General features: G+C 40.1%; 6 protein-coding genes across 8 annotated transcripts; 3 read left to right on the top strand and 3 right to left on the bottom strand.

The window, feature by feature from the left end:
* The first annotated feature begins 32,682 nt into the window (after positions 1-32,682).
* On the top strand, positions 32,683-44,544 carry LOC139620176 (neuronal acetylcholine receptor subunit alpha-4-like). The gene is made up of 6 exons (XM_071475463.1): positions 32,683-33,056; positions 35,827-35,978; positions 36,822-36,866; positions 36,956-37,065; positions 39,160-40,579; positions 42,346-44,544. Exons 1-6 carry the CDS (start codon positions 33,005-33,007, stop codon positions 42,469-42,471), a joined length of 1,905 nt encoding a protein of 634 aa, XP_071331564.1. The 5' UTR covers positions 32,683-33,004; the 3' UTR covers positions 42,472-44,544.
* Positions 44,545-50,399: 5,855 nt separating this feature from the next.
* zgpat (zinc finger, CCCH-type with G patch domain) lies at positions 50,400-54,582 on the bottom strand. Its single transcript, XM_071475464.1, has 7 exons — positions 54,441-54,582; positions 53,363-54,020; positions 52,798-52,931; positions 52,267-52,431; positions 51,909-52,031; positions 51,341-51,752; positions 50,400-50,884 (listed from the first exon to the last, which is right to left on the bottom strand). Exons 2-7 carry the CDS (start codon positions 53,962-53,964, stop codon positions 50,746-50,748), a joined length of 1,575 nt encoding a protein of 524 aa, XP_071331565.1. The 5' UTR covers positions 53,965-54,020; positions 54,441-54,582; the 3' UTR covers positions 50,400-50,745.
* Positions 54,583-55,033: 451 nt separating this feature from the next.
* tti1 (TELO2 interacting protein 1) lies at positions 55,034-76,904 on the top strand. Of its 2 annotated transcripts, none has more exons than XM_071475467.1 (14): positions 55,034-55,283; positions 55,687-56,426; positions 56,991-57,328; positions 57,429-57,714; positions 59,040-59,217; positions 59,482-59,774; positions 61,847-62,263; positions 62,909-63,068; positions 63,826-63,987; positions 64,209-64,360; positions 64,903-65,043; positions 65,637-65,841; positions 73,619-73,706; positions 76,232-76,904. In XM_071475467.1, the coding sequence occupies exons 2-14, from the start codon at positions 55,701-55,703 to the stop codon at positions 76,449-76,451; spliced, it is 3,366 nt and encodes a 1,121-aa protein (XP_071331568.1). In that variant the 5' UTR covers positions 55,034-55,283; positions 55,687-55,700; the 3' UTR covers positions 76,452-76,904. The 2 variants fall into 2 exon arrangements, with proteins under 2 accessions (XP_071331568.1, XP_071331566.1); XM_071475465.1 differs by having other exon boundaries at positions 55,034-55,279.
* A 1,981-nt stretch (positions 76,905-78,885) lies between these two features.
* On the bottom strand, positions 78,886-128,822 carry vstm2l (V-set and transmembrane domain containing 2 like). The gene is made up of 4 exons (XM_071475468.1): positions 128,445-128,822; positions 85,459-85,628; positions 84,512-84,556; positions 78,886-81,640 (listed from the first exon to the last, which is right to left on the bottom strand). Exons 1-4 carry the CDS (start codon positions 128,560-128,562, stop codon positions 81,173-81,175), a joined length of 801 nt encoding a protein of 266 aa, XP_071331569.1. The 5' UTR covers positions 128,563-128,822; the 3' UTR covers positions 78,886-81,172.
* A 6,639-nt stretch (positions 128,823-135,461) lies between these two features.
* On the bottom strand, positions 135,462-196,320 carry ctnnbl1 (catenin, beta like 1). Of its 2 annotated transcripts, none has more exons than XM_071475470.1 (16): positions 196,160-196,320; positions 194,927-195,166; positions 192,004-192,110; positions 191,550-191,686; positions 190,598-190,698; positions 187,631-187,724; positions 184,059-184,150; positions 182,293-182,365; positions 180,725-180,783; positions 179,937-180,085; positions 174,102-174,283; positions 165,277-165,374; positions 163,040-163,120; positions 146,076-146,213; positions 144,841-144,913; positions 135,462-136,157 (listed from the first exon to the last, which is right to left on the bottom strand). In XM_071475470.1, the coding sequence occupies exons 1-16, from the start codon at positions 196,187-196,189 to the stop codon at positions 136,069-136,071; spliced, it is 1,743 nt and encodes a 580-aa protein (XP_071331571.1). In that variant the 5' UTR covers positions 196,190-196,320; the 3' UTR covers positions 135,462-136,068. The 2 variants fall into 2 exon arrangements, with proteins under 2 accessions (XP_071331571.1, XP_071331570.1); XM_071475469.1 differs by having other exon boundaries at positions 190,598-190,695; positions 191,547-191,686.
* A 6,949-nt stretch (positions 196,321-203,269) lies between these two features.
* LOC139619887 (trichohyalin-like) lies at positions 203,270-205,358 on the top strand. The gene has a single exon (XM_071474962.1). The coding sequence runs from the start codon at positions 204,264-204,266 to the stop codon at positions 205,356-205,358; it is 1,095 nt and encodes a 364-aa protein (XP_071331063.1). The 5' UTR covers positions 203,270-204,263.
* The last annotated feature ends 30,294 nt before the right edge of the window (positions 205,359-235,652 follow it).

Below are 235,652 nucleotides of genomic sequence, written 5' to 3' on the forward strand. Positions count from 1 at the left end.
TTGGCTCATTAATAAAAGTCAGATGATGGTAAGGCTTATTTACTCTCTGCTCCACCAGGGGAATTGCAGATGTCCTGACCACAGCACAGACCAGAGGACAAACAACCAGCAAAGACAAGCATTTGAAGCTGAATCTATACGGCAGTGAGCATGTGCATATTATCGTTTTTTTCACCGCTGGGATGGAATTATCAAGGACAGAGTTTAATTTTTGATGTGAATTATGTTTTGCTGTGGAGGACATTGTTTGAGTAAAATAACGCCAAAACTAAATTAGTACAATCTGAGCGTTTCATCAGGGTTGAGCACAGTGATAATGTCATTCTGTTTATTTGAGCCCATCTGCACAGGACATTTATTCAAAGATGGGAGATTTGTGTTTGAACGGTGCCATTAGATAGAGGCGGGACATTGACCCTTTGGTGATGAATGATAAGAGCCAACAATCAATGAATCCATTAGTGATCTGGCCTTTATGAGACAACTGTCGAAAGAGAGGCTAAAAACCAATGGACTGTATGCATTTTGGTAATGGTATGTGTGCTGACATGTTTCACATGTTTCACCAGTGCAATAAAGCTCCTCCAGAGGCCTCACTGTACACTGACTACTCCTCAGCCTTTTCACCTTGTCATATAGACACTGATGCCCTCTGATTGTACCTCAGATGTATAAATAAATGAACTTACTGTACATGCAGTTTCTCGACATGGGAAAAGATTAAATATAAAGCTTGCGTTTGCTGAGGACGACTTTCGACATTTACAGCTGAGAGGAGGAAGTGACTCAGTGTCCTTGGCACCAGCTGTGTTTGTGCACAGGTCTGGACTGGTGGTCTCAATGTAAACATTTTATTTATGTACAGTGTTAGTTAACATCAGCAGAATGCCATCAATGTCCACCAAGGGCGGACACAGGTGACCTTCCTTTCTCTGTCTCTCTGTAACACACAAACACGCAGAGAGACACATGGGTCCATAATAATGATGGGGGTGGGGATTAGCGGTTGTGTAAATAATACTGCTGAACATATATCTCAATTTACATTCATTAAACAGTGGCTGCATTTCAGACAAAGGCTTTGTCTGATGACAAGGGCGATCTGTATTGGTTTACTGGTTCATGACTGCAATTGGTTGTCATGCTCATGACCCAGTGGAAAGGTAGGCCCTTATATTCAGATATAAATTGGTGAAAGTATAAATGCATTCACATTAAGAACATTAAAATAAGGACAACGTGTAAGTATGTGAGGTAAGACTCAACACTCTATGACTTAATCACACACAGCGATTAATTATTGTCATCATGTGTAGATCTTCAGTGTGTAAATCAATTCTTGTGACCAGTTTTTTGAAGATGCCATTATTCCAGGTTTGGGTCTAAATTTTTAAAAACCAAGGATATTCTGTCCTGCAGGAGAATAACACCTCGGATAAAACTGAACTGAGTATACACAGCTCATCATTAATCATCAGACAATTACTGAATTGCATTGATCTTAAATCCCTCATGGCTTTAGCCAGGAGCAAGTCTAGTCATCCATTCATCAGATTGGAGGAAGGATGTAACAATTTATTGATGTATAACCTGACTCGGCTAATTAATTTGATGTACTAGTTATTATACAGCAAAGTTGTAACTGTTATTGCTTTCATGTGAACATACATCGAAAAAGATAATCAGCGTAAGTATGTAAAGATGCAAATATTAACTATTATTTTTGAATTATGATAATTATTGTGTGGCACTGTTTACAGTTTCATAGGGTTTAGAAATCACCCGAACAATCACAGCAGACATTGTACCTTTAAGATCATAGGATAATCCATGAGAGATACTTTATTTGAAACACTCAGGACAGTTGTTCCAAAGCCACTTTCTCTGACGTTAAAATTCTGCAATCTCATCTTCAGAAACTTAACAAGATTACCTGCAGCCGTGCTAGCCGCTCCCGGTAATCCATCCAATACATTTTTCAGTCTAGCTCAAGCAGTGGACCACCTGAGTCATGTGCCACTATAGGGATGCAGCTATAGCTACCATCGATTAAATGAGTAAAGGGATGAGAACTAGCTTAGTCTTATTAAAGAATGAGACATAAGAAAACAATAGACTGTGTAAAAATATATGGAATATAGAAAATACAAAAAGAGAAAAGACCACAGAAAAAAATAACACCAGAATTTCTAACACTTCAAAAAGCAGAAGCACAGACTTCCTCACATTCTGTTAATCAACTGACCACAAGCCATATTAATTGATATTTGCATAAAAAAACACCCCCAAAAGGCACCAACACCACGAACACGGTGGAGAGGTCATGTTCAGTAACTCTGAGGTGATACTGTGTCCTGTGATAACATCTCAGGTGTTTACGGGGTTTGTGGTGTTGCCACAGCACCTCACAGTCTTCACACACACGTCACGAAGCGAGACTGTTGTTGTTCTCAGAGCTGACGAATTTCAACACACAACTTTGTTTGTGTTCGGCCTTCATTGACGTCAACACTCTGTTCAGTGGCTCCTGTTTATAGAGCCATAGTTCATATGACTATGACAGGCAGAGGGAGAAGTAGTTCCTATCAAACAGATTGTATTTAGACCAGATCCCGGTGATAGCACTGTTACTTTCTACTGTGTCCCTGTTGATGATAAAAGACACATTTACCCCAAATTACTAAGTTAAGGTATCGATCGTTTGATGTCAGAATCAATCCTAGAACAGAAATGTTTGGAATCGGATGTATCGATATTTCATATTGATCCGCACACCACTAATGTTCAGACTCCATGTGTTTTAAACAGGTTAAAGATAGCCCAACAAAGCTACCCTGCAATGATCAAAACACCAGTGAACAGAGTGATGGATGCAAATGCAGTACCATTAAGATCCAGTTTCTTTGTCATGTTACAAAGTGAATTGAGCTGTGTCCTATCAGGATATGTTTCACCCCACATGAAAAAATGCTAAACTTCTACAACTCCCATTTTATATAAATGAGCATCAAGGTGTGGACCAAGTGATAAAACTAATTATTTTTGGTTTGCTTCAGAGAAAAACACAAACATTTGTTGGCTTCATTGTTAATACATGAACAGCATAGGTCAGGCTGGTTCACAGATAAATATTTTAAAACCAAAGAATGAAGAGAAAACTGTGGATTTTGTCTGCAGTCAAACAGAATATGTGAGTCAGACAGTGGTTGTCGTTGTTTTTTTAGTTGTTTTAGTTTCCCAGAACTAGGAGAACAGAGTGCAACACACAGTGCTACAAACACACCTTCAGCTGAAATACAGATTGACATAATGGTTTAGTAACGGAGTACATTGCACATAAGTGTATTTTCTTCAGTAACATACTCCATAAACAAACATGATTTTACTTTATTATGTAGGAAGGTTTTTTTTTAACTTTATTATGTAGGAAGGTTTCCACTTTTGGTGCATGTATGCACCTTCCTACATAATAAAGTAAAATCGTTAGACATTAGAAATACTCTACCAGCAGCCAACACACACGTTGAACATGAATATATTTTTTGAACAACAACTTATGATGTGTTCACCATGTCTTTGTAACACCTGCCCTGTCTTCCTTTTTCCACTCTCCAACCCTCTTACTTCCTCAGGCCTCTGTTTTTATCATGAAGCCCTCCAGATTTTCGTTCATGTTTTCCTGCCTTTGCAACATCACCTGAGCCTGCCTCACCCAGCACACCTATACCTCGTTACCTCAAGTTGCTCCAAAGTATGAATAACAGCCCCTTCCCTCCTGCAACTGAGTTTAAAGACCTTTGGCCTGTCTGAGACCTGCCTTCCTGCCTTTCTCCTGCTGCATTAGTTTGTCTCTTTGGACTGCCTTAAATGTACGTCAGCTTTTTCCTTTCTACCTGCTCTGCCAGTGTCTGCATTTGAGTTCAGGAAAACCAAAACAACGAGGTAACAGATAATGTAAAGCTTGATAAAGCTGAGAGGATTTGCAGACGCCACCATATTCTCTGGGTTTGTCACTAGATTACACAGTCATCTGAGCCACATAAAAATATTAATAAGAGCAGCTTTAAAAACCCCTCATACTCACACACAGAGAAATAAAAATACAAAGTATTAGTACACTCAAGACCTTTCTATTCCAATTCCAAAGAGGAGTACTTGAGTCTGTCTGTATGTAACAAATAAAAATTTTGTTGCACAGTTAAAAGTTTAAGGTTGAAGTTTTAAACTTCATCATAAAAAAAACATTGGCTTACAGCCGATATCTTCTGATGGGGTGTTGTTGTGGAACAGCTGCCTGACGACATTAGAAGTTAAGATTGAAAACCACAAATTGAAGCTGACAGATGATGATGAAGATTCATGCCAATCATGATTACTCTGCAGTTTCTGGAGCGCCCCACGTAAATTAGAGATTGGTCAAGGATATTGAATTGGATAATGTGACTCACTGATACTGAAAATTCAGTGAGGTTTCCTTGCGTCTCATTAAATGAACCTCCAATGTGTTTTTCTGCTACTCTAGTTTACTATATGGCAGTTATTTTGAAACAAGCTACCACTACTGTCAGTATTACTTCCATAAAAGAACTGCTCTCACTTGTCTTAGAAAAGCTTTTAAATTAATGGAGATATAACAGAAATCAGCAAAACAATGGAGAGAGTTTGATGAGTCCATTTAGGTCGCTGTGTGTTGCTCAATAAATCCCTCTCAGCAAAATGAGCAAAACATAATTGAACTCCAAGCTGACAAAGAAACAATGCTGCCAAAGCACAATAAAAGTAAAAAAAAAAGTTTTCAGCTAATTTAGTGTTTATAAGAGGAGAGTAAATTAACATTTTTCAAGTTCAGCTTGAGCACACATCGTCATGCTGCAGCTGGTGAAGTGGAGCCAAAGCCTGCACTGAGCAGGCTCAGCATAATGGGGGATAAAATGACTGTCCTCCTGGCCTGTCTGGAAATGGACTCAGGAGGAGAATGACCTTCAGGACTGTCTGACCTAGACAGGTAAATAGATTTTATCATGATCCACAGATTGCCGAACCAGAGATAGATACCATATTGTGAAATATTTTTTTGCCAGTCCTCTTCTTGCCAGCTTCAAAAACCCTCAGGTGATGCAGGCCATTTTTTTCACAGACACATTATACCTGCTGGCTACAACAAATTATCAGTATGAATGTATTTACAAAACCTAGACACTACACTCAGTTTTCAGTGTATTACACGTAGAAGAAACGAGTGCAGTCTTACACAGCAGTCCTGCAATAAAATCCTACCTTCATGAGTTATGTTCAGTTTGTCAGGCTTGTCATTTTGGAGGCTGCAGTTTGTGGTGCTGTTGTGTTATATGGACAAGTGTTTCAGTTTCATCCATCCTATTCAAATCACTGAGGGCAGGCTAAATAACAAACACATAACAGAATTTAAGAATTTAAGCTCTGGATTTTTAAGATATTTGATAAGATATTAAGATAAGATATTTGATAAGATAAGATACAATAAGATATTTGTTTTTTTTTTTTGGGGGGGGGGGGGGGGGGGTGTCCTAATACATCAAGAAACTGTAACGCCTCCAGCTGCGCACTCATCTTGATGAGAGTACCATCCTGTCAGGATGTTTGTGCTCTCTCCAACTGTCTGATCTGCTCCTTCTGTTCAGTTCTTCTCCTGAGCTGTCCTCAGCTCCTCCTCAGCTCCTCCTGCTTCTCAGTCATGTTTGATTAGAAAAGAAATATATATATTTTGGGCTATGACACGCAGAGACAAAAACAAAGAGCCCAACACAGCTGACTGAAGTAAATGCATAATGCATCCAAAGCCGTCTCATGATAATTGACCATCTTCACATTTAACTGCAGGTTGCTCCCTGCTCCCCGGTTACAGATGATAGAGAGAAACTTCTCCATCTCCTCTGCAGAGCTCCGAGTGACAGCGTTGTGATCAGAAATAGGAGAGCCTCTTCCTCAGCTCTCACACACTGAAGCTCAAATATATACAGTATATATACAGTTTCATTTCAGGAACAATGAGAAAAAGAATTTATATGAAACAAACTAAGGTTCCTGATAAAGAGTGTAAACTTTTCGAGAGCTAAGGATTAAAAGAGGTCAAATATTAATATCAACGTTAAAAAAAATAAAAGAAAGTATCATCAATATTTGCTCTTGAAGTTCTTTGCCGACCTTCTCCTCCTCTGTGGTCCTCATCAATGCCTTAACATGTTTCCAAAAACATACCTTGTTAAGCCTCTAGCTTCATGGTCGTAAACTGTGGTAACAGATAATAATGCAGTGGAGGAAGGTGTTCTCCCACACAGATACACACCACCAGGCTGGATGTGGCAATCCTGATGTGGGTGTGTGTTATGAAATTTTTGCCAACACTGTTCAGCTTTCAGTGCTGCAGTAGCACCCATGACAGACAAATCTTTCCTTCATTATCTGGACAGCCACAGACTGCCAGTCCCCATTACTACATAGAAAAAAAGAGACCCGTTTTGTTTGTCCCCTCCACATGGAGTTGAGCGCACAAAGTTGGCCACAGAGCAGCACTCAGGAATGGGTGAAGATGTAGCTGTAAGTGTGATTACATTCATTCATTAGTATTCAGTGGGGGTTGCATGGCTGATCGCACTCAGCCTTAGGGGAAGCCTTACTGATCATCTTAGACTCAGGTACACCCAGGTTCATCTCTGTGTTTTTTTTTGTTTTTTTTTTATGATTGAGTGGTATAACCTGATTGGAGCAGCGAAAGGAAGCTGTTGGGGTTTACCTGACTGCTTGAATCTATAAATAATACCCAAACATTGTCACTGACTATCAGTTAAGTAATGATTCCACAGATGAAATCTGGACTGAGAGCAGATTGTGACGGGGCTGTCAAATGTATGGAAGCTGATGGCAGGCATGCGCTCATTGTGAGGCTTTGTCTATCCTCAGGAGTATTAGGCTCTATCTTTGTGGAAACAGACAAAGAATGACAAGAAGGGGAAACACACTGCTCAGTCAAAAACTGAGCAGCATAAATATGGTAGTCTGATGATTCCGAGGTGAATTTCTGTATGGTCTTGTTCCTCCCCACGCTTCGAAGTGGTAATTTGATAATTCGATGCCTTGATTATTACACTGGCAATAAGCCAGCTTTAATTAACAACTTGGCAGAAAGTGTGTTCAAGTGTGTGTAGTGACCTGGCCTGATTCTGTGATTAAGAGGGAATCCTGGTGAGAGGCCTGATTGGTGTATGTCGAGTTCATGTTGTTTCACAGAGGGTAACATCAGCTGTAAAGCAAAAGCCAAAGAATATGAGCTCTTTAATAGCTTTTGTGCACGCAGACAGTGTTTGAATGAAGCCAGTGAGGTCTGAAGCGAGAAATATAAGCTCTGGGGAGGAAGTGGAGGTTTTGAGATGAACTTCCTGGTGACTTCTGAGATCTGTCGAAGCTGCCGCACAAGCACATAGAGACACACGAGTCATGGTTCCAGCTAATGTTATATTGGCTGTTTGTGGTGAATCAACATGGAGTGCCTCTATCAGCAGTCAAATTTGTGCAGATAGCATTACTACTCATCATATAAGCTTAAAGTTCCTCTTTGAACATGTTTTAAACTGTAAATGTAAAGATAATATGCAATGATTAATATTTTGTTTAACCTGGTCTTCCCACATAAAAGTGAAAAGAAAGGGGGAGACCTGATTGTCGGGTAGTAAGGGTGCATAGCACATGAACACGAATGCCCTTAGCAGGCGAGTCGCCAGTTCCACTCCTGACCAGCCTGACTCTTTCCTGCATGTCATTCCCCCTCTCTCTGCCCCTTTCCTGTCACTGTCCGATCAGATAATAAAGGAACAAAAAAAACAAACAACTTACATCCTCTTTGAGAAATCTGGATTTGGCCTCGTGCCCCACCCACCACTGTTGCTTACGCTAGGTTGACAGGTGAAAGAGGCAGTCTTTTATTTGTTTATGTTGTTTGTTAGCTTGCAACTGGCAGTGGCTGACACAGTTAGTGGTTGTGCTAATGCAAACTCTCGCCCTCTGTACTGACATGATTTCAGGTTTATTTTGCATGCCCCACATCTCTGCAAGTTGATGGCATTGGTTCCTTAGTTATGTGATGTATGAATAATCCTCTGGCTGTCTACATCAGTCTAAATCAGAGACTTATTAGACTCATTAGTTCACTGCAGAAAACAAGGTGGAAGGACACAGTCATGGTATTGACAGTATATTTTTCTCAAGCAAGACCAGGGAGCCCAGAGCAACTCATTTCGCTTTTGGGCAAAAAAAGTGTTACTGACCTTTATTTGCAGTACACAACCTCTGTGGGAGTCGACAGACCTTGGATAATGATGATCATAATAAAAATCAATAATAATCTAGCCTGTTATTGGTGATTCAAACAGTAATTGCTTTACAGGCCCCCTCCTGTCAGTGTAGCTCCAGTATTGTAGACACTGAATCCCAGCAGTGCAGTGTGTTGTTGAGTGCAGGCTTTTCACGATGGTTCACGTTATGGTTGACTGGTGCCTTTGGGAATCCTGCAATACAAGATGTATAAATAAAAAATAGGCCTATATATTTATGCTGTCTAAACAGGGCAAATCAGTTCTCTGGTATCACTTAACGATACCAGATTAAACAATCATCTGAAAAGGAATAATCAACACAGTCTCCCTCAACTTTTCGATGTCTGGACTGATTCCAGTGGAGTGGTTCCAAGCTTTTGGCTCACAATCAAAAAAGAAGAATAGGGATTAAATACTTGGCCAAGTTTGGTTATATAATGAGTTGCATTAAAAAGCAATCTTGTACACCGAGGATAGATACCTTCAAAGTTAAGCTTTCAAATGACTTGAATGACATGTGGAAGGGTTGGATATTAAAATATTGAACTTCTTTTAGCCGCTTTGCAATTTCCTCCAGACATTAGTCATCGTTGCTGGATTGGAAATGAAACTTCTCAGAGACAACAAGCAACTCTGACCTCTGATGCATTACAGTTATTTGAGAGAGCTTTGAGTTCCTGTACGATATAAAAATCTTGAGGTTTAAGGTGTGGTGCCATATAATTATGGCAATTCATCTTCCTGCGAAGGCTGTATACTTAAAAAGCACTAATGTGTTCAAAGGACTGCTGTGTCGCTGAAAAAGTTTGAAATATTCCCACATAGACTGTTGGGCCCAGATTTGTAGAATCGGATCAGATAAGAAGACATCTTAGCCATTTTAAATTTGAGAATATAGAATATAAAGCTACTTGAATATGTCCATGCTTAAAATACCAGGCGGCTCAATATATCAGTTAAATAAAACAAATAATATACAACTTTAGGGACTTTACCATATTCTCCCAGGGAGACAGTGGCAGTGCTGTGAAGTACGCCTCAGACCGCAGTGGGTGGTGAGAGGTAACACAATGGAGAACCCCAGGAAGTCTTGTCAAGCTCTGCCACACAATTATCGCTCATTCATCTTTAATATCTCTTCCATCTTCTCCATCTCCACTGACAGGGCAGTGCTCACCTTGCAATTATTATCACAGCTGGTGTCCAAATTGAAGGAATCAGATCTTCTGCCCTCCAAAAATGACTGATGTGTTCAAAAAAAAAAGAGAAAGAGACAAGAAATGTATTTTGATTGTTTATTGTACTCCATAGGGATAGGCTAGTTAAAGACTGACGCACCTCAATATCAAAACTTTTTCTGAAGCCACCAGCAGTTCATCCTCTGATCCTCATCAGTCTCTAAGTGTTAAACGTTTTTCATCACATGTTTTAGGGAATTATATTTTTGAGGAACGTATGCAACATACCTTGTGCTTGTCTGTGATTTCCTCTGTTTTAACAGAAAAAAGGTTGTGGTAACAATTTTACTCAAACATGAAACTATAGTAAACTAAACAAGCCAGTAAGCATGTTTCTTCTTCATTAGGGTGTCATGGAGACTACATTTTGCAGCTCTGAAAGAGATACAGTTGGATCTGTAATAACTTCTCATGAATCCAGAGGCTGTGGAGATACCAATGTGGAGACCACAAGACCTGCGAGTACTCAACTTGGGCTGCTTGTGTTTTTCTTCATGTTTCTGATAGCAGCTGTTAATAGTAACGACAGCAACGAACAAATGTGAGTAAGGGTTGAGTAATCTAGTCCCTTTTCAGTGTAGATAAACACAGCTACAGTACCGTTTTCAGTGCTTTGTCCTTGTTGCAACTGTCACTTTCAGTGACACAGTGAAGGAACGAATACACACTTGATTACTTCTGGCATATAAGGAATGCATAGCACAGCTGAATAATGTATGACACTCACATCTCACATTGCAGTGGCGCTAAGTGACGTTATACGCTGAACTATAAATTACATCGCAGAATGGAGGCATCAGGGTCGGGAAGACTTTGATAAAGAAGCATAAATCTGACTCTACTTAAATTTATTAGGAGGCACTTGTCTTTAGTGCAGTGCCAAGGACGTGAACCCTGGTGTTCCAATCTGTGAACACACCCACTCATTTTGTATGGTGTTGGTTGCAACGTAACATCAATCTAACAGGAGTTACACCTTTGTGGTGTCCCTGTTCACAGTTTGGCTTATGCCTCTTTTAAAGTTTTTCCTTTTTTCAGTTTGTTGACTCCCTTAATCCAATATTCCAATAAATACTGGAGTAAAAATGGAAAATATATTATATATATGTATTTAATATCTTACTGTATTTGTAGAGATTTTCCTTCAATATTATTTCAAAACCATTTCTGGCTCTTTCTTAGAACACCATAGATTAAGGTTTTGTAATAAACCTTTGAACCAGAATGCAAGACTGGTTAGTTGTTCCCCTGTGGGAATAAGACAAGCGTAAAATAGTCAGCCCTTCAAATTGGACGTTGTTGAAATAACTTCCATTAAATTAAAAGTGCCACTGGATAAAAGCCTGAAGGCATGAGTGCCCAAGTCTCATCAAATGAATTAAGAGGTGTATATAAGACCAAGGTCTTTGGTTGAACAGCACTCTAAATGAACTACATTGTAAAGTAACTTTGCATGACTAAAAACGGACTGATTGGCTAAAGCTAATTGCCATTTGCATTAAACACTTATCGTTCCTGGGCAAAGAAGCCAGGATAGGTTGGAATTGTTGCAAGCACTAGTCATGTGGTCATTTGTCACTGCATGATGTTTCTGTGTCTCAGGGGAGCAAAAACCAGCACTTATCTATTAAGAATATGTTGAAGTATTGACGAGAGGCCGCCCCCACTGGACCTCAGATGGTGACCTAAACATCAGGGGAACAGCATTAGTCACTCAGGCTGCACTTAAGTATTCCCCATTTAATTAAAACTATCAAAATTGGGTGCTCTTTAAGCAAGGCAATCATTAGGCATTAGTGAAAGACTCATAACAATGGGCAAATGAAAGATTAAGCATTAAAAAGCTGTGGTACCATAGCAGTTTGGTTCAGGTAATATGATATTTTAACAATGCCAAAAATGATATTAATGCTGGAAATCCTTTTGCTATTTACAAAACATTCCTTTCTGCAATCCAATAACTGTGTTATGAGTTAGAGGAAAAACAATTTCCTTTTGCTTTTTCATCTGTTTGGGCTAAAGATCTTCGAGAAAACATCCCCACCTGTGGAGATGGTATTTAATGTAGAGATTTAATATGTCCTTTCTTGGTTGATCAAAAAACTGCAGCACATCTCTAATCATATTTGATGTGAACCATCAGCATAGTGCACTTTAACTTTCTGTCTATGGACTGAGGTGTGTGGTGTATCAAGGGCTACAGACTAACATGGGTTTCCTGCAAACTGAACTGCACAGAGGAAATAAAATGTAAGTGGTAGTTTCTTTCCCCCACTGGGTCCAGTGAAAAATTATAAAAATTATAAAAACAAATTAAATATATAAAATGAAAAACACCAGCAGTATCTTCTTAACTTGGCTTGGTACCACACTGGGGATGCACAGTGTTGAGGTCTTTTTTAGGGGCAGTATACTTTGCCTTTTTTTTTTTTTTGGCCAATTGTTTCACACAGAATCAACCAGCTCGACATCATTCCAGAGAGATTTATCCTTATAAATAAAAGATCACCATGAATAAAACAAACAAAAACACAATTTTTGCACAACTGGACAGTATCTCCGACTTCTCATGGCAGATACTTTTGAAATAAATACCCAAGACATCAGACTGTGGAGCTTAGCTCAGTCACAATGTAGTGCAGTGGAGGAGTTTGATTTTAAATGGGACCAGTCCCACCTAATATTCAACATGCAAGCAGTTATTTGCAACATGAGATTAGTTCTTCTCACTCATTTGGACACAGTTCACACATTGAAACAAACACTGTTTGGGCCAGGGATGAATGTGTGAGAATGGCACTGTAAACAGCTGGTAGATATAGATTTGCAGTAAAGCTGTTTACTGAGGTGGAGAAGTTATTGTAGCCTATTGATAAAAAGATAATACAATAACACTGAACAGTGACTAAGGGCCTCTGCGACTACTTTGTACGTTTCTGAAATGACAGTATTTCCACTCCACACAACAACTAGACAGGTATGAGGAGGTAAGAGAGTAGGCAGAATTTTTTAGGAGGAAGGAGCTGAACTTTGACTTTTTTTTTTTCATTCTTCACCCAACTAATCACACTACTTCTGTCTGGACGGACAATGTGTTGTACAATCTAGTTTGTTTCAAACATATTGATTCCTTTGCTGCAGTAGAAAGACTTGGCAAATACGTGATGAATGTAATGTAAATGGTCACTGAAGCTTCAGCTCCACTGAAATCTGACAACAACATCTGATCTGTGTGGATGCGTCATCTTGCTGCATCCTTTTCTTCAGCAGCCGCTTATTGGCACCCAACTGAAAAATCAGCACCACCAACTGTCTATTTTGTCAAACCACAACAGCAGTGTCTGGAAATGTGTAGTAGTGTGATGATGTGTGTGTTTTTTAGGTTTTTTAAATGTTATTGATATGTTGTCGATATGTTCATTTAAAATTGTGTATGTAAGGACACTGGGTTTTGCGTTAAGGGTAAGAAGGGGAATACTGGAGGTTATCACTGGAACTGGTTGCGAGTGTTGAATTTTCTCACCGTACTTCCGGTGGCTTTTACTAACTCTCGGTTTGGAACTTTTCCTTGGGGAAGTGAGATCATGCACATGAGGGAAACCCTGTGAGTCTCCTGTTTCTCCATAATTGCAGTTTCTGTGCTATTGGCGGGCAATAAATTGTTCAAATACAGTCTGTCCGCCGCTCCGACACTACACAAAGCAGAAGTGGATCCACTACACATGCACTACATTTGGATGGGAACTCATCTATTGAAAACCAGACAGGAGGAAGAGAAGGTGCACACTGTTACAGTGTGTGGCATGAACAGAAATATTAAGGGGTGTTTTATCGCAGGAACCGAAGCAAATTTCCACCTCAGTGGTGGGTAGCCATCGTAGCCTGACTGCTACCACCTCATAATAATCCGGATGTGGGGGAAGAAATTGCTGAATCCACATTGCACCTCTGTGCGCGAAGAAAAGAATGCTGGAGATCTGGATGTGATGAGGAGTGGACTGGATCTGGCACTGGATATGACCACTGGAGGTGGATGGACTGGAGGAGGGTCGCAGCAATATGCACTGAAATGGAGCTGACAGGAGAAGAGGGGAGAACAGAGTTTAAGGTATGACAGCAACAAAGTGATTGGCTGGTTGAGATTGTGGTGAAATCTGATTGGTTACAACCTGAAGTCGAAGAAGTTGGGTGAGAGAGGGATACAGCGAGAAAAAATTGTGAATGAGTGAGTCATAAAGAAGAAACTGCCTTTCGCTTCATTTCATTGAACATGCAACTAATAAAATTACATAATGACAACAGTGGTTGAAACATAACAATGAGACAATTGTATAATGCTGATCATCATCTCACACAGGTAATAAAACCTGTCTTGTGTGAGGATGAAAGAATGTATGAATGAATGAATAAAGTTATACTTGAGAACAAAAGAGGAGTAGGATTGTTTAGCCTTGGCAGAGGTATTCGCTGTACTGAGTGCCATCCTAGTTTTGCTTTCTCCCAGCACACTAATGACACACGCTTCCGTTTGCTGTGGGAACAAGGTTGATTAACTGCCACTCATTATAAAAGACTGTCCTCAGTGCAATACTGCACATAAATGATGCCCTAAGAGTACGGCCTTGCTTAAAACTATTAACTGTTTCAGATAGTCTAAAACAGAGTCAATATGAGACTCTGGTGCGAGTGCCAAACAGCTGAAGGCTTTTTATGGAGTCACCAGTTCACTCCAGATTTCAGCCACATTCACTGAAGAAACTTTAGCCCAAATCAACAAACACGTGTGAAAACATAACATCCTTTGTGGTAGCTATTACTACAGAGTTTTCCAATATTTCAACTATAGGTTTTTACACTACATTGTTATATAAGACAATATTCCAAACTTTCTGAAACAATGTGTTTTTTTGGGGGTTTTTTTTAAAGAGAAGTTTCATTTCAGTTTACACCCCAAACACACACTAATGACATGATGTTCACGGTTGGTGTTGTCAGCAGTTGTGGGCATCTACACACTGTTAAAAATCAGGTCACACTAAGACACACACATATGTGCACAAACTCCCCTAACCCTCCTTACACTGAGGAAATGACAGCAGGTGGATTTGGGGAGACAGATTAAGATGGATAGTGACCCAAAGCGGGACAGACGGTGAAAAGAAAAGAGAGGGAGAGGCGGAAAGTTAGGACTACAGTGGGAGGAAAAAGGTTGAGAGGGAGAAGGGCAACAGGGAACACACTTACCATTACTTTTGCAGCCAACACAGCCATAATGTTCAGATTTGACTCAGTGTTTTTGTTGTGGAAATTGTCAGTATGGGGGTTAAAGAGCCATGAGTTATTGGAGCACAGTAAAGACAGTAATCGGTGGTCAGGGTCTCAGTGCTGGAAGTCTTTCCTTCAGAATCCAACTATTCATGCTTTTCACTTTGGTTGAGTTAAAGCTTTAAGGCGCCTAATGCAAGAAGAAGGGAGTGAGATATTTCTCTCAGCAATACACAGTGTGTTCAGCTGCTTTTAAAGAGCACAAGGACGCTTCAAATGAGGACGTGGCTCCGTACGTGCCTTGCTGAACGTGCTACACTGTCTTCAACTGTTGAATAAAGTGGATATGGAAACTACAGACAACAAGCCCCTCTGGCTGTTGACACCCCAAAAAGCTGAGCAGCGCAAATGACTTGCTTATCAATCTCTGAGGAGCCTCGCCGCCTGGAGTCAGACAGCCCTCTTCCTCCTCCATTATTATGGAGGACGAGAAAATGAGATGGGCTCCATTATGTTTATTGTTGCTCCAGCTGGTGGGCACCTACTTGAGCTACATGTCTGGTAATAAGAGCACCGCTGAATATTATTATTTTTCATGTTTCAGTGGAGCAGAAGGTGAGTTTGTGATGGGGCGGCAGTATAATATTATTATTGCACTAACTCGATGCCCCCTAACTTTCCTCTATACAACAAACACACAAGATCACAATCCAGTTTCAGTATTTTTTAAAAAAAGATATTAAAGTTATTAAAGTGTGGCAAAAATGAGCAACAGCAAATGAAGTAAATTCACAAAAAATGTTGTTAACCGTGACACAGCATTGTAAAAATTGTTTTACTCATTCAACAATGTACCTAGAAACACAGATGTAGTCCCCCTCAGTATTTAGAACATGTGCATTTTTCCCGCCTCAATAAAAACATGTAATGTTAGTTTCTTCAGCACTGGGTATTTTTTATTCCCACAATATGAATATCAATTATGAGCTCATTCAAGCACTGAATCCTTTGTGGTAAATGCAATCATCCCTGCCACACACACACGCACACACACACACACAAACAGTGTTGTGATCAGCAGTGTCTTCTCCTCATTTTTGTATATAGACCATTTAACTGACAGCCAGTTACTATGAATTAAGTACTGACTGTAATGTAACCTTTAATGTGATGTTCTATACAACATATACATACTGAATGATTAACTAAAATGCAGCAACAAATCATTCTTTTGAGAATAAGAGACTTATAATATAAATGACATAACCCAACATTAATTTAAAAAAGGCAGAACCAACTGAAATACTTCATATGTTGACAATAGCAAACTATATTTTTCGTTACAGTCAATTTCACGTATGGAACATGGCAGTTATCCATTTATTCATTAAATGTGATAACACTAATCAACTTTTTAATAAACTTGGGGGATCCTTGCTGACCATTGTATACGCAGTAACCTTGAAATATCAAATCCCACGATCAAGAAGACTCCTGCCCTGTGACAAGAGAACATGTTCCCTTCTTGTGTACATAAATAGTCTTTCTGCAGTGTTCCACAGCACTGATACCCACAGAGAGAGGAATATCACATATTTGATATTCAGGAAAGCAAGAATATGATTATGCGTACATAATTTAAGATAAAATAGAAAGTAACCATGCAAGGCTGCATTGATGTGAAGTGCCTGGGTAGAGAGCTCTCACTGACTCACTGTATGACATGCCACTCAAAGTCTATGGGGTTCTTCAGAAGAGTGGAGAAATGAGGAATGACTGCGACATACTTCTTCTAAACGATGCTCCCGGCCCCTCTGGAGATGACCTTGCTGGCCTTTTTTCCTCTTTCTGGGTTGATTCCAGTGAAGCACCTGGAAAACACAGTGGACTGAAATTAGAGGTTGGACAGGAATAAAGTTTGCTGCTATATGAAGTGGTCAAGAAGACAGGATTCAAGATGCACATGATGAATGTGGAAAAAAAAGAGGGAGAAAAGGGCGATTGGACAACAGGAGCCTTACCTGTAGTTAACCAAAAACAAAGGGGCAAGCCCCTGTTACAAAGTTTGCTTGGATGCCATCACATATAACACGACTCTCAAAGCTGATCACCCAGTATCCGACAGTCACATGCTCTTTTCTACCTGAAAAATGAAATTTGACTAATGTCAGAAAAAACTGTCTAAACATCTCTATTTGGAATACAAATCATGCTTTGCTGGAATACAAATAACCTGAAAAGCTAATCTGATATGCAGTTTCGACCATGTCAATTCACTGAATACAAACCGAGAAGTATTAGACAGGGAGTCAGGGGTAGGGCGAGGGTCCTGTCAACATCGGCTGTTACGGCAGACAACTGTAGGGCACAGACAATAAAACTGTAGTGAGAATATTAGTTTCATAATATGATTTTTAAGATGACAACGGTTCAATGCAAAATTAATGAAGAAAGAATAAAAACAAACACACATCTCAAAGAAGAATGAGGGCATCTGCAATCTCTCTGAAGGGACCATCAGCAGCTGGACAACATGGAGTTCCACCTCAGCATCCTCCCTCTGGGAGAGGACAGTCCAGACATCTCTGTTGGCAGCTTTTCACGATCGCTTTCCCTCATTCTTCCATGGCCAGGTCCAGAAGACACATCACATTAAGGTCTGTGAGAAGCTAAATATGAGCATAAAAGAACTTCTGATTGAAGAGGCAAGGCCGTTTGCTTCTGATATCCTCAATGGCAAAAGCTGTAATTGCATTTATATGGCACTGCTGTAGACAGAATATGGTCTCCATGAGACTACAAACCTCTGCTCTCAACCCAATGTAATACTTCTAGTTACAAAAAACCTGAACAAACAAAAACAATATGAGTAACTTCTTTCAACTACTCAAAAATCACCCTAACCTACAAAATAATAATAATAAAAAGTTAATCTTACTGCTGTAGATGGACTGTATGTGAGTGCTGCAAGCTGGCTTAGTAACATTACTGATCAGAGTTTGTTTAAAACTGACGACAATAAGCAAACGACAGACATCAAATGTTTTTCAACTTCCAGTATGAATTGCTCATAAAGTGCAGAATTCACATGTATGATCCTCGAAAATAAAGAGTATGGAAATACAGCAGCGTTCTGCATTAGTGGGGCCTCCCTGCCATTGATTCCAACATCATCCCCAGAATGCAATGCTATTCACAGTATACTGCAGTAATTCATTTATCTGTTTTAACAGTATGTTACTGTCAGAATTTGGCTGTTTTCTTACAGCAGTTTGTTACAGTGTACAGTAGCAGAAATGTACTGTTCTGTACAATAGACTGAGAAGTTGAACCGAGACTAAGGCTTTGATAACACTGCAACACACAAGGAGTAAGCACAACTGTGGCCATAGTGCATGCCTGACAGCAGCCTTCTAATGGAGAAGTGAGTGCAACAAGGGCGCCAGCATAGTGAAATGTTACCTGTACTAATAATGTCATTGATGGATCACCATTTGTTGAAAAAAAACCAAAACACACATGGCTTGCTGGGAAACACAGTGGGATGGGCAAGGTTGGATCAAGGGGTAATAGTCATAGAAGTCATCCAGGCACATTGTGCGCTGTCAAGTTGACTCGTGATGGATGAGGGAACCTATTGCAACATACCAGCGACAACCAAGGCTGTTCAGGTTCCTGGTGTCTCCATGTGGACTGCTCACTGCGGCTGAGACAAATGACTCTTAATATGCATTGGAGATTTCCCCTAATCCACTTGACATTTTAGAGACGTCTCGTTAATTCCACCCCATCTCCTATGAATAACATTCATATGCAACGATCGTGCAATACCAATTTACGCCTGGCAGAAGAGTTCAGTGCAAATACAGGAAGTAATGCAATTTTCATATGGTGTAGCTAAAAGTAAGCATATCTCAGTATATAATGACATGAAAATTTATATGTTTGTAATGTGGTGTCAACTGTAGACTGTAGTCACTGCAATGTGATCTGTTTATCTGCAGTAGCTTCTTACTAACTATGCTGCTTAGTGCCAGTTTCCTATGACATTGTCACTCCTATAATACAGGGTTTTAGGCCTACTGTTTTGGCTCATTGTTTATGAGATTGGACAAAGTCCTTATGGGCAAGTCTGAGCACTTGACAACCATCTTGGCACCGTCCCCAGGCAGTTATTTCAGGCTGACAAGACCAGACCCCTATCTGAATTAATGGGGAGAGAGTTAAAACTGCCCTTTCAATGGTCAATGGGAAATGAAAACTGCATGTATAGAATCACCAGTCAAATCCGATAAAAACTGCTTAAGAGGTTTGGCGACTTTTCCCCAAATTAAGGCTTAAAATGCTTTTTACTCACAGGTTAAACTTGTACTATGTATGGCACCAACTTTAATGGCTCAATCCAGAGTGCTGTGTCATGACAGCGTTGGCTCATCCCACCAGATCACTTAAAACAAATGGTTTATGTCTGATGTTTGAATTAATAGTGGATGCATCAGTGCACAAGTGTTTGTTTTGATATTCATTATCTCCGCACAGCTAGCACTCCCTTGTAACATCTGTGGTTGAAACTCTTGTGAACCTCCACTGTGTGCATGCAACAACACAATTTGTTTGATACGTTTCCCAGTTCAGCTGTTACAAAGCAGACATTTCTATTCAGGATTCTTCAAGTGGTTCATTTCCTCCCTTATAACATCTGTTGATTGGATTCTCTTGGACCTTGAAAGATGTTAAAAGTCAAATATCATACCATGTTTATTATTTATGTATGTATTATTTATTTATGTAATTATTATGTAGATTATACGTAGATTAACAAAATTTTCACCCTTTTTCTGAATCAACAAGCTAAAGTCCTTCAAAAAACAACTCAGTGAATAGCACATATTAATATTTTAAGGACTGTAGTTGGTTTGTGTTTTCTTCCTCATAAAAACATGATTTGGCAAGCCTAGGCCACCCAAATGTACAAAATGGAACGCTTCTCAATCACTGTATGTTTTCTGTATATTACCTTTAAAGGTACTATATAAGCCTAAGAATGTGAAGCAATTTATATGTATTAACTCACTTTTTTATTGCCTATGTATGAGCAGACTGTAATGTTACTTTTTTTTGGCTTTTTTGTTGCCTATAACCAGCCTGTGGACTAATTTCAATGTGAAGGACTTGGGACAAATTTTCCATAAAAATCCAAAGGATGTGACATTTAAGCTTGCTCCCAATAGCCTTGCCTCAGTGGCTCTAACACTAGCTACTCACCCTGCTGTGCCTCTAATTACCTTGAAAACCCAACCCAATCCTCATTCCTCATGCCTAAACCTGACCAACCCACCCAACAAAGGCTACAAGTACTAGCCAATCAGAGACAGAGTAGGGTGGGTCATATCTATCCTTGGGGATCAGAGGGGATTTATAGATGGGTATACTGAAAAATAGGAAGATATATGCTGTATACCTGTGTGTACCCTGCACTATACCACTGATAACAAGGGCTGTCTGAATGTTAAAGATATAAACTCTAAAGATATAATCTTTAGAGGTAGAAGGTAGTGGTGTGGCCCTTGGGTAACTTTATATGTTTTCTTTACGTCTTGCATAACAGCTGGTGAACTGAAAAGAAATAAGCTGTGGAATTGATTGCAACACTAATGACTGGCAGATGAAGCTGATGCATGATCCAAACTTTCCCATTAATCTCAGACACTTTTGCTCGTGAGGTTGTTTCCACGGGAACACTCTGTGTTTCCTTCCGTCTCACAGCAGCAGTTAATGCTGACAGTTTTATTGTTTGCCATTTGTATCTATGTTTGCGTAGTTTGCACAAGATATTGTTGTTTTCATTATTGCATTCATCAGGCAAAGGAGAGGATTCTAATTAGGAAATCACAGAACACAAAGCTCGTAATAAAGGGATAGTATTGTGAGGTCTGGTTCACATTTGTTAAATTCAAATCTTGAAGCCATGTTGAAAACACCATGTGGATTTCAAAAGGAAGTTTTACACTTCTTAAGTATTGCAATATTTCTATTAACTTGTCACAAACCAAATATCTCAAATTCAGTAAATGGAGGGAAAAAATGGAATGTTCCCCTCAGAAAAAAGAGAATCGGTGCCCCTGCACTGTTTCCCCGAGGAGCCTCCTCAGCTATTTCTTCTGAGATGCTGCTGACACACCAGGGACTTCACACCATACTCCCCCACATACAACACTACGCTCTGAAGACATCCTCCAGATATATCACAATCTGCAGCCATATCATTGAGATGATGCATGGAGCAAATATTTATCATAGCTTATATTTACAGCGTGAAGATCATTGGAAGTTGATTTATGGCCACATTGTTGGCTAATGTTGGGGTTTATTAAATTCTAAGGCAATAAAGAAACATGGCAAAAACATGCGAAATATCTCCACCTATCAAAACATGTAAGCAAGTGTAACCCACATAGTATTCCTCTCTCCTCTGCTGCTGCTTTTGTAATCACTTCAATTGGATTCCTCTTTGAATCAAAGTAGTGCTGCGGGGAGATTTGTACCTCAAGGCCCCTCTCTTTGTGAGATTTTTGTATGAAACTGGTAAATGACATGAAGTCTTTGTTCCACCTCATGTTTTTCACTTTTATAGAGGAAACCTACAAATTCTAACCAGAGGATGCACTTACCTAAAACAGCATTTTTCCACTGATCAGTGTTTGAAAAGGACTGACCTGTGTAATCTGGTTTGCACCATTATTACTGTTCTATGTTTTACTTCAGCATGAGTTTTTATGTGAGTGTACCTCTGTGGTTATCAAACCAAAGTAGGTGCAGCCATGATTCAGAAAGAAACTAGTAAACATGACAAGGTGTGAATATACAGTAAAAGAATAAACACTGTGGTGTAGACATCACTGTCTGTCTTTTGTAGAGATTACACAAGATCTATACACCACTTTACAAATTATTTCTTTCAGAACGGGCCATTTTCATCTGATCTTTATGGTTAATGTGAGTATTTTTAATCTATTTCAGCTTTTATTTTTAAATCCAGGAATACAGGCACTGTGGTTGATTGCATTGCATTAGCAGCCTTTTTTTTGATTTTTTTTTTAGATCTTCTGACAGTACACTTCAAACAGATGTAGAGGTGAGGTAAAACACAGTGTGAGTTAGAGATAAAGACAGCCAGGTCTCAGTTACGGGGGGGCATACACTTGCAGAGTGAACCAGAAGGATGCCTCCGCCACTCAAAGAGTTAAAGTCAAATCAACATATTAGTGGGTGGTCCTCTGCGGAGACAGATGAAAATGCACCTTTGGGATAATAACAATAGTGGCACACTTTCAGCTGCATCTTATTTCCCATCTGTAATTATTCTGTGCCCCAAGTGTTCACGTACCCGCCATGATGCAAACATATGTCATATAAAGCATAAAGCAAGGGAAAGTGGGAGGGGTGTGCGGAGATTAATATTATAATTAAACTCAATAAACAATAGACGAAAAAGTTAACCCTCCTAATGTGTTAGTAAGGGTTTTACACCTTTACTGTTTGGGAGTGAGTTTGACCTGTCTTTGAATTCATTGACAAGCAAAAAAACAAAACAAATTATCATCCAGCAAAATTTATATATAATATTATTCATTATTCATAACTATAATATATATAAACTTACTTTGATGATTTATGTACTTTAGACCACATTTAACTTACGTTACAGCGTACATATCGTTTTTAGTTTAAAATAGGCAGTTGATTGATTTTAATTCCTTCTGCTTATATTGTATTGCTTATCAGACCATGAGAGGCTATTGATAGTGAAACAAACAAACAAAAAAACTTGTTTGTACTTGTATGTTAAAATGAGCAATTACCATTACACATGGTATGTTATGGGTCAAAACTGACCACATGCCCTCCTGTGCAAAAGGTATACCTGTATATATTTGCATATACCATATATAGCTGTTTCTTGTATCACAAACTGCCCAGATTGGAATGCCATATTTTCCAGCTGTTCATCTACTGTGACCTCAGGTCCCAGATTGTAGGCCAGTGGCAAGTGTTCCACCCATTTGTCCCAAACATCTCTTATGGGTGCAAGTTTGTCTTCTCACAATGAGCCAATCATGCCTCACAGCTGTCAGTTCTGAATAACTCTTATAATTAGTAACTGTAATATGAAAGTGACATAGTTTCACAGAAAACAGCCTGTCCTGTTTCAGCATTTCATATACTAGAAGTGGCCTCACTGTTGGAATAGATTATCAACATGTCATGTGTCAGTCTCCCTCTACCTGTTCCCAACACTGGTCTCACCTCCATGGTGGTCATGCCAATAATGACCTTTCCTATAGGCTGTGATATAAGAATGTCAAAGTCAGATTGTACGTCTTGTCTTGTCTTGCTATGTGAGACTGTACACCTGATGGGACTCGGGGTTATTTTGATTATTTTGTGTTCTCAACACCTCATCTGTGAGAATGAAGTGTGTGTGTGTGTGTGTGTGTGTGTGTCCAGGTGTGGTGTGAGTTAAGACATGAACATTTTTTTTCACCCTGTAGAGTTCTATACGGCTTGGGGCCAGGAGATGTGTTTGTGTGTCTGTGTGTATGTATGTGTGTGTATGTCTGTGTGGGTGTGAATGAAAGAGAGTGGTGGTGTGTTTGTGGGATCATATTTGCTGTGTGTCACTCTACAACTGAATTCAAGTCAACATGCTTTCTTGGCATGAAACATAATTTAAATATTATTATCCATATTACTATCCAATATTATTATACTATTATTATAGGATTTTATCACTATTATATTAGTTATGTGCTTTTTGTCATTCATGATGGTTTGACAACATTTACTATGTTTCTCTGCACAAACAACCCACAATTACTGGGTCAAATTTGACATATAAAACCACAGATGTAACTTTTTTTTTTTGATAGCCGTTTAAACAAAAGAAATATCATCAAAATGTTTTTTGTTGTATTAAGTAGATCATTGTTGAGGATGTAATGAAGTCTTGTTTTGATCAGAAAAAAACTGAGAGTATGTTTCACACATCAAAATTGAAAAACGACCCTAACACAATAGGAGGGTTAACCAACAATGTCGCTGAATTAGTCTCCAAACTGAAATTGTAGCTTTGTCTTTTACACACGTTGTCCCTGTGTGTGCAGTTCAACAGAAATTAACAGCACATACATGCCCTTGCATGGGGAAACACTGAGTCAGCAGTGGCAGAATTGTGGGGCTCTAACCTTTTGTGTATAGTAATTAATCTGTAATTGAATTTTGCTGCACCTTGTGTACCAACTGATTTGACTGTATTAGCTTAAACCTCAGGTGGCAGCTGGGTTAATCAAGTCCAATAAGGATACTGTGTAATCTCAACAAAACCACTGCAAACCCAGATCCAATTACAATGTGTTAAGGCAACACAACTCTGTCAATAAATGTGGTTAATGTGATGATTTTCCTACTGGTTCTATAAAGCCCAATATTGCATAAGGCAGCAGTAGATGTTCTCCAGTGATTAGCTTAGTTTTTATTCTGTTTATGGTTTTAATTACAGTTTAATTATTTGTTAGCTTGGACGCCATGCGTGCAGAGTGGTCTATTATATATACCATAGAAGTTAAATAAACTACAAACACTTGTGATTGCTGTGTTTATTACTTAGATTAAATTTGTCTGACCTGATCCAACCTTGTAAAGGATAGTTCTGATAGCAAGATTTAAGCCAGGCCATATTTGCTGTTTTGAATCTGGAGCCACAGAATTATTAATAGACACTTCACTGTAAAGCTTCCACACCAGATGCCAGATGCATAAAACTCTGTGTAGATTCACGACTAAAACCATGTGTACGCACAAAACCAGAAATATGCACATGCATTCTTATTTGACTCTGGACCTTTATCTGTCAGGACAGGTGTCAAACTGTGATTAGCAAATATTAAAATAGTAGTGAAAAAGTTTACAGAATGTCTCACAATGAATAATGAAGATATAATATTAAACAATGCTTAAGAAAACATGAAGCACACAAACACAATTATTTCTGTTTATGAATCATTAAATCGTTTTTTGCTCTGTAAACAGCAAAACTTATAATGATAATGAATGCAAGCTACGTGAAGTTGTTTTATGTTCAATTCCACGTCTCCTTTTTATTTTGCATTTTCACTTCACTTTATCTAACTTGGCTTACTCATAAGAAAACGTGTATGCATGGTCAAAAGAATACGTGAGGTTCGAACACTCTCACCACACATTCTGTGGCAGGAAATGGCATTCACATAGTTTTTGTGTGTATGCATCATTCATGCATTTGGCCCCTGGTCCATGAGATTGCTGCTATCTCACATGTACACAGTGCTAATCAGAGCTATCCTTTACAATATGAGCAGCAGTGGTGAGTGTCCCTCAGGCTTACAGTGGTCAATAAGGCTTTTACAATTCATCTGTGATTCGGCCTTTCTTAAAAACCAAAAACAGTTGTCTTCCTCTTATCACAACATTTTTAACTCAGCACTGCACTTCACTGACTTCAATTTTAAAAGAGTATCAGATTTGCAGAAATTCAAGAAACCACAACAACAGGGCTAGGCCTAATTGCAAATGCCACTGACTGTCAACCGAATGCCCTGTAACTGAGTGATCATGATGTTGATGTTGATCATTTAGAGCCTTTGTCACTGGATTAACCGTTTTTCAGAAATGCTGGTTATTATGGCTACTGACAAATGTAGTGACTTTTTGTCACCAGCTCGGGCTTTCCCTCTGTCAGATAACATTGCAGTTATAAAATCAGGATTTCAGCATCAGCACAGCAGCAGCTTTGAAATGGCTTGGAAGTTAGTCTTAATGGGCTATGTTTCGTGACTACTTCAAACTTGTTTCATTGTCTGACAGCAGAAACAGAAACACAGAACAGAAATGAGAACAGCTTTATTAGGAACTCAGCTGTATTTAAATACTGTATATGTGAGCACAGAGAGTAAGAGAGAAGAAAACAGGTAAAGGGCTGAAACTGGCAGAATGCAAATAGCGGTCCAGCCATATACTAGGCTTTGACATAGTCTTCTTTCTTATGTATGTTAAACATCAAGGAAACTTACCTGTAAGGCATTTTATGCAATTCAATACTTTGGAAATACAGTATAATATTAGTAGTTAGTTTCATTTGTTGTTATAGGGGGGAAACAGGATTTTAGGATTCATAGTATGAACCAAGCAAGTCAAATATTGTGAGGATTGTAAAGACTGGGTCAGATAAATTAATGTAACAGATGTAAAATATGATATTTAGTGGTCAAACCCTGCTGAGATAATGTTAGAATATGTGGGTCATACAGAAGGAGCAAACTTGTGTTTTCATTGTCAAAGTGAACATGTTGATTAAAACGCTGCAGGAGTGAAATTTTGAAGGAAAAACATTTCTCACTGTATTTAAAAAAAGAATCTTTTTTATTTCTATTGGCGTCAATCATAGGAGAGGTAAAACGTGGAGATCTGGCAATATCTGAAATTAAGTACTTGGGAAAGTAGCTAAACATTTTTGCAAAACATGTCAAATGTCAAACTGTAAAGACAAATATGATATTCAAGATCTGTCTTTGGTTGTGGCTACTGATGGTTTTATACATTTTTAAACTGTGTCAATAGCACAAAAGTGACGTGGTGAAAACGCTGAAAGCAGCATTAAAAAAATGAAATATCCCCCCTCAAGTTTATAGTTTTCTATAGTTTTTATTCTATTTGTCCATCACTATTTGGCAACTGACGAGGAACCACTGTTTAGTTATGCAATATTAAGAAATGTTATCCTCCCACAACAATATTCTCTACTGTGAGGTGCCCCAACATTGACATCGCAATATTCAGCAAAAAGTTATAGCTGTCATTACCTTTACTAACTTGTGACGTGAAGGAAAACCATTATAATGTAGTTCTAATGGGTCTGTAATCTTGTCGCCATGATCAATCAATTAAGGACCAACAGTCAGTGGAATAGCACACATGAAGGCATGACTACTCTTGTTCCTGGATATCATTTGGTTTAATGGTGTTTACAGTGCCTATTGATGTTCACTGTAATCAAAATAATATTGATCTCAAACAGCGCTGATACCATCACCCTGCATCAGCTGGTGTGAAAGGACAGCATTGATTTGCCATCACTGTCTCATAGTAAAAAAAAAAAAACAAATAAAAAAAACAGTCATTCACGTATCTCTTTTCAAAGACATCAGCAGAGAGGGTGCACTCTGTGATATTTTGTTAAGGTTGTGTGTATAAGGCTAACAGATGGTGCCCCCCGCCCCCCCACTCCACACAAATGCTGCAGGTGCCCCATCTTTGTTGATACCTGATCAGTGGCCATCTCAGCTCACCCCTGGGCTGTTGCAGGTGGGTTCATGGTTGGCATCCGTCTATGTCAACATTTGACTTTGCCCGCAGCATTCAGGATGGCTTCAACCTCCGTCCACTGCTTCAGGGTGCTAGTTTGATCCAATTTGACTCCATTCTAAAAGCGAACTTGACAAAACATAAGACTATGAGACAGCAAAGGCAACAATACTATTATTATTTAAGCCCGGAATAGCTAACCTTGGTTTCATATCCCTTCCAGGAATTCGCAGAGAAGCATCTGTGAAAGCGCTTCATTTTAAACAGATCAACCAGAAAAAGTGCAGAGGGGTTTTGTCTCTCTTCTTTAAAGAGGCAGTAGTTATGATTGACAGGTGATATCGGCAACCCTAGTAGGCTAGGTGCTTGTGCATGCATGGGATGAATCCCTGTTTCTGTGTGGGCTTGTGTGTCTGAAGGTGGATGCGTGTTAGAGTGAGTGTAACAAAGAGAGCTGTGTGAATCACCGAGGCAGAACATGTGCTGTAGAGAGCGAGCTGACCTGGTGATCTCAGATCCCGGGGCTGTTCCAGGGAGCTTTCCTCACAGAGGCCGGCTTCAGTGGGAACACACTATGTTATCTGATCAATGCTACAGATGCTTCACTGGGTTTTGGGAGCCTATCAATATTGCTATTGTTCACATGTATAATTCAATTCCCTCATGACTTCTGACAGTTATCTGATTAAAGTTAAATCTATAGCTCACACTCCCACTGTTATTGTTGTCGAATCCATGTACGTATGCCTGCTAACATGGCTGTGTTGATGCAAGACATCTATTGTTGATGAGCATGGAGTAGCATACTGTGTGTGTAGTGTGAGGAGTTGGCTTGTTTAGATGAAGATCTTGAAAAAATGTTGTTCTTTTTAGAGCAACTCTAAAGGCTTAGATGGCCACAAAACTCCTCAGGCTAAATCGCTGGTATAAACAATGAGAAACTGCACCAAATAAAATCCTGGTTCATTCACAAAAAGTCGAAGGGCCAAAACTTCGTACATCAAAACATTAAGACTAAAGTCAACTACAAGAAGCAGTGTGTTAAGAAATATTGGATTTTTGAAGGTTATTATTATTAATATTGATGTTATCATTGAATCAAAACTTCAAAGCAAATGCACAGAGGCAAAAATACATCTGAATGCTCTGACTCTTCCAGTCTATGAGACTGACTCCTTGTCAAAACCGTGTGAGGATTAGCAGCACATTCTCTCATTAGGTCTCATTAACACTTGGTGAAAAGGAATGAAATCTTCAGTTTTATTTTCAGAGTCAACTCAGAGTGGGAACCCACTGCTCGGTGGTTCAAATTTCTGTTATAGCAACCTCATTGTTTGTTGACAATTTGGCATATTTTATATTTAGCTTCATCAATGATGCCTCCACATGTGGATTGGTCTGATGAAAGTTGTGGATGGCTCAAGGTACAACACATTATAAGCTTTGACAGCAAACATTACATTTTAATAAAAGGAAAATGTACCAGTGTTTAAAGCTTGAATATGACATTTTCAACTAAGGCTGTGTAATTTGGCTGCAACATCAGTTATTAATCTTAAAGCACTGTTTACCTTGAAGCCCATCGTCAGCCGACTCAGGGGAAACCAGCATCAATAGAGCCCACAATGAGACAAGTCAGTGACAAATAAATCATTTTTTAGTTGTAAATTACGCAGTTTTAATATGTACTCTTTACCAAACCGAATGCTACTTTACAATTTATCAGCAATAGTAATATTTATATTGATTATTGAAATTATTAATAATGTTAAACTTGCAGAGGTGGGACCAAGTCATTGTTTTGCAATTTACAACTCAGTCTCAGGTCTTTCCAGTCAAGTCCAGTCCAGTCCTGAACTTTGAGTTCTGTGTCCTCAACGAGTCACAATATGGCCTTTACCCTCTGTTACCATTTTACCAACAGAGTAATAATATATTACATTAACAAAAATCTGGAACTTTGTAAAATTGTATTGATTTGTTAGAACAACCTATTCCTTTCAGTTAATTGAATAATTTTAATCTGTTTTTAATCATTTTGAGGTTTGCACTGTCACTCGGACCAAACAATTGTTTTGAGAAGGTGTCACTTTGGGCTCGAGGTAACTGAGACAGCATTTCTCGCTTTTTCAGAATGAGTTTCATCTCAACCAACTATAACAGTAAAATCCTGCTTTTACATTAATGCATCATTACTAATAACCTAATGATATACTATATAACAGTGAGTACTAATACTTTAATTTTCCGGATTATACTTATGTACTTTTACTAAAGTAACAGTTTCAATGCAGGACTTTTACTTGTCACAGAGTATTTTTACAGTGTGGTAATGATACTTTTACAGAAGTAAAGTGTCTCAATACTTCCTCCACCACTGCTTATAGCTCGACATGAATTGTAGATGAAACTATTACTCACATTGTGACTTTGATGTAATGGTTAATGTTAACGTATCTCAATGTCTTTTCAGAAGCAACAGTAACGTTAGGCTACTGTTGACCATTTATCAATAACAGATACCTAGCATTATTACATTTCTGATTATCGACTTTATAAGACAAGATTAAGACGACCAACTACCTGCCTGCCGTGTATCAATCTTGGATGCACTGACGTCTGTAGGGCTCATGCTCAAAACTCACTGGAACTGCAATCCTCTCAATAAAGGGAATAACATTACGTTACCTTACTATTTCGCTCCAGTAAAGTCAGCAGATTGCAGCGCATGGCCGTCTAATTTAGAAGCCAATGTGTAAGTGTGAACGTTTCAGGTGAACATCAAAGTGTGAGCTGGAGAGGGAGCCTGCATCCTTTCATCTGTTCACACATCATTATTGCACAGTCCTTTCTGTACAATGGGTGAAATGGAACAGAAAAACTGTATCTTGAGTTGATTCAGGAGTCATTGGTGCTAAAGTCCAAGTCTTTTTTGATTTTGTCATCAAATGTGTGACTCAAGTCTGATTCAAGTCCACGTCATGTGACTCCAGTCCACACCTCTGTAAACTTGGCTGAATTATTTACTTCCCCTCTGCCAGTCCTGGGTAACCCGACAAAGGATCCAAAACAGACAAGCAGACCCTGGTTCAGTGGTGCCAGTCTACTTTGGTCCTTTGTCAGTTTTAGGACGTATAATAACACACACTGACTGACACACGCAATGTCTGCACTACAGTCCAAAGTCTAGTATTTCCTATGTGGGTACATTGTGTTTTTTCGTCTCTGTGTCTCTGTCTTACACCTTCTCCCCATGAGTATAACAGGCTGAGAGAATGACAAACAGCAGTACATTAGCACAATTCATACTTAATGTTTGGCAGAGTTGCCTCATTTCACCTATAGGCTGAAGCTTAAATGGAATTCTGAGTTGTTTATAAGTCAAAGAAAAGTTTGACGCTTGTTTTTTTTTCTTTTTTTTTTAGTTTTCAGAAAGCAGAGACTGAATACACACAAACGCTGCTATGGAAATGTTTTTTGACTGCAGAGGGCAAAGATGTTTCAAGCAACTATGTGAGCGAAAAAAGCAACAGCCAGCGGTGCACGCTGCTAACTTCCTCTGACCTGGGAACACTAAGATGAATGGACTGACAGCAACTAATAGACTGTACCAGTTTCATGCGTCATTTTGGTGTCAGATATTAAGTGTACAGGAGCTCAGTAAGTGCTTTACAATTTTTAACCCACTTATAGTGCACAGCATTGAAATGGTACAAGCCCCAACTGCTTAAAAACATGGCCTCTCATAGTCAGTAGGTGTGCTTAGGCTGTGACCATCTGAAGTAGAGGTCAGAGTGTCTGTCTGGAGATCACCAAAGTCCCTCTAATATATGGACTAGTTGAATTATTAAGGAGGCTGCTGCAAGAGGTGAACATTGCCCTTACTCCCTTACTATTGAAAAGGCAAGAACGCACAGATGGTCCGCCTCATCAGCTGTGGTGGCCACAGAGGGGAGCTTATATACATGTCTATATGTGGGAGTGAAAAAAATTAATGTATATGTCAGCCACCAGGCTGTAATTAGCCCATTTGTGCACCCTGCCCTTTTACTGAAAGTGAAATTTCTTCTTCCAGTGGCCCCCCGCTGCTTCACTGTCCCACTTACTAAATCCTGCTGGACTCCTGTCAGCAGCCCAATCTAAATAATCATCTATCAATTCTCTGATGGTGAGGACGTACATCTGCACTTGTGGTGGCACACTGGTGAGAGGAATCTCTTCATCTGTCAAGTCAGTGTTAGTCATCGCCGGATCAAGAGAACCCTGTCTTTGATTAGAAAAAATCAATGTGTGCACTGCGGAGGCTTTTCTCTGTGGGCTCATAGTGTATTGAAAAGAATCATATCTGACAAAGACATCTACAGCAGCAAAATATATCTCCGCCTGGACCTCTCTTTTCGCACTCTATCATATATAACAGTCCAAAAGAACTGTCAGAAAGTCAAAAGCAAGCTTCTGCCTTAGCCAAGTAAACATGACTGTTAAGTCAAGGCATTTTAAGTGTCTCTGGTTCTGTCTTTTTGTCATCAAAACAGGACATGTGGGCATTGCTGGGGAAAAGTAAAGAAGGATGTCCAACAACAGTAAACACACCTCAAGCGAATGCAGCTGTCTCAATAGATGGCCAGCCTTGGCACTGAACCCTGCTGACGTACGAAAGCTATAAAGGAGACAGACAGAGAAGCACAGGGAGGTTGCAAAGAAAGAGAAGACACTTGTCTACGTGTAAGACATTGCATGGAAAAAAAATGACAGCAGATGAGGGTCAGAGGTGTTTGAAAAGAGAAGAGGAAACAGGGGGTAAGATAAAGGGACAGGTGAATTGGAAGGATGTGCTCCTGGGAAACAGGGCACACAGGAGATTGAAGAGCATCCAGAGGTCCTATGACTCACTGGCACTTCTACCAGACTGGACCTTGACAGGTATCTACACACACACACTTCACACACAGCTGTATGTAACGCAGCTCCCATACAAATAAAGTAGTCTGCAGAAACACACACTCACAAACACACACAGCACTGCTCACGTATACTGTATATACTGGGAAGAATATCTCAACAGATGCATTCTGTCTTTCCCTTCCTCCCTCCCTCACACACACACATACACACAAACACACACACACACACACACACACACACACACACATACACAGACTGACAGAAAAGTTCACAGTTTTTCATGTTAAAAAGTGAGGGAGAGACAGAAAACTGGAACAGGGAGAAAAGAAAATAAGTGGGAGGGAAAGAGAGAAATGAGGTGTGTGTGTGTGTGTGTGAGAGAGAGTGGGAGAGAGAGAGAGGGAGAGAGAGGGAGAGAGAGAGGGAGATGAGGTGAGGAGGCGGAGAGATGAGAGGCGAGGGAGGGAGTAATGTAGACAGGGAGGGTGGAGAAGAAAGGGATAAGCCACACTTGGATGGAGGATTCCAGTGGAGTGAGGAGGGACTTTCAAGTGTTGGATGGGGAAAACTAGACCGCAGGTCCGAGGTCCTTCACACTGACACTGGACAGGACAGAACAGAAAGAGAAGAGATGGACAGATGGGACCGAGGGGAACGCCAGGCCCAGGGCTGACACAGACTGACTCGACCTCTCCATCTGGCTGTTTCACCTAAACTGAACCTCCTGAAGACTTGCTGTTACAGGGCAGAATTTACAGCTCTGGGGATGACTGACCACCGGGTCTGAAGTCCAGCCGAAGTTGGGGGGGGGGGCGTTCACTCATAGAGTCGGATACAACTGGAGGCACTATGGATATATACCAATGTTTAAGCATACTTTTCTTCACTTTTCCTCCACAAGGTAAATCACTTCCCTTCTTGTCAGTGACAGTTGTTTCATTTCTCTTTTTTCCTTATTAATGTAAGGGACTGTGTGAAAATGATTAGGGTGGGAGATCAGAAAAAGGGGAAGGGTAATGTATTTATACATTTTGTTTTGTATTTAAAATGTTTAGCTTTTTTCGCAGAGCTGGGGAGAATGTTTCAACTTTTAACATCTCAAATTGTATTTTTTCATAATTTCTGAGGTGCCTTTACTCTTTACTCCGAAATAGAGAATGTATATGTATTCACAATTTTGTTATGCCATAAATATATTATTTTGAGTATTTGGCTGGGATAGTATTGCATTTTTGTTTCGAAGGGGTCCAAAGAAAATATTTTTTAAAGTAAAATATGATTCAGCCCCCAACTTACCCTAATGATTTCTGTATAGTCCCTAATGAAGCTCTTTTCCCATTATTCATTAAAAAGGCAAGGATTTTTACTTAAGGCAAAACTGACAAGATGAATAATATAATCACTGGCAAAAACACACAACCTTCAGCAGGACAAACACACATACAAGAAAGTTCTGTAGTTTCATTGAATAACTGCCTTGGTTGCTTAGTGACCTGGTAATGAGCTTTGTCTAGTTCAGGAGCAGTATTCACTCCAATAAAAAAAATGATATTTCCTGCTCATACATTATTGGCTTATGAGAGTGCATTGATCAAATGGGGACAGAACTAGGTCCAGTAGCTCTGACACATCCAGATAACGAACCAGGATGAAATTGTTGTGTGTTGTGCTTTACAAAACTGAGAATACCTGCAAATAAACATTATTACGAACTGATATTTGGCATGTTGTACTAGATCTTAATAACTCTTCTGTATGATTTCCATAATTCATTGTGTTTGCAGTATAAATAGTAAATGCAAACAGGTATAAACCAGATAACAGAAGAGGTAGAGTAATAATATGACAGTCAAGTACGGTGGAAAGTTTGTGTTTCTAAAGTGAATGTTCTCCATTCTAAGTAAGTAATAACACCTCAGTCTGCACCAGTGCTATTCATAGTGTCCTGTAAAGCACACCGTACAAAAGTGAACTCATCCAACAGTTACCTACCTTCTACTGCTCTGACCCACACATTGTCAAAGTCAGGACACCCTGTGAGCTCCCCCATCTAAACCCATTAAGTTGCAAGGCTGCTTTAGAATCTACCGGAGCATCCCTCTTTATTCAATATCACCCGCATTCCACAGATATCACTCAGAGCTGATGTGATGAAACAAAGGTACCTGTCTCAGTTTCTCTCATCTGTAAACGTAGAGACATTTCAAGGTTGTCGGGCATCTGGACATGTCAAACAGACTCAGGTGAAAACAGGAAGAGAGGATGTGGGTTGAAAAAAAAAAATCCATTTAATAAGATATTGATCCCAAACCTTTAAAAATTGTGGATGCCATTTTTCAGGCAACTGAAAGACAGCCCATCAGCTTTGATTGAGTGGGTAAGAGGACCCGAGAGGACGGCAAGCAGCATGACAACAACACCTGCGGTCCCTATTTTAGGAATTCATGTTACAAAGCAGGAGAGCATAGATGGACAGACAGATATCAGCAGCACTCTTGAAACAACCATTCACCCATCCATTAGTTATAGCACTTATCCTCAGAGGGTTGGGGGGGGGGGCTCACATTAGGTGAGAAGTGGGTTACACCATGGACAGGTCACTCTTGAAACTCCATACAACAAAATAATTACTTCAAACTTTTCCTCCATTCGCAATAACTTGACTATAATGAAGTAATAAACAAATGCCCCCGAGCTCCTGTACAGTTAATATTTTGTATATTAAATAATATTATATAATAATAATAAAAATAATAATAATAAACAACATATTGATGCATACATACTTGCATGAAAGACATTGAGATATGCAGGAGTGCCAGGAATAATGAAATATCAGTTAGGTAGGTTAAATAAATCACAGTCTTTGATGTATTGCTGTGCCACTTGAATTACCTGCACAGAGGCACAATGTCCAGAATAGAACAGAGCCTAAGTGAATATGAAATAAAGGACTGGAATACAAAGGACATTGTACTGTACAGGCCTCAGGACGATCCCCGTCTCTTTAATTGTTCCCAGACCTCGTTAGGTCATCCTCAGTGCTATGTGAGCTGATTCTAAAGAGGGGGATTGATGGAGATGCTCCATCAGAGCGGCTGTGGCAGAGAGGGTAAGAGGGTTTGGGGGTGGGGGTGGCGGTAAGAGAGGGATGAGACGTCTCGACAGATCGCTCCATCAGCACGTCTGTTCCGAGACACAACGGATGTCCCCAGATTCAAATTCATCCTTCCTCCTTTTTTCCTTCTTTCATCGCCTGCCCCCTCCCTTCCTCCCTCCTCTCGACTCATCTCTCAGATACAGTCTCATGTAACCATACACCACCTGTATGATAGAGGTCACCCTTCCTTTAGATTACACTCTGTATCCACAGCAGTGGATTCTTCACAGGCATGGTTGCATCAGCTAAATCCGTTTTAGATGAGTGTATTGTAGATGGTGGCAAATATATTCAATGTTATGCATTTGAAATCATATTTGCTATTTCATATGTACATATCCAAAAGAAAGACTGGTTATAAGGATATAGCTGCAAAGTTCGCACATAAGTAACTGACATAAATTATCTGAGGCATGTGCTTCTACATTCAAGCTGAAACAATGTCAATATAAGGGGCTTCAAAAGGCTAAGCTTTCCTAGTTTGTGTCTAATTCCTTCTTCTTCTTCTCAGTTTGTTACCAAGTTGGACCTCGCGCCCATGCTGAGGAGAGGCTGCTCCAGGATCTGTTTGCACACTACAATAAGCTCTCCCGACCTGTGGAAAACACCTCAGACACAGTGCTGGTCCACTTTGGGCTGTCTATTGCCCAGCTTATTGATGTGGTGAGTAAAGTTTCAAGCTTCCTCAACAACAGAAACACAGAATATCTTTGATTTATTATTATGTTGAGCTAGTGCAATGTGTAAATGTTACATTTTCAGTTGCACGTTTTCTGTTATATGTATTATATTCATAATGATCACAATAGCAACCAGCTCACCAGACAAGAGAGATAAATTTAGATATACAGATCACTTATCAGCGGAAATGAAACCACAACAGGAGAGACTGAATTATTTTCCCAAATTAAATTCAGGTGTCAGGTATCCGAACACTGGCAGTAAATATTCAAAAGTGTCTCCTAAAAAGCAATCCAGACACAGCTGGTCTCAACAAAATAACAGCTGTCTGGAGTGTGGAGTTTTAAACACGTCTGGTGAATTTTAAACATATTATGTTTCAGGGTTTCTGTGGGCTAAAATTATAACGTGTGTAACTGCCAAACAACATCACCTAGTGCGGCTTTAAGACTAAATATGCGCAGCTTGCATTGCTGCAGGGATGATTCTCCAGGTTTTTGACACACAATTATGTTAACTGTGCTCGCCTCACATGCCTGGTGAGGTTCAGCTCTGGGTGAAGTTGTTTGCTCCTACAGTGAGTTTTCACTGACTGCTGTGTCTTAGATGTTGCTGGGGAAGAGCTGGAGAAAGCAATGCAGTGAGGGAGGGTTTTTTTTTTTTTTTTTTGCAAGAAGCACTGCATAAACTTTTTTCCACAGCTAATCCATACATGTAGGGTATGATTGTTGATTTGTTTTTATTTATTTTTACTTTATTTATTCATCGTCATTTGAAAGATGATAAATGTCAATAAATGTTTCTCTTCTGTTTACATGAAATAAGGATGAGAAGAACCAGATGATGACTACAAATGTCTGGGTCAAGCAAGTATGTGATGATGAGAGACAAAATGCATGCTAAAGATATACTCCAATATAAAGGTGCAGTTTGTGAATATGACTGATGTTCTCCTACAGGAATGGAACGATTACAAACTCCGCTGGAACCCGGAAGAATACGAAAATGTCACCTCCATCCGTATCCCCTCAGAGATCATCTGGAGGCCTGACATTGTTCTCTACAACAAGTGAGGATCAGTCTCAGTAGCTTGTATGTTTTCACATGAAGAAACTGAAAAAAAAAAAGTTATTTTCACAGTTGAACAAGTTGGTTGCTGAGATCTCAGATGTCGCCCTTTTCAAGGCAAAAATAATCACACAGCAACTAATGTTCAGATTCTGATGATTTAATTCCAACAGATGGTATGACTGGAGGGAAAACATGAAGATTCTGCTGTTGTGACAAACATCTTGTCCTGTGCCAATGTCAAAATATAATTTAGCTGAAATAAATGCAAACAAGGTCAGCTTTAATGGATCTGGTTACAAACAAAGCTCGGTACATAGTACAAAGCAACACATTAAGGCAGGAAATTAGAAGATGAAATGTTACTGGATGTGTTTCAAAGGGCCTCAGATAAAAAGCATCCAGTATCAGTGACTCAGGTAGATGTGCATTCATTTCACTCGAAATAAGGGAAATTGGGTAACATGAAAAACAGCATCAGAAACAGGCGAGACAGAATTAGCTCAAAACAGCTGTCAAATTCACACGTCATTATAAAGGCATGATTGTGCTTTCTCTCTGTCATTTATTTGTTGGAACTAAGACATCAAGGCATGGCATGATAATTTCATTTGTTAGGCACATTTCATTAACTGGGTATTTCAAAGGCATCTACATATGACATTGAGACCAAAACAACAAAATGACATGAAATGAAGAAAGGTGCATAAAACAACAAAAGTTAGAGAGATGTTCTGATCCTAACCCAATTTCTGATTTAGAAAATGAGTAGCAGGACTTTAAAATCAATTCTTAGACAGACTGGAAGCCAGTGCGGAGATTTGCGAGGTGAAGTGATATGCTCAGCTGGCTTTGATTTTGTAAAGACATGAGAAGTAGACTTTTGAATGAGCTGAAGTCTGTAAATGCCTGAGAGCCTTTTTATAAGCCTCAATAAAAAGGCTTCTTATATGACATGAATATCACTGAGTTGGTAATTCTTACTTTGTTTTGATGTGGTTGTTAAACTGTATGTCTCAATCTATGACTGTGATTTGATTTTGGCTAACTTTATTTTAACACTGGATCAGACTAAAGGGCAACATGCAATGTCCTTGATGCTAAGTGATGTGGTTGGTGTGTGTGTGTGTGTGTGTGTATGTGTGTGTGTGTGTTGGTGTCTATGTCTCCCTTCAGTGGTCTTTGAAATGAAGACTTACATTTAGTGATTAGAGAGGAATCCAGAGGGGCATGTCAGACAGACAGATATTAATCAGTATAGATACAGGCAGAACTGAATGAAGCCACATGATCTAGGACAGCGTGACGGACGGATGTTCTCTGTATGTACTGAAGCTAATTGCAACAAGGTGGGCAGACAACTGGGTCAGATGATGAGGCTGAGGCAAGGAGTACTGAGTGGTGCTCAGGTGTGTAATGACAGGGCTGGAATGATGTAAGAGGTTTAGTATGCACAACAGAGATGACTCAGATTAAGTAAAGACAGAGGAGGAAAGTGAGAGGAAACTGCTGACAGTTTTCTGTGACAGTGATTAGACCACTGACTTCCAGTGTTTCTTCTGTGACACCAATAACAATAACTTTGGTTCTGTTATTATTTATTCATGCGAAATGCATCCAATCTTTTATTATTTGCTTGGTGATACAGATTTTTAAATGTGAGTGTCACCGGCATATGAACATAAACACATAAAGCTTCTTTGAAGAGTTTGAACTAATATAACTAATAACATGTAAATGTCTTGTTTTGTAAATGCAACAATGGCCGAAGCTCTTGTCAAGTCAATCAGCCTCACCCACTCCACGCAAGATACCACATTCAGTGGGTGAGAATTCTTACAAATAGCCCCTTTAACGCTTCAGTGAATGGCTAAACTGTCACAATTTAGTCAAAAGTGAGGACAGCTAACTCCATCTGCTGAGGACAACTGTGAGAGGGACCCTCCAAGAAAGAGCTAGGAAGTGGACATCTGCTTGAAGGAATCACCAATAATTAAAGTCTTAAAATTTTGATGATGGTAAAAATGTAAAAGACATTTGATAATTGTGTTTCCACCTTTCTCCCTCATCTTTATGTCCAAATCCTCATCTGCAGCGCCGATGGTGACTTTGCAGTAACTCACCTCACGAAGGCACATCTGTTCCATGACGGTCAGATAAAGTGGATGCCACCAGCAATTTATAAGTCTTCATGCAGCATTGATGTTACCTTTTTCCCGTTTGACCAGCAAAGCTGCAAGATGAAGTTTGGCTCGTGGACTTATGACCGCGCAAAGATTGATCTGATCAACATGGATAGTGATGTGGACCAGATGGACTACTGGGAGAGTGGCGAGTGGGTTATAATGAATGCAGTGGGCAAGTACAATACCAAAAAGTACGAGTGCTGCACAGAGATCTACGCAGACATCACTTACTACTTCATCATCCGGAGGCTTCCGTTGTTCTACACTATTAACCTAATCATCCCTTGTCTGCTTATCTCCTGTTTGACTGTGCTGGTCTTTTATTTGCCATCACAATGTGGAGAGAAGATTACCTTGTGTATCTCAGTGCTACTGTCTCTAACTGTGTTCCTCCTGCTGATCACGGAGATCATACCATCTACATCGCTGGTTATTCCACTGATCGGGGAATACCTGCTGTTCACCATGGTTTTTGTCACACTCTCTATAATAATTACTGTCTTTGTGTTAAACGTGCATCACCGCTCACCACAAACCCATGGCATGCCTCACTGGGTGCGGAGAGTGTTCTTGGACTTGGTGCCTCGATTCCTCTTCATGAAGCGTCCGCCAGGCATCGCAAAGCAGCACTGCAAGAAGCTTATCGAGATGATGCACCATCCAACCATGATATCTGCAACAGGCAACTCCCAGACCTTCTGGATGGGGTTAGAGACAGGATTGAGACAAATGAGACAGGTAGAGAATGCACTCCCAAAGACTCCGTCTGACAGTCCAAACATCCTTGTGTGCTCACCTTCTCCACCATCTTCCCCTGTAGAGGACCACGTTGAGGGAGATCACCCACTGAAGGCCAACATTTTCTGCCGGCCCACATCTGGTCAGTATTCAGTTCTTGCAAACAGACAAACCCTACAAGGACATATCTCTGCAGCCTCGTCTTCCTCCCAGTTGTCCTTGCCCCTGTCTTTGCCACTAGGCCCACTTCGCAGCTTTTCAAGGGAGGGACCAAATTCACTATCCCCAAATGGCCGCTCCCACAGTGTAGAGCAAATGTGTAACCAACAGAAGGAGCTTCCTCAGAGAACAGAGCATCGGTGTCGCTCCCGCAGCTTTCAGTACTGCTGTCTGCATGATGGGATTACAGGAAGAGTGAAGGAAAAAGCCCTGATTGATCACCAAGCAGAAACCCTCACAGCAGAGTCCACTAAAGATGCAAGTACCCAACAGGACACCACGGTTCCAACAATTTCCCCAGCTATGCAACAGGCCATAGAGGGAGTTCAGTACATTGCTGATCATCTCAGGGCAGAGGATGCAGACTTTTCAGTGAGTTGACAGAATTTTTTCAATTTAAATTTTTTATTTATGTAGTGCTCAAATTTGAGAGAGCCACTGAGCTTTATATTACTCAGTATGTTTTTTTCAGATACCATTCAGTATTTCTAGATACATGTACAACAAGCGATAGGGCTGTTTTTATTTGAAATTCCAGCTACCATTTGAATGTTGGAAAAAAAAAGAATATTTGGTTTATAATTGTCTGTTCGGATTCAAAATTCTCAGTGTACAAGCACAACAAGCTACGTTTTCTAATCCAACAGGGGGTAGTCTTACAACTGTGTAAAACACAGCTGCCTTTTGACATTAGCTTCAGTTTCACTCAAATTCAAAGGGCTTTACCCAAGTGAGCAGCAGAGTACAGCTAATGAACAGAACATGTCAGACCAGATTTTGCTCCTGTGTCAAAAAGCAGGCAGAAGAAAGAAATAAAGGGCTTGGTTGTAGCGTTAACTGCTGGAGCTGGTGCGGATAGTAGGTTAAAAGAGGCATTCCACAGGTTGTGAATTATGCATCTTTTTATGAGGTTGGTTTGAATTTGTTCAAAACATGATTCTTTTTCTGCGATATGCAAGCAGCATTGCTACTTTCCTGTGTATATTTTGTGTACCTCAAGTTTTAAAAAGTATATCCTCTATGGGCAGATTGGGGCCAAATCACTGTTACCAACACTAGGGTATCGTCCTTGAAAACTTCCAATACTGCACACCAAAACACAACCAAACCAATGCATCAGCTCCGCCACTGTAGAAAACTTTCTGTCGTTGTTTATGTAGCATCTGCTGCTACTTCACAATAGATGTGTAGCATTTATTTCTGAGGATGCTCACTCTGAAGGAACAACGGATGTGCAGGGTAGATATCATTACATTGTGGTTTAAAGCAAGTATACCAGACCCTTAACTAACTCTGCTCTTTCAATACCAAAACAAGATAGTAGTAAAAATAATATTTATGCCAAAGCATACAGAATGTCATGTTAATAATATTCCCACAGTCCAAAAACATGAAGGTCAGGTTTATTGGTGACTGGTGACAAGTCCAGGTTGTACCTCACCCTCACCCACTGTCAGCTGGGATTGGCTCCAGCACCTCCACGACCCTCCAAGGAGAAGCAGTATAGCTAGCTAATGTATAAAGGTTTTCTAGAGCAAATTACTGTAAGACAGTTGGGGTGCCCCAGTGGCATGAATACCATGAAGGCTCAGTCCTTGCTGAAGCAGCCAGGGTTCGAATCTGCCCCAAGGCCCTTTAGCGCTTGTCATCCTCCACTGAAAAACGTTATACCTTACTGAGATGTGACCTCATGTTGCCTGTTAGTGTGTCATTCTGCTGGTCTTTAGTTTTGACCATATAAAAAGGTTACATAACATGAAAAATATAATCTAATTGTGAGCATTGATTCGGTGTCTCTGACAAAAAGGCTGTCTGAGTGCAATAGGAGGAGAAGTTCAAAAATATGTACAACTGGCCTAAAAGAAATGGTGGAAGTTATTGTATTCATTGACATCAGTCATTGTTAATGCTATATGTTCTATCTATCTCTAGCTGGAGAAAGCCTGTCTTTGAAACAATGGGACCTCAGTTATTTGACCTTGAATTTACTTGACATTTAGGAGATAGCTGCCTCATAATGAAAAAATCAGCCATTCGAGAGAAATCAATCAAGGGTAAAAACTGACAGCTGGTAAAATGAAAGGTGTTGTGGTGTGAAATTTGAAATGTCCCTCTCTGCTGTTTCTCCTCTCTGCCAGGTGAAAGAGGACTGGAAGTATGTGGCCATGGTCATCGACAGGATATTCCTCTGGATGTTTGTACTGGTGTGTATACTGGGATCTGTGGGACTCTTTCTTCCACCTTGGCTGGCTGGAATGATCTAGAATCTCACCATCAACAAAAAAGTCAATAACACTGACAGGAGGACATGCTGTCTTATATTAAAAAAAAAAAAAAAAAAGTTTATCATCTATCTTTTTATTTTCTATTTTTCAAAGGAGCTACAAGTCACACTCCTCGCCCTTGCCCCAGGTTATCAAAAGGTAACTCATGGAGAAACGAGATGAAATATCTATCATTGATTCCAGTGGGCATATAAATTTTTTATGAGGGCAAAAGGCCAACAGTGGAAATATCCGTCCGCAACACTCCATTTTGACATCGAGCTGTATCGCTCAAGCCATCACCTTCATGAAAAACTGTGAAAAATAGACTTTGACCTGTTTATAACACCACAGAAAGACCGAGGCATTGTGAGCTGTTAATGCGACTGTATAAAGTTTGGTTTTAATCTCAGTTTTAACCTTTCAATAACAATGTCAGCATTATATCTTGACAATGACATGGGGGGCAGTGAGGTGCTCTCACCAAAAATTCATGAAATGATCACATTTCTGTGCAACCTGATTGGTCAGAATTCAGTGCTGGGAAGGAGTTTGTGTGCGTGTGTTTGTGTGGTGTGTGTATTCTGGTGTAACACATTTGACAATAGTCAATGCTTGGGCAAGGACACATACAGCTCTGTGATTCTCTAATCCTACCAGTTAAATAATCACATTTATTCAATACTTCTGTCAGCCATTCTCTTTGTTACTCCTACAGCACTGTGGTGTCAACAGGGAGGGATTTAGAGTCACTCTCTCCAGCCCTGATTAGCCCTCCGCTCAACCCCACATTTAGTTCTTTCTATTGCTTGATATATAAGTAGGAGTGGGATGAATGGCCTGAGTTTGTTTTTCTTTTTTTTGTCAAAAATGATTTTTTGGGTCATGATTATTAATCTTAGTCATTGCTATTCAAAGTTAAAGGTGATAATCAAACAACTGGGACCTTCATTTTGGAGACATTTGCATAACTATCTTAAATAAAGAAAACAGCCTCCACACTTCATTGTAAACTGTGTGCCATGCAGTCAGATCTGATCTAATCAAATCCAATGGCTTTTGCAGTGCAAAACACAAAAGAGAGATGTTCTTGATGCACAAAATGATTTGAAGTTGTTTGGCTAAGGCAGAGAGTTGAAGGAGAGGAAAGCTGATGATGAAGTCACCTCCTCTACAGAAAAACAAAAGAGAAACACATCCAGAGCCAACAGGCACAGAAGCGACAGTGTTTATGGGAAATGATAATAACACCATTAGTGTAAGATACCAGTCACCAAGGTATCAGACACTGTGACATTGAAAAAATATGCCAGATCCAATAACACAAAGAGAATTAATTATTGTTGTTAGTATTATCATTATTATACCTATGGTTGATTTTAAGAGGACTTTATAAATGTTTTAAGGGGGTCTATTGGCAGAGATGGAATATAATATTTATAATTATGTTTTCATTAGTAAATTATCATCTGAAACTAAGAGTTGTGTTTGCATTAGCTTAGGCCTCGTCCACACTACTACGTTTTCATTTTAAAACAGTATTTTAAAGTGAAAATGATCTCCGTCTAGACAGCACATGACCATTCATGTACACTGGGCATGTGCAAGCTGGTGTAAACAGGAAGCAGATTTTCTACTCTCAGTTGATTAGTTGCAGAAAATACTATGAACAAGGAACAGCAAAGACAGATGTAGCATAAAATGCAGAATTTAACTGCAGAACAGCTGCTTGCAAAGACAATAAGGTCAGTAACACTTTTATAATCATGTTGCTTTCACCACCAGTAGTTGAGGATGATAAGACCCAATCAGGGAGCGACCATGTGTGTCTGCGTTATTATTTGCAAAAGTCTCCATTTTTGCTCATCCAGGATACAATGCAACCCCAGATTTTTCAAGATAAAAGTCTCTGTTTTCAGCGCTCGTAAACTTCCCAGGTGAAAACGCAGCAAAAGTGATACGTTTTAAAACTAAAATGTAGTAGTGTGGACATGGCCTCAGAATAAGCCCTTCATATCTAAACAGGGAGAGGGTCTTCTACATATCCCGCCATGTGGTACCACCAAATTTCTACTGTAGGTAGAAGGGTGGGGTGGAGGGAGGGGTATTCAGTTGTGAGGCAGCAGATTGCAGCCTCACCACACCACCACAGTACATGCCACTAAATCCCACACACCGGTCCTGAAATAACATTAGTTTCTGGTAAATTTCATACTGACCTGACTTTTGCAGCTTTGCTTAATGGGTCTTTTCAATACCTGCTCTCAGGATGAATTGTACTGTGTAATGTAATGTTATTTTATTTTGTCCATTAATTTGGTCTATAATCAAATAATTAAAAAATGCAATAAAAACAATGAAAAAAATGATAGAGGAAATTAGCATGCCAACATGCTAAACTAAGATCATGAACATGGTAAAAATGATTCCTGTTAAACATGAGCATGTTATTGTTAGTATGTTAGCATGCTGATATTAGGTGTGCAGCCTCACAGAACCACTAGCATAGCAGAAGACAATTTCCATCACAAAATCAGGTAACGTTCAAAAAGTTGTTGCTCTGGCCCTATAAAACCTCACAAAAGCATTCTACACGCTGTCTACACTGGTTGGGTTATAGCCAATATAGTGTTTTAATTAACAATTTGTACGAAAAAGGTTGAGTTTTTAAGTATTTGTTTCACTGTACAACCTACAAAGCAGCTGATGGCTATGTTGAAGTATATTTACTTTCCTTTTTAGTTCCTGTCTATTCTCAGAATTTTTTAAGTTGTATTAAATTGTGAATCCCCTTAAATTTCACACAGTTTGTCAACCAGAATATACATGTAAAAATATACATTTTTTTGTCTGATATGTAAATAACGTATTTATCTATCAAAATTGAAGACTTCTACATTTTTGTATTTTTATTTTAGATGCTTTGGTGGTGTATTGACTTAGTTGCAGTTCTTCTATACCATTTTGCACTCTATTGAGATTTGTTTTTGTGCCAAATTCACTCATGATTATGTCTTTGATATCTGGAGTGAGATATGAAAGGATGGGTTTCTTTGTCCCACTTGACTAGCTTTGTCATTTTTCTGTTTTCATTTTATGTACAGTAAAATAAAGCTAAAGGTATAATGATTGAATAAGGCATGATTTTCATCATTCGTTCTGAATAGTGGGGGTTTTACATTTATCCTTTAAAGATTTCCACTTTTGTGCCCTGAAAAGTGATCTCTGCTTACATCTTGATTAAGCTGTAAGTGTATGAGATGGACAGATTTATAAAATAAATAATAATGAGTACAGTGATAAACATATATTGAATCGATAGAGAATTAAACAACAACTACAACAATGAAAAATGAATGTTGGTTAGTCGGGAGTATACTTTCAGATTGTCCAGAACAATTCCATCAATTTATCTATATTTGTAAAAGTAAGTACATACATGTATTGTAGCAGCAGGGCAATCTTTTATGTTTTTGTGTCTTGAGACAGCTCAATGCAATTCAAGCTTAGATGCAAGATTTTTTTTTTTTTTTACATTCTTTGCTGCTTTGCAACACTTGAGGATCAGCACTAACACCCCTCTCATTCGTGCTTTACTTGAATTGTTAATGTATCCACTAAAAGCAAAACATACTATCACCAGCCAGTCACCAACTCTTTTACACTTTAATCCTGTTCCCATATATCTGCATCCCAAAGTTCCACTGCGGTAAAACCTCAGATTTGATTAGATTTAAAAGCATCTAACGTTACACCTGAATGCCCAAAATAATGACCTCAATTTTGACCTCAGCCAACAAACTATTGTATTTCCACTGGCTCAGCAGAAGACCAACCACTGATCATTATGTAAAATCACAGACAGGAGAAAATGGCAATTTAGCATATTATGGAAACACAGCACTCTTAACAAGGTGAAATACCTGCAGTGCTGTAATTGTTTGCTCTTTAAATGTAGCACATAATCTACAGAAAAAGGCTGGACGATAGTCTGACACACAGATTACCATTTCGCTTTTCATGCAAATTCAAAAAAACAAAAAAACCCTGTTTTATTAGAAAAGACAAGTGGAATTTAGTCTTTTGTCTGTATCCACAGATTCGTATATGAACGGATATTAATTTTCATTTGTCCTTCCAGTTTTCTCTGGAAACTCAATACCATGCCATATTGTCTATTGAACTCTGAAATGAAATGAGGATGGTTATTATGAAACTACAAACTAATTTCCATTAAATGATAAGACATGGCTTTTGGGATTTCATATGCATAATTTCAGTATTAACTGCTTGTACAAAGGCAAATTATGACGTCAGATGGTAGCTGGCTGCCTCAAGAAATGCAATGCAAAAGGCCATGCGAGTACACAAAATTATTAATTACAGCTAAATATCTAATTATTAATAATTGTTATATTTACCTTGATAAAAAATTGACCTTCATTGCTAATGTCAATCAAGTGATTGTCTGTGTAGATACATGCACCAGGGCTTTACTAGTTAATTCAGACAATGGGATGTGTCGTGATATAATAACAGTGGCTAAATTAATTGATTAGGTGCTTGGCATATGATGGACCTTATGGTAATGCCACTAGCTTCTTCCTGATAAACTCAAGAAGACTAGAAGACAACATATATCTATCTGTATAGTTGTAACTTTATGTGAGAGGCCATGAAAGCCATAGTTAATTATGGGCCTCTCACATAATGCACACATATTTTTTTTTAGCATCTATTTATTTGCTTTTCTTTAACATACATATATTTTCACTTTTAAATACATGTATTTTCAATTGCAGAAATATTAATTTTATATAGTGATGAGTAACCTGTATGTATGTAAGATGAAAATATCTCTACAGTATGTATTACAACAACTGTATATTTAATAGAAAGGCAAAGTATATATGCAAGTAAATACATATATGTAAATGCATATGTACATTACATATATTCATGTATAGGATTTGCTGGGAAGCTGAAACAGGTTCTTGTCACTACAGCAAGCAACTGATTGTTCGCTAAGCTCCATGCACCCTGCTTAGTTACTCTTATGCCTGTCGACTTTCCTTTCTCACGTGAATGGCGTAATATGGAGTAGAGCTGGTATTATAGTACAGTGTTGCAAATAAATTCAATTCAATTCAAATGACAGTTGTTCTTCCAGAATCCCATAACTCTACAACAAATTAGACAAGATGGTGTTTGCAGCTTATGTTGAATGTAAGAGGCTAAATTTTCTGCGCTTGTGTTTTTGGTTGTATAAGTGTTTAACAAAAGACACCACCCTCCAAACTCTCAAGGCACGCTGAAGAGATCTTACAAAGTCACTCTCGATTTGAAAGCCCATGTGTCAAGCCAACATTTTTATGAGAGAACAGCATCTGCATCCAAGATTCAGAGCCAACTGGCCAAAGAACATTGTGCTCTTATTATGAATGTGCAGTCAAGAGATGACTGGCAAACTGGTGCACTAATTAACAAGTTCTCCAATATGACTAAATATAAATCTGACAGAAGAAAGAGTCAAAATTTTAACTAAAGTAACCTGATACTAAGAGACAGTCAGTGTTAGGACTATAGATCACATGTAATGAGGCAGCTGGGTGAGAGATTGTGTTATAGTCAAACGTGGTGGGGAATGTATTCAGTTGTGTGAATATTTACATGTTAATGTAAGTCATATTTTATACCCTGTTTACACTCAAACCAACCAGTACAGGTACATTAAAAAACTTTAGACATATTCCTAATCTAGTGTGTGAGCTCAACCGCTGTGTGCAACTGAAGAAAACAGACAAACTATAGAAATAAAAATTCAAGCACGAGGATCTGCAGAGGTTGGGGCCGAGGCTTGGAGCTCAGCCCTGGGGCTTTAAGATCAGTCAGGGCAGGTGCAGGTGCCTGTGGCCCTTGGCAGTTCTCCACTAGCCCTTTTCCAATCTCCGTCAGCTGGCAAACACCACTGACGGGAAAAAGAGAAACACCCCTTGCGAATTATAATGACCTGAACAATCTCAGTGTGTAAAGATAAAAGTCACTCTGGTAGATGTCCGACTCCATCCTGATTCATTTCCACACATGAATGTGGCTCAGACTGGGAATATCAAACCCTTTTGTGTTTCCACAGGTAACCATCAGATTCAGCTAGACAGAGTCAATTTAGCCAAATCTCCATTTGGAAACCTCAAGCCTCCTATAAAATAGCCACTTCTGTAGTCTCTGTGCACTAATAGGCAAATGCTAGCATGCTAGCTCACTAATCTAAAATGGCAGCCTAAACACCAGCATGTTCGCGGGATTGTTGTAACCGCTACTTCCGAGATCGAGAATGATGTTTCATGCAAAGTGTGAAACCATAACAGCAACTAAGAGTTCATGTCAGCGGCTCCATCTCCATGACAACTGAACAAACTGAGTGTTTGTGAGTGAGTTGGGTGTGTGTCATCAAATCTCTTTCACATTTTGTCTACAACAGAGCAAAATATGAAAAAAGTGAAGGCTTTCCGAGGCGACTCAATATGACGCTACAAATGACGAACAGTAGAAATACATCTTTTCTGTGTGTGGATATCAGATTTGTGCCAAAGAGATCCAGGAAAACACCATTAGAAAGCTTATTCTGCTCCACACATTCAGAGGCCAACCCCTGTAGCCTGGCAGCCCCTAGTTCAACACTGTGAATTCCTAAGACATCTGTCACAGTGGCCTCCCAATCAATTCTCCTATCACACATCCTTAATCACATAATCCAGGCTCTGATGAAGTGCCAGTTAGCAGCTAAGACTCCCCTAACAGACGTCTGCAGGAGTGTGCACACACCTGGACCTGAACGCTCCCACGCACCCACAAATCTGCCAGTGGCTGGGCAGCAATACCCTCAGAGACCCGATGCTCATAAATGGGGTAAAGCGTGAAGCGCAGACCCCCCCCGAGGGATCTTATTAAATCAACACACATGGCGCGTTTCACCATTTTCCCCCAACGATCAGCAAATTCAGTCCGATCCCTCCAGTCATAATAATAAAGTGCTGCCACTCAACAGTTCAGGGCGTGAGCGGGCTTTCCCTCAGGGCACCGAGTGGAGGGTCCATGAGCTCTGCATGTGCGGCTGCTCTCCGTCCAGAGACTTCATGGATGGCTTACAAAGTGCACCATATCTTTCTGCTGTTCTTATTGCTTTAACATGAGGTATTTACTATCACTCTCCCCCTTAGGAACAACACACACTGGCGGCTACATGCTGATGGTCTCTGGTTTTCTAGTTGTTTTTTGTGGACTCGGGCTCACACTAAACTTCTGTATTCTTTTGAATGTAGCCATTAAAAAAGAGTGAATGCAGTTGAATGCTGTTTTCTTTCTTTCTTTTTTTGAAAGGTTTTTTTTTGCTCTGTTATTGTGCCATATTCAGATGACAAAAAAAGCTGATAAAAGAAGGCATGAAAAGGATGAAGACCTAATCTACAGCTACCTAACATCACGACTTCAACCTTTACTTTTGAGTCTGATAGGGAGCAAGGTGGATGCAGTCACTGCCTGACCTGTCCACCACCTACAGACAATGTGTGTCCGATGTCTGAGCAGACAAGCTGTTCTCCAAATTCCTTATTTAATAGAGAGGTTACGGTCATAGCTTCAAAGATGCTGTGTATGAGCCGGTAAGAGGTGTGGGTGAATTGAGGGGCTTCACTTTCAACTCTGTAAAGGTCTACCAACTCCCATGGTTGTGTCTTTAAAACCATTCAACATTCAAGTCAAGGTGTACTGCACTCACCATCAGAGCTGCCTCTGGCCAGAGTGATTGAAACTTCTCCCAGAAAAGTCTAACAAAGAAAACATTAAAAATTCTGTGGTAGAGAAACATGTCTTTACAGTGGAGTTTAGTTGTGTAAAGGTGTATGGTTAAAAAGAGAGGAACATGCACAGTGGTTTCTCCAAACACGTTTTTTTAGTGATGGATATATACACCAAGACAAAATGTTCATTACAAATAAAAATCAGTTTTTAACATTGATGTAAACTGTACAATTTAAAACTGAACTGAAGTCCTTGAAAAATACACAAGAAACAGAAATGATCTTCTGGATATGATGCATTCTGCATAAAGTAGGCTCCATCGTCAGCTCAAATCCATGATGTGGTGAGATACAATGCTGAAAATATTTTTTTAAAATACAGTAGAGCAAATAACTGACAACAGGCAAGAAACAGAAGTTCATTTCAGGCAAGCAGTGCTTCCCTTTATCCTCCAAGTGTTTGAGAGAACTGAGCTTAGAACTCAGTCATCTTCTTGTGTGTGTCAGCCTTCCTGTGCTCTCTCTGGATGGACAGTTCCTGGGCTTTCTGCTGGGCCAGCAGCCGGCGGGCGGCTGACAGCTTCTCTTCCAGGTGCTTCACTGTAGATGCGGCCCTTTGCACACACAAACAACAAATAGATTAGGAAGTGGGGAAAGACGAGGAGACAAGTTGGTTTCAACTGCATTTTCCAGAGAAAGTTGGCTGCGGAAACAAGTGTCTAACTTCGACTCTTCACACCTTATTTGCATTTTCACACAACTCCCACAGTCCTCCTTATTTGTGAATTCACATTAACAACCATTTTGCTTGACAGGAACATCACAGCAACTAGTGTTCATATTTAACAATAAATTATTGCCTAAGTAGTGCATTTATGTATATGTGTGTGTACTATGCTATGTTGCTAATATGTCCATGGAGGAGCTAACAGCTGCTGAGCATCTGTGGAGAGACAAGGGACGAAGGAGGTTGCACTGCAATTATTATTAATGACACCTTGGTTCATTTAGGGAAGTCAGATTAGACATATAGAAATGCACAATAAACATATGCTGAGCTCAGTACTAACCTGCCAGTTTGCCTCCTGAGTGACTCAGTCAGTTTCTGGATCTCCCTCTCTGTCTGGGACACCCGCTCAGAAGCCTTGAACAGCCTCACATTCAGATTCCTCTTTGTGCTTTCCCCTCCCCTGTAAGCCTCCACTCCAGTTGCTGCTGAAGGAGCAGCAGCACCCCCCTCAGCAGAACCGGTGCCCTTGCCTCCCAGCTTGTGGTTGAGAAAGTCAAAGACGGTGTGGCGCCCCCCTTTGGCAACCCGAGGTTTTCTGTGTTTCTTTGGGCGGCCCGTTAGTGTGCCATCTTTTGCGGCCTTACTCTGGGTGCGTCTCTGGGTGAACTCAGCACACTGGTCCAGAGACTTACCTTTGGGTAGGACCACTGCCATGACTGGCTCTACTCGACCTTCCTGCATCTTTCCTAAGCCTAAGAATACAACGGAGACTGGGTGAGGAACAGGAACACATGACTGTGTCTTTTGTATATCATTACACAGGGAAAAAAATCACAAAACTAGTACAAAAATAAATCAGAATGTCTGTGAATGTTGACCTCAGAACATTATTGTACGCTTGCACTTACCTTTCCCATATTCATAGCCCATTTTGACCATAAGCTTAGATCCGATACCTCTGGTATGTGCCTCCCAGCCACCAAAATTAGCAGTATTTAGCATAACTGTGGATTCTACAGCAGAGTCCATAACTGTTGGGTAACAAGTGAAATAAAAGGAGATACAGTCAGTTATTTGTAAGGGAGAAATGACCCAAAAAACTCAAACAAATGCAACTGTATGACTTTTTACTGGCATGTAACATGGAATATAAAGCCGTTAAATGAAGGAAGGTTACAATTCACCACCACAGTTGTATGAGACTACATCCAGGTCACAGTTTGTGTTTTGCAAAATTTCAAATTCGAGCTGAAATATTGATCACACCTTTTGCATAAGCCACGTCGTCTCCATCTCCAGTGTCGTCCAGGTCAGACTCAGAAGACAGCGGGTCATCCTCTCTCAAAGGCGGGATAACACAATCAGCCTCTACCACAGCATCTTTCATCAGCAGTGAGTCAAACTTCACGGTGTAGAAACCACTGTCTATTTCTACATTGAGAGAAAATATTTGAGTCAGCAAAACAGACAAACTAGAATCATTTCATCTATCGTTGTCTTGGTTGTTTTTTTTACGTTGTGTAATCGGAATAGATGACTTACTGGAGATTCTCAGGAAAAGCATCTATCACATTTTTTGACAAGATGATACAATTTAAATTTGTTTTGGGCATTTTTGCCTTTATCGTAGCTGTCAAGGGAGAGACAGGAAGGTTGGGGAGGGAAAAGGGGATGGCCTGCAGCGAAAGACCACGGGCTGGACTCAAATTGGACTGAGCTTCAACAGTATGCACGCTGCCATATGAGCCACTGTACTGTAGAATACCTTGTCATAAACTGGCCCTGTCATTGGAATACCTTTGATTTTTGCTGGGTACCAGATGCCGTCCTCGTGTCGAGCCAAGCAGGATGAGCCTTCTTCAAGGTTACTGAGGTCACACTCAACAAACTCTCTGAGCTCCGAGACATACACCACTTCACCGTGAGAAAATCTTCAGTAAAGGGAAAAATATCATAGAAAATACTGTGTAAACAGAACTAAGATCAAAGTGAATTATACAGTAAATAATCAATGGATTCAACTGACTGAAGCTACAACTAAGAAAAAAAACCCATTCCTAGTAATTTATTCCTCAGGATGAAAAACCTCACAGCATTTAGATGACCTCGGACATCAAAACTTTGACATGAAGTGAAAATTAAATTAACATATAAAAAGTGCAAAGAAAACAAGAACTTCACATCATTTTTAGACTGTTGTCTGACCACGGTCAGAAAACACCTACATCATGAGAACATTAGGTGACACTATCTGGATTATATCTGCTATTAGATAGAAGGCAGATATGTACAAGTAACTTTAATACAACGACCTTTCACAGATGTAAATGTGAAAACCAAACAAGAACCAGTGGTGCTTTACCTGCAATTATCCTGGAAGCGACATTTATCCTCTAGATAGAATGGACAAGGTTTCATAGACTTCTGAGTGGGGTAGACGTAGAGCACTCTTACTTGTGCCTCTTCTCCATCTGGTGGTTCTGCCCCCACCACCATGGCATTGTGATACTCCAGTGTTCCCCATGTTGTCCGGTAGGGCGCTCTTACTCTGGTACCACTGAGTGCATCTTCTTCTTCCTCATCCTCTTCATCATCTCCTACCCCACCATCCCCCTCTTTGCCCCTCTCTCTTGTATCAGAGCTACTACCTGAAGACTCCCCCAGTTCACAGTAAAAGGCAGCAAACTCAGGGTCCAAACTGCCATTTCCATGGCTTGTGTCAGTTGCTGCCTCGGAGGTGTATGTCTGCAGGCCATTGCTGTCCTCAAGGCTGGCCAATAGCTGACTCTTTTTGACAGACACCAGACTGGCCTCAGTGAGCTCTATCAGCTGGCAAAGGTCCTCTTTTAATTTGACCAAGTCTGACTGCTGGGAGGGGTCCAGGCCAGCCAACAGGGCTGTCTCTACCTGCTGCAACTGGGCACCATAGGTAGCAATAGCTGCCTCAAGAGTTTCTTCATCCATACTGACACTTGGGACCAGGCAGGTCAGGAATAGACAGCATCAAGCCACCAAGATATCTGAGGAAAAGAAAGTTGAAAGATTCAAAGTGGAATGAAGGAAGCAGACAACAGCTGAGGAGGTGTAGTACATGGGCTGATAAAGCTGGCTTCATCACAGGATAATCTGAAATGTCCTTTCCTGAATCATTTTCGTTACCATACTTATATGTCCCTCTGTTGATAGCAAGTAGGCTACCAGACATTTTGACTGAGTTGGGAAATGTTTTCCATTTTAGAGAAATAACAACTACTTCGGGCACTGTTCATGTTATAGGAGAGCTTTTCTCATAAAACCTCTGTATCGTGATTAGGTACCAACAACTTTAACCTAGCTATAAATCACTAACCCGGCTAGCTATGTGTCAGAGCTAGTGTAAGCTAAATGTTAACCGTCTTTAAGCTAACTTTTACAAGTGATTATAACAACACCAGCATTACCTTCTTTATTAGACCAGGGGTCTGACTTCCACTGCATCGATGAGGGAGTGGGAAACGTTTGCTAGGTTAAGAAAATAAGCAATTCATATAGCTACATGCAGATACTGGGACACAGCCACAAATTTATCCAGTTAGCGGAAGTGAATGAAAGGTGGACTTCTGTTGTGAATTGTCTTTCCTTTCAAAATAAAACAAATATCTTAAGATTGGGTGGTTTTGACGTCCAACTACATGTAACTTGCTAGTGTTAAACCAGTTTCTAAAGTAATGGCTGGAGCATTCTTTCTCATACGATCATCAAAATTAATTTAAAACAATTTTAAAACAAAGAAATCATTATTTTATACAGTAAAACAATGTTAACGATTGAGACGGCTGCCAAATAAGTACCAACCATTAACTTAAATGTTCAATTCAATTCGATAATGCTTCATTGACATGACAAAAAACACACGTTTCTACAATGAACTCATTTTTTACGATACATGTTTTTGATATAGTTTTTCCCCACATTTTCTTTTTTATACTAAAACTTTCTGTTCTTTTATTTTGAAGATAAACCGCCAAACGCAGAAGTGTTGCTTTACGGGCTTTGCGTCAAAGACGTGCGCCGTCGACGCAGACTCATGACGTTGCCTATAGCGAAAGTTCATCAATTTCATCAGTTAGTGGTTTCATAATTTTTGGTTTAGAATAAATAAAATTTTCGTCTCATTGTTCCGCGCAGTGGGTCGCCTTCATGGCAGTAATGTAAAGGTAGACTGCCTGTTTGTTGACGCTCTTGCCGCAGTGCACCTTCAGCAGCTGGATGCTGTCAGCTAACAGACCACATTGTTGCCGTAGGTATTCTGCTGTTGCTCTACACTTGTTATGTGTCTGTTTCTTATTTTGATTTTTTTTTTGTTATTGCGGGTAAATTAATGATGGTAATAACAAGACTGCAAAACAGCATTGCATAGAGCTAACCTTACTGTTTGGTACTACAAATCTAATCCCAGATGTCAGTGCAGTTTAAGGTCATTATAAAACATAAGAACAACCACAACCATCAATAATTTTGGTGACATGGAAATTAGTAATGTATCAGGGACCTTCGCCTTTGCCACCATTTGGGAGTGGAATAGCAGTGTGAAGAGAAGCAAGCTCCAAGAACACATTAATTTCAGTTTCTGTGCACAGTGATTGAATGGATATGTAACTACATTGTCTTATTCTCATTTCTCTTTTACATCGTCCCTCACTAAAGTGACAACTGCTGTGATGCCTTCAATCATGGCTCAGATCAGTGATCCAAAGATCGCTTTTGCATACCTGCGTCCAGCCTGTGTCCTACTGACCCGAGAGCCCTCTGTGACCAATGTAGAGACACTAAGCGGCCAGTTAAAGGAAGTCAACGATGCCACACTGCAGCAGCTCCAAGAGTATGTCCTCTTCCCTCTTCGCTTTGTCCTTAAAGTACCCGGGCCCAAGAAGGACAAACTGGTGCAAGCTGTGGCTGAGGCCATGAGCCATGTCCTGGAGAACACTTGCGTCCAGAGCTGGGAGACCCTCCATGACCTACTCTCAGAGCTCTGCCTCTGCCTCTGCTCTCCAACTGATCCTGGGAAACCTGCAGATACATCAGAGGAGCTGAAATCAGCTGTGCTGAGGTGCCTGGATGCCCTGCTTCATGCAGCTTACGGTGATATAGTCTTCAAACTCTTTGAACCGATCATGCTGCCCGGACTGGGAGCTGCAATATCACTGCTGCTGGCTTTAGGAGAGAAGGAGAAATCTCGTGATATACAGGCAGCAGCGCTGAAGTGCCTCCTTGCTTTGACTCTGCAGTGTGACTGCACTCAGGAGCATGTCGTCCCATCGTCAGAGGAGCGATATGCTGTAGGCAGCACCATGGCTTCATTCTTACCTGGGATCACTATGGCTGTAGCCAGGATCATTACAGGAGATCTGAGACAAGGCCATGCAGTCACAGTCAGGGCCATCAAGGTACACTAGTGTTGATATCTCTCTCTCAGTCATGTGTTTTGACTGGATTTTCACACAAGTATACATGGATGTTTTACTGTTATTATTATGTACTATTAAGGCTCCAACTAAGGATTATTTTCATTAACAATTCATATGTTGATTATTTTCCTGAATAATCTGGGCTATAAATTAAGAAAATACTAAGAAGTTCCCAGAACCCAGCAGGATGATCTAGAATCACTCTTTTGTGCAAACCCACAGTCTATAACAAAGATATTCATTTTATAATCATAATAAAAAAGAGAAAAGCAACAAATAGTCTAATTTGACAAGCTATAAGATTGTTTGGTTTTTTTCTTCATAAGTGACTTAAATAATCAATCAGTTATCGTAGTTGTACCATTAATATTTGGAAAGTTAAAGAGTAATTTTCTAACGTGCAAGAACAACAGGTTGTGTGCAAGGTCATGGCAAACTGACCACACAACTACAAATTAAAATAAAAGGTGATCATATCCATATGCAAATGCAGAACATCAATTTGCCACATCATCATCTGTATTCACTCTTAATCTCATTCAGGTTTGGTCCAGGACTGTGGGGCTTGTCATGGAAGATGCCCAGCTTCAGGCCAGTGAGCCCTGGAAGACTCCTTCTCCAGAACTGGGTAGGATCGCACAGTTGGTCATCCATCGGACACCAGACTGGGTGAAGAGCACAGCGGGGAAACTGTCTGAGCTGCTAAAGAAGATCGTCTCCTGCACCTCAGCCCACCAGCACTGGAGGGTTCGGCTGGAGATGGTGGAGCTGGCTGACCACCTGCTGGCCAGGTGTAGTCAGTCACTGGGAGAATGTGTGGGGCCACTAGTGGAAGCACTGGTGGGAGCGGTCAACGATGGCGAGCCCAGAGTCAGAGAGAGGTTTGATTTTTAATTTATGTTTTTGTGAGGAAAAAGAACCATGCCCAGACAAATTTATATAAGATTTATATTGAAAATCCTGTTTTCTCTTCTCCTTGAGGTGTGAGGTTGCTCTCAGAGAGGTATCACAGAGGAATCAGAGCTGTAGCAGCCATGGTGATGTAACCAGTCAACGCAGCAGAACTCAGACCTTCACTGACGTGCTTTCAGAAAATCTCCACTCTTTGGCCACCTCACTGCCCAGACTGATGAGGACCTCTGATGACCAGAAGAAACTATTCGTCCTCAATGTGTTTCTGGGTTACTTAAAAGTCCTGGGACCGCTCGTCTCTGTGGTTCTGAACTCGGCTGCACATCTGGAGAGGATTTCCAAAGCCTTGATGCAGGTAATGTTTGCAGCTGTGGTATCAAAATATAATTGATATTCTGTGTGAGTGTGAATTATGCATGGCTTTATGGTTGTAAGAACTTGAAAAAAAATAGTGTTAATGAAATTAAGTCTGTTTTTTTAATACAATAATAACTATAGATCTAGCAATTTTACATTCAATATTTGTATAAATCTTCTATTTTTTTTCTGTCATGATACTCTTCCCATGTGTAGAGAAAAATCTGATAGAATCATATCTGCTAGAAAATGTACAAAACGATGATCAATGATCTTGAGTTGCATAATTTTGGCCACTGTGAATCAGACTTGAAGCAAATATTGGCTTCTAGTTTCACGGTGGTATTGGGTGACAGTATCTGTTAGCAGGATGTGCAAGGCTGACAGTAATGAGACTGAAATGTGGGGCCAATTAAAAACATGAGATGACTGAGATTGTCCCGTTTCCAGCTGCAGTTTAACAGAACTGTATCTGTTTAAATTTCAATTCACCACTGAGACAAACCAATACTTTCCTACATGAAGAAATCTGAGGAGAAACATTCGTTCCATCCTCTTAAAATACATACAGAAATGTGTCCACTGTCTACCGGTCTAAATAGAGAAAGCCATCAAGTGGCTCATTAAATTAATTCCATTTCTGTGTACATGAAGCTATCAAGCCGACATGTGGAATTTGTGATCGATTATGGCAAAAATAATAGTAATGATAATGCCAGTATCGGAGCCAGTAACGTGCAGATCGATGTATCCCTATGACAAGGTTGACTACTTGACATAAAGTACTTGGATGATTGCATGTAATGTCACTATAGATTCAGATTCAGATATATTACTATCCCAAGTGGGTACCCGGTGTGTCACCAAGGCGCCCTGAAAATATTCCTTTTCTTACATTTCATTTTTCACTTGTATCAGTATAATATTATGAGGTAACCGCGCATCTGTATGTCCTGTCAGGAGTCTCTTCAGATAACAGAGAGAGTATGAGGAGTATTCATAACACAGCCAGATTTGGATTGCAACACCCAGCTCGGCAGTGTGTGTGGGGCGCATTGCTGTGGATTTATGCACCATTACAGCTATAATAAAACTAGTCTGGCCACTTATGTCAATTCGCTAATTATAGAATTCAATTTTTACAGCATACAATATTTTGAGTATTTTAATTGTTGGGAGTTTCATATGAGACCGTTTATGGCTGTCTGACTTTGCCTACATTCTCATGGCAGCAAACTTTAACAACAGTCGAGAGAAGTTAGAATTCATGTTAAATCACAGATTGTTAAAAACACAACATATGCTTCTGTGTACCTTTTGCAGGTTCTGGAGCTGGATGTGATGGATGTTTGCATTGTGGAAGAAAGAAGGCACGGCTCTACCATAGAAACAAGTTCAACCTCTGCTGATTCGTGTACTGCTCACACACAAAGGAAGCATTTTCTCTACTTCACTGACGAGAAGATCTTCTCTGTGCTCATGGAGATCTGTCGGACATTAGGTATGAGTACAGCTCAATCTGATGGTTGGTCATCCACACTTTTGTTATCCTTATGCATGCATAAGAGCACTTTACATCTGAGTCCTGTGTAAAATCGTAAAATTTATATAAAGAAGATAAAAATAGTCAAGTTGGGTTAATGTCAGATTTGATGCGTGATATAAATACTTATTGATTAAAGCTGGCTACGTTTTGTGGCTCTGTGTTTACATTTGAATTTGACAGCTCTTCTGCCGGAAATGTAACAAGTAACTTTCTCTGTAGGTTACTATGGCAACATTTATTTGCTGACTGATCACTTTCTGGACCTGTACCGCCAGTCTTCAACGTACAGGAAGCAGGCTGCCATGGTGCTAAATGAGATTGTCAGGGGTGCCGCAGGCATTGGCGTGGCAACGGAGAATCAGGGTTTGGAGGGTGAAGGTCACGGAAGCCCTGCCACCAAGGAAGACCTTAAAGCAGCAGTGGTGTCTGTCATGGAAGAATACACCAGTCTGAACAACTGGCACTTGATCACTGTCAGTGAGGAGACGGATAGAGACCGACAGGACCAACAGGTGAGGATCGATTCAGTCCTGCAGTTTTAATGTTTGGGCCTGGGTTTTACTCTGTCACAGATTAAAAAGGCTTTGGGTTTCCTTTATGTGACAAAACTTTAACTTATGATTTATAAACCAATTCATGGCATGATTAAAGGAATAGTTCAACATTATGGGGAATATGCCTGTTCACTCTCCTGCTGAGACTTAGAGTAGATGAGAAGTCTGAGATCACTTTCATGTCTGTATGCTAATTATGAAGCCACCAGAAAGCAAGTGTTACTGGTTAGCTTAGCTTAGCATAAAGCATGGATGCAAAGGGAAACAGTTCAAAGGTACAGAATTGGTCTACGAGCATCTCTAAACTTAGAGTCTAGTATGTTAAATCTGTACAAAAATTCAAATGTAAAACTGACAATTTGTGGCCATTACAGGAGTTACATGCTGTAACTATTTCTTCACAATGCTAGTGAGTTCTTAGAGTCTCCACTGGCTGCCTGGTAAACTCACCTAGGTGGATATTTTTACTTTTGGACACCACTAGGTTGGCTGTTTTCTCCCGTGTCCAGCCTTACTGCTAAGCTAAGTTAGTTATCTTCTGACTCTAGCTTCATGTTTCGTGGAGAGACACAAGAATGGTATCACTTTTTGTATTGAACTCTCATCAAGAAGGCAAACAAGTGCAATTACTCCCTTACTGTCCTGTAATGGTTTAAAATTAAATGTGGCAATGGGTGAATATCGCCTCATCAGATAAATTTACTGATCAGCAAACTCTCTGTGAGTGATCATCATGTAACACAGAACAAGGCTAGAGAGCCCCACTGTCACTGATCCCCCTGATCCCCAATTGCACCAATCACCAGCACAAATTCCTTGTATGTGGAAACGTACTTGGCAATAAAACTGATTCTGATTCTGATTCTGATTCTGATTCTGATTATCCCTCTCTTCGTGTGATAATATTCTGAATGAAAAAGGGATCCTTTGCTATTTAATGCTGAAATTTTACATCTCATTTTGTATTCTGTGGACATTTTCCATCCAAGTGTGATATTAGACTCCCCATTTCCAGCCCATATCGCACAACACTCTCTGCATTTAAATTGGATCGCGGTCAAATCACCTCACTCCAAAGGAAGCGCTTGAGGCGTTATGGAGAAACACATCCACACTTTCTTCACGATACGGCCTTGGATTGAAGAGCTGGAAGAGCTGCTCCAGGGTTTCCACTGACTGCTTAGAATTTTCAAGCCGTTATTATTGAGCTGACAGAAAAATATTTCAGGGCCTCCAAGCAAAAACAACGACAGTGCTGTGTTAGCTTGTAGATAAATGTGCAGTTCTTCTTTGTCAGCTAAAATGCGTCTCTGGAGACACACTACCAGATAATAAGGATTCTAAGCACAGAAATACACATTAGTTAGAGGGAAGGTCGAGATACTGTCTCGGTTTCCTCCCTCAAGTCAGATGATTTACATTCATAAATGGACCATGGGATAAATATGAAAATGGTCGAAGCTACAGGCAGTCAGCTGTGTATACTGACATCAGTGTTGACAATTCATTTTATAGGAAAAATGAGCACAGCCACTGTTTGTCCCCTCCTCTGATACAACAACATACACGGATGGCTAATGTGAGCTATATTCATTGGAGACAAACAAGTCAAAGAAATGATGTGTTATGAATTTGAGGCTTAAACATTTATGTTTATTAAGGTAGCTTTATGACTTAAAGGTATCCTGTATATTATCTTTCTTTTTTTGTAAAAATATAGGCACCCATTTGAGGTTTTTTTTTTTTTGTAAAATTAAAGGGAACTCTGTGCCTTTGTTGGCGCATTGCTACATTTCTTGGAACTTTATTGCCGCCAATTGACTACTGTGTGAACTCAATGTTGGGACTCAGTATTCTAACTAAACAGGGACCCATTTTTTCTTCTAGTGGTCAAAACTCCACATTCTACCCTTAAGTTTCTAGCAAGACTTATTTTCCTTGTTAGTTAATCCTTCACCTTACAAGTAGAAGAGGAAAAACAGTATGACATGCATGTGTGACACTGACATTTGCCTTCTCTCTTTCTGTAGCTACTCAGCCCACCCAATCTTCTCTCCATATCCAACAGTGATGTCAGCAACGTTAAGGCAAAGTCTCTTCAAGTGCTTCCTTCTTCATTTGGCTTCCCGTCTCCCTCAACGTCCACCTCCACAATCCACCAGCTCAACAGCAACATCTGGCAGCTGTGTATCCAGCTTGAGGGCATCGCCTGCTTTTCTCAGGCTCTGGGACAGGACTTTCGTCCCCTGTTGATGACATCACTCTACCCCGTGCTGGAGAAAGCTGGGGAGGAGACAATACTGGTCAGCCAGGCAGCACTGGGTTCTATGTGGGAGATCAGTAAAGCCTGTGGCTACCTCTCCCTAAAGGAGCTGATCAATGAGAACTCAGACTATCTGCTCAATGACATCTCCCTCAACCTGCAGAGGCTTAGCCAGCATCCACAGGTAAAGGTGATGCAGTGTTTGCACAGTAGCACTAGAAAAAGGAGTAAGAATAAGAACTAAGAAAACAGAGGCAACATTTTTAGGAGAATTTAAGAAAGCAAGTGGTGTGCACAGGAAGAGGAATTTAATTATTTGAAGCAGTAAGATAATTTTAATGAGATATGCAGGTATGATTGTGCACATGAATAGTGGGGCAACTAACAGTTATGTTCGCTATCAGTTTATTGATGGATATTTGTTTTTGTTTAACTGATTAATAATTTTGTCAGAATGTCAGAAAAATAGTGAAAAATATGTATCTTAAGTTCTCAAGGCCCAAGGTGTCATCTTCGGGTTGCTTGTTTTGTCCAAAACACAATTTAAAAAACAATTTAAAAAACAGAAATGAGCAACAAGTCCATGTTACAATGAGTATTTGGGATTTTTGCGTGATTAATTAATTATGTTGATTATCGACTAATCAATTCAGCGCTACAAATGAATAAAGTAGCATCATAAGGGCAAATAATAAACCCAGTGAACCAGCAACAGCAGTTTGTTCAATTACATCAGACCCACATTTATAAGACAAAGTCATTGTTTTACAAGTCAAAAGTCCGGAGTCACATACCATGTATTTCATCATATTCCCGTATTGTTGGCCAGGCTCCACGGGTGTTGACAGTGATGTTGACTCACTCTGACTGCAGCCTGCTGCCTCTGGTCGGGGACATCGTTCAGGATGTGCTGGTGGCTCTGGATCTCAGCTACGACCACACAGCTGCCCTTTTCTGCTCCGTGCTGCACGCGCTGATGAAGGCACTGGGTGAGGTTATAAAAGTGATGTCAACTTGTTTATCACATATGGTGGTGGATTAATATGTGACTCTATCACACCTGCACAGTAGCCATTCTCTCCCACACATGACCTAACCCTTCAGTTATATTTAATCAAAGTAATTTGCTGTTGTTTTGCCTTATACCATTGCTTTGTTAAATCAGAACCTTTGTGGTTTATATTCAATATGACACCACCAGTCTGTAAAATCTGGAATGTAAGTATATTACACATTTTTCCTGTTCTTCATGATGAACTGTATTTTTCTGTAATGTCCAGTGTATCCCAAAGGTATCACAGGTTATATTTAAAGATATATCAAAGGTTTCAAGTTAAATTCTGAGTTTCAGACTCTGGAAAGGTTCAGTATCCCATTATGGTGTGAATGTTGTTTCAGAGGCTTTTTCACCCTGACAGGAATATAAGTTTGTTATGTATATTGAGAATATTTTGCGAACAAAAAGAAAAAAGAGAGTGTTAAAAAAGTTTAAAACAAATTACACCCTTTGGGTTGCTTAGGCTGGAATAATTCAAAAAAAGAATAATGCCAGGAAATTGTGAGGAAGACTTCAGAGTCCTGTGACTGATTAACAGGTGACCTCTGAGATGAAGTGCAATAAAATCAAAGACAGAGACAAAATAAAGAAAACTATTTTACTTATTACTACTTTAATGTGATCAGTGTCTAACCTATGTTTATATGTGTGTCTTTTTGTTCTTGTATTGTCTTACTGACCTCCCTCAGTGAGGTGGTTTCCCTCAAGTTGTAATAGGACCAGACCCAGACCCAAGCAGACCTCCACTAACCAGGAAGTCCTCAACATCCGCCAGTTCCTGCTCGACTACCGTAAACAGAAAGAGCTGGCAGAGGGCATTGGGATAGAGGAGGACGATACTGAGAACCTTGGTAATATGAAGTCAGGGAGAGACAGGATAATGATATTTTAGTAGTGCAGATTTCATGGCAGGATTCATCTTGTCAATAGGAAACTGGGTTACGGTGACAGAATATACAGTATGAATAACAACAAAGCATGAAATATAAGATGGCCAACAACAACAACAACACTGAGTTTTTGCGGGGTTGACCTACCCATCCATCTGACGGCATGTTTGCTGTCTTTGCAGATGTCCCTCCTCCCACAGAGTGTGAGGATGTTGAAGATATTGGTGGTCCTGATGTGAAAGCAGAGCTTCCCTCCCACCTCAGCATCACTAAAGACGTTATGGAACGCTGCATTCATCTGCTGTCCAATCCCAGCCTCAGGCTCCGACTCAAGGTACTGTGACTGTAATATAACTGTACCTTTAGTTTTAATGATAAAAACTCAAGTGGGGATTGTTCCCTTTTGTACAGGAACATTTTTTTTCATTAATAGATACTGTAGAAAGAAATTTGTTTTGTCTCTACTCTATGATGTCTTTGTGTTGGTGTGACAATTCTCCCAGCCACGCAGGGGCTCGCACAGCTCCATGTCATCCTTCTTCAACATTGAAGACTTGGCAAGGAACAGGTACAAAACGGTGATAAGTAGAGCACAGAGACGTGCCAGGTCTATAGGCCACGCCTGACATTCTGGCCTAAAGTGAGTTAGACAAAGAAGACTCCATATGATTCAATTGTCAAGACTTTTTTTTTTTTGTGGGATTAAAAACTGAAAGGAATTCATTCTGGCAGTGAGAAGTGAACTTGGCTGTCTTTCTCATGTTCAGCTCTTTGTTCATTCTAAGCCACTAAAGCTGAAGAGAAAGTCTGTATCACCTAGAAGCTACCTGTACAGCTGCATGTCACTGTTACACTCTCTTACATCTTTGTCCTAAGGTGTTGGACGTGCTGGAGTTGTGTGTGTGTGTTCTGAGTGAGAAGCAAAATGAACTGCTGCCCATGGCCCATCGCTGCTGGCCCGCCCTCCTACAGAGACTGACAGCTGATGACCCTTTAGCTGTCCTCAGAGCCTTCAGGGTACGTCGAACAAGGATGGTTTTTCATTTGATAAATTACACTCATTTTATAACATCTGCAGCTTGAAGTTGTGAAAAGGAACACAAAAAGTTTATTAAATAACTGTTTAATGTGATGTTGTATTATAAGGATCAGGTCATCTGACTACATTAAGGATAAATTTAAAATCACATTTTATTACATCAGTTTTGCAGGTATGTTTTATTGAAATCTCCCCATATTGAATAAATCAAAGGTAATGGTTTCTCAGTTTATTATGAAATAGTGCTGACGCACACTGTTGGCAGGCTGTTCCATTGTTTGTAAGTCTGTGAAACCTTTTTTAAAAACATTTTAAATTAACAAGACAGGAAAAACATTGATTGAAGATCACACTTTTTTCTGATCTTTTCTCAAAGCAAAGGTGTCAATTGATTCAGTGTGTCACTGTAAATTATTCTACTTGTCAACACATGTGTAGTTGGACTATTTTTATATCTTTTCTTTATCTGACATATTTAATTGTAAATGGTCATTGAATGCGCTCCAGGGACATTTTATTACATTTTGACAACTTGCTGTTATGTAGGTTACATGCTGATTCTCTCTGCCAGATGCTGTGTACACTGGGTGAAACATGTGGTGACTTCCTGAGGAGAAGAGTTTCTAAAGAAATTCTTCCCAAGCTGAGCTCCTCGCTGGGACGGCAGGCTCCGATCAGCGCCAAGGCTGGACCTGTCTACTCCCACACCGTGGCCTACAAATTGCAGCTGGCTGTACTACAAGGGCTGGGCTCACTGTGCCAGAGGCTTGACCTGGGTAGGTGAATAGAAACACAGACGCACGCACGCACGCATGCACACACACACACACACACACACACACACACACACACACACACAGGTTTCCCAGGACATAGCACACAGTATCATATTGTATGATCCATAATATAATGATGATATTCCAGGTAAAAAGTGGATAAAGAGCACTTGTGAAAAATGTTCTTAGCCCTGATTTGGCACTTTTGATAAAAGTTGGTGTAGAATTATGTCAGTCAGACATCCACATGCATTAATGTTCATGTTCATTTAAAAAAAAAAAAAAACATACAAGATATTATTATTACAAGCTTTAAATTAGGTATTCAGGCTGTAACCTCTTCTGCGTTTTAGGAAAAAAATTTTGTGTGTGTTTTTTTTAAAAACACATCTATAAGTGTTCTTTCTGAGAAATGCTCCACTGATCCCAAAAATATGATAAAACAAAAACACACGGAAACACACATACACACGCAGTGTAACAGGATTAACGTAGTCAGATGTCCATCAGTTTGCCGTCAGGGAACACTGACTTCTTCTCACCACCAGATGGCAGCTTTGTATAGCAGTGAAAACCGGGCAGGGTCCGGGTCCCTCAGTTCTCTTGCTCTGTCTCATAATGAAGACATGGAGACATGGTCTAGTGTTGCATCTTGGAAAATTTGATTGTGGAAATTTAAAATTCGGTGCAATTCCCCATAAATACCATCACATAAAGTTTCCTTATGGTTTGTCTCAATCTCATGTGTTTGGGACAAGGCAGTGGTCTTTATAGTCAACACTCATAGTCACACACAGTCAAAATTTTTCATTCTGTTTTTAAATCAGCACTGATTTTATTTACCTTCATTTGTTGGTAGCACAGTTTACATCCCAGCACATCCTGTTCGGTACAGTATGCCACAGACATACATGCCATTTATTCTTGTATATAAAATTACACAATACACGATGGGATTTCATGACTAAAAAGACCGTTGAGGCTGCGGCATTGTTTGAATATAACACAATAACTGCTGCAAGCAACTGTTTTCCCTCAAGAACAATTAAGCAAGAAACGCTGTTAAATCTTCACAGCAATCAGTCAAAGTCAAGATGCTACAGGAAAAAGAGACTTGTAATTTATTAGCTCAGAAATGTAATGTTTTTGAGTTGTGTATTATGTACTCAACGTAGCTTTGTTAGCATAACTAAAAATGTTCATCTAGAGTAGCCTGGGGGCTCAGTGCCAGGGTGTTAGAAGTGATGTAATTATGAGCTGCTTGTCTAATTTTCCATCAATCATTATGTTCATTAAGCAGTGACACCCCTGTCACAGCCACACTGAGTTCAGATTGCTCTAATTTTCCAACGCTGTTCAATAGTCCAGGGGACACACAGCACTTCTAGTGGAACTGAGAGTGTCTTCATGCTGTGTGGGGCCACTTATTGATTCTATTTTGGTGATTTTACTTATTTGTGCAAGTTTGAGTGGATAAGTGCTTTGTCATGAAAATGACATGCTCATCACTTACAGTAGGAAGTGGTGGTTGCAATCAGATGATTAATCATTAATCTATGATTAAAGATTACAGTGGAAATGGTGTTTTCATTAAGTGATAATTGCAATCACTTCTAGCTCCCAAGGGCGCGGTGTGTATGCAGGTTGGCTGGGTTTGAGTAGCGATAAATCAGTATGGCTCTGATTAACAGGACTCTTCCTTTTTGGTTCTGTGAAATAAAAAATGCTGTAATTCTGATGATCAAATTCCAAAAATCTGGGTAATTATCAGATTTTTAGGGGGTGGAATAGGTGTTAAATTTCCACCCACCACAACCACAACCACAAAAACCTGAGCTTTGATTAAGAGTAGTGTTATCTCCAGGCTGGTCACCTTGGTGATGGTGTGAACCTCACACATGTTACGTCCTCCCCCCCGAAGCTTATCACTGACAGATGAAAAGTTAGCAGCTGGTGACACCATGTGTCACACAGAGATGACATGGCTGTCTGCAGCACTCCCCAGGCCAACAGCAGAATTAGCAGTGACAAGGACTGCAGAGCAGTCTGGGGAAAATATGGAAAATATGGTAAAAGTCTAGATCTTTAAAGGAAATGGATACAAAAAAAAATACAATTGACAGTGCAAACAGCTTATGTGTGTATCCATTATGTAATGTATATCTGAACTGTCGTCATCACAACAGGGCTGTAATCAGTCTTCTTCCTGTAGCAGGAAATATGTGTGGGAGTGTAAAATCTCTGAAAATCAGATTAAACCAACATTTTATGGGGAAATAAATAAAAAAATATAATTTAACGTTGCTTACTCCCTTAACCATTGATACCTAGTAGTTTTCTCATGGAAAATACTTAATTGACCCACCCTGTTACATACTGCGTTGTCTTGTGAAATACTGTGAATTTATATTGCTGAATTGTCCTTGAGATGTTCAGTGAGGTCATTGTCAGTTTCGTTTACAGCTGGGCGTCTGTAGTTTGGGTTCACAGTGGGTGTGAACAGGGCTGGTGTGACAGGGAGATGACCCAGCAGCTGCAATGGAGAGGTGGTGCCACTGAAATTGGAGGCAAAGGACAATGTCTTTAATAAATGCTCACCAGGGCAGACAATAAGCTTTTGCCCTTTAACCACTCACCTCTGTGCTCTGTAGTCGGTGCCAATGCTTTCGCTTTAAGTGAGGTGCAAAGAAAAGGGTGAGATAAGTGCATCAAGTGCATCATCAGAGAGGCCATCTGTACCCTTTTTTCCTCTGACGTACCCTGTTAGATCAGATGATGTCAGGTCAGCTGGCACATTCCTCTTTGGATTTGGTGCAGTTTTGAAAAATTTAAGACATGTCAGAAGGATCAGTTTAGGTTAAAATATTGTTCTAAATTCATAGACTGACCTCAAAATTGTGTAACCATAGCAACACACCAGGCCGCATTTGAATTTAAGCCTCTTAAGTCTAAAATATTCAACAAAGAAGGCAATGTGACGTTCTTAAAGCTGCACTAATCAATATTTTTTATATCAGCAATGGATTAATGGTTTATCATAAAAAAAGTTTCACTAAAACTACTGTACACTTCTTGGCCAGCACTAGCATCGGCATTTTACAGCTTCCCTTAGGAGTTGGTAGAGACTAAAACGGAGCAAAAAGAAGAATGAATATTGGACTTATATTCGCCAGCTGGATAGAAATACAATTTCAGTGTTAGTTCATGTCTGCTGGAAGTGCGAGTAGACACATTTGTCATTAAAAAAGGTGGCAAACAATGAGTGTAAATGAAGGCTTTAGTTTTCCTGTAAGTGATCATGATAGAATCCTAATAATCCATTCTGTGCTGTGTATTTACTCACCTCATGCATTTCACTGTGTGCTTCTTTGCTTCTGGATTATTCATACACACTGCAATGATAATATTAAATTATAACAGTGTTTCCACAGTGGGGAAACCTCATGTCTGATGAATATATTTAATGTTACACAGCCTAGATCATGATCTTTACGAATTGACAATCTTCTAGCAAACCCACTGGCGTTTAACTTTATAGCATTTACATTTCCATCTGAAAAAATACATATTGTCAGAACTCCGGGCTTATTTGCTAACCTATCAGGTTGATCCTTCCAGGTTTCCACAGAATAGTATCCCATCAGCTTAGCTGCTATGTTGATAAATCCCTGCCTTTCTTTCCTTTTACCATCTGATGCTCGACTCTTCAAGTTCACGGTGTGGTTTGATATGCCATACTGGGTTTTGTTGCATTGATATTGACAATACTTCAAACAAAATCAGAATAAAAAATATGTTTTTATGTTTTTGAGAGGCAAAAAATGATAGCTTAGGGTTTATCTATGTTTATTTTAATGTTCTTTACTAACCAGTGTAATTCACATAGAATGATTATTATACCAGAGGTGTGAGTTGTAACATTTGTTTTTCCTAGGCTTACCTGTAAGCCCGTGCTCTCTTACAGTAGCTTCACTGAGTGATCGGCTAGAAGGCATCTCTCTCTTAGTGTGATGAGTCCTGTTCTGCCTTGTATGTACCAGTCAACCCAAAGGAACCTTCAAATTGTGCCTGTTAAATGGGTTAATTAGCTGTGTGGTTAAGTCACATTAGGACAAAATACCATAATTATTGTATGTGTTGTGCAGCATTTTGTCTGATGTTGATGCTGGTGTTGAAAACAATAAAAGCTTCAACCATTTCAGGGGTGAGTAAGAGCACTGTGTGCAGGAACGGGACCACTTTACTTTCGATTTGCATGTGTTTTGCTTCAGTGTGTTGAAGATTTACTTATTAACATTTATTTGTTTGTTTTTGATAGTGGGAGGTTTTGTTAAACAGTACTTTTTACCTGAATGAATCGCTTGAATCCAGGTAAAGTGGTGCATGTAGGATCTTTCCAGAATCAGCTTGAATTAAAACATTTGTTATGTAATGTTAAAGCTGAAAATGCCACTATGCAATGACAAATATTGCTCATAGTTTAACTATTATGACACAGTTTAAAGGAGCTATTTGTAAGTTTTTCTATTGCTACATGGCCATTGTTAGCATTGACAGCTGTTTCCCCACCAGTCTAGAGGAAACGTTGTGAGTTTAGCATCAAACTTCATTCCTTTTCTTGACATGAGTTTTACAATGCCAGTGTTAACTCTGGTCTCTATCACGTCTTTCCTTCTACTGAAGCTAGCACGCTAACCAGCTAGCCCCTATCCTCTGTCACTTTCCAATAGTGACTCACTGTATCCTCCAATCTGCCCTGAAGACAATATATTATAACCTCTTGTCTTGTAAACACAACCATGGCCCACGCTTTTGTCAAGCGACAATCAGCACCACCTGCTCTAGGGAAGAAACAACAGAAAACATACAAATCGCTCCTTTAACCTTTTGCTTTGCATTTCTTTAAGCACTTTCTTTCTTGCCTTCTTTCTTTCTGTGTGATTAAACATAGATCACATTTACCCCTCTTCCTTCTTAGTTAACATCACGCCCTGTGTTTTTGTGATTCTGATAAAGTAGTGAAAAAACAACTTGTGCACCAGTCAAAATATTTAAAGGTTAGCCCTAGCACTCATATCTGAAACACTGAAAAAAAATTATTTCTCTCTTTGATTATGACATTTGAATTATGCATTTAATGTAGCAGAAAACTTCTTATTGCTGAAACTACTTTAAAATATTAAAAGTCACTATAGGAGACTATTTATATCAGGCAGTATTATGAGTTGAGATAAGTACAGATATAGGAGAGATAATACCAAAATGTATATTAGACATTCTAACTTGTCATAGCAGAATAAGCACAGGTCTGACGATTGTGTTTTTGTGTCTTTGGTAGATTTTTTTTTTTTTTTTCCCAATAGGAATAATTGCAATTTATTACAACTTAGCTTTTGTTTTTGTCTCATGTAGAAGTTAGGATGGTGTTATCGCTACAATGACGGGGCAGAAAACATGAGCGCTTAATGGTGTTCGAGGTTTGAAACGCACACTTTAAAGAAATAGTCAACAATTTGTTGGTTGGTTACAGTTGCAACTGTAATGTGTGCTGGATGCTTTGTGGGTGGGCAGATGTTTTCTTTTTGTCATGAGATGCTGCTGTGTCGTGTTCTGGTAGTTTGCTGCAGTTTGTGTTAGTGTTAGTGTCAGTAAACATGTTAGAGGAATGGCTGATTGATTTTTAGCTATCCTAGTGCCTTGGCTTTAGTGATGGAAATGTTAGGATGAGGACACGTTAGATGCTTTAGCTTAAAAACTATAACCTGATATTAACTCTGTGTGGTTTGTCCTGTTGGATTCTGTACCTTTTTTTGTGTAGGTTTCATGTGAATCATGGCTGTTCCCAGACAGGTCGTTGTTGATTTGTGAGAAAGCCTTGCTCTGTGTCCAAAGCAGGAATATCCTTATGAAAGAAGAATAACTGAAATATGACAGTGTGTCCGGTCTCAAATGTGACAGTTGAGGTTGGGCTCGGTCTTTAAGGTGCCAGGTATGAGTCAGGTTCAGGTCTCACGTGCTGCACATTTTGTAGAAGTTTGTAGTTGTCTGTCTGAGCTGAATTTCTGTGTGGCAAAACTGCACATTTGTGTATACCAACACTTTCTGGTCTGTAATGTACAAAGTGATATGAAAAGGGAAGAGAAGTCCAACATTTGTGAGTCTAGGTTTATCTGTGCTTTCATGCGTCTATGCATGATACCAGGATTTAACTGGGGGATTTCATTGAGGGATTCTTGACCTGGTTTATCGTACAAAAAGGAGTTGTGTAGTATAGTAGCTTTAAGCAGTGGAAAAGAAAAAATCTCCACCCATTGCATGACCACTGTAAACTACAAAAAGACAACTGCTGCAACATCACTCCCTCACTTGCAATGTGTTTAGTTACTGTAAAACCCTCACATGAATGTAACAAAGAAAACATCTTGTTCCTGTCACATTAAAGGAGATGGTCCAACTCAAGCATTTTAAGATCCTTGTGTTTGTTTGTTTATTCATTTATTTATTTTCTTTACTGGCACTTGAAGCTGTTCTCCCTCGTATCAGAAGGGGGAGAGATTAGGTGTTGGAGATGGAGAGAATGTGGAAGAGCAGGAGAGAAACAGTCAGTGGCTGCAGCCTTACTCATGTGAATACCGATTTGGCTACAGCTCACCTCTGGGACGCCTGCAGCAAGCCAATTACCAAGCCTCAGTCACACAGAGAGGGAAAGACAGAAACACAGATTGGCTGAAGCAAATAATACGTTTCAGCTCCAATTCTAGCTTCAGCTCCAATTTGACCCTTTTATTCTTTTACAGCACCTGGCCCTTTCCTCTTTAGTATTTCTCACTTCTACTCCAAACACCTTGATTCCACAAAAGACTACAGGCTATGAATGCAGCACCAGAAAGGGGGGAAGAAAAGGGATAAAAGCAGTTGCTAAATAATCCCATTTAACTCTGAAATGTGCACTGCTGCTTTTATTCTTGACACACAGCAAGCAGGCCTGGTTCAAGCCGAGTGTGGGTTGAATTGGCAAATAGAGTAAGCAGAGAGGGAGAGAGAGATGTTTTGAAATGAGGCTTGAAAGGCAGCCCAGTTTGCAGCTCAGGGAATCACTAAATGTCTGCTGGGAAGGATGGAGAGCGCGAGAGAGAGATAGGAAGAGGAGATGACGGAGTGGAAAGGAGTCAAGTGGATAGAGGGAGCAGGAGCTGGCAAGGTTATGAAAGTCACAGTCAGTGGAAAGAGGAGAGAAGAGAGTGAAGGCAGGTTCTCAGGTGTGAAATCCAGAGATGTGGAAACAGCCTGCTGTGGAATTTTTCCTCAGCCATCTCAGCAGTTTCTCTCAGCTCATTAGGGGTTAGAAAAAGTAAAGTCCGGGCATTATCTATTTTTCCTCTTTCATCTTCTTCTCTCCCCTCTTTTATCCCTCTGCCTCCTCCCTTTCCAATATACCATCTCACAAAGCTGTGCCATATACTGGGAACTCTGATTATATCCAGAGTTGCATTTGAGGAGTGTCAATTTACATTGTTTTGTACATACAACTATGAACAGTAACCATGAATAAAGTCGGTTTTGTATTGATATTTTCTAGGCTGACTTCCACTGTGATTTATTCTTCTGATACTGGTTTGTCTGGAGAAAAACACATTGATCATCTTTATGTTGGTATACATATAGAATGTGGATGTATCTTGGCAACAATAATATGTTATCTAAAGATCTCTCGTTTCTGCCGAGGTAGGTATGTACAGTATGTGTTTTACAGTGCAGTTGTGTTTGGTTTTCTCAGGTGAAGCAGATCTGGATACTGTTTGTGAAGCCTGCCTGCCCTACCTTAGCTGCAGACAACCCATCCGACTGCAAGAGGCCTGCCTGAGGTAACCACTCACTATAGCCCACTGCAGTGGTATAAACCCGAATCCAATTTTTAAACAACTTGACATGAGTACTTTCATTTTATGCGACTTTGCATACTGGAAATACTGAGCTTTCTACTCCACTACATTTATTTTATTGCTATAGTTAGTAGTTAGATAGCAGATTAAGATTTTTCAACACTCTATCAATTTATGTACATATAGCAGGGTTCGGCAAGTAAGTTTGGCTGCGGGACAATTTTTTTCCAAGCCATTAAATAGCAGGCCAGAACATAATCCAAGGCTTACTGTTAAAAAGGTTACTGTTACCATGTGTGGCCCCGTGGCCCACAGTCACACTGTTTGACTGATTTCCTGAACTAGTGTCGTTATTTTCATACTACCAATCTCGTGTTGGCTATGTCAGTTTGTGCCTGTCCTTCACACTCAACATGGATAAATGTACATCAGCATTATTCAGGTGGGGTAGATTCTGTATTTGGACATTATCGCTAAATATGGGTCTGATTTAAAATAAAAAAATAAAAGAAAATCTGCTTACCGGATATTATTGCTGGCAGGCAAGTTTTGGCCCTTGGGCTGCCAATTGCAGACAACTGACATATAACGTGAGTAGTTTTTACATGAATAAAGAATCTGATTACTTCTTCCACCATTGGCTCATTGTATGTAGAAAATCTAATCATAAATATAGTTCACATTATATGATAATATGTCACAAGCCGTGACCTTTGGTCCTTAATCTGACTTAATCTTCGCTGTACAGTAAAACTGTGCTGTCAAAATGAAATTGTACTGTTGTTATGGTCGCTAACGACTACATGATGTGATGACTCAAGACATAACAGCAAAATCCACCCTGCTGGATCCAAATGTTAATCCTCCAGAATTGCAGACTGGTCCCCTGGAGGAGCTGTGGCTTCAGACCCCACCCCAAGCCATGGATACAACAGATGCTAAGATCTCGACCCTGTAAACTATCATTCACAACATAACAGTTCTGAGTGGTATCCAATGCACACACAGTCTGCTGCCTGATTAGGACTTCAACTAATGATTTTTGATTAATCTGCAAATGATTTTCTTGATTCCATCAAATATCAAATAATAGTGAAACATAATAATTTCTTCAAGCCATCAATGATGCCTTTAGATCGCTTGTTTGGTTTGACAAACAGTCCAAATATTCCAGTAACTGTCACATGAGACCAAAAGCTGCGAATCCTCAGAAGTGAGAAGCTGGAACTAGAGAATGTTTGTTACTTTGAAAAAGTGTGAAATGATGTAGACCTCAATAATTTTCTGATTGATTAGTTAAGTCATTGTTTCAGCCCTACTACAGCTCAGTTGCTTTGATATATGCATACATAATGTTTGATATGAAATTTAAAACTTTAATATCTGAGCAGTAACAATAGCAGTAATCATTTTTTATATACTTGGTTTTTCTTATTTTATAAAAACTTGTTTTTTGTAATGAAACCATTTTTGCCATCTTCTTTAATGCAGTTCCCTCTTAACTTAAATATGCTCCATGGTTTAATTTTTCCCTCTTATGTCTTTCTAGTTACAATGACGAATAAATATATGTTATTGTTACCAAGTAGCAAAATGCTACTCTTTCAATTTATTTTTTCAATTTCTGTGATTTATTTTTCCTGACAACGTTGTCTATATTGGGCAAAGACAAAAAATGTGACATGATTTTTTATTCAATTCAATTCAATTTTATTTGTATAGTGCCAAATCATAAAATACATTATCTCAAGGCACTTTACAGGGTAAGGTCAAGACCTTACTTTGTTACAGAGAAAAACCCAACAGTTCCCACAAAGAGCAAGAGCTTATCACATTTTCTCCAACAGTTTGATGCCACATATAACTTATATTTGATAAAGTAGCATATCTGTATTTCCAGTGCATTTTCTCTCTATGCTCTAATGCTTTTTCTTGTTATTGCTCCTCATCTCTACCCCAGATTTTCTTCCAATGTCAACTTGTACATTTTCATCTTGTCCCTGTTCTAAAAGTTTACATTTGCCTTTAATTTGACTTTAGTTATTGTAGATTTTCCAAATTATTGAGATATTGAATCAGAGGGTGCAGGTTATTTGTCATCTTTCCTATAAATTTAAAATGATGTAAGTAACTCCCAACCTGGAGATATCTAAAAACAATGAGTGTAATAGTGCATATTTTAACTACAGTTCTTCAAAGTTAAATATTAACTTTAAATGCAATTTATTAAGCATTAGGAAGTACTTGTAGATATCCTAATAACTAAACATACAGGACTGAAACCCTTGTGTTTCACCTGCTTGGTGATGATAATAAAAACAACCTGAAGGCGGACAGCGTTGAGTCACTGAGCTTGTAGTTAAACCAGTGAACCTGCTGTGTTCAGCTCAGTCTGTCACTTTGGATTATAGTGAGAGTTTTTTTCCACATCACAGATATTATGCACCTGAGCAAAACACAGCCCCGAGCTAATCCTCTTCCTGTGTATCTTTGGCTCCTTCCCACAGCGTTTTCCAACACTTAATTCAGGTGGATCCGGACACTTTCTGGTTCACTCTGAACGAGCTGCACTGCCCGTCATCCTACACCCCACCTCACCCCGACCTCCAGCCTGTGCAGCTGAACGGGATGGGCAGACCGAGAGACGAGTACTCGGACAACGTGCTGAAACTGCTGAGGGAGGAGTATGGCTCGGTTGCTGCGACAGTCGACGAGCCAGTCAGCTAATGAGCTGGCGAATGATGGGATTGACTACTCTCTCAGACGGATGGTTTATTGAACCACTCCTCCAACAAGTCAGCTAACTGAATGGAAATCTGACAATTGTGCTAAAAAAACAGCCATCAGATGCGGTTGTGATAACCTTCATGGTGTACAGTGCTGTGATAAGCGGCGAGGTACAAAAGGAACATGTCAATGAAGTATCTCTGCTGCTGTTTGCCGTCCTGCTACAGGAGTAGAAACCATGAACACATCTGTCAGGTCTTCTGCATCAGGAGACATGTAGCGACAGTGCTGATGTTGTTCATTTCATGGACTGAAAATGTAAATATTATGTTTGCCATTCCTTCTCATGTTGTTTCTTATTTTTCTGAAGAAAGACGTTATTCTGAAAAACATTTCTGGTTTGAATTATTCAGCCTCAGGTTTCAGAGTAAAAGAAGAGTATTGAAAAGCTGGCTTCAGGTGTCTGGGCACATCTTTTTACTTCATTCTTGATCAGATAGTTCCTGTTTTAAATGTTTAAAATTTCGCCACTTTTCAACTACAGTGTCTGGTACAGCTGTTTCTGTTTAGGCAACAAATTTATTTTAGAGCTTTGGCTTCTTTTGCTAAATGATAATAAGGATTTTATAGAGAAACATGTAAATATTCCTTAAAGCAAAGTAACTAAAAGTATTGTTTTTTCATTCATACAGAAACCCAGATGTTGTAGCTTGTAGCAAAATGGAAAATGATTCCCAGCCCCACAACAGATTTCTTACTGTCAAAGTTTTAGTTGAACGGTGCCGAATTAATAAAACTGATATAAATCTTGTTAATAGGAGGCCCACTTCAAAGCCTTATCTGCAGCGTTTATGGATGAGGATGAGGTTGGTAATATTGTTATGAAAAAATCAAATGAAATCACATGTGGAAAAACACATGAAAAGACCAAACCTAACAGCAAATTGAATCTACTTACAAAGCCTGCTAGATCTTATTCCTCTGTGCCATAGAGCTCCACTTTTTTCAAATGCTACCAAAAGAAAAATTTGATTTAAATTTCACCTATGACTTAAAATGACCAGTTAAATACATACACATACCTACATGTCCCTTCACCATATGTATGTTTGAAAAGGATCCAAACTTTGTGTGGCATTTTCACATACCAAAAGGGTAAAAAAAAAAATTATATACTGACTGTCATTTACAGGAGAAAGCCATAATTGCCATAGAAAATGTCTCCCTGCCCTTCAGTACATAACTAATTTCATAGCAATATCAATTGCCCTGTTTTTGCAATTTTTCTTGCCTTATTACCCAGTAATGATATTCCAGCTCTCTGTAATTAAGCAATAAGCACTCAGTAATTTAGAAGCTCCAGTGTTGCTCTCACACACAAAGTCATCAGCACCTAATTTCTAAACTCTTTGTCCTCTTCTCCTGAACTCATTACTGAAAACTTATTATACCTGTCTCTTTATAGGTACCCACTGATACTCTGTACACACTAAATAATTACACTATAATCTGTGGGCTGCAAAGTGTAACTGAGTCACATTTGGTAAAAACTACAGTGCCCAGATGTTTCAGAAAGTGATTAAAATAAAATAAAAAAATAAAAAGTTTTATGTCTTCAGTTGGAACCAATAGACTCGAGGCTTGAGAGGCAGAGACAGTGTAGAGGAATCAGAAAATACTGAGAGATGAACCAGCACATTGTTGGTTTTGGTCTTTTCATTGAATTTGCTACAGTTAGAAAAATAGAGTAAAACCCAGACAGGCTCATCCTGTAAGACTTTCCTGGCAGGTGCAGCCATGCTAATGATGGAGGAAGTCTGCGGTGCTGGGGGATTCCCTCTCTAACCTTTGAGCTTCCCTGGCACCGACATCACATGTGCTGTCAGCTGAAGATGGACGAGATTGTGTAACTACAGAGAAATCGAAGGCCTCATGACAGAGCTACTGGCCAGCCTGTCATTGTACAGGTTGTCACTCAGAGCCCTACAGGGTTCCAGAGATGTGTAAATGAAGGAAACAGGAAGCTCCCCCTCCCCATTATTGCATCACCTCACAGCCCGGTGCCTCCACACCTCATTGCTCCATAATGAATGTATGAGCCTTCTAGTGTTGGGGAAACAAGATCGCCACGTGTTTTGTATTTAGCTGGCCTGGCTTAACTCGAGTGACGCGGCACTGCGCCTCTTTATCTCGTCCTGTGCTGTTGCTATTTATCCTGCTGCCAGTGCTGACAATAGCACCATTAGTCATCAGCAGCAATGGGAGGCGGGGTGCTTTGGCAGCACCTATTACACACAGGCAACTACCTAATATCGTTTCTCCTTAATGCACATGGACAGACACACACAGCAAGGGTCAAAACCTAAACCACAGCTGACGTAGAACCGACAAACACCCCAATAACCCCCATAAATATAAATGTGTAGTGACTCTTCCGGAGGCTCCGACTGAAATCTAAGCTTGTTGTGTCTTTCACTTTCACATTTAAAATCAACAAGAAAATGTTGTTTCATATACAATTTATTTCATTTGATAAAGGCATACACTTAGTGTGAGACCAAACATTCTAGAAGAAATGTACATTTTTCCTCTTTTTTTTTTTTTTTTTTACAGTGAGCTCTTCTTTACAAAACATCAAATCGAAGTTACTGCTTGAAAAAACAATCCCACTGATTGCTCCTTCCAGTCTACAAGGACTGCCCACACTGACATGAGCACTGATGTTCCTCTGATGGATACCACAGCAGAGAAGTAAAGCCTCTCACATCCTTGAGACTCGGACTGTATTTCGGGGCAGCGTGGACAGCCAATCTCAGTGTTTCACTAACGTTTCCCTCTTATTTCTCACCCTCACAGCTCAAGGCTTTATACAGTATGTTATCCACATTCACTGAGTAGCATTTGATCCCTTCAGAATATTTGTCCCAAACGCCCATACTGTGTGCTTCCCATAACCTTTACAGACCAGGGCAGAGCTTCACACAAGCATCTAAGCAAAGAGATTATCATCAAGTTACAAAAATGGCAGACGTAAAATGGCCTCTCAAACCTTCTCAGACTTACAAGTTCCAAACTGCAGGAAATGAATGCCATGTTCAGGCTCATTAAAATATGGTAACACTCATGTTTGCAGCCCTGCACATCCAGTACAGTAGTTTAAGAAACACTGCTGAAGTACTAAGATACATTAGGGAAACCCCATTTCTGAGGAGCTATGAAGAGAATGTGTCATTCATCTGTCTGTACAGCACTTTAGGAGAGCAGTTAAGCAACGGAAAACCGCTTTGAAAAAGAAAAAAAAAAAAAAAACTATTTAACAAGACTTCTAAAGTAGGAAACAGAATTCAGAACAAAATGGGCATTTTTTTAAATGAACAAAAATATCTTTAACTAACACACTGTCCTTGTGTATGGTTGGTTGAAAAAGTTTTTAAGAAAATTACTGAACATGCACTCACTTTATTTCATATTATACAGTCATATATACAGAGTGGATTAGAGGCTTGTAGTGGAGAGGATTGAGGCTTTTTTCATGATTGATGAGCACTGGGCCAGAGCATCGCAATAAGGTAACTAAGCTGAGATAGGCATACAGCACTGCTCTTCCCAAAAAGTATCTTGCACCAAGATCACATTTCTTCTAATCATTTATAATCCAGATTCAGAGGCGCACCAAATCAGATTTGCAATTCAGTAGCACAGATTTGATCTTTTCATGACTTTCCAAGCAGGTAGTGTCCACATGGAACAATTTGATTGATTTACCTCAGCATGAACAGCCATGAAGGGATCGAACCACAAGGGGTGAATAAAAATCACACTTTCTGTTGTGCTGTTCATGAACTCAGAAGTGCTGTGGGGACAATGCGGCCTGTGACGTGCTTTGTTTGAATTACGAACACCCACGGTTGTGAAAATCCCACGCTTTCCACACTGCCACTGTGTTTAGTCCAGCTGAAATGAAATGAGGACGCATCTGTCCTTGATGAGCACTGTAACTCTGGGACATTGATGAATTCCTGCTGAAAAAAGCATGTTTCTTTCTCCCTGCAAGTAAACACTGAATAACTTGCTGAATTTTGGGGATATACAAGTTTTGCACCATATTCATGTCCATTACTTGAATGCACAGGAAGATCCAATGAAGCTTTAGGTCTAGGTAAAAAGCTATGGACAACATTTCCAAGGAAAGAATTACTGATGGTTGAGTTTAAATCAGTCAACATTTTCTTTTACTGGAGACAGACCCAGTTTCAAAAGGTATAACATTATGCTTTTTTTCTGAGGGTGTATCAAACGACAGAGTAAGGCAGTGGAAGAAATGTGAGCATGAAAGCAGGGTTGTATCATTTACAGCATCTTAAGTACAAGAGTGGAACAGAGTATGGGTTAATAGTAGGGCAAGAGTCTTTTTTGTTGGTGCTGAGACCAGAAACAGTGGAGCTGCCTAGATCTACATGTCAGCCCCCCCACCCACCCCCCTTGCTGAATGTCGTGAAGCCAGGCTTTACTGAGCAGTCCAACGCAGACCCATGCACAGCAACAAAAAGCCACATTCCCTGCACAGTTTACAGCACTGTGCTTTTGAATTAACCATACTATACATTTCTAGGGATTCTGGATTTGTGCACAGGCCTGCGCTGTGTGGGAACAATAGCTTTTTTATGCTGTGACGCACATCACGTTATGTAATCTATCGCTCAGGTGGAATGATCTGACGTCTACGGTGCACAGCTTGGCTCGTTGGTGCAGTCATTGTGGCTGTGGTTACTGTCCACGTCCCTCTTCCTCAGCTCCCTGCCTGCCTTGTGCTGCTGACTGCTGCTGCTGTGGCTGTGGCCGTGGTGAGCTGGCGACGAAGGCCGCTTGCCGTGCTCCTGGTGGTGCCCGTGATTCTGGTGATGGCTGTGAGCATGCTCTCTGGCACCACCGTGAGACTCCATGTCATCCCCGTCAACGAACCCCACTCCTCTCTTGGTATCGTCCACAGCCTCAAAGTTGTCGTTGCGGTTGCTGTCGACGACGTCGCCCTCTGGCACCACCTGCAGGTAGGCCCTGACGCGGTGGTGGCGGGCGCCTGCGACATCGCTGAAGTCAATGACGCGGCATTCGTAGGTGCCCTCGTCAGACGGCTTGACTCGGGAGAGGCGGAGTTTATGGGAGATGTTGCTGCCCACAACCTTTACGACCTGTCAAAGATAGGCAAGAAATCATGGTGAGATTTTAAAAGAAATCATAATCTCACTACATGCTTGTGCAACTTTTGCTGAACAGCGAACAGCAACTGTTCAACTGCACAACAGGGTAATGGTTAGCCTAATGCTAAAACGCAGTAGCACAAGTACAGTTACTGAAGTAATACTACTAAAACTACACAGTAATCAGTTGCACAGCAATATCTTCCAAACGTGCATTGAATTGAGGAAGGTTGCATTTTATTGATTATGGTTTCAACTTTTCATCACAAGTTTTGGTTTGTTTTTTGTCTTTTTCAGAACCTGCAGAATCAAAGTGGATGCACAAAAAGAAAAAAGAAACCAAACCATTTCCCCCGTAACACACACACACACACTTACTGGTACTATCACACAAATGCTCAGTCAGTCGAGCCATCTGCCAATGAAACCGAGTGAGTGGTAATGAAAGCAGAGAGTGCACTAGCTGGGGATGTATGCTTTACTTTCTTTTCTGAGAACTCCACTCTCTACTCTCATGTCTGTCTGTTAGGAAGCTATAGCTTCCAGCAAAACTGGAAACAGGAGGAAACAGCCAGCTCTGTCCAGACACTCTATAGCTCAGTAACTAACACGTTATGTCTTGCTTGTTTAATACGTACAAAAAGACAATGTATAAAAGCGGTTGTGGTTTCAGTCGCCGGACTAATTTTTGGTGACATCTGTCATCTGTCCTTTCATCATGTGAGGCTGTCTGGCAAATAATGGAAACTCAAGTCACTGCTTCCAGCCAAGAAACAGTTTGACCCATTATCTCCTGTAAAACCATCTGTCCAATCTGTCACTGTCTTATACAAGTTAAACAAACAAGATATAAGGTATTAATACTGAGCTACAGGTGCCTGTTGATCACTCTTGGAGAGAGCCAGACTAGCTGTTTTCCCTCGTTTCCAGTCTCTATCCTAAGCTAAGCTAACAATCTACTGGCCCCAGCTAAATATTTGCTTTACTTTAATCATTTATTTATTGATTAATTAACTTCAACATCACGATCAGCCTTTTGGCAAAATCTGACACACTGATAATGTCAAAGGCTAATTTTCATTCACAGTCCACAGGCAGATTGATTGAATTGATTGAAAGCAGACAAAACAACATCAGAGCAGACCGTACATCAGTCTTCTTATCTAAGAAAGAAAATAAGCATGTATTTCCCTAAATGTCAAATTATTCCTTTAATGGTGTCGGCAGTCACCAGTTATCAATTTAACAGTGATTATTCGTTAGAATACATAGAAAAGGTTCGTATATATATATACAGACTTTGCTGTGTTTAAAAAAGAGAAAATAACTTAGGATATAATGTAGATAGATAGATGCTGTACATGAAGTGATATAATGAAGTAATGAAAGCCACAGCATAGGTGTGATGCTGAAACCACTCGTGTAGCCTCGATACACTCCACAAGTGCGCCTCCGCCCAGCCAATCAATCACACAGACTCTGACAAAGGTGTCGTTTAACAAATTCTATTTGTGGCCTTGAAAGCATGAAGAGACTACATCTGGTAGCTAAAAGCTCTGCAAGTTCACAGAGCAACTCTGCTGAGATGACAGTCTGGGGACATCATGAGATGTGACGCACAAAGATATAAATACGACTTAATTTATCATCCACCTTCCTCCCTGTGACGCTAGTAGATGTTGGATTGTGTGTGTGTGTGTGTGTGTGTGTGTGTGTGTGTGTGTGTGTGTGTGTGTGTGTGTGTGTGTGTGAGTGTGCCGGAGAGTCCCTACACTCGTCTATGACTGTATGAAAAACACTTTCTGTAGCACTGTTCATCAGTTTGTGTTGGCGTATGTGTGAGTATCTGCCATGTTTCTGTTTTACTATATTGATGCTGGCCTGCATCCATTATAAACAGAAAGCTAATAATGATTTTCCAGCTGTACAGCCTGCAGTGTTCGGCTCCACCCACACAAACAGGCACACATATATAGACACACACTCAGTCACCCAAACCACAGCTGGTGCTTTCATTACAGTGAATCAGCAAGCCTGAAGGGAGAAAGGGGAGAGGCTTTATGTTTTTTTGTGTTTTCGTGTCTTCACATGCAAAAAACAATGTAAATGTATCTTTATCTTTAAACATCTAATGTTTTTAACTTTACATCTTGTGCTTTTACACAAAATGTTTTTATGTGCAAAATTGTTGCTCATTTTTTTGGGAGGAGAGAGATTTATCAGGAGGAACAGGCTGGTGTGGAGATAATGTGCAGTAGTTCCTACACTCAGCTCACTTTTGCAGTTAATTAGAAAGAAAAAGCCAAACTTTTGAGTCGGCATATGGTTGTGCTGTCTTCCTCAGTAAATGGCCCTCTCTGCTTGTTGTGGGAAACTGTTCGCCTGGGTGAGTTACTAAAAGCCTTGATGGATACCAGAGGAGATATAAAAAGTTCTGCTGACTTCCCAGCCTGTCGCCCTCACTGTTTATTATTGGGATTTGGTGTTGCAGTCATAAAGATGCAGGGGCGTTTATGAGAATCTGAATATGATGCACTGCGGGCCGTGTCCCCTTGTGTATGACACTTAACCACCCACCAGCACCAGCGCTGTCTGCTCTTTGGCTGACGCTGTGATTTTACAAAACCATCATGGGTGAAGTGAACATGTTGCTGTGTCTGTCATCATTCACCATACTAAGAGCTTCGCTGAGTGAAAATCACATCCTTGTGTGCAATACGGCATGAGCACAACATCTGCAGATCATTCAGAGCAAGAATTTGAAATATAATCATGAGGGTTTTGTGTCTTATTTCATTGTATAAAACCAAGGCAAACATAAAGCTTTTCTCAAACAACGAAAGCAGATAGAGGTTAACTCACACTTATCTTTGTAGCATCCTTTGGCATCTCTTCCTCAGGAGCCACCTAGGGGGAAAAAAAAAACAAACACGTGAGAAGGGATTAAATCTTAATCTTTTTAGACATTAAGGATTTTTTAGGATTGCCGTTTATCTTTTTTATTCATCTGCATTAATCAAATTTTTTGGATTGTCATTGAATCAAATGGCTGACAGAGGTCACCTATGGTGGATAGATCACCCAGCTCTGCATCTCTACAGCTTTTTCACCTTAGTTTCACTTTGAATGCTGCATATAGTTCAGTGTGACCTGCTCTTATCAGCCTCTGTGTAAAGCCATCACCAAATCAGTAGACAGACAAAGTGAAGTGGCTGGTGAACATTGTTGATCATGCAGAAGCTAATTTTTCTCTTTTCTTCTCTGTTTAAACAAGAATTTTGTGTGAATTCTAATTCTGTGACTGCATTGCTTGCTACCGCGTTAACCAGAAACAAGTTATAATTTCCTTCCCCCTTGTGGCCAAAAATTGATTAATGCTGCTTTAAAGATAAAAATCCAAGATACATAAATATCACAACAAAGATACCTTTTAAAGAATAACTGGTGGAGGGGTAAGAAACACAAGTGGTCATCAGTGTTAAACGTTGTACATAAGCTACGTATTATTTTGAAATTAAAACAAAAGTGAATGTGACAAAATGTTAGTATCCCCTATTGCACACAACAGCGTGCTCCACAACTACAGTAAGTAGGGAGTATATCATTTAACTGTGATGGATATTTACAACTCACAATTTGTGTAATAATTTTAAGATTAGCCTTCATATTCTTGTCTTGTCATAAAAGCATGAATGAATATCCTTTAAGCTAAAGACCCGAAGCAGAAGCTGCTAGTTAACGAAGAGTTTGTTTCCAATAATTCATTATTTCACATCATAAGGCAGCCACAGTTCCTGTTGTAAACCTACTTCATTGGTCGTCCAGGGCTGTCTGTCCGTCCAGTCGAGATGGTTCCTGATGTACCACCACTGGATCTCCAGTGAGTACGAGGGCGTTCCTGCCCCTCTGAAGGAGCAGGCCATCTCCACATCCTGACCTCTGTGGGCAGTCATATCATGAGGCACCTCTGTGAACATGGCTGGACGGACACAGAATGAGACACGATTAACATTGAAATGCTTTTTGGTGGATGACTTTCAGTGCAGTTAGTCTTAAGATGAGGCCCTATAGAGGTGGGCTCCTAGGTTTTTGAAAGCTGGAACCAATATCAGCTTTCAAAAACTTCAGAAGTTTCAAAAATTTCAAAAGAATTGAAATATAATGTTTCTCCAACAATTTTATTTTTCATAAAGAGGGAAATCCTCTGAGGCAACATCATAGATCAAAGCTATGCTGCAGCTTCAGAAGATTTCCTACTTGGACCCATAAAATATTTTTATCAGCTATTTAACACAAAGTAAGACAGGATTCATAGCATAAATCTAACAGTGGCTCAGAAAATATTGACATGCATGTTGCAGCGGGAAACATTCAGTGATAAATGCCAGGTAATGTATTCTTATAAAGTTACATAATTTTTGTGCAAAAGCCTTGATTTACCTCAGCAATGACTGATTAATCAGACTGACAATATGTAATAAGCGAATATTCACTGAAACAACATTACAGCAGCCCTAACACTGAACACGTTAATCACAGAAAAAAGGTGAGCTCTTTCTCAGTTGCATTTTCGAGATGCAAAGTCACATTATAGCTGTGATGGTGAGAGTGATGAAAGTGATGAGGCGGATCGTGTGAGTGTTTGAGGAAAGAAAGTGAGAGAGAGAACGTAAAGTGTGTTGGATTTGACTTAAGTGTAAAATTAAAGTAAAGTGAACTAAAGTTTAAAAAAAAGTGTGTACAAGGATGTTTCTAGAGAGAAGAACAAGTGTAAGTTTTACATTTTTAGATTTAAATAATATGTGGTTGAAAAAATACAGAATCATTATTTCTCATTTAAAATAAAAAATTTAAACCCACATTCTGAATGCTTTGATCTTTACCAAGCAGCACAATAGCATTAAAACAAACACGAACGTTTCTGCTTGAGGGACCAATAAAGTGTTTTGATTTGAGCTGAACTGAAATTCATTTTGATGGGAACCATATTCAGTAGCATTCTAAAGAGGGAAAATTGCATTTATTGGACATAGTTTTGCCTGGAAAGAAATTTTAGACAATTTTAAAAAACAAAATTAAAAAGAGGGAATAAAATCAAGAATAAAGATGTGACTTTGATAGATCACTTAACTTAAACTGATGAAAATAGCAGGTGTAAATCATGAGACCTGGTCTGAAGCTTCATCGTTTGTTCAGTTGCCAAAAACTATGTTGTTCATCACAGGCCACTTTAAATAGAGAATGCATGAATATATTTAGCCTACCTTTAACCTGGCCTACTTGTTACTGTTGAGTTGATTTGTCAGAGCTTATAAACTCCTGCATCATAAAACACATTCTCAAACATTATTGACACTTTGCCAGATAGTGATGAAGTTGGAAAACTTTGATTTAACAGTTGACAAGGAGCATCCAAACAAACCATTAGTTACTGCCTTTGTGCGTCTACATGTCTCATCAGAGGAGGAAGCTCAGCTTGAGTTCCTGGACTTCATGTCTTCCCAGGATTCGTCGTCTGAACTGGGACAAATCTGGAGTGAGATTTGTACCAACTACTGGCCTGACAGTGAAACAGTCGTCAGGCTTGGAAAGGCTGAAGCTGGATGGTAAATGTCAGTAATCTTTTTGTGGAGAGGCCTACTGTTATTCAAATCGTATTACAGTACCATGAGTAAACGGAATTTGTTTGGAATCCCTAAATTTGGCAACTAGTCAGTGAAATGCTCTGATCAGTGATCCCTGTGGGAGCAAATCCTACAACTTGAAGAACTTTTATTTGCCTTTGCCTTTTTACATCCTCCTGCTAACAGACAGCTTTTCAGCCAGTTTTCTCATCATCCACATCAAACCAAACACTCAAACAAAACAGACTCAAACATAACACCGGAAGTGAGCTGCGTCTCTTGACTGGAGCTTGGCAGGTCAGCCTTTCATACTAGAGGACAACTTTTTAGGAATGTGACTGCCACTTATTGTTGACATTTAGAGGAAGACTCTGTAACTTACAGTAAAAGAGTGGAAATTGCAGCATGATGGCACTTTTACCCCATTTCCCAAGACTCATTTATTGTTATTTATTTCCTTAATTCCTTTCTTATTTTGTGAGTATAAAAGTTTGTTTTTGACCAAGTAGTGGTTTTTTAAAAAAAAAAAATCTTACCTCAACTTTCTGGCTTCTTCTCTCTGGAAATGTCAACCTTTCAGCTACATCTAACAGTCTTCCTCAGCAAATGGTGTTTGTTCGAAGCTCAAAGCTTTTTTTTAAGAGATGCAATTGAAAGCTTAGCAGAAAGCTAATAAGAGGACATTAAGTTAAGATTTTTATGATAAAAAAGCTTCTTGTTTCATTTTTTCATAAAACCACTGAAACCTTTTATGACTTATGAATTAATCAAACTAACTGAGCAACATCTGCATAAAGCTTGCTAACAGCAGCTAACAGCAGCCACTCTGAGCTACCAGTCATACCAGACCAACTGGGGCTGTTGCACAAAACTATAGAGATACAGAGTATTGATCTGAACAAAAATGTGTTTAATGCTGAAAAGTTTTCATTTGTAACAGACAAATTGTGTTATTTTGTTTTTCAAAGGTAACAGTCTTGTTTTCATATCATACAATAAAATGTCATTAAAAATGATTTTAAATCATTTCAAACAGTCATTTGATGATCTTGAGAAAATGTTTTGACATCAACTGTTGAATTACAAGAAAACTAAAAATTTAAATCCTCTTAATCCCTATTCTCTTGCCTTTCATCATAGCTCTTCACTGGAACCCATTGGCTAAATTTCCTTTAACATTACTAGTTACTCATCCACCACACTAGCAGGGGCAGGTCTGATACAGATACACTACAGCAAGATTTGACTACACAAATAATTCTTTTGCAAAAGCAACTTATGTTTCTTAATGAAAGGCAATTACTGGCTCCATAAATCACTTAAGAAAATAAATTACATTCTCAATACTGTGAATGCCACAACATTTTCCACTAGTCATATGGGAATTCTCCATCAAACAACTACATCAGGTTGTGTTTTCCCCCTTGGGAAATCCTGCGTTACAGATGAAGAGTTTTGCTCCACCACATGGTCTCCTGGTTGGTAAAACTAAAATCTAATGTTCAATGTTACTGGAGTTTATCTGTCATTCTGAGCTTTTCCTGACACTTCAGAGGTCTGTGTTTTTAATTACTGAGCTACCCAAAAGCAAACTTTAAATTTTCTTAACTTTTGTACCCCTACTTATAGATTTGTCTGGCTTATTCAGTCAATAAGAACAAGTCAAACCTGCGCCAACTAAGTGCAGATTTTTCATCTGGGCCCATAGATTAAGCTCAGCTGTTCAACCAGTGACGCTTTGCTGTGGATCTGTCTTGTATTACAAGAGCAGTGTAAGCCTCGAGTCATACATCCCTCTTGTACATTGATCTGGAAATCTGCTTGTATTTTTCATTTGTGAAACCTGAAACGCACCAGGTATTGATTTGACATTACACAGCCGGAGCCAGCAACAATGCCCATAGCCCCTCTGTTGTAGATAATATTCAAAGCTGGAACATAAAAACTGCTGCGTAAGAGATAGATCCTGTGAGGTTGCTCTCAGCAATTATAATCTGTCTTTTCCCACTTAGCTGTGAAGCCCACAACGCAAAATCCATGCACATTTCTGGCCTAATGCTTCACGTACATAGAGACAACAAGAAAATGTGATAGTCATCAGCAGACCATTATAATGTAGGGGAAATCACTTTCATCAAACAATTTACAGAATCCACACAGAAGATGCTAATCTGATCACATGGGACCTGTTTCTGAGTCTGTCTCTTTCAGTTAAACATTTCTTCCTTTATATCAATAATTTCCAAACCAAGCCCACTGGTTAGTCAAAACACCGATTCGACTGTTTCTTCTGCTGCTCTTCAAACCTTTGTAATTCAGCTGATTCTTGTGTGAGAGTGATTCTTCAAACAAGTGGCTATCGAATGCTGTATCTCTCTGTAATAGTCATCTCTAATCTGCACACTGTCACTGTTGAGGCCATAAAAGGCTGTGATGAGTTGGGTCTGCTCACCCTCAAGCATTATCATTATCTCCAAAACAAACAGCGGAAGGCTCTCAGGCAATTGCTGCAAATCAGTGCTCGGAAGCTACAGTGCAGCAGCCAAATAAGACTCCGCGTCAAACCCATTTACCACTGTGAGGAAGGAGAGATGGACGGAGAAATTAAAGTGTAAGAAAGAGTGTTTATGAGAGTGAGGGGAAAAAAAACAGCCTAGGTGTGTGTTTGTGCAGTGAGTGAGAAAACAAATCATCAGAGATTGAATTAATGAGCGGGTCGGTGTTTATGAGAGCGGGGCTCCATGCGTTTGAGAGAGAGTAATATATCGCAGGAATAAAGGGAGGAATTAATATGAGACTGTGCATGTGACAGAGTGAGAGAGAGAGAGAGAGAGAGAGGGGCAGGAGAAGGAGAGGAAGGTGGAGGACAATGTGTGAGGTAGCAGATAGCTGTGGGCGGAGAAGCTGCGGGGACGCGTGTTATCGTTTACTCCTTTGAGAAATGGAGTGAGGCAATTACAGCTGTGATAAAAGAGGAGCAGGAGGTGTTTCATTGTGGCGTTGTCTTACTCCGGCCTCTCTAAACTTCCATCTTACTCCACTTAATAGTTCGGCTTTCTGAAAGAAAGGAAGGCGACTGTTGTACATTATGCTTAAAGAGCACAAAAAAAAAAACAGAAGTTATGGGAGTTGTATTTTACTCAAAGGTTGTATAGGGGACATGGTGCACACAAGGTTGGATTAATGAGTGGGAGAGAAATTGAGCCACTAGACTGACAAACCAATGTACTACAGACTGGACAAACACTGGTGTAATCACTAACTTTAAAGCTCTACAAATCATATTTTTATATTGACATTGATTCTAGTTATTTGCTGTGATAAGAAAGAGGTCGATCATTGTGATTAACCTACAGAGACTTACTCTGCAGTTCTATGGACCGTTTGAGCCTCTTTAGCTCATTTTCTTGGTTTAATGGATGTTAATTTACTTTATGATTCAGTCTGACCGCTCTCATTAAACTTGTTTATAGCAGATTTCAGGAAGGAAACTCTAAAAAACCACCTGTACACGACCTGCTCAGCATCTATCAGGAGAAAGGGTTAACAGCTGGAAACATCCAGCAACTAAGGAGCCACGTGTTTACCTCAGGAGCTGTTAGAAACCAAAGCAGAGATAAAAAGATGGTGGATATTGGACTCACATTCAGCAGGTGGACAGAGACACAACTCAGAATGAATAATAATTATAATAATAATAAATAATAATTATGCTCTGTGTCTGCTGAATGTGCAAGCAGATAATTGTCCGCTAACATGTTCACCAAATCAACTGTGTGTGTGTGTGGCAGCACGCCAGCTTGTTTTAGAGTTCAGTTAGCTCAGCTTTAATACTGGTTGAATCCCATTTAGATGTCCCAGTGTTTTGCATTGATGTTTAACTGGCACGTCTAATGTTGTTAGTTACACTTGTGATTTTCCAGCAGTGAGAAAAAGGGTCTGTACCTCCCTGCTCCTCTGTGCAGGGATTTGACAATGCACGCGAACTTCAAAACGACAACGACAACAAAAAAGACGACCAGATAACCAGCACTGGGCAATTGCTCATACACATTAACAAAGTGAATTTATTACTTTGCTAATTACTCAAAACTACTGCATTACATTGCTCATACTTTTCTTACTCAGTGCAGCTCCCCCAAAGGTGCCTTTTAATGACTGCAAAGCAATTCTGCATGTTTTTTATTTAACATAGGGAAATAAAAAATGAGATATTGTGGTTTAATGAGGCAGCAGCCTGACACTTTGGAAAGATTTACTGACCATCCAGACCTCAGCTGAGTGGTTCATACACCCTCCAACTCCATATAAAACAAGATGCCTTCTGAAGGCGAACATCCACTTCAAGCCCCTGTGTGAAGTGGGCACATCCCTGACCAGACAGTCCACTGAATGCAGAGTGCCAAGCTGATTTTAACCCATCATCAAACTCCTGGTAAGACAGCCAACATATTGACTCTCTGCTGTCAAAGTGATGAAGTGTGACTGCGATTAGTAATTTCAAATTGTAATCCCTTACACTACTTATAACTGAAAAAAGAAAAATGAGTGATGTAATTTGATATATAACAAAAAACCAAAAAAATAAATAAATAAAATAAAACAAACAACAAAAAATCCCAAAAAACAATGAAACAGCATCTGGCCAAACACAGGACAGGGTAACCAAAATGGTTGGGGGTGACTTTCATCATTGCTGGATGATATCCTGTAATATGATGCTGATAAATCAGTAACCTACACAAAAGCTATAATTTTAAAGTGTTACACAATATCCTATCATTGCACAGCTGCCTCACTCTGATAATGACAATACAAATTCACAGTTTCCAACACAGTTAAAAATTGATACAATCAATAAAATGACAGCATCGTGATGATCAGGATTGGAGGCCACGATGTAATTTATAAGTATTTTAATTATCTGCCATAGAGTTAGCAACCAGATCATGAGAGACAAGTTGAAAACTTGACCTATACTTCTACTCACTGCATTTGTTGCAAAATAGAGCCAAGACACAGAAGATGAACAATGGAGGACTTCTGATGACTACTACAACCACTGCTACTGTAGTGACACATAAAACTTTTTCTTATTTTTTGGGGCTTTTTATGCTTTTGTTATAGTTCCAGTGACAAAGAGAGACAGGGAAGCTGGGGAGAGAGACAGGGGATGACATGCAGCAAAGGACCACAGGTTAGATTTGAACTGGAGGCCACTGTGGTTAGGTCTAAGCCTTAATGATACTCGTTCTACCAGGTGCACCACAGAGGCGTCCCGTCACGTAAAACTTTTTGGCTGCTCACCTCTCTCCTTCTGCTCCTCCATCCCTCAATCAAACTAAAATACATCACTTCTCCGGCACTCATAAGTTATTTTACAGTTCCCTAACAAGGATATTGAGAGACCCGTCATGCATTTGCTCCTATGCGTTCTGCCCGTGGGCTTCTATCACCCAGACTCACTCAGCATTCTCCTCTCAGCGCCACAACTCACTGCTGCAACAGTCAGAGTTTTTTTTTTTTTTTTTTTTATACATAAGGGCTCTAGCAACACTGAGCCTCTCCGTGCCTTTTCTGCTCTCAATCTGAATCCATCATGATCGGGCAGCCAACGGCATCAGCCTCTGAATGTCAATGCTGTTCAGTGTGCGAGATGGCTGGTGGTGCATGCAGGCTGCCTAGAGTACTCTCAAGAGCTTTTCTGCTTCTTGAAATGGCTTCATAACAGCTGAGGAAGTGGCTACAGCATAGTGTGACTCAACAGCTATTATAATGGTAATTAGGCTGATGTACTGTATGTGCATCCCCTGTTACACTCTGAGAAAAACAAGGGTATACATTGCTGTGTTGTTCAATTACACTTCCACTAAATAGAATCGTATTTTCATTACAAAGCTAATTTAGTTAATATTTCCTCATTGGTAGCCTTTATTTATATAAATGTAAATATATGTGTAGTTGCCGCTTTATTCAAATGTCATCAGGTAAAAATCTATTTGCCTCTATTGTCTGCATCTAGTCTGTACGTCTGCTCCACAGGCAAAAGGAAAATTTACATTACATTCGAAGAGGATTTAATACCAGGATTGATCTTTATAATATATTGAAAAGCACTTGAAATCTGCAAGTACTCAAGTTCAGTCAAACATAGGGCGCAAGAAATAACCCACTTTATAATCAACATATACAGTATATTATATGAGGGAATTCATTTTCCTCATGCCCTTTTCACAGGGAGGTCAGAGGTCAGGCAGATGACGCAATCAAATCCACAGCCACATACTTACAAGATGGTTTCTTCTTTAGAATTAAAATAAACTTTCAGAAATCCTTGTTGGAAGTAAATGAGAGCGAATACCCAGCAGATCATGTGCACAGTAGTACCTAAGATTAGCAGATGGGAACTTAGTGTGCTCTGGAGTTTTCAGTAATACAGGCTTTGCATTTGGCATATGTTGTCATCATTTTTGAGACTTTTCCCTCTGATACATAAATATAACTTTGCTGTGTTTGCAGCTGACACACAAGCAGTATATCACAATTACAAATGCAGCTATACAACTCAGTCATATCAGGTTCAGTACTAATTATGAGTATCACTGGTTTTAAAGGTTAACTTAACACCTGAACCTGAAAAACTGAACAGCAGTGTTTTGCTGCCTTCATCAAAAGTCTCCAGTCTGTTCGACATCCGGATTGCATGTGGTCAGAAGTGTGATCTTTAGCATCTGTAACCTCGCCCAATAGTGATGTCATGGTGTACTGACACACCCTGGAGTACACGGCCAGATCATTGCAGCAATGAGAAGTTAGATGTTTTTAGAAAATAGAGGATTTTCAGGAGGAGTTAAATTACTGTTTAACAGAGGTCTGACAAGCAACATGTTCAAACAAAATTCTTAAGAAAACTTAAAGAGCAATGATAACTGGTGCCTGAAGAGGTGGTGTGTCACACACTTTTACAAACACCGCTAGGTTGTAGGAGCAAAGTCTCCATTATCCCCCAAAAAGGAACAGTGGTCACAAGAATATTACATAACAGAATATTTATACACAGACTATGCCCTCAAGAGTAAGGCAATCATCATCCATATCACTGTGTTTTAATCCACCTGATAAATATAATACAATAGCCACCCTCCTTTTAGCTCTGGTTTGTTCTCCAACAACTCTTGAGAAAAATGCTGGGCTCTTCAGCTGCTAGATTTTTCACTTCTTTTAGTTTATGTTATAGTACACTGCCTTTATTGGAATTTTTTCAGTGAAAACAGCTGCTAAGGAGAGACTGAAAATTTGCAGGCATAAAACCAAAAACAATGAGCTAAAAGAGACTAAATGCAAACTATCTCTGCATTTGTCACTACAAGTGATATTTTTCAAATTATTGAGTTGATTCATTTAATGTTCTAACTGACAAATGGCTCAGTCCTAGGAACCTGTTCTGGTCGCCCTTTATATAAATTATATTGTTTCTGCAGGAGCGGGATGTAATATTCATCTTTATGCTGATGATACCATTTTGTATTGCATTGTGGGTACTGTACAGTCTGCTGTTGAATATTTCCAGCTCTGCCTTGCTGATTTAGAAGTTGCACTTAATAACTGTAAGTTGGCTTTAATTCAGACAAAACTGAATTTACGTTTTTCTCCAGAGCCAAAAATATTCATTTGATTAATCTCATCATCACCACTTAAAGTGAAACCAACACTGAAGGAGTCATGGTATAGAAATACCTTGGCATTTGGATTGATGAAAAGATGTCCTTAAAAAAATAATGTTTCAAATTTGGTGAGTTACTGAGGCAAAAGATTGGATTTTTCTTTAGGAATAAATCCTGCTTCCCATTGCATTGTAGAAGAACCTTTGTTTAAAACTTTTAATGCTGTCTACCGCTCTGCACTTAAGTTCAGCAGTGATGCTTGTAAGACTCATCATTTCATCATGTTCAAAAAGGCTGGGTGGTCCTCTCTCTCTGAGAGGCATAGTTTGCATACATATTTGTTTATTTACAAGGTCCTTATTGGTAAGCTGTCTTCATTTATTACTTTCATGGTAGTTAGGTCCACTGGATCACATGACACCGGGACTAATGACTGGATTACACTCCATGTCCCTTGAGTTCATACTGAGCTTGGAAGAACTGATTATGGCTTCTTTATACTGTCCACATGGAAGTCACTACAAAGCAGTTTAAATATTAATTCATTAGTACCTCTTGGTAATTTTAAATCCATAATCGCTAACCTTTTAACTTGCTTGTAGTCTACTCTACAAATTTTTTATTGGTTGTATTTATCTGTTCTTTTTCTATGTTGCATTTTCATTACTTTGTATCTGCTTGACTTAATTGTAATTGATTTTCAAGTTTAAATAAAGAGATTATAATATAAGGAAAAATGATTAATGGAGCTTTAAGGCAATCACAGGTGTATACACTTGTAGAATGTGTGTTGTATATTCATTTGTTCTTACTGTATGTGTTTGTGTCTGTAATGTAATAATGTTTTTGTATTCTGTCACACAATATCACATGTATGTTCCGGCACCAGGTTGTGTGTTTTTCATGCGCCTGTTCATATTCATGTATTCTGCACACGTGTGATCTGTGCATCCACTTACACACTCACAAGGACATGTGTACATGCAAATGTGGGTATGTGCGTACAATATATGAGTGTGTGTGTGTGTGTGTGTGTGTGTGTGTGTATGTCTGTTTGTGTAGACCTTCACCACCCTGGGCTTTGCCCGTTCCTCCGCTTGAGCTCAATTTCCCGCTGTTTTGGCCCAAATCCCAGCTGCCGGCCTACCTCCCCACTGTGTGGGTCAGGACAGGTCTGTTTTCCCTCTTAATCAAATGAAAAAGGTTAAAAGGAGAACATGGGGTCCTGAGCAAAAGGGTTCAGTCAGAACTTTGTTTTTTTTTTCTGTTATTCAACACAATAAAGGTTCCACCACTGCACAACAAATTATAACCACAAAATCCGTCAACGATTACTTCCTCACAAAAAAATGAGCTGCTGTAGTTAGTTCAGGATAACAACAACGCCTTTGTAGTACAAAGCAGTTTGAGATGAATGTGCTTTGAGCACCTTTTGTTTCACTGTGTCTGAGTGAGACATCAGACGGATGAAGAGGCTCACTTCTTCATTCAAGAGGCTGACAAAAATATATGAATTTCAATGTACTGGATAACCTGATATAGTCATTAATAACAGTAAAGGATTGGCTAATCATGGTATTTGTAATCATTGATCACAGAACAGTTTGAATGAGTGAACTATTTGAAGAGTATCTGAATCTTTTTGAGCAGAACATACATCTTTACCACCTGTACTAGGTCTGGAAGCAATCTTTCTCTGAGCAATATTTATAGAAATGTATGAGCTCTCAAACTCCAGTCTTTCCTCTCCATCACGACCAGGGACAATACAGGCACATAAATCTGTCTCCTCATCCAGCAAGGGGCCTAATTTTGCTCTGTAGGACCACATCAGTTGTCTGGCTCAGAGCTGCCGGCTGGAACAATAAGAAATTCAGGACTAGAGCCGCGGCTATTTCTGTCCTCTGTGCCATGCATAAAAGACACATGCAGGCTGTGAGGTGCGGTAAAATGTCTCCTTTCTTCATTGGGAACAGTGAGAAGCAGAACATCTTCAAGTCAGTTATGAAATCAACATTTGAACCGGGGAAGGTGGGCAATACCGGGGAAAAGCTCTCCATGAATAATTGAATGTGGCTGTTTAATACCACAATGCAGACTTACACATCCACCTACAGCAAATATCGCCTATTTATCTCCTAATTTGTTCCCTAAGCATGTTTTTTTTTTGCACCTTTATATTTAACATATTTTCTGCTGCTGCAACAACCCAAATCCCCACAAGGTTTATTAAACTGTTGTGTCATCTAATTGCTGGCAAAGTCATATACAGTGCGCTGTGGACATACTGAAAGGGGGAAAAAAGTACCCATTAACCTTTGCTAATGGCCATGTAGAAACATTACTCTTACGTACATACATTAATGCCGACATGAACAGTATTTCCAGTCTCATTAAAAAGCAGTTTGGATTGAATGAAATGTGTGGGCTGTAAAATAAATCTTGAAAAAGTAGCCATAACGTCACGTTGGAAAATAAGAGTATGAGACAGAGCAAGTGGGTGAGGATGGACACAGAGAGTAGAGGAACTGACATTTAGAGAGCTAACATGTTGATGACAGCCAGACTGTGGCCTACAACATCAACAGTCTGGAAATGGAGAGACACTCTTGGGACACAGCTCCCCACTTCCTCCCAGTGCTGCCACAGCTGTGGCGTGTGATACATACAGAATGCACTAAATATAAGCACCGATGAACAGATCCTAAAGTTGTGAGTGTTACTGGCGTTTCTCTTCTCAGACGGGTTAATGGATTTGAATGTGTCAAAAACAAAGAAACGAAAGAGAAATTTAAAGATGCGCTGATAATGTTTTTATAGTAAAACTAAATCGAACTGCTATGGTCACTCATAGTAAACCACATACGCTCTCTTATTATAGTTGTGTGTTAAGTTGTGTTAAAATGGGAGTGTGTGTGAAGATAGCTGTTGCCCAAAACGTAGCACTTCTGAGGCATCATTACAACCGTTACAAAGTTAAATAGCTATGGTTGGTAAATATAAAACACTCTTTAATTGGAAAAATCTCTTTTACTCTGCAAGATGAAATGCACACAGAAATGTGTTGTGCTTTAAAACAATATGTTATGAATGTATAATATTCAGTTTAATGCTGTGTACCTTATACTGTTATAATTGTTCTTATTATAGGGGCTGCACCATGGGGCAACTAGCACCATCGCCTCACAGCGAGAAGGTTCTGGGTTCAAACCTGGGGCCTTTGTGTGTGAAGTTTGCATGTTCTCCCTGTGTCTGCGTGGGTTCCCTCCAGGTACTCCGGCTCCCTCCCACAGTCCAAAGACATGCACGCCATGCAGGTTAATTGAGATTAAATATGAGTGTGAATGGCTGTTTGTCGCTATATGTCAGCCCTTTGATGGTCTGTCCAGAGTGCACCCCGCCCTCGCCCAATGTCAGCTGGGATTGGCTCCAGCTCCCCCTGTAGAGATAAGCGGTATAGATAATGGATGTTCTTGTTGCAGCAATGGAGATGATGACAGTGATGCTGACAACAATGATGATAAAAATACAGATGGTGAAAATAATGTTAATTATACACTTTTGTTGTACAGTTTAAAAAAAGCTATTAATTAAGGACTGTACAAGACTTTCAGTCGACTGGTCAACTTACCAATTATGTGATGAGAGAAATAATTGGAAATTAAATCAACTCTGTATAAAAAAAACAAAACAAACAAAAAAAACAAAAAACAGATGTGTGCTGTCAAACAAGTCGACAGCCTCTTCACTGAAACTGCAACCCGTTAACTGTTCTATTTAACCCATCTCATCAACAAGCCTGACAGGTTTGGACGCATCATTAAGAAACTATCTAATCGTAGCACTGACACAGGTTCTCATATTCTCCTGCTTTTTTTTTTACTGTCATCTGTACTTTGTGTATCCCAAGTGAAACAGAGTTGGGAAGTGGCATTGCATTCGAAACTGAAAACGGAAACCAGTCGAACTGACCAGTGAACTAGTCATCAATTATAAAAATATTTACTGTACACATTTAATGTGCTGTGTAAGATTTTGAAAATTTTATTATTATTATTATTTTATTTACTGTGGCTTTAACTTGCTGTTTGTGAGCTACTGTTTGACCCTGGTCACTTTTCATTTTTCCAACTTGTTTTAATGCCTTCAGTGTAGTCATAATATGTCCTGAGGTTTCTTCTAATTAAAACTTTTATTATTAAATATTCAGATTTTTTATTATTTCATTTATTTGTTGTTGTACAGATATAAAATGTTAAGAAACCTGAGAGTGTACTTCATAGTTTCCCAGAGGCCAAGGTGATGTCCTCAGACGACTGCTTCAACCAATAGTCCACAATGGTTTGAGTAAAATATAAACATATAGAGGCTGAAACCAGTGACTGTTTTCTTCTGATAAATCAGTTAATCATTTAGCAAACTGTCAGTGAATCTTCAAACATGAAACTGCAAGTTTGATTTTTTAACTATTGTTTTTAAGGCTGTAAAATATTTGCATCACGATTTATTGATCTTCCTAACATTTCAGTCACTTTGTCAGAAGAATTTTGAACAGTTCGTACAACCATGATCTTACATAGATAATGCTCCACCCATCTCGTGTGACCAGGTGTGGGACGATTATTCTCCAGTAAGTGTGTCTTTTGATCATTGACAGTGATTTGTGTCGATTCTGTTGTGTTATATTCCAGTAAATCATTCAAAGTATGTAATAATATGAACTATCAGTATCTTGAATGTGACAAAGATAGATCTATAAAGGGCTTAAACTTCTTAGAGCATGACATGCCATGGGATTGGGGGATAGCGTTTGCAAATAAATATCCGGTATACTTCTCCTCTATTAAGAATTTCATCACTGTTGCCACTTCTCTCAGGTAGAGTCAATGTTTCGCTGCCCTGGAACCTAAATGATGAGATGTCATGTTTAAAGTTATTAAAATGTTCTGCTATTGGTTAATCTCTATTATTTCTCCTTATGGCGCCTCTGTGTTCCCTGAGTCTCTGTTTTAATCAACATGATGTTTTACCAACATCAGATAACCCACAGGGACACTGATGAAAAGGTAAAAACATACAATATTTCACAAAAAAAAGGAAACATCTGAGAAAGGTTAAAACTCTTTAGTAATCTTTTCAGCTCTCAGATTCATCTTCTGACCCATGAAGAGGCCTGACCCCACAAATGTTAGGAAGAAAAGAAAATGCACCGTGGTTGAAGTAAAATATATCACTTAATATCCATATAGCCACAAGCTGAACTTTAATTACCAAGCTGAAACTCCCAGCAGGTTAAGACACAGTTAGAGTTTCTGACACATCTGACCCATGTCTCCACATCCATCTTCCTGCTGCACTGTACGTCTCGGCTCTCTACTCATTTCCATCCAGACTTGCCAGGCAGCTCCTCAGAAATAATTAGCGACTAACAAGTCTCTCACACGGCCTCATAACAAGCTTCACGCTCTAATAATGAGCTTCTACACACACAGCTCTGTGGTAAACAGCTGCCATCAGTTACACAGAGAACCTGCCGGAAGCCTTAAGCCCGGGCAAACCCAAAGACAAACCAGCCTGAGCAAGCAGAATCCACAAGATTGTTTTGTCTCTCTGGAACACATTTGGGTTTTTTTTGAGGATTCTCTAATGAGGAAGCACAAATGAATTCAATGTAGAAAGGCAGAGTTGAAATATGCTGTGCCTGTTGCCTATTCATGAGTCTACAATACTTTCATCAGCAGTCCAAACAACAGAATGAAATAATGTGTTTCCACAGCATAATACATGTAAAATAGTTTGAGGGTAGGGGAATTGAAAGATGCTGTTTCAAAAAAAACCAAAAAAAACCAAAACAGACCTTTCTGAGAAAAAGCCATCTTTTCTCTCCAAATCCAACTTCATAGCCGTTTCAGCACTTGTGGAAAGGCAGTTAATCCCACCCATCCCACTATTTGTCATGTACTTAATGTGGTTTTCCAAGTGGTGAAGATAATCTGAGCATTAGAGTAACAAATTTGAGAGGATCAAGGGAACATTCCATGTAAATATGGAAAATCTATTCTCATTCTTGAAGATTTAACCTGTTCCTGTGGCCCTGCATGTTGTAACTTCTACCTGTTGTCTATCAGCAATAATCTAGCATCATAAATCTCTTCCTGTTCATCTTTAACTTAAAATACAGCCTCAAAAATATGTGTCAGTACTCACACAAGGTGTCAACATTATTTTGGCTTTCGGGTGTTATTGAGGAGGACTTTTCATGGCAAAGTGTGCAATGATTTTTACAAGTCTAGATGAAAATGCCCTGCAGGGTGTGTGTGGTCAGTACAGCAGGAGCTGAGCTAACTAGCCATAAAACTGTGATGGATGATATGAAGGTTTAAACAGCCATGTGAAAATGCCATGGTGTTTATGAGCAGCACCTTGGTGTTCATGAGGGTTTGTAAAAGGCACACCACTTGCATGCTCATTCTCTAGCTCAGTAAAACACACCAAGGTTGGCAGGAATTGGACATTTTCAGTCATTCAGTTATTCAAACTGAAAGCTTCCGTTATGTTTGACCTCATATGACCTTTCTTTACTCTCTGAAACCAAATCAGAGTTGCATGCAACTTTAAACACCTGTGACAAAACGATCTTAGCTCAGTGGTTCACTTACTGGCTCTCAGCTGCATCTAAAGCGAGAAGTCAGTGGCTGGTTGGAGAACAATTGAACTGAAGAGGTTTTTTTTGACACATATATTGTTTCAATAAGTCCTTCAACACATACAACCATATGGGTCATTTGTCGATACCCCCAGATATGGCCCATTGGAGCAAACCAGTGGCTGGCGTACTGGACCTGTGTTGTCATCGATCAATAATAAACATGCAGTTATGGTTGTGGAGCAGTCATGGATAAAAGAAACAATCATGACTGAAGTTTCAGTTCAGAAGAAAGTCCCATGTTTTACTGACCCGAACCTCGACTTACAGGGATAGTTTGGGTTATTCTTACGTGCATCACACAAGCCCATGTCAAATAACCCAAACTATCCCTTTAATTTGGACCTTGTTGATCTTAATATCACGTCAGCTGACTTCCTCCTTTGCTCCCATCATAATTATCAATATAACATAACTTTGATGTAATAAGCTGCTTGCACAGAGGACAGATGGGCTCATTTTTTACAGGATGACAGTCTCTATTCTTTCTAGGGTTAAGAATCAACTTCCACATTCTAACTTTGGTTATATTTAGCACCCAGCATGGAAGGAGCTTTATCTTTGCAGAACATTACATTCATTTGGCAGACACTTATGCCCTTAAGGTGAGTTCTAGTAAGTGCATTCAGCCTTCGTAAGCTGTATATGCCTTTTAAATTCAGAATGTGTTCAGTGTTACAGTATAAGTGCTTCCCTTTTGTTTTGTTTTTTTTATATATACACTGTAAAGGGAAGAGGGTGGGGTAAAGGGTGTATGTGAGTAAGTGTAATGGTAAGATTAACATACTGTATAAATGCAGATTTAAGTTCTGTAGGCGAATATTTCCATGTTTTTTGTCAGCGTGATACCAACGTAGTAACAGTGCCAACAGTGATGTGTGTCTGATCTTATTGAGGCATGAATTGTTTCCTGTAGTTAGTAGTTACCCCATGGTGTAGTGTATATAGTATATAGTATATGTAGTATATAAAACAGGTCTCACAGCACAGGCAGCCAAATGATGGAGCTGAGGAATGATGAAGATAAATCTTACATGGCACATACAACATGTGCACAGCAACATATATACATCCGTGAATCTAGAGTTGTTTTAAGCCAACAGTGTCTCTGTTTGCAACAGTATTTGTGCAGCATTTCTCACACGGCTGCTTCTCCACGATGGCTCAATTTTCTTGGCTGCACCGTTACAGTGTGCTTCCACACAGAAATTAAAACACCTTGCAAAACAACCAGTCAATGAATCTGGAGGTGTGCAGCTCACCCCGTGATAAAACCATTTCCAAGGTAAATCTATAGCAGCTCCCAGCAGACACAGAAAACCACTGCAGAGAGTGCAGAAGTACAGTCATGTCTTCAACGATACAACAAAAACAAAATACCCAGTACCCAGAAAAGTTTCTAACAAACCTTTTTTTCCCTTTGTAGTTATAAAATAAAGCAGAACCTTGTCTATTCTTTCCTTTTGGTGTTATTGCAGTATGCTTATTTTCTGCAGCAGTGCAGCCATGGGAGGAGGACTAGTTTCAGAGAAGAAAGCAGAAGAGGAAACGATGAAGTCACAGGGAAAAAGAGGCAGAATGAAAGAAACAGGCCTGCAGAAGTCACAACAGGGAGCATCTTTCTTCCTCTGGCTCTTTAAAAGCTGCCTCCACCAGTCTATTCTCCTGGGCCAGGCAGCGGCAGCAGAGGGGAGACATAGCAGGAGAGGAACAGGAGATATCAGCACTCAGTATCTAATCTCCCTACCCTCTCTAATGCACCCTGGAGTATCCTCTCCAGCACCGACACAGGCAGATAGATAGGAGTCGACAGCTGCACAGGCTAAAATCCAGCACCCGAGCTTTACTGCTGGAGGTGAGCTTTCTCTGCTGGGGCTGACTATGAACAGAAGGGGGCAAGTTTGTGGGTGGAGGAAGGATTGTTAAGGAAAGGCTGAATCAGCAGGGTTTGTTTAAAGGCTTACAAAAATAGTCTACCTGACCAAGAAGTTTAAAACAAGCACAACATCCTGTCATTAAGGTGACATTTGCCTCCAGTGCAGTTTGCACATCTTTATGTAAAGGAAAGCGTCAGCATCTTTGAATACTGTAAGTCAAACAGGTACAGTACCTGTACAAGTAAACAGATGATGCTTCTTGCTTACGGGAGATTGTTGAAACATTTACATTTCCATTGAAAATCCAACTGTAGATTTGTTTCACTTGTTGAACATAAATTATGCCCATCTCTACTGGATGCCTGCAGTAATATGCAGACGATAAATAAGAGGAATCCAAGTCATCTTGAAAAACCACAACTGCTTGGATTTAAATGAACCACTTTTTTCACGGTAATTTCTCTAGAAATCCTATTTTGTTCCAGATCATTTAGCTCTTGACTAAACACCTTTAAAGAATTCACTGGAAATGATTAGGACACAATAAACTCAATAAACGTCTTACAAATGATTTCCTTGGCATTTAAATAATAAACAAACACCCATACCCGTGGCTCTGTGAGGCTGCACAGTGATTCTTTGAAAAATGTCAGCATGCTCACAATGACAACAGCTACATGCTGATTTTCCGACAGATTTTATGTTCACCATTTACAGCTGGTGCAGTTTTTTGGAATAACCAACCTTAACAGCACAATGTCGGCCACAGAAACCAGCTGGGATCTACAGTCTCTCAGGACCTGAACTGGGACACCAGCACCGACTGACTCCATCACCTGAACGGCCCAGCAGGGAATGTACTTCAACCTGTCACATGAGCCATCCATACAGCATTTATTCCAACAAATCTCACAAACGGGCACCTCCTCGTGAAGAGGTGGCGTTCCTCGGGCTGAAGGTTTGTGCAGTTAAGAGCTCTTTTGCTAAAGGCTCAGAATACATGCAAACCTCAGAAAATACATTACAAAATTATCTTTGCATGAAGCCCACTGACCAGAATCTTTGTATGATTAACAATGGCATCAATTTCATTGGGGATAGGTGAGAAAAATCCTGCTCGCTTTTCAAAATCCTGCTTTGTCACCTTCACTTGATGTTTTTTTTGTTTTTTTTTCTCTCTCACTAAAATCTCTTTTGGTGATGATTTGAAAAGTGGAGTTGAAAATGTTGATATGCTCATCTGAATTGCCTTCAATTATCACTGTGCACTCACAGCAATAAGCTTAATGATGCAGCAGCAAGTGGTGCAGCAGCCAGCACTTTTTTACTTGGAGCTTATTTTTTATTTTTTGCCCCAGGTGCCGCCTCTCAGATTACATACAGCATGCCATACCTTGTTGGCGCAGGATGGCGTGTGGGAATACCTGCAAACATTAATCAGGGTAGGAAATGTACTGCACCACCTCTGCATGTTTTTTGGATATATACATATAAAAAAAACATCATTTATTCTGTATTTTTAGTCACAATTAATCTGAATGTGATGATGAAAATATGCTTGAAATAAATTCAGTCAAAAGTAAAGCACAGGCAGTGCGCCTTGTAAACTAAAGATGCTATATAACATTATCTATCATCACTATCAAGAAAAGTAAGCAGGGTGTAATAACAAAACATCAGACTACCTATTGCAGAAAGAGCAGCAACCAATTTCATGATAAATTCTTTCTCTGCCCAAAAACTGTGCAGAAGTGGAAGTCTATTCATTTAACCAAACCGACACCCTGGATGCCTGAAAAGATAAAGATAGGCAAAAGGCAAAGAAAATGTTACATGGGGTTTTGAGGTCTGGGTGCAGGAGACATTTCTGGAATCCAAATTGTGATGAATTGGATGTTGGTTCATGGACATGTAGTTATGAAGCTGTCTGCAGGGAACCAAAAGAGTCTCCCATTATCTTAACACTGTTAAGAGCCAGAGCTGAGGAAGCCTTTGTGTCCAAAGCTGGAGGCACACAGGCAGCAACAGGGGGAGGAGGAGGAGGGGGAGGAGATGGTGGGGGGGTTTGTTGGTAGACAGGACAGCTGGAACCAAGCCTCCTTGTCTGGCAGGGAGTGGCGAAATTCCCTTCCACCCAACTCACACCTCCTTTTCCCCCTCCTCCTCCTTCTCTTTTCCTGCTTCACTCTCTCTCTCTCTCTCTCTCTCTCTTCCTCGTCCTCCTCCTCCCTGCAGGTTGCCATTGTGCGAGAGGGGCTCTCATGGGGCGAGCTGACAGCACAGATAAACGAGTGAACTGTCTTGTTGGATGCATGCACACACACCTCTGCACGCGGAGGAACACTCCCTTACACTATCTTTACAACGCCCTCGAAGCTGAAGTACATATGCACACACATGGAACACAACATGGGCTTTTGGAGAAGGAACATACAGTAAAAGGAGGTTAGATCTATACACACACAGACACACACAGACACACCAGATGTATAGGCAGTCACAGGAGGTTTACCAAAAGGCCTCCTTTATGCGTATTTTCCTCCCTGCCTCTATTAAGGCTGACACTGATGAATGACAGAGATTACAGGACAGGCTGCCACTTAGCTTCATCACAGAACGAATGCAATCAAACACAGAGACATGGGGAGCGTCAAGGGAACTATACAAGATGGAGGCGGGAGAGGTAACACAACAGACAATGGGAGAGTCTGCCTGTACGGATGCAAGCCAAAAAAAAAAAAAAAAAAAGAGAGAGAGAGAGAGAAAAGAAATATAGATTTTAAATACATAGAATTTTCTCTGATTTAAAGACGGATGTTGTACATGTTTTACATTAATATACAGTATGTATTATGTATATATGTATCTGTAAAATTGGCATGTGATAGGTTTTTTAGAAAATGTTACAACACACTACAAACCTGTAGTGTCGTGTGTTGTCCTGTTTGAACCAACCATCTCACCTGTGGTTCAGTAGCTGTCTCTCTTCCTGTTTTAATTTTCATTCAGCTCCTGAACTCATGGTTGTTCATGCTCACCTGAGAGCCTGCAGCTCACCTGTCTGTGTCTCTGTGACATCAGAGCTCACCTGAGAGACTGCAGCTCGCCTGTCTGTGTGTTTGTGTTGCTCAGGATGCTGCTGACAGAATAAAATGCTGCCTGATATTAACAAATAAATCAGCTGGACAAGCTGTGGCTAATCTAATTATAATAATTCATGTCTTAATGACCCATACACAGTAATCACTCACTGAATTATTATTATACTGGAGAGGGGAATGGATGGCATCAAATAAAAATATTTCTGCCACTAACATTCTAAGTATAAGTTCAAGTCTTACTTACAGTTTGAGTCTTCTTTTTTTCTTCAGGACCTGATATCATAATATGCTTTGGGAGGCATTTTCATTGATAAAACATCAGGTGATGCTTTGATTGATTTTTATATTTCAATAATTCTTTATATAATTCTACAAAAAGTACAGTATGATAATCACATATTCATCAAGATTTAGTTTTATTTTGAAAATATACATATGGACAAAATTACAATGCACATCTAGGTGCCCATAAAATAAAAAAAAAAACTACAATCTGACCAATATGTTGTGTTGTGCAGAAATGAGGTGAGTATAAAGTGGTCATGTTATTCTTCATCTCATCACATTACATTAGTTTCATCACATTAGTTTTCAAACTTTAAACACTTTCATTATTTTCAGCATATAAATACATAAACTATTTCCCCCTTGGCTTAACGCGCAGGAAAAACACCACAACACTAACACTTTTAAATGTTGATTAGCATGTCAGTTATCCAAACAACCAGGGAGTTGGATAACTGTCAAATGACTTGAATCGACATCAAGGAAGAACAAATGGCTGGGGATTTGTATAATGAACAAACAGTTTTAATTAGGATGTAAAACTGTGTTTGTGTTCAGGGACTTTAGTTAAACACAGAAGCTTGAGTTGAAAAGAGTACTGCATGAGAGGGATCACTAATATCACTGACCTGCGCTGTATAAAAAAAGAGTCCATTGTAAAATCAGAAAAATGAACAGTAAACAAGGTTTTCCTTTTCCAACACGGTGGAGTCATATAAAACAGAGCTGTAGTCTGAAGCTGTCAACTGCAAGATAAAGGCTCTGAGATAGTGCAGTTCAGACTTGTCTGATAAATCTGATAGTGCTGAGATTAATTGACTTGCAATGCAGTCTTACTTGTTTCAAGAATTTTAATTCATTTGAAGTTATTTTTCACAAAAATAGAGAAAAAAAAACAACATGAAAAAAGTGGTTTTACATATGAAACAGCTTGTTTCATCCTGTGGATGGATTCAGCATACTGATGCTTTATCTGTGAAGGGTCTGGAAAGAGTTACTTTATCTTTAACTTACTGTCTGAACGGAAGTTGGGGCTAATTTATCCTCATACAGTTCTGTGCGAGGGTCTCATTATACACTGGCTTCAAATCAACCCTTTGCTAAATGCCATCCTCCCTTCGGCCTCCTTTGCTTTCCTTGTCCACATTACAGCAACCAAAAAAAAAAAGAACAAGAAATGTCATTTATATTTTAGAGCGAGGCACTGACGCTTAAGAAATGGCATTTGAAAAAGAAAAAGAAATGAAAACTACAAGGTGAGCTCCAGACCCGCACTTCAGGCATAAAGGCGAAAACATTTTAACATTACATTTTAGAGGAGTAAACAGGAAGTTTTCACATAAATATGGTCGTAATAACTATTAATCCACATGTATGAAAACTGCTGCTAAGGTTTGTGCATTTTCATTACTGGAGAGGTACATTTTTGTCATAAGCTCGATTCACTGGCCACTTCAAAGAAATGTAGATAATGTCTGACCACAGAGTTGCTAGGTTTGTCAGTAAGAGTTGAAAGTATGGGGCTTTCAGCACGACACTGGCACAAAGGGAATTTGTCCAGAAAAAGACTGGGGCTCAAGCTTTGCCACAACACAATCTCATCTGACACGAGCAAGCACAACGTAAGATAAAATGATTGTCGATGTGATAACGTCAACTTCAACATTATGGATTTTATTATATTAATTACAATCACAGGGACATAAAAGCAATATAAAATATTTTTATCAAAGAAATTTAACAAATGTATATTTACTGTTCAGACCATATTCAGCAACACTAATATAGAGCCAAACAAAAAGTGCTGTGCATGTGTGTAAGTCTCTGTTTTACATTTAGATTTTCAGCCATTAAAAAGCACCAGGTATAAGACAGTTTAGCACGTTGTTCTTTTAGGTGTTGCACCAGTCTGAAGGAACGAGATCAAACTTTCTGTAAAGGTGATCAGGATAGTTAAGAATCTATAACTGATAACCCTTTTCCAATAACTGCCTTGAAGCTGGGCCATCTTGACCAGCAGCCCGTTTTCATTCACTAGAGTTGTAAAATTCTGATGTGCAGCTGACTCTTGAGCCCTCACTCTCATGGATCTAATGGATCTCTTACTCAAATCTTCCTGGATCATATTTTACTATCTCACCTGAAACATCAGCCCGTGTTGACAAAGCTCAGCGGCCTGATTTTGAACGCCCTGCTGTGGCACAACGCCTCTACAGTCTGACAGCTCTACCTGTGATTCACAGGTTCATGAGTTTGAAGGCTTATCAGGTGCCTACACACTGCACAGCCATTTGTAAAATTACGAGAAAAAAAATTACGAGTCAAGAAATCTGGTCATATGTCACAGCAGCAGTTCTTGCCAAGACTTCCAGGGAAACAGTAGAAATATAAAGCTCACGTTACAAAGTCCTCCATCAGGAATGTGAGCTGGCTGTTTTTCATTGGCCAGATAAAATATTCCAGTTGTCTTTGCTTCTTTGGTGTGTTTGGACACCCACTGTGCCAAGAAAACAGCCCCATTCAAATGGGTGATTTTTTTTTACCTTGCCGTCTTTCTGTGTGAACACAGCCTTATTACACTAAAATGTGATAACATTCATACTTACGCCTCATTTGGGACTGAATTGTTGGTGTTCTTCTTCATCTGAAAGCACTTTTAGTCACAAAGAAATCCAAAAAAAAACAAACCTGCTAGTCTTTGTATCGTCTAATGAGAAAATCATGGTGATATCCAGCAGTGGGTGGACAGAGGACAGTGACTTTGAATGCAACACTGGGGCTTGTTAGGAGTCTGGCAGGGGCTGTAATTTATTCAACATCCTGAAAGCAAAGCTGAGAACAGATTCACGGCCTGAACTGTTTGGATTTTGATTCAGTATAAACATCAAATCATACATTTTGCCCGTGATACTTTTACAACTTTTACAAACTGAGGAGGGGAGCATCGTTTTCAGATAACTATGTAGTCTCAGTTCAGTGCGACTCATTACATTAGGAAAAAAAATCAAAAATCAAACTGAAAACCACCTCAGGACTCGAGACAGCAGCACAAGGAGCTGAGAGGGAAAAAGAGGCACATGGCCTACTTTCCAAAACCTACCCAGAATTTTAAAGCAAATCACATTCGATTAATCAGAGTGGAAAAAACTCTTTGTTTGTGATAGGTGAGTTTCTGCCCTGCCTGCATCAGTACCTGATCTTTTCATCTTCTCCGCGGCTGCCACATCTGTGACACTTATGCCACATTAACACGTGTAGACAGAGAGAAAAGGAGAGTGAACAAGAGGAGGATGAGAGACGAGTGAGACACAACCAAAAAACAGAAAAAAAGACAAAAAAAAAAAAAAACAGGCAGAGACCACGACTTTGACACGGCAGATTAAAAAAGAATAACAGGCTGGAAAAGTGTCACATCTAATAGGGACACGACACATCAAGCCTCCTCAGAGACGCTGAGCCATCACACCGGAACAACTCTCTCTAAAAACAGAACGAGCGGCGTCTTCGCGGTGCTAATCAGAGCCGACGTTGGGAATACAACTCCTGGTTGTAATCTATTTGCAGCAGAGACGCTAAGCTTCATTTGGAGGAGATTTCATTTGCAGCATGGCTCTGTTTGTCTTTCTGAAACTACAATTTGGTTGAGCTAATGAGCTTGACATATCGTGCAGCTCAGGACAACAGCAAGACATCAGAGCTTATCAGGGGCTCACTGTTACAAGCGCAATCACATTTAATCTAGTTGAAAGAATTACATTTGCAAATCTAATCTAAATCTAATGAGACGTGCACCAAAGCATGTAATCAGAATTTAAGTATTTTGATGTGGGTAACATGGGCCCCGTCTGCATGTGAGTTCAAAGTTTCCATTGAAAAACTTTCTGTCCATTTTTGAGTTAACACCTGTAGAAAGATCATCAAGTATCCAAGGCCCAGGAACAGTCAGAAGAGGCTGCAATAATGTGTGTCCATTAGCTGGTAATTCTCCCATTAAGACCATAATACCACTTTCAGAATGAACAAAATCTCTTCTGAAATAGCCTGGTCTGTTCCATCAGAGGGGATCAGGTCTTTTCTGATTGAGCTTCAGCAAACCAGTTTACATCAGGATGTGATTTCACTCTACTGTGTCAAAGCAATGATTACAATCTGGCTCGTAATGTTTCATTCTGGACGCTGAAAACAGCCGCTAAATCAATCTCAACTCGGTGACCATTTAGTTGCTTGTTCTGGTGCTTTCAATTGTATCTCATGGTCTTCATGAACTTTTAAGCCAGCGTAGAAAAGAATCTAGAGGTATATCCACAGAGAGCAAACTTCATCTGTCGATGAAGGGTCCAAAAGTCTCCACTTTCCCAGAATGGGAAAATAGACATTTTTAAAATTTAATAAAAAATAATAAAAACATACTGTAGATTTTTTATGTGTATGTTGTTTTAATAAACCTGCAAATATAAATTAAATATATATCATTAACAAATTCAGTGCAACATGTAACATATGACAACTAAAATAACTGCCTCAAAGTCATATGCCTTCGTGAAACAGTCAGATTCTCCCCATCCTGAGTTACAGCATTGAATAATATGTTTTTGCAGGACACTGTGACATCACAGTGAAGTTGATACTTTGACCCTTGGATATAAAATGTCATCACTTCATTTCATCCTTATAGACATTTGATTTAATTGTGTCATAATTAGTCTATGAGTTTGTGAGTTATTGCCAAAAACATGTCTTGTGAGGCAACTTTGACCTTGACCTTTGACCTTTGACACCAAAAATCAGTTCATTCTTGTGTCCTAATGAATGTTTACGCCAAATTTGTGATGTGTGATAGAGAACATGATGTAGAGGCATAGAAAAGTCATTATATAGATATTTAAAAAAAAAAATTATGTACAGTACATATACATTTACTATGTGTATTTCAGATGTGTTGTAAACCTATGTCTTCACATATCCTGAGGATGTGTATATGGGATATATATATCCCCTTCTAGGTTACATATATGGCCACATCACTCTTCATATGTAATATATCACATTTCTGTATAGGCTGTCACATTCGTTTGCATTTGTCTTCAATTCTGAAAGATTTGGTCCATACAGACACAATGCTGAAGCTGTAATGATCAGTTTACATAGTTTGTACAGTGTTTGTGCTGCTAGGTGATAATGCTACAGCTCTTATGCCCACCTCCACATATCTTGCCCACCTGTATGAGTCACTTTGATGAGTCAGCTGCGCTGACATATCAGTGTGACTCAAGGGAGTTATCACCTTATTAAATCAGACTTGTGCACATGGTTTACTATATATTCCATCACAAATAAAAAAGGTTTACAATAGTCATCCATGTCAAACAATGATACAGGATGAAGGATGATGCAATTATGTTATGGGCCATTGAAAGTCAATGCAGTGTACATAGTGTAGTAATGTGCAGTGACTACAGAAGCTGCTGCTGGGGGATGTTGCTCATGCAGAGCCAGCAGGGAACCAATTTAACTTTGGGGCCCATGATGGAGAGGATGATGCCATTTTTGCTAAATCCGGATATTTCATGCATGTTGGCGTGCACCTACACCATTTTGGGATCCTGAGGACACTTTGCTGAAAACATACTGGGAAGAGGGCAAAATGGCCACTGTAGTCAATCTGCAGTGAAGCCAAGCAAAGCCAAGAATCCTGAGAGAAGAAATGAGGAAATGTCTGAGTGTAAACGTACTGCTGGGTAAAGCTTCCTCCAGTCAAAAGGTGATTTGATATGCAACATATTCTCCTCACTAATCTGTTATAGCTTCAGCACTGAGTGGTTTCATGGTTAAAGTATCCCTCTAGTAGCAATTCAGCTGGATCTGCAGCTAATACCATGCCATGTTTAGGGCTTGTGTAGCTTCAATATTGAGCTGCATCCTCACTGTTCTTCGGTGAGCTGCACAGCCAGATGCAGACAGAAATCCACCCAGGGGATGGTTGAGCACAGCTCTGAGCGGCCTCATCCACAGGCTCTGTCGTGGATGAGGTCTCAGTACGTCTCAGCTATGAAACGCCTGGGACTCCCTTTCAGCGTTAAGGTGCTTTTCTGCCCAATCTCTGTGGAGCCAGCTGTCACTGTCCTGCAGGAGCCCGGTATGGGAAATTTGGGAGTTAGCTTTATTTGCTAGTTTTGTCGTGAGAAATTAACAATTCAATCAACACTTTTGATGATTAACTAATATTTTAAGTCATAAGAATGCCAAAAATTCACTGGTACCAGCTTTTTAAATCTGAGAATTTACTGCTCTTGTCTATTTTATATCATTATAGTCTTGTGGACTAAATGGGAAACATTTGATAGATTAATTAAATTAATTAAAAGTAAAATGGAAATATATTAGTTGCCGCCCTAACAATGAGCAATATTTACAATAAATTCTGAAGGAAACTCATTAAATATGACTAAGTCTAGCCAGCAGGACTCACTGTCTATCTGGACTACAGCTGCCATCTGCAGTGCAGCCAACCGTTACAAACCACACTGAGAAAAGACCATTTACTTTTATGCTGTTCTACCACACCAAGCTGAGTGTAAGGGTATTAGCGCGTGTGTATGTGTGTGTTTACATATCTCATTCTACACTGCCCACAGGTATCAGGCTGTCCAACTCAGCAGCCCTTTGTAAATACCATGCAGGGCCTCAAAGATGGCCAAGAGCCTATTAGTCGGACATGAAAGACAGAATATGTGAATCACTGGCAGCGGGCTAAAAGAGGGAAAGCGCATGATTGGATTCAAGCAAAGTGTGTCTGTCAGTCTGTGTGTGTGTGTCTGAACTCCAAACAACACTTTGAACGACTACACACGTGTTTGCCAGTTAATTTGGCTCAAGTCTGGGTAACTGCGGAACCAACCACTGGATGTAGAGTCATTCACAGACTACATTTGCACACAAACACACACGCCACGTCTGCGTCCGTATACACACACACCCACTGTGTAGGAAAGAGGCTCTCCACAGCGGTGTAATTTGGCCTGGTCACTGCAGAGACGCTGTAATGGATAACCCTGTCTGAAAATGGCCAGGGGCAGCACGCATAATTGAGCATGCTGTGTCTATGTGCGTGCATGTGTGTGTGCTTCACACACAGGGAGCTACTAAAATGGCATTTCTTGCTGCTTGCTTTGTTTTTCTGTGGCTCCTTGCTGGATTATGTGTCCAGCAGCATCTAATGACTGTGAAGCCCTGTGGTTCATATGTAGATGCTGGGTGGTCCGGGGATTGGAAACCAGAAGAGTCTTTCGTTTGGCATCACAGGAATATCCAGCAGCTCAAGGAAATGGTTTCACATGAGCATTTATATGCATTTGTATTGTTTCTAAGTTGAAAAATGCCCAAATGATTTAAGCTTCAAGTCTAAAGCCTCTTTTCAGACATGGATTACAGTACGTAACAACTGCTGCCTTCATTTATCTGTTAAAGTAATAGGTTTTTTTTTTAAGGTGTTCATTATGTAAATGTTCATTGTGGTGTTATACAGACATTACAGGACTTTAATGGAATTGTTTGTTTGTAACCTGAGAGGCTGCAGTGTTGGAGACCTCAAAAAGCAATATCAAGGAGGAAGAGTTTTTTCTGTCCAGTAATTTTACAACTTATTCTGCCATTTTCCTTTGTCTCCCACCTGTAAATCCATGTAAATCAATTACATTTATTAAATAACGAATAATACTGTCTGACTGTGCACAAGCATAGAATGACTAGACAACTACTTGACTCTTTAATTCCTGTTTGCTTATATGTGTTATGTTTTATGCTGGATATGCATGCATGCAGTTGGCAGGAATTTGTCTGTTGTTTTTTTTCTCTGCACCGTGGGGGGAAGAAAAAAACACGTTTATAGACATGAGGAGAATCTTCTTGAGGCTTTGAGCTTGATTAAACTGATTTCAATTTCTTTGTGCATAAACGATGATAGCTGGCTGATGCATTTATTGCAGAGCTGTTCCAAAGGCAGAACAAGGCATGCATTTAGTCTGTGTGTTTATTAATCCTGTGCTGCCGTGGCCTTTATGATAATGTGACAGTGTTTAATTTAGACTTGTGCCCTGTTGGAGGTGTTACGGAAATGTTATCAGGTCTGACCTAGTAACATTGAGACCAACATGTAAATATCTCAGCACGTGTCTATAACAATGTTTGAAAAGATTTTCTCTGACAAATTATTATTATTACGGTATTTATTTAAGTATTTTAATGTTTAATATTATATATTTAAGTTTGTATGTCTGTACCTCTGCAGTATTATATAAATATAAAGAATGTAATTTAGCTTCATGTACTTGTTTTAAGAAAAGAACGAAAGTGCTAAACTTAAGTTATTAGTAGTTTTGTTACATAAAATTGTTGAAGGCTTTACTTAAACACATACAAGAAGTGGACTGAATTGTGGATTCAGAGAAATCTGGGCTGAGGGAGAGGCTCTTTACATATGAAGGCGTGACTGACTGTGAGTTTTATAAATAATGTACCCTCTCTATCTTTCCCTTGAAACAGCACTTCAGAAAACTCTCAAAATGTAAATGCTTGCTTAGATATCGGCCACATGAAAGGCTGCGTAAGAGGCAAACACATTAAAGCAATCTTCAAAGCTGGCTTCTCAAGTCATGGGATGCCGCCTGCTGATAATGTGATGAGTTGATTCCAGGAGACTGACACGAGACCAAAACGTCACGGCATATAGAGCAGGTTCACATGAGACAGTTGCCATGGTAAGAAATCAGTAGGTTAGGAGAGAGAGTGGGTGTACAAAACAATTAAAGATAATACGTGACCACTGGCCTGGAAACAGAAGCTAATGGCAGCGATCAGAATGTAGAGATGAAAATATTCAAAAAACTCAAAAACAGACTGTACTGGGGAACAGACTGTATCTGTTACTATGATAACTGTTGCTTTAATATCTTTGTTAGAGGCCTCTTGATTTAAGGTAACGTTAGAGAGGCAGCATTTTTACATAAATGTGAAGTACCTTGATTTGTCAGTTATATTATTACTTGGAAGCTTTCTGTTGCATGAGCAGTTGGTGGCATGGTGGCACATTTACCATTTGAAATACTTTGTAATTTTTCATAGCAATAATTATTAGCCATCACCTATTTGTGCTTATTCTGTTTAGGGTCATGAGATTGCAAATCACATGATGATTAGGCTCGGGCGATGTCCAAAATGTAATATCTTGATACAGTCCAGCCCAAATAGCTTGATATTTGATATTATCGTGCTGTAAATATATATCTATAATTACATGGTTGCGGCTCAAAGTTGTGTCATTTGTCACATATCATGGTACAATGTACAGTAAGCAAAGCAGTGAAATGAGGGTTGCACTTGGCAGCAGGGCAGACTGTGCATACTGCTGGCAGTATGTATTGTGATATTCAATATTGCTGAGTATCAGCTCAAGCCTAATGATGACAAAACTTCCTCCATATGTTATATGTTCCGTCATATTAACTGAATATGATTAACTTACTTGTTTTTCTAACCAAACATAAGGATATGTTATTGTAGAGGTAGGTTTGGTTGCTCATGTGTCAGTTTCTGTCTAAACTACACCAACGAAACTATACAACACATTGAAAATGAAGAAAATAACCCATTTTTTATGAAGTGTACCTCCTAATCTGAATATTATGTGGTAGCCTGTGATGTTTTACCTTGTGCACAAAGGACTTGATGATTACTTTTATAGTTGTCAGCAGTCCATGAATTATAAATTCAGTGCAATGGACTGACCATGCAGCCTTGTAATTGCATTGCTGCATTAAATGTGATTCAGAAGCACTAAGGCGGCTTTTTGCAGTGTGTGCTTGATTCTTTTAAAATGGAACAAATATGCAACACCGGCTTTTCATTTTCTTTTTGTTTGGTGATCAATTTACATTTCTCAGAATCCCTGTGGGGAGAGGAGGCATTGTGTGATGTCATACTGCCATACACTACCAGGACATGTGCAGCAGACTAAAAACAGTTCTATTTTCTGAAAAAGAGTAAGAAAAAAGAAAGAACGTAGATAATCTCAGAGCTGTAATGACAGAAAGAGCAGAAACAAAGAACAATCAATGTCAAGCCAACATGTGACTTAAAGATACAGTTGAATAGTCTGAAAAAAAAGTCTAACACAAATCAGAGAGGCTCTCCAGGGAACAATGACACTTCACTAAATTATGTGGCAGCCGGCTGGAGGCTGAGGAGCTCTTTCAGGCTGCAAATGACTGATCCTGGACCACGGATACATCACGTTCCCCTCTTCGCCTGTCTTCCTCCTCCTCCTCCTCCTCCTCCTCCTCCTCTTTCCTCCCTCAGTGAGACTGCCAACAGATGAATCCTGCCAAGTGCCTCCCCAGGAGAAGTGTGTGTGTGTGTGTGTGTGTGTGTGTTTCTCTCTCTAAATCAGAGAGTCTGTGTGTGTGTGTGTGTGTGTGTGTGTGTGTGTGTGTGTGTGTGTCTTTGATGGCAACGTTGGCAGTAATGTGTCTAATGGAAGATAAGCAACACTCTCTCAGACAAGTCTTCACAGCCAAGCACTTCCCCCAACATCATCATGCTGAGTGCAATAGAGGGAATACTCTATCCTCCTCCATCTCTCTCTCTCTCTCTCACCCACACACACACACACACACCCCCACACACACACACACCCACAGACACATACACTCCTCGTGTGCAATCCATGCAAAGACACAAACACTCACGGAGAATACAGAGAGCGAGGGTTTGGATCATCTGTCTCAAAGCTGCCTTTATCATCTCTCACACAAAGTCCACAGAGCCTCGCACACATGCACATACGCACACACACACACACGCCTGCAGGTTGTATGATGAGTCCCCGAGATGAGTTTCAGTCATAGAGGGACACCTCAGAGAAAGTGCAGCTTTGGATCGCCACGCTCAAAGCTGTCCGCAATCATTGCTCCTCCGAAGTAAGTCTCCACACACACAAACACACACACACTAGTGAAGTGCTTTGCGAGAGAAAGCGAAGGACAAGCTCGGCAGAAGGCACTTATAGAGAAAGACAGAGGGAGAGTCCTTGACTGCCGACTGACCCCGCAGCTTGTTTGTGCCGATTTTGAAGAGAGCGTCCTCATCGAGGGGGAAGGGAGAGGATTCAGAGTTACACACAACACAACAGTGAGCAGTAACAGGCGAGGGAAGGAAGGAAGTAGGCAAGAATGATGGAGGACCCGAGTCCACATTGTCAGGCAATGAGTACAACACCTGAACTGCTGCCATGTTTCTGTACGGGTCAGACTGATAAATTGGCTGGTTGAATTGGACACAACCGATCACTGTCGTCCACTCAAATGACTTCCTCCCTGACCACAGATACAAAACACCTGTCAGTGACAGCTGGAGTGAAGGTTTAACACTACGGGGATATTCCATATATATATATCCGCAATCATTGCATTGTATCTATATATATATATCATATATATATATCCGCAATCATTGCATTGTATGTATATATATATATATACATACATACACACACACACACACACACATATATATATATATATATATATATATATATATATATATATGTTTATATATATTTATAGTCTGTAGTCTGTCCGACCACAATCACAAAGAAATGAAACAACAATCGACCTGTTATAGTATTGAATTGGTGGCCTCATCTGAGTGGCAAACTGGGGATCTTCTGGGGATCCAGGTCTTGTATTTTTGCACTTCAGAAATGTACAGTGTAAGCATGATGTCTACAGAGCTTCAATCCAACTAGTGTCGATGTGCATCTTCAATTTGTGAATTCATTTTTATGCTTGGCTAAGGTGGGAAAGACAAAAATAAATAAACAAACTAATCATGGTGCACATGAAGTGGAGAGACAGAAAATAGCAGAAGACGAAAACATCAGATCTCTGTGGAGTGATAAAGAACACGGTCATGTTCCTTAGATTAATACTTAATAATTAATACAGTATATGCCATATTTCCATCATGTTGCTCTATTTCTATGATTTTTCACTGTTTGCGGTTTGACTGGCGCTCTTTGAACTGCATCATCTTGTTGGACCCTCTTCTTCTTCTTCAGAAGGTTTAATGGCACCCGACTGGAGCATTAGCGCCACCGGCTGTTTAGCTCTGTCTCAGATGTTTCGTGACAATTACTGTAGATTAACTGTGAATCTGCTTGTAGATCTGCACCACTGAAGCAGCATGAAATCATAAGAGCCTTAAAGGGCAACTTCACACCTAGTTTTAACTTGAACAAGACTTCTTCACATATTCAAAAATACATCCAAACCCAGTGTCCTGTGTCAGAAATTACATGGTGCATATTCCTGATTAAATTTCTGTTTAACTAAATGACATCAAACAAGTGGTAACGAGGGGCCCACAACCCACCAGTTTTTGCCCCGGAGGCCCCCAGCGAGTTCATCTGGCTGTTGCCATTGGTGAAGTGGTTCACAATCTATCCACACAGGTGATTCCAATAGTTGTGCTGGATTAGACTCAGGACTCACGGTGTGTTTGATTAACATTTCCCTCAACGAGTCACTGGTACACGGAGTTTAGTGACCTCATGTTTAACATCATGAAACCGCCCAGACTCCACCTGAACACATCTAATCAGAATACGTCAAAACACCTGCGTCAGTCCGCTAAGTCCCTTTTTATTACACTGCCAGTGTTCAAAAGATTTCATTTAACAGCTATCATGATGCATTTATACATAAAACTTGAATCACTACTGAACTGTGCCATTGAATCGCAGAGAGCAGCAAAATCAACACACATTAATGTGAAAATGTCATGGATCATAGCTCTGAGTACACTTTGCTGATGAAAGAATATGCAGACAAAGCCAGGAGAGCTAAAAGATTGATTTTTAAGTCCCGAGACAACCAAGCTGTGTATTAAACAGAGGGAAGGCGCAGCTACAGTGATAATTTCTCTCCTCTGTGTAGTTTATCCCAGGTTGCCCTGGAGCACTTGTCTTCTCAGTGACGAGTATATACTGAGGTCAGGACCTAAATACATTGACTCTACCTACTGCTGAGCTCCAACAAGCTCTAAAGCTGTCAGCCTGCCGCCCCCCCCCCCCCCCCCCCCCCTCCCCCTCCCCCTCCCCTGTTACCTCACCCATCTTTCCTGTTTCTTCTGACACTTTCCTTCTTCCATTTTTTCTCTCTTTCTGAGCAACATGGTTACTGACAGTCGGAGACAGACGGACATAGAGAGAGAGAGAGAGTAAAAGAGCCCAGAGTATTTTAAGCCAGAAAGAAATTTAGGCTAAATCACACATTGAAAAGAGCATCAAAGCAAATTGGCAAAAATATCAAAGCAAACCGGGTTTCTTTACACAGAATATAATTACATAAAGGTAGTGAATGGGCTTACAGTACAACTGCAACTATCTGTTATTCTCATTATCAAGTAATTTGGTGATTATTTATTCGATGGGTTGTTAAGTCTAAAACCAGTGGTGGAAATGCCCATTCCATTTTCTGTCTGACTATTTAGCTCATAACTAAGAACCCAGAACCAGCAAATGACCTGCATTCTGTCTTGACAGATAAACAATTAATAAAAGACCAGTGCTGTTGTTAATTAGTGTTCTCTTGACCAACTAATCTGTTATTCAGCTATTTTTTTATATAGCAACCGATTTCTATTTCAAATCACTCATGGTGGCAAAAAACTGCTCACACTGGTATCTCCCATTTTTTAAAACAAATGTTACTTAAATACTTGAAACAACAACACTGACTTCATCCATTCTCCTGCAAGTTATGGCTATTACTGTCTACAATAAGCGAAGTACGAGTTCACTGCTCATAGCAAGTGGTAAAATAGTAACCAGCACTCTTGTAAGATCTTGTGTGAAAGCCATAGCCCTTTTTTTCACAGCAGACATCTTGACTCGTCACAGTATGAAAAGCACAGGTGATACTAATAACGCTGACTTTTTCTGTGTTCAACCAAGAACATGAGGTTTCCTTGAGGTTAACCTCGTGCAATGAGACATAACCGTAAAACAGGTGTGGATATTGAAGGGAAAAGAGTTTGCGGTAGCCCTGCGGCCCAGTGAACTCATTCATTCATTCAGTTTAACACTGCTCATGAACGCATGTTAAAATAGTTTAATATTTCTGGAATTTTGGGAATGCTCATTTGCTTTCCTGCTGAAAGTTACACCAAAAGCCCCCACTCTCATGTCCGTGCGCTAAGCATGCTGCTACAGCCAGCAGCAAGTTAGCTTAGCTTTGGATAAAGACTTGGGAATGGGAAACAGCCTGTCTCTCTGTAAAGGTAAAACATAGCTACAACCCTGTCCCCAAAAAAGTTGGAACACCGTGTACAATGTAAATAAAAACAGAATGCAATAAAGTACAAATCATGTAAACACATATAGAACAAAGACAACATATAAAATGTTGAAATGCTAAATTTTTATTGTTTTATTAAAAATATAAGCTTAATTTGAATTTGATGGCAGTGACACATTTCAAAAAAGTTGGGACAGGGGCAACAAAAGACTGGAAAAGTTGTGTAATGCTATAAAACACCCGGTTGAATATCTCACAACTAATTAGGTTAACTGGCAACAGGTCAGTAGATGATTGGGTATAAAAATAGGCAGAGTCTCTGTGCAGTGAGGATGGGGAGAGGTTCACCACTCTGTCACAGACAGACAAAAAATTGCAAAGAATTTGGGAACTTCAGCATCTACGGTTCATAATATCATTATCATTGCAAGGGGCATGGCTGAAAACCAATATTGCATGGCTGTTATCTTCGGTTCCTTAGGCGGCACTGCATTAAAAACAGACACGATTCTACAGTGGAAATCACTGCATGGGCCCGGGAACACTTCTGAAAACCATTGTCTGTGAACACAGCTCATTGCTTCAGCCACAAATGCAGGTTGAAACTCTGCCATGCAAAGAAGAAACCATATCAAAACATGATCCAGAAACGTCACCGACTTCTCTGGGCCTGAGCTCATTTAAGATGGTCTGAGGCGAAATGGAAAACTGTCCTGTGGTCTGACAAATAAAAATTTCTAATTCTTTTTGGAAATCATGGACGGCTTGTCCCCCAGGCTGAAGAGGAGAGGGACCATCCAGCTTGTTATCAGCGCACAGTTCAAAAGCCAGCATCCATGGTGGTGTGGGGGGGGGGGGGGCATTAGTGCCCATGGCTTGGGTCACTTGCACATTTGGGAAGGCTCCATTAATGCTGAACAGTATATACAGGTTTTCGAGCGACATGTTGCCATCCAACGTCTTTTTCAGAGAAGGCCATGCATATTTCAGCAATAATACCAAACCACATTCTGCGCATATTACAACAGCATGGCTCTGGAGTAGAAGAGTCCGGACGCTAAACACACTGCCTGCAGCCCAGACCTGTCACCCAGTGAAAACATTTGGTCCATCATGGAAAATATGACAAAGGACACCCAAACTGTTGAGCTGTTGAAATCCTACATCAGGCAAGAATGGGACATTTCACTTTCAAAACTCCAGCAACTGATCTGCTCAGAAGAGACGCGGTGATGCAACACAGTGGTAAACATCCCCCTGTCCCGACTCTTTTGAAACGTGTTGCTGGCATCAAATTCAAATTGAGCATATATTTTTCATAAAACAATACAATTTCTGCATTTCAACATTTGATATGTTGTCTTTGTTCTATATTCAATTAAATAAGGGTTAACATGATTTGCAAACCGTCGCATTCTGTTTTTATTTACATTTTACACAGCGTCCCAAGGTTTTTGGAAGCGTGGTTGTAAATCTCGCTCATTAACATGTTGTATTTAGTTGTAAAGTGTAACAACGACAAGTTGTGGTTTCACAGGAGGTTATGTGGTGGGTTATTTCTTGGCTGTGCACAGTGATTTCACGGAGACTTGTTGTCGCCACGAGGTTGCCAAGCAACCAACAGACACTCTATCGCTTTATGAATTATCTCTGAGTTGAATTTCTGTTGCTATTTTTTATCATAGCTAGGTAAGCTGCCTAATGCTGCATACAGATCTCTGATTGGTCGACTGTTTCTCCAACCAGTGGAAACAACCTTCAGAGGGCACGACACCAAACCTATTTCAATCACTAAACTAATCTGGGGGTTCGGTTTGGAACCAGAATAAGGGCGTGTGTCCATATAGCATTTATTCCAAGCAGAGAACCATGCTTCGTTAAAAAAGCACTGCGTGTGGGTTTTGTTTTCGACAACATTTTTGGCAACATCTTGACAACATATCACCACCACCATTCAGTGTCCGGTCGATTTGCTCTCACAACTGAACTTTTCAGTCAGTGTTGTGGTAGTTCCTATCTTAAGCTATGAATAGACAGAAATGTCTATGACAAGTCCTGCCCCATCTGATTGCATGAAAAGGAGCTGCACTGACAATACCAGCGCCTTTCTGAAGAATTCTGAGATTCTGAACTAGAAGTGGTGGGTGCAGCCACTCACTCTGAAAAAAAAATCTCCTCTTTGTGAACAACTTAAAGAAGACACTGGTGTTCAGAAAAACAAACAAACCAACAAACAAAAAACAGTAGATGGACACATGCCCTTAGTTACCAGATAGGTTCAATACTATATCAGTGTTTCCTCATTATATGCATAAAAAACAAGATGTAAATTAGTTGTGCAGACATATAAAGAAAAATGTTGCAATGCCATAAAATGTGAAAAAATGTCAATACCCTTTGCCACTGAATTCATTTTACAGCAGTAATAAAAACTATCTCGGTGGCGATACAAATGTATTTGCTGATATTGGAGGAGAGAAAAAGCAGCTGTCTTTAAACCAACCAGCAACCGAATAATACCTGAAACAGAGCCATTAAAAAAACAATAAACGTGTGCTCTTAGGGAAGCCGCTTTTACTGCTACTAAAAAATTGACGTGTTCAACAGCATATGTTTTGTGAATGAGTGTTTGGCTCTTTTTTCAATCCTGGACTAACAGAAATGGAAAAAAAAATGCAATGTTGTTTTCTGTATATTCTAATTTAATTTTGTTGAACATTATTACAAAATCTCTGTGATGTGATGAAGCAGCTGCTCGTGTAATTATTTTAGAAATGCCAATAGTATGCAATGTTTATTCAGTACTACTTGGACGGGCGCCCATATTCGCTGATCCAGTGAAAGTGTTCTCTATAGTTGTAACAGTGAAAAACTCAGAATCAGTGCACCTGATCTTCGTCCTTCTACACCCACTGCTGTGACGATGTATGGAACCCCACTGTCGTGTCAATACACCTCCGTCAGCACTGAGCTGGGAGTGAGTGGGAGGCGAGGAGCAGACGGGGACATTTGGTGTCTGATTCTGCAGAAGACACGAGTAAACCCCGCAAGCTGCTGCTGAATCTTTGCCAGTGATACTGCATTGGACACTGTTAAATTTTTAATAGCCTAACAGTAGTGTGATGTCACTGCCTCAGAGATCCAGTTCGCTTTTAGTCAAAGTCCTCTCTCCCCCAATTACATTTATCATACAACACACCCTACAGTAGAAAAGGTGCATTCAAGGTGGTAAAGACAGGGTTGTAAAGGAGGCTTATCCATCACAGGCTGTGACTGCATCTGTGCCAGACCTGGGTTTATACTCAAGCATCCACCCAGTATATTCTCCTCAAATTCTGTCATAGTGTAGAGGAGCAGCCATGCCTGAAGCCTTTTAACGTGGTGAAGCAGCCATATAGGATTCTGTCTTTACTGAATGGTAAATGATTCACCTGTTGAACTGGAGAAAAATGGTTCAAAAACAGTCTAATAATAGGAGTCAGAATGGGGCTGGTTCCCCTGGTGATGGAGGTCAGAACAGGGTGAAGAGCTAATACTGGCCCTGAGTGAAGGCGTGCAGGCAGTGGAGTCAAATATACTTTTGTCACATTAGATAAAAGTTGAAAAAAATGTTTTCATTGAGATTGGCGTTGAAGAAACAGTGATGCATGTTGTGTGGGGTATGATGGAAATGAATAAATGAATGGGAAAATCAGGTATTGGTGTGGCCACTTCACTATACCTCAAGATTCTAGGCCGCTTAGTCATGTTGTTGTTTTTACTCATGTTCCACTGAATTAGTCCGACCTTATTGTGAAAACCCAAGGTTCTCCCACTCAGGTGGCAAAACTTGAATGAGGGATTATTTCTACACACTCGTGTCTCTAAATCTGTTCCATTTTACACGGTCAAAAACTTCTATTGTTCTTAGTGCTGCCTTATCCAAAAACCAAACTGCTTTACGGCCTAATCACTGTCATAAACTCAACCATATAACAGTATGTTTTACAACAATAATAGAAAAAAAGCATTACCCTAGCATAGTGACCTATTTAACATATACAATGACTATTGTACAGACTGTAATACATTTAGAAAATAGGATATATACTGAACTGGCTCTTACAGGTGCTGTTAATACAGCATGTCTGTTAGCATTGTTCCTGTTGTTGCATTACAATTTGTTTTCCTTTGCAAAATTTCAGCATCTCACTGGCCCAACAGCTCGTTTACCCTTCCCTGATAAATTAAGGCAATCGACTGGCTGAAACAATCGCCTCGCTGGATAACCATGCCCCAATTAGGAGGTAATTGAAAAGTATCAATGACTAAAACAACGTCTGGGCAGACGTAGCCCGGAGCAGTTAAGCAAAGATTTTCAAACTGTTTTTCCTTTCATTTCTCTTACTTCCTTTGCTCTTACCTCACGGTTCTCTAGTCCAGCTGGTGGAGCGCCAGTGAAGGAAAGGGAGGATGAATTATGGGCTCCCATGGGCTCAGAAACCACATATACACCACCCATTTCAGCATATTCTCAGAAAAGCAGATGAATGCTTCTCCATTTCCCTTAGCTGACCCTGTCCTCATTCCATTTATTTGATATGACTCACTGTTGTGTAGCTCACGCTGTGAATTCACCTAACAACTATGGAAAGGCTAAAAAAAGTGGTAAAACTTATTCTGCAAATATATCGGTATTCGAGTGAGTTCAGATGGGCTTCTACTTGTCTTCATCCCTAAATCCTCATCACTCACACCCTGTAAGTCATTACACCTGCGATCCATCTGACAATCCTATTATACTTTACTTCATACCACTGCATTATGCACTGTGTTCTTAATGTTTTACTAATTAATACATTAGTATCTCAATAAGAAATTACAGTACATGAGTCTGCTCACACACTCACATCTGCAAGAGTTTTAAGTCGGTAGTTGCCCTCCTCTTTTCTTTCATTCTACCCTCAGGACAAAACAAAAACAAGTGTATTTGCACACACTCATTTCCATAAAAATCCCACATACCCACTGTTCTAAGATATCTCTCCCCACAAACACATTATTCAGTCTGAAAACACATTTGGATTCTTTAAGTTACGGGCACACCAACCTGCCGTGAGATATTACTCGTATTGCTCCGCGTAGCAACAAAATGATCAATATTTTAAACTCAAATACAGATAGGTCAACATTATTTAACACAGCATTAGCACAAAGAGACAAAAATGATTCATATGATGAGAATTATGCTCTTAATTTAGACCAGCACGGACGCTGCAAAATCAACAGGGACCACCAAACACACCCCAGTAGGACTCTCTTGGATGACTGGTCAGTGGACGACTGGAGAATAATGAAGGAAGACATCCACGTCTGACACCAGAAACCATATCTCAGCACCTGCCCCACCCCTCATATACAACCACTTGTTATCATGTAACCCAAGTTTAATGCAACTGAGCCATTTCCATTACAAGTGAGCAACTTCCATCTGCCGCTGAAAAGCCTGTAAGTGGAGCTTAAGTTAAAGAAATAATTTGACAGTCTGGGAAATCTGCTCTGCTTCCTTGCTGAGAGCTAGATGTGAACATGATGCAACTATTATATCTGTACGCTAAATATGGAGCTGAAGCCAGCAGACGTTTGGCTTAACTTGTGACACCACCAAATATATCAAAGATCATGGATTAAACAAACAAGATATGTTAATTTGTGAGCTTTTGAGGTGATGTTAGGTAAAAAAAAAAAACCTTTGAGCAGAGCCAGGCTTGCTGTTTTCCCTGTTTCCAGTCTAACCAGTTCCTTTAGATATAGGAGTGGAATCAATCCTCTCATTCAGCTCTCAGCAAAAAAGTGAATAGTTCCCAAAATGCAAAACTATTCCTTTTTTTTTTTTCTGTCAAAAATGTCTAATATTGTGCTTTCTGTAGATGATGCACCCACTCAGTGCTGCTTACAAAATGAGTTAGTCCTCAACTCACTCATCAAGTTTCAATTAATCACTTTCCGTGGGTGCAGACGTAATCATACCTGACAATGTAATTTTATCAGTGTCTCAGTTAAAGGGAGTGGGAATCTCATCTCTGTTGCAACCATGCTTTGAGATTTAATATAATTTTGCATAGTTCAGCTTAGTGTGTGGGATGAAAACTGAGTCATGGGGTGCCGTTTGAGGGAGACTGGACTCCAGGCTGAGCTGTTTGCTGCGTCTGATGATGGAGCACATTTACAGGAGTCACAGAAGCTGGTAATGGATCTACTGTAAGAGTGACTGCCTCAAGGGCACCGAGACATTCAGACCTGCTGGCCATCACTTCCGCTCAATCTCCCCTCCTTCTCCTCCTCACTTGATTTTTCTTCAGCCCACACAAACTTAGAACCGTCAGCACATCTGCCAAGGTGGCAGCGGGAAACACCTGTGGAGACTGGCAAGCCCAGCCAAAGTTGCCAGGACAAAGAGGAGAGCCAGGACACTCTGTGTTAGACTGCATGACGTAACCAAGTGTAAACACTGGAGGCCATTTAGGGAAGCTCCTGGTGAGAGAGGATGAGCCAGATCTGAAGTGGAAGCATGATTGTTCAGTGTAAATTTCACTGGGACATTAAAAGACAATATGAACTTCCATGTATCAGCTGACATCACCTCTGCTCCTGCCGGATTCATCTCACACTGATCAGGAGAAAGGAGAGGAGGATGAGAAGCACTGCTGAAGAGCTGCAGCTCTCAGAGAAAACAAAATCCTGTGTCAGTCATGAGCACTGGCTCACTGTACCGATTATATCAAAGAACAGTGCCCTTACACTCATTACAAAACAGCTATGGCGTTAACAAGAATTCAGTCATGCAGGCCGAATAACTATAACTGGAAAAGGTCTAAAGATATCAATTTAATAAGACTATACAAACCTTGTTGGGCTAGTAAGCAGAATTACAGACCTGCACCGACTGAATGACAGGTTGATATACTCACTGCACACATCTGAACTCTTTCATTTTGCGCCTGACGGCAGAAATCACAAGCACTTTGGGCATCCTCCACGCCATCAAAGGAAACACACATTTGCATTAGTTGCCATATCATCAGCAGCAGCCTCTCAGCCTGTGCGCTGCTCTTTGTTTAATTCCCCCTCTGCATGTGAGGAGATGCGGCATCACCTCTGTCGTCCTCTCGTAAAGGAGAAATGAATCGGAGGGGTCTGAGACCTACCGTTCCCAGAGATGTGGTTCTCTATCTCGCCGTGTCCAGCTTGCCTTGCGGCGACACTAAGTTGAATGTAGAGTCCCATGTAATGCAAACTCCCCAGCAGCACCCTAAACGCTCCCATTTCTCTTCTGTTTGATCTGCTCTCCTTTCCCCCCGCTTTCTTTTTCACATCGGGTGGAGGGGCACGTCGTTTCTAATTTTCTTTGCTTTTTTTTGTTGTTTCTTTGTTGCTGTTGTTTTTTTTTTGTGTTTTTTTTAGATCCAGGTGACTTGTGGCGAGGAAGGGAGCGAGGTACCTGTGAGAGAGAAAGGGACGGAGAAGTCGCCGCAGCCTCCCTCTGTGCCAGCACACCGACTGAAGCGCTGCTTCCGTTCACTGGGCTCTACATGCGGCGGAGGGACACCTCTGCCAAACGGGAGGTGCCGCGGCTTGCAATGAGGAGCATCAATTAAAGGAGGAGTGATATTAAAAACACGTTCACAGCGTAGACTGTATGTAAAAAAAAAAAAAAAGGTCCACAGCCTTAAACTTTGCGACGTTTAAGTTTTCGCTCAGAAAATGTGCTTTTGTGAAACAACGGGAGACCAGTGAAAGGTTCAAATCCCATTTTTTAAAAATTATTATGTTTTATTAATAGTAAATAAATAAATAAATGTTTTCCAGGTAGATTACATAGCAGCGCTCCAGAATTAGCTAAACAGTTTTTGCTAACAAGAAAGGCAAAAAAAAACCTGCCGCACTTACCGTCGTGTATCTCAGCCTCCACTTATTTGTTTTGTCAAGTAATTATTTATGTTACATTTCTTGAATTAAAAATACATTTTAAAATGTAATAAGAAGTGACTTTTGCTCCTAGGCTTAAATAGAGACTGTTCCCATTGTTTTGCTTAAAGGTCCGGAGAAACCTTTTTCTCAATCAAGCAATGGGACCTTAAATGAACACTATTTTTTCACAGCAGCTAAGGATGAAACTGTGCTCACAGTTCTCTAATACTCTGGAGAGAAAGGATACCGTATGGGCCCAAACATGCTGAAGAAAATCCTGCAGTGGAACAAAGGAAGCAGTGAACATGACATGTGCAACTTAACGCACTGCATTTTAGAAATGCAGAAATGACCATGGTGCAACTCTGCAGCTGAGACTGACTTCAGACACATCTCTACACTATTTTCTGTTAGCAATCCCACAATGCCATGCCTCTGGATTTTATAGATTAAAAAAAAAAAAAAAAGTGAGTACAGCTGTCAGTGATGACACAGAATGATGATGATTAAAAGTGAATTGACTGCTCACTATTGAGTAAACTGTGTCAGTCTCCTCTGATCAAGGCGACGCGGCGTACTGCGGCCGTGCTGTGTCGCTGTCCGTGGTGCTGAAACGCAGCCTCAGTGTTCGTCACATATTGAACTGTGGAAGATAATATTTCCAATGGCAAGCCACACTATGATATGCGCTATTAGACTTTATAAAACCATATGTAACTCCTAAAGGACAGAATAGCCTGGGAGATATTTTGTCCACCTTTACAGGCAAATCAATATACTGTGTCACATTTATTTCAAGAAAAGAAACCAGAGAAAACCTTCTCATCACCAAAATAATTTGTATTCATTCATTCTTTTTATGCTTGTTACAGAGCAAAAGGGAGATGTGTAGTTTATAATATTTATACATTGGTATGTGGCTTGGATTCACACATATTTACATTTTAATCAGGGTCAACCGTAAAAAGGCAAATTCTTTTCTAATGGTTTAAATTACTTCCAAAAAATCAGCATGAGTCATATTTTAAATGCTCTTATTTTCTATGTTAATCTTTTTCAGTCACATTTTGAGCTTACCCCTGCTTTTATAATGCATAATGTTTAAACAAGTCGTCACTAATTGTGTCTTTAACTTAAAAGAGCAAACCATGTGGCTCTCCCTTCAGGTTTAGGCCAGTGTGTAGTGTTACCTTTTCTTCCAAACATAGCATTGCACCCTTTATCATAAATTGTAAGTTCTGCCTAATTTGTCCATGGTATTTTGTTTCATTAGCTTTGTGAACCCTGTTCTTTAGAAATTTGAGACATTTTTGATTCTAATTTTTCCTGAGGGCTTCCTGTCCATTAACACAGTCTTGTTCATTTTACTCTTCCTTGTTCCTTTTTTCATTATAGTTATTTCTGGATCATTGAATACAGACATTAGCAAGTGTATAAGACACCTGCAGGCCCAGAACTATCAATCTATTGTTCTTTAGACTCTCATACAGATATGTATGTCACTGGTACTTGACATTTTTACACAGCCTGTCTGATCTCTGACATTTTTTGATAGAGTCATGTTTCACTGGATCCCTGCATTAGAAATCAAACCCAGGTGGTAACTAACCCTTCTGGATTTTTTATGCACAGCCGTATACCTGTAACCCGTATTTGAAAATCAGCCTTTATTCTAGAGATTCATGTACTTTTTTCAGCCCAAGACAATGCTTTCCATGAAAATATGAAAAACTTTCCTAGAACTTTCCATATTAACCAACAGTACTGAGGCAAAGGGTATTAGGAAAGGGGAAAAAAATGACAATATACTTGATATTTTGCTACCATTGCTTGCTGTGATATATTTGTGATGATCAACAACTGGTGCTCAGTTTACCTCTGGGGTGTCATTAGGCACCATTTACTGGGGCATATGCCTTGGTAATATTTTACTGTGCCCCAATAAAACAGTCATGGGTAATGAATGTGCTTTTGCATTGTCCAATAACTTAGAGAGTGAGAGTGGCCAAACTTATACAGCAGCTGAGCTCAGGCCCTGTGCTGACTGTTGCTCTAGCCTGACAGCTGGACTATAGCAGCAATTAACAGTTTTGTTTTAAGCCCATTTGAATGATGACAGTTGTATGTGTGTGTGGGCTCATGCAGCTATAAAGCTGCAAGGCAAAGTTGATCATTATGAGGAATTAAGGGCATTTTTAAAATAAATTTAATCTATAAACTCTGCTACTATCACTATACATCATAGCTACTGGCCAACCAACCAAGACATTTAAGTTTCATTGTGCCAGGCAACCCCACTGTCCTTAGAAACAAAAGAAAAAGTGTTTCCCTCCACATCTCCTCTGAAAATCAACGTCCTCTTGTAATAAAAGAAATCTTAAAATTGAATTTCATAACTCAACAATTGCTTCTCTCATTCGCCCGCTGTCTCCACGACCTTAACTTTAGACAGACATTAATAAATGTAGAGGGTGTTAAAAAGCCAGTCCAAGGCTGTCTCTTAGCCTGTCAGCATCATTTCACCGAGTGAGTGCCTGTTGTCTATATGAGCATGTTCATGGCTGAATATCCCTGCTCCAAGTCAGCTTGTTGACTTTAGCTCAGACACCCGTCACATACAGTGATTTCACCTGGCAGTGGACACAGGTGGGTGCCATCTTTCCCCCCTCAACATACTTCTTTTACCTGTCCTGATGGTGGATGCCTCGCTGACTTGAGATTCCCAAGGATTCTTTGGATTTAGTTTTTCTTTCTTGATTTTTCTCAGTTATTCTGGGGGTCTAGGGGCCATTCACAGCAGCTTTCACAACAGCACCTTTTAAGGACCAGAAATTTAACCAGTGTAAATTTGAGGAAGTTCTTCCGTTGCACCATACCACTCTGTATACCTCTACTTGCCGGGGTAATTAACTGCTCCACAAAAAAGGATGTAGCATGGTTTGCAGTTACTGAGACAGCTGCCATGTCATCAGCTGGTAACTTGCTATTTAGGAGAGAGCAAGCCAACTAATGTTAAAGAAGCTAGCTTTCCAGTCACAGTAGCTGCAGCAGCACTATGTCATGAAGCTTCCAGCTGCACCTAAGTTTGCGAGGATGCGCAAATACATTTTGTTGTCTCATTACCTGGAACAAATGGGCCAGTAAGATCGGCTTAGGAGGCCTCATATGACCCTCAAATATGCTGTTGTTTTGCATTTTGTTTCTTGTCTTTTATTTTGTTGTAGTCTATATTTCCTGATGCTGTTTGTGACTGATTGTTGGACAGTTAAAGGCAGGTTCATTCCCTGAAGTATTGAGATACAGGTTACTTCTGATGAGGATACATTTCAACGTGTCTAAGGACCTGTTTTGCAGATACAGCAATATTAACCATGTTCACTGTTTGCTAAGCGCTAAAAAACAAAACACTGTTGAGGCTGATGGGAATGTTATTAGTTTTACATGTATTTGGTCATAAATCATAATCATGACTGGACAAACTTGACCTGAGGGACTACAAATGTCATGGTGGCACTAGAGCAAAAGTCTGAGGATCTGCAATCATTACAGTTCATCCTCTGGGGACCACAAATGTCTGAACAAAATTTCATGACAACTGAATAGCTGTTGAGATATGTCAGTCTGGAGCAGAGGGGTTGACCAGCTGACGGAACGCCATTTATAGAGCCTATCTGCTGTCATGGTTAAAAAGAAGTGTATTTCAGCTCCAAAAGTCCTGAGACTCAGATAAAGGTGCTGCCGTGGAGCTTGGTTTTGAGGTCCTGGAGGCCTGTACACCAGAGCTTTAAGTTGCAGTGCCCCTCTTTTGCACACTTTGTCAATGCGTGTGCTTACTCAATAACAGCATACCCTCTTCTCTCATTCCCGTACTAAAGGAGAGAAGCCCAAAAGCACAGCGGTGCACAGTGTTTGCACTCATTCATTCGGAAAATACAATTATTCTCCTTCCCCTCGGCTGTGAAATTGCTGTACAACCGCTGTTAAACACGCTGCAGTCATAATCACTGATAAGAGATGCATGGGGCCGGTCCTCCTCTGCCAATGCAATATGCAAACGACGCCCTGCCGCTCTACCCATCTTGTTACTGAGCGATATTATAGTTTCTAAAGACACTTAGGAAAAGCAGCAGATGTGATGGCTGTTAGTGAGCAGCCCCCCCGGTCCCGCCCAAAACTGCTGCTTTCTGCCAGAATCCTGGTCAGGGATCCAGAGAAGGTATTGGTACAAAATGAGTGATTCATAATAGAGAAACACACAGTAGACAGGATAGTGATAAGAAGAGATGCTGCATTCGTTTCATATGGGAAAGACAACTGAGAGCTGTGTATTAGAAAATGTTGTTTACCTGAACTTTTAGCTGTTAAATATTAGAAAATACTGTTCACCTTAGCAGCAAATAAGTACCTGCTAAATAAAATCAATTCAGTATTAGTAAGTGTGACAAGACAACAGATCAGGACCAGAAAACGTCAATCACAGCATCAGATACACGGTTTTAAGTTATAGGGCTTAAAAGGAGCAAATAGCAGTAACCATCCAACTCAAAGGCAGGAAAGGGAGAGTCTTCAATACCACAGTGACAAGAAATCCTCACCCATGGTTCCATCTATCATCACCATCACCATATTTTAAGTTTCATTGGTACAAAATGTTTTCAGGTTGCTTCTGAGACTAGATGATAAAACTGAATTTACCAAGATCATGAATCTCTCATGATCTAAATTTACTGTCTCATGCAAGAACCGCTCGACAGATTTGTTCGTAAGTGGCACGTACGAGCGATTTAAGAGAACCTGCTTGGTTGGATGTCGTACGAGTCATGTAGCCTGTTTCCGACAGCAGCATCTAAAGCACTGCGGTGTGAGGTTCGTCTTTTGGTTCCTTGGTAACATTTTTTTGTGAATGCCCACAAATGAAGCTGATCAGGTAGCCTTATATTGGTTATTCTGATGATCAAGTCTCACAGACAAGCACCTGTTCGCGAACAGGTGGCATTCATCAGCCTGAAATGAACAATTTGCCAGTTTGTTTAAGCCAAATTTGTGCAGTTTAGACAGTTTGATGAATCCGACTTGGAACAGTCAAGACCAAACTTGAAGACAAAAATATTTTTGCACGAGGCCCTGTGAGACTGACTGTTCTTTCTTGATCTCAGACAGGCTCCACTCAGCATAACACACAGACGATACTGGCAGAGAAAGTTCGGTCATCTTTTTTTTAAGAAACTGTAGATGTTGAAACACTCTGAGGACGTCTCAGCCATGTCGGCTTGAACGTTGAGCTTGACAGTTCATGGTCAATGAACTAGTGAAAATGTTGGAACAAACTCTGAATTCCAGCTGTTAACCAGTGACATCTAACCCAATGTTCAACCAACCAATCAGCCTGAAAGCTTTAACTGGTCTCAATGCGCTTAGATAAACATAAAAAGTGAGTCAGCATTAGAAAGAAAATGTCATGTCATTGTATTGTGTTACTTTTAACTTGATCATTACTGAGCCAAATGTTAGTTTACTGTGACATTAATGTTAAATCAACCTTTTGGGTTAGAAAGTCAAGAACAGGACTGTTTATTAGTGATGAGAGGGCATCATTTCTATCTTTATGTTGAAGTTGGCTCGAATTAAATAATATATATATATTTAGAAATTGTTTTTTCCCAATGAACAATTTGTCTGACAGATACTGTGTGCAATGAAAAGGACATAAAGATTCATATCAGACTAAAAATAGAGAGTAAACTGAGTTTAAGTGGGTCAGCTCTTTACTACAGGTCTCTGCAAAACATCCTCTTCCATTTCCCCTCTGCACTGATCCGTCGCCTCTCTCACTCGCTTAAAATGCACAAGTAATTGGGACTTTTTTTCCCCCCCGTGCTCCTAAGGATAAAGACAGCAAAGACACAGTGATGTATTGTGCACAAGACAGGCAGAATAAAACAGTAGGTTTGTTTGTGTGTTCAGCTCTACCACAACACACCTCCACACTGATGAGGAGAGGGCTCTGGGAGGCTGCTGAGATCCAGCAGTGGGTGGGTTCAGACAAATAAATAAGAAGCAGGTCTGTCTCAATGTGAGGATTTTCTCTGTGTGCAGGAAGCTGCAGAAACAGGCTTGCTGTCTCCATCTGTGCCTGTGTGCAACGGTAACCAAGTGCACTCATAATGAGATTCATGTAGACAGACGGTTATCAATAAGCTGTGCCAATCTCGCTCACTAAACCGTGACATTAATCAAACAGAACAAACACGCAATCAAGATTTTATTACCAAATGTTTTATTAGAAAATATTTTACAAACAAAATCCAAAACAAACAAACCAGGTAAAGTGATGAGAGCAAAGTCTGTCCATATGATCCCGCAGAGTTCGACAGCGCAGTACAGAAGGTAAACAGAGCTGCAGCTTTGAGCACATCTCGTGTTTACAGTCAATCGACAAATTTCTGCTCTCAAAACTTACTGTTTCTACAGTAAGCACGTTTACATGCACAGCCTGCGCTGGACTTTTACCAATTCTCTGACACATACAGATTGTGGTTAGTGGATGAATAAGATTTAATTCATTAAAACATCAAATTAATTATTAGTTAAATTTTCCGATAGTTTGACTCCCCCCCCCCCCGGATGTCAAACAGTCAGAAGATAATTCATGTTATATTTCTTTAAAAAAATAAGTAAATAAAGGATTGCTTGTAGCTTTGCATGTAAACGTCCTCACTGACTTAAGTTACAGTATGTTACAGAAAAACAGACCACTGGTTCAAGGTCACGGACACCATCAGTCCCAGATCAGAGCTGTGGGATTTCTATGTTCCCTTGGGGAGGAACATATTGTTTGCATTTTAGTGAGAGAGACTGAGATTAGAAGTTGTCTACGAGGTCCATGATCCTCTTCCGCTCAGCTTCCTTGTACTCGTCACTCTTCCCATCGCCGATGCTCTCTGCGTACTCTGCAAAAGACGAAGACAAGTCAGCGGATTAGTTGACTTGACAGCGCAGGCGTGGCTGTTTGACTGTTGAGGTTACAGAGAACATCCTTGGAGCCAGGAATTCACAAGCTCAATCTCCCCGGTGCTGAATGGAAGATGAATGTGAGCAGGAACATAATACACGGTTTAGGAATCTGGATGAAAGTCAGAGTGACAGCAAAATGAGCTTTAGTTACTTTATCACCAAGAATGAGGAGTAAAAGGTGACTGTCCTTGTGTCATACTACCGCTGAGAACAGAGGAAGAGTATGTAGAAATAGATATTAGTATTTGAACAGCAGCTGAATATGAAGCCATACATTGGCCACATTCAAATATGTACGCACTATGTACACACACAAGAAATGCACAAGCAAACATTGACATGAGTTAAGGAGGAGCTCCCATTCCTCCCACTCTCTTCTGTAATTGTGTATATAGCTGGTTGTCTTTCCTGTACCCATTAAGTAGAATGGACAAAGCTGAGTGACACAGTGCATTAAAGAATTACCATTATTGAATAGCCTTTCACTATAGTCTAGCCAGTCTCCAGTCTGCCCATCACTTTGTAACAAGTAAGTCCCAGTACAAGATCTTTTCCTTTGAAAAAGTGCTGTCATATCATGAGACATCCCTGGACAGCAACTGTGTCCTCCGGCTGTGAACGGTAATCGGTCCAGGTGTATTGTGCAGTGATTGCACTTCATCTCATGCTTCTGAGTGCTTTCTTCATTTTGTGCGTCTGCCTCCCACACAAGGCCTCTGAGACCAACCGACAAGTCGATTTGTGAGTCTAATGTGCAGAAAGAGAAAGTTGCAGCTGCTGCAGACCCGGTGGAGTGCAGGCATTTGTTCCATCTCTCAGCCAGCCTCTGAGGCAGGGATCACACATTAAACCCGGGGATGTTGAGACAGAAAGATGAAAAAGACTGCTTTTCTCTGGGAGACACTGCAGAGAGGAGAGAATGAAGGGGGCTTTCCTGACAAGAGCCCGCAGGGTTTAGGATGAAGCACAGCTGTCAAAGACACCAAGGAGATTCTGTTTTACAGTTTCACAATTTTACAGTTTGCTTTCATTTTCTCCACTAAATAAGCCTGGCTGACCTTCTAAATGTCTAAAGAGTTTCTTAACCAGATTTCTACTGTTATCTTGGTGAATACTGTTTTATAATCAACGATAGATATGATGCCAAAATTACAGAAAGTTGACCCAGGTTTTAATGAAATTATCCTTTTAAAGATACTCAAGTGATAAATTCAAAATTAAAAAATTGTATACATCACTGGAGGACTGTAACCTCACAGCAAGAAGGTTCTGGCTTCGCACCTACTGGCCTGCTGGAGTGTGGAGTTTGCATGTTTGCATGTTGTCCTCGTATTGTAGTGGGTTTCCGCCAGCTTCCTCCCACAATCCAAAGACATGCAGGTTTAAGTTAACTGATGACTCTAAAATTGCCAGTGTGTGTGAATGGTTGTTTGTCTTTATATGTCACCTGGGATAGGCTCCAGCCACCCCTGTGACTCTAAAAGGATAAGCCGCATGGCTAATGAAGGAATGAATAAACCGCTGGAGCTTCAAACACTTCAAACAAACTGCCATGACCAGATACAGCTTTTTTTGTGAAGGGACCTAAGCCGTGGTTTAATCTTTAATCATGTATTGTATTTAATGAGTTTATCATACTGTTTGTTTTTAATGTAAAATCTATATATGAAAACTGACTTGTAACTATGGCTGTCTACTGAAGGGAGGAACAGAAAGAACATTTCTCTCTGAAATGTCGTGGATAAATATGAAGTAGGAAAAAATGGAAATCCTCAAGTGAAAAACAGGTACCTGAAAATTGCACTGCATTCCCTCACTACATGACAGAGGTAAAGGAATAAATCCAAGGGTATGTATTTAAGTCAGGAGAACATCAATCATATTTGAGCTGTAAGGAAAGCAGACAGTATAATGCATGAACAGTTTCTTGAGATAGAGGTTTTCAGTTGAGGTCAGAAGACACACTGACAGTCTGGAGAGCAGAGGTGACTGCATCATTGGATAATCTGAAGAGAGCTGGGCTGAGAAGGACCAAGGTGCTGGGAGTAAAGTTATAGAGATATGCAGCTTTCACACCAGCACCAGGGTCCAAATGTGATCCCAAGAGGCGTGGGATGTTTCTGAACTACAAAATGACAGAATTTTAAGGTTGACTGAGAAAAGCAGGTTGGGGGATACGGAGCGAGCGACTCAACAAAAACATGAAAACCTACAGCCTCTTTTCATTGTTCGCCTGTCATTGTCCCTATGTGTGTGTGTGTGTGTGTCTCAGTGTCTATAAATGGTGGTGCAGTCAGCCACAGAGACAGAAAGGTCAGAGATTCGGTGACTCTTCAACTCTATGCAGAACCTTTTCTTTGGCATGCTTGTACTCTCTCCTTCTGTCACCACGGCAACATGGCAGAGGACAATACAGTACTGAGCATCGCCATTACTCAGGTCAGTGACTGGGACTGATCTGCCATGAGTACAAGGAGAATCATTTCCAGGAGCAGTCTCTGCAGCAGCAGCAGCCACGGGAAGGGACACAGCAGCTCATTGAAAACACCATATACCAGTCTGAAACTGGTCTGATCCAGCTGCACAAAGGGTGGCTGGCACAAATTATCCTGGACTGTGCTCATCTACCCACAGAAGTTGTCGCATCGAGTGTCACTGACACAAATAGCAGAGAAGAAATCAAAGCCTTTTCGATGTTCTGTTAAGTCGTATTGTGCTCCCTCACCATCAACATAAAATACATCTTTATATCTAGATCGTAGGAGCAAGGTCTGAAATAATGCCTACTGCAAAGATGCCCCTAAAATACCACCATCAAAGCATAAAAAGGACACCTTGAGAAAAATCACCAGCTCATTTGTATGGCCACATTTAGCCAGCCATCTGCTGAGCAGTTTTTTTTTTTGGAAAATAGCTGTAAGGAAAATTGCAGCATTAACAAGTATTTCGCATGTAGCCAGTAAATAAAAGAGCTGTACTGCTGCACTGGGTAATGTACTGTTTCATTACTTTAACTGCATTTTGGATCTTTGGAGAACAGTTCAGCGTCAGGAAGATGCTACGAGTTTAGGATCAGGCTGTGTGTCAATCACGATTTGCCATTTAAACGTGTGTTTTCTCTGCCACAGAGAAGGCTGGTGTTTGTCTTTTCATAGGATTTGTTGGTAATAAAAATTAACCATTATCCTTTAATGATATGTGAGATCTTCTATCATGAGTGATACTGAAGGATAAATGAAAAATTCATACAGTAACTCATGTCCAACTGTCATGAAATGATGGATCTTGACAGGATCATGTGCCAGGATTAGGGCCAACAGCACTGTGACTCAGAAGTGCTTGTTGCAATGGCCGAACAGATTCTCTCTCATTCTTTACACAACTGTAACTTTTCATACCAACAACACACACTAACACCACAAACGCCTCCCAGGAAGAGACCATCTGAAAACGTGCACCATTATCTCCATATTTAAACAATATTACTTGTCCCCCTCTCTGTGACAGCCTGCTTTTCACCCTGCCTCAGTGTGGCTGTTCGGAACAAGCTAATAACACTTTGGCTGTCAGACAAGGTCAGACAACATGTACGAACTGATTCTGTTGGACACTGAGCCAAAGGAGAAAACAAGTCCACCACAAAGTTTATTTTACATCACCTAACTGTCCTTTATTCCTGTTCTTGTCATAGTTTCTCAGAGCTCCATTAACATTGCCTAGAAGCTTCACACAGTGTTTAACATGAGCAGCTGAAACAATATTTTTGCTTATCAACACTAAGAGAGACAGTGTCTAACTACCTGGGACATAACCTACCTGAAGTGAAAAACCTCAACGCAGGTTTCCACAGCATTAGTGGAATCAGTGTTCTTCCTTCCAGCGTGCTAAGCCTTCCTTCCTGCAGAGCTGTTTCTCATTCAGCGAACTAAAGCCATTAAGGTCAAGACATCAGAGCTGGCGACACACTCTGCATGTGCTTAACCTTTGTTCTGCAGTTTCACATTGACCGGCTGAGGCACTTGAAATGGGAGAGGGCTCCACAGTGCGGCCTAATGAAAAGGGTGAGGGCACACACTACGAGCCACACACACACACACACAAACACACACACACACAGATTCTTTAAGATGGACGGATGCACCAGCACCATACCATTACAGATGCATACACACGACCTTCTTAAACACATAAACCAGCGATTCTCAAAGTCCGGACTCCGATTTGGATCCAGACCGAACGGCAAGTCAATCCAGACCCAGCCCACCCATTATATTAGGAATGCATTGGTATGATACAATGAAGTGTATGTTTACTACATTCAAAAAATGTTTTATTCTTATCAATAAATTGTTCGTTTTGTAAAAAATAACATATTTTGGATTTTTACGACGATTCTAGCCAGAGATTAAGATGTAACCGTGGCAACGTTGACAGCCAGCACACGTATGACGCAACGTGGAGGCGCTTCAGTTATCAGGCTTCATGTCAACATTAGCAAGTCAGCTAAGGGCTAAAAGGCATTCACGTGCAGTCCTGCGGGCACGAGAGAGTGAGATACCAGCGTCCTCTGTCGGTGTCATTATCAGAGAAGCAGCAGAGAAGGTGACGACCACACCTGCCAAGGTTTAGGCAGCTCACTGAAGGCAGACAGTGCCAATTTTCACACTAGGTTGCTATGTATTTGAACTGTCTCAGGGAAACTTTTACCTCAATCATTTTGATGTTACAGTGTCATGTTTTGTTGCACTTTAAGTTCAGTTTGTTTAATATGTTTATTCTTGTGTATGAAAACAAAGGCACTTTATTTGTTGAAGCATGAAAAGTAATGAAGTTAATCAAGTTTAAGTTAAAATTTCTTAAAAAACTACAGTGCACATTACGCTTTACTGTCAAAAGTTAGAGTGGCTTAGGTTCACAAGCAAACAGTTGTAGGCAAACTGCCATTTCTTTTGGTTGTAAGTTGTAAGCAAATCTAATAAAAGGGATTTGCTTATCACCAGTGGCTCCAGACCTTTTACCTTATCTAGAAATCAGATTTGGACCTTTGAATATCAAGTTTGAGAACCCCTGACATACCCCTGACAACTATACGTCAAGATCATGCAAGGACAAGTACACACAATATGCACATTAATATGTAAAAACATGCAAGGGCAGACATGGGTACAATATGCAAACTGTATCACAAAGGAAACAAACTGAACATGTGCATACCTGCATAGATTTTCTCTCAAAGGGATGTTAGATGTAAAAAAAAAAAAAAATGCACATGAAAGCAAACAAGGGATTGTATGCACACATACATATGTAGACATGCTTAAGGCAAACGTTTATATGCACGCACAAACAAAAAAAATCTTGTTAGCAGGCACAAACTTATTGTGGAAACTACACAGAAAAGCAAGGCACACTTGTAGGCAAATTTGCAGATGAAAACAAAAGCAAGACACTGACACATTTAGGAACACATTCCCACAGACACACACACACACACACACACACACACACACACACACACACAAAGTGGGGACTGGAGAATTGCCATGCTTGCTGGCACTGCCATGCGTGACGGATGGCTCTATCTACAGTGCTACATGCCACCGAGAGCCAGGGGGTGTGTGAATGGAGCCTCGTCCTCGAGCTTTATCCGACAATGATACAGGAAGGATGGATGTCACACCGGGGAGAAAATAACACACCTGCTAGGTCTTTGAAAACCAAACAGAAAACAAATATGGCAGGACAGGAAATCTTTGGGATGGGGGAGAAAAAGAAATGAATGACTGACAGACAGCCTATGCTTCCTCTCACAGTGACAATATGACCAAATATATAAAGTGTGTTTGCACGCCAGGATGGATTCCTGTGTATTGTTTTACCATCTGCACACAGGTAGTGTGAATAACAAGCACATAAACACTTGTATATACATTTCTACTTGGATCCTTCAGATTTTATTCTGTTTATTGTTGAAATATCTTTAAAGTTATAATAAGTAACTTTTCTACATTTAAATGTCTAAAAACAACTAGACCTATGTTATATATTTATATACACTTACATTATCCCTGATGTTTTCAGCAATTCTAAAACTGTATGTCATTTTAATCATGGTAACCATGTCATTTGGTCGCCTACCAATAATGTCACATCACCCCTGCGCATGTGTAGGTGTTTCTGGTTGCCTGCCAAAAGCTCAAACTTTACCTTTATCCATTTATTTATTTATTATTATTATTATTATTATTTTTTTTTACACCCTGGTTGTTTTCAACTATTTATTATAACCACATGAAGGATTTTAGTCATCAGATGTCTGGATCTTAAGTTATCAGAGAAAAAAGTCAGGCAAATGTTAGGCAGCTCAGCCCCTAGCTGCTCCGAGACTTCCTGTGTCTGCCAAAGAGCATCGTTGAATCACTGATTTTTATACAGATCCTGCTTTATTCAGTGTTTTTTTTTTACCAGGTTTGATCCCCTTGTTTGATATGGAGAGGAGGAGACCCCCTTCAGCTGCCAGTAAAGACCTCCTAAACATCTGGTTCATAAGTTATAGAGAAACCACCAAAACAAAGGTTAGCAGCAGTCTCAGCTCCCAATCCTTCCCTGACATCTCGTGTCCACCATATATAGCGTTGGCGAAATAATGACTTTAAATCCAAAACTTCTTTATTCAGTGTTATAATCACCAGGTCTGTTTGATTTAGAGAGGAGAAGACCTCTGCAGATAATTCGGCTCCCAGTAAAAACCTCCTGCACAACGAATCCAAACTGGGAGAAGCTGACAGCAATGGTATCGAAGACAACTCCCATGATCCCACGCTATTTCATGACATCGCCTGACACTGTCTTTTGTTATTGCTCTAATTGACACACCCCTAGCGATAGAAGTTACATACTGTATGTTTAAAACTAAACTTGTTTTCCAACTAAATTTTAGGACCATCATTATTACCTATGTCTTCCTCTGTTCCTCTGCTTCAGTAGATCTTCCTAAGTAGGGGACAGTGTGTCCACTAAAAAAGAGGGACGTATTGAACGGAGCTCTACTTAAAACACTCACTTGGATAACTCTACTCAATCTTTAAAAAACAGAGTTGTGTTTTGACACCCCAGTTTCAAAGTTGGCCCAAGTCTGCTTCTTTGTTCCAGAGAATAAGGAAGAATGACATTATTCATAGTATCTTATTATAATCCAGCACAACCACTTTGGCAGGCGAACAGCATGGGCTTTGCTATCAAACGACAACCACAGCTAAAGAGCATTTCCCCCTTGAAATGTTTCTTCCTTGTCAGGGTGACAAGGAAACCGGATTTTAAAAAAATGTGTCGATAAAGTCCTTCTCTGAAACTGTTTTAGTTGTAGGAGCAGCTCCTGTTGGCAGGCTGCTGTCCCTGCCAAAATATACATATCTTTAGAGATTTAAACATTTGATCTATTTCACTTGGTAGAGAGGGATTTATGTTTTTGGTGCCAAGTCAAGGTTAACATGTAGAAGTGAAAGGGATTCATACTTTTAATCAGACACTCCCAATTGGGTTTGTTAATGGGGTGAAACCAGACTTAAGCTACGTCCATACTAATATGTTTTCATTTTAAAATCACATTTTCAAACAAAAACGATCTCCATCCAGACGTCCGTTTTAGCTACATATCACAAATAATCTCCGTCCATACTATCACACCTTAAAATGCGCATCACATGACCATTGATGTACACTGGGCATTCGTGTGCTGGTGTAAACAGGAAACAGACTGTCTACTCTGCAGTTGGTTAGTTTCAGAAAATAACACAAACCAGGAACAGCAAAGACAGTGGAGCATTATTAAAAGCAGAATTTAACTGCACAACAGCTGCTGGCAAAGGCAACAAGGTCAGTAACACTTGTGATTCATTATCCATGTTGCTTTCACCACTGCTAGTCATGACTGGTAAGACCCAATCAGGGAGTGACCGTGAATAACTGGGTCATTGTTTCCAAAGGTCTCAATTTTTGCTTGTCCAGACAACCTGGGCTGGGCAGCTTTTCCAAAAGTCTCTGTTTTAGCGGCTTGAAAACTCGGCAAGTGATAAATCATTAAAGAACTTGAATGAAAAAAATGCTTTAAAATGCTGTAATAATTTGGTAATGTTTTAACTGCATATAGGGTGATGTCTTTAACCTTAAAATTACATGACCTTAAAATGATCTTGTGTATTTTAAGTCTTTATTTGAGGTGGTTAAGAAAGACAAGCATATATTTCTAAATTGCCTCATTATATAGTATATTTTTATCTTATTTTAGTGAGAAGTTGTGAAACACCTGCGATTAGAGGTGTTGTGAAACACCTGCGATTAGTGAGCTTCAGTAACAGCAGATTACAGCAGAGAAACCAGAGCAAAGTAGAACTGACTGGAATTCATTAAACAGTGAGTGAGAGAGAGTTTCTGCTAGAAAGAAAAACACAGAGCAACAGAATAAAGAGCACGGCATGACTGTGATGTTAAACTGAATTAACTGTACATGGGCTGATTATTTATTTCCCTGACATCACAGTGCACTGCATTTATTTGTCATACTTGAGTGCCGCATTTTATCTGAGAAATGGCTGTGTTAAAGACAATGAAGTTACTCACCTCTCATGATGTGGCGTACTACTTTAACAGAACCTCCTCTGAGGTTGAGGATTTGATGGACTCTCTGCTGCAACTGAATACAGAGATAAAGAGGATCAGCAACATACTAGAGAATTAAAGTCAAACTGAAATTAAAATTCATTTAAAATAACAAATTAGTGTATCTTTTTTAAATTATTTGGTCAACATCTTATTTAATGATCAAACACAAAGTTTGGACAGTCTGATCATTTGACACTACCTCAACTAGACCCAAACAGCTAATGCTAGCTAGGCCTCCTACTTTCTACAACGTGGGACAAACAAGGTTCTACGTCTGTGGAAGATGCCAACCTTGACTCAGCAAGTGTTGAAATAACAACAACAGCTAACATCTAGTGGGAATCAGTACTAACATTGGCAAGCTGAGCTAACTAGCCTCCACTTTCTGAGTAAAACCTAGTTAGCTTAGCTTGCTAGCTTCTGCTTCCATGAATGAAATACAAACGTAACAGCACAATAGGGCCTCTTGACTGGTGACAAAGGATAAGCTGTCTTAAATTGCTAACATTGGATGGCTAACACCATGAGAGCTTGTTAAGAATTAAAAAAAAAAAAAAAAAAAAAAAGGTTCGTAGGTTATGATGTGTTCCCATCAGCAGCGTGCCACAGAAACTGACAGCATGTCTCCAGGCGACACCAGCTGTGAAGTGTCAGTCAGCCACTGCCATGGCAAACACCCACTCAGAGGCCTGAAGCTTAGAGGCTGTTCTCACATCCAAAAAATGTTTTATCCTCTTTTGAAAACATGGGAAAAAGAATTCACAGTACCCAAAGTATCACTATAGTATGGATTAATGGACTGATCGGATTTGGGTTAAGTGATTAGCATCAATATCATCTAGGAGGCATCAAACAAATATCTGAACTGGAATGTAAAGGGGCAACAAATTTATTATTATTCCCTAAAAGGCATCAAATGAGCAGGGCTAGACAGCTGCTGTTTAAACTGCAGGTACAAACAGTTTCTGTGTCCAGTCTGAAACACAGAAGCGGCACTGTGAGAGTCCAGTGAAACCCCGATTAGTGGGGAAGTGAATGAGCCACTTGGCTGCAGTGCCCATAAAAACCATCTGACTCCTGTCTGCTTTTATAGCTCGCCTGATCAGATGTCCTAACAATAATTAATCTGAGAGAGGACTCTTTTGGCAAACCAGAGTCAGTGTTCGCACGTGCGTGTGTGTGTTTGTGTGTACCTGTGAGATCCCAGAGTTGCTGATCTCCACCATAATGTAGCAGATCAACTGAAGGACGAACAGTCCGGCATCCAGGCGGCGAAGGTAGAACTCATCCTCCATGCTGTCATCCAGGATTTCCCCGCGACGAACCATCTCCTGCACACCAAGACAGACAAAGGCACAGCACATTCATAAAAAGAGAATATGCATTTATGCATGACGAGGTGAGTAAATCACAATTTACTGTTTCTTTTTTGGAGGGTTTCTCTTGTTCATTGCACACTTCAGATTCCGAAAACAAAATCAGAGACTAAGTTTAATTTAGGTGTTGTTTTACAGCATTTTCCACAAATCCATTTTCCCTATTGACCAGACACACAAATCAATTGATTCTACAGCCAAGCTGCAAAAAAGGGGGAGGAGGGGCACACACTCACATACACACACACTTGCATAGTTATCCATCTTAACAACCCTGTCAGTGTGCCAATAACACAGTGCTGCCAATACACACACAGCCCACATTAATCATCATTAGAGATTAAGAAGCAGACCTGAGGGGGAGAGGGGAGTCTGGAGTGTGAGCCATTGGAGTGGGACAGAAACAGACAGTGTGTAAAGTGTTTGGCTGTCACACAGTTTTACCTCTGAGCATGAAAAATTGGAAGATTTACACCTACATTCTGCTATGGCTACACGTAATGCACGTTATTGTCGTGAAGACAACAACGCTGACGATGCTGCATTTTCATTATCCTTTCCATATTCCACTATTTGCACACCACATGTTAATTTGCTAATAAAGACACAGGCTAAAACATATGTAGTATAAGTTGTTCTGTAGTGAGCTTGCAAATAGTAGTAAAGTTTAATTGTTAATGTTCCATCAAAAATGATTTTTGGTCAAAAAGGGGGATGGAAAAATGGGATTTTCTTGCCCTGATGGCTTCTATTAGAATCAACTGAAACAACTATGCATTTATGTGGGACCCTTTTTGAACTGCCAATGTTGCAGTGCTCTCTTAAAATCATTTCATACTATTAGTTAATAGATACATAATAAAAGAATATTACATACATTCATTAAAAGATTAACATTTCCCAGTAGAGTTCTCCTGGTCAGCTTTGGACACAGTAATAACCTGAGTACTCACTGACACATTCAACCTACATAATGCAATTCTACAAAAAAAATTCTATTTTAACTATGTTTGAATCATGCAACAACACAACCTGTATCTGTTTCAGTCTACGAAAGGATGATGGCCCACTACTAGAGAGAAAATGCAAATATGCTACAGTGTGTGACACAGTAAATCAAGAAAAAGGGCGACTTTTCAAACCCTTCCTAATGAAAACAAATAGCTTTCAGCGTCGAGCTAAAGGGTACTACACATGACATTTACATCCCAATGATTTAATATCAGAGAAAATTAAAACTTTCAAAAGGCCTTGTCCTTAAAGATCAATTACACTGTAAAACCCAATTACAGCTGTTAGGTTCAGATCATTAACATGCCTCAATCAAAGGGCAGCTCTTGAGGACTACAGTACGAGACTATTCTGGGAAAAACATTTGAGCCGCAGGTTGCAGAGCTGGAACAAGAAAACAGCATATCCATTTTTGTGACACTGGGTTCTGACAGAAGGATTTCATCCTGCTTTAATGCTCATCCTGAAAGAAGAAAAGACAAGCAGATACAACTTCACAACAAAGGCCTACTGTACAGTGTCAACTGTAGGTTATTAAAGATGCAAAACAATGCAGATAATTAAAACAAGAACCTTTAATAGCAGCTGAATGTAGGGCATTTGTCTCTTCTGTGTCCTCTGAGTAAAACACTGGCCCAGAATTCTGTTTTGTTACAAAGCAGAGACTTATCGCAACAATGCCTTGTTGTCAACTAGCCGCCATTAAATATGTTTTTTTTTTAAAAACTTGAAACAAAGCTATTTCAATGTAAACAGTTTTTCTGCTACTTCCTGTAGGAGAAAAGATTATCTCTGTTTCCAGGACAACTCAGCTCATTATTCAGAGCCAATACAGTAGCTTGCGGCAAAGTTACACAAATCTCACAATCCAACTTCAGCAAAGATACAAAAAAAAAACAGGATGTGATGGGACACAACACATACATGTGACCCCTGAGGGGGAGAGAAAAACAGCATCCACACACACAGATGTGCAACACACCCTGTGTTTGCTGCGTTTGCATTTTCTCTCATTGTTTCACACAAGAAGCAAGTCTACTTCCTGTCATCCTCATTACTGCTCATTGGCCTGCAATGCAAAGAAGAGCTGGAGGCATTTTCTGAGAGGGTCTCAGACAACTCAATTGCTGCATATCCACAGGTTTCCGTTACATCCATCAGCTGCAGAGGAACGCAACCTTATCAGAACCATATAAAACAATGTGACTGTTGCTCGCTCTATGATGTGTATATTGGCGAGATTAGAGGAAATCCAGCATTCTAGGGTGCAATGTGTGTCAGCAATCAGAAATTAATTCTGAGAGCAAGGTAAAACATCAAAGCAACAAAGTAATGTCAACATCAATCATACACAGTGGATTCCAAAACACTTTCCCATTCAAATGAATGATACCATTTACCAATGCCCCCTAAATGCCTCATATACAGGCTATTGGTGGACACTAGCTAGGCCATTAAATCATGGTGCTCTGACGATGAACCCTAATGACTTTGGTGATCCCTTGAGTTGTTCTCCAGGACCAATTTGAGGGTGACATTTATGGTTTTGATTGAAATGTCAAGAGCTATTTGACAGACATTTTCCATCTATGATCTTTCCATCATCAGGTCAAAACTTGTATTTATCAATTTCTTTGGTTTATTTTCAAATAACTGCAAAACTGACAACATTTCTATCAGCCTACATAACCCCTGTGTCAGTTGAAGGATGGTCTCTGGCCTCTCTGATCTTTTTCAGCTCTTCAATGATTCATGGTCAACAACTATGACCTCCTCCCATCTGGTGTTCATGGTCACATGATGAGAAACCAAGCCATCTTCATGACAACGAAGCAAAGTCTACCTGCTGCAGAAGACATGAAGTCTACTTGAAGAAGCAAGTAAGTGCACCCTAAGTTATTTACTTTCAATTTTTTCCAAGGTCAAGAAAGACCATTCATGCTTAACATATCATCAGTGTTCCTTAAAATAGAAACACAGGTGTCTCCTGGATAATTTAACAATACTATGGATTTATGTTTAAACACTGGTTTGAATTATTTCTCAGTATTTGAGGAATGATGTGTTTTCTGTTAGTTTGGTCTGTCAGATAGCTAAGAACTACGATATCCTGTGAGTCTGAAATTGGAATTATGCTTCTGCAAAGACACACGTGAATGAATACATCCACAAATCTACGCAGATAAGGGTGTTATGGGTAACCATATGTTGAAGAAGCTCACAGAGAGGATTAAGATGACCTATCAGAACTGTAACAAATCCACAATGCCTTGCCCTTGCAATTGTAAGTCTTAGTTGATTCTAGACATTTACTTCCGTAACCCTTGACCCCTTCAATAACTCCTATTAGGTCACTCGTCAAGAGAAAAAAAAGAGTGAAATACATTTTCAAATAAGGTCTTAGACAAGTCAATTGCTACACCCTCCAGGAAGCCTCTCTGTAATGGAACAGAGAAAAGATGTTCAACACACATGACGCATCAAGCCAGACCTTTGAATCTGTACAGGGAGTGGAGGGTTTTGAACAATGATAAGTGCATTAAATATTCATTATTGTGAGGAGTGGAAATGGACATTTGGGATATTAAAACCCGAGCAGATGTGGGCCGCGTGGCAGTATTCATTACAGCGGCAGAGTTTTGTCCATTTGTGAGTTTTGACATTGCGGCCAATATCTTTTGTGTGGCAGCTCAGTCCCTCTGGCAAACACCGGGCAGAAGAAGCAGAGAAAGAATAACGTGTTTAAAGGAGGGATTGGACAAGTCAATTACTGCAACCTCAGGGGAGCCTGGCAGCCTGGCTACAGTACAGACAAAGTAATAAGCAGTGATTTTCAGTCGCCGTCCCTCTACTGTAACCCAGCTGCATTGTGCAAGAGAATTTGTGTGATGGGGTGTGTATGACTGATGTAAGCCTGTGTTTGCAGTTTGAGTGCTGATGTGCGTGTCGGAAACCATCCATGTGTGTTTGTGCCTGTGTGACACGTGTATACAAAGCATGCGTCTTTGAATGAGAACCTTAACTAGGTATGTGTTCATTAATGTAGTATCCGGTTTTAAAAATGCGTTTGTCTTTCTTGTGTGTGTGTGTCAGTTTGTGAGTGTGTATGTTTGTGGATGGTTGTTATTCATGTACTTTCTTTTCCGCTGGGATGCTTAGATGCAGAATTAAAGTTATTTCTTTGTCAGCACTTTGCAAAAACCCACTGTGTGCATGAGTGTGTGTGTGTGTGTAGGTCGTAATGCTCTTTATGAAGCTTAAGCAAACACCAAGAAGAGAGAGGTTAGATATCCTCATTAAAAACAGAAGAGACAGGGGTTGATAATGAGGTAAACTCTGAGGAAAACAAAAAAAGAACTTTGTGAGAGTGGGAGACAATCAGAATCAGAATCAGAATCAGAATCAGTTTTATTGCCAAGTATGTTTTCACATACAAGGAATTTTTTCTGGTGATTGGTGCAATTGATCAGCAACAGTGGGGCTCTCTAGCCTTGTTGATGAGGCTAATAGCAGATGGGAAGAAGCTATTTTTGTGGCGAGAGGTTTTGGTCCTGAAGGACCGCAGCCTCCTGCCAGAGGGGAGTGTCTCAAAGAGTTTGTGTCCAGGGTGGGAGGAGTCAGCTACAATCTTCCCTGCACGCCTCAGAGTCCTTGAGGCGTACAGGTCCTGGAGGGACGGAAGATTGCAGCCAATCACCTTCTCAGCAGAGTGGATGATACGCTGCAGTCTGTTATTGTCCCTCTCCGTGGCAGCAGCGTACCAGATGGTGATGGAGGAGGTGAGGATGGACTCGATGATGGAGGTGTAGAAGTTCACCATCATAGTCCTTGGCAGGTTGAACTTCTTCAATTGCCTCAGGAAATACATCCTCTGCTGAGCTTTTTTGATGAGGGAGCTGATGTTTAGCTCCCATTTGAGATCCTGTGTGATGGTGGTTCCCAAGAAGCGAAAATGCTCCACGGTAGCCACGGGGGAGTCACACAGGGTGATGGGGGTGGGTGGGGCTGGGCTCTTCCTGAAGTCCACTATCATTTCCACTGTCTTCAGAGCGTTTAGCTCTAGGTTGTTCTGCCTGCACCAGGTCACCAGACGGTCAGTCTCCCACCTGTAGGCAGACTCATCGCCATCAGAGATGAGTCCAATGAGAGTGGTGTCGTCTGCAAACTTCAGGAGCTTGACAGACTGATGGCTGGAGGTGCAGGTGTTGGTGTACAGGGAGAAGAGCAGAGGAGAAAGAACGCAGCCTTGCGGGGATCCAGTGCTGATGGTCTGGGAGTCAGACACGTGCTTTCCTAGCTTCACGTGCTGCCTCCTGTCAGACAGGAAGTCGGTGATCCACCTGCAGGTGGAGTCAGGCACGCTCAGCTGGGAGAGCTTGTCCTGCAGCAGAGCCGGGATGATGGTGTTGAAGGCCGAGCTGAAGTCCACAAACAGGATCCTGGCATAGGTCCCTGAGGAGTCCAGGTGCTGGAGGATGAAGTGGAGAGCCATGTTGACGGCGTCGTCTACAGACCTGTTGGCTCTGTAGGCGAACTGCAGGGGGTCCAGGAGTGGGTCAGTGATGGATTTGAGATGGGACAGGACAAGGCGCTCAACATGCAACAACATGCTAATTTCAAGTTCTGATAATCTCCAGAAGAACAACAGCCCTGTGCTTGGGGTGCACATCAATTAGAGTTTGTTCACAAAGTGGGGCAAATCAAAGCAGCGGAGTTACCAGGAGGTAGGAGGTACTTGCTCCATCATGTCATTCAGTCTGGGCTGAACTCTCTCTAACAGAACTTTTTTTCAACAGAGTTTGTCTGTGTTGAGTCTCAAGCAGCGTCTTAGTTCTGATCTTTGACCGCTCCTGTCAACCTGCCAAGGCATGGCAAAAAAAAAAAATAATAATTGCCAAACCAACCAGTTTGTCCTCATCCTTGAAGTCTTTTCTCTCATCAAAAATTTAAAAACATTTCATAAAGTATAAATCTAACTTTTGTGTTGCTTGTGTGTTTTTGATGTGGTATCGTCTCATTGTTGACCTTTGTGGCTGTTGAGAGGAAAACACCCACTACCACCGCCGCTCTGGCCCCAGTGGGTAATAATAAGCCCATTACAGCATCACAATGAAGTGAAGAAGATGCCACAACAGAAAACTTGGACAAGCAACACGGAGGCCATTTATACTTTATCAGAAGTGTTTTCCAACCATATTCTTTTGTTTTGCAAGAGAAAAGACTTCAAGTATGAAGACTAATTGGTTAATTTGACAAATGTAGGTCTGGTTAACAGCCCCACCTCTGATAAATAGCGACCACTTCCCTGACCTTTTCTACTCGGACCTCTCATCCAGACCCTGACCTATAACCACACTCATTCTGCCTCACACATTTCCCTTGTTTTTATTCATCATTTTTGCTGGTAACAGTCTAAGATAATAGTCTAATAACTCATGGAAATCATAAGCCAACATCCATCTCATTATACCAATGAAACCTTGTATTTTAGGGTCATTTCGCTGTGGTTGTCTTATGCCTGATAAACCAATCAAATATCTAATTACATTCACATTCAACAGATTAGCATTGGCTACCACATTTTGCATGACAGGTAAAGATTCTTATCTATCATGCAGTGCCATCAGGGAGACAGCTGATCAGTCCCGAGGACGACAACCCCAAACATACAGCCAGAGTCATTGAGACAAACTGGAGCTGTTTTAAAGGCAAAGAATGGTCACAACAAATATTGAATTAACTTTGTTTTTGCCTGTTTACTTCACTTTGTGTGAAGTTACCTGATAAATAGAAACTTTTCATTCCATTATTTGAAAACATCCTCTTATTTTGGGGCCTAAAACTTTTGCACAGTACTGTTTATATTATATGTTGATACTCAATTGCCACTTTATTAGGTCCTTGTCACAAAAATTAATGTAGTCTTGAACAAGTTCCATTTCCATGAAGGTTAGCTCATGTTGACAGCTACTGAGTTAACTGAAGTTTGCGTTGCTGCTTTTGTGTTGTTGTTTCATTGTAGGGCTGTTGTATTAGATTGTATTAGATGAGAAACATTTCATTGAGGCCGTGATAGACAATGTATGATGACCCTCAGTGTTTCCCTTATATACATTTTACAGTGGCAGTTTGCTGCTGCAAAATTATTTTCTGCTGATACATGTCATGAAGTTACAATTGCAGGACTCTGCAGAGTACCTTTAATTTGAAACAAAACTAGCTAACATTAAGTTAGATAGATTTTTATTACCTATTAAATAGTAGGAAACATGGTGCGCGCACGGTCTACTACATGTGTGCACCACTCAGGTACAACAAATCCCTTTAAAGTGGGACTGGCCATCAAGCAGACCAGGACAAATCTCAGTGAGCCACATTGGTGGACTGTTAAATTTATCCAGAAAGTTTTTACAAGCCTATTGTGTCAGTCTCTTTAGGCCTCTACATGCCTGTCATTTTGGTTTCACATGAGTGCATGCAACATATGTGAGTGCTGCCAGAGCGCACCGGAACAATGATCAGCCACTTTTCTTCTGCAAGTGAGGAAACAGAATTCGCAGTTTATATAATTCATTGGAAATTCATATCAATCTTTTGAGCACTTACAGCATCACTGAAGCATAAGTCATAAGACAGCTGATAAAAACAAATAGAATGGTCCAAGTTGTCATATTTACATTTAAGGTGTATTGATTGATTCACAAACGTATGCCTTGAGTAACAGGCAAGAAAAGATTTCACCTTGAAGCTGCTGGTAGCCTTTGGGCTGCTCAGTGAATTAAATTATTTTTTCTAGCCACCTGCAGGAAATGACAGCCAGCTTCTCATATTCTGAACATGATTAAACTATTCACAAAGTCAGTCTCACATTTCACTTATTTTAAAACAGTGGTTACATAACTTTATTGTGTCCACCACAACTTAACCATGCAGATGCATGCTCGTGCATCACAGGCGTGCATGCTTCCTTTTCTAGAAACTAAGGCGTCCAGCGTTGTGTGATGGATTAGTAGCTGGTAGAGCCAGGATGGTTGGTGATAATTAAATCCCCCAGACCAAGACTAACTGAGGTCACAGAATAAACTGGCAACTGAGTGTATACTGTGTATGCCTGCAAAATGCTCAATGGTGCCATTTTAATTTGTCTTCCAAACAACATGTGATCTGGGCAACGAAAGTAGGATCAAGTCAAATCCCTTTGTTGAAGTTAGAGAATGAAAAGAAAACACTGAAGGAAGCCAACAATAACTTGAAGGAGGAGACAGGATGTGAACTGTGATCTCTGGTGCCACTATCATGCACTTTATGCTGTATGGCTGAATCCCCCCCCCCCCCCCCCCCCCCCCCCCCGCTCTATACAACTTGTTACTACTTCCTGCTGTGGAGAACAACATTGCCTGGTAATGTAATTGTCTGTTGAAAATAACATTATTGCTTCCTCTGAAACTTATTAACCATTACAAATTAGATGCATATGAATGCAATTTGTAGGAAATAGGTTAAACTAAACCCCTCCACAGTTCTTTAACCAAGAGGGCTGAGACATTTTCAGGCATGTTGGTGCAATTTGTGAATGAATAACCTGGCCTCGAGGTAAAAGCTCTTTAACTGACATAAACCAATAAATCTGGTTGGAGTTTTTAGTACCAAATTTCACAGCGCTGCTGTTTGTTGCAAACACTCTCATCCTCAACAAATGAAAGAATGGAAGGAATGATGGATGAAGAAAATTCTGAGAAGAAAGAGCAATGATGAAGGGAAGATAAACAAGACAAAGCTCACTGAAGAATTTTGTGCGAATCCAAAGTCAGACAAGGAGGGAAGGGGAGGGAGAGAGAGATTTATTCTTGAAAGACTTTTAAGAAAACAAATATGTCACATCAAGGTGCAAACCAATCCAAACTTAACTCAGACATTGTTTGAAAAGGTCTCTGGCAGCGATGCTAAACCAGGCCATTTCTGCTGTACACACACAAAACGCAGTGAGCAACTCGGTTCTTAGGTGAAGAAGAAAGTGCACTCTACTGTGCATTTCACAGTATTGAGGTTGGCCTCAACCATGTTTTGCTGAGCTCCATCAATCTCCGACAGCTGTTACCAACAAGCAGAGAGGTGAAACAAGGTTTTGTGAGGTGAAAGCAGCAACGTTAGATGAGAAGAAGGAGAGAAGAAATAGGAGAAAGGTGAAGAAAGGACAGGAAGGACAGAAAGGAAGGAGGAGGGAGGAGATGATGGGAAAGATGTGGCGGCAAAATGGAGGATGAAAGGTGCATGAAAAGATGAAGAAATGATGCAATTGAGTGGATCACAAGCAAGAAAAGGAAAGAAAACAAAAAGGAAGAGAGGAGATGAAAATCAAGGGAACCAGAAATGGATGTTGGGGAGGTTAATAAAAGATAGGAAAAGAGGTATGAGAGAAACAGAGGAGAGGAGGGAGAGAGAGTCAAGAATGAATAATATAGATGGATGGAAAAGGCAGCTTTAAGGAGGAGAAGGAGAGAATCAGAAGGATAGAAATGGAGGAGAGAAGAGAGACACCAAGGTGGGAGGAAAATAAGCAGCTTATTAAAGGGACTGGGCTGGAGATGCAGAGAAATAGCAGCAGCAGCTTTTTCTTTGCTATCCTCCTGAGAAATCTGTGGATAATATGTTGCAGAGGAAAAACATTTTGCTTACCGCCCCTTAAAAACAGGCTTAACTGGGGAAAACCAAAAGGCACGGGAGAGAGAGATAAAACACAGCTGCTGACGGCAGCCGACTCAGCTGAGGCGCTGGACAGAACTAGGTTGGCGTCTTTATCGCGTTATTTAACATGTGACATCTGGTGGAGGCTTTGATTCGCACAGACCTAAAATATCATCTGCGTGTTTTCAGTTTTAGAGTTGAAGTAGGAATGAAACCCACAGCTTTTGCTCAATCTGTTGAGCTGAACAGGACATAGAGCCTCAACCATGCTGTGGTAAATACATATATCAGTAATGTGTTAAAGCTAGTGAATACCAAACACAATACACTGAAAAGAGAAATCACTACACTACAGAATATTGCAAGAATAGCGTGAAAATCAAGTCAATGGGATGAGAAACAAGATAAAAGTGCTTGAGATCAGATTATTTGTCTTTAAAATCATTCATAAAAATAACGTAAATGCTAATGTCAGGATGCTAACATGTTTACAGGAAGCAACATTAACATGCTGATGTTTAGCAGGTAATGTTTACCATCTTCACCATCTTAGGCCATTGTTACAGACTTGTCATCTCAAGTGACTTCCATCCAAATTAGATTTTAACACATTCATTCACACTTTTCTGAATATATGTGTCTCCATTGGTCAGATCCATTACCCAGCAACACAAATCAGCCACCTGTTGACGTAATCTGGGATCAGATGAAAGCTACAACAAATCTGTGCAGCGTAATTTTAGTGTAATGTCAAATTTTCATTCACACAGGGACAGACGCTTTAAATGGTTGATTTCCAGAGACAGATTCATGTTTCCTGCAACCATGGCTGTTAGGTTGAATGTGACGTACAGTACTGTGCAAAAGTTTCAGGAACTTGTTTAGAGTCTTATCCATTACACAATCAAGGTGGTGTGAAAATGGTCCAAAACTCATTCTGCGGCATGACAACAACTATCTTTAGAGACAAGAAGAACAAGGAGTCTGTAACAGATGGTCTGGCCCCAACAGAGCCTGATCTCAACATCATGGTGTCACTCTGGGGTTGTTTGAGGAGACAGGAGACACTGAGACAGCCTGAATCCAACTTCTCCAAGATGCTTTAACAACCTGCCGAGTACTTTGGAAAACTGCGTGCAAGTGTACCAAGAAGAATTGCTACTGTTTTAAAGGGCAGACAGTGTTCACAACAGTTATTGATTTGATTATGAAGTTAACCGATAATAACTATTCATGGAATTATTTTTGAAAGCATCCTCATTTTACTTAGTGCCTAATGCTTTTACACTACATTTCCTCATCTGCCCATGTTCACTGTATTCCATCCTTGCTCCTATTCTTGAGAGCTCTGCTTCTTGCTGTTGTGTGGTGGCCATCATGCTGTATGTATAGAGGGATCAAAGTCCGTAGTATTCATCATCATGGCACCATGAATGTCTGGACAAAAGGTCATGTAAATCCATCCAGCAACATCTAATCAGATTTTAATCCAGATCAAAGTGGTGGATGGATCAACTTCACCTGTCACCAGTCACCAAGTTAACACCAGTTAACCCAGTTTCTTTTGAGAGTATGAGAGTATTAAAGTATTAAAGGTATTATTATTATTTTAAGTTTTGATATCAATAAGGAGATATATTTGTGGTCTTAAGTATCAAAAACCATCTCAGTGTAGTTTTATATCTCCTATCTCAGGCTTCTCTGTGGAGCTCTAGCAAACAAAAGGTTGATGAGCCAATCAGAAGAAAGGCTCTGAACCTCTCTTCTGATTGGATGATTGTTTTCTGAGTGATCAAATAAAAATATAGCAGATTTCAGGCAAATACTCCAAAGAAACCAAATCCTGCAAGGTTGGATGGTGGGTCTAAATAGGGCAGACTTGGGGCATGGCTGTGAGCGGTGACCATATAGTTGTGACATCACAAAGTTATGGAAGTCCTTTGGGCTCGTTTCAAGGCAGTTTCTGAATACAGGCTGTGCCTATTTCTCTGTGGACTGAGAACTTTGATACTTCACAGTATTAATATAGAACCTAGACCTGCTTTATAGTAAAAAAAAAAACATGGAAATCTCACTTTATACAATATGGGACCTTTAAAAAACAATTTTTAATCGATAAATGAATGCAACAAATTTGGATATAAGAATTTAAATATTCATTACATTACATACATTGGATTGACATACTTGTTTCAAGATTCTGTGCATTGTAACATTTAAGACATGAGTACAGTATATTGATGCTTATATAATATGTTCATATTCATAACTGTTCATAGTGCCAGGAGTCTGCAAAAGCTCTACATGCTCTTGCAGTCCTGTCCTGGGAACAGTGGGGGTTAAAAAATTATTAAGATGCCCCTTTTTTCTACATTCTTTTTTAGTGTATAATGAATAGAATATTGTTGCTCTGCCACAAACGGGTATTTTATCACTTTCCACCTCACATGTGCCTGGCTCACAGAGTTGCTCTGAACTTGGGAAAGCTAAACTGTGTGGCTTCAAAGATAGTGGCACACGCAAACAAGGTTTCTTATCACCAGGTTATCACAAAGTCATACTCTCCTCATCCCGGTGGAAGAGATGAGAGAGAGACGGACGGAGACAGGCAGAGAGAAGAGGAGAAAAAAGAAAAAGGGGAAAAAAATGTCAAACTGTCTGGCCTTTTCTTGACAATCCCACCACGATGTCTGTCTGAGAAATTAATCTTCTGTCATCTTTTGATAGGAATCTCACACTTATCTGTCTCCACCTACTCCTCCCTCCCCCCATCATTCCCTCTTTCAGTTAAAATTCTTCTCTCTTCCTTTTTCTACTTTTCCTTGCATTTCCCTTTTTAAAAATCCACTCCTCTTTTTGTAACTGTACTTCCTGTCCTGAAATTTACAGTATCTCTTCCTACCTTTTTTTGGGATGATCTTTCTCGCTTTCTCTCTCTGTTGGAGCCATTATCCCCCCGCCTGACCACTTATCCTCTATCTGTATCCCTCCATCGGTCTGTCTAGCCCAAAGCTCAACACACTGACAAACACACACACGCAGACAGCTCAATTGGACTCTCACACACAGCTATCAAGTTTTCCATTCCTCTGTAAACTGTCATATTGTTATCAGCAGGATTGTGATGGTTTTTTTGGGCCTCTTCCCTCATGGATTTGGATGTGACACTGTGTGGAACTGCACATCTTATCTACCAAAAAGGGACAACACACCGCAGCCCTTCATAACACGGATCGTTGTTGATATCTGAGCATCTGAAATGCAATTTGAATTTCTTTTATCAAGTGGGCGATAAAGAAAACCACAAATGTGTGATGGGATTGGAGTCTTTGTTTTTCCTGTCTGTAGACAATTGTAATGGAAGGTTATTGCTCCTGTTATATCTGTTCCTCTGCTGGTTAACAAAAAAATGGGTTTATAGAAAAATTAGACCCAAGACAAACGCTATTTTCCTAAAAAAAAAAAAAAAGAATTTGTTTACACTTATTTCCGGAGTTATTTTCTGTTTTAAATAGATTTCATAACAGTAGTGACCAGAACAAAGTGAGAATATCATCAACCCTTTGGTGAGCTGGTACATTTGTTTCAGTGAAAGGGTGCTCGCAGACTGCAGGACTCAGTACTACACTAAATATGATTTAAGGGGACGGACCTTTCTCCAGCGCACACTTTGTGAAAAGCCACAACCAGCTCAGCAATAATGAGGGCTACACTGTGGTCCAATCAAACTAAGCTGGGTTTACGGCTGTATTCAGACTGAAATTAGCACTGTGTCAAAAAAGAGGGAAATATTAATTTTCAAAAACAATTAGTCTGTTGATTGTTTTCTCAATGAAATTATTATCTTCTGGAAGAAAAATTGTTCCCACAGTCCAAGACCAACAGTCCAAAAACATTCATTTTACCATCATATACAACAATGAAAAGCATGAAATCTTCACAACAGAAAAACTGGAACTTGAAAAATGACTGAACCGATGAAATCAATCATCAGGATAGTGGCCAGTAAATTTTCTGACCAGTGAATTGTTGCAGCTATAAATGTGACGTCATCCAGCAATACACAGATCTGGGGAATCAAATATGAACTTGGTCACATGAATTTCAAGTTCTCTGGTATATGTGCCAGTAACAACACATACTTTTTAAAATACTGTTGTTTTTGGTCTGAACATTATCAGGCTCCTGGGGAAATATTTAGGAAAGCCAGTTGCAAATTAACATGAGGGTGCAAACTTCTGTATTACTGTGTTTTTTAAATTTGGCTGGGGATTCACGAACACTACAGATGCTTCAGTGTATTTGATTTACATAAAGTTTCGCAAAATAAGATCTGATGCCAGACTGTTTTGACGTGTGTGCTGTGCTGGAATAAAACTGAGAACAAAAGAAAATGTTTTCTGCTGCTGAACTTGGAATATCGTTTGAAGAGAAGATACTTTTGAAACTGCAAGTGTGCACTCATCCTGCAAGAGGAAGGCCGTCTGTGAGGAAATACCCGTTAAAAAAGCCAGATGTTGTCGGCTCACCAAGAGGATCGGTGATTGAAAAAGTTATGAAAAATCCATGGGAGATTATTGGTAAAACTTTTAAACTCCTTTGACTGGATTATTTCTGTAAATTTCTGTAAATGTAAATATTATGACCTATTTAGTAGCTATTACAGACCACTTCAATCATAGAACACCAGACTGAAGCTTCTGAGCCATTCACACTCAGGAGAAATGGGCAGTAGTGACCTGTGAGAAATAGTGACGTTAAGTTTGTTGAAAAATAACAGGTTGTTGCATTGCTGCTCTTTTGTCTTGTATTGTTGTGCTGAGCTGGTGCTGAGTGCATTAAAGAAAGTTTGTTATGGGTCTTTTAATTTAGTTTTTCTCTCTCTCTCTTTCCCTCCCTTTCTCAAAATGGCTATAGTCGCTCTCCCTGTGTGTGTGTCTGATAAAAACAGTGCTGTAGATTTTGCACCTGTTTTTCTTGGATGTTACATTTCAGACACAATTATCTCTGCAGCAGTGGTCCATCAGCAGTGATAAATCAGCTGCATGGGACATTTTTATAAATTTCTCTGGACAGAAATGCCTTGCTATGCACAGTGATAATTTATCAGCGTGGCCTCTTTTCTGCTATTTTATCCACACAAAACATGTAGTGGACACAACAATTACCTGTTTAGTGCCAGAAATGGCCATAAATTGAACGTTGTCCATGGTCTAGGTAGCCACTCTGGCACGTGCATAGTAAATTATCTACTTCTTCCTAATCTCAGAAGAATGCAACTTTAGTATTGTTTTTTACTATTTATTGTTCCCATTTTTGTATACGCAATCACCAGAGACTTTCTGGCATGCATGTCGTGTGCCTGGCGATTCTTTCCGTTGAGGACAATCGAAGATCTCTACATATTCGGAATTGTGATATCAGGCTTTCTGCTGATTGGATTAGGCATTGCCCTGGTGTATCGGAAAATTCGGAAGACGGTGACAGCAGTCCAAATCCCCACGCTGCCCGACATAATTGATGGAGTGAGTAAAGCTGTAAGCACTCAGACTGTGATTGTGAACCGCAACTTGGGAACCACCTTGGAAGGAGCTGTCAACACCCTGTCTGTGGCAATAGACAGAGCTGTTAACGCTCAGACTGTGGTCATAAATCGCAATATGGGCAACATCTTGGAGAAGCTTTCAGCTTTGAAAAGGAGAATGGATGAAGATGACCAGAATGGACAAACAGAGTAAGCCGTGTCTATTGAAATACGACTGCTCGCCCTAACCCAAACAATCATAATCTAATCTGCGTTCCGGCCCCCGCAGCACCAGCCTTGGCCAAGGCCGGTGCTGGAACAACTCCCCCACGAGATCGCTGCAGTGAGACGCTTCTACTCCTACCCCTCCCTCCTTTCCTCCACGGACACCTGTTGATTGTTGACTCCGTCCAGGACCCGATCAAGGATGTCTCCATGGCAACTTGCTGTGTTATCGCGATGATACCCTGTGAACTGAGGCACTGATTGTGAACTAGACGAAGCGACTCTCCAGGCCTATGCACACACACACATTCACGGCACTCCTCACATGTACATATGCAACACACACCCCAACCCCCAACCCCATCCCACGCCTTCGCCGCTTCCTCCCATCCAGTGCGGCGGGCGGGGTCCGATGGCAGCGCCTTAATGGCAGCGGCTAAGGTTGGCTGCCTGTCTGCACTGGAACCACCTCCTCCCCCCTTTCCCCCCTCCCCTGGAGCAAGTTGTTTGCGTCGATATGTTGTAAAATGTGCTTATATATGCTTATGTTGCCGAGGGTTTTTTTTACCAAATCCACACTGTACCCCTCCCCCCCAGGAGTATAGTTTGGGTTTATTTCTTTTTTTTCTCCTCTCCTCTCCACATGTCCCCCCCCCCCCCTTTTCGCTACAGTCATCCTGTTATGTTATGTGTTGATGGGGTGATTGTTGTAATTTCGCTGCAATTGTACTTGTACTGTTACAGTGACAATAAAGCCACATCCAACATCCAACATCCAACATAATGGCGCATGTTACTGCACAGCAACAACAACAAAAACTGAACTGAACCCAAGTCCAAACAACACATTAATGTCAAAGGTTTATTAAGATTAAAGGCTGTTGTAATGTTGTCAGGCACTGACTTATGGATGAATTCACACGAGTGGAATTTAAACTTAATGTTGAATGACTTTTTGGAAGGAACTGATCAATACTGATGATGGATTACAGTCATGAGGTTAACACAGCAGGTTATTATTAATACTAGCATTAATAAAGCAGCACTGATTTTACACATCTGGAGGCCAGAGCACAGTCCAGAATAGATGAAACACCAAAAACGTGCTTTATAACATCACTACTTCTAATGATGTCTTGGTCCAAGACAATACGTTCAATAAAGCCAAGCTAAAATGTCATGTGAATGAATGAATGAATGAATCAATGAATCAATAAATCCATCCATCCATCCATCCATCCATTTAATATGAAGCCTGTGTATAAAGGCGCAGTGCAGAGAGGAGGACAGAGGGGACTGAGGAGGAGGGATGGAAGCAGAAAGAGAGATTGCTTACATGTTTCTCTCCTTCGATCCTCTTGTCAGCCTGTTGAACAGCCTCCAGATACTTAAAATGCAGCTCCATCAGTCGATCAACCTGGAGACAGAACGGTGGCAGACAGAAAGAAAGTAACGTGAAAATAAGAGAATGATGAGCCCGAAGAAGAGACACGACACCCCAAATAATTTGTTAATGTTGATTTAATAATACATATGCATTGTGTATTCCCTATATGTCACTATGTTTGTGGAACAATATTTCGGCCTTGTTCAAATGACATCTTCATTTATTTCACATGAATTATTTATCATTGTTTTTAACTCTTCGCTGCAGACCAAGTAGACTGGATTTATGAGGTGGAAAACAAAGACAAGAAAATAAATTATTTCTACGATTCTTATTTATAGGGACAAATATTCCCATAAAATGAACAAATACCTGCAGGAAGTGGATGATGGAAATAAGACTCTACGGGGGCTCAGCAGTGAGAAAGCTATTCATGTTTGATTTGCAACGACAGGCAGTTTCTACATCAAAAGTCACGTGCCCTATTAAAATGGCCTTGAGGAACCCACTGAATATCAGACATTTTCACACTTATTTCACGTGAGGGAAGCTGTGGGAGTCATGGCAAAAAAAAAAAATTAAGCTGATATTTTAATCACTTTCTCAAGGTCAGTAAAATGTGACAGAAATCTGTATACACAGGCACAGAGTCACTGACTCTCCCTGATTGAGTGACCTGAATGTGAACCTGAGTGGATTTAATCTACCGTGTAAACTCCTGCCAACAGCTTTGGGTAAAAATAAGTCATTTCAGTGTCTTCTGATGTGTCTGCTTATACGAGGTACCTGGCCTTGTTCAGAACGCACATGAAAAGAATGAGGACTGTACAACAGCCGCAACTGCTAATTAACACGGAAAGTAACGGCATCGTTTGACAATTCAGGCAACATTCTTATTGTCTCTTTTATCATTACAGTTAAACTAAGGAGACAATGCAATGTGAAGGATGAGGCCCTGATCAAATAAAATTAATAGTATTTGAAGCAATTAATAATCTCTACCCATGTTGAAGTTACCTGGAATTAAATACAGAGATCTAAATAATTAAGCTGCAAAAGGCTTTAATTCCACCTTAAAATAGCTAATGAGGATTTTTAATTTGTTGAAGGGCAGTACCAGGAAAAGGACATCGGGTAATAATTTAAGATAGTGTCTCACTTTATTTATGAAAACATTACTGTATGTGATATAAGCAAACTGCTCCTTTCAAATCTAAGGGTCGTGAATAAAAAACTTGGGGTCTTCAACTAAGTATTACTTTTTTATTATTTATTAATCTGCCTTTTACTTTCTCCACTAATCTACTAATTGTTTAGTCTATCAAACATCAAGAACTAGCGAAACTGCCCATAAAAACCTACCAGAACCCAAAGAAATGTCTTTGTGTATCTCTAAAAAAAATTGTTCATTTACTGTCATATGTGATAAAAGACGAGCAACAAATCGTCACGTCATAGAAGCTGGAACCACCAATCATTTGACAACGTGGCTTGAAAAATAACTGAGACATCTAATTGATAATCAGAGAAGTGGATGGTTACTATTCTCTGAATCACTCACTAATTATTGCAACTCTAAAAACATGCACTGAGATAATTACCAGTAAACCAAAATTACATTCAAATGGTAGTGTAACAGTGTAGTAAAAAATATGAAGGATTTAGATCATAATTGTGGTTTAAAGGCTCTGAAAACTAATGCTATGACATTATATTTTCTTGACTAAATAAGTAACTATCTCAAAGTTACCAAAACGTTAACAAAGTTCAAGTTCAGACAGAAACACTCTAAAGGTTATTTAATCAACTCTACAACTGTCGACACATTTTAAATCAAATCCTGGTTGGTGCATGGAAATGTGTGATATCATGTTTTTACAACTGAGCCTCGCCCATTTCAAACCAGCTAAAGAGGGTACAGATAAAAACACAAATACAGAACTTTCTTATGTGAGATAATCAAAAAAAACGGTGTATTCATGCAGGACCCCATCGTCTGCAGTAGGAAGGCGATAGAGAAGAATATTGTTTTAGGATTAGTAGGGACCTCATTCAGAGAACTGCAGATACTCTCCAACCAAAGCATATGAATGTCAGACACACACGTACCTCAGCTTACAAAGAAAAGGAAGAAAGCAGGAGAACGAGGAGAAGAGGAAAGCAAGAAGAAGAAGAAGATAACTAACCTTCTCACAGTCATTTTCTGTGAACTTGTTGAGGAGTCTGCTTCTCTGTTGGGACTTGAGATTTCTCAGCATGGAGGCGATGACGGAGCAGACGTGTTCTACGGAGAGCAGAGTAGTAGGTGAAGCTAAAGCATCCTCATTTAAGTCACCAAAACACCATCTCAAGAGATTCTCCCATAGTTTACTTTCAAATTCTTATTCAAATGGGATCTTTATACACAATTATTATTACTGCACAGAATAAATTATACACCTGCCTCTTTCCACTGACTCTCTTGGGCAAACACAGACAGTATATAAGCCTCCTACATGATAGCACTTCATTAAAGAGCTTATTGTATTTTACAGTAAACTGGCTTCGCAACCCAACAGGTGTTAGATGCTTTAGCTAACACATGAGCTACTGTTATGTTCCTCTGTTAAAATAGTCTCAAAATGATTACTGCAAAGCTCATTCACATCCACATCCACAGCCCCCAGAAAGAACAAATCGATTAGCACTTGATAATTTGCAATTATAGCACGCAGCCAGCTAAGCATGGATACTCTTACAAAGAGCGCACAGAACAAGAGGAGGAGAAAATGTTTAATGAAATTAAGAAATCAATTTTCATTTTAGGGCATGCTGGAACATGTGTAATGGTTTTGGCTGTGGCTGAATAACAGTTCTCAGGGTGAAAGAAATTTGTCTGTGGCAGCTCCAGGGCCATTTAACGAGGAGGAAGGTCTAAAAACACGTTAATAGACTAAATTGGCAAACAAAAACTAGTCAGTCCCCATTGAGTGCCCTTGTTGACCAATTCATGCTATAAAAGATGTGGTATCCTATTCAAACACCTTCTTATTCACAGGCTGCACCCACAGGTGACAAGCATAGTATAATATTTCTCTATGATATTGAATGAACAATATCATGGGGGGGGGGGGGGCATTGTAAAATCTCTGGATATACAGAGTGGAGAAAAAAATGTAATTGGACTTTACCAACAAGAGGTCAATGTTCTCTCTCAACAAGGCTTTGCAGTTGCTAAGCAACAGGAATACAGGAATCAATCCCATTTCTGCTTTTTTAAAAGAGGTCGTGTTTGCTGTCAGCTCCCTTTGTGCGATCCCCTATGGCCCACAGTATCCTTACCCACAAGACACTGAGAAAACTTAATGCTGTAACACCGTGGCCTCTGTCAAATCTTTCAGAATATACAGATCCATCTACATTACCAATATGCTTGGTAGCACCAAAATGCAGGAAAATGTTTTTAAATACAAGACAAAAGTAAATGGAGGCGTGTTCTTTTAGACAGAAGGTCCTACACATCCCACCAGCTTTGGGATTTCTGCTAATTACTGTTAAATCTGTGGGCATGAAACCTCAAGTGAAAGAAAGAGTTGCTGATTTCAAACACTTCTGTTACCTTACTATTAAATTGAATCCTTCAATTTTTATCATAGGTATAATTTAAGTCTTTGTAAATGTGGTTTTAGATTTTTAGTATGTCTCTATGCTATTAAATATTCATGATCACTATGTACTTAGCAACAATTAGATTCTGTTAAACAGTGTTCTAAGTTATTAGGATATTAGGTGAAGGGCTTATTAAGCCACAAAGACACTTTATAATTGATCAAATAATGTGAAACCCCTTAATTTACACATTAAAGGTGCTTAAAATTTTAATTAAGGACAATATTTTAGAGATTGCTTTCATGTTATTTGGTACAATTCTATGGATGGCAATATCCTCTTGGTCCAGACTGAAATACCAACTACTTTATTGATGGCCATTAAATTTTCAGATTTCCTTTTCATCTAGCTACACCGACAGGTTGACATTTTTGGTTTTCAGGTAAAAGCCTCAACAAAAACAGGATGGATCGCCATGAAATCTGGTACAAACATTCATGTCTCCCTCAGGCTGAACTGTAATAACTTTTGTGATTCCTCAACTTTTCCTTTTCTTGTTGCACTATTATTAGGTCAACATTTTTTACTTTGGTTTGTGACCAGGTATCTGCAAAACAACAGACATTCCAAATAACCTCAGCTGTACTTTGCGGTGAGTATTATCTGGAAATTTTAGCATGCTAAAATATTAAAATGAGGTGAGCATGCTAACATCAGCTTGTTAGTCTTTTTCCAATTAAAAGACAAATTATGGCTTACATAACTCCTTGATTTAGATTTGTGTGTCAGATTGGTCTGTAATGTGTTCTTTTGGTGTAAATTAAGAACTAATTCAAGTATTTCTTTCATAGTGTCACAGTAAAATTGCTTTCATATCTCTATGAAAACCCTGTAATGGCCTGTCAGCAGATTGGAAAAAAATTCTAAATGTATGACAGGTATAACATGTAGACAATGTGTTCAGTCCAAGGTTCCTCTATTTTCATGTAAACAACCATATTTTCTGTACACAATGACACGGAGGCTAAGTGCTATTTCCGAAAGGACACTACTTTATCAACCTGATCCAAGTAGTAATTGATGTCGCCACCTCCACGCCCTGCTGAGGATGCTATTGATCGTTGGCTGTGGAACGTTTTCTCCAAAGAGTTTAAAGCCAGACACTGACCGCTGTGTGGACAAGTGTGAAGGTGGAGGCGGGATTACATTGTGGGTACAAGATGGAGGGTAATGCTGAGTAAAAACAGCTTCCTCATTTGTCCTTAGAAAGGTGTCCAATCAATAGTCCATTTACATGCTTAGATTTACACTTGAATATCAAGTATAAAAACAAGGAACAAATAAGAAAACAAGGACAGAGCCATAACAAAACAGTGGTAATCAAATGCATAATCAAGACTTTACATTCAAAGTGTGTACAAGCAAGACAAGTGCTCTAGCAAATGCCAAATACCCGTGTGGTCTGTGGTACTGTAAGCTACCACCATCATCAAACATCGAACACATATGGCATATATATATATTTGACCAACACAGTCACTAGCCTGAGCAATGCATTTGGTCCCCTTACTACAAATTCACAGTGTGGTTAAAAATATTGGTGTCGTGTCAAGAGAACCAGCAAGTTAATGAATTTACACTTTAAATGCGGCTATCACTTTTTAATTCGTCATCTGTCTAATGTGCCTGATCCTCACAGATCTGCAGAGGTGGTGGAAGAGATTTTTAGTTCCTAGTTTAGTTCTCGAGATTAGTTCTACAGCACCATTTTGGCATTAGAAACAACAGCGTGGGAAATAAAACAGGAACTAGATTTCTGTGATCAAAATGCAAGAGAACTTCCCGAGTTCTTTAAAAAAGGTTCCTGGAAAGGTTCCTGTGGAGAAAAGGGCAAAGGAACCTCTCCAAATTCCCTTAACATGCTACATATAGTATTATATTTAATGTGCTGTGCTGTTCTGTTGATGCTACAAACAGGAAAGTTGTATTCTCAGAGGACCCTAAGTAGAACCTTGAATGAAATATTGTGGTTTTTGTAACACAAAATAAAGTTAAGTTTACTAAATTGAGCGCCACATTTTCTGTACAAAGTGTACAATCCTAGCCTACGTTCACTGGTATGGCAGCTTTTATCCTTCCTCTAACAGAGTCCATGATGACAGAAGGAACATTTTTCACACATTCCTTTAGATCTTTATTAAAAAAAAAAAATATTTCATATGACCTGCCATACCTTCCAAATGGCTGATGTGAAAAGGTTCGAGTTATTACCTTTTCTCCTACTACTGAGTGAAGTGAATTTCACCTAAATGTCGAGTATGTCATTTCCTCGATGGAATATTAAGTGTTTCGGAATCTTTTACATACATCTAAATATACCACATGCATATTTTATCAAAGTATGAGTTTACAGAGATGGAACATGATCAATGATCCCACCAGAGGAAAGACCAAACGTGAAGAAGATGTTAATCAGATGCGTCTTTACACGAGGATCTAACAGCAAATCTCTCCCTCTGAAATACACTAATAATAGGATTACACAGCACGTCTCTGACAAAACAGATTACAATCAAACTTGTATCATGTAAAATGTCACTAATCTCAATCTGTGCCAAAGGCAGTTGGTGCTGGCAGGGGAGATGATTAAATGAGACTTGTATTTGATTCTCTGCTTTTGACTCAAATGTGTGATGAAAGTTTCATCATTAAACCCAGATAGCCAAGTTTCTCTATTACAGGCACTTATCTAGTCTCATATATTCTGCTACGTCGTCATGCTTTCTAAATCTCAATTTGTTAATATCATAGAAGAGATACTGGTGATAAAGTAATGGGCTGATAAAAGTCCACGTTTTATCTTGGTCATGAAACTGCCATAATTTGCCGGATAAAATGTTTTAATAAAAGCATCCTATATCTATCAAATGGCCTTTTCCATCTTTTCCCCCTCACTGCGTACAGTGTATATAACTGCTACGTACTAGTGCTAAAAGTCTTTCAATGGTTCAGCATGCTGCAGCTAGAATTTTAACTAAACCCAGAGCTATTGCCCACATTCCAACGATGGAGGCTTCCCCCCTTTCTATCCATGTTAGATCAGACTTTAAGGTGCTTCTAATGACATACAAAATCATAAATGGTCAGGCTAATCATACCTGACCTTATATTCCATGCTCTTTGCTCTCAGAATATAAGGCTCCTGTCTGTCCCATAGGTTAAACAAGAAGTCAGCAGACTGCCGGGCCTTTTCCTACTGGGCCGCCAACCACTGAAGAAAAATACAAACTTAAAACTCATCTTTATGTCTTAACTTTCAGTCAGTGGCCTATTCTCTGATTACATAAGGCCTGGTAACTGTTACCATTTTCCCTCCAGCAGATCAGTTTCAGTCTCCGTGAATCCATTAAACCTAGTATGTGCAGTATAGTCTATGTTGTCCTGTCGACCACCACTACACCTTTCTGTCTGTTCATTTATTTCCTTAAGCACATGAGTGTCCAGGCTGTGTGCCTATCTCTCTCACTGCATCACCCAATTTTCTCCTCTGTCCTTTCACTTCAACCTGGATCTCTGGCCGCTGGCTGCCCGGGGAACTTCCTCCGTCTCCTGGCTGTCTCAGCCTGATTCCAGATGGTTTGGATATACAGTACCAGTCAAAAGTTTCTTTATTTTTATTATTTTCTAAATTGTAGAACCATGTTGAAGGCATCAAAGCTATGAGATAACACATATGGAATTATGTAGTAAACAAAAGCAAAATGTTTTAGATCTTGAATTCTCCAAAGAAGCCCCCTTTTGCTTTGATGACAGCTTTGCACACTGTTAGCATTCTCTCCGCCAGCTTCATGAGGTAGTCATCTGGAATGGTTTTCCAACAGTCTTAAAACGAGTGCCCTTATATGTTGAGCACTTGTTGGCTGCTTTTCTTTCACTGTGCGATCCAACTCATCCCAAACCATCTCAATTGGGCCTTACATGGCCTGGAGTTGTGTTTTGGGTTATTGTGTTTTTGAAAAAGAAATTATGCTCCCACTAAGTGCAAACCAGATGGGATGGCATGTCCCTGCAGAATGCTGTGGTGGTGATGCTCTTAAAGACTGTTCTACAATGTAGAAAACAGTCTAAATAAAGAAAAACTTGTGAATGGATCGGTGTGTCCAAACTTTTGACTGGTGCTGTAGATCTTCATTCTCCTTCTTGTCTCTCTCTCCCTCCGAGTGTGTGTGTGTGTTTCCTTCTCCTGGGTGTGTGAATGATGTGCTTGGTTTTTGTCTCTTGTATGTTTGAGCAGTCTGTCGTCTTCCCAGGTCTTCATAGTCAAGATGAGCTGAGGTTGGTGGAACCTAGAAGTTGCTCAGGATCCTCCCAGGTCATATTCTTCATTAATTTATAATGTTGTTGGTCCACACTGTAGCTGAGATTTGTGATAGTGGGTAAGATAAATAAACTTTGACTTGAACTGCAGGGACCACAGAACACTCAAAGGTATCAAGTGTAAAGGCTTCTGTTCCCTCCCTCAGCCTCTCTGTTGTGCATTCTCTCTCTCTACCAAACAAATACCCACGTGCACATGAGCACACAAAGAAACACTTCTCCGAGCTGGAGCCGGAGACGGAGCTATGACTATTGTGCCTCACCATGTAAATGGGTTGTTTACTTCTGTTCTCTCTCACACTCACTCGCATCATTAGCCATCTAAATATAACAACCGGCTGCCACCAATTTCCATCATACAATCTCATTTCACTGGTAATGACGGAGTACATACACCAATAAACTGAGACCCTGAAAACAAGGTGAATGGCAGTGTCGTGACAAGAATATTCATGAGCAGAGAAATGTAATTTGTTGCTTGGATTTTATTTTTTTTTTTGCCTTTTTGTTTCAGCTTTTTTTTTCTTTCCATCCACTCACAATGTCTCTATTAATTATGTCATTCTGTATGCTAATACAGCCCAGCAATCCCTGGTCATTTGGACTGTTTCAATTGCAGAAAGGATTTTACGGGGATCAATCTTTGCACCAAGGTTTATGATAGAGAGAGCTGTGGAATGGATGTGAGAGAGAGCGAGAGAGCACTAAGGATAGGAGGACAGAGAGGTCCCTACCTCTTAATTACTTTTGTTTCAAGCAGCTGATAGTTAATTAATCTACTGTGTTATTGTGTTATTCTGGAGAACCACTTGATTCACTACATTTTCAATTAGTAGTCTTAGTGAGAAGGAGGGTTCGCTCAATACACCTTTATATTATGACAGGCTCCTCATTACGCCTATAGCTGTTCGGCTAATCAATGGAGCCATGCTGGACCTACACAGGATGAATCTCTCAGCAGAAAGAATGGCAACATGCATGTGCATATTATGTTGTTACAACTGCTAACTTGTATGGTTCAATGTGTTGCACTCTCTCACCACACAGTCCGTTTCAGTTACCCTGAGAGCTCATGTTCAGCAGTTGATTTGGTGGTTGTTTTCTATGTTCTATTTATATTTTATCAGGACACTGATTTTTATCATCATTTACATCATCCTACCCTGGATCTCTAGACACAGCTTTGGTTGGGAAACACGCAGGAATGTAGATCACACTTGCCAAACTTCACAGGGAGAAAGAACCTTCAGGGTGGATTTCCACGTCTTTCTTTTTTCTTTTTTTTTTTTTTTAAAGTGTGACTTTTGCGTGTGTGTGTCTGCAATGCCAGGGGCTCCGACACGCAGAGGGGAAAGGTTCAACTGTTACGACGGGTTATCTTCCCCACTCTTCCTCCTGCTGCCTGACGAGTTCAAAGGTTAATTCGTTCGGTCCCCGGGTGAGATGCGACGTAAAGAAAGACAATTTGTTCTCCCCTGCAGGGCTGGGAAGCCCCGCCAGATGTATCAAACTTAATTAACACGGACAGAGAGAGAGAGGAGGGCTTTCACATTTTGGACATAGGTAATCAAACAAAGCGCAGAGATGGACAGAGTTTCTACCTCTTCTTCTTTAAGTCTCGTCTGTTTTATTCTCTCTCACCCTACATAACATGGGCACCCTATCTTCCTATCTCTCTCCCTCTCTAGTTTGCACTTCCTATCTCTCACTCAGAGACAAGAGAGGTTTGAGAGCACAGGCAGGAAAATCAATCAAGACTAGATTGATAGAGTAAACCGACAGGACAAAGAGGCAGCAAACCATGATACATGAGCAGATGAGGATTGAGAGTGTCTGGAGGAAATGGGTGTGACTACACACTGTGAAAAACTACAAACAAGAGAAGAAGAAAAAAAAATAGTCCCTGTCCTGATTAGTATAAAAACTTCAATTAATACAGTCAGTGATGTATAGATTTTTTTTTTACCTGATAAATAACAAAAACAGATGAAGTAGCTTCAACACTGTCAGTCATAATGTTCACCATCAGTACCTCAGGCAGTATGAAATTCATATTATTAATTTCACATGAAATCAAAATGAATGCCAACGCCATTCTTTGCTGATCTTCTGTGTTCTATGTTTCTTTTTGTTGAAAATTCAGATTCTTGTATAATGAAATGAAATGACACTGACTGCATGAAAAACTCAAGGATTAAAACCATTAATAGGTCTCAGCAAATGAATCATGTGCAGGATCGAAATGCAGGATGCTGGTAACTGGATGTGATTTTTAAGATCAACAGAAGCAGCATAAGACAACACAAATTACAATGTGCATTGTATTAAACAAAACCAAATGACAAGGCAACTAAACTTCCTGAAGCTTGACTGGACACAAGATAATGAGTTAACAGACTGATTCTTGCAACTTTCCAGTCGTACCTGTCATCCAGTGTTACACTCTGTACAGGTTGTGCAGCTTTCTGTGCAAGCAACTTCTTAGAAAAGCCAGAGCTCCCAATGGGGCATTTATGCATTTTACAGTGAAATCTTATTCTGCCTGTTTAAAATATTTTCAGCCTTTGTTCACCCTCTGAAACATTTTGGTCCTGAACATAGCCTGTTGAAGGATTGCACAGTTCTCAGTGAAAGTGCGAAAATAATTTTCCAGGACGTGTAACTTCTCTCATATTTCAACTATTTCCAGAGCTAAAACTATTACATAATCCAGGGTTTTCAGGAAGTGTGACCAGATTTCTATATCATTAATTCATTCATTGTATCTGTGGAATCCATTGATCTCTAATGTGTCATTATCACACAGAACAACAGGTATCACTTTACCCAAGTGGTTTAGTTTCCATTGGTTTGCTTCCTTTATCTGTTTGCTGCAGGATTTCATAATTAAAAAACAGTGCAATGACGTATCTCACCACAGCTTTCACTGTTCGACCCGAAGAGTCACACAACCAACAGGTCAAACCAGGGCTGCACACTAGCAGCTGACTGCAGACCTTTTGAAAGAATATGGTCTGTTGTTGCCTTGTTCTTATTAGTGACTGACCTTCATGCTCCTTCTCAGAAGCACCAGTCTTCTTCATCTTCTTGGGGGTTTTCATGAAAAGTGGAAATATGGTCCGCAAGCCCAGGATGTCCACAAACTTATGGCAGTTATCTGCTCCCTCTGGTCCAATCATCCCATGGTCCAGGACCTTCAGAGCACTGGTTCGAGACATTTTCTTTTCTCTGCAGCAAAAAGACAGGAAACACTGTTGTTTCAATAGATATAAAGAACAAGCACATGATGGCCACAGGCAAGACAGCTGTCTCCTCATATACTGTGGCATTACACAATGAACCATCTATAACCATCCATATCATAATAATGAAAAAATGAATAAAAATAAGCCTCAGAGCTTTACAATTTTACCTTAATCCTCAAAGTAATGGATGGAACAAACATGGTATTTTACAGTTTTGCAGCTGCAAACAAAATTTAGTCAGTACTCAAAAAACAATGATCTGCATCCAAGAAGCACTTACAGACATGTCATCATGTGGCTTGTTGCATTAACCCAAACAGGTCTAATAGACTCAAATGGACTGAATTTGAGCATTGTGTTGCCTTAATCTGGATAACTGAAATTTTACTATATCACAACAATCGACTTAAAAAAAAAAAAAAAAAAACTTAAAATGAACTTTATTCTGTTCATATACATCACTAATTTACTGAGATTTGACAGTGTAAAATTTCTCTCACTCCCACAGCTGCCTCTGCATCTTTATGGAGGAAGTACGAGCTAGGGCCAATATTCTCTAATATTCTCTTGTCTAGTGTCTGTGTGACTGTTACATCCCCTGTCTTGAACTGTTTGGCTGAAGCAAGATGCTTTTTGTTCACCTAGCTTTAAGTGAAACCATTAATTCTTTTTTACTGTCACAGTACGGTGCTGCTTTGATGATATTTCCAAGTAGTTTCAGGTCCCTAACACAACTGACACTGCTACATTTGTTATTTATTAGCTAAATATTTAAAATACATTTGCTTATTTTTCTAAAGCAGCCAAAGGCAAAGAAGATTCCCCAAATGTTCTTCTACCCATAGCTCACAGTTGATCTCCGACAAAATCAGAGTGTAGCTGTAACTAAACTGTAATGAACATTATTCTCATCATGAGCCACACGATATCATGGAGAGTGAACAATATGCAGGAGTAAATAAGATAAGACAAGCAGGCAAATTACTCTAATAATCAACTACACAAATAAAAAAGCTACATCATCTGTTTTGCACCAAGGCATTGCCATGACACGGCCAACTGTTTCCTGCTCTGTTTCTGCAGCCCCCTTCCCCACCGCAGTAAATCCCACTTCACACCTCCTCTTAAGAAATGTAGCCGTCTGTCAGTGTCACTTCTTTCGCTCCCACCAATGACAGATGACAGTGTTTATCTCTGAGGAGGGACACATATTTCAGGCAGTTGAGTCTGGTCCTCCAGACAGACACATTATATATGATGGACGGTGAGAGAGGCCTGGGGGGTGGGAGCTGTACTCAGTGTACTTTCTGAAGGGAAAATAGGCAGTTCAGTTGGTAGACAGCTGACTTAACTCAACATCCTGGCGTTGTGAACTACGCTGTTGTCGCCCCAAAATGGATCGTGGGCCGATGTCAGTGGGCGCTACAATGACAGCAGCAGGTTTTTGATTACGCACAGATTCTAGATGAGGCTGAGTCACTCAAAGATGGGCCCTGGTTAAAGAGTTAATAAACCTGTGTACCCTCCAAACACAGAGGAGCACACTCAGGGACGTGGTCAGATAATGGCAATATCCCCTCAAAAGGTGAGGAGGTGTACATTCAAAAATGTATTTTAAATAATTTGATACTTTTTTAAAGCTACTGGTGTTATAATCATTATGGAATAAGTCTATGGTTCATAGATTTGTGTCTGTAACGTGGTGAGGTTCAGAGTCTGACAAACATTTAGCTGTGCCATGAATTCATCAACAAAGCAGATGTGAATTTTGTATGTAGTACAGAGCTATGTACAGACAAGGACGCCTGGAAGAAATTGAAATTGAGTTTTTGATGGAAAACCAATAAATGTGTCTCGGAGAGAGAAGATGTTTTTTTTTTTTTTTCTCTCTTTTGTATTCTGTTGCTCTCTGTGTTTGTTATTTTGCAGATGCATTGTGTCTTGGTTAGAAAGCAAGAGCCAATCTCTCCTCAAAATTATAATGAAACTGCTTGAAGACTCACAAGTTTGATGTTTTGAAAATTATTTTAACAGGTTTGCGAGATGGAACGGCTGCTGTAACATTACTTCTGCCTTTTAGAGAAGTTTTCATTACAAGCATTATTGATACAGAAATATCACTTTATTCAATTTTGTATTCTCCTGTGTTTTTGTATATTTCGCATCTTATTCCATGCATCGTGACACTTAGCTTTCTGTCCTCTTTCTTTCCTTCTGAATTCAGACGTGTTGAACTGATGCCTGTATGTCACAAACCTGCTGTTCTGACTGAGTCGAACTTGAAAAAAGGAAAATCATTTAGAAAAATTAAAATAAATTAAGAGCCAACACAACATTTGATCTGAAGTGATCAGGGACCATATTCACAAAATAAAAGTAGCTCCTGACTGTCTGACTGTAACAGGAGAAACTCCTAAAAATAAGGGGTGTGTCGGTCTGAGAAAGGTTCGGGATAATCTAGACAACTCCTAAATCAGTAAGACCTCCTCACAGGCAGTAATGTTCGGCAGTTTGTAAAACATAGAATAATAATGAACTTTTAAAACCATATTTTGATGGTGGTCTCAGGACTCACTTGGCTCATCAACCAATTAAACCAAAGATGATGTCAGCCTCAGCCGACTGTCAGAATTATTCATCAGACCAAAGTGCACATTAAATAATCATATCTAAATACATAAATAAAAGGAGACTGGTTGTGAATATACTGGTATTTTAACTTGTATGATTTACATTGTTTACCATTGGCCAAACAACTGCAATCACGAAAGCTAGATTTATATCCATGTTTTAAAATGTTATGGCACAGCAAACAAAACCTACACGTGTAGGCTCCATGTAACTACATATCAGAGATACAGCAGCTTCTGAAGTAACAGGTCAACACCATAAAACAAGCTGTGATTGGTCAGTTTGGGCTGATTCTGATGCCGGTGGAGATGTTAAAGAAATAAGCATAAATTAAGTGGAACTGAGGCTCAGGAACCTTTTCAGTGACACTAGACATAATATCACATAACATAACATCGAGACATAACATCGCTCTCTTTCATAGAGTGAATGAAAAATGTAAAAACGATAACTTGATTGATTAAGGATTGCACAGCAGCAGGTTTACTGTCAGTGACTGGCAAAAAAGGCAAAATGTAATTAAAGAAAAAATAAGTTTACAGCACAACAATTTAGGGGTATATGACTTATGCATTAAATAAGGCCTGGTAATGTAGGACTGGTCCGTCAAGTGCTGCAGTGGTGGGAACAGCACGGATGATGGACTCCCTGTTTAACACAAGTATAAATTCACCTGCGCTTATCAATGTTCATCTTATTTCCAATCATGTACTGTACTGACAATCAAATCCACAGTTAGCTTCTCTGTAAAGACTTTAACAACTTTCCCAAAGTCATATCTTGGTCAGCTCTTTCTCCCCCTCCTCCTCCGTCTTATTCTTTCTCCGTTTCTCTGGTGGATGATTTAGCACAAAAGGGGTTTTTGCATTCCAATAATGAGATATTGATCCAGGCCTTAAATCTACGTGTCCAGTGATGTGATTATCATCGCAGAGGTGCAGAAGCTGTGGAGGTTTCATAAATGCGTCTAATGTGTCTTTATGAGTCTTTAAGGTCACACCTCTGCCTTGCTGCGCTCCACCAACTGTTGATTGATTGGACTGGCAGCCTCCGCCAGGGAACAGAGCAGACAGACATGCTGTTCTGTGCAGTGCTACACCTTGTTATGCTATGAGTGTCTACATTTTCGCAGGAAAAAAAAGGGCTCTGAACTGAGCTGAGGGCTGGACTGTATATGATGAGATGATCCATTCAGGCCTCAACACTGTAAATTTTCCTTTTCAAGAATATTTTTATATCACTGAAGCACTCACCCATTTGTTATCAAGTTCACCTTATTATAGCATTTCAATACATTGGTAATTACCAGGGGTATACTTCAAACATAATGCATCTGTGTTTCAGAATATTGTGACTAAATGTCCAGTAGAATTAGCAATTTCAGTTCATTAATACCTGATTAATGCTTGAATAGCCAACACGGCCTGTGCATTGAAGAGATGTGCATAGTTTTGTAATTTTGTTTTATTTTGTGTTTAAATGAAAATGAAAGCTGCTTGCAACACAGAGGTTTCCATTCAGCGTCTGACTTCTAAATCTCTGAAGCAGAGGAGGTTCTCGCCCACATGTCGCTGCTCCCTCACAATTTTTATATAAAGAGAATTCTTCTTCTGAACCAAGAATTAGATGTTCTTTATTTTGACAAGAATAAAATTATGTTTCCAAAAATTAGCAAAATAGTCTGCAGCTGTCTTTCCATATTTTAATCACTTATTAGTGTTTACTCAGCCAAAGTCGCCTGTCTTAGCCTGCTGAGCAGTGATACATTAACTGGCCTGCAATAACTTATCCACCAACGGTAGTGGTTTGACAAAGACAGCTGTAGTTTTCACTCGAATTCATACTTTACAGAAAAGATGCCGTGTGAACAAGCAGAGCTCTACAAATTCATTCAGAGCTCAACCCTTTGCTGCCTTATTGACCTATCAGAAAACTCAGAGGAGGACCAGAGCGAGCCAAGTTGTGCTGATTACCCTTTGAGTTACATTTGAATGAAATTTGTGTCAGTTCCAGTTTGTTCAAATTTTGAATTGTGTACCATGCACACGCAAACACAGATAACTACACCGACGTAACATAAGATTGATCGTTTTCTAGCAAACTTTACAGCTTATGCTGTTAGGGTCCAAAAGTACAAATGCATGCCAAAACTATGTTAGCCTGCTGCATTTACATCTGGCATTAAAGTTTCAGTATGTAATTTTCTTAATGTGCTGTCAAAGGATTCTGGGAAGCAGACTCAGTGCAGATATAGCCCCTCAGAGAAGTCCTGTCTGACAGAGAGGCCTGTTAATCTGTATGTGAAAGCACTTCTGCTCAACTACTCCTCTCGCACTGAAGCTTCAAGCTAACATTAGCTGCTGGAGGACCCCTCTATGGTTGACTCACAGACTAGAAAGCTCCTGATTCCTGCATTAGCTTAGACAGTGATCATGACAAGGAAGGGGGAAGGGAGTGGTTTGAGTTCAAGTCTCATGCTAGCACTAGCTTGACTTCCAGAACCTGCATACTGAAGCTTTAACATGTGATCTGTAGCTGAACATCTGGACAAAGAAAGAATCATTGACATATTGTGTCAGCCAAGTGGAAATGAAATTTCAGATTGTGACCACACTCAAAAAAAAAACAAAACATCTGTGCAGCAAACTGAAGGGTTGGCTAACACTACCTCCTTCTGCTAGTTAAAGCAAGCTCAGCAAAAGCTTTTATTAGTAAGTCATCCCGTGCTAAACCTCAACCTCATGGTGGAAGAGCTGAAGTCATGAGACGACCAGAGCTGCTAGGTGTCATCCTCTGGACACCATTAATATCTGTATAAAATCTTATGGCAACACATGCAATCATTTTCCAGACATTTCAGTCTGGACCAGAGTGGTGGGCCGAATGACTGACGGGCAGAAAAATCAACATTGCCATCCAAAGTGCAAACCGTCGAGACACAACTGTAACTGAGCAGACTAGGAGTGTGTCAGAGTGATGGCATTACTTATAGTGCGCAGTCTCACCTGAGCATGAGGTTCATTAGCTGAAGCCCCTCCCCTCTGAGGAAGCGGTCCCGATTGCTGGGCAGCATGAGGCAGGAACACAGAGCGTCGAAGAGGTTCTCCATCATCTCCTGCTCCTCAGCTGTGGACGGGTTGTGACGTTTGAACACCTGATGGTGAAGGCAGGAGGAGAGAGGACGCTAAAGCGGGGAGCATTTTGAAAGGAAACCTGGGCGGGCACGTTGCTTTTGCAAGACAAGGCGATTCTTCAACACAGCAACATTTCCTGAAATAGTTTATTGGAATAATTTAAGAATGTGGGCAAAATGGGCCTTTTTAGTAATGAGCAGAAACGAACCTAGTGTGACATGATTAGATGGGTTCGTACTATAATAAAGAGAACAGAAAGAGACAGGGTGGGAAAATGCCAGCAGTCTCTACCAAAATTCTTGTCAGTGAAAGCTTTAGTAGCTAATTCGGTGGGTTATAAACTATCATTTCAATGCCCTGGATGGATGAATCCACAAAATGTCACAGGATGCTCAGAACCACTTGAAAATCCAACTATGGAGGAATGTATGGGTTAATTGACAGGCTTAAAATAGGGTTAAAAATTGGCTTAGGGTTAGATTGGGTTTGGTGTGGAGCCACAGGTTATAGCATCACCACAAAGCGTAGTCTTTATGTTAACACCAGGGTCTGTTTGAGAAATTACTGAGATTTACCCATGTGAGCCTCAAATGGATGATGGGTTAATAAAACAGGTAGTGGTAGCTAACTAAAAATAGAAAGTAAAAGCAAAATCTTACAGATAGTTGCTGTAGTAACACATCAATGCCATCCATCTCACCCAATAGTTCTCTTGTATCTGTGGAAGAGAGAAACAAAGGCTAAGAGATAAAAATGGAAGAACAGGACAAAAGGGAGATTATATTGAGACGGTTTAAAAAATAAAACTGACAGGAGTGGCAGGGATGAGAGAAAACAGTCTGTAAGTGGATGGATGGAGGGAAGCAAAAAAGAAAAAGGGAGGAAAAAACACAGAAGTGCTACAGAGGCATAAAATGAGCATAAACACTGATGAGCACTCGGGCCACGAGGGACCTTCAGAGAGAAAATGAAGAAAAATGAGGGCACTGAAAAATGTATTTCCTCACAAGTTATTCCATCTAGACCTGTGTATTAAAATGTTTTTAAGGTTACACAACGCAATTCTAGTTCTCATTGACCCCAGAATGGAAGTGAGTAACAACTGTCTTATCAACAGCCAGGAATCCTGAAAATTCACATCAGAAACACACACACACACACACACACACACACACACACACACACACACACACACACACACACACACACACACACACACACACAGAGCAGACACATGTTTACCACAATGTATTGTGCTTTGCATTTGTTACTTTGTCTAGACAGGGAAGTGTTTGTAACTAACAGCAGACCATGATTTGAACGGTGAATGGTGAATTTACAGGGTCTTCATTAGCAGGGATGAGATGCTCCTCTCGTTTGCAGTAGCAAGTATTTTATATATAAACCCTTCAGAGTGGTGTTTGAAGTCCAACTTGACAGTAGGAAGCATTAGTCAGATTTAAATCACATCAAAAAAAACCTCCCAAATGCCTTCAAGACAGTGGCAGTATTATATGGAACATTATTTATGGCAACGCGTTTCCTTTGTTTTGTGACAAATAAGTTCTTATGAGATTTGATTTTGTATTTGAAGGGCAGGAAGGAGAGGATGAATGGAGGCAGCACCGGTGAAGAGGAGGAGAATGAGTGTAAAATAAGACCCGACTCCCACTGAATATCAATATGGCTTGTACCATTAATGAGAACCTGTCGAAGAACCTGATAGTCCTGCAGCTATCTGAGGCTTTACAGGGTTTTAGTGAGGGAGGGAAAGGGCAGAGAAGACAGCAAATAGAGAAGGAGGGAGGGAGAACAGAAGAGAGATCGGGAGACTGGAAGAGGAGTGGGAGAAAGAAAACAAGGAAACATGAAAGGTAACATGACATCAAAAAGTGATGGAGGAAATAAGAGAAAAAAGAAATTGGAAAGGAAAGGGCAAAGGAAGTGAAAGATAGGACAGTGGAAGGGGAGGTCACAGACACAGGGATGAAGGGAGAAGAAAAGAAAGTAGGAAGAAGAAGGAGGGAAAGGAGAAGAGAAAGAAAGAATGAGAAAAGGCCAACATGGGTAAAAAATAAGTAAAGTAAGGAAGAAGAAAGAAAACGATCAGAATAGAGGAAATGAAGGAATATAGAAAAAGAAAGGACTGAGAGGAGTAAGAGGACGACATGTTGAAGAAACAGTGGTCTGTTTAAGGAACCCACAAACCCATTACTGACACACTTACTGTCATTGTTTTGCAGCAGGATAGCCAGGATTTCACTGCAGTACAGCTTGTTAGCATCAAACGGCATCTTTGCCTGAGAGGGAGAGGGAACGAGAAAAAAACTCCAATTATAACTCATCTTGAGAAACTCAGGGTATTCAGGGTCCAGAGTCTTAGAAAAACACCACGTATCCTACAACAACATCTGCATTTCTTTTAACCATAAGCAGAGTTTATACCTAATATAATATGTATCATGGTAATACACAGCAACAACGATATCAAATGTTTTTACTTCTGGATCAACTGGTCTACTGGTGAACAGGAAATCTGAAAATCCATTATACTGACAGTGTATTTGTAAAACTACTTAATTTTTTTTTTTTAATTTGGTGAAGCAAGGTAAATACAAAGAAAGTAATAAAGTAACAAGAAATAACATAACATAAGTAGGGATGCCCCAATCAATTTTTTGCCACCGAGACCGATCATCTATGAGTGCAATCGGCTTATCCACGGCCAATACCGATCATTTTGTATGTTTTGTTATAGCAGCACGCTTCATACAAGACACACACGTTTTAAATTGCACGACCGCCATCTAAAGCCCGACATTTCTTGCTTTCCTTCATGCAAAGTCATCGATTACGTCATCATATGAAATCTGCACAGCAACTACATGGTTAATTCTGATCTGATACTGCACAGAGATAGAAGTGCTTATTTGATAGATGGCCCTGCTCCCCTGCTGAGAGAGGTGGGGTCAAACTCGCCTCCCAACCTGGATTTCTCCGAAAACCACTGTAGCTCCAACTTTAATGACTTTATCTGAAAGAAACTGTCATCATAGGGCATTTATAAACACATTCACAGTAACATTTCATTGTAATTCATTCATTATTCTTACTATTATGAACCATAGCAATCCTACAGGAATGTCCTAACCCTAACCATAAAAACTTCCTGATTCTGATACTCTGATACTCTGAAAAAAAACAAAGTGATAAAATTTCATTTTTTCAGTGTAGATGATTTTCCTTCTAAACTTTAGCAGAATTTATCTATTTTTCCATCTCTTCACTGGTTTTAGATTTTCTCACCATGGACTGAAGTTAAAAACTACCCTGCTGGCTAACTGTGGGTGTTGACCTTATGAATAAAGAAAGAAATGAAAAAGAAATCTCGCAGATTGATCCTGACAACATAACATGATGGTGAACTTTACACGAGTTAAATTATTTTTTATTATTTTGGAACATTGAGTTTTGCGGTAAATATGTCAGCATTGCTGCAACTAAAGATTATTTTCCTAATCAATTTATTTTGAGGTTATTTGTTTGAATAGTTGTTAGGTCTATATTGTGTCATAAAAGTGTTAAAAATGCCCATCACAATTTCCCACAGCCCATTGAAATTCTGTGAAATGTGAAATGTTAACTTGTCTATAATCACTACAACTTAAATGTATAACTCAATATTTAAAGTTATGTTTATTAAGTTTTATTTGTTAATTTTACCAAGTATGTTGTGTTATTTGGGGAAAGTCTTTGTTAATGTTTGTTATGCTTACTCTGTGAGTTCAAAATGAACAATAATAAATATAAAAGTATTGAAAAAAAATTAATGCAACGTTAAGACAAAGAAAACAGCATATTTTCATTTTAGAAATAATGTCTTAACTAATAAATTAATCAAAATAGTTGCCAATTAATTTTCTGTCGATCAACTAATCAGTTTCAACAATCAACACTAAAATGACTTCAGCCAAAACTCTACCACATTCTTACCTTAATTCTCTTGAGCAGCCACTGCATGAGTCCCTGCTGGGCGGCCTCGGCACACAGGCCCGGTCTAAACTCGGCCATGTTCTCGACGATAGCTGAAGAGGACATGCATTGAAAACAGTCAGAATTTACTCTGAAAAACCCCCCAGCTGTCATCAACAGAAACAGCCCAGTTCCTAATTTCTGATACAGATTAAATAGGGATGCACCAATCTGAACCACTGGATTAGTGCTGATACTGATCTTATTAAGTGGATCAGGTATCAGTCTAAGTCTTTCTCCTTCTCAGTGTCGTTATACATTTCTGTTTCCACCCACTACCACTTTAGTATCGTCAAAAGCCAATATCAAAGTCCACTTTCAGGCACAAGTTAACATATACTGTACAGATGTATACTGCTCACACACTTTGAAGGGAAAGAACAGTGAAATATGACAGTTATCTTTTTTATGGAGGGCTTGTCTGGGTTCTGTCCCAGCTTCTAATATTATCATTAGAAAGCTGTCTCTGCCACATGATATCTCTATCAGAGCAGACTGCAGCAGAAGGTGACACAGGGAGGGAGAGAAAAGGGACTGTGGGGTGGTGATAAAAGGAGAGAGGAATGGGAAACTAAGTGGGAGAAGGGAAGAGAGGAGAAGCAGAAGGGAGGAAAAGGGGAGGGAGGACAAGCCAAAGAAGAGAGAGGCAAATCTGAAGGAATGAGGGACCTGAGGAGTGAGGGAATTAAGAAATGTAACAAGAGCATGAAAAGGTGTGAGGGAGTTGGGATGGAATAAAAAATAAGATTAAAAAAACAAACAAAAGAGCAACATTTGGAGAGAGGGGCTGCAGATGATAGAGAAGTGTTAAGAAAAAGAAACAGAGGAAAAGATGGAGAGGAAGGGTGCTGAGGGAGAGAGAGGGGAAGGGCCTTTATCAGTAATTCAAACAGAGCAGACAGACAGCATCCTGGAGGACAGCAGGCTCAGAGCAGAGAGCAGCCAAGGCAGACAAAAGGCGTATTCAAGCTTGGAAAGCTCCCTTGATAACACACACACACACACACACACACACACACACACACACACACACACACACACAGAGAGACACACACAAGCTTGAATAAAGGATGCACAAGCGCTCCTCCCTCAATATAACACACACTCGCGCACAAAGCCAAAACACACACACCTAAACAGCCCTCCTGACACCCGGCCTCAATCTGGCAACAAAAAAAAAAATCATCTCGGTAGACTCATTCAACACAAAAAGAGCTGAGAGGCAGAAAAGTCAGATTCATCTGCTGGCCCATGACCTTGAGTCTGCATTTAATGCTGTCAAATCTACGCTGCAAACAGCGATTCTGACTCTCTGTAACCTGCATGCTTGACTTTGAGGGCTTCACCCCCTCAGATTAAAGAAAACCTCCCAATAAGTGTTTTAAAAGTGCTTCCTCTTTGCCAAAATATTTAAATGTGACATTGACAGCTTCTATTCGCTGACGGTGAAAAACTTTAGGACACTTGGCACCGGGGGGACACACTGATGAAGCTTAAAGAATACAAATAAAGTTTGTCTACGCCCTCTGTAATGTCAATCCCAAGTCCGTGAGGACTCCCTGTCACTGCACTGCCCAAAGCTTTAACCCGGGCTCATACACACCTTAAAGGCAAACCTCCCTCTGGAAGAGCCTGTCATGTTTCAGAACTAAGCAAGACAAGGTTGATCAGTTATGCTTGCTCCAAATATTCAAATTTTACTGAGATTTGTTTTTCAACATGTTCAGTATAAAACCATAGAGATGTCTCTGCAGTGAAATTTGTCTCAGATTTCTCCGATATTTGTCCCATGTTTTGAATATGAGTGAATGCACAAAGCTGGCATCCAGTCTACGTTTTGTTTTGCTGCTGAGACACATGTGGTCTTATGATGATAAGTCTGTCCCACTGACTTTGTGTTTCAGCAGTAAGGAAGTGCTCCAACTCTGTTATTTTTCCTGTCTACACCAGTGTCACACTGTGCAGTTGACATCTGCTGCTCGTTATCAACTTGCGCCAGCATTTTGGCAAAATCTGACCAATTTGCAATACAACAGAGTTCAGGACTACAAGAGGTAGAAAATAATGAGATCAGTTCTCCCTCACAGCACTGGGATCAGCAAGTCATGTTACTGTTATAATATTGATGGTGACTGGTCAGGATATGCTCGTATTTGTGTTTTTCTAATGTGAATATAAGTAGTATATAACTCATGAGAATGTCACCAATCAAGATATGTGTTGTACAAATCAGCTTCTACCCAAACAAAGCAAAATCAGCTAATTTACTGATTGTTTGTGAAGAATACAAATGTTAATGTTCATAACTTAATAACATGCAACATCATACTCATAAGTTAAATTTCAGTGCAATTTTTCACAATAGAATCAATAATCTGCTGCTGCTGTGACACACACTGCACCAAAGACCATCTTTTGATCTGACGGTGATCGGAGATGCAATGACACCACACAACCCTCTCAGAAATGTAGATGTGTCTTCTCAGCTTAGAGAAATGTATAGTAGGCTGTGTGGACCAATCAAGGACTGAGACGTTTGACTTGTGTTTACTATAGCCAGCTGTAGCAACAGGAACGTAAGAGATGAAACTGGAAATAGAATGAACCAAAGGACGGGCAGTGGATTAACCTGTGAAGGACTTTGCGGGTACAGCTGTTGATACCAATCTCTGATTCCACTGTTGATGCGTACACTTGTTCTTGTTGGTAGATCAGAAAACAACTGTGCTGTTTTTTTTTCTAAACTAAACGTCACCAACGAAAAACTAACTTCATATGCTCCACGTTCAAATTCAATCATACATGAATGATAAATATAAGAAATTTATTTAGAACGGCAGAATGAACAACAGGACAGCAACAGTCTTTGTGAGAGAAACCGTTCCACATTTCACTCCTGGCACCTGTGGCGTTGACCAGTTTCAACTGTCCTCTGTGGATATGGTCGAAACATAAGGCATGTTTGAATTTGTGCAGTGCATCTGTAAAGTATTCGTGTTGCTATGTTGCAGCCTTATGCTAAAATAAAAAAGTCATTTTTGCTCTCTTATCAATCTACAATCGATACCCTACAATGATGGGGTGTTGCAAAAACTGAAGGGGTCTGAATGCTTTCTCAATGCACAGTATTTTGTGTACAGTGGCAGGTGACAGTGGAATTACTATAGCTCTGTTTCTGCCAGTCTTTAAGTGTTTCAGTGTTGAGGTCTCCTACACCCTGCAGTGTCTGGTCAAAGGCTCTGATTGCTAATGTACTGGCAGTTTGGGAAAAACTGCTGAAAATATACTATATACTATAAGTTCATTGTATCTTTATTGCTTTTCAGTCCAGGTTTGAAATATGGAATCACACATACAGTGTAAAATTATTAAAATTATACAATAATATATATATATATAATTATTTCTCACAATGATTAATTTTAAATATTAATAAAATGATTAATAAATACAACTTTGTTACTGTTGATGGTGGTTTGTCTCAGCATTAATGCTAACTGGAGCATCACTGTTGAAGCTGTACATGGTCTTACCCAGTGTGTTGTAGATGCCATCAGCCTCCTCCTTCACCTGCTCGTCCAGCCGCTCCATATTCTGCACCAGCAAAGCCACCACCTGGCCCTCCAACTACACACAGAGAGAGGAAGTCAGGGTTCAGACACATGTTTAAACACATCAGGACTGAGGCAAATCCACCAGGGATGAAAGACTTCATTCCTTTACACAGGTGTAATAAAACCCTGTACAACCATTTTTTCATTGCCTAAGAAATTTCACATTAACGATTAATGTTCTTCTTTCTTGTATTAAAATTAAATGCACATGGCATCACACAACCCGATAACATGTTTCCCCTCCTCACTATGACTCCTGTCTAATACGAAGTATGATTTCTGGGGTTGGGTGTGTTAATGAGGACAGTCAGCCTTTTCAACTGTGCTGAAAATCTTTCAACTGAATCCTCACTTTTATATTTTTGTAACATTATGCGATGGTTAACACTTGGCAGAAGAAACACGGTTCCTGTCTGAGCTTCCCTGATCATGTCCAAGTGTTATCAGTGAAGTCAAGATGCTCATAAACAAACAGCTCGCTGGCTGCTGACCGGCTGGATAAAAGTAAAATTACTGATGAAAGGAGATGGACAGTTGACACAGATTTATGAGTCATCGCAGACCGTAGTGGATCATTTTGATTCAACTTATAAAGGATACCACTTGGCCTTCAGGCAACAAGGACAGAGGAGCTGGAGACATTTCAGCGAAGAAGAGAGACAAATGGATTCAACCAACCCTAGCTGCCCTGAAAATGTTTCACGTGGATGTTGCTGTAAAGTAGAGTGTGGTTTTTGGGTGCTCCGCTGCATGGTTAATGAACCGCATTTATATAATGACTTTATTCTTACAGCAATGCAAAGCCACCTGAGGTACTGTCTCAAGCATTGTCACATCACTGATTTGAAGGTGTCTCAAAAAGTGAGGACCGGCCAAAATGCCCTCACTTTCCCAAAATGTCCTCACTCTGTTAGTAAAATATTTTTTTCAACCTTCAGCTTTCCACAGAGCTGAAGGCTGAGAGGGAGCACAAGCACCCTCTCCAAGAGAACACCACCAGCCATGAGAGCGAGGAGAACCAGGAGGAGGAGCCTGAGGAGGAGCCTGCAGCCACACAAGACACTGGACCAGACAAGCAGGAGGAGCCCATCCCTGATATCCTCTCTGATCCAGAACCAGAACCCACTGAGATTGAGGTGTATGAGGAGATCCTGCCCAGCAAACCAGAGAAGAAGTCATTCTGGAAGCGAACCCGCCACTTCCTGGGCCTGAGGAAACCAAAGAGGTGGAAGAAGCCCAAGGAGCCCACATCCATCAGCGGCATGTGAGCTTCCCTGACTTTCCCTCCCTCACCCACTGAAAGCAGCAGATCTTTTTCACAGCAGACATAAAAATCCAACCGGTCAAGGCAGATGGCCCCCGTCACCATGTGCTTGCTCACCGGGGAATGTTGGATAATTTCACATAGCAGGAAAAGCAGAGCATGAACAGAAATGTCATGTCATACATGCTTCAGGAGTGAATGGAGGGATTGAAATGTCAATAATAAATATTAAAAAAAAATAAAGTCTTAAAGATATGTTTCCTGTATATATTGCTTTATTTATTTTTTAATTGTACAATCAGGTTTATAAAAACCTGTTGTCAAATGTAGGATCTTATCTCTCTTAAAGAGTCAGGCTCAGATTTGGAATTACAGCTATTCTTAGTTCACATTTGACTTCATCGGTTTAAATGTGTATGATTTCCTGTGACGTCTTTGCATCTTTGTTAATGTGAAAGAAAAACATGTACTGTGTATCATAGTGTAGCTGAGCTGTAATTCCACTTTCACTGCAGAGCTGAATTTAAGTGTAGAATATGTAGTCAGACTGGTCAAAGATGCCAGAGACATCAGGCAAAACAGGTGTGGTGAGAAAAAGAAAAAATGACCAATATCCCTGAAGAATGCCACTGGGATGTAGCCTGGCACAAAACTTGGAGAATTCAAGCCAACAGATTGTGTGATGAAGTGTCATAGAGACAGGCGTGACAGAGCGGGGGCACACAGTTCTTTCCTCCACTATAGGTATATCAGCACCTTATTGCAGTTTGACCTTTGTGTGGGTCGCTCCAAATGTCAGCAAACATAATGGAGCATCAAAAATCATTCCTGGCTCATAGACAGGCTCAGTGACAAAAAAAAAAAAGGAGAGAGTGAGAGAGAGAAGGCTAAATATACAACGTGAGGGTGAGACAAAAAGAGACGATGTTCAACACACAGCCACGGGGTGACAAAGAAAAGCTTTAGATAACTCAAAAGTAAAGAGTGTGAGAGAAGATGCTATAATTGTATGGAGGACCTACACATTTAAATGTAGTGTTTTTCCCCTTGACTAAGTTCTTGACGCTTTCTAAAATTCATTTTCCCATTAATTTATTCACAAGACCAACTTACAATGGTGAACAGCTAAAAAGAATATACACAGGTTGAATTAAATATCAATAAACCAAGACAGAAATCATACAGCAGTGTGCACATTAGTGCCCCATTTAAATTACAGTATGTTTCCAAAGATAGTGGACTATTTGTTTTAATAATAACACCTGTAAAAACAAATAATGTTACTTTTTCTTATTAATTTTACCTGTTAGTAATCACTTCTACTGACAGAAGAATGTTTTATAGCATAAATATCAATTAATATACATCAGCTGCAGACAGACAATGGTCTGAAGCAACACCATGGCAACAGCTTGTTGTCCAAAAAGACATCAACTCAAAATATTTGGATGGATTTCAATCAGCAAGAGCCGACCGAAGCCGTGCTTTTGATTCATTAAGAGAGACAAAGGAATCAATCCTCAGCCAGGCTTGGATGCCAGAGCCGAGAAACTTAAGTATTGACTCCACAAAGTGCTGCTTCGTCAATATCGTCAAAGACGGACGTAAAATCCTGAACTCACCAGAGCATCAATGAGCACCTCAGCGCCTTCCTCGCTCTCATGGAGCGTGTCGATATCCGTCAGCTCCTGCAGCAGGTCCACCACTGCTATGGCCACATGTGGTTTAGGCTAAGGACGATAAGCTTGTGTTGCTGAGTTGTTGGGAAGTGCGTATCAAGTTAGTGTCTCACTGACTCGTTTCGTCTGTGTTCAACATGACTGCAGAGAAAATCGTTCAGTGATTTCAAACCAATTTTCTTTCTAACGTTACTTTGTTCACTTTTTTAGGAACTTTTAATAAAATATCCTAATACATTATTCTGTTGTAATCCAAGTGCTGAGTATATTAATATGACATGATTAAAAGATAAGGCTGGCAACATTCTATACTTCTCCTATTGTCAACAAATCCAAAGACTAAAAAAACAACCATTTTGTTCATCCGTCTCTCAATACTCTCTGACCCCCCTCCACACACACACTGTGTCTATAGCTCTCTGTCTACAGCCCAGTCATTTCCACTAACAACATAATCATTTCAAAGGGCACAGGTATAGAGTTTCATTTTAAGGCTCAGTAACTTCCAAAAATAATAACTGGGGACTATTTTCAGCTGCACTTCAGATGCACTTCTGTCTGAGACTGACCAAAAAAAAAAACTGTATTGTGCAAGTTCAGTTGAGGTAATAAAGGAACATGTACCCCAGTGCAATGATGCAGCTCACTGATGTGTTTTTAACTGAGCTCTGTGGCACAGGGAAAAAGGCAATATAAGGCTACAGACATAAGGCTACAGACATAAGACTTGTTACTAGGATCAACTCATTGTTAGTTTTTGGTTTTTCAACAAAGGAAAAATGTATATGAAATTATATAAAATCACAAGACTTATCTGGTAAAGACCAACATTAAATTCTACACACAGGATGAATGGATCAAAATGGCAAAACACTCTGAATCAAAAGGATATCAGTGTTTTCATGACTGAGGAGGCCCAGCAGCGACTGGACAGCATTGAGCTCCACCAGCAGGTGGTAGAGATCTGGCATTGTGGCGATCACATGCATTTCCTGGATGATGTCGTTCAGATCCAGCTCCGACTCCATGAACCTGGTTTAAAAAGCAAGACATTTTTGGTTAGCATGTTAGCATACTATGTTGCCATTTACCTCAAAGCGCAAGAGCTTCGTTATTAGTTTGAGAGATACTGTGTCTTAAACCTGCACCTGAATTGTGACAGTCTTGGTTTAAAAAATGAAAAAGATTATTATATTTTGGTGAAAGTGAAGCACACATGGATTTTTTTTGCAGAAAATGTGTTAATCCATTTGAAAAAAAGGTTATTAACAAAGGACTGTTTTACTGAAACCCTAAAATTTGACCAAAACAGCGATACAGAAAGACAATGTGGGCTGTCATTAACTTACTTCTCTGGATTGTCTGGAAACTTAATCCTCAGTTCCTGATTTTTGTACGATCTTTTCTCAAAGGTCAGGATCATTTTCTTCACTGAGCTCTCATCCACTGGCTCTGCCTGTTTGATTAGCACATAAGGGGGGGAGAGAGAGAAGGGAGACACAGATGAAAAAAAGGAGATTTGTAACTAAAAAAAACGAGATATTGTGATTAAAATCTGCAAACAAATGATCAGTGGTGAAGTAACACAAAGACATTATGAAAGGAGAAGTGCTTTATGAACATCTGTGTGCTGTGTGCACTCAAAGTTTCCACACTGTGCAGTATGTGAAGTATGGATTTTTGACCATGTCTTTACACCTGCATCTGATTGGACGATAACAATCAAATCACAAAGCAGAGTCCAATCAGAGAGCAGCTGGTTCTGCCACAGGTCCTGGAAGGTGTAGTAGATTTTCAACAAGGACAACAGCTCTTCTACGACTCAGGATGGTTTAATCATATTTGATCAGGCTTTAAAAAAAATAACTATCACTAAAAATCAACTTAGAATTTAGTGTTTGTCTTTACCAGGTAAGTCTGATACACACACACACACACACACACACACACACACACACACACACACACACACACACACACACACACACACACACACACACACACACATAAAATATATAAAATATATATAAATATAAAATATATTTTCCTTCTGCACACGCACAGACTCATGCATGTTTACAAAGGTTGATTTACAACTGCAAACTGTGGAATCACTTGTGACTATCACTTTGCACAAAATCTTTCTGACCCTAACTTGAGCCCATACAGGGTCAAACTACTTATGTGAGCGGAGCAGTGCAGCCAGAAGTTTTCTGCAGTCAGGGGTAATCTGGGTGCATTTTACTGGAAAGGGAATGTGTTTGACCTCCTGATGGCTTAAAAGCCTGCTAAGTGTTGGAAAGATAATGACAGGTTAGGAAATTACAATTGTCTGACATTATAGAGCACAGCAGCACTTTTCTCTGAGTAGCTCTTGACACAGTGAATATTTGAAAAGCCTGCAGTGTGGGATAATAAGAGCTGGATAATAAATGTGCAGTTTTCTAATGCACCCCATAATATCGTGACACTGGTTCTGACAACGAACAGAAACTTTCCTGGTCCAGACGTTTCTCCGTTTTTTTTTCCATGTCCACTGCCTTTACTGTGGTGTAGTGGCGTAGTTGTATTTCAGGTCTGGACTCAAAAGCCACTTTGGTCAAGTGAGCACAAACTGCAAACTTAGAGTCTGGGGCCTGAGTCTAAGTTAGGGCCCGATTACATTAAGATCTCACATATATTAAATGACCATAGATATTTGTCATGTGTCACACTGGTGTGAACACACACATTAAAAAGCCCTTGTTAATATGTTCACCTGCAAACAGACACAAAACTGTAAAAATATTTTACATTCATACAGTGGGGTCCAAAAATCTGAGACCACTTTCCCAGAATGGATATGCACACACCTCCACCAGCAATCGACTTCAGCTAAACACATACTGCACACAGACACACAAGAATACTTGAAAGGAGGGTATTCTGTGAGGAGATGTCAGACACTATACTATGTACCACAAGGTTTCTCTGTATATCTGAAAATGAGTGAGGCTCCGTTAAGCTTTTGATTTCAACCACCCATGCAGAGGCTTAAGATGGATTTTTGCTTAACGTAGGGGCTTTATGGGAGTCCCATGTCCTGATTTATAGATCTGCGTAGGATTTTTCCAGTTGCTATCACCACCACCAAACTAAACATGTGTATCATACATTATTGGGTCATATTAAACTTTCAGGCACTTTGTGATACAAGGAACAGTGGGAAGGTTTGTCTTGTTTCATTACTGAATATGAAACCATTCAGTCAGCCTTTTTACGTTGTTTCATTTGCTCTGATTGAGAGCAGGGTCAGTGAACAGAGGGTTTAAAGTGGAGATAGCTTTGTTAGACATGTTACTGAAAAGGAGAGCTTGCTGGAGAAAATACAAGCAGCCCAAGCTGACCGATCATAGTTCTTTTTGTTTCCAAATTCCATCTCCACGGCAACTTTGTAGGCTCTGATGCTCTCATGCTTTAGACAATTGCCTGCCATATGTAAGACTGAACTCATTATCTCACAAGTATAAATCTAGATTTACAGTGTACAGAGTACAATGGGACCAAAGCAATGCAAATTAACAAGATTTTTTTGATAAACCTCAACCTATTTTGGGAGATGACTAAGACAGTCTTGTCATCCCTACCCTGCAAATAAAGTTAATCTATTCACAATTATGTAACTTTAAGCACGCTGTATGGCGCTGACATTTATTCTTAGAAGAAGCAGGGTTGGTGTGGATGATGGGTGATGAATATCTGCTCTGAAAATTCAACCTTTAAACTGTCCCCTATACCATATTAAAATTCTGATATTTGCTCACTAATGACATCTAAAGGTTTTTTTGTCCCCCTTTCTCTGGGGCGAACATTCATTTATTCATTAGGCATACCGCTTATCCTCTAAGGGTCACGGTGGAACTGGAGCCAATCCCAGCTGACATGTCAACTAAATTCAACAATTAACAGTGACTACAACACCTGTAGCTACATAATTAAACTTATATAATACATAGTGGTTACACTTAGTCACTTAAATTATGAATGACTGCTATCAAGTGTCTTGCTGAGACATAATCTGTGAAAATAAATGCAGTGTACATTTTTTTGAGTTTGAAATGGTAACTAAGTCCTGTAACAAATTGTGTAGCTCTTCATTAATGAAACTCACTGTTTACAACTATGAATAAGAGGAAGCCATTTGTATAACAGCTCTAGATATTGCTTTTGAAAAACCAATACTTTGCAGAAAAATTTAACACTTCTATAATAACTCCATAAGAATGTCCCCACCTCAGGATCATCTTCATCCTGGTCCATAAGTTTCTCCAGGATCTTCTTCTTGTCCCCAGTCATCTCTTCAGCGTCCCTCATCTCAACTCCTCCTTCAACTCCAACTCCTGCTGCAGCTTCCCGGTATCTGGCCAACTCCCTGGCACCCAGGCCTTTCGGCTGTTTCCCTCCTCTGGAGTCCTCCTCTCCTCCTGCTCCTCCTCCATCATCCTGCCTGAGACGCTTTGCTCCTTTATCAGGCTGCGAGTTGAAAGGAGATGGTGAAATGTGGTGATGTACAAAGGAATTTGGTCTGTTTGGAAAAGTATATTTTGTGACTAATGACTAAAAGTGGAGTTTGCGTAAAACGGTACTTAAAAACAGTCGACACATATTAAGCCTAAACTTTCATGACTAACACTTGACTGATTGAGAGATAAGTAATAAAATGCATCACGAAATTGCTGACCTGTAAGTATGTCCATGTACCCGAATTGACAGAGCATGGCAGACACTACCAAAGAAAACTAATAAGGAAACACTGCAATTTTCATAAATAATTTTTATCTACTTCCTTTTTCACATAAGTGCATCTTTCACCCAGCACCAGTTGTGCCAATATTAACAGCTGTTCTGAGAAAATGACAAGCCGCAACAAGCAGTTTGAAATAATGTAAAAATATAAAATTTTACTGAAATACAGTGTTATTTAGAGGGCCATCCGTTTGCCGAATTTGTAAATGAATACGAAAAATTGATAAAATGCATTTATTCAAATGGTATGAAGTGTGTATTTAGGGGGCACCAGCATACAAGACAAGAGACGTTATTGGGCTGTCTTTGATGAAACAATGCCCCTCAGAGTCAGTGTAGAAGTGCATAATGTTTGTCTCAATACGTTTGTGTGTAAAGTAATTAAGGCAATAACAGCCAGCATGAGTACAAGTTAGTGTCGTAGCATCCCTTTTCATTCACTGCAGCCACGTTCAGCTAGCATGCTAACTGCTAACGTTACTGTAAGCGAGGACGAGCGTTAAGTTGCTCTTTGGCCATGCAGGTGCTGCACGACTCTAAACTCACGAACGTAAATAGACACGACAAAGTAAATAACGAGACTTAGCCAGAGTCTGCTTGCTCACGTTCAGAAGTCACTGCTACCAGTGCTACTGCATGCAATCCAATGAATGAGATAACTGAGATAAGGCTGGCTAAGTTAGAGTTCCCAAACACTGACAAGCAGAATTACATGTCTACCTGATAGTTCAGGAGCTCCCCAACATCCATTTGTCCGAGTTACAAGCTTTAACGGTGTCACCGATTTGTTCAAGTTTAAAACAAGAGCTAGCAGTTAGCTGGTCCGCTAACAACAAGCTTCCCACCACAAATACATGCCTGCCGTAAACCGGTTGTGTTAATTGTCGTAGCAACATACTGTCGTAGTTGTTGTTGCCCACAACATGATAAACTCCAACTCATCAATGATACAACCATTAACTTAATTTAGCAAAGCTGAAAATAAATTGAACTCCACTCGATAACATTGACCCCTTAAGTCATGTCTACAATTTAATTAAGTTCATATATTTGCATAAAACTTAGATATGCTTCAAGCATGATCGCAAAGCTGATTTAAAACCTAAAATATTTTAGGGCAAAAAACAAACAAAAAGCGATTAACTCTTTTTGGGGGGGTATACTGGATGATAATGGTTTTCTGGTCACGCTTTGCCTCAGATGATGAGAAATGTCATAACTGCAGCACATGAAAACACATGATTTTTACTAAAGCACATTGATTTTACTTTAAATAAATGTATTTACATTTACATTTATTTACAGCAATGATTCAGTGGGGCACAAAGAGCCAGTGCAGGCAGGACAGATAGCTATTAAAGGGATTAATAGTATATATGACGTAGATATACGGTACATATATGTCAATATACTGATAAGCATATTGTTTTATAGACTTGTAAGGGTACCGTAAACCATAAAAAATATCACTTTGGCAAGGTTTAAATTTCCGTTTTTGTTGACACTATGTCAAATAGATTAGATTAAATGCATTGATTATTGCTGAGGCCAGCATTTGTTGGGATGTTGTAGTTATACAGTGCAGGTGTTTTATCTGTCCACTGCCTGTACTCTCTCCTATATAACTCCACAGCACAATATACTTAAATACAATTTTTAGATACTTTTACTTTACTTGAGTTTTTACATAAATTCATCACATTTTCTAATCTTTTTAAACTATAGTTTCTTTGCAGATAATTTTAGATACAAAACACATGATACATGTATAAAATATGATACATAATTATTAATAAATACCATACAATAGCCTATAAAGAATAGTTAAAATTAGCTTCACTTCAACCAACAACAACATCAACATGCTACTAACATGCCAATGCAACAATAATGATTCCCCAAAAATATCTTATGATAATGTAACATGCTGGAAGTGGCAATTCTGCAAAATAAGTCTTTCACTTTTGAAACTTTGGTCACTTTTGGAGATTGTACCTATTACTGTACTTACTTATAGTGTATTTATTGTATTTGGAGTATTTTATATATGCAGTTGTAATACTAATAGTCTATTTTAACTGCCACTGGTAATATCTTAACAAAATTGTGTTCTTCCCTTAACAAAATCCTTTAGGCTCTCTCACCAATCCTGTAATAAGCCTCCTCAATGATACAAGTAAAATTAGACATGACTGTTTCCTCATCAGACCTTGCACATGAAATCCTGGTCTTAAGGGCTCAATTTTGCTGTATTCATACCAGCAGAGCTCGATATGCCAAGTTGGCTTATTGTTCCAGACAGGCAGAAAATCACCTTTTCAATGAGCATCACTGGGAAATGTATGAGTGGTGCATGGTGTAGAAGCCTCCATTGCCACTCCAGTTTCTGTCCAGTGATCTGTGACAGTAGAGCAATAGAAAAAACATTTAAAAGGAAGGCCACTGCCAAGCAGTCAAGCTTGACATCCTGGCACACACGAGGGAGAGCGCACTTGATCAAAGGAAAGAGAGAGAAACAGGGTGACAGAGAAATGAAAGGGAGCAAGATGGGTGAAAAGAGAAATTTATATGGAAATCCCAAGGCTGGAAACACCATGACAGTTTCAGATGAATACAAAGCCTTGATTGGGCGAATTAGAGAGAACTCGTTTTTCATGAGGTGATAACTGAATTTGGGTTAAGAATAAACAAACCCTTAATTTTACAAATCTCATATGTAGCATAGTCATGGTCTGTGCATATTCAATGAGGTAAATTAGATCCGTGAGTTGTCACAACATGATGTGTATTTATCACATGGTGTAGTGTACCACCAGGTTTATAATTAAACGTATAGTGTTGCTGATGGATGGACAGGCAGCTGCTGTATGCTGCAAGAAAACAATGATGACCAGCCACATGTTCATATGATGTGGACAAGCCTGAATAGTAAAAGATAAGGACTGTAGTGAAACAACAAGTAATAATCCATGCATGAAATGTTCAAAATAACTGTATTTCTAAGAATCCGCATACAGGTGTCAAACAGGCACACAGGAAATTCTGAATTTTATTTAATCCAAATAAAGCAGAGACAAACTACTGCAAAGCACTGCAGCTTTGGTAAGTAAGAAAGTTTTAAATCCATCAGCCTTTTTCATGGACAACATTTTGACATGTCACAGTTGGAAAAGCACAGGTTTATATAATAAAATTAACCATGGCTGAATTTAATTTCACTGCTTCAGTTTCAGCAATATTGCTCGTGCTCACTCACTGCCACAGTGTCACTGCAGATATACTGCAGCGATAAATACCCTGAAATTTAGTGGAAAACAAAAGATTTTCTCTTTGATATATGGGAGTTTGAGAAGAGACTAAAAAAATCTACTTCATTTTTAACTCTGTTAAAAACACAGCCCTCATGGAGACCCAAAGTGTTCAGCATTTAGTAAATAAATATAACCATATGATTGTGAAATGCATAAATGCATTTCAAAACTATTAGAATAAAATGTAATTTAATCTTTTCTGAGTTTATTGGAGGTTGATGTTTAACTTTTTCTAAAAGTTCTTTTTATTTCACATCGCTGTTTCTCCCAGTGACTGTTATAATTAATAAACAATGCCACTCTTCACCATGTCCTTGTCTGTCAACCACAATACACAGGCTAGAGCTGCTTACACTGTATTATTGGATGTCTGCTCATTCAGAACAAAGCAACTTTGATTCTCAACAGTTCAGACCTGCTGAAGAGATTTATAAATAGGTCATAACGGTCACACACAGGTAGGTAATGGCACTAAATACACAAACCCAAAACTGTAATTTTCAGAATATTAGAAAACAGTGATTGGATGTGTAAAATTAAACCCAAAGAGTAGTGTTGTCTGAGCAATCCAATGATATAATGGACTCAGCTGGAGCCAGTTAAAGCTCAACAAGATCAACAAGATAGTATATGTGACAAACACCTGGGGAGTCAAAATGTGTTGTATACTTAATATAAATATGTCAAATAATTAGTTAATTAGCATCTTCAGCCAGCTCTGACTCTCCTCCTCTGCTGCAGCTGCCGTGAAGCCTTCATTATTACAAATCCTTTTCATTCTACACAATGATTAAGGCATTCCACAATCCCTGAAGGAGCGAAAAGCTTTTCATACACAACTGTCTGCTTAATGACATCGCCTCATCATTTCCCCGCAGAATTATTCTGGGGCGACGCTGTCGGATCATTTCCACAGAATCATACCCCATTTCCTTTGAAACAGAACAATACAATTTCACACAAGCTGTGAGGGCTGATTGCATTAAATCACATGAGGTCAGTGTGATTGTACCATGCTGCGGAGGCCCACATATAAGTGTGCTCAACATTCAGAGTGGCAGTGCTGTTATTAAAGGAAAGACAGGGAGAGATGATGAGGACTGATTGTCACTGTCACCCCCCCCCCCCTTCCCTAAGTCAAGTGGCGCAATCAAATGATTTTCTCTCCTCTTAGATATGATTTGAGTTACCCATCACATCAGCCCTCTGTCCCTCAAGGGCCGCTCCCCCGCCAAAACACAAATCAATGAATTATCTACTTTTGCACAACACTGAGAAGCCAGTAAAAATTAGCCTTATGTATAATTGTGGACAGTGAACTAGACTCAAAGAAAAGTTGTTATATACTGTTATATTTATAATTATATACTGTGATATACTGTTATTTACTGTTTTCATTCATTCTATTTATGACATGCTCTAATTTTGACTTTAAGGCATCAGCTACTGCTTGGGAAATTACTTTTCACCTCGAGACTCCCATATCTACTGATCAGTGAGTACAATGAGCGTGTTTTATTTCTAATAACACAATTTAATTTACATGTCATGGAGAAAGGAGCTGAAAAAAACAGTTGAAAAGTCCTGATGGGGATTCCTTAAAATTGTGACGAATATTTAAAAACTGTGAATTATTAATATCTTCAGTGGTTTACAGAAGGATACAGAGATGTTCAATGAAAACAACACAAAAATGACACGTTTGATTGACACACACACATGAATGATTACATTTAAAGAGACTGCATTATAATTTTGATATTTGTCCACTGTATTTGTGTGCACAAATAATGATTGGTTTTGTTTTTTTTACCTCCTGAAAGTGTTTTATAGTGGTATATTAAGTACTCATAACTAAATATTTGTAAATATATATTTGTAAAGTGCCTGTGTCATTTACTTTGCTGTTGAAAGTTTCAAGTCAAGGGTGTTGTCAGAAGTTTGCTGGGTTGCTCTTAGCCCACATCCAACAGTGATGTTGTAGAGTACAGACACACTCTAGAGTACACTCCTACATCACAGCAGGAAGGTGAGAAGTTAAAGCCACTGAAGGTCAGCAAGATTTATTAAGGAGTGTGAAGTTGCTCTCTAAACTTTAGCTGCTCAAGTGACATTACAGTTTTAAAAAGGTCCCTCAAAATGGCACTTTTGCACTTAATTTTAAGGTGATGGGGACTCAGTGTGTCATGAGCAGAAATAGCATATTAGAGCAAAAGCATTTCAAATTTGTCACTTTAATTGGTCAAGGACAGTTCCTGTATGACGTAAAAGCAGCATTATATTTTCAGCTAATGTACGCTATCTCTGCTGCAGCTTAGAAAGGTCCTGGTTCTTCACTGACCCCCCTGCTGTGGAAAGGCAGGAGAGGAAGGTTTACTCCGGCTTATTTAAGCACCCGAAGGATTATTTGGCAATCCATCTGCTGGGAGAAAAACTCAGATTCATAATATATTTTCTCATTCTCATTCTGCTTTTCCTGCAATTTAAATGTTAACAGCAGCTTATTAGCAACACTCATTTGCATACTGTAGACTGTATCAAAAATGACATTTTTGCATTGTGTTTGCAACACAATGCAACAGTAACAAGCTTAAGCCTCTTCTCTATAAAATGCTTTCAGGAAAGCCAGCAAATGTCTTACAGCTTTCTTCTCCAATGTCTGGCACACAAACCTTCCACAGATAGAGGCTGGAGGCTGCTGGCCTGCTGTAACATAGTAGAGAGACAATGCAAAACAAGAGAGAGAGCAGGAGAGGAGATGGCAAGTGGCAGGGCACACACTAGAGTTTAGAGATAAGTGTATGTAGGAACAGTGTGGGAGGGGAGAGTAGTGGTGGTGGTGGTGGTAGTCAGGGCCAGAAGATAAAGGAGGTGGAGAGTGGCAGTCAGAGATAGGGGAGGGGAGAGCAAATTAATTTTATCTCCATTATGAATATGATGGTTGTGGTGGTGTGCTGTGGTGGTGGCCCACGCCTTTGGGTGATAATGGACCAGGGGTAGCTAATCGGAGCAGCCTGCACACACACACACACACACACACACTATTCTGGGATGGAAAGGCCCCCAAAACAGAATTTAGAACAAGATGCGATACAAAAACTCTCCAAAGAAACTGATACTGATGCAAGTGTTTTAGGTGGATTAGCAGCTCCTTAAAGGCATGAAAATTAATTAAATTAATTAATCTGCTCACCCCCTGTGAATAGTAAGTGGAAAACCAATTTAAAGTCACAGAGCCACCAAACGCAGGAAGCTACTGTTTCAATTTTAATGTACTTGAAGAGTGTGAAAATTATAAAAACAGCAGCCTGACACGGAGGTTTAAGCCATTATCTTAATTGCTGTGCATATGTTTTATTGCCATTGGAATATTAGATATGGTTTCAGATGTAAACGGACAATATTGCAATGTCATATTGATAGACACGGATGCTGCAATGAATCAGAATCAGAATCAGAATCAGAATCAGAATCAGAATCAGAATCAGCTTTATTGCCAAGTATGTTTTCACATACGAGGAATTTTTTCTGGTGATTGGTGCAATTGAGGATCAGGGGGATCAGCAACAGTGGGGCTCTCTAGCCTTGTTGATAAGGCTAATAGCAGATGGGAAGAAGCTATTTTTGTTGCGAGAGGTTTTGGTCCTGAAGGACCGCAGCCTCCTGCCAGAGGGGAGTGTCACAAAAAGTTTGTGTCCAGGGTGGGAGGAGTCAGCTACAATCTTCCCTGCACGCCTCAGAGTCCTTGAGGCGTACAGGTCCTGGAGGGATGGAAGATTGCAGCCAATCACCTTTTCCGCAGAGTGGATGATACGCTGCAGTCTGTTATTGTCCCTCTCCGTGGCAGCAGCGTACCAGATGGTGATGGAGGAGGTGAGGATGGACTCAATGATGGAGGTGTAGAAGTTCACCATCATAGTCCTTGGCAGGTTGAACTTCTTCAGCTGCCTCAGGAAATACATCCTCTGCTGAGCTTTTTTGATGAGGGAGCTGATGTTTAGCTCCCATTTGAGATCCTGTGTGATGGTGGTTCCCAAGAAGCGGAAATGCTCCACGGTAGCCACGGGGGAGTCACACAGGGAGATGGGGGTGGGTGGGGCTGGGCTCTTCCTGAAGTCCACTATCATTTCCACTGTCTTCAGAGCGTTTAGCTCTAGGTTGTTCTGCCTGCACCAGGTCACCAGACGCTCAGTCTCCCACCTGTAGGCAGACTCATCGCCATCAGAGATGAGTCCAATGAGAGTGGTGTCGTCTGCAAACTTCAGGAGCTTGACAGACTGATGGCTGGAGGTGCAGGTGTTAGTGTACAGGGAGAAGAGCAGAGGAGAAAGAACGCAGCCTTGCGGGGATCCAGTGCTGATGGTCTGGGAGTCAGACACGTGCTTTCCTAGCTTCACGTGCTGCCTCCTGTCAGACAGGAAGTCGGTGATCCAATATTGAATTGAATAGGTACAACTTGCTAAAAGTACCAGTTGTTTGCTTGCACTACAGGAGAGGCTTTTAAATAAAATGCCTTGGCTTGAGTCAATTTGATTTAATTAATAATTAATAATAAATGAAGATAATGCCACAAATCCAGTAATGTAGTAAGCGCTAACTCTCTCAGTTGGTAAACACCACTGGTAGTTCTGTAATCAATATGTACTCTGCATTAATAAACTAGTGTTGTGACTCATTGAAATGCTACTGGTGAGTGTGGAAACAGTGGCTGTAATGCATTTTACACTGCTTACTTTGTCATATGATGTGAAATATAGCACCAGGCAAACAACCTGTTATATGGTGTGCTGTGGCTGATCCGACTGTGGAGCGCTATGACTGATCAGCTCATTGATTCTGCTCCTATTCAGCTTCTATGGCAGCACAGAAAGAGACGCAAGCCTCCCTTCCATCATCCCGCTTCTGTGGCTGAGCGCAGTTATATCAAGTTGCACACACGCTCTTTCCAGATCCCTGCATTCACTTTTAGCTCCACTCTTAAGCACTAAACTCAAGTCACAAGTGATGCATTAAAATCAAATGTGTCATTATTGCACATTTTTAATGAATTATTCACAACACTGAAAAAATCCCTTTGGATTAATCCCTCCATTGCTCCATCTTAGTGTCTTAGTGCTCACACATGGATCAAGTCCCTAAAGCTTTCGTTCTGAATGACATTTGCACAAACACACACACACACACACACACACACACACACACACACACAGTTTAAATAGTATTTGGAGAAATCCATGCTGTTGTGTTCAGCCTGTCGATCAGTTTGGGATCAATAACAGGCTTTAAACCTGTTTTGAATGTTGAAAGTGGGGCAGACCTTCTGTTTGTGTTTGAATGTAAACACGCAGCAAAAATGGAGTAGAAGAAGAAATGGAATACTCCAATCCAAAGCCAACATCAAATGAATAATTCCGTTCTATGTGTTTTGTGTCATCATCACTGAGGGGAAGAATACAGAGTACAGAGTGTCCATTTTAACAACACTTCTACAACCAGTTCTACAAACCAAACAAATGGCGAGTTCTAGCGAGATGCCAAAAAATGTGATGACCACAAGACAGGTCACAGACAAGAGCCAGGCCCAAAGGATGGTAGCCCAGGAGCTTCAACATGAAATCTTCAACCTCAATGTCCTGTTGGGTAAGGAGAGGGCAAACTGCTTCAGAGAACAAAACCTGAGGATCCAACTCTTCCAAGAGTTGGAGCAAACCAAACAGCAGTTGGCTAAACAAAAATCTCTGAAAGAGATGTTCATAAACCGGGAGAAAGAGACCAGGAGAGAGCTGGAGAGGCTCCAAAAATACACCGATCCCAAGACCCTCAGCACCGCAAAGATTGCTAACCAGGTGCAAAGCGACATCAAGAGAAAGAATAAGAAACTCCTGCAAAAAGATTATGAGGAGCTGCAGGTGGCGCATCGCATCAGCCAGGAGAAATTCACTGCTGAGCTCCAGTGGGAGATGCAGAAAAACAAAGCCCTCCAAGAAGAACTGGAGAGTCTGAGAGCTTCATATCAAGAAATCTCCCAGAGGTATGAAGCTGATGTCCTCAGAGTCAGAGAAAAAGCAGACGACCTTCAGCATGAGCTTGAGAAAGAAGTTAAAGCTCATGCTGAGACGGTGAGAAAGGACCTGCGCCTGGAGAGAAACCTGAGGGCTGAGCAGGACGCCCTCCGTAAAAAGATGGCAGAGGAGATCAGCCTCGTGCAGCAGAACGCTGCTGAGCAGGAGGTGATTCTGCTGACAGAAGTGCAGGAGCTGATTCTGCTGACAGAAGTGCAGGAGCTGAAGACTCAGCTCAACATTCAGCTCTCGCTCAACCTTCAGCTTTCCACAGAGCTGAAGGCTGAGAGGGAGCAGAAGCACCCTCTCCAAGAGAACACCACCAGCCATGAGAGCGAGGAGAACCAGGAGGAGGAGCCTGAGGAGGAGCCTGCAGCCACACAAGACACTGGACCAGACAAGCAGGAGGAGGCCATCCCTGATATCCTCTCTGATCCAGAACCAGAACCCACTGAGATTGAGGTGTGTGAGGAGATCCTGCCCAGCAAACCAGAGAAGAAGTCATTCTGGAAGAGAACCTGCCACTTCCTGGGTTACTGTTGGTAACCAAACAGGTTTGAATAAAACAGGAAAAATGACCAAAAGTTGTTCAGTGTGAAATGATCACTAAAAAATGGTCACTGTAAAAAATAACTAAACAAAAATCAGTTATTAAGTATTTGAAGACAAAGATATTACACAACTTTACCAAAGATGTGAATGACGGGTTGGAATATAAATAAACCTTTAATAATGTTGGAGTATTTTGATCAGTGTTCAGTGTTAGTTAGTGTAAAAGAAAACAGAGAATAAGAAGAGTATCACAATACTTTTATTTTTACTGAGCAAACCTTTGAGTTATGTTTTGCACATGGTCAACAAGGTGTGTGGACTGTCCTGAACAACAGGGGCGCTGATATTTCCATATGTAAATTTCCAGCACTTGAACAACCATGAACAACTCTTTATTTGGTTGTTTTTGTCCTACTGCTCAATTGCAAGTTGTAAGTCCCATGTAACACATTCATGTTGAGGTCTAATCAATCACTGCATATAAATATTACATCAACATTATATAAAGACTGTATATATCTTTTATATACAGTAATTGGTCTTAAATAAAACTTATGAAATAAAATTTCAAGTAAATAACATTAGCATGCCAACATGCTTGAAGTGAATAGTAATATACTGATACTAAGCAGGTGTAATGTTTAGCATGTTCACCATTGTAATTTAGTGTGTTAGCTAATGTTTGCTAACTACTACAACTGGGGCTGATGTGATTATTTAGTCATAAACTATGGGACAACTTAAAAATTGGACCTGGTGATGGCACCTCATGAAAACTTGGGATGACTCCAGCTAGAAAAAGCATGAATAGATCTAATTTTTACTAATAAAGCAGAGTGAGTAACTAATTAACAGGCCTGTGTGATCATAACAAGACATAGACTGTTAGAAAATGAATAAAAAGATACACAGAGCTGCCATTATGGACCAATGGTTAACAATCAGTAAACAGGAATCCCAGAGCAGAAAATGCCTCAGTTTGAAATGAGTTGGATGTAAATTTGGAAAATGTAGGCCTAGCACAAACTGATGATATAAATGAATATTCTGATGGGCACACTTTATAATTCAGAAGATCATGTCTCCATATACAAGTGACCGTGGAGCTTATAGCAGCTAATGAAAAACAGGGATCTTGCACTGGAAAAATCCAAATCAACAAAAATGCAAACAGACATGTGCTGCCCAAACACTAAGAGGGTGCACAGTTATAACTGCCTCTGCAGTATCATTTCTTCTTGTGTGACAAACACCAGCACGTTTATTAAAAACCAGCATCCTGCACTCAGATCAGTCAAACCACAGCGTGTAAATGTGCTGCATTCAGTGTCCAAGCTGCCATTGCTTGGACACATGGACCATTTTGAATGGCAGCAATAATTATTTGCACCTGATTCAATGATATTCAGTTGTAAATTTGCTGCTCAATAAACCAGGTTATTATAAGAATGTCTCGTGATTTGTAGAAATTATCTGAAATGTTTGAGGGAAAGTAGAAAAATGTCAACAGGACTGAATGAAAATGACAACAAACAATTAAAATGTGTTTATTACTGAAAGAGGTCAGACTCTCTCCATCTCCCTGACTGATGTGATACAGATTAGATGGGGAAATAAGAGATAGTCTTTCTAATGAAAGAAGAACGTCGTTTATTGTTCTTTTGTCAGTCAGACCTACAGAACTACTGTTTTTTTAACTAGATGATGAGCCACAGAGAAACAAATAATATGTACGAGGAATAATACTCTGGAGTTGACTCTGCTATTTGCCTGTCAGCTTTGGTATAAAACTGTGCTGATGTTGTGTTTTCAGAGCAGTATGCTCGGTTACAGCGTCCGATCACTAACAGATTTCCAATAACAGGCCTTCATCCTGACAGACCGGAACGATTTCCAGGTCAAGTGACAATCAAGGAGCAAGGAACGATCAACTAAATGACTTGACATGTACCCATTCATTGGTAACAAGGGGAAACAATTAGCTCATCTCTGCCTACCAGAGTTGACTAAATAATATGTCTTCTTTTGTTTACATTTCTGTTTGTGTATTGATTAAACAAACAAGATATTTTAAGCAGTCAGCAAGAAAATTAATAAGCATGTTTCTCAAACTTCCACATCCATAAAAACAACCCCATATGGCAACCTAACCTAATGTCAACCACACAGTTTAATGGTCAACCTTGTGGAGATCAGGTTTTTTGTGAGCACATGAGACCAAAATTCTGTACGTCCCCCCCCCCCCCCCCCCCCCCCCCCCCATTTACTGTCCGTGTAATATGAATTAATGGAAGTGTGGGTTGGGGTGATGGAAACAGATGTGAGAGCTCAGCATGCGCAGTGAGTTGACAGCTGGGAGGTCGATGTTAAGAAATGAGCTCGTGCCACAGAGAGAAAAACACAATGTTTGGGTATTTCTAATCCACCTCGAAGGCGAAACCACAACAGGGATAAGAACCTGCACCAGACAGACTGGAGTGCCTTGCCCCAGGACATTTCAGTGGCAGATGTGGAGGAACCACGGCATGTGCCTATCAGTCTGCCTCTGCCATGGCTGGACATTCGAACCACCAGTAGCTGTGCAGCATCAGGATTTGGTCACAAGCTCAACCACTTATCAGCGTTACTACTATCAGGAAACCAGCACGTGTAAATGTATTCCTCAGCTCTGAGCAGGGTGTATGTGCATGTATAGGATGTCACCTCCTTTCCTAGACATTTTCAAGTGGCCTAAATATAGTAGGTAATGTAAAACAACTCCACATCCACACAAAGCAACTACAGACAGAAATAAAACAAATCAACCTGCCAACAGGCGGCTCGTATCTTAAAACACATGTCAAAAATGGATACCTGTGGGTGAACAACAAGCAAGATGAGATGTTTACTGTCAGTTTTGAAGGACGTAAAGGACACAATCTGCATGTAGGCGAGGGGAAGAGAAATCCAATTTCACTGTGTGTACCGCAGTCGCATCTTAATGTCAGGCGTAAATGTACTCCAGCTGAATCATATCCAGAAGCAAAGTGGATGTGAGGTGAATATTAAAGGGTCTATAAGTGAACCTGGTACTGCATCCCAGCACTGAGTGACTGTACTATAACTACAGGGCTTTGATAAAGGCCACTGCTTTAATTAACAAGCTTATTTGTTGGTTTTGAGAAAATCTGACTTTATTGTTTTGGGGTTGTTTTTTTTTTCTTTTTTTTTTTTTTTGCAACAGTTACAGGCAACTGTGGCTCAAGACGACAGGAGATGTGCTACAGTCCAACCGACAATAAATATCATGTAAGGTCAAATATCACATGACGCTTCTTCGCTCCAGGTGTAAGGAGAGTCAACGTCTGTCTGTACGTCAGCCCGACAGTCCGTCTGTCTGTCCATGTAATCCCTACCTACACCCATCTGCGGCGGCGAGCCACAGGCAGTTGGCCTCTCTCTGTATGAGTCTGATCCCCACCGCCTGTGAAGTCAAATGTTGACAGAGAATCACGAACCACATCAGAATACTAAAGAGGCCAGAGAGTGGCTTTATGAGAAAGAGAGAGAGGGATAAAGAGAGCAGAGAGCAGAACGCGTGTGTGTGTGTATTTGTTATGTGTGTTCCTATCCTCATATTCCCACACTGTAAAAATTTACAAGCTTAGCAAGGGGTTGTATTTTGTGGCGAGAGTTATCCTTACTTCAAGGTATTTCTAATGAAACTATATCAAAATTCCACATAAAATACTTTGGGACAATTTCTCTTTTCGCGCAAATGTCCTGAGACAATTCACATCGCGCCAGGAATCTGCAGTAGTGGAAGCTGACTGCAGCTATCTTAGAATGTGGTTGATAAACTGCGACGGCGGATAAAATCTCTTGCCAACCTTGTCATTTTTTGCAGCGTGTTCCTATTATTCTTTTGTGCCTGGCGGTGTGAGCGTGTGCTCGTGTGAAGAAAGAGAATAGGAGAGTAAAGAAGATGGAGATGAAAGGCCAGTGTTGACTAAAGCGGCTGGCCTGCATGGCTCTGTGCTTCCTGAAGGGTGTCTTGGCCTCTCATGCAAATGAGCTCGCATCTTATCAGCCCTCCACGACACCCAAGTCCAAATAATGAATACTTGGCTGTGATGCGCCTGATTTAGTCTGTCAAGTGCGCTGAAATCTCTAGAATATAAAAGCACTGAGCCTTAGTTGTGATGACAGTGAGACTTAATGAAGTGTGTGTAACTTGGGCTGAAGAGATGTAATCTTTGTGCACAAATATTCAATGTAGATGAACTGTATTTTTCAGTAGTATCACAGAGTGTCGCTTTCTGTGTGTGAGCCGCAATATAATCATGTGAATAACAGCACAGCATCGGGCCCACTGTATATACTGTACATCTGTGTTGATCCCTCTGTAAATCTGATAATGATGAGGAGCTAATTATGCACACATGCACATCTGCTCTGCTGTAATTGCTACGTTCATACTTATGGCTCGAAAATAAAGGAAAAATTTCAACAACATAATCAGGTTTAAAAAAATACAGTTGTCAGCACAACACTTTAAATTATGTATTTTTTTTACTTAGACAGGCTCTGGTGTACAGTATAATCAGCAGCTCATTTACATTTTCTTCACTTTTTTCCTTTGCATTCTATTACAGGAATTTAAGCTGTGCTTGTCAGAGAGGAACTAGTTTACTGTAAACAATCTGCATGTCTCTGCAGCAGGAAACACAAGTTGTACCTGGAGACATTGAATCTCAGGAAATTGGATTTGCAATCACTTTGTTGTTTTTGGTGTTGTTGGCAAAAATCTATAAAACTGAAAATACTCAACCTTATTCATCTGATTCTCAAACCCAGATTTTAAACCGATCAAATAGTGATGGCCACAGCCTTCATGAGACATGGGCAGAAGAGTTTAGGGTTCATTTTAGCCTCAAGGTCACACCACGCAGGACAAAGGTAAACAGAAAGTGAAATTAAAGAAATAAACAACAAAAGATAAAACATATTATATTAAGTGAGGTCATGTAATAGATCGAGCCATGGCTACAGAAATGACTGGAGTGTGTCTCCTCTTTGGGGTTAGCTTTAAAGCAGCATCAGTAATTATTTTCTTGGTCTCTTGGAAGCAGTGCCACTAACTATAAACATAACATCTGACATATTATCATCTGTAAAATGTTCAGTTGGAGTCATGCTATTAGCCACCGGATAAATGTTGTTTTTAGCTCGGTTTTGGCCTCCACTACCTGCTGAGTGATGGATCTGTCTCTTTATCTGTCTCTGCACCATGTTCACCAGCTGGTCGTCCCATTTGTCGAGATGTCGTGATTTGTGGAGAAGTGACGAGATGGGCCATGGCGAGCTGGTTAGCGTGCTAACTTCAGCAGAAGAAAAGTCGAAAGAAATGACGTTTGATGCTGAACTTGCAACGTTTCTTCTAGACTTGAAAGTAAACAGTTGGTAATGCTAACGTTGGCTTTGTAGCAATAGCTAAACTTACAAATACGTAGGTCCTTTAAGGTCCCTGACTTTACTGAAGCAAAAAATCAGCTCTGGCTTTGATTGCTCCTCTTTCGGTAACTGCAAACTATTCAAACGCTCAGAAGGGTCCCTTGTAATTACTTGTAAGCATCACCTGAAATACTGATTATAGCTGTGAGCTTGCTGTCTGTCAGGTGGATGACTGACCTGCTGTCCGAAATGTTTTTCTTGCCAAACGGACAGTTAATAACAGTTATCTGTCTGATGCAGAGTGACACTTTCTAACTGAAATCAGAAAACATCACAGCATTGAAAGGATGTCTGACATGTGCCATGAAATATCTCAATAAGCACATTTACGTCTGTAGCGGGGACACAGGATGAAGCCTTCAGGCGTCTGATGAAGTAATTTACTGCATGTCCTGTCTCAGCGCCAGCTTTTGCATTATCTTTCATTGCATGTCCTCTTTGTCGCACTTCTTATGTGTGTCTTCTTGTCGCAGTCGTCCCTTATCCTCATGGCAATCATTTAACCTTAACCTTATCTTGAGATCACATTGATTTTCCTGCTGGTGTTATTGCTATTAAACCACCTACCTGAGGACATTAAATCAATGTCAGTGTCATTTTTGGTGTAAGGGGATGTTGTGCGTTTCTCCTCCCAGGTGCCTATTCTTATTCCTGTGACATTATCCAAAATTCAGGAGTTTGTTTACCAACAGAGAAAGCATGGGTTTAAAAATGACTGAGTCATTGCTCTGCCCCACTGATGAAGTGAGCAGATTGGAAATAGGAAGGTTAATGAGATTTTCACAAAGTGTCCGTCTAGCGGTTTGAACTCAGATTAAATTGACACACTCTGATTAAAATTAATTGACCCGTGAAATGAGTGTGTCTCTCAACAGTTAAGGATTGATGGATATCGCAAAGAGGTCGAGAGGGAAGACGAGGGGGGGAAAAAAATGAAAATTAACTTAGTTTGGATGGAAGTAAAGGACAGATATGGTGAGAGACAGCTCACACTCTTTATTAATGAATAGACAGGAGAGTGCTCTGGCATACAGTACTGTGCATGATGAACCATTACTCCTGTCATTTGACTTTATCTTTGAGAAGGTTTTTTTAAGTCTGCATATAGCTTTTATCTGAAACCTGCTCTAGACAATATTTGAAGTAACAAGTGTAGAGGTTGAGGCTGATGGGAACATCAATAGTTTTACTGGGATTTGGTCATAAGGCTAATTAAAGTTTTATCCAGATGAAAGTGCTAGAGAAGAAACAATACTGTAGGATTTGTCAGGGCACCATGAATGTCTGTAGCCAATACCAATCTATCAAGTATATATCAAAATATTTCACAGGATAAGGGAATATTTGTCTGTCTGGTGATGCCACAGGAAAAGTCAGGTTTTCACCAAAGTCAGTAGACTCTATCCTCTGGGGACCATGAATGTCTGCATAAAATTTCATCGCATAAATTTTTCAGTTTGGACTAACTGGTGGACTGCCATTAACAAGGCCATGTCCCTCACATGGCTAAAAATAAACCAGTCATCAGTGTATATCACAAAATGCTGAACTGGATAGAGGTGAGTAAGGTGACAATGGGGACAGTTCTTATATGCTATTTGTTGCCTCTTGATACTTTTTCTGTTTCATTTTCCCGAGAAAAAAAGTAAAAAGATTTTTAAAAGAACAGAAATAAGGCAGTGTCAAGGTGTAACAAGCCTGGTTGGCAGATCCACACGCTACAATAGACTCCTGCTTTTAAAGTCAGTGTAAAGTGAAAACTCAAAGAAGAAACTTTTACTTTTTGATTCTTGCTTTTTGAACACACACACACACATACACACACACACACTTAAGATGCTAAGAAATGGGTACTTGAGCTTCTTGTTCAACTCACCATATTCAGTGGTGATCTCATGCTTCATTAGTGTGCGGCACTTTAAAGTCCATCTGATAAAGTCTTCAAAAATTCTTCAGCAATCCCACCTTTCCCAGCAAATCAATGAGAACAGAACATACACCAAGCAACAGAAACTGTGTTAAAGTGCAGAGATGTAAACCTGCTGCGCAGAGATATGAAGTTGTAAATATAGTATGAGCAGAGAAGCACTGAATTTATGGCTTGTTCTGTGGTTCAGACTCCTGCTGGCATCATTAGACATTTTCCAACACATAAGAAAACAAAATCATAATTGCAAACACAATCACGTTGTCTTTTTTGTCACATTCAACGACAGTGATTTGTCTTTGTCCCATTAAATGTTAGGTTAGACCCAAAAATAGCACTGAGCCACAGAGATGTGGTAAAAGTTCTGGCAAAGGCAGTTTATTGTCAGGCTGTTAGTGAAGCTGATCCTTGTCGGTGGAGCAGGAATAGCGGTAGCTGAGACTGGGCAGACAGCAGCGGAGTGGGGCAGGCAAAGGTTGTAATCTTCAGCAGACACAGGAGACAAATGATGACCTGAGCGAACCAGGTGAAACCAGGAAGTCAGGGAGCGAAGGAGCTGAAGCGCAGGTAGATAGAGGATTAGCCAGGGTCAAAACACAGCACGAGGAAACACTCAGAGATGGGAGAGCTGGCCGAGCGTTAACTACCAAGGACCGGGGTTTAGATACAGCAGGCTCCAGATGGAGCTGATGAGTTCACAGGCAGCAGGTGCAAAGACAAATTGGCAGGAGGCGGAAACTGAGACAGACACACACACACACACACACACACAGAGAGAGAGAGCGAGAGAGAGAGAGAGAGGGAGAGAGAGAGACAGAGAGAGAGAAATGAGAAAACAAGATATACAAAGGAGGAGGAAAACAGCAGGGACAGGATGAGAGATAGGTGCTACTAGACCATAACATTAAAGTGGAGACACACATAGAGTCACGCTACTGCAAACGATACGTGGACCACACAAGCACACATTTATGGTAATAAGATATTTACATATATGTACAAGCTATACACTGCTAAACAAAAACAGCAGCCTTTATATACAGTGTAACAGAACTGATAGCCTGGTGAAGTATTTTGGACTCTGTATATACATTATTCCCTCAACATTCAGTCTATGCGACGATGAAAGTGTCTAGTCTCTCATTACTGTTACAGCCATAACAGCCCTGAGGAAAACACATTTCCACCCTCCAAATGGCCCCTTTTGTACAAACAGTTGACTGCAGTTCATAGACCACAGTGTTGAGGATAATTCACTTTCACTTCAAAGTGATGAAAACTCTAACTGCACAGGCATTAAGACAGTAATGAGAAATCCACTTCAGGAATTAACTGAACAGAAACAGCATTAACTCAATGAAGGGGAAACAGTTCATCATATTACTGATCAAATGTTTATCAGAAAATCCTTAATTGCTCAATTACTGTATTCACTCAAAAATATTGTCCCTGTAAAGACGCCAGGCCTGATAGCAGGACTGAAGATGCTACTAACCTCACTGGGAGCAGGGATATAAAAATCAATGTTCCTTGCTTTTGGCAAGGCCATGGCTCACAAACATAACAAGCATGCTGATGGTAGTAGCAACAGTCCAATGAGTGGGCATTATAGCTGCAAGGCCATAACTGGGGTGTGGTGGATGGATGGCTTTACAGAGAACGACATGCTTGGAAAGACTTTATTGTGTGTTTCTTAAAAGAATGCACTGCTTGACTGGCAAAAGGTCACACAGGTTGATACAGAAGAGATGAGCCACACACAACCCCACAGTTTTAGTTTTGACTGTTTTAGTGTCTACAAAGTCATGACAGCATTTTCAGGGTAATAATCACTGAACTACTGATTATAGGACAGGGCAGGGGCACAGAGGACAAATGTGGAGGGAACCAGAAAACTGGAAAACTGTACTTTTTCCTCCCTATTCCTGCCTTGTGATGATTAATTATTATAAATATATTTTTTTTTACAGTTGCTCTGTATTTGCTGCTGCTGCTGGAAATGAGGTTGCTTGCAGCACTGGGAGCAAATATCCTATGACCATTGGGGACTCTTGTACCAAGACCATATATGCCTATCCAGGCTAGAAAAAATAAATAAATAGAAATGTTATTAAAACATTGCACATGGAAAAACATTTTTCATCTTTTGTCAAGAACCCTGCACGTTTCCAGTTCTGCAAACCTGCTGTGCACCTGCAAATGTCTGTATCAGAACCAACCCCTTACCTGCAGGTATCTTTAAATCAAATCTGGACCCGACCAGGTCTGACATGTCAATATGAGACTGGAGACCTGACCAGTAGGCTAATAAAATATCCTCTGAGCAGCTGCTGGGCAACTGCAGGGACACAAAACAAGAAGCTCAATAAAAAAAAAACCAACATAATAATTATAATAAAAATAGATAGATAAAACACAGTGACACATGCACATTGTTAAGGCAGAAGCCCTGCACATTTTCAGTAATTGTTTACGTTTGTGTTTCCTATTGCTCAGACCAACTCAATGACACAGACACACCCTCACACCTCTTCAAAACTCTGTGTAAGAGCTGGCACTGTGTGGACTCCTTCATTAATTATTTAAACCCTCTGGCACACACTGAGATTTGACTGTAAACTGACTTAGACCTTCCTGACACCAGGGAGCTGTACTGAAAGATTCAAGCTCTGAAGCAAACTGCCGTTAAGAACAGTTAAGAACTTTTTGTCATTGGAGAAAAATGACGTCACGTTACATGTAGCCATCTGACCATCTGATGAATGTTCTGGTTGCAATAATGTGCTCTACAATTTAAATTTATTATTATCTTATTATAAAGAGATCTAAGATGATTGGGCCTTTAAACCCTCCAGCAACCATGCTGAGGGTTCACAGACTGTCTGAAATCACCTTGTTCACTCATTCACTATTCCCTATACAGAGTTACAGGAGTAAGTGGAACAGAGGTTACCCTAGATGTGACATCTCATCCTTGTTATAAAAGGTTAATTTTCTCCTGATCTGTCAGTCTGAAAAATGACATTTTGGTGTCAACAGGTTCAGAAGATCTGCGGCTTATGAAAAATGGCTGTGTTTGTTTATTTTTTTAATGTTTATTTCTGTGACTATAGGGTGAAAGAATCAGTCGTAACCTGTGATCACGTTCACGTCTCCCATTGGAATGATTAGACTCAGACCTGCCACTGGTCATCTATAGTGCAGCAACACCCACGTGAAACAGTTACAGGAAATAATTCAAAGGGAGCCCTCTCACTTCTCAACTGTCTCTGGTATGGCGTGTGGCAGCTGGGGTGAAGATCTTCAGGCACAGGAGACAAACAAGAAGCTGAGCGTGGCAAACAAACAAAGGAAGTCCAGGAGCAGTGATCTGAGGCACAAAAACAACACAGGATTGATCCAGGGAAAACAAATATAAGAAATCACTTGAACTACGAAGTTGGCCGTGGCATAAGCCTACCACAAGGGCACACTGAATGAACTGGTGATGAGTGGAGAGAAGGACTGGATCTTTATGTTGCAGGCCTCGTGTGGAGTTGATGAGCTGATTAGCTAATGAGAACCAGGTAGGGACAGAGAGACAAACAAAACCCACCAGGATGGGGAACACAGGGGAGAGCACTAGGAATGAGGGCGAGATCTTGACACCTATGAAGAAAAACTACAAACATGGCCAAGCGGGTACACATCATTGTAACCTGACTATATCTACATCCCTAAAACTCACCAGCACTCTCTTCTAAAGTCACTTTTTGGAGGTTCAGGTTGTGATCTCTGCTGTCTAAAAACATCTTCAGCGTTCAGTCCTCACTGTTGTGCTGTTATTACAGACATGTCTGAGCGAAATGCACACCCTAAACTTGCCTCTTCTGCTGTGATTTTTAGTCCTTGAACATCCAAGGGCTTATGGGAAATGGTGTTTTTAAACATGAATATTGAATAAGCAATGACATTAGAATATTTTTCGAAAAAAAAATCCCCAAAAAACATCTACCTAAACATGAAGTGAGCAACATGACACACTGTCGAGTAGTAATTTTCAATAAGGTTTTTTTAAACTACTAACTTCTTCCTCATCAATTTACACACTCAAATAAAATAACAGACTGTTAATGTTTGTTTTATAGTAAATAGGAAGTCATGTCCTCAACCAAGTAGCTCATAAACGAACTGTTTTCTGGGGTGACCTGATAGCCAAATGGTTATGGCATCGTGGGTGCAAATGCTCTGAACAGGCAAGAATAGAAAATAGAAGTAACAAACCTTTGAGAAACACTCAAGGCCGTTAAATACCAACACCTTAACTTGTTTTTGAAGACACATCCCTCATCTGGAAAAGCTTTCTCAACCCGCCAGTGGAAGAAAATCCCTCTTGTCGAGGTTATTTAGAATTGTATCTAATTTCCTGGTGTATCTCTATTCATCTTGTCATCTTGTCATCTTTGTTTGGTTCAAGGAACAGAGCGGCATAATAAAGCAACTAAAAAATTATGCTTCACCATACACCGCAGGGAATGTATTTTGGACTTGGTGCTGCTCTGGGAGCTGAACAAGTCTCAGATTACATTATTTTCAGACAGCGAAATAAAGTATCAGCATCTGGAAGAGCTGAAATGTTCAAGGTAACATTATATCACTTCCTTAACCACACATCTCTCTCCATCTCCACCAAAGCCCTTTAAATTCTCCTTCACAGCAACACCACAGGGACAATGATACACATGTATGCTTATTCTATCATCTAACACTGTGCCACCATTAGCCACCATGTAACGTGTTAATATGCAGATCACCTTCCTTCTTTTGCTCAGCTGTGACTCTGCATAAAGGGAAACGTAGCATGAAAATACAATTACCATGCAAATAAGTCATGTAAATGATACCACTGCTAAAAACCTGCAGTCTCTATCACTGCCGTCTAAATCTCTGCTATCCATTCAGGGCCCGGGGACAGCATAATAAATTAAAGTAACTGTTTTAAACTCTCTCTGAACCTGCATTTGCTTTACATGTACTCAATGTGTTTTTATAGTTTTTTTTATGAAACAAAGAGCGCTAAATTGATCCACCTGGTTAGCAGAGCAAGAGCATGAAGATGTTACTTGTAAACACAAGTCTTCATTTTCCTCCCTCCCTTCCTCGTCTCTCCTTCCTTCACTTCTCTAATCTTCCATGTTTCTTCATCATTCCCTCCTCCACTTATTTATTCCCCCTCTTCTCCTAATCTCTATCACCTCTTCCTGCCTTCCCTCAGTCTCTTCCCCACTCTTCCTTCATTCCTTTTTTCTTTTTTACTCTTTCCTTTATTCCCTTCCTCCTGACTTACCTCATTCTCCTCCCTTACTTGTCTTCCCTCTCTCTCCATTCCTCCCTCCTTCTCTCCCGGGCCTGACTGATGGTGTGTTGAGGTGAGGCAGACGGACGGTGGGTGAGGGATTGCCCCTGCCAGCCTCTGACATTGGGCCCCATTCAGGCCGGGGAAATGATCGATGTTAAATCTAATTTTAAACACCCCCAGTTTAACTCCAGGAGACAGACGGGGAGTGGAGGCCAGCGTCTGGCAACACAGCTGGGGCAGCCTGATAAGACCTACGGTTCAAGTCTAACTGCAGGTGTGTTTGTGTGCTTTGTGTGTTTATGTGTGTTTCTTTCTTACACTGAAACAGCTTACTTGACACAGCAGCCATCTGTCCTGCACTTAAAGGGGAGTTGGAGGGCGCTACTTTAGAGACAGACATGAGGATTTCTGTGGATTTCTGAAAGCTGAATGTTACCCAGTCAAACAGCACAGAAAATTGCTGACATACAGATAGAGAAGTCAATACATAAAGGCCAGATTAACTAATGACCGCTGTAAATCGTTTTGACTCTTGGCAAACCGATTTGTCTTGACTAGACTTTGCGTTTATCACAGGCACAAGACTAGCTTGCAGAATAGTTTAAATATCAAAGTGATTGGGAACACAGTAGCAGCCTCTTCCCTGTGAGGACTGAGGAGGCCAACAAGAGGTAAAGTGCCAAATATGAGGGCTCAGTGGATGAGTGTCACAGGTGGGGGGGGGGGGGCTTCCATGCTGTTTGCCTGTTGAGTGTGTTGTCAAGGGCTTTCAAACCTCTCTGCAGGGCACTGCAGGCATGCACAGACAAAGGTTCTCCAGGCTGAACACAATGCCTGTAGACTGGGAGACTGGGAAGTGTGACTTTTGGAGTCTACCTGTTGCTGGGAAGTGTGGAGACACCTTTACACAGCATGTAGGGTTAAGACACTGTGGGACTAATAAAGGCTATCTTATCTTATCTTATCTTATCTTATCTTAACTATGAATGTGGGGGTAAATATAATAAACAGACAATTTCTGTTTTTGGTAGCTTGTCAAAAAAATTTTAATTTAACTTCCTCCATTTAGGATTTATAAGCAATGAATAAATACTGAAATTGTTTATATCACACTTTGTATTATATAGCTGTAAGCTGATATAAGAACCCTTTTAAAGTATTTAGCAATGTATTTGTCAAGAACACAGTAATGACATATGATTTCACACGTCGGCTGATAAAAATGTCTAGATTTGCTACATTGGAGTAATGTGTTCTAGATATGGTGTTTATTAACGGTATATACACTGCTGATAAAAGCTAAAAAGTGGGGTTTAAGGTAAAATGCTAAAATCTCTATCTTTGCTGGTGGAATTTTGACTCAATTAGTATTTTGAAAAATCTGAAAACATACATACATACTGGTTATTTTGCAGCACATGGAGTTTGTTAGATGTAACAGAGCACGCACCAGAGTGAGGCACAAACTAACGTGCCCAGAGATGCATTAGAGGAACATATCTCATCTCCTCGCTCAGTGAGTTACCTGCCAAAATCGCTGTTAGGTTGGATTTTTAATTACAGATCACAACTAAAATCCAATTTGCCCATGTTGTTCCTATCATCATGTTTGTGAGTGTCTCATAAACTGACAATAACGAACAAAGCCTATAATTTCTGACACCATTATACGATGCCAGGAGCTGGTCCACAGACAGCAGGAGACTGGTGGTGTGGACTGTGGAGGTAGTGAGGGGGAATCTTCAGCACATTTAGTGAGTACATATTGACTCCTGTTATATTAAGGTGTTAACTTTACCAAAGTATTGTATTTGAGAGGTCATTAATAATTTCCAGAATGTACCAAAATTACAGCCTTGGCCAGTGCTTAAAGCTTTTAAGGAGCCATTTTTTCTCTCTTCTATGTCCAACTGAAATTTGCTTGTTTTTTGTGTCAGGAAAAATAAAAATTTGTGACACTGAGACTAACATTCAGGGGCTAACTATTACAGCACTGCTAACTGTAACTGCTGCTAACTGTACTTATGTGGTGCACTACTGACCATCAGTTTCCAACATCAAGCCTCCAGGGCCTTAGCCAGGAATGTGTTGATCAACCCTGAATCTTTCTGACAGAGATAAAAATCAATAATAACCCAAGTGGCAATCCACCGTGACGTCACCCACTGGTTTGTGAACTGGCCATTTTGAAGCCTTGAGCCTGTAATTTGGCCATCACCATCTTGGTTTTTTGAAACAAATATAAACCATGTTTGGACAAGAAGGTGGAGCTGAGGAGGATTGAGGGATGGATCTGACCTGCTCACTTTTCAGACCCAAAGTCTATGTCCATTTTTATATACAGTCTATGTAATCACCACAAAATGTGAATAATTTTATTCGCAACCACTCCCACCCCCTGTTGCAGCCTGTGTGAATGTCTATTGAGATGACGGAGATGGCAGGGCTGAGTAATATCCTCTTGTAGACAAGCTCAGTCAGTCCTCTGCACTCTGCTTGCACACTGTGCAGTCCGTGCTGCTTCTGCTCAGCTGCCGGGCTCAATCAGGAGCAGTAACAACAAAATATAAGGCATAAACAAAGTCCTACTGGCAACAGTGCCATTGGTTTATTGACTAATGTAAGCTAAACACATCATAACTGTGATATCTGCTGCTGGAGCATTGTGATGTGGCTAAGCTTGGAAACATCCAGGAAATTTGTATGTACAAGCACAATTTATAAGATTAATTGTTTTGCGAATATGAAAATTGTGTTATAGGATGCCAGAATGCCATATCCTAAAAACATTATTACAACAACACAACAACCACATTTGGGAGGGATCACCACTGCCAAGCTGGTAATCCACTCAGGTAGTGGAAACTTGCAAGCTAGTTAATGTTAGCACTTGCTGAATCATTGTCTGTCCTCGGCACTTAGTGCTGTATTTGGGTTGCTCCAATCCCAATTCTGTAACCTCAGCACTTCTCACAGTTACCTGTGATCTTAATCACAGCACAGAGAAACACATGGAGTCCTGGACTAAGACAGGGTCTTCTAGATCACAGATGGGACTGAGCAACAGCTAACAACTTTACAACGCCCAACTGCCTGTGTGACCTTTACAACCTTTTTTCCAGCAGTCACACACACATCACACCAATCACACTACCCACAGCTTTTAGTTGACTTCAAGGATGTTTTTAAGTCTCAATACTGTGCTAAAAACTAGCTCACACATTCAGATCTTGAGAACTGCCAGTCACCACACACTGAACCATGTAATTGATTTAAAGATTGAAACTTAAACACAAAAGTCCAGGCAACAAGCTTTTCCTTTGGCAACAGTGACGTGAATTCTGCTGTTTGCTGTGTGTTTCTCCTTTAAGCTTTTGTAACTCAGCCTGATGATGATTTATGGCTGGCTGGGTGAGCTGATTAAATCACTGAGCAGAACGCCAGGTAGCATTACCCTGGCCATCACCACTTTATGCGGCCGTCGCATGGCAACGAACACGTTCCTATCTGCCTGTCTGTCGTTTGAACTGCCTGACTGTGTCTCACACTTCCTCTCTCGTTTTTTTCTTGCCCATCCTCCCTCTTACTCTGTCTCGTTTCCTTTCTCTACACGCGTAGAAGGTCTAGAGAGAGAACGAGAGAAAGAGAGAGCCCCAATGAAATTAATCTCCATGGATACAGCACTACAGAGCTGTATTTTTAAACTATATACTATTATTTTGCACAGCTCAACCAAAGACCGCAAAGACATCTGTGGGCTGTCTAATGGGGTTTACATGTCTGAATCAGTCCAACATGCAGGTCTGATGCAAGTATATCGATTAAGGCTTCAACTCCACTGCTACAATCACACTAAAATGTGTTGAATGTAATCCTCTCCAGTGTAATGTGTCAGCACTTTGTTCATTGTGGTGCTGTGTAGGTGTTGCATGTTCATGCTTCTCCATTTTCTTAACAATTCCAATTCAAGGTTGCAAACAGAATTCTGGCTCACAACCAAAAACCTTGGCTGTTCAGCTACATCGCAAAACATTTGAATTATGAGAACCAAGCTCAGACCTCTGAGCACTGTTTGCGACAGCACATTTGTGTTACTAAATCTTTATTAAATTAAATCTAGGCCGGTCCCAAAAGGATTTACTGACTGCAGGTGTAGATTATATGCAATTGTGCAAACACAATGCAATCCAATAGCAAAGATATCACTGATATGTTGCACTCTTTGTGTGCAAAGCAGGGAATATCCCCGCTGTAAATGCTCAGTCATGTCAAACACCTAATATACCAGTTAAACAGCCTCCCAGCAGCCCTAGCAGTTGATGGCCTGTAAATTGTTGATCAGTGGCTTGGCAAAGGCAGGGTAAATTGATTCCAGGAGAATCCTCCAGGAGCGAAGCTGTCTCTACAAAGGCCAAATATACAGCCATGCATCAGAATGAGATGGTGGAGAAGAGGGTAGAGGGAGGCTGGGTAAAGGTGGAGTTGGAAGAGAGAGAGAAGGGAAGAGAGAAGGAGAAAAAAGGGTGAAAATGTCATTGATGCTGTGTGTGTGTGGCAGAAAGGAGATATGCACAAGAGACCCAGCAGAAAGCGCAAGAAAGAGAAAGAATAACGGTGAAGAATGAAAGCAGCTGAGTGTGTGTATGTAGGTGTGTGTGTGTGTGTATGTGTGTGTGTGTGTTTGACTGAATGAGTCAGAAGCTGAACTTGCCTGAAAGCAGAAGTAACTGTATAAAGAAATAAAGCAAAGGAAAAGATGTACCACATACATAAAGAAAAACCCCTTGGGTCAGTCGCTGAGAAACATGATATATGATTGAAACTGAAATTATGCGATCCTGTTTTAAAGGAATAGTTCAGCATTTGGGAAAAAATTTGTTTTTTTGCTTTCTTTCTGATAATGAGATGAGAAGATTGAACAATCTTATAGTTTTGTGTTTAGAACAGAACTGAAGTCAGGATCTGATTAGCCTAGCTTAGCATGAAGACTGGAAACAGGGAGAACCGGGGGAAACCCGGTTCTGCCAAAGTAAGAAACTTGCCAGCCTAGAAGAAACACTGTTCAGCCTCACCAAGATCTGTCTCCAGTGGTGGACAGAAATCTTCTTGTTTCACGCCTCTTGTCACTGTGCTAAGTTAGACTTAACTTAAAGCAGAGACATGAGATTGCTATCATTCCTGTTGTCTGACTTTTGGGAAGATGTAAGCATATTTTCCAATATGGTGACCTACTGTATATACTGTGTATTTCTCACCCACTTCTAAAAATACTGGGGAACTGTGGTGATATGCATCACTTCCCCCAGTGTTTGGGATTGTGTGTGCCAGATGGATGCATGAAATCACGAATGGGACCAATCTATTGTTCCAGAAAACAAGAGAGACAGACAAAGAGAGACAGTGACTTGCTATATTTACTATATGAATGCATTGCTGATAATGAGTGTACACTTGTATTAATGAAGTCTTTGGTATTCAGAGAGAGAAATCCACTGCTGCTGCTGCCGCTCCATGAACAATGAGACATCAAGGCTTTTCACTCTGCCAGGCCTGCAGCCAAGATCCCAGTGTGACTTGGCTCCTCACTGTTGCTAACTGTACTTCTGCGATGCACTACTGACTGGAGAATGTCATAGACTGTAAACATCACTGTAATATAAGGCTCCTCACGAATACACACATAATGAACATGTTATTTTGCCATGGCAATGTGAAGCCAAGACTTGCGTTAATATTTGAAACCAACAGGGGATGTTGGAATATCTCTTGATGGAATTACATTTTGTGTGTTTTGGACACAGTTTTTAGTTGCATGAGATGGAATTCAAACAATGAAGACACCAATAAGTCATTGAATGTTTGCAGCTGAAAGTTAGCAAAAAAACACATAACCCAGCACTGTCACTGAATGCTTTATCCTTGCACCCCAAAACACTAGATTTCTTGTGTATTTTGTGCTCAACATAATAACAGCAACATGATTCTAATATATTACAGGGAGAACAAGTGATCCTATACACTCTCTTGCCAATTGAAAATGTACTAGATAGATAGATAGATAGATAGATAGATAGATAGATAGATAGATAGATAGATAGATAGATAGATAGATAGATAGATAGATCGATAGGAGAGAAATAAATCAGTGTCTCTAACTCTAGACTCTCACACATCCCTCTGAAAATCCAATCACGGTGGAACAGACCAATTAAAGCCTTGGGAGTTGTGGGACTTCGCTCGTTACCTTCTAAAGTTTTGGAACAAAACAGAGACCAAATTCATCAAACAAAAGTTTAGAATGTTATTTCTGCCCCGCCAGTGTAATTTATCACGTTTAGGGAAGCTGTCATGAGTTAAGTGGATTGCCAGTAATTGTAGTTGGCCCACCTCTAAGCAGAACCGACTAAACCAGCTCATCAGGGACAGACTTGTGAAATGGAGGGTAGCGATCTCTTTATCCCTGGGCGGAGAATTGAAAGTGGCAATCTCTCTTTCTCTTAACTTGCCTGTCTTTTCTGTACGGTGTTTTTCTTTATCCTCTGGCCTCTTACTGTGCCTTACAGCTCCCTGGATGTATGACAGCTGTATTGCTGTGAATTTGTTTGTTTGTTTTAAACACTGCAATAATAGCTGGTGCTCATAACACTGCAGCATATCACATTATTTCCTTTTCATGCTGCTTCGGATTCATAATCTCATATGTATATATATTACAACAGAGGAAAGAATCTCTACAACAAATTTCCTGCGAAAAGCAAATAAGAAAATTCTCCAAATGGCTTTATTTCACTTAGAGTTTCTTAAACAAATAGTGTTCTGTGGGTATCAGTGGCAGAAATGTGATTTCTACTACTCTGCCTCTGAATTCTGACAGCTCTTTATTGCCTATTTGTTCATACAGACTCAGGATGTTTGCATAATTTTGATGAAAATTAAGACCCCAGAGCACGTTGATCTGGTCACACGGCAGGCTCTCAGACAGGCAACCACAGTGCTTGACCTGCCCTAAGCAAGCCCTGTGATGAGGAGCGTCTGGGTGCCCATATTTTAAACAAACAGAGCTTCACTCAGGTGAGCGGCTGTGGCGATTGATTCTCAATTCTCACCTGAAGCAGCAGCAGTATAGGTTATAGAGAATATCCTAATTATTATTTATTGAACTTTTCAGCCACTTAGGAACAGGCTGCGAACACAACATTAGCATATGGAGCAACATTATCATTCATGTGAAGTTACAGAGCACATACACACACACACACAGATGCAGATGCAGGGGAGAAAGAGTGAGCTGCTAGCTGCTGTGCAGACTGGAAACAGATCCGTTGCATCTCATCCCCAGGTGTCAGAGTCTCCATGTGAGACATTTCGGTCGCAGATTGTGTATTTTTAAAACTTTCTTTGGGGTTGCACTCACTTTCACTTTCATCCCCAAGCTCAGTGTAGCCACTGTCGGGAAAGGGGCAAAGATTTGCCATTAGTCCTTTGACTGAACTAGTAAATGTTCACATACTAAAACCAAATGGCAACACATTGTGACGTCACCCACTGTGGTACTGTCTATCAATCACACAGTAACCACAACCTAATGCATACCCTGCTTTATTGTCTGTTCTCCTCTAAATGGGACCATAGTTTAAAAAATGAATATGTGGTGTTGAATAAGACTTGAAACTAGCAATTGATATGATAAACTCATTAGGAAAACATTTACTGAGGTAATAAATCAAGTGAGAAGTTGGGCCATTTTCCCATTGACTTCAATACAGTCAGACTTCTTTTTGCAACCAGTGGAGTCGTTTTGTGCTTGTTTCCCTGGTTTACTGATTTTTGACAACTCCCTGATTTATTTGTCTTTTGTTAAACTCTCTGTATATGACCTTTCGGACCATCAGTAAAGAGTTTGCCTTTTTGAAGTCTGCCTTGCTTCCTGTGAGTTTTTACACATGATTTTACATACAATTATCCACAAATTACTTTCGGTGGGTTTGGCGAAAGCAGATTTTTATATTATTTGAGTGAGGAGCCGTAAGTTTGGATTGTTTTGGACAAGTATGAACTTAAATTTGACTTGAATACAGAGTCAACATTTACAGAAAATATAACTGAACAATTAAAATGATTAATAAAATAAAAAAACTAATGAGAAAGTCTCACTGACTTTTTCAGTCAGCAGTCACATTTCTTTGTGGGGCTGCTGTGGCACTGAGAGAACATTTTTAAAAGCCTGTCTAGATGAAACACATGGACAACTAGACGGTAAAGGCTGTCATGGTGGTCAGAGTGACTGAGGGTTCACTTTCACTGGGAACAGTGTTTGTCCACACACACACACACACACACACGCACCTCGCCCTTCTCACCCCACAGACCACACCAGGTAATTTCATGTCAGGGGTCCACAACAATTTCTCAGCACTGACTGATTTTTAAAAGAGATAGATGAACCTTAGTCTTATCAGACAAACACATGTCCCACAGAGAACTGTGGGTAATTACACTGGGACCCACATCTCCCATCATTCCTGTCACTCCCTTTGTGTGTGCATGTAAAAGTGAGGACTAGGGATAGATAAAGACACTTGGAACAGTCTTTTTGTTATGAAAGATTAATCCATGCAAATAATCATCGCAGTATTATTTCATATCTAAAAATTATGTTTTGTATTTCGTAAGCTGCTCAAGCAGTGCAGTCTCTGATAAACAGCTGGGATAAAGAAACTAAATTTAGAGTGAAAGAGAGGAAACACTTGGAGAGAAAGGCATGTTAGGTTAATAACTGGGTTGAACTTGATTAGAATTATCGGTGGATGTCAATAATCAGGTTCCTCCAGCGAAAATCACAGACTGTCACATGCAGTATCGATGTCCTGTATCTGGTGTGTGTCGGTGCTGCAGCAGCTACATCCTGTTCTTTTTCAGACATTGAACTGTGTTCGAGAGCTGTCAGGTTTTTGTTCTAACCAAAAAGCTGTGAGGTGGGTGTTGTATTCAGTGGTAAACCAAACTGCAGGAGATGTGATGTGGCCGGGCTTCTTGTCAGCTCATAAAAATAAAAAGCTGACACGTTGTAGATGTTGCAAAGCACACAAAATGAGCAAAGCTGGTGACAATCACGGTCACACGTTGCAATTGCTGTTTCCAGTAAGTGCACAACAGCAGCATTTGATTTGACTATCCTGTCAAAATTAACACACTACACCAGTATAGTCAAGTCATGTCAATTCTTTTTATATAGCGGCAAATTGCAACAGAAGTTATCTCAAGGCACTTTCCAAATACAGGAGGTCTAGACCTTCTTGTTATAGTATTTTTACAGAGAGCCAATAGTTCCCACCAAGAGCAAACACTTGGTGACAGTGGAAAGGAAAAAACTTCCTCAGGCAGAACCGGGCTCAGGGTGGGCGGCCATCTGCCTTGACCTGTTGGGTTGTGAGAGAGAGAGAGAGACGGAGAGAGAGAGATAGAGAGAGAGAGAGAGAGAAGGAAAGATGGAAAGAGAGAGAGACCAAGAGAGAGACTGCAGAGGAAAAAAGACCATGATGGACTCACAGTAATAATAGTAATAATCAGTAACAGCAACAACAGTAATGTCAATGGTAACTATAGTACTGCTGCTGATATAAGTATAGTATTAATAATAGCTAATAACAGTAAAAATTAGTGTCATTAATATTAATAAATTAGCAGGTGTTGAGCAGAATCATGGGGGCAGTGGGTGGTTTTTAATTGCAGATCCAGACACTGTGGCTCAGGAGGCAGAAGGACCTGCAGAGAATAACAGGGGGAGAGAAAGACAGAAGGGGAGAGGAGGGGGTGCGGGTGGGCGGTGGGGTCAAAGCATACCGTGTACACAGTGCGCTACGTGTGAGTGTAGTGAGTGAAATACCCAATTTGAGACACAGCATGTGTTCTACATTCCCTTTTTTTTTTATTGAATCCTCTCCACCTGGAAGTAAACCACGTGTTCGACGCTCCACTCTCCCAGTTTGTTTTGCAGGCTTCCTTTATAAATGTGTATGTCTCCAGTATCTTTCAACAGAGTTTGCAAAGCGTGTATAATATGAATGTGTGGTGTATATCACGAACAAATATGGCCACTTCCCCCAAGACACTACTTGAATGAGATTTGTTATTATTTAAACAACAGTAGACAGAAGTTTCTGCTTATTTTAGGGAGGCTACATAAGGCTGCTTTCTGCAGAAGCAGTCTAATATCTGGTGCAGTGTGAGCCAGGAGGGTGAGCAAAGGTGCTAAAGATGATTTTTAAAAAAAAGGTTTATTCAGTGTAATTTCAAATAGAAACAGCATTTTAAAATTCAGAGATCGTCGCTAGGCAAAAATTCAGCCAGTAAAACAAATTGCTGGCTGGTATTAGGACTAAAATCAACTGCCAGGAGATCACTCCGCAGCCAGGTGGGAAGAGAAGAAAATGTTTTGACTCTGCGGTGTCAGATTGACGTCCAGAGTTTGTTGGTGCGAGTTAGTGCAGAATGGTTATACCCGACTGCAGCTCTCCAGAGTGATTTAATTCCCCAGTGTCATTACGCCGGCATCGAGTGTTGATTTGCTTTGTAGTGCTTCTTGTTCTGAGAGCTTTTTGTTCATCAGTCTCTCTTCAGTCAGTTTTAACGAACTTTGCTTTCTTTGAGTTTGTGCATAAGTGTGTGTGTGCGGTGTGTGTGTGTGTGTGTCTGTGTGTCTGTGTATCTGTGTGTTTGTGGGTGTTTCTTATTCACAATTTATGTAAGCTAACAAACGCTAACAAAGTTGTACACCAGTTCCAGATCTGAGCAAACTTTGAGGAGAGAGAAAATCAGCATAAATGGCTATAGACTTGATTTCTGTCTTCATATCCAGCATCCACTGAGACTGCTGCCTGTGGTTTAAATTTGGCAAATGCGGTTTGACACCCTCACAGGGATCTTCTAAAACAATTCATGCTGTAGAATCAATAGATGGAGGGGAGTAGCTTTGAAAATGATTATAATTTAGCCTTCACATAAAAATCCTATTGCACTTATACTATAAAATAAAAATTACTCTCCACTTTAAAAAAGCTAGATATGCAGTCACATATATGACCCTCTCTAGATCACACTGATAAAGAGACAAGGGCTGGCTTTCAGTGGACACAATATAGTTTGATTTACCTGTGGTCGTTTTAAAAGGGGAGCACAATATTCCCCTTAATGTGAATTGAAAAGCGCTGGAGGAGAAAATCATTTCATCACTCTATCTGTGAGGGTGTCAGCAGAGGGAGCACGAATTGACTAATATGTGTGTGTGTGTGTGTGTGTGTGTGTGTGTGTGTGTGTGTGTGTGTGTGTGTGTGTGTATGGCAGACGTCGTTTCAGTGGATCCACAGAGGATAAATGATTACCTCTGTTAAGATGGAGCTTTGAGCTGAAGAGACTGTGTGATGCTGCGATATTGAAGGCCCAGTGTGAATCCTATCGACCACAGTGCATCACCACCCACTCAGCCTGCATTCATAAAGACCTGCTTGCTACACACTGAGTGCACAGTCACAGCAACATCTTCTTCTCCACTGGGTTGTAGACCCTTATGCACAATTCATGTTTTCAGGGTTCCAAATCCTCCTTCGCATTTGTCTTCATTTTTATCCCTCCAGCCAGAGAAATGGATTTAAAGAAAATTTCCATCTTTTTACATCCCTTAGTTTAAGGACATAAAGGGCAAAAAAACAGGAGTGTTCGACAGGTTATCAACGAACCTCCGGTTTTCTTGACTGAAGAGGAAACAAAGGCAAATGCCCATCTACATGTTGGCCTTCCAACCTATGAGTACTGAGTACTTATTGCTACATTATTACCACATTGTTATTACATTAACATTTTCTACTCATGTGCTTGTGTGTGTGTGTGTGTGTGTGTGTCAAATACCCAATCTGAGACACAGTGTTCTACTTTTCCCTTTTTTCATTGAATCCTCTCCACCTGGAAGAAAACCTGCCTCAAAGGACAATGCAAATGTCTTTGCTACCATACACTTGCTCCCATCTGAGCACTCATGGGCGTAATGGTCTTAAAATGAGGTGTGGTCAGGCGCATTGTTGGTGCATTGTTATCTTAATGTGCAGAAAGTGATTGCATGATTGACCAACAAGAACCTGGTCTTAAGTCAGTGGCTCTGTATTTCACTGTTAATTTAAGGACGCATCATCCAGAGAATAATTTGTGCCTACATAGGTGGGCGCACAACTTACATACACACTCCGCCTGTTAACGCACAAGGAGAGTGTTTCCCATTCATCACCTACACTCAACTTGGTCAACCATAGTTTCATAATAAACTGAAAATGTCTTGACACTTCTCATCTCAAGCTGGTCTCTGGTTATATGAGTAGTTTTTATGGAACAGAATTTATCTAATAATATAAAAAGTGTAGTTTAACTGATAATCAGATTTGTCTGATATGTCTGCCAGCATCCTTGTGCTGTTGTGAGAAATATCTGATCATGTATATACACCAATCTAGTATGAATTTCTTCTTTCAATTGATCAATCAAATTAATTTTATTATTAATTTTATATATGTTTACCCACCCACCATTCCAACCTTCCCACAAACACATTGTTCATCATTGAGTGTTTCTCTTTACCGTTGCTCTGTGAACATGAGTCAGCTTGAATGACTTTGACTTGGTGGCACCAACTATTGTGTAGAAGAAGTCAATCAATCAATCAATCAATCAATCACACTTTATTCATACAGCACTTTTCAAACAAACCAAATGCCACTCAAAGTGCTTTACAAAGCGACTGACAATACAAGGTATAACAAGGGATAAAAATTTAGAGACTAATGCACAAATGCTCGAAAATATTTCAAATTGCCAATGATTGCCCTCAGTTGCCAGTTTATTAGGTACACTGAGCTAAAACTAATGCACCCTAATACAACAGTGCAGCAATAAGGCTGATCTGCGCCAAGGTTATGATGTTGTATAATGTTGTTAGAATCCGTTTTTTAAAATCTGTGTTACAGAAGTGTTGATTCAGTTGTGTCATTGGGGGGCAGGTTAAATAACAGAAACACCTCTCTGTATAATGTAATACAGTTTAACAGCACCACACACTGCAGCCTCCTGAATGATCATAAAGTGTAATCAACATATCCAATAAAAACGGAAGATTATAACCTTCATTAAAGGAGGATTTGTTGCAGAACTGATGTATTAGACTGATTTAGTTTCAGCTGGACCTGATAAACCTGCATCTGTGTATATACTCAAAAATATATAAATAAATAAATTTGCATCTAAAGAGAACCAGAGATACAGAATTATCTGTAAATCTTTTCTTCAGATGCAGGAGAAGTAGCCTCATAGTCCAAATCTTTAGTCTGCACTCTCATCCTTTCAGAAAAGTGCCTCAGGGGACGATCACTTCAAAAGGGCAGTGACCAAACAAGATGCTCAATGTTTCTCTCCACTGATGTTACTATAGCAACCCAGTCCTCTGCAGAGTGTGTGCCTGTGCATGGCTATCTCTGTAGATGTGAATGTACATACCCCATAGGCCTACATGGGTTCATACAGCACTGTATGTGTACCTTGGTACAGTATCTATGCCTTGTGTGTATGTGTGTGTGTGTGTGTGTGTGTGTGTGTGTGTGTGTGTGTGTGTGTGTGTGTGTGTGTGTGTGTGTCTGTATGAGTATGTGATTCTAGTTGTCCTGACTCCTGGTGCTATATTGAACATATGGAAGTTCCATTATAAGAATAGGACAGGTGAGGAAAGTGTGTGTGCGTGTGTGTGTGTGTGTGTGTGTGTGTGTGTGTGTGTGTGTGTGCGTGTGTTCTGCTGAATCCTGCACTGTGAGGGAAAAATAAGGGAGGAGAGGAGGGGACAAATGTAGTGAAAAGGGACATGTGCAGGGGAGAAAATAGAGCTATACACCTCCGCTGATGTGCCCATGACATTTTCCAATGTTCCTGATTGCAGAACCACAAATTCCATTCATTTCTCTACAGTCATTTCAAAAATTAGCAGAATCAGTCGGTGTGTGAGTGAATGACAGATTTGGTGCAGTAGTGTTGGGTGGAAAAAAATCAAAGCAGCAAACCAACAGAGATGCTGCACAAAGGAGAGTTAAACCCAGAATGATTGCAGTTAGGCCTGCTGCAGGAGCAATGGGCTCAGGTGCTCCCCTTCACCCTATGGTCGATGGTCCACCCACTTATTACCTGCATGGTAGAAGACAAACAAGATAGGCACAACCACAGACAGCAGGCCAGGGGGCCATCACAAAAGGAACTAGAGGTATTAAATAGAATAAAATAGAATAGGCTGGGTGGATGGCTCTTTGGTTGTGAGTTTGTGTAATTGTAATGACTTCTATAAATCTGAGTATTAGAGAACTTAACATTAAGCACACATACCGTACATGCTGCAACAAGCGAGTTCACTTAATGTTTGTTGAAAAATCAGTATGTTCCCCCCATCACACCCAAGTTTTAATGTGGTGCGTGTTGTATTACATTAAATGTATGTTGATTGTATTAGTAACTGAAAAAGATAGGAAAATAGGAAACAAAGCACGAATATTCATTCATTGTTTTTTTTGGCTGGACTGCAACAGCAGGGTGAGCCATGACTGACTGAGCGTTAGAGTTGAGAGATTTCTACCATTGGTCAGTCGAATGCCAAGTGACTGAGTTGGGTTTACAGCCTGCAGTGTTGCCACATTGTGCATTTGTCACTAGATTTAGAGACTTTTTTCAAAAAACGCACTTAGTGACAAATCTATCAGCTTTTTGGACAAGCTTTGGCTATTTGAGTAGAGTCACCAGTATTCCTTCTTTGTGACTAAAGAAGAAAGATATTCTGTTGCTTCTAACTTTAAGTCTCTCTGAGTTACAATTACATGGCCAAAATCACAGCGCAGTCTTTGTCTTTAACTGATGTGATTTTGTCAGACGTGGTTGAGGATTTTAGCAGTGCAGAGCAGCAGCTTGGAAATGACTTAGAAGTTCACATGTCGTTTTAATGGGCCACGTTTCAGTGTCTACTTCAAACTTGTTCTGTTTTCTGACAACAGAAAAAGAAAAACTTGTAAATGAGAAAAGCTTAATTGGGAATTCAGCTGTATTAAGATATTGTATATGTGAGCACAGAAAGTAGGAGAGAAATAGATAAAAGGACTGAAACCAGCTTACACAGGCTGAATTCAATATGTGGTTCAATACACAGTCCAGCAATATGCTAGGTTTTGACCTAGTCTTGTATATGTATACTTATAGGTTTCATTAATATGTTGATCTTAAACTAAATTAGTTTTGGAAACTTGAAATCTGAAACTTTAAACTGACCCATCTACAGATAGCTACAAAGTACAGCTGCACATTTTTGGATATCCTCCCCCAGATTTTATAAGGATTACCTCCTTATAAAAGGAATTTATGAATTTGGAAGAACCCAGAATTTGCAGAGGCCCAAGATCATGTGCAAAGTTTTGTTTCTTAGTTTTACTTTTTAACACTGACCTTTTTGTTTATTAGCATTCAGAAGGAAGACACCATTAAAACAATTTCCCTCTCGGCTGAAATAGAATAAAATTCAAACACATCTTGAACAAGAACAAACTTTGAATAATTATCGTCAGAGTAGCTCATGGTGTCCTCCAGCCTATTTTGCAATCACAATGAAAACAGCTACTGCAAAGTAAAGAAACTGACTGACCTATTCAAAAATTCAACTGTGTTTAAACTCTATGACATTTTTAATATAAGGATATGAACAGATGTGTTAGAGATACCACTTTCTTTGATTAAGAAAAGTCACATTCTGTTCCCACTTGACGTGCTCTGGGTATGCATGTTACAAACTTGGCTTCTTCTCCTCCCTCCTGTAGTTTTATGTGTCTCATGTCTCTCCTCCTGTTGCTTTCTGCAGGTACAGCCTGGACCTCCAGACCACCCACTGTCTCCATGATCTTGCAGCTACAATTATTATTGTTGTAGTGGCTCTGTAAATAATATTACCACAGTTTAGACCTGCACTATATGAAAGGTACCCTCAGATAACAGTGGCGGCCATGGTTCAGGAGGTACAGCGGCTCCAGTCTGAATTTCAAATTGGCCCCAGTGTATCATCACTGTGTAGGAAAAAGCGCTGTATGAATGGGTGAGTGTGAATAGGTGAATGTGACTTCACATTTGACTTAAACATTTGGGATTTGGTTATGTTTGTTTTCATTAGTTTAACCAACGAGTGAGCACCAATGAGTGAGCAAGTTCACCTCTTCTCTGCCTGGAGACAACGAAAAAGAAAAATCTGCACAGGAAGAAGAACAAGACAGATACCACTGAGCTGACATTTGTGTGTGTACGGGAATTATCTCTGCTGTAATTGCTTTCTTCACTTGTGCATGTAGAACATGTTCCTTCATGCTGGACTTGGTTTATAAAGTCATCAATCATTGTCCGCGTGTCATCACACAGTTTGTGGCACATATTACATTTGAAAATGAGCATGTGGTGAATGCACATTATGTTCTGATAGTCAGAATATCCCCCTGTATGTGTCAAGATGGATACCCCTGTGTGTGTGTGTGTGTGTGTGTGTGTGTGTGTGTGTGTGTGTGTGTGCGTGTGTGTGTGTGTGTGTGTGTGTTGTAAAAAAACAGCAAAATTTCATCTAATCCCTCTCTCACATTGAAAAATTCAGAGCCTATGAATATGCAAACATTGTTCATTTTGCATACTGGACACCTGCTGCCTTGTCCTTCACTGACAAGTCAATTTTCAGTGTATGTGCACTGGAGGCTTCATGTTTCCACGTCACATTAATGTAAGTTGTCGTGTTTAAAGATTGCTGGACCCAAATGCAGACCACGTAGACAGAGCAGGTTCAATTCAAAGATTTATTTAACAAAGGGAAGAAAACACAAAGTCTTACTCTTGGGGAGAAGCAAAGTTCCAACTGGTGTAACGAGAAAACCCAAAATCCCAAAACAAACATTAGCAATTCAAATGGTCCTTTTTATTTTCAGCCAGAGCAGAAGAAACACCAGAAGCTCACCTGAGTATCCAGTAATCACATCATCCATATTTTGCTTTAGGGCCCTTATGGCCAGCCAATTTAAACTAATATTAGTATTTCAGTAAGTCAAATTCATATAATTCAAAATCAAACTTAAAATACATCATTGACAGCTCTACAGATTCTTCTTATATAACTTTAAAACTCTTAATATGGCTCCAACGTGCACTGTAATCTTAAATGTTTTTCTGCACAGCAGGTGAGCTGTTACACACAGATTCACAGTCAATACAGGGAAATCATTTGGAAGAAAGTGGCCGTATATAGGCTAAATCCAGCACCATCGATCCTGTTGCTACAGTACTTTTTTATTTTCAAAAGTCAAACTGTCATTTCCTCTGCTAATCCCGGTATTTTATTCTGCTGTGTGGATTATTACAGGGAATCTTATGTTAAGTTGCTTAAATGCAATAATATTTACAGTACTGTCATTACTGCAAGCCTGGAACTTCAGTCAATTTA

This window comes from Trachinotus anak, unplaced genomic scaffold (genome assembly GCF_046630095.1).
Source record: "Trachinotus anak isolate AG129_WGS33_773 ecotype Australia unplaced genomic scaffold, CSIRO_AGI_Tana_v1 ptg000004l, whole genome shotgun sequence".
Classification (NCBI taxonomy): Eukaryota; Metazoa; Chordata; class Actinopteri; order Carangiformes; family Carangidae; genus Trachinotus; species Trachinotus anak.

Coding starts and splice junctions, on each gene's coding strand:
- LOC139620176 (XM_071475463.1), top strand. CDS start 33,005: ATGGATATATACCAATGTTTAAGCATACTTTTCTTCACTTTTCCTCCA. Junction 35,979..36,821: donor TTGCCCAGCTTATTGATGTG/GTGAGTAAAGTT, acceptor ACATGAAATAAG/GATGAGAAGAACCAGATGAT. Junction 37,066..39,159: donor GACATTGTTCTCTACAACAA/GTGAGGATCAGT, acceptor CCTCATCTGCAG/CGCCGATGGTGACTTTGCAG.
- zgpat (XM_071475464.1), bottom strand. CDS start 53,964: ATGGATGAAGAAACTCTTGAGGCAGCTATTGCTACCTATGGTGCCCAG. Junction 51,753..51,908: donor GGGCTATGAATATGGGAAAG/GTAAGTGCAAGC, acceptor TTGTATTCTTAG/GCTTAGGAAAGATGCAGGAA. Junction 50,885..51,340: donor CTCAGGAGGCAAACTGGCAG/GTTAGTACTGAG, acceptor GTGTGTGCAAAG/GGCCGCATCTACAGTGAAGC.
- tti1 (XM_071475465.1), top strand. CDS start 55,249: ATGCTGTCAGCTAACAGACCACATTGTTGCC. Junction 56,427..56,990: donor TCACAGTCAGGGCCATCAAG/GTACACTAGTGT, acceptor AATCTCATTCAG/GTTTGGTCCAGGACTGTGGG. Junction 62,264..62,908: donor GGCTTAGCCAGCATCCACAG/GTAAAGGTGATG, acceptor ATTGTTGGCCAG/GCTCCACGGGTGTTGACAGT.
- vstm2l (XM_071475468.1), bottom strand. CDS start 128,562: ATGGGAGCGTTTAGGGTGCTGCTGGGGAGTTTGCATTACATGGGACTC. Junction 85,629..128,444: donor GAACCACATCTCTGGGAACG/GTAGGTCTCAGA, acceptor GTGTCCGTCCAG/CCATGTTCACAGAGGTGCCT. Junction 81,641..84,511: donor AGGATGCTACAAAGATAAGT/GTGAGTTAACCT, acceptor TATCTTTGACAG/GTCGTAAAGGTTGTGGGCAG.
- ctnnbl1 (XM_071475470.1), bottom strand. CDS start 196,189: ATGGATGTTGGGGAGCTCCTGAACTATCAG. Junction 195,167..196,159: donor GGGAGCTCCTGAACTATCAG/GTAGACATGTAA, acceptor TTCAACTCGCAG/CCTGATAAAGGAGCAAAGCG. Junction 180,784..182,292: donor CCTGCTGCAAAACAATGACA/GTAAGTGTGTCA, acceptor TCTCTTCCACAG/ATACAAGAGAACTATTGGGT.
- LOC139619887 (XM_071474962.1), top strand. CDS start 204,264: ATGGCGAGTTCTAGCGAGATGCCAAAAAATGTGATGACCACAAGACAG.